Here is a 287,221-nt window from a genome sequence, read left to right on the forward strand (position 1 = left end):
GTGAATTGGAGAATGACACCTCTGGGCTTGGAGTCACCCTGCCTTCTCGTGCCGAGGCGATGTACAGTGTCGACAACATCTGCTATCTTAGCCTTCTCCACAGGTAGGATAGCTTGGCAGACTTTGATGGTCTCTTGCCGCACGTTCTCCTCATCTGCACCGGGAACTCTATACAGTCTCAGATTCCACCGTCTGGTGTAGCTTTCGAGTTCCGTGATTCTTCTTTGGCACAAGTCCATCTTTCCCTCTCCTTTTCGAAACGCTCTTCGATGTGGGCGACCTTCTTCTTAGCATCCTTAATTTACATGCAAGCAAAGTCAACAGTTTTTTTTAAGCCCTCGATTTTCATTGCGTTCCACTTTCTCTAAGGCACCGGACCTTGCATTGATGAGCCTAGAAAGAGTGGCGATAACATCATTGGCAGCGGCATCTTGGCCCAGTTCAAATATGCCTTTCTTGGAAGCTGGAGGTTTGCTTGGGGTTATAGGCAAAGAAGGAAAATCCTCGTCTGATGCGGTTATTGATGTCACCATTGCTCTTGATTCTAAGCAATATTGTGCTGCTATTTTTATTGACTTGGCCAAAGCTTTTGATGCGGTAGACCATTCCATTCTTGTGGCCGGCTAAAGAGTATTGGTGTCTCTGAGGGGTCTTTGGCCTGGTTTGCTAACTACCTCTCTCAAAGAGTGCAGTGTATAATGTCAGAAAATCTGCTGTCTCAGCCACTGCCTGTCACCAAGGAAGTACCCCAAGGCTCAATCTTAGGCCCCACGCTCTTCTCAATTTACATCAACAACATATCTCAGGCAGTAGAAAGCTCTCATCCATTTGTATGCAGATGATACAGTCTTATACTCAGCTGGCCCCTCCCTGGATTTTGTGTTAAATTCTCTACATCAAAGATTTCTTGGTGTCCAACAAGCTTTCTCTACCCTTAACCTTGTTCTGAACACCTCCAAAACAAAGGTCATGTGGTTTGGTAAGAAGAACGCCCCTCTTCCCACAGGTGTTATTACTACCTCTGAGGGTTTAGAGCTTGAGGTAGTCACCTCATACAAGTACTTGGGAGTATGGATAGACAGCCTTTCTCTCAGCACATATCAAAGCTGCAGGCTAAAGTTAAATATAGACTTGGTTTCCTCTATAGTAATCGCTTCTCTTTCACCCCAGCTGCCAAACTATCCCTGATTCAGATGACCATTCTACCCATGCTAGATTATGGAGACATAATTTATAGATGGCAGGTAAGGGTGCTCTTGAGCGGCTAGATGTTCTTTACCAATCGGCCATCAGATTTGCCACCAATGCTCCTTATAGGACACATCACTACACTCTATACTCCTTTGTAAACTTTGTCATCTCTGTATACCCGTCGCAAGACCCACTGGTTGATGCTTATTTGTGTGATGTATTGTTGTCTCTACCTTCTTGTCCTTTGTGCTGTTGTCTGTGCCCAATAATGTTTGTACCATGTTTTGTGCTGCTACCATGTTGTGTTGCTACCATGCTGTGTTGTCATGTGTTGCTGCCTTGCTATGTTGTTGTCTTACGTCTCTTTTTATGTAGTGTTGTCTCTCTTGTTGTGATGTGTGTTTTGTCCGATATTTATATTGTATTTATTTTTTATTTTTAATCCCAGGCTCCCGTCCCCGCAGGAGGCCTTTTGCCTTTTGGTAGACCGTCATTGTAAATAAGAATTTGTTCTTAACTGACTTGCCTAGTTAAATTAAGGTTCAATCATTTTTTATTTTTTTAAAAGCCAAGCACGAGCTAGTGAGATTCTATTGGCAAGTTCTAGCGTTTATTTGCAAATTTCGTGCGCATGAACAATAACTAAATTCACCCTTGCAATAAACAACACCATTTTTAGAAAGTCTACAAAATACAGTCCACTCTGTTTCTTACAAATTCTAGTTTTAGAAACAGAAAACAGTTTGGAGATCAAATGTTCCATCAATGAGAAAATTAGCAGAATGTCTGCCAAAATCCATTGCGCTCCATCTTTTCCCATTTCTGGCCACTGGGCTTCCTCTCATCACCATATTTGGTAGTGAGCAGAAAAAGCAACCGAATGCGTCACATTTATACATCCGGTGAAATATCTGGCTCATAGCTGGTTCTTTCTGTGATTCCATTGGTCAAGTGGTAACTCACCACCAACTCGGGGAACCGGGCCATGCAAAACGAACTGGCCCAATTTATGGCAGGAACAGCCCTCTTACTATACCAATTTATCATGTGTCATCACTATCAAACCGACCGCCAATTCAAACGGGAGGATTTCGCCGGCGCCTTAGTCAAGACAGGAAAGTGGACCTCTTCACGACCAGTAGAAGGTATCTCTGAAGTGATTTTCGTGGCACTGAAACTTGTCTAACGTTACATTCCAATCCGCGTGCAGCTCAGCATCCACCTAATTTCTCAGCTGTAGCTAACGTTAGCTGGCTAATATGCCAGTTGCTAGTAAACCAAACAGAGTTAGCAGATAATAAGTCAAACGTTTTGGACTAAACAGGCATACCAGTGAAATAAGAAAGTTACATTGCAAAGTCTACAACATTTGACTGTTTTGTCTGTAGTTACTACTTCAGCAATCCTTAACAATGTGGGGTTATAACGCACGTGACATAGTGGTGAAAATGGACGTCTAGCAAAGCTACCACACGTCACCTTAAATATCGATATTGTAAAATATCGTCATTGATTGTAGTAGTTTGACATTATTAGTTCCATCCGTATGATGCACCAGCAAGGGACTTTTGTGTCACCCTTACTCAGCGGGGTCTTTTGTCAATGCCGAACAGAGGATGCTTCTGCCCCGGGTGGAGGGGTCGGGGGTGCTGGGGGCGCATCCTCATCATCTTTCACATCCTCACCTCTAACTCGGGAGCGTCCGTTGTCAGTAGAAATCACAGGTTCCTGTGATGACTCCTGTGAGCCATCATACCCATGCGAACTTTGTGGTGGACCCGAGCAGGACCATAGACTAAAAGTGCTGTTTCAAGTCCTGGACGTGAATGGTGATGGGGGCATCTGCGTCAACGACCTGTCCATTGGGCTCAAGAAACTGGGGGTTCATCGCACTGAGCTCGAGCTTATGGTAAGTGTGAGGGTTCATATCTCGATATAGAGTAAATCAATGACTTATTGTGGTGTACTAGGTGAGAAGCAGTGAGTTCAAGCAAGCTATTTAGCACTGTGACAGGATAAACAGTTTATGTTGACTCCCTGGTTAAGTGGTTTTCAAAAAATATTTTTGAGTTGGTGGGAAATATGAGTTTTCTAGCCCATAATGTCCTATAACAAATGTCTTTGATTTAAGATTAGTGTCTAATATGGAATGTTGTGAAAATGTGAATTTTCAATTTCTGTAGGTTCCCACTCAGTTGTTCTTGCACAGTGCATGTCCCTTAAAGATGCAGTCCGGGATCTTGAGCACTTACAAATGTAAAATGTTATGCACATTTCAGGACTTAACATGGATGACAGTACACATTTGGGCACAATTTTCAAGGACCCATTTTGGCTTGTGAGCACTACTTTCAAATCTACTAGCTGAAATTATGCAAAAACTCTGGAGCATCACTTCCATGAGACTGTGGTTCTAGGCAGTTGCAAAGAAAAAGCCATATCTCAGACTGGCCAATAAAAAGAAAATATTAAGATGGGCAAAAGAACACAGACACAGGACAGAGGACAGAGGAACTCCCGAGAACTACCGAGAAGGCCAGCATCCCGGAGTCGCCTCTTCACTGTTGACGTTAAGACTGGTGTTTTGTGGGTACTATTAAATGAAACTGCCAATTGAGGACTTGTGAGGCATTTTGTTTCTCAAACTAGATACACCAATGTACTTGAGCCTGTAATTGAACCCACAAATGCTGATGCTCAAGATACTCAACTAGTCTAAAGAAGGACAGTTTTATTGCTTCTTTAATCAGAACAACAGTTTTCAGCTGTGCTAACATAATTGTAAAAGGGTTTTCTAATGATCAATTAGCCTTTTAAAATTATAAACTTGGATAAGCTAACACAACGTGCCATTGGAACACAGGAGTGATGGTTGCTGATAATGGGCCTCTGTACGCCTATGTAGATATTCCATAAAAAATCTGCCGTTTCCAGCTACAATAGTCATTTACATCATTAACAGAAATACAGTGTAGATATTGATTCATTCAATGTTATTTTAATTGACCAAAAATGTGCTTTTCTTTCAAAAAGTGACCCCAAACTTTTGAACGGTAGTGTACATAAAACTAAAGAGGGGCTGAGGAGGAGTAGGCTATAGCAAGGATCACCAACCGGTCGATCGCGATCGATCACCAAACGTTTATGTAGAAAAGCTCCTATTTTTTGCGCGCCTCTTATCTTTATTTTTCTTGCTCTGTTGGTGGTCACAGGACTTGATTCAGAAGCCCTGTGCGCCGGGTAGGCAAAGTGTTCCCCTTTTGAACCATTTCATTTGTCTGAAGGGACACATTCGGCCAAGCCGGCAAACCAGGACCGCTGTGGCCTAATCAAGTGCGCCTACAGCGCTGGCCAATCGGATAGCTCAAATCACCGTGCCTACAGCTTCCACGACCCCAGAGCAAATTTTCATACTAGCCTTCGTGAGATTTCATAACTTTTAAAACCATGACCGGAAAGACTGTCAAAGAATACGGCGAAGAGTTGCTGTTTTTGAGTGCGTTCATGTCTGTGTTTCTTCAGCTCTGTCAACCCTGTTTTTATTCAACACTTTTACAAAACATAAAATGCTTTTCTTCCTACTTCCACTCGCGCTGTGATAAATGAGTAACAAAGTTTATTGATAGGTCTGCATTTTTATTAATAGCAGCTCGTAATATCTTAATATCAATACATATTACTTTCTCTGGTCATGGGAACAACATGAAGACTGTGTCCCCTCTCTCCGGTCAGACTCACCATAGGAAAGGGTAGAGCAGGGACTGTGAAAGGTGGACCCTCTGCTGCTCTCCCTCCCTCCGCAGCTACCACCAATCTAGTAAAATAAAAAAGCAAATGATTTCAATTTATGCTCAGCTGTGCCTCTCAAGTGATACAACAACTGTTCTATTTTGTTATCAAAGCTCAAGTTTAATATATAATATGGGCTGAGAAGAACAATATTGGCAGGCCGAGCATAGCCAATATGCTGTGCTTGTGTATTAAGCCTACTGCACAAACCTAATTCCTACAGAACTGTTTTTATTAGGTTAATGTTGCATAGGCTTACATTTTGTTTAAAGTCATGGGGGAGAAAAAAATCTTAGTGGCAGGTCTCGGCTAGCTTTTTGACTGTGAAAGTGATCTTGACTCAAAGGTTGGTGACCACTGGGCTATAGCTTAAAGAGATGGCTCTTCCTATTTGTATGTTTCTACATCAGGGGTGAGCAATAATTTTGTCTCGAGGGCCACGTCAAAATTCAGACCGATTTTCTTTGGCAAAAGCAATTTGTGGGCCAGAAAAATTTATTATTTTAATTTTTTTACGTGTAGGTCCATAATAATGTCTGCATACTTTCTATCAGATGTTCAAGAGTTACCTGGAGTGTTTTTACTTTTTTTTTACCCAAAATAATAATTTCCCAAAAACCTTCCGAGGGCCAGATTGAATGGGCTCATACAGTGCAAAGTATTCAGCCCCCTTTCCATTTTCCACATTTTGTTATGTTAGCCTTATTCTAAAATGGATAACATTCATTTTTCCTCATCAATCTAAACACAATACCCCATTATAACAAAGTGAAACAGGTTTTAAACTGTTGCAAATGTATAAAAAATAAAATAAAAACAGATGCCTTATTTACATATGTATTCAGACCCTTTGCTATGAGACTCAACAATGAGCTTAGGTGCATCCTGTTTCCATTGATCATCCTTGATGTTTCTACAACTTGATTGGAGTCCACCTGTGGTAAATTCAGTTGATTGAACATGATATGCCTTTCCAAACACCTGTCTATATAATGTCCAACAGTTGACAGTGCATGTCAGAGTAAAAACCAAGCCACGGAGTTAAAATAATTGTCTGTATAGCTCCCAGACAGGATTGTGTCAAGAAAGATCTGGGGAAGGGTACCAACACATTTCTGCTGCATTAAAGGTTCCCGAGAGCACAGTGGCCTCCATCATTCTTAAATGGAAGAAGTTAGGAATCACCAAGACTCTTCCTAGAGCTTTCTGCCTGACCAAACTGAGCAATCGGTGGAGAATGGCCTTGGTCAGAGAGGTGGCAAAGAACCCGATGGTCATTCTGACAGAGCTCCAGAGTTCCTTTGTAAAGGTGGGAGAACCTTTCAGAAGGACAACCATCTCTGCAGCACTCCAACAATCAGGCTTTTATGTTAGTGGCCAGACGGAAGCCACTCATTAGTAAAAGGCACATGACAGCCCGCTTGGAGTTTACCAAAAGGTACCTAAAGGACTCTGACCATGAGAAGCAAGATTCTCTGGTCTGATGAAACCAAGATTTAACTTTTTGGCCTGAATGCCAAGCATCACGTCTGGAGGAAACCTGCCACCATCCCTACGGTGAAGCATGGTGGTGGCAGCATCATGCTGTGGGGATGTTTTTCAGTGGCAGGGACTTGGAGACTTCAGGATCGAGGGAAAGATGAACGGAGCAAAGTACAGCAAGATCCTTGATGAACACCTGCTCCATAGCGCTCCGGACCTCAGACTGGGGTCAAAGGTTCATCTTCCAACAGGACAACAACCCTAAGCACACAGCCAAGACAACGCAGGATTGGCTTTGGGACAAGTCTCTGAATGTCCTTGAGTGGCCCAGCCAGAGCCCAGCTGTGCAGCGACACTCCCCATCCAACCTGACAAAGCTTGAGAGGATCTGCAGAGAAGAATGGTAAAAACTCCCCAAATACAGGTGCGCCAAGCTTGTAGCGTCATACCCAAGATTACTTGAGGCTGTAATCGCTGCCAAAGGTTATTTAACAAAATACTGAGTAAAGGGTCTGAATACTTATACAAACTGAAATATCACATTTAGATATCTTATACATTTGCAAAAATGTTCATCTGTTTTTTGTTTGTCGTTGGGTATGGGGTAGATTAATTAGGGGGGGACTATTTAATCCATTTTAGAATAAGGCTGTAACATAACAACAAAATATGGAGAAAGTCAAGGGGTCTGAATACTTTTCGAATGCACTGTTGCCCACCCCTTTCATTATTCCTCTACATAGTTTTGCAGAGGGCCTCTAATGCAAAAATGAAGGGCAACAACAACTTTTCTCAAGTAAATAAAAAAAATTAAGCCAAAAATGCTGGCAGGGGCAACAAAGGAAAGGGGGAGGCTATCCCACCAAAGTGATATGAGGAAAAACACGTTTTTGAATAAGAGGTCAGATGGAAATGTGAGGTCACTTATGGACACGTGAGCTCCCTTTGTCCAAATGCCTTACAAAGCAAAGATATTTGAGACCACCACAGGAAACCAGTAAATGTAGGTCAAATCCCAGACTAAGGCAGGGCTCAGGAATTAGGTAATGCCACGCAACATTTCATTTACTTAGCAGATGGTCTATCTGTCATCTGTCAAATATAGGATCATTTCTGACTTTTATGACAAATTATCAGGTCAATAACGGCTCACGAGTTTACATTACTAAATTCCTTTTTTTGTAAACATAATTCCTTTCCCTAAATTACATAACCCAATTAATTTAGTTAGGTCTAATATGTAGTCCTGTATGGCTCACTTGGTAGAGCATGGCGCTTGCACCGTCAGGGTTGAGGGTTCGATTCCTGGGGCCACCCATACTTAAAAAGAGTGTATGCACACATGACTGTAAGTCACTTTGGATAAAGGCATCTGCTAAATGTCATATTTATACTGAACATAAATGCAAAGTGTTGGTTTCATGAGCTGAAATAAAAGATCACAGAAATGTTCCATACTCTCATTTTCTGCACACATTTGTTTACATCCCTGTTAGTGAGCATTTTGTTTCTTTGCCAATATAATCCATCCACCTGACAGGTCTGGCATATCAAGAAGCTGATTAAACAGCATGATCATTACACAGATGCACCTTGTGCTGGGAACAATAAAAGGTCACTAAAATGTGCAGTTTTGTCACATAACACAATGCCACAGATGTGTCAAGTTTTGAGGGAGTGTTCAATTGGCATGCTGACTAAAGGAATGTCCACCAAAGCTGTTGCGAGATAATTTTATGTTAATTTCTCTATCATACACCGCCTCTGTTGTCTTAGAGAATTTGGCAGTACGTCCAACTGGCCTCATAACCACAGACCACGTGTAACCATGCCAGTCCAGGACCTCCACATCGGGCTTCTCTATCTGCGGGATCGTCAGAGACCAGCCACCTGGACAGCTGATAAAACTGAGGAGTATTTCTGTCTGTAATAAAGCCCTTTTGTGGGGAGAAACTCATTCTGATTGACTGGGCCTGGCTCCCCAGTGGGTGGGCCTATGCCCTCCCAGGCCTACCCATGACTGTGCCCTGCCCAGTCGTGAAATCCATAGATTAGGGCCTAATTCATTTATTTCTATTGACTGATTTCCTTATATGAACTGTAACTCGGTTTAAAAGTTATTCCGTTTTATATTTTGGTTCAGTGTATATATAGAATAGTTTAAGCTATATTTAATGGAGGCTACTGTACACTGTTTGTTAGACCTGCCCTACTGTGTTTTGTATTGTATGGGTGAAGTAGTTGATATTGGAGATATAATCCTGGGTTCCTGGTGATTTTGAGCATTTGCCAGACTGATTCGGCACGTGAAGGCTTACAATTTTCTAGTACTTTCTCCCATTGTTCAGAGAGCAGTGGCAGAACAACCACATGGATATGCTTGCCCACTCTATTGGCTGCAGATAGGCAAAGGTCATGGGGGCATATTTTTAATACTGCGCTCAGTTTGCTGCCTGTGACATCCACTATTTATGATCTTGTCTCACACTTTCACATCGAAAAGAAGCAAAGTCATGCTCTTTTTGTTCCTCTTCAAAATGGAGCCCAATAACTTGTTTTCAGTTCCTGACCATCTTCTGAAACATTTGGTTTAATATTAGCCTTGGTAAACCTACATTTGTTGACCCAAGGTTAACCACCTCCTTGGCCTCTTTTAGATAAAACTGTTTTGAATATGGATTTGCTTTTGACCAAAAATATTTATTTGCTCTGCAATCTGTTTTGGTGGTTTGGCTGTCTAGTCAGGTCGTGATTCATATTTCAAATCAAATTTTATTAGTCACACGCACCGAATACAACAGGTAGTAGACCTTACAGTGAAATGCTTACTTATGAGCCCCTAACCAACAATACAATTTTGAAAAACCCCCAGATATGAATAAGAAAAAAAAGTAACAAGTAATTAAAGAGCAGCAGTAAATAACAATAGCGAGACTATATACAGGGGGGTACCAGTACAGAGTCAATGTGCAGGGGCACCAGTTAATTGAGGTAATATGTAGGTAGGGTTCTTAAAGTGACTATGCATAGATGATAACAACAGAGTAGCAGCGGTGTAAAAGAGAGAGGGGGGCAATGCAAATAGTCTGGGTAGCCATTTTGATGTCCAGGAGTCTCATGGCTAGGGGGTAGAAGCTGTTTAGAAGCCTCTTGGACCTAAAATTGGCGCTCTGTTACCGTTTGCCATGCGGTAGCAGAGAGAACAGTCTGACTAAGGTGGCTGGAATCTTTGACAATTTTTAGGGCCTTCGTCTGACACCGCCTGATATAGAGGTCCTGGATGGCAGGAAGATTGCCTCAGTGATGTACAGGGCCGTTCGCACTACGCTCTGTAGTGTCTTGCGGTTGGAGTCCGAGCAGTTGTTATACCAGGCGGTGATGCAACCAGTCATGCTCTAGATGGTGCAGCTGTAGAACCTTTTGAGGATCGAAGGACCCATGCGAAAATATTCAGTCGGGACACCAAGGAACTTGAAGCTCTCAACCTGCTCCACTGCAGCCCCGTCGATGAGAATGGGGGCATGCTCGGTTCTCTTTTTCCTGTTGTCCACAATCATGTCCTTTGTCTTGATCATGTTGAGGTTGTTGTCCTGGTACCACGCGGCCAGGTCTCTCACCTCCTCCCTATAGGCTGTCTTGTCGGTGATCAGGCCTACCACTGTTGTGTCATCGGCAAACTTAATGATGGTGTTGAAGTCGTGCCTGGCTGTGCAGTCATGAGTGAACAGGGAGTACAGGAGGGGACTGAGCACGTACCCTTGTGGCCCCTGTGTTGAGGATGTGTTGTTACCTACCCCAGGGTCCTTAGCTTATTGATGATCTTTGAGGGCACTATGGTGTTGAACGCTGTGCTGTAGCCAATGAATGGCATTCTCACATAGGTGTTCCTTTTGTCCAGGTGGGAAAGGGGAGTGTGGTGTGCAATAGAGAGTGCATCATCTGTGGATCTGTTGGGGCGGTATGCAAATTGGAGTGGGTCTAGGGTTTCTGGGATGATGGTGTTGATGTGAGCCATGACCAGCCTTTCAAAGCACTTCATGGCTACAGACGTGAGTGCTACAGGTCTGTAGTCATTTAGGCAGGTTACCATAGTGTTCTTGGGCACAGGCACTATGGTGGTCTGCTTAAAACATGTTGGTATTACAGACTCAGACAGGGAGAGGTTGAAAATGTCAGTGAAGACACTTGCCAGTTGGTCAACACATGCTCGCAGTACACGTCCTGGTAATCAGTCTGGCCATGCGGCCTTGTAAATGTTGACCTGTTTAAAGGTTTTACTTACATCGGCTGCGGAGAGCATGATCACACAGTCTTCTGGAACAGCTGGTGCTCTCATGCATGTTTCAGTGTTATTTGCCTCGAAGCGAGCATAGAAGTAGTTTAGGCAGGCTTGTGTTACTGGGCAGCTCTCGGCTGTGCTTCCCTTTTGTAGTCTGTAATGGTTTGCAAGCCCTGCCACATCCGACGAGTGTCAGAGCCGGTGTAGTATGTTTCAATCTTAGTCCTGTATTGATGCTTTGCCTGTTTAACGTTTCGTCGGAGGGCTTAGTGGAATTTCTTATAAGCTTCCGAGTTAGAGTCCCGCGCCTTGAAAGCGGCAGCTCTAGCCGTTAGCTCAGTGCAGATGTTGCCTGTGATCCATCGGCCGATTAATCGGTATATATTAATAATACGTATAAAATAAAATGTAATAATGACAATTACAAAAATACTGAATGAACACTTTTAACTTAATATAATACATCAATAAAATCAATTTAACCTCAAATAAATAATGAAACATGTTCAATTTGGTAACAGTATAGATTCTATCCCTCTCCTTGCCCCTACCTGGGCTCGAACAAGGAACACATCGACAACAGCCACCCTGGAAGCATCATTACCCATCGCTCCACAAAAGCCGCAGCCCTTGCAGAGCAAGGGGAACAACTACTTCAAGAACTAGGAGCGAGTGACGTCACCGATTGAGAAACGCTATTAGCGTGCACCCTGCTAACTAGCTAGCCATTTCACATCGGTTACACCAGCCTAATCTCGGGAGTTGAAAGGCTTGAAGTCATAAACAGCTCAATGCTTGAAGCATTGCGAAGAGCTGCTGGCAAACACACGAAAGTGCTGTTTGAATGAATGCGTACGACCCTGCTGCTGCCTACCATCGCTCAGTCAGACTGCTCTATCAAATAATAGACTTAATTATAACATAATAACACACAGAAATACGAGCCTTTGGTCATTAATAAGGTCGAATCCGGAAACTATCATTTCGAAAACAAAGCGTTTATTCTTTCAGTGAAATACGGAACCGTTCCGTATTTTATCTAACGGGTGGCATCCCTAAGTCTAAATATTTCTGTTACGTTGTACAACCTTCAATGTTATGTCATAATTACGTAAAATTCTGGCAAATTAGTTCGCAACGAGCCAGGCGGCCCAAACTGTTGCATATACCCTGACTCTGCGTGGAATGAATGCAAGAGAAGTGACACAATTTCACCTGGTTAATATTGCCTGCTAACCTGGATTTCTTTTAGCTAAATATGCAGGTTTAAAAATATATACTTCTGTGTATTGATTTTAAGAAAGGCATTGATGTTTATGGTTAGGTACATGACGGTCCTTTTTCGCGAATGCGCACTGCATCGATTATATGCAACGCAGGACACGCCAGCTAAACTAGTAATATCATCAACCATGTGTAGTTAACTAGTGATTATGATTGATTGTTTTTTATAAGATAAGTTTAATGCTAGCTAGCATCATACCTTGGCTTCTTACTGCATTCGCGTAACAGGCAGGCTCCTCGTGGAGTGCAAATGTAAGGCAGGTGGTTAGAGCGTTGGACTAGTTAACTGTAAGGTTGCAAGATTGAATCCCCGAGCTGACAAGGTAAATATCTGTCATTCTGCCCATGAACAAGGCAGTTAACCCACCGTTCCTAGGTCGTCATTGAAAATAAGAATGTGTTAAGTTCTTAACTGACTTGCCTAGTTAAATAAAGGTTCAAACATTTTTTTTTTTTAAATCGGCCAAATCGTTGTCCAAAAATACCGATTTCCGATTGTTATGAAAACTTGAAATTGGCCCTAATTAATTGGCCATTCTGATGAACCTCTCTGGGAAAATGCAGGGCGCCAAATTCAAATAAATTACTATAAAAATCAAACTTTCATTAAATCACACATGCAAGATAGCAAATTAAAGCTGCACTTGTTGTGAATCTAGCCAACATGTCAGATTTCAAAAAGGCTTTTCGGTGAAAGCAAACAGGCTATTATCTGAGGATAGCACCACAGTAAACAAAGTGAGGAACCATATTTCAACCATGCAGGCGCGACACAAAACGCAGAAATAAAAAATGTAATTCATGCCTTCCCTTTGACGAGCTTCTTTTGTTACCACGCCAATATGTCCCATAAACATCACAAATGGTAATTTTGTTCGATTAATTCCGTCTATATATATCCAAAATGTCCATTTATTTGGCGCGTTTGATCCAGAAAAACACCGGTTCCAACTTGCTCAATGTGACTACAAAATATCTCAAAAGTTACCTGTAAACTTTGCCAAAACATTTCAAACTACTTTTATAATACAACTTTCGGTACACTACTCAAAAAAATTAAGGGAACACTTAAACAACACAATGTAACTCCAAGTCAATCACACTTCTGTGAAATCAAACTGTCCACTTAGGAAGCAACACTGATTGACAATAAATTTCACATGCTGTTGTGCAAATGGAATAGACAACAGGTGGAAATGATAGGCAATTAGCAAGACACCCCCAATAAAGGAGTGGTTCTGCAGGTGGTGACCAGACCACTTCTCAGTTCCTATGCTTCCTGGCTACAAGACCACTGATAATCTCCCTCAAACTGGGGCTCCACGCAAAAATCCCAGAACCACTCGGGGGGACCTAGTGAATGACCTGCAGAGAGCTGGGACCAAAGTAACAAAGCCTACCATCAGCAAGGGCATTGAAGATGAAACGTGGCTGGGTCTTTCGGTGCTTTCACTCTAGTGGTAGCATGAGACTGAGTCTACAACCCACACAAGTGGCTCAGGTAGTGCAGCTCATCCAGGATGGCACATCAATGCAAGCTGTGGCAAGAAGGTTTGCTGTGTCTGTCAGCGTAGTGTCCAGAGCATGGAGGCGCTACCAGGAGACAGGCCAGTATATCAGGAGACGTGGAGGAGGCCGTAGGAGGGCAACAACCCAGCAGCAGGACCGCTACCTCCACCTTAGTGCTCCTCCTTGCACAGCCAGAGCCCTGCAAAATGACCTCCAGCAGGCCACAAATGTGCATGTGTCTGCTCAAACGGTCAGAAACAGACTCCATGAGGGTGGTATGAGGGCCCGACGTCCACAGGTGGGGGTTGTGCTTACAGCCCAACACCGTGCAGGACGTTTGGCATTTGCCAGAGAACACCAAGATTGGCAAATTTGCCACTGGTGCCCTGTGCTCTTCACAGATGAAAGCAGGTTCACACTGAGCACATGTGACAGTCTGAAGACGCCGTGGAGAACGTTCTGCTGCCTGCAACATCCTCCAGCATGACCGGTTCTGGCGGTCGGTCAGTCATGGTATGGGGTGGCATTTCTTTGGGGGGCCGCACAGCCCTCCATGTGCTCGCCAGAGGTAGCCTGACTGCCATTCGGTACCGAGATGAGATCCTCAGACCCCTTGTGAGACCATATGCTGGTGCGGTTGGCCCTGGGTTCCTCCTAATGCAAGACAATGCTAGACCTCATGTGGCTGGAGTGTGTCAGCAGTTCCTGAAAGAGGAAGGCATTGATGCTATGGACTGGCCCGCCCGTTCCCCAGACCTGAATCCAATTGAGCACATCTGGGACATCATGTCTCGCTCCATCCACCAACGCCACATTGCACCACAGACTGTCCAGGAGTTGGCAGGTGCTTTAGTCCAGGTCTGGGAGGAGATCCCTCAGGAGACCATCCGCCACCTCATCAGGAGCATGCCCAGGCGTTGTAGGGAGGTCATACAGGCACGTGGCGGCCACACACACTACTGAGCCTCATTTGAACTTGTTTTAAGGACATTACATCAAAGTTGGATCAGCCTGTAGTGTGGTTTTCCACTTTAATTTTGAGTGTGATTCCAAATCCAGACCTCCATGGGTTGATAAATTTGATTTCCATTGATAATTGTTGTGATTTTGTTGTCAGCACATTCAACTATGTAAAGAAAAAAGTATTTAATAAGAATTTATTCATTCAGATCTAGGATGTGTTATTTTAGTGTTCCCTTTATTTTTTTGAGTAGTGTGTTTTTTTTAGGTAAATTATCGATAAAATTGAAGACTGGATAATCTGTGTTCAATACAGGAAGAAAACAAACTGAAGCAGTCTGGTCACACGCCTCTATTTAACAGTACACTTCAAGTGACCCTCGTTCAAGATGGCCGTACCTCTTAATTACACAAAGGAATAACCTCAACCAATTTCTAAAGACTGTTGACATCCAGTGGAAGCGATAGGAACTACAAGAAGGTCCCTTAGAAATCTGGATTCCCAATGAAAACCCATTGAAAAGAGTGACCTCAACAAAAAAAAAAAAATCTGAATGGTTTGTCCTTGTGGTTTCGCCTGCTAAATAAGTTCTGTTATACTCACAGACATGATTCAAACAGTTTTAGAAACTTCAGTGTTTTCTATCCAAATCTACTAATAATATGCATATCTTATCTTCTGGGGATGAGTAGCAGGCATTTCATCTGGAGTTAATCGGTCGACCTCTAGTACGTACGGTCACTGAGGGGATGATGTCATCAATGCACTTATTGATGAAGCCAATGACTGATGTGGTGTACTCCTCAATCCCTTCTCAGGAATCCTGGAACATATTCCAGTCTGTGCTAGCAAAACAGTCCTATAGCTTAGCATTTGCTTCATCTGACCTTTTTTTTATTGATCTAGTCTCTGGTGCTTCCTGCTTTAAGTTTTGCTTGTAAAGGAGGATAGAATTATTGTCAGATTTGCCATTGGAGGGAGAGCTTTGTATGCGTGTCTGTGTGTGGAGTAAACGTGGTTCAGAGTTTTTAAAAATGTTATTTATTCATTTATTGTTATTTTTTTTTTTACCCTCTGGTTGCACATTTAACATGCTGATAGAAATTTGGTGAAACGGATTTACGTTTCCCTGCATTAAAGTCCCCAGCTACTAGGAGTGCCGCCTCGGGGTGAGCGTTTTGTTGTTTGCTTATGGCGGAACACAGCTCATTCAATGAGTGCCAGCCTCAGTCTGTGGTGGTATGTAAACAGCTACGAATACAGATAAACTCTCTAGGTAGATGTTGTGGTCTACAGCTTATCATGAGATACTCTACCTCAGGCGAGCAATAGCTCGACACTTCCTTAGATACCGTGCACCAGCTGTTATTTACAAACATAGTCCCCCGCCCCTTGTTTTACCAGACGCCGTTGTTCTATCCTGCCGGTACAGCGTATAACCAGCCAGCTGTATGTTGATGGTGTCGTCGTTCAGCCACGACTCCGTGAAGCATAAGATATTACAGTTTTGAATGTCCCGTTGGTAGTTTAATCTTCCGCGTAGGTCATTGATTTAATTCTCCAAAGATTTCACATTTGCTAGCAGAATGGAAGGAAGTGGGGGTTTATTTGATAGCCTATGAATTCTCAGAAGGCCGGCCGCCCTTTGGCCCCTTTTCCTCCACCTCCTCTTCACTCAAATCACGGGGATCTGGGGCTGTCTCCGAGAAAGCAGTATATCGTTAGCGTCGGGCTCATAAGACTCGTTAAAGGAAAACCTCAGCCTTCTTCTTTGGTGCCATTTGATCCTTTGCAAGGTAAATGATGTACAAATGTCATCATTCTGATATCCAGTGAGTTTTGGAAGAAAGGTAAAGCTCTAGTGCTTGTACGCGTTCTCTACAGTTTATTATCTTGACAACACAAAAAATGGTGCACAATAGCCAATCATTACAAGCATGGACAATACAAATACTCCCTTCACTGCTGCAGAGTCTGAGACAAGTCCACTGTCCTATGCACTTTTCTTGTCCAATTAGCTGGGTAATTGTAATGTGTGTGTGTGTGTGTGTGTGTGTGGTGCCAGCTCAGCTTTTTTGTGTGTTTTTCACGCTTAGCTGCTCTACTGTAAATGTAACTGGAGTGCCTCCGAAGGTCAAGCAAGGGGTTTGATCTCAAAATGGGTTTGAGAAAAGTTGTCTTTGATGCTTCTCATATACTGCATGTCCTTGTCCCTCCATTTACTGTACAATATGATGCATTTTACCTGCCATAAAAATTATATATCTTCCTAAATCTGCCTTGGTCAAACTCCAATGAAAGGGAATGGGGGATACCTAGTCAGTTGTACAACTGAATGCATTTAAAGGAAATGTATAAGCATTATTGACTTAATGTGAAGTTAGGCTTATATGGAATGGCAAGACCCCATTGTTTTCCGTAGTAGGGTACTTGGCCCTCTTTTACAGCGTTACGCTGTGTGTATCAATGCAATTTAATTTCAGGTTCCCTTTCTGGCTCACGAGCGCCCCTAGAGGCAAACATGGAGGGCATCCTATTATATAGTGCATCTTTAATTGAATGGAGAATTAGTGAAAGCCCAGAAAACAGCTAATGGTTTCAACACTTAGGCTAACCTTCACAGTAATGAGCCTAACCTTCACAGTAATGAGATTTGGGCTGAAGGGATCATTGTGGAAGGAAGCATGGCGATTCTCCCTGAGGTAAACTTCACACATAGACAACATTCTGCCAACCTCTAAGCTCACTCCATTAGCCACTCCATCTCTGTGAATGTCAATGGGATTTCACAGCATTTCCTCACCATGAGTTCATGACTTGTGGCTCTTGTCTTGTATTCTGGCTAACACCAAACTCCCAAGTCTTCCTGATGTTGAAGACACGATGTGTTGATAATAAAGGGGGCTGTTCTTTTTTACTGAATTGGTTGTCCTCTGTGTCTTTCACACTCAAACAACCAGATGGACAACCACACACAGCCCCGAGCGCGCCCTCTTCAACAACTGTTGGATTTTCAAATCCAAACCACGTGAGATCAAAGCTCAGCCAATTTCTGCGCGAATACTGCATTTCCAACAAACTCCTGTCCAGAGCGAGTCCCGTCAGCCAGGCTACTGTCTTCCTGATAAATACTTATATTGTCCAGCAGGGGATGCCCACCTCTGACTCGTATTTTATTGAAAGGAGGGACATACTGTCTTTCGTCAGAATATAAGCATTATGTATATAATTTAAACCTGGAACATATATGACATCAGAATTATAATTCAGTTTTTTTTTATATGATCAGGACTGTAATTATGAGGGAGGTACAATTTGATTATGTGGTGATGAAGCAGTAGTATTCTGTCATACAGTTATTTATTTTTGTTATTAACAGGTCAGGCCTAGTGCTGTGACGGTCATGGAACAGGTCAGACCTAGTGCAATAACGGTCATGTTATTGGTCAGCCAAATGACTGTTTGCTACAACACCTTGCTTGTTGTAAAGCGTCCATAAACTCAACTGCACAAATACCAGGCTGTCCCGTCTTCAGTCAGCTGTTCATTCCACAAAAATGGTTGAACGTTTATGACAGACTTTTTATTTTCATGATGGTCTTCATCTATAATCGTTGGTTATACTATTATACGGTAATTGTGCCAGCCCTAGTCAGGCCTCAAATCAGTTCTGTCAAGGGTGAGGTGAATAGTCTGGTCTTAATTGTTGCCAGCACAGCAGGGCTGCAGACATAAGTAAGGCCAAACCAAATCTGAGGGGATTTTTAAAATTTGATTAATACTTTCACAGCAGTTGTCTACACATAGTTGGTAGGGTAAACTGCAGCTGTAATATTATGCAGCTTCATATTTAGTCTTGCTAAGAGTGTGCAAAGTTGTCATCGAGGCAAAGGGTGGCTACTTTGAAGAATCTCATATATTTTGATCTGTTTAGCAGTTTTTTGGGGCTACTCCCTGATTCCATGTGTTATTTTATAGTTTTGATGTCATCACTATTATTCTACAATGTAGAAAATAGTATTAACAAAAACCCTTATTGGTACTGTATACGCGCACACACACACACTACCACACGCACTCTATATACACACACCCACACGTACATTGTAATATTGTTGTATGGTGGTATTATACATTTTGTATTGTAGGTCATATTGTGGCTTAATACTGTTATATGGTGTACTGTTTTATCTTTTGTTTTGGATCTCTTATAAATACAAATACAAATGGATCACGCTGCATGAGGTAAAAGGTGGCCACCAGATACTCACTGGTTTTCTGATCCACGCCCCTGCCTTTTTTTTAAGGTATCTGTGCCTATCGGATGCATATCTGTATTCCCAGTTATGTGAAATCAATAGATTAGACCCTAATGAATACATTTCAATTGACTGATTTCCTTTATGTGGACATGTCCCTAGACATGAGGAGCACTCACTGACCTTTGCAATGATCTTCTGTTGTTATCTCTGGATAAAATCCCAAATGCACAATCAGCTAGTGTTGAAGGAAACAAATAAACATTTCCTGGCCAAAAGGTCAACATGGGGAAGTCTGAACACCAAGGGTAAGTCTGCTCAGAAAATGACCAGAATTCAATTGATTTAAATGTTTAAAAGAAAAGTATTGGCAAGATTGAAGCTAATGGGCAACATTCCAAATCATTCACTGAATGAGACATCCTTTAGTGATAATTGGAATGGACTCCAACCCTGTTGGAGACACCTTAATAAAATCAGTAATCCTAAGTAATGGTTGGATTCAGCTGTAATCGGTTCTACGCTTCAATTTCAAGTTGAATGAAAAGAAAAATACAAATTCAAACTGATACTCAGATGTGCAAGCTCATTCAGAACAGTGTCTTGGATGGAGCAGTCGTTAAAAAAAAAAATGTATAACCTTAAATTTAACTAGGCAAGTTAGTGAAGAACAAATTCTTATTTACAATGACGGCCTACACTGGCCAAACCCGGACGACGCTGGGCCAATTGTGCGCCGCCCTATGGGACTGCCAATCACGGCAGGTTGTGATATAGGCCTTTTGAAGACAAAGATGAAGAGTGAGGAGAGTTGAAGAGGTTTTGCTGATCAGTATGTGTTAGTGGAAAAGAGCATGCAGAGCTGGGTGAGGTTGCCACGGTGATACTGACATTTTGATGGAGAGAATCGAAGGGGGGAAAGAACAGTCAGCAGGTTTTTCCGAGAGTAGAGAGACTTCCCCCAACCCTTACAAGCCCATTCGATTCAGAATGACAAGTCATAAATTAGTTGCTTCGTTGTATCCTCTATTCTAATTGGTTGTGGAGTCAAGCTCTGGGGAATCTCCAGTTGGACCTATCAGTGTGGGCTGCCGTGATTGGCTGATGCAGCGCTGCAGTGAGAATGCAGGTTTCAGGAGCCTCTTCTTTTTTACTGCATTACTCTGTCCGTCGATACTGAGCCAGCTAACCGGCACAATCTCACTGTAGCTCCTGTCTCAGTCTTAACCTCTCAGTAGATGATATGCAGCAGAGATGCAGCCAAGGTAGTATTGAACTAAACTCAAGATATCAGTTGCAGTTGCATCATTCTTTAGTCTTTAACAGAAGTTACATGTTAGTGGTTTAAGAGTTTGTCCATACAATCGTTTTGATTGGAACAGTTTAGTCCTGCATATTTGGCTGCATTAAAGCTACAGCTAAATTTAATGTTTTTGTTTGGGCAGAGTAGAAGTTATGGTGTGCGTTGATTGAAAGAAAAGTGCCACTAATACTGACTGATACATCTGAGGAAGGATGATGAAAGGAGGAGCACAGCTGAGTGCACACAGGAAAAGGGGCTTTTGGAGCTGAAGCAGTGACGCGGAAGAAACTTGAAGGACCCTCTTTTGCATTCTGCGGTTGTCCTCACCTGCCCTCGCTGTGAATTCTCTTTCTACCGGCGCAGAACTCTTACCTCTGCTGACACCCACCTTTCTAATTGTGTGTTGGCACCGGCTTTTCAGCACCCAGACGAGCATCAGTCTAGAGACGAGGATGCTGCAGAGTGTGTGGACTTCCCTATGCCAATGGTTTGTGGGAAGGACAGAGTGTGAGCCCGTGGGAACCCAGTCACCGGAGGAGAGCGAAGCAGAGGTTTCCGTCAGTGGAAAGACTGCCAAGAAAACTGGACTCGAGGGAGACCTTGACACATCTGCCAGGGATGACAAGGGCAGGAGTGATGGTGCACCTGCGAAGAAGACCACAGTGTTAATCATGGTGGTGCCCCCTGATGGCTTTCAACAGGTACCGCAGGGACAGAAACAACCACTTTGTATTTGTGGAGGGGGTGGCAGGGGGAGGGATTGAACTGGCCATTTACTGGCTGTCTCCTTTGCATGGTGGGTGAGCACATTTTGAAGTTACAGTAATTAAGACACTGAAAATTCCGGTTCAATTTGGAAAAGGTCATTTTTGAGTTGAGTATTTCAAAATTCTGTAATGTTCTAGGACAGAATATAGAGATTAAAGGGAGCATGTCTTTGGTGATCTGAAAAACTTGGCACATCTTTCAAAGTTCACGCTGTGTCCACAGGCTGACACTTAACTATAGTGCCACCCTTTCAGAGAGGAGAAGTTTCTGAGAGATGTCACAGGTACTGCATGTCCATTTCACAGCCAAAATACCTCATTCCAGTGAACATGCACAAACAACTTTAGAAATCTTTAGAAATTGGCTCATGATTGTCCTCTGGGGTGCGATGAGCATTTGTTTAAGTGCTGTCCACTTAAGGGTTACCATGTGCAGTGGTACTCTCTTCGCATTGTGCTATGTGACAAACGTTGGCTCAAGTTATCAGGTGGGTTCAGAACATTGTGTCCAGAAACGCTTCAAAAGTAGATATAATACGTGGCTAGTTGCAGGTCTGGGAAAACCGCTATGTATGGACGATTTGTCCAATGCCTGCTCTCAAATTGACTTCACTGCAGATTGCAGAGTAAACGTGATAATACGATGTATGGCATTTGACTGATAATATATGCTATGCTTTGGTGGTAAATGACACAATGGGAGATGGCGAGTACAGCTGTGTATCTGGTTTAACGTGCTAGTTAGCTCAGTAAGTGGCTGAATCAATAAGGATACGGGGCATCATATAGTGTTATAGCCGTGTTTTGAGAAGTCAAAGCACTTTGGATGACTTATCTGTTCAGCTGCCACTGCTATCTTGATTTCCTTGCGTCTTGCTTGCCTCTCCGTTTTCGGCCCCTCAGTCTGCTCTTCCCAGGCAGGCCTGTTGCAGGCCTCTACATATGCGCCTAAATATCTTTCTGTTGCGACCTGGAATTTCTATTTAAGAGCACCAGTGAGTCTCTATAAAAATGTACAATTTTAGCTTTGTTGCCTCCCATATTTTTCATTGTACTCTAAATGTCTTTGTGTGCCCCTACATTTTTCAGCTTAGGCGCACACGTGCTCCTTGTAAAGAAGGCCAGCGTAGAGCCCTGTGTTATTCTAGCGACTCCACACAGACACAGCGTGTACACATGCTGCTCCAGAACCAGTGCTCTTCTTCCTTCAGACAAGCATGTGTCAAAACTTTGTTCATTTGCACAATGTCTCTCATTCACATTCACTTGTAAATGTCCAAACTCTCCAAAAATGACATTCGGTAGCTACTACCTATACTTGTATAACTTTGAGCTGGATTGCCTGTCTTTGCAATTAGTTTATTTTCGTTTTGCGCTCGTTAGCATATCTAGCTAGCAGCCTCTGGAAATGCGCTATGTGCAAGTTTTGTTAGCATTCTGGTAATAGATGCCCAATGGGCTGTTTTTGCGGATTCTTTGCACCCTTTGTGTACTGAGACAGTAATACCTTAAATCCTGGGATGAGAGAAGGACTGTACTGTTTGACAATATGAAAATCTAGGTACCGCCGCCATTTAGACTACTAGTCCCCAATCCCATCCTAATAGGTTTATTAACGACAGGACATTTAGGCCTGGCAAAGTTGCACTGCCATTTTTAGATGAGCGCCTTAATGGAGTGAGCCCCCCCCACACACACACATCGTTCATGACACGTACGTATGTCACACATGTTAGACTTTATCTCAGCTGTAACCTCAAACCTATAATTCAAACCTGTGACTTTCACCAGTCACAACAATACATTAGGGCTGGGAATTGCCAGAAACATCATGATACAATACTTAGGTGCTGTTACAATATATATTCCGATTCTCACGGTTCTATATGTATTGTGATTTTATTGCTATTCAATGTTCCCAATTGGCTCTCTATTTTTAAAAGTGGTTCGGGAACAAGCTATAAATGAAACATTTTGGGGTGTTTTGGTGCAGGTACAGCCAACTAGTGCAAAAATATCATTACAATACGTACAGACTGACCGCATGTTTTTTTGCTCTAGAAAAGCGTTTTGACACTTTGGACTGTTGTGGACTGATTATCTGAACTTTCAGACCGGCCTAATGACGGGACTGTATTGGAGAGGGATTGCTGATAACTATATGTTTATGTCCTTTTCTAAGTTGTCTATTGCATAGAGCGGGAGTAAACGGAAGATGGCCTATATTCAAATCAAATTTTATTTGTCACGTGCCGAATTCAACACCGGTTAGTCGAGGTAATTGAAGTAATATGTACATGTAGGTAGAGTTATTAACGTGACTATTCCTAGATAATAACAGAGTAGCAGCAGTGTAAAAGAGGGGGGAGGTGGGCAATGCAAATAGTCTGGGTAGCCATTTTTATTAGATAGTCAATGGAGAAGAATGGGAAAAAAAACATTTTTTTCTGTAGGATCTTAATTTGATCACCCTGTTTCAGGAGAACTTTGAGGTTTTAAAAGGCTTCTGAGGTTTATTTCCACTTACAAATTTCGGACTTGGTTTTCCCTTATGAAAAAATGTATCAACCACTACAAAAATGTAAATTTAATTATAATTCACATTTCCTGTTGCAGCAGTATTATTTTCCTGCTGTATCAAACTGGCTCAAATTAAGACCCTACAGCTGTAAGACCCCATGTCCCATTCCCAGGGCCGTCCCTAGTTACCACAGCCACAAAGTCATAAACCCTGCCTATTTCCACAATTTATCTTATTAAAATGTGAGTTTAGGGCCTTCCAGGTGGCGCAGTGGTTTGGGCACTGCATCGCAGCGCTAGCTGTACCACCAGAGACGGTGAGGTCTGTGGGGCAACGCACAATTTGCCTAGCGTCTTCCGGGTTAGGGAGGGTTTGGCCGGTAGGGATATCCTTGTCTCATCGCGCACCAGCGACTCCTGTGGTGGGTCGGGCGCAGTGCACGCTAACCAAGGTCGCCAGGTGCACGGTGTTTCCTCCCACGCATTGGTGCAGCTGGCTTCCGGGTTGGATGCGCGCTGTGTTAAGAAGCAGTGCGGCTTGGTTGGGTTGTATTTCGGAGGACGCATGACTTTCGACCTTCGTCTCTCCCGAGCCTGTACGGGAGTTGTAGCGATGAGACAAGATAGTAACTACAAATAATTGGATACTACGAAATGTAATAAATAAAAAAAAGTGAGTTTAAACCTAACCTTGACCCTAACCTTATCCACACTGCTAACCTTATGCCTAACCTTCAATTAAGACAAAAAAATCTAACCAAAAATTTGGCTGTGGTAACTAGTGGTAGAGCGGTCGACCGATTATTTGGAATGGCCGATTAATTGGGGCCGATAACAGGCTTCCATAACAATCGTAAATCTGTATATTTGGCCGATTAAAAAAAAAAAAAATATATATATATATATATTTTACACCTTTATTTAACTAGGCAAGTTAGTTAAGAACACATTCTTATTTTCAATGACAGCCTAGGAATGGTGGGTTAACTGCCTTGTTCAGGGGCAGAACGACAGATTTTTACCTTGTCAGCTCGGGGATTCAATCTTGCAACCTTACGGTTAACTAGTCCAACGCTCTAACCACCTGCCTTACATTGCACTCCACGAGGAGCCATGCCTGTTACGCGAATGCAATAAGAAGCCAAGGTAAGTTGCTAGCTAGCATTATAAACTTATCTTATAAAAAACAATCAATCATAATCACTAGTTAACTACACATGGTTGATATTACTAGTTTATCTAGCGTGTCCTGCGTTGCATATAATCGATGCGGTGCGCATTTGCGAAAAAGGACTGTCATTGCTCCAACGTGTACCTAAACATCAATGCCTTTCTTAAAATCAATACACAAGTATATATTTTTAAACCTGCATATTTAGTTTATATTGCCTGCTAACCTGGCTCGTTGCAAACAAAGACAGCCAACTTCGCCAAACGGGGGATGATTTAACAAAAGCGCATTTCGTTGCACGACTGTACTTAACCATAAACATTGATGCCTTTCTTAAAATCAATACACAGAAGTATATATTTTAAACCTGCATATTTTGCTAAAAGAAATCCAGGTTAGCAGGCAATATTAACCAGGTGAAATTGTGTCACTTCTCTTGCATTCATTGCACGCAGAATCAGTGTATATGCAACAGTTTGGGCAGCCTAATTTGCCAGAATTTTATGTAATTATGACATAACATTGAAGGTTGTGCAATGTAACAGGAATATTTAGACTTAGGGATGCCACCCGTTAGATAAAATATGGAATGGTTCCGTATTTCACTGAAAAAATAAACGTCTTGTTTTCGAGATGATAGTTTCCGGATTCGACCATATTAATGACCTAAGGCTCGTATTTCTGTGTGTTATTATGTTATAATTAAGTCTGATTTGATAGAGCAGTCTGACTGAGCGATGGTAGGCATCAGCAGGCTCGTAAGCATTCATTCAAACAGCACTTTTGTGTGTTTTGCCAGCAGCTCTTTGCTGTGCTTCAAGCATTGAGCTGTTTATGACTTCAAGCCTATCAATTCCCGAGATTAGGCTGGTGTAACCGATGTGAAATGGCTAGCTAGTTAGCGGGTGCGCGCAAATAGCATTTCAAACGTCACTCGCTCTTGAGACTTGGAGTAGTTGTTCCCCTTGCTTTGCAAGGGCCGTGGCTTTTGTGGAGTGATGGGTAACACTGCTTCGAGGGTGGCTGTTGTCGATGTGTTCCTTGTTCGAGCCCATGTAGGGGCGAGGAGAGGGACGGAAGCTATACTGTTACACTGGCAATATTAAAGTGCCTATAAGAACATCCAATCGTCAAAGGTATTTGAAATACAAATCGTATAGAGAGAGATTGTCCTATAATTCCTATAATACCTAAAAACGTCTTACCTGGGAATATTGAAGTCTCATGTTAAAAGGAACCACCAGCTTTGGGACAGACACATCTGTAGCTATTTTCGCAATGGATAAGAAGCAGTGTTTGACTTGGGCAGGAGCTCACCAGAGCGGAGTACTGGCACCTCACATTTTCTACTGCTTGAGCTCCTGTTCCTCTTATAAAATATTTGCTGAGAAGTATTGTGTAGCTATTGCACCTAAATATAAATAGTACCAGCACCCAAATGAGTACCGGAACCTATTTCAGTTCAAGTCGAGCATTGATAAGAAGTAATCAGGTAGGCCTATTTTATCACTTTTCCACTGGATCAGAGCATGACATTTTTGTATTAATATTCCTTCAACTTTATATCAAGGGAATCACATTTGTCCTACTGTAAATACACATTTACATAACATGTAAAGTGTTGGTCCCATGTTTCACAAGCTGAAATAAAAGATCACAATTGTCCATAAACACAAAAAGCTTATTTTGCACAAATTTGTTTACATCTGTTTGTGAAAATTTCTCCTTTGCCAAGATAATCCATTCACCTGACAGGTGTGGCATATCAAGAAGCTAAATAAACAGCATAATCATTACACAGGTGCACCTTGTGCCGGGGGACAATAAAAGGCCACTCTAAAATGTGCAGTTTTATCACACAACACAATGCCACAGATGTGTCAAGTTTTGAGGGTGTGTGCAATTGGCATACTGACTGCAGGAATGTCCACTAGAGCTGTTGCCAGAGAATTTTATGTTAATTTCTCTACCATAAGCCCCCTCCAACGAGGGCTTGGTGGTATACCGTATTTGACTAAAAACTGGTATTGATGGTAATACTGGTATTGGCGGACTGGTTGGGGTTTTTACTTTACCTTCGAAAACGGTATTTGAGTGTTTGGTTTGTTAAATGTGATACTCCGTGTGTTAACATCCCATTTTGATAGTTAGCGACTTGAGTCATCTCTCACTCACTCCATGCTGCTTTCCACACAGACCTATCCCCGTCCCCTGTCACTCAATGGGCACATTTTGTTGCTGCTCAAGCACAAGACACTTTCGTTTTAATATAAATCCCCTAGTGTTCTATAATTACACTTAATTTGCTTCTTACATCTGCAAACAGCTTAAGCTAGTTGTTTTTTTTTCTTATCAAGTTGGGCCTAAGTCTTGTTAGTCGCAAATGCTAATCGTTAGTTAGCTGGCATACTAGCGATCTAATAAATGTACTGAATCTGAGCAAACTTAATTAGCTATACATCCTGATAATACCAGTGACAGTGTAGACCTCAATCAGCATGTTGGTATAACAGTATCTTCTAAATTTAAAAAGGAATACGCAAAGCATGAACGTTGCTACATGAAGTAGCTGAGAAAACATTCCGTGTAGCCAAAGATTATAGGGTGCCCTAGGAAACACTTATCAACACTTTGGTTCCTACCCTGTCACAATAACTCCTCCCTGGCATTTTCAGTCATGTCCATCCACACTGTATTGAAAGTGCCCACTATTTTATTCGAACTATATAATTAGAATAATACTTTTATTTCCATTATTCCAACAGTTTGACGAAGTGTTTTGCTGTAAATGGTCAAATCGCAATTGCCACATTTGGTAAAATAAGGCCTAGATTGTGTGACCATATCGTGCACCCCTATGTAGCAGTGTAAAAATGATCTCAAATGAGTGTGGGAAATGCGAAAATATTTGGGGTTGAATTTAACAGTATGAAACCATCAGAATGGAGAAAGACCCATTGAAGTCATTTAGAATGTGTGTTGCCACCCAAGGGGCACACACTACTCATAAAACAATTGTAGAACTTATTCCAAAACATAAAATATTGTCAATTTATTTTTTATTTGCTTTTAAAATACTGTAACATTATGTTTTTGCCATATCGCCCAGCCATACCTAATTTTAGAGAATTTGGCTATACGTCCAACCAGAGACCACATGTAACCTTGCCAGCCAAGGACCTCCACATCTGGCTTCTTCACCTGCAGGATCATCTGACACCAGCCACCCGACAGCTGATGAAAGTATGGGTTTGCACAACCAAAGAATATCTGCACAAACTGTCAGAAACCTTCTCATGGAACTCATCTGCATGCTTGTCGTCCTCACCAGCTTCTTGACCTGACTGCAGTTCGGCGTCTAACCGACTTCAGTGGGCACATGTTTACCTTTGATGGCCATTGGCACACTGGAGAAGTCTGCTCTTCACGGATGAATCCTGGTTTCAACTGTTAACGGGTAGATTGCAGACGGTGTGTATGGCGTTGTGTGGGCGAGTGGTTTGTTGATGTCAATGTTGTGAACAGAGTGCCCCATGGTGGCATTATAGTATGGGCAGGCATAAGCTATGGACACAAACACAATAGCTTTTTATCGATGGCAATTTGAATGCACAGAGATACCGTGACGAGATCCTGAGGCCCATTGTCGTGCCATTCATCTGCCGCCTTCCTCACGTTTCAGCATGATAATCCATGTTGCAAGGATCTGTACACAAAGTTTGTGGAAGCTGAAAATGTCCCAGTTCTTCCATGGCCTGCATACTCACTAGACATGCCACCAATTGAGCATGTTTGGGATGCTCTGGATTGATGTGTACAACAGCGTGTCCCAATTCCTGCCAATATCCAGCAACTTCGCACAGCCATTGAAGTGGGACAACATTCCACAGGCCACAAAAAACAGCCTAATCAACACGATGCGTCACACCAGATACTGACTGGTTTTCTGATCCATGCACCTAATTTTTTATTTATTTATCTGTGACCAATATGCATATCTGTATTCCCAGTCATGTGAAATCCATAGATTAGGGCCTAATTAATTTTCCAATTGCAATATTAAAGCTGCTCATGTTGCGTTTTAATATTTTCATTGTAGCAGCATTTTTAAATGTATTAACCCAATCAACTTGGCTGGTTTTGAATAAGCGTGTTATGTGTAAAGGGTGCATTAAATCTCAGCCACGTGAATTCTGGATAAAGCAGAGTAAATGGGACTGAAATGTTGTACCCTACAAATCATTTACGGCCTAATGGCCGTAATGACTTTGTCCAGACGTTTGTTTGTAAATGTCTATAGCCGAACTCTAAAGGGATGACTAGGTTTTAGAATCTAGGAGCAATCTACTATGTTTTAGGATCTAAAGATCTAGCAGCATCTAAACTCTGTACAGGTATTATCCTTGCATGCACGTGTAACAGCTCCTGGATGTGCGTACGTTATTTTGAACAGTGGATTTGACCTACCTACACACACATAGACCCCCCCATACCAAGACCCCTCTCGTCAGCGGCCATTCTTCCTTTACCCTTGGACCCCAGCCAAGTGACTCACCCAGAAATAGCTGGCCAAGTGATATGGGAAGTCCGAGAGCTAGGTACCTGGCGGTCACCCAAGAGTTGCTTGGCTGAAAATGCCCCCTTCTGACTCCCCTGCGCCCACCCCCACCACTTCAGTGGGATAGGTGGTTCCTCTAGCAGGCAGTGGACAAGTGTGTGGGTTTTACAAGCTTGCTGCAGTCAGGCACCCGGCAGTCTCTGGGACTCTCCGATCTCCTTTGCCTGTAATTGAATCACTCCTCACTCTCACCACTATCGTTGACAGAAGACACTTTACTGGAGCAGACTATTACGTCAATGGTGATCTCTATTACTGACACACCATACAGTCTGGAATGGTGGTAACCTCTTGTTTAGTCCTAATTCTACTATGTTCTTTCTTCAGAAGGGGAAGTTTCATGCTGCTTTTTACGTAAGTTTTCTACTTAAAGGGCCCATTTGTAAGCCTACCTGTATACATTTCAAGAGTAAGCTACTAAGTTCAAATAGGCTAAACTTAATAAATCCACCAACCTCATCCCTTGGGAGGCAGGTAGCCTAGTTGTTAAGAGCATTGGGCCAGTAATCGAAAGGTCACTGGTTTGAATCCCTGAGCCGACTAGGTGAAAACTGTCAATGCACAAGGCACTTAACACTAATTGCTCCTATAAGTCGCTCTAGATAAGGGCGTCTGCTAAATGACTAAAATGTCAAATGTAATCCCTCTTTTGACTACACTTTGGGTTAGCATTTGTGCTTCTGCTAGTACTCCTTGGGTTAGTGGTTAGCGTATTAGCGTAGTGGTAGCGTATTAGCTGTGATGGTCTACTGCAGTCAGTCTCATAAAATTTGTCATCAATGCTAATGGTGTGGTACTGTGTCGCCAAAGTTCCTGAGCACATCAATGGGCCATTTTCCTTTTCTAACAAGATGACTAATATCCAGTGTATTAGCCATCTTGTTGGACATAAAAACTGTCAAATGTCTTGAAAGGAAGATGTTAGACATTTCAAAGTTGCCCTACAATTACAACTGCACTTTAGTGAAACACAGATTTTGTGCATGTCCTTGAACTGTAGGAGATGGTCATCAATGTCAAACTTCAGCTAGTTTAAATATCAAATCCCCCTTGATATAATGGGTTGGGTAACACTTCTCTGTAATAACCCAGTTAAAGGTGTTGATCATACAGTGCACTACAGTTTCGGTCCCAAGATCTGATTCCTTGTAATGCTGATGATCTCATGATTTCCTCTGTGTGAGGAAGATGCCTAATATTGCCACAGTTAGTCACATTAAAGTACGGTAGGATGTGACTTGTGTATTTAAGCCGTTATAATTAATTACACATAAGAAGCATTTGTACTGAAAGAAAGAGGAGCTTTAAAGGGTTTTCTGGAAAGTTCACCTCTGGTTCCTTAATTTCATTCAAGTGCACAAGTCATTTTTTTTCATGAAGGGGCCATTTGTTGGGGGCTAAATGGGAGGGCTCCTTTGTCGGACTGCAGTCTTGTTTGGTTCTCTTGAAATATTGACAGCCTGTGGTGTAAAGATAGTAAGAGGGCGGGATGTTGTGGCATCCAATGAGATTGCTCCTTGGTCCTACCAGCCTCTGTGGGAGGAACCTTTTTTGAGTCCTTTTATCCATATGTGTCTTCTACCTACCAGCATTTTAGCTTTGCACTGCAGAGCGGGCAAACTTTTTTTTTTCTATGTTACTTATTTATTTGTATTTTACACTTACCTAAGAGAAGCATGTTGTGCGTGTGCCTGTGTGTGCCTTTTCCAAACTCAGAACACACTGAATTTGAGTATTTTGAATCAAATGGACTACCAGCTGAACTCAAGTCTCTCTTCAAACTGAGCATATTTCTTCCTTCTCAGGAATTTTCTACATATCGAAACTGGCGGAAGGTAGATATGCCGTTTTTGAATCTGGAATCTTTTTATAATTCTGTTTATGTGATCGTAGCAATAACACTTGAATGCATTCGGTATTTCATTCAGCACTTTCATTCATATGGCAAGACTGGCAGACAGCCCTACAGCTGTAGAATGCGCTTTTTGATTGATTGTGTGAGTGGCCAGTCTGTAGACAGGCTCTCTGCCTCTGAGTAATAACTTGGAAATTATTGTAAATTCATACGAATTTTAATTAACACTTTCTTGTTATATAATCTGTCAGCAAGGCATTGTCCTTTTCAACCCCCTAGGACCTAGCTTTTTAATGTGCTTCATGCACTGTCCTTATTTTGTCATTTGCTTTTTCATAGGGGTCAAATATGGCCTTAATGATTTATGCCAACAAAATATTTCAGACAATTCATTTCATAACCATGAGTTTGTCATTAATTCATGTTCTTCCAAACTCTATCCAGTGGCTATGTAGTCAGACTTCATTTAGCCTCTGCCACAGGCTTTGACCTCCCCTTCTGTATGTGAGTGAAGCCTGGGAGCCGACGCTAGACTACTTGACTCTGAGTCTGAACTGGTTCTTTAGATTATTCATTTAAAGTCAGTGGTTTGGCAGGTATCCTTCAAAGAAGGCTCAGACGCTTCCTGTGGAACGAAGAGTCTAGAAATGTCTAGAAAATCTAAGAAAGCCCAGATTAGTGACGTCAAAAATTCTTAGAATGTAGGCTAATGCTTTGGTTGATATTTGCTTGTTGTCAAAATAACTTAACCTAAATGTATTCTAAGGGATGAGTGAGAAAATGGCGCTATAGTTCTTAAGACTGGACTTTGAACTCATTTCTGTTATTGCCCAGAAATTCTGTACTTCCTCAATAATTAGACTATTATCTGGAAAACTCACTATTTTATAAACAAACTAGTCCAGTTGTCCATTTTTATCCTTAACTTTGGTCAATTGCTCCTGGTCTGTTTTTAGGTTTCAGCTTGCAGAAATGGCCAGCTAGTGCACATGGTTGAGTTTTATCTGATGTTCAGTCAAAGCTGTCTGCTTCTTTTCGAGGGCAAACAAACCATTGTTTAAAGGATTGCTCACGGTCTTACGTCTGAGTTCGCAAACACCCATATTAGCTTAGTTTCCTGGGTCTACTGACTGACCCTGGTTATTGTAATTTTTTTATTCTCAAAGTATCGCTATATAACACTATACACAAATTGCTGTCACTCGATTTAGCTTATGACAGTCAAGTTCCACTTGGCACTATAATTCACTCTGATGCCTTTTGCTACAACAACCGACTGTTCAATACAGTATAAAACCTAATGTTCTAAAAATAGTCTGGTCCAAAATTGTCACCATTAATAAAGATGATAAAAAATACTGTGTCAAATAAATAAATGTTGTTTAACATGTCATGTTTTTTATTCTAAAAAAAGATGGTGTTTTCAATACCTCACCTTGTGAGGATAACAACACTGAGCCTTTTCTAAAATGTTTTGAGATTGGAGAACACATTGGGAGGGATCTTAGACCATTCTTCCATACTGAATATTTTCAGATCCTTCATCGTTTGTTTGTTCTTATGGACTGTCCTCTTCAATTCAAACCACAGGTTACAAGTTCAATGGGGTTCAAGTCCAGAGACTAATATGGCCATTGAAAATGTAGATTTTTGTATTCAATTAAGCTTATTTTTGTGGATTTTGACTGGTGCTTGGGGTTGTCTTGCTGGAAGATTGACTATTTTGCGTCCTGGGGTCCTTGTTAAGGTCAACGGCATCATGAACATTACCCAGTACCAGGACATTTTAGCCAAAAACCTGGTTACCTCTGCCAGGACACTTAAACTTGGCAGCAAATTGATCTTCCAGCCTAATCTTTCTTCTCCAAGCACACACCAAAATCCATAAAGAAATGCTTAATTGACCACAAAATCAAGATTTTGCAATGCCCATCTGTCTCCAGACTTGAACCCCACTAAAACCAGTGATTTGAAATGAAGAGGACAGTCCATAAGCGCAGACTAAGGATATCAAGGATCTGGAAAGTTTCTGTATGGAGGAATGGGTTTCCCAAAGTCAGTACTGGGACCCCCTCTCATGCTGCAAGTTTTGTTTTTTGCTCTAGCACTACACAGCTGATTCAAATAATCAAAGCTTGATGAATTGGTTATTTGAATCGGCTGTGTAGTGCTAGGACAAAAACCAAAACATACTGGTCTTGGCCAGAAGATTAAAAAATAACTGTTTGGAGATTCTCTTCTGCATTGTTCAACCAATCCAGTAAATGTGGAGGAGTTGTTGAGATGGAGTGTCGCCTTGTTAACGTCCAAAAGAGGAAGTCTCGTCACAGGCTCTCTTTCTATTTCCCCTGAAAACCGGATGCATCTGGTGGTTGGGGACACGGCAGAGGCTAGGAAGGAGTTAAAAAGGTGCTGGACTGTTAGCAACACAATAGTCCTAGAATATATAGATATATTGGACCTGTATTTAGGCCATCTACTCTATAAACCTGATGTGATAACCTAAAAGTTTTTAACATAAGGAGTTACACTAAGGTAACTCTTTCACCTGTCCCCTAACATGCCCCCAAAGGTCAGTAGTTCAGATATTTTTGGAAATGCACAGAACCATGCACACACCCCTACAGTCATGGAAATGCACACACAACCATGTGAGTCAGTCCTCATAGATTCAGCTGGCCCAGACACACTCATAAACTCCTCACCCAAAGTTCATAACTGTGAGTCAAGATTGACTGTAAATCGCTGAGAAGAACTCCCAGGCCTAGCTCCGCCTTCTTAATAAAGGCTCTTCCTTGGCTCAGAGCCCATTGGGGTAGGGGTTAATGACTGAAATGCACTCGGCTCCTCATGCATTTCTCAACGCCTTCAGCTCGATGGCTCAGGCAGCCTGGGTGCTCTTTCCGCCAGGCTTGAGTTAGAGTTTAATGTGGCTGTGATGGTCTAAACACTCCACACTAATGGATCAGGTGATGCCCACTATATGACCACTCTGGAGCAAACCAGACCCAGATGGCTTGTGGCTGTTACCTTCCTCTCACTGACCTACACGCCTGTCCTCGAATCACTCGGTCCATCTCTTTCTCGTGGCTCACTTTTGTTATAGTTTTAACTACATTTAGGCTATAATTTCCCCTTGCCTCAATCTTTTAACCGTCCTTGACTCACCAGTCTTGTCTTCAACCTGTATGTAAGTTGATAATTAATCCTTATCTAAATGTAAAATGTCTTTCTCATCTGACAGAAAATAGTGAAAGCGGGAGACAAGGACCTGGATGGCCAGCTGGATTTTGAGGAGTTTGTCCACTACCTGAGAGATCACGAGAAGAAACTTCGGCTGGTCTTCAAGAGCCTGGACAAGAAGAACGATGGTACGATGGAACACAGGCTGGAGCCACACAACCACTGCCTGTGTTTACTTGTATCACTACCAGTTACACTTAAACCACTGTTTAGCCTTCAAAGTGCTATAACGTACTAATCACTTGGGCAGCTGGGGGGAAAATTATGCATTGGGTTAAGCTGTGCATACATAATGACATACTGTAACTGAGGAAATTCTGCATTTAGGTTTATTACATTTGATGTACTATTCTATAAGCTGATATTAAAAGTGTAGTGATATAATATGCAGTCAATGAGATGATATCATCATAATTCAACACATTGCGAGTGGTCGATGTTGATGTTTACTCTTTTGCCCCACAGGTCACATTGACTCGCAAGAAATCATGCAGTCCCTTCGAGACCTGGGGGTTAACATCTCTGAGCAGCAGGCTGAGAAGATCCTCAAAAGGTGAGGCTGTCAACCTGGGCTGACGAGTCTCCCGTCTCACCAACACTCCTGTCTAAACTAATGGCTCGTAGTGTCCAGCATACATTTAGTCTCTGACTCTCTACTTCTCTCTCCTCTCAAATTCAGATTGCTTTATTGACGTGAAATACAATTTGTAGATATTGCCTAAGCAATATAGTGGTACAGCATTTCAGTAAATGCAGTACAATGCAATGAGGATAATGAAATACAGTTAATTTCAGTAGTAATAATAGTACATATCATGTATGCAGTTTCAACACTACTGATGTTGTATTGTGTAATCTTCGGTTGAAGATCCTCGGGGGAGAAATCCTCTCTCTCCCCATTTCTCTATTTCATCTTTAATCTTTAAATTAATGGCTGACTGGTTAACCTGAGTCCACCAGAACATTCCACAGAAGTATTGGTGTTTCCCTCGATTACTCTGGGATACCGCCTGTTAATCCTGGTCAGAGTTGCCACTCCAGTCCTATACTGTCTACCCTGATGGCTTTTTTGAAGCTTGGACTTTCAGGGTTCTCCCCGGGATTTTTTAACAAGGTGGTGCTGCTGAGTACGGCGGCAGGAGAGGCCCATAGGAGGGCAGTTACCGCCTTTGGACTCGTAGATTTTGCGTTTTTGAACACCTGTTACTGCCATTTCCTGCAATCTAGAGAAATGTTTTGCCATATATTCAGTACCAGTCAAACATTTGGACACGCCTACTCATTCAAAAAAAAAAAAACTATTTTCTACATTTCTAGAATAATAGTGAAGACGTCAAAACTATAAAATAACACATGGAATCATGTAATAACCAAAAAGACCTGTTCTGTTAGTGGAACCCCCCCACAACAGCCAGTGAGAGCTCATAATTAAAATTCCTCAAGCATACAAGTATTTTACACCATTTTAAAGATAAAATTCTCATTAATCCAGCCACAGTGTCTGATTTCAAAAAGGATTTACAGCGAAAGCACCACAAACGATTGTTAGGTCACCACCAAGCCACAGAAAAACACAGCCATTTTTCCAGCCAAAGAGAGGAGTCACAAAAAGCAGAAATAGAGATAAAAATGAATCACTAACCTTTGATGATCTTCATCAGATGACACTCATAGGACTTCATGTTACACAATACATGTGTGTTTTGTTTGATAAAGTTCATATTTATATTAAAAAATCAAGAGTTTACATTGGTGCGTTACGTTCAGTAGTTCTAAAACATGCTGTGATTGTGCAGAGAGCCACATCAATTTACAGAAATACTCATAATAAACATTGATAAAGATACGACTATTATACATGGAACTTTAGATAAACTTCTCCTTAATGCAACCGTTGTGTCAGATTTCAAAAAAACTTTACGGAGAAAGCAAACCATGCAATAATCTGAGTACAGCCTTTAGACAACAAAGCAGCCAAAAAGATACCCGCCATATTGGGTAGTCAACATTACTCAGAAATAGCATTTTAAATATTCACTTACCTTTGATCTTCATCAGAATGCACTCCCAGGAATCCCAGTTCCACCATAAATGTTTGATTTGTTCGATAATGTCCATCAGTTATGTCCAAATATCTTATTTTGTTAGGGCATTTGGTAAACAAATCCAAAAGCGCGTTCAGGTCGCGTCGGATGAAAAGTTCAAAAAGTTACGTTACAGCTCGTAGAAACATGCCAAACTAAGTATGAAATCAATCTTTAGGATCTTTAGAATCTTTAGGATCTGTAGTGATACCCCATCCCGTGAATGGGACCGTTGTCATCATCTGACACTAATTAGCATAACGCAACGGACATACATTTTCCTAGAAAATATTCCTATTCATGAAAATCACAAGTGAAATATATTGGAACACAGCTTAGCCTTTTGTTAATCACCCTGTCATCTCAGATTTTCAAAATATGCTTTACAGCCAACGCTAGACAAGCATTTGTGTACGTTTATCATAGCCTAGCATAGCATTATGCCTTGCTAGCAGCAGGCAACCTTGTCACGGAAATCAGAAAAGCAATCAAATTAAATTGATGAATTTCGGATGTTTTCACTCACGAGACTCCCAGGTAGACAGCCAAAGTTCATTTTTTCCCAAAATATTATTTTTGTAGGCGAAATAGCTCCAGTTTGTTCTTCACGTTTGGCTGAGAAATCGCCCGGAAATTGCGGTCACCACAACGCCGAAAAATATTCCAAATTAGCTCCATAATATCGACAGAAACATGGCAAACGTTGTTTAGAATCCATCCTCAAGGTGTTTTTCTAATATCTATTCGATAATATATCTGTCGGGACAATTTGTTTTTCACTAGGACCGATTGGAATAATGGCTACCTCTGTATTTTACGTGAGAATCTCTCTCGGAGCCACCATGTGACCACTTACGCAATGTGGATAGAAAAGTAGATCTATCTTACTTTTTTTTTTTTTTTTTTTTTTTGCCTGCCATATGAGTTCTGTTATACTCAGACATCATTCAAACAGTTTTAGAAACTTCAGTGTTTTCTATCCAAATGTACTTATTTTATGCATATTCTAGCTTTTAGAGCTGAGTAGCAGGCAGCTTATTTTGGGCAAGTTTTTCATCCAAGCTACCCAATACTGCCCCCTACCCCAAAGAAGTTAAACAAATCAAATGATTGTTTATATTTTAGATTCTTCAAAGTAGCCACCATTTTTCTTGATGACAGCTTTGCAGACCAGCTTCACCTGGAATGCTTTTCCAACAGTCTTGAAGGAGTTGCTACATATGCTGAGCACTTGTTGGCTGCTTTTCCTTTACTCTGCGGTCCAACTCATCCCAAACCATCTCATTTGGGTTGAGGTCGGTGATTGGGGAGGGCATGTCATCTGATGCAGCACTCCATCACTCCTTCTTGGTCAAATACCCCTTACACAGCCTGGAGGTGTGTTTTGGGTCATTGTCCTGTTGAAAAACAAATGATAGTCCCACTAAGCTAAAACTAGATGGCATGGCGTATCGCTGCAGAATGCTGTGGTAGCCATGCTGGTTAAGTGTGACTTGAATTCTAAATAAATCACACAGTGTCACCAGCAAAGCACCATCACACCTCCTCCTCCATGCTTCACAGTGGGAACCACACATGTGGAAATCTTCCGTTCACCTACTCTGCATCTCAGAAAGACACGGCGGTTGGAACCAAATATCTCACATTTGGACTCATCAGACCAAAGGATAGATTTCCACCGGTCTAATGTCCATTTCTCATGTTTCTTGGCCCAAGCAAGTCTATTCTTATTATTGGTGTCCTTTGGTAGTGGTTTCTTTGCAGCAATTCGACCATGAAGGCCTAATTCACGCAGTCTCCTCTGAACTGTTGATGTTGAGATGTGTCTGTTACTTGAACTCTGTGAAGCATTTATTTGGGTTGCAATTTCTGAGGCTGGTAACTCTAATGAACTCATCTGCAGCAGAGGTAACTCTGGTGTCTCTCTCTTTCCTGTGGCGGTCCTCTTGAGCCAATTTCATCATAGCGCTTGATGTTTTTTGACGACTGCACTTGAAGAAACTTGAATAGTTCTTGAAATTTACATCATTGACTGACCTTCATGTCTTAAAGTAATGTTGGGCTGTCGTTTCTCTTTGCTTATTTGAGCTGTTATTGTCATAATATGGACTTGGTCTTTTACCATATAGGGTTATCTTCTGTATATCACCCCTACCTTGTCACAACACAACTTATTGGCTCAAACGCATTAAGAAATTCCACAAATTAACTTTTAACAAGGCACACCTGTTAATTGAAATGCATTCCAGGTTACAACCTCATGAAGCTGGTTGAGAGAATGCCAAGAGTGTGCAAAGCTGTCAAGGAAAAGGGTGGCTACTTTGAATAATCTCAAATATAAAATATGTTTTGATTTGTTGAACACTTTTTTTGATTACTACATGATTCCATATTTGTTATTTCATAGTGTTGATGTCTTCACTATTATTCTACAATGTAGAAAATAGTACAATTAATGAAACCCTGGAATGAGTGTGTCCAAACTTTTAACTGGTACTGTGTATATACTTCTTTTTTTTCTCTTTTCTTTTTCTTTATATAGTGGTGCAGCGCCCCTCTTAATTTCTTTGGGGAGAACCCTGCCTTTTACAGTTCTAAGGACCCACACGTTTAATATGTGCAAGGCATATTGATAAGCGGAGGAAACTACAATGATTTACTCTAGTTGAGATAACGCTAAGTTTATGTCCTTCTGACTGTGAAGTTGTTTTAATACCAGGAAGTAGATCTATTTTGCTTGCATGTTACATATTAAACCATTTTTCACCACGTCCAATATGGATATCATGAAATCACTAAGAGTATTTGGTTTTATTCCATCCATTTGAAAGATTCTTCCTCAGGCATTAGTTAGGGTGAGCATTATGACATCACCACCAGAGCCCCCCTCGTTATTTTGTAGTTCTAATTGTGTGTTTATGTGCATGTCCCTGCCCGCCCCCTTTCTGTGCCTCCCCTCTCCTTTTTCTCCCCTTCTCTTTCGCCCTCTTGCTGGTCTCAGAATAAGGAAGGGCCTTGTCTGGGCCCCTATCATGTAGTAAGTAATGGAATCATCTCCGTCTGCTTGCCCTGCCTCACAAAAGCACATTGTTGTCTTCGCTTCGTATTTGACTCTGTTTGTTTGTTTTTTCTGCCATATCTTCAAGTTTTATTTAATTGTTACAAAGAAAGCCACCACAAAAACTTGTAGCCCTTTTTAATTGCTTGTAAAAAGGCCAAATTAAGACGAATACTGAAAGATTCCCATAACACAACATAGAAAATGCCCATGGCATGCTTAAATTTGGAAAGTAAAAAAGCAGCATTTAAAAGCATTTATAATTTAATCAAAAAGTTGTGCATGTGTGAGCTTATGACACACGCCCACACATAGACGGTCTGGTGAAACAAAAGAGAAGAGGCACTGTAAAAAGCTATGTTGTAATGGTTCTGGTCTTTTCTGTTTTCTCTGTCAACAGCATGGACAAGAACGGCACGATGACCATCGACTGGAACGAGTGGAGAGACTACCACCTGCTGCACCCTGCTGATAACATTCCTGAGATCATCCTGTACTGGAAACACTCTACGGTAAAATGGAAAAACTGCATGTTTTTCATTGGTTGTTTAAATTTTGTTTTTCATTTAAGTAAAATTAGTGGTCCTGTATGGTAGATCATGTGCTTGCACCACCAGAGTTGTGGGTTCGATTCTCGGGGCCACCCATTCGTAAAAATGCAAGCATGACTATAATTTGCATTGGATAAAAGCATCTGTATGGCAGCGAGAAAGCCATGCTCTACCAATATTAAAACTACTAGGACTGTATGTTGACACGTTTGGCGTATTTCCTTTCTCTTCCAATTCAAAAGCAGAGTAGTGTTCATATATTAATAGTCCCACAGATACAAACACATTCTCTATGTCCCAACGATATTAGCCGTCTAGGCCCTGACCAGGATTCCCGGAAAGACTCCCTAGAGGAGCCAAACTGGTCACTGTGATCCTGCTTAACCAGACCAGATCAACCAAGCAGCTACTGCTGACGTCAATAAGCTGGTCTTTCTGCTATCGTATCCCTTTAGGCCAGACACAGACCTGTAGATCAAATCTAACTTATTTTCCACGTTCGCCGAATACAAGTGTAGACTTTACTGTGAAATGCTTACTTACAAGCCCTTAACCAACAGTGCAGTTCAAGAAGAAGAAAATATTTACCAAGTAGGCTAAAATAAAAAGTAATAATAAAAAGTAACACAATAAGAATAACAATAACGAGGCTATATGTAAATTGTCCGGTGGCTATTTTTATGAATTGTTCAGCAGTCTAATGGTTTGGGTGTAGAAACTGTTGAGGAGCCTTTTGGTCTTAGACTTGGCACTCCGGTACCGCTTACCGTGCGGTAGCAGAGAAAACAGTCTGGAGTCTCTGACAAAGATCGTAGTGGAGATTCAGTTCACACACTCGTCATTCACACACTCGTGGTCCATATGTGACCGACTGACTTGATTTGGTCTTATGTAGCAAAATTTGAAATTGTGTTTTTTACATTGGATAAAAGTAGAGACTCCGAGTTAGAAAATTGTATATCATACACTACAGTCGAGGAACAATGGGAAAGTAATTCTCCTTTGAAATGTAATACATTTGTAACCCCACTTTTGAGAAAATGGTCCTTGAATGTTTTGTAACACCTACTGGAGAGCTCTTTGTCTACGCCCATTCTGCATCGTTCACACCCTCTTAAGCCTTAGCCCCACCCATCTCTTTAAGGATTCACGTGAGGCCATGTGCTAAACAGAGTGAGTACGGTAGTGTACTAAACAACCAAAGATTTCAAGACTAAAGTCTGTTTTATACTACGTCTATCGACATGTCTGTAGACAGTTGTCGCAGTGACATCATGAACATTCTATTGTCGCCCGACATCAAACTTGTCGTTGTCGTTATGAAAAAGTATAAACACAAAACGACAGGCTGCATGACATCAGCAGCCTGGTGGTCCAAAATTGAATATCTGGTGTATTTTAACACCAATAAATCCATCCAGTCAATCTAGCAAACGAGGCAACTTTCTAAACAATGTTTTTTGTATCTTGCTAGCGAGTCAGCCAGATAACGTTAGCTAGCTAACAGTATGCTTTAACTTTCAATGAAAATTACTTTCTTAAAAATAAAAAAAGCTGTGTTAGACAGGATTACCTACACATACTGAGCAGCTCATGTTAGACAGAAGCGTGGCAGACCAATCCAAACTCCTCTCCAGGCATGTCCAGCCCATCCATTATGCCAGTGTTTGGAATATTATGAATAAATGACTAAACAATATCCTCATTTTAAATAGAACTGAAACTAAGTAAACTTATACTCTGTTTTATTATATCTGATTAACAATATGAGTTCATAAGAAGGGATTATGTGGCATGAACAAGGAGTAATTAAATATAAAGAACACCATTCCAAACTAGTCTGGAGAGGAATGGGTTGTGGGTTAAGTAAGCAGATAGGGTTGTTAACCTGTGGTTGAACCGACAAAACTTAGCTCTGGGGTGTTTTAGATAAGGCAGTGAGTGCATTCCTAGGTTTTCTGTTAATTAGAACTGTCAGCTAAGTGGTGATCGATAATGGTGAGGGGTCAAGAGTTAATTCAGTTATGTTGTGTGTCCTGTGTGTGTGTGTTAGTGAGTTGGAATGAACTTTTAAACTCACTTCATTCTCGGTCGAGAGGAGGGGATTCATTCTAGAAGCAATGAAATGACGTCATGTTTTGTATATAAAGTGGTCGTGGATACATGAGAGCGCGCTCCGAGAATAAATCCTATTATCCATTTTTGATGAGACTGGTCTCCGTCTATTTTATGCAAATAACAATCTTACAAATTCTCATCAAATAGACTAAGTGAATTCAATTAATGAAAACATATTGGAAATAATTAAATTACTTTTAACAGACAGCCATTCATGGCTAGCGGGAAAGTTCCCATCTTTTTCCGTGGCTAAAACAACTAGTCTCGTAATTTTAACAATTTTATTCATATTTACAGATGGCATACAAGTTTGTTATTAAGGCACATGTAAGTTCACATGTTCCAGAAGGCATTTCTGCCACAAAAAAAAACACATTTTGATAAAAATACAAATTTGGGTTTAAAATGCCTCTCCTGTGAAGTAGTGATGTGCAACATACGCCTAGTTTCTTAAAACGAGCCACATACTGGCGCTAGGCTTAGGCAGTATAGATTGTCATACTTTTTATACTGACCTTGTGCCATCCTGGGATATACGGTAATACCGGCACTGAACACGATCACTATTTTCAAACCCCACAGTCTCTGTAATCCATAGATTAGCAATGCTAAAAGGTAAAATCCTAACTAAATGCTAGCGAGAGCCTTGTGAACATTTTATACGGTGTTTGACCTAAACTATTTCCAGGACAGATACCCTAAGTCCGTACTGTAATTAGATCTTACACCTGGCGCTTGCTGCACAACACTGAGTGACTCCCAAAGCTCTGGTCTGTCGTCGTTGTGTGCTTGTAAACACCATGTGACTCTTGACTACCGGTAAGCTTCATAATGAAAAATCACGACAGGTGAAATGAACGCGATCTTCTTTATCTGCTAATGTATTGACAAGTTGACTGCAGGTATTTACTTTAAAAGCAGCTACAAATATTCACATTCATTAAAACACTTCAAATAAATAGTTTCAACAGTATTGACAGTATTAAAAAACGATCCTATGGCTATTTCCACATTTCCCCTGGTATGTGGTATATATGGTAAACACTGGACCATAAGGAGTACTGTCACTTATATGTAAATTAGAGTTTGGAGCAGGATGCCTTTTAACTACTATCACAAGGAGTCTTATATCCTGGTCGGTTAGACCCGCTATCCTTGTGCATCTTATATCCTGGTTGGTTCGACCCGCCATCACGGCGAATCTATTCGCTTTGCCATCACGGTACATTTGCATGTGACAAATGTTTTTATTTTGATTAAAAACATTTAACATTTATTTAACTACAATGGGTAAGTCAGTTGAGAACAAATTCTAATTTACAATGTTGGCGTACCCCGGCCAAACCCTAATTGGACGACACTGGGCCAATTGTGCGCCGCCCTATGGGACTTCCTGTCACGGCCGGTTGTGATACAGCCTGGAATCTAACCAGGGTCGGTGGTGTCTTACACCGCTGCGCTACTCGGGAGCCCCACATGGGGGACCAGTATAAATTACAAGACTGGCGCTAAGTGGACTTAAACTTGAGGGGATTTGAAGGGGTTGAAAGCGGTTCTGCAGCTGAAATACAGTGGGTGTTTTCACAATTTGTCGTGACCCCCCCACCCCCTTTTAAGAGCTCAAACTTCATTTCAAGGGACTTTCCTGTTTAAATGATCGTAGGGTACCGACTGGCTGATTCCCTGCAGGAGGTGGAACTTCTTCTAAAAACCCCTGATGCTTCTGTTCCTTAGAGGACCCCCCTCTACAGTTGTCAACAAAGTTAAATGATTTCCCAATCGTTTGCTTATATATTTAAATAGCGTTTATACTGGGGTATGATACCGTGCTACGCCACTGCTTAGAACTTAAGTATAACTATAAGAAATCTAAGATGTGTCAAATAAATTATATGCAGCTCAGGGCTCCAGCTGTGCATTTGGTTTACTAACTTGTTAGCTAAGTGGCTAGATGTCAAAATCAAGCCTCTTGGTTACAGCAGAGACTGAATGAATGAGGGACATTTTTATTTTTGTGTCAAATCGCCAGTTGACAACCCATCCCTTACGGGATTAATTGACACACAAACAAACATTACAAACATTCAATCCCCTCCTGGATCAAGATCCCTGTTGCCTAAATAGTAGTATTTTAAATATAATTTAAGAAATGGTGCCCCTTGTGTGCACATTGTGTAATACCGTATACCCCAGGTATGGTACAGAAACTGTATGAAAATGTGGATACTGTCCAATCCCATTCTGGATGATTGCATAATACTGTTGGTCACAGGGTAGAATAAGGAAAGTAGACCCACGAGTCCAACAACTATGTTAATCATGGGACCTCGCTGGAAGTGTATGTGTGCCTCGTACCTCCCTCCCTCTTATCATGTCTGAGCAGCCTGTGCTGCTCCTTATCGGTCCCATGTCCCAGAAAGTCTTGTAGAACTTACGCAGACCGGATGTGGTGCTTCAATGCTCATCTAATGCCCCAGTCAAGGCCCATAGCTGCCAGTTCAAGGCATAGCAGTCATTAGGTCATGATCATTGCCTTGAAATGGTACACACAGACAATAGTCTTGGGCATCATGTTTGCAATGTTACATTGTTCAGATACAAGACCAGAAATTACTTGTAGAGATAATTGTGACAAATCTGTATGATATATATATATAATCTACACTACCGTTCAAAAGTTTGGGGTCACTTAGAAATGTCCTTGTTTTTGTCCATTTTTAAAATAACATCAAATTGATCAGTAATACAGTGTAGACTGCTAATGTTGTAAATGACTATTGTAGCTGGAAACGGCATATTTTTAATGGAATATCTACATAGGCGTACAAAGGCCATTATCAGCAACCATCACTCCTGTGTTCCAATGGCACGTTGTGTTAGCTAATCCAAGTTTATCATTTTAAAAGGCTAATTGGTCATTAGAAAACACTTTTGCAATTATGTCAGCACAGCTCAAAACTGTAGTTCTGATTTAAAGAAGCAATAAAACTGGCCTTCTTTAGACTAGTTGGGTATCTGGAGCATCAGCATTTGGATTCGATTACAGGCTCAAAATGGCCAGAAACAAAGAACTATTCCTTGCGAGAAAATGCCAAGAAACTGAAGATCTGTGTACTACTCCCTTCAAAGAACAGCACAAACTGGCTCTAACCAGAATAGAAAGAGGAGTGGGAGGCCCCAGTGCACAACTGAGCAAGAGGACAAGTACATTAGTGTTTAGTTTGAGAAACAGGTGCCTCTCAAGTCCTCAATTGGCAGCTTCATTAAATAGTACCCGCAAAACACCAGTCTCAACGTCAAGAGTGAAGAGCCGACTCCGGGATGCTGGCCTTCTAGGCAGAGTTCCTCTGTCTAGTGTCTGTGTTCTTTTGCCCATCTTTTTTCTTTTTATTGGCCAGTCTGAGATATGGCTTTTTCTTTGCAACTCTGCCTAGAAGGCCAGCATCCCGGAGTCGCTTCTTCAACCCGCAAATGCTGATGTCCCAGATACTCAACTAGTCAGTTTATTGCCTCTTTAATCAGGACAACAGTTTTCAGGTGTGCTAACATAATTGCAAAAGGGTTTTCAATTAGCCTTTTAAAATTAATAACTTGGATTAGCTAACACAACGTACCATTGGAACACAGGAGTGATGGTGGCTGATAATGGGCCTCATTATCTAATATAATTATTGTAATATTTTTTTTACATATCAACCCCCCCGCCCCACATAATACCCCTCTGGTTTTAGCCTCTAAAAGTATATGGACGTCTGAGAGAGCTGTTGAAGGTACTACTCAACAATGTACATGCACTGTAATGTGTGTGATTATTACACTGTACTTGCCTATGTTATTTCCATGTAAATACCTACATGCCTTGTCGAACATCGACAGACACGTTTTCGTTGAGTGTTCATGGTCATTTTGAAATGGGTTTGCCTATAGTTGTGTTGATATAGTTTAGGCCAGAGGAGAAACTCCATTGACCGGTCATCTTACCTGCACCTCTTTGTTTGTCCGTCAGATCTTCGATGTTGGGGAGAGTCTGATGGTCCCAGATGAGTTCACCGCTGAGGAGAAGAAGACTGGGATGTGGTGGCGACACCTAGTGGCTGGAGGGGCAGCTGGCGCTGTGTCTCGAACCTGCACAGCACCTCTGGACCGGCTCAAAGTGCTCATGCAGGTAAGGACACTTCCTTTGAGAAGATAAGTCAAGAACTGACCTCACGCAAAAGGGACAAGAACTCGGTTCTTTGTATTCACAATGCAAGTGAACCCGGATCCCCTTTAATGAAACGCTTCTTAGTTCACTTTAACTTTAAACAGCCAGTCAGGATTTTGTCTCACGTTAAAAAACAAACTTGAGACCCTACTTCTACACTAAAGAGTAGTAATATCACCTATCTATGTGTTAGTCCTATAGACGGGTGGGTGCTCAACTATGGTGCAAAACAGACGGGTTTGGCTTAGATTGTGCAAATATATTTATGCTTTCAATAAACAATGAGCACTTGTCTCGCTTACATCGTTACAGTTGTTGGTTAGCTAACTAGTGAATTTTTGCCATATTAGCATGGATGTGACATCAGTCAAAACACCTCAAAACAACATATTATATTAAGAACAAGATGAAATTAACCACCTACGATTCCCTACATGGCAGCTTCTTGTTGTTCTTGCTAGCTTTCTGGCCATCCAGAATCACAACAACACAGACTTCTGATGTTGTCAGTTAACCCATCTATGGCAGAGAGCCAATTACATAAGGTCTGTCCTTAGGACACCATTTCTGCTAGCAAGTGCAATTCCACTGATATGATGCAGCTGGGATTGAGACACAGATGGGTGACATGGCAGAGTAGGAGGCAGAGTTCAGCTTTCTCACGTTTCATTTTTTATTCAACCTTCTTTATCCAGGTAGTATCATTGGGATAAAATCTATTTTTCAAGAGCGACCTGGTCCAACCAAGACAGCAGCAGGGGGGAACAATGTTTCAGACAAATATCCGACGTAACAACTTCGACATATACGCCATAAACAAATTATAGATGTAGACAAATATACATTATAATTACATACCCAGATCAATCCCTAAGGCCCGAGCACACCCTCGGGTTGTAACGTGATTGGGTGGAAGAGAGCCAATGCGAGGGAATGTTCATGTGTGTCTGTTGGTCAATGATGTCAGCAGCGCTCGTGTGTTCCACCAGCAGAAGCAGACTGGCATAGATAACAGCTCGGAGTTTGTCCCTCTTTCTCGATCTGTTTATCCCTCGGTTTTTCACTCACATCTAGTTTTTTTATGAGCAGAGAGGGAAATTCTCATTCATTATAGCGTAAGCAGGGTAAGTACAATAACGGCAAAAGACATGAAAATATGAACAATGTTATAAGGATGTGAAGTTGCATCTAGTTCCTCCCTGTTACAATGCAGTTCAATAACTTAAAAAAAAAAAAAAAAATTTAAACCTTTATTTAACTAGGCAAGTCAGTTAAGAACAAATTCTTATTTTCAATGACGGCCTAGGAACAGTGGGTTAACTGCCTGTTCAGGGGCAGAACGACAGATTTGTACCTTGTCAGCTCGGGGGTTTGAACTTGCAACCTTCCAGTTACTAGTCCAACGCTCTAACCACTAGGCTACCTTGCCGCCCCACTTGAGTTCACAGGCAACGTGGTGATTTGAATAATGTGAATTTTGTGTTGACTAAATAAATTGTCTCTCGGCTTGGTCTCCAGGTTCACGCCACCCGTACCAACAGCATGTGCATCGCCGGCGGCTTCACCCACATGATCCGTGAGGGCGGCATGAGGTCGCTGTGGCGAGGCAATGGCATGAACGTCATCAAGATTGCCCCCGAGTCGGCCATCAAGTTCATGGCTTACGAGCAGGTAAACCTATCGTTCAGCCCCCTTACTTTGACATGACGGGACCCTTTCTAGTGTTGTCAATTGAAGCCAATGAAAGATGTGGTATCAACAACTCCTTCAGACTCTGTCTAGAAACATACTCAGAGGAAAAATGTTAAGCAACTGTCACTTACCAAGTTTGACTTAACTAGGTTCTCATGTCCTAGTTGTTCAGAACTGACACTAACAATAGTTGTTGTTGTCCAGATCAAACGGTTGATAGGCAGCAACCAGGAGACCCTGGGCATCCTGGAGAGGTTTGTGGCTGGATCCCTGGCTGGAGCCATCGCTCAGAGCAGCATCTACCCCATGGAGGTGTTAAAGACCCGCCTAGCCCTGAGGAAGACGGGACAGTTCTCTGGCATCGCTGACTGTGCCAAACACATCTTCCGGAAGGAGGGCATGGCCGCCTTCTACAAGGGCTACATTCCCAACTTGATAGGCATCATCCCCTACGCTGGCATTGACCTGGCCGTCTACGAGGTGGGTGTGAGTGAATGGAGGGAATTGAAAGGAAGTTGTTTAATAATGTTCGTCTCACTGTCATATCTCTTGCTACGACACATCTACTTTCTCTACAACTAACCTCATTGTCTATTTCTTTCATTGTCTCCTCCATCCAGACTCTGAAGAACTCGTGGCTGCAGCGCTACGCCACAGACAGTGCAGACCCCGGGGTGTTTGTCCTTTTAGCCTGCGGTACCACTTCCAGCACCTGTGGCCAGCTGGCTAGCTACCCCCTGGCCCTGGTCAGGACCCGCATGCAGGCACAAGGTACGCCCTCTTCCCATTTCTATTTGGAGTTTCATTAGATCACTTGCATAGAATTAATTGGTGACAGTGTTGGTTCATGGACCAACCATAATCGGTGGTACAATGGAATGTGTTAATCGGGGATGCATAATATGTCTGTCTCCGTACTGGTGGAGGGGTACAGGGGTAGTGTATTTTATTACAGATGTTATATATATATATAGTTGCCATATCAGATAGTTGTCGACATTCTGAGATTTCCATACTCAACTACAACATTTTCTGTCAAGATAGAACTGCCAAAGGGGGAGGAGTTAGCCTGCAAAGTTCTGTCATACTTTCCAGGTCTATTCCAAAACAGTTTGAGCTTCTAATTTTAAAAATTAATCTCTCCAGAAATATGTCTCTCCCTGTGCCCTGGTCACCATATGTGAATTGATTGCCCCCCATCTATCTTCAGAGTTCGTTCTGTTAGGTGACCTAAACTGGGATAAGTTTAACACCCCGGCAGTCCTACAATCTAAACTTGATGCCCTCAATCTCTCACAAATTATCAAGGAACCAACCAGGTACAACCCTAAATCCGTAAACATGGGCACCCTCATAGATATTATCCTGACCAACTTGCCCTCCAAATACCCCTCTGCTGTTTTCAATCAGGATCTCAGCGATCACTGCCTCATTGCCTGCATCCACTATGGGTCCGCGGTCAAATGACCACCCCTCATCAGTGTCAAACGCTCCCTAAAACACTTCTGCAAGCAGGCCTTTCTAATTGACCTGGCCCGGGTATCCTGGAAGGATATTGACCTCATCCCGTCAGTCGAGGATGCCTGGTCGTTCTTTAAAAGTAATTTCCTCACCATCTTAACGCTACCCATCCCTTAAGCGGGATAATTGTCATCAGCAACCGCTGAATAGCATAGCGCCTCAGTCAAATAATATTACTAAAAATATTAATATTCATGAAATCACAAGTGCAATATTATACAAACATTAAGTACACTTAGCATCAGGTAGCTTGGTCACGAAAATCAGAAAAGCAATCAAATTAATCATTTACCTTTGATGATCTTCGGATGTTTTCACTCCTGAGACTCCCAGTTACACAAAAAATTGTCCTTTTGTTCCATAAAGACTATTTTTATATCCAAAATACCTCCCTTTGTTTGGCGCATTATGTTCAGAAATCCACAGGAAAGAGCGGTCACGACAACGCAGACAAATTCCAAATAATATCCGGAATGTCCACAGAAACATGTCAAACGTGTTTTTAAAATATATAATCGATAATATATCAACCGCAAATGTCTTTCACAGTAGGAGAGGGAAAAGCAATACCTATCCAAACTCTGTTGCGCGAGCAAAACTCATGTGACCACTTGACACGATGTTATCGTTCTGGCTCATTTTTCAAAATAAAAGCCTGAAACTATGTCTGAACACTGTTGACACCTTGAGGAAGCGATAGGAAAAGGAATCTGGTTGATATCCCTCTAAAACCTCTTGATACTACCCATCCCGGGTCCGGGAGCGTAATCATCAACTGACACTAATTAGCATAACGCAACAGACATAAATATTACCAGAAAATATTCCTATTCATGAAATCACAAGTGAAATATATTGAAACACAGCTTAGCCTTTTGTTAATCACCCTGTCATCTCAGATTTTGAAAATATGCTTTACAGCCAAAGCAAGACAATAATTTGTGTAAGTTTATCGATAGCCTAGCATAGCATTATGACTAGCTAGCAGCAGGCAACCTGGTCACAAAAATCAGAAAAGCAATCAAATTAAATCTTTTACCTTTGAGCTTGTGAGTGAGTTTTCACTCAAGACTCCCAGTTAGATAAAAAAATGTTCCTTTTTTCCAAAAATATTATTTTTGTAGGCGAAATAGCTCCGTTTGTTCTTCACGTTTGGCTGAGAAATCGACCGGAAATTGCGGTCACTACAACGCCGAAAAATATTCCAAATTAGCTCCATAATATTGACAGAAACATGGCAAATGTTGTTTATAATCAATCCTCAAGGTGTTTTTCAAATATCTATTCGATAATATATCCGTCGGGACAGATGGCTTCTTAGTAGGAAAGAGAGAAACAATGGCCGCATTTGTCCTTTACGCACAAAACACTCTGAGAGACTTCAGCTGACCACTGACGCAATGTTGACGTTCAGGTTCATTTTTCAAAATAAAAGCCTGAAACTATGTATTGTGACACTAGACACATTAGGGAAGCCATAGAAAAGGGAATCTGGTTGATATCTCATCCACTGCTCAATAGGGACGCATAGGAATGCAGAGCTTTCTAAATAAGAGTCCCTTCCTGATTGGATTTTTCTCAGGCGTTCGCCTGCAATATCAGTTCTGTTATACTCACAGACAATATTTTTACAGTTTTGGAAACTTTAGTGTTTTCTATCCTAATCTGTCAATTATATGCATATTCTAGCATCTTGTCCTGACAAAATAGCCATTTACTTTGGAGACGTTATTTTTCCAAAAATGTAAATGGTGCCCCTTCGATTCAAGAGGTTAAATGGAGCAATGGGTGGCTATGGAACATGGAGTTTTCAAACTAGAAGCCACTTCCTGGTTTGATTTTTCTCTCAGGGTTTCGCCTGCAATATCAGTTCTGTTATACTCAGACAATATTTTGACAGTTTTGGAAACTTTAGTGTTCTATCCTAATCTGTCAATTATATGCATATTCTAGCATCTGGTCCTGAGAAATAGGTTGTTTACTTTGGGAACGTTATTTTTCCAAACATAAAAATAGTGCCCCCTAGCTTCAAGAGGTTAAAAAGGCATGCCCCTTTCAAAAAATGTAGAACTAAGAACAGATGTAGCCCTTGGTTCACTCCAGAACTGACTGCCCTCGACCAGCACAAAAACATCCTGTGGCGGACTGCACTAGCACCGAATAGTCCCCGCGATATGAAACTTTTCAGGGAAGTCAGGAACCAATATACACAGGGAGTTAGGAAAGCAAAGGCTAGCTTCTTCAGACAGAAATTTGCATCCTGTAGCTCTCACTCCAAAATGTTCTGGGATACTGTAAAGTCCATGGAGAATAAGAGCACCTCCTCCCAGCTGCCCACTGCGCTGAGGCTAGGTAACACTGTCACCACCAATAAATTCACGATAATCGAGAATTTCAAGAATGCTTTCCTCCTGGCTACCCCAACCCCGGTCAACAGCTCCGCACCTCCCGCAGCTACTTGCCCAAGCCTCCCCAGCTTCTCCTTCACCCAAATCCAGATAGCTGATGTTCTGAAAGAGCTGCAAAACGTCTATCACAGTACCATCCATTTTGTCACCAAAGCCCCTGATACCACCCACCACTACAACCTGTAGGCTCTAGTTAGCTGGCCCTCGCTACATATTCGTCGCCAGACCCACTGGCTCCAGGTCATCAATTAGTCTATGCTAAAGTAAAGCTCTGCCTTATCTCAGTTCACTGGTCACGATAACAACACCCACCCGTAGCACGCGCTCCAGCAGGTATATCTCACTGGTCATCCCCAAAGCCAACACCTCCTTTGGCTGCCTTTCCTTCCAATTCTCTACTGCCACTGACTGGAATGAATTGCAAAAATAGCTGAAGCTGGGGACTTATCTTTCCCTCACTAACTTTAAACACCAGTTATCTGAGCACCTAACCGATCGCTGCAGCTGTACATAGCCCACCCAATCTACCTACCTCATCCCCATATTGTTTTTATTTACTTTTCTGCTCTTTTGCACACCATTATTTCATCACCATCTGCTCATCTATCACTCCAGTGTTAATTTGCTAAATTACTTCGCTACTATGGCCTATTTATTGCCTTACCACCTCACGCCTTTTTTTCTATTGTGTTATTGACTGTACGCTTGTTTATTCCATGTGAAACTCTGTTGTTTGTGTCGCACTGCTTTGTTTTCTTGGCCAGGTCGCAGTTGTAAATGAGAACTTGTTCTCAACTAGCCTACCTGGTTAAATAAATAAAAAATTGACTTTGTTGCCAGATCGGTACATCCCTAGTGTTGATGTGTATTTCTTGTCTCTCATCCATCTTCCTCTCATGTTGTGTCCCCTCAGCCACCATCGAGGGTGGTCCCCAGATGACCATGTCAGGGCTGTTTAAACACATCGTGAAGACTGAGGGTGTGTTTGGACTCTACCGGGGCCTGGCCCCGAACTTCATGAAGGTCATTCCAGCAGTCAGCATCAGCTACGTGGTCTACGAGAACCTCAAGATAAGCTTGGGGGTCGTGTCTCGGTGAGGACCAGGAGGAAAGGGAGAGAGCACCTCCCCTAAAAACCAAAGGGTTATTTTTTTGCTTTTCTTTTTGGAGAGAAAAAAAGGAGAGCGAAGAGTAGGAGACTGAGTGAGAAGAGTTGCCAAGCAACGGAGCAGGTGACTTGGAAAGAAGGGGTTGTTGGAAACGTTGTCTCATTCTGTGAATGTTATGAGGACAGGTGGGTCGAGGTGGATGGAAGGGGGAGATATATACTACAACACAAACAACTAAAACGGGATTCTCCAACCCTGTTCCTGGAGAGCTACTGTCCTGCAAAAACTCCAGGAGGGTAGCTCCAACCCCCCTACCAGGAACAGGGTTGGAGAACTTTGGACTAAATGAAGTGATGGACGGATGTGGACAGACACTGTGACTTGGAGGGAGGTATGGGGATCCTCTCTCATAGATGTAACCTTTAATCATCATTATTTAATGTGTTATTTTGTTATCAGTCCAGAGGCACTTCACCATGAGTCCACTGTTGGCTTTTTTAAAATCAAACACGAAGACGCAGGTTAACTAAAAAGCAATCTCTTCACTGGAACACCAACATTCTCCAACCAGCTTGAAGTTTGCTAAAAATAATGTATTTAGGGACCAAGATGCCGCTTTTGTTCGTGACTGTTGCATTATGGTGGCTGTTGTATGTTTGTGGGAACTGGGGACTGACCAAATCAACTGGGGACTGACCATATCAAGTAAATGTTTGACCCTTCGTCCCTTAGTACTGTCCTATAGGTGGCAGTATTGGTTAACCTATCTGGCTTGTGAAAGACAACCAAAGCCTAATTCACGACAAAGGGCTTTTCTGATTGTCATCTAAAATGTTCTTATGTATTATCTGTCCCCCTTTAACGCAGCACTCCCCAATTCAGCAACTATTGGGGCACTAGCTGTGGCAAATTTGTCTCGAGGGAGAAAAACCTCAACTCAGAATTTTGGTTTAACTGATTAATTCCTGTATTGTTTTGCCCCATTCAAAGAAATCCAAACTGTGGTTTTCCTTTTTCTCATTGTTTGACTTGATAAGAATGTTAAACTGATTTGAACTGAAAAGGTGATGCAGGTTGAATGCCCATAGTGTCTTATCGTCCACTTAAAACAGCTGGTAAGAAGATGTGTGTGTCTTGATGCTAATTTATTTTTGTATTGTAACCAGATATTTATTTAAATGTGGTCCGTACAGACAGCACTCAAATATTAGATGCTGCTAGCATATAAGTTTAGTTACAATACTATAACAACATATTCAGCAACTGTTTATATATTGTATTTAGCAATTATGATGCAACACACAATGATTAGCCTACCTATTGATCAAGGTTTGAGGTGTTATGTTGTCACTACCTGTAACATTTCGGACAGGAAGTCCTGATTTGACATTTGTTCCTCTGGGACCTTCTCTGCACCTGAAGTAAATGCGTGAATTTCCAGGGTGCAGGATATTCCATGTCCCTTTTCAATAAGTCTGTGAGGGCGTGGTGGCGTAGTGCGGCCTTAGTCAAAGTGCAAGGCACTGGGAGACACAGCATCAGCAAGCGTGGGAGTGCTCTGTCTCCAGGGCTGTATAATGGAGAAAAATATCTGCAATGGGACAGGGCAATGGTCTGTGTGAATGAGGACCTGTGTGCATGAGGTCTCGTTTTGCTCCATTACATTTAAACTACAATGTGCAAACACTTCCACCACCAAGCTTCCTCTCACTGCACTTAAACAAGAAACACTTAATAATGCACTTTAAGGTAATTTTCTTTAACTTGAACCAGACTTGAATCTCTTTTTTTTTTTTACTGAAATCAAATGAGGGATTGCTAGCATTGCATTGTGATGTTTTATTTATTTTATCATACATTTGACTGAAATGATTCATATTAAAGGCCCAGTGCAGTCAAAAACAAGATTTTCTTGTGTTTTATATGTATATTTCCACACTGACGTTGGAATAATACTGTGAAATTGTGAAAATTATAATGCCCTGTTAGTATAAGAGCTGTTTGAAAAGACTGCCTGAATTTTCAGCTTGTTTTGGTGGGATGGAGTTTGGCCTTCCATGGTGACATCACCATGCTGTAAATTAGTTAATAGACCAATAGAGTTCCAAACCTCTCTGCCCATAACAGCACATTTTCTGTTTTCCCCTTCTAACTCAGACCATTCCCAGACAGTCCTAGCGAAATTCTTGCTTGAGAAATTGCTCTTTGATAAGAAGCTATTTTTGTTTATTTTTGATCATTTTAATTGAAAACAATCCCAGTAAGGTACTTAATTGTTAGCCAGAAATGATTTGATATTGAGATAAAAATGGCTGCATTGGACCTTTTAAGTGTTATATGGAGTGTGAATCGAGGCTGATATCTTATTTGTTGTAAAGGCTTAATGTCTCAAGCTGTTTGTCCTGTAATGCTGAAGGCCTTATTTTACCTGAGATCCATGAATCGACTTTTTGATTCATTTCCAGAGGATGGAGAGAGAAATTGGTCTAAGTCATTTATTTTGTTCCATCCTCAGGGAGAATTTAGTCGTTTGGGGCTTTCAGTGTTCTGAAAAACACATTTTCTCATTATTCCCCCTGTCAATGTTTCCCAGTGTTCGCTAGGCAGTGTCAGTTTCCCTAGTCTTCACTGTCCTCTCACTGCATGTATTTATAAAGGGGAAATTATATGCATAAACATGTTGACACATGGTTGTCATTATTTGGCTAAAGGCTTTTTCTGCTTGGCACAGCTCCACAAAAATAAGTTATCTTTTACACTTTTGCTTTAGTGCAAATATCAGAGCCTGAATCCATATATTCTGTCCACAAGAGGATGGAAAAGGCTGTGTCTATAGTATTGTACTCCAACTAAGGATGCCACTCCATACTGCCTGAAATGTAGCGCATTCTCCTGCATTGACGAGCAGGCAATCAGACTCATCGCTTTTGTAAACTTGAAATGCACTGCACATGGTCCCCCCATTTATTGCTTTAGGCTGAAATGTATAGTATCTATATATTAGTCTTTTAGATGGTCTCTTTTGAATCAAAATAGCTCATTCATGGTATCTAAATATTTTACAAAATGTATACAGACTAAATCCTGATTATATTTAGAAAAGTATTAAAATATGTAATTGAAAACAATTGTTGTCCCTTTGTAGAAGAATACATATTTGTTGAAGGAATTTAAAGCTAAATGTATTCATGCTTATGTTTTAATGTAACTCAATATTACATTTTGTATTGAGTCCTGGTTTGAATTGACCACATCTGAATTACTTCACATCTTAAGCACTATACATAGATATTGCATAGCAAATGGAGGATCAATGACTATCCCAGCCTGTACCAACCAGGTCTCATCATTGACATGGTTGGAGGGAGGCACAGACTTCATATGGGATAAAACATGACTGAACATGAAACTTGACACCTGCAACATATTTTATAATGCTTAGAAATTGTATATCAGACAATATAAGTGAGAAGAACATAGTGAAAATGTGTCAAATAATCTATTTACAGTGAGACAGAGACTTTGCTTTGTTTGTCACTGTTGCACTAGGATGGCAGCTATGGTGTGTTTGTGGGGGAGAAGAGCTACTGGCAGAGCCGGTATCTCTATGAAAAGTGAGCCTTCACCCTGCAGTACTTATGAATATCATATAGGTGTCAGTATTGGTCAACCTGGCTTGTGAAAGACCACCAAATTCAAGACAGGGATGATAGTCATCACACAGCCCTACACCTCCACAAACTTTACACATTTAAAGGGAATATGCCATGCATGGTACAAAATACACATTTGGATGTTGTATCTTGCACAGGGGAGAAAATGTAAATACATTCTGATTTCTAAACTTTCTGATACTGATACATAATGGGGATTCACCCCATTGTTTTACCAAAAAGGCTGAGACTTTTGTGTTTCCACAGCCCGGCTCTAGTGTATCGCTGGACCATGGCCTCAGTGTACCTGCTCTGACTTGGGACCAAGGCAAGGCCACTGGTATTTTTCAGCTGTCATTTACATAACAATGTATTGCCCGTTGAGAGGCTTGGAAGTCACCGGTCGGACATATTGGCACTCCCCAGTAGGAGCAGTCCTCCCTTGGAATGAATGGAATTCTACAATATTTCAATTCAATGTTTTAAGGACAACATTACATGTATTTCAGTATTTGTTGTTGTAGTGGGGACAGTAACATTAGTAATCTAGCTCACATATACTTTTAAAGTATGCATTAAGGTGTGTGTAATAAAATAAACATGTCAAAAATGAATGTCGACATGAATAAATTCATTTCTATAGCTTCCAAAATATGTTTTACAATTGTGAGGGAGTGCCAAGATGGAGGTAAGGTGGCTTCAATACAGTGCCCCCTATCAGTCATCTAGTGTATATATAAATAATTGGCTAACACCTTCCACTGTTACCACCTCACAAAGCAATTGTGTTGATGATGCAGATGCTCTTCATAAGTCTTCAGTGTCAACCCTAGCAACCCTAGCTATGGAAAAACAGTTCCCCCAAAAAACATTAACATAATGACTGGCAACACAGTGGTGCTGTAATGGAAAACCCCTATAATAGACTCAGTCTGGGGGTAACCCATTGCCTCTGCCTTCGGGGCACTTGTGTAGATCTGGGGGATTTGGGTGGGTGGTTGGATGATTTAGTGGTGGCTCCACCTTGGGTATTTTGCTGTGTTGCTTGTGACTGACTGGTTCCTTCCAGTCTGAGTGTGAGTGGGGATGGTGGTTGGGAGGTGTTTACGGACAGGGTCGCTATGTCTCTGGACTGCCTCTGTTCCCAGTGGTTATGATGCTCAGTCAGCCAGAAGAGGATGCCCCCCCAATTACATCACAGCGAAACACAACAACCTACGTCATTAAAAATATACATCATACAATACATTACCTTATTACTCTATTACAAATAGAGTGTAACGCTCAGTGTAACGCTCATTCCTTCGACGATAAACGGGAATCCGACCATCACCCCTGGTGAGACAAAACCACTACTCGTCAGTGAAGAGCACTTTTTTCCAGTCCTATCTGGTCCAGCGACGGTGGGTTTGTGCCCATAGGCGACATTGTTGCCGGTGATGTCTGGTGAGGACCTGCCTTACAACAGGCCTACAAGCCCTCAGTCCAGCCTATTGCGGACAGTCTGAGCACTGATGGAGGGATTGTGCGTTCCTGGTGTAACTCAGGCAGTTGTTGTTGCCATCCTGTACCTGTCCTGCAGGTGTGATGTTCGGATGTACCGATCCTGTGCAGGTGTTGTTACACGTGGTCTGCCATTGCGAGGACGATCAGCTGTCCGTCCTGTCTCCCTGTAGTGCTGTCTTAGGCGTCTCACAGTACGGACATTGCAATGTATTGCCCTGGCCACATCTGCAGTCCTCATGCCTCCTTGCAGCATGCCCAAGGCACGTTCACGCAGATGAGCAGGAACCCTGGGCATCTTTCTTTTGGTGTTTTTCAGAGTCAGTAGAAGGGCCTCTTTAGTGTCCTAAGTTTTCATAACTTTCATAACCTTAATTGCCTACCGTCTGTAAGCTGTTAGAGCCTTAACGACCGTTCCACAGGTGCATGTTCATTAATTGTTTATGTTCATTGAACAAGCATGGGAAACTGTTTAAACACTTCACAATGAAGATCTGTGAAGTTTTGATTTTTGATTTTTACGAATGATCTTTGAAAGACAGGGTCCTGAAAAAGGGACGTTTCTTTTTTTGCTGAGTTTATGTATGGGTGTCTAACCTGTGTGTTAGCTGTTTGAACAGACAGTTTGGTACTTTCAACACATTAATACTCATAAAGACCAGTAGTGATGCAGTCAATCTCTCCTCTACTTTGAGCCAGGAGAGATTTGACATGCATGTTACTGATATTAGCCATCCGTGTACATTTAAGGGCCAGGGCCCGTTGCATAACACATCTTAAGTGTTTCCCTTAAAAGGAATCATTTTCCCTTACCTAAAGGGAATTTATTAAGGGCGTTGCATAGAGCCTCTCAAATATTTCCTTAGGTAAGGGCATACTTAAGGGGTTCTACAGTAGTTTGAAGGCATGTGTGGTTACCATCGAGACGGCTTGATTCACTGACGAAATGTCACATCAAAAGAGATGGCTTTCATTTTGTGAGATAGCAAAATAGAACTTCTACAATCAAGACAGGATAACCAAATTACTTAAGATAATAAACCATGTCCCTTGTTACTTTTTTTCTCAATTAGTTTATATTACATTCTAGTACATCAAGCTCGCTTACAGAGTAGCTATAGCTAACTAGCAAGCTGGCTTTGTAGCCAAGGTTTGTGCACCTTCCATTGTTTAGCTAAGTTGTTAGCTGATCAATGTTTTCATTTTGTAACCAGAGTAGAATAAAGCAACATTCACCTCCACAAATGTTGTTTACATTGATATCCATACCGAATGAAGTAGTTGAGTTTTATTTTACCTTTATTTAACTAGGCAAGTCAGTTAAGAACAAATTATCTACAATGACGGCCTACCCCGGCCAAACCCCTAACCCAGACAACGCTGGGCCAATTGTGCGCCACCCAATGGGACAACCACAGCCGGTTGTGATACAGGCAGGGCCTGTAATGAACCCTAGTGTCTGAGATTCAGTGCCCTAAACCGCCGCACCACTAAGGAGCAAGGGACCTCATGGGCACCCTAAGATTGTTCACTTCATTTAAGGGGGAAATTCACCATACAAAGTTATGTGCAACTGACTTAAAGTTAAGGAAACTTTAAGGGAAAAGATGAGGGGGAAATTAACGACGTCCGTAGCTTATGCTTGCCCATAGCACAATCCCACCACCACCATGGGGCACTCTGTTCACCATGTTGACATCAGCAAACCGCTTGCCAACACGACACCATACACACGGTGTACGGTTGTGAGACCAGTTGGACATACTGACAAATTCTCTAAAACAACATTGGAGGCGGCTTATGGTATAGAAATTAACATTAAATTCTCTGGCAACAGCTGGTGGACATTCCTGCAGTCAGCATGCCAATTGCACACTCCCTCAAAACTTGAGACGTGTGGCATTGTGTTGTGTGACAAAACTGCATATTTTGCAGTGGCATTTTATTGTCTCCAGCACAAGGTGCACCTGTGTAATGATCATGCTGTTTAATCAGCTTCTTGACATGCTACACCTGTCAGGTGGATGAATTATCTTGGCAAAGGATAAATGCTCACTAACAGGGATGTAAACAAATTTGTGCACAAAATTTGACAGAAATAAGCTTTGTGTGCTTCTGGAAAATGTCTGAGATCTTTTATTTCAGCTTATGAAACATGGGATGAACACTTTACATGTTGCGTTTATATTTTTGTTCAGTGTACAATGCTCTTAGTTTATATATATTTAGGACTAGCTTTTTTATTACTTGCCACCCATTCTAAAACTGACTGCAGCTCTTAAGTGTTGCCGGTATTTCACTTACTGTGGTAGCTGATGTGTATAGTCATCAGCATACATAGACACACAGGCTTTACTCAATGCTAGTGTTAGGTCATTAGTAAAAATATTAAAAAGGGTCCAACACAGCTATCTTGAAGTATGCCAAACTCTACCTGGTTTACATTAGGGTGTTCTTTAATGGAACACTCTTTCTGTTATATTAGATATATTATATGGCCAAAAGTATGTGGACATGTCCTGCTCATTGACATCTCATTCCAAAATCATGGGTATTAATATGGAGTTGATCGCCCCTTTCCTGCTATAATAGCCTCCACTCTTCTGGGAAGGCTTTCCACTAGATGTTGGAACATTGCTGCGATTAGGCCTGGATGGAAAATTACTTAGGATGGTATGGTAGTGGACTATATTACCATACCATCCTAAGTAATTTTCCATCCAAGTTGTCAGTGCCAGTAGTTTAGTAATTATTGATTGAAAACAATACTGCATTTTTCTAGCACATTTGGGCTATTTTGTTAATTGGAAATCTGTTATGATGTAAATAGAACTTTGTTTTCAGAGAAATAGTCACCTTGGCAGGTGCACAAAAAGGATGATCCAAAATAGCACGGGAGACGATCTGATTGGACATTATTGTGGTTGTGCTTTGGTTGACAGGACATTCAGCCAATCGACATTTTGGAAGGGGGAGGAGTCGATGTTTATTCAAACCATCAGCCGTGTGTAATGCCAGGAAGTCCAGACAGTTTGCTTTTGCCACCAAATCTATTCAATGGATGAGGAACTGGTACGTGCGAACGCTTTACTGCGCCTTGGTCACTTTTTGTAACTTTTACAACTTTTAGTTGTCGGTCGTGGTATTTTAACTGGTTATAAAGTTGTTCAATTGTGTTTCTTTCGAGCGAAACTGGACGAGACGCTGACTTGAGCTGTGGTCAGTGTATGGCTATTTTCCCAACCCTCCCAGTTTGAAATCAATAATCGCGTTTCTGACATTTTGAGTCTGACATGGCAGGTTTAACACTACAGGTAAGCACAGATTGTTTTATTTAGCCTAATTGTGCGACTTTTATCGAACTGTTATTCAGCTAGTAGAAAGAAGCAATGGGTAACTAACTTCACAACTTTTCTTATCGGTTCAGTTTGCTGAGCAGTTGGCTAGCTTGCTAGCAAGCTGACGTCAATTTACAATCTACAATAGTTTCTCTCTCATCAAGATGTGTTTCTACCACTGTCTCGTGAAAAATCCTTGTGAATAGCACCAGACAATGAAGGGTTTCTGGTTAAACTGGTTTCCTCACTTTACTTAGTTTTTATTAATTACCTTTTCATAATTCAACAATGCAGCTTGGGAAATATCAAAGTAGCTAGCAAACTATCACCAACTACAATGTACCTTTCTTGAAATATCCAGTGCTAAAAAGCATAAATGAGTAGTTACAGTATTAATTCTGATTTGGCCGGTGGATGTCAGGGTGTGTCAGAAGTGTGGTCAGATGATTCAGTGTTTCCCTTAGCCTTTAGGCAAGGAGGGTTGTTCTTCTATAGAGCTTTCGTCTACAAATGTTCTGATTGGACAAAAACTGGTGCCACATGCAAACACAACACATTGCCATATACTGGCCCGGTTGTTGCAATTTGCTCTTACATAAACCGTTGCCAACTTGCCACATTCCATTCATCAAAAGTTCCATCCCTCCCAAAGCACCTGCCTGCGGGCCGGTTGGACGGGGACATCCTGGACCCGGAGTTCCAGCAGCGGCTGGAAGACGCACGCACCCTGCTGAGGCAGGAGATCCAGCGGGAGCTGAAGATCAAGGAGGCGGCCGAGAGGCTGCGGCGGGCTGTTACTAACCGTAAGAGCGCCGCCGAAGTGGAGGGCCAGCTGAGGGCGTCGAGCCGCAAGCTGGAGCAACTGCACTGGGAGCTGCAGGAGCTCAACACCCGTGCCATCACCCCCAAGCCCCAGAAGGACAGCCCCACAGGTAATAATCATGACTGTTCTCAGATCTGGAGTTCTCTGTGAAGCTGACTTCTATGGTTGACAATGACTATAGACATGGGAGTTAGCTTTATAACACATACAGGCTAGTAATAATCATGATTATGATGATCATCATGACAATATTAACTTTTGACAAATTATGCTCAATCTGCAAATTATGCTCAATAAAACAGATACTATTAGCAGTAGGAACAAGTAATTGTACTTTTTTGTTGCAAGGACTAGGCTAAGACTAATTGTATAGGCTTTTTCAGCAACTGTATCCCAAACTTTCTGTCCTGTCACTCACTGCTTGTGTCTCTGTCAAAGCAGATGGCAGCACGTCGCCTGACCCATGTCGCTGGGAGGAGGTGACATCCCCGCTTGCCGGGCGCATCTGTGCCCTGAAGAAACAGCTCACCATGGAGACCAAGGTGAAGCAGGGGGCCGAGAACATCATCCAGACTTACGTCAGCAGCTCCGTCAAGGTTTGGCACATGCATAGTGTAAATGTGTCTGTCAAATGAGCTTTCCATGTAACACATGCCACTAAGGTGCTGTCTAATGTAGTGGCTTGTATATTAGACACAAGACTCCCATTTGTTTTGTCATTTTGAATGTTCAGTAGGCACACTGTTGAACTCTGTACTGGCAGCTAGTGATTTATGCCGCTACTGCTCTGTGCGTTTCAGACTCTGCTTGTGTATGGAGTTCCCACCACATGCACATACTCACACACTCAAGAACCCTCAGGCACACCTCTCTCGCCCTCTCTCTCTCTGTCACTCACACACTATCTCTCACACACACACACACACAGTCGCTCACTTTCACTCACACACAGTTACTCAAACTTCGAGATATGCTCACACAAATATAAACCCAGTCGGCTCAGAAGAAGGGTGTGTATGTGTGGACTTCTCTCCTCCCAGCATTGCAACAGCAGCAGACCATGTGACTATGCCAGCCAATGTAGTTATAGGGTATAGTCAGCCAGGGTCCTTCCAGGCACAGAGTTAAACTTGTCCTTTGGACGGAAGTCTGTTTCCAGAGGGAGAAAAGCAAGAAGGAGGGATGAAGTTGACTGAAGGAGGATGATCTCAGCATGCTGCTGTTCTGAGAAGTTGGGTGTCTTAAGTGTTAAGAGTGAGTGAAGGGGTCAGATGGACCGAGTATGGTGGTCTGTGTCGCTAGCCAGTGAAGAGTGGATAAACTCTCTGTAAATGAGCAGCCCAGGAAGGACACCCCGACATAAGGGGGGGTGTAAAATATTGCATATTCTTTACAAATGCTGTTATGAATTAGAGGAAATTGTACCTACACACACTGAAGGCTATAAAGCCGAAACGTCTGTACACGATCCCTGATGCAGTGGAAACGATTAAAAACATTGAATAATGAAGTAAGCTTTATGCGACATCTTTTTGAGTGTGAACCCATTACACCTCTTTGCATTTCAAGGGGAGGCCAGAGAGCGGCTTGTGAAACGATCTACTCTGTACGAATGTGATTAAAAATCTAACACTAGCCATAACCAATTACCAGCTGTAATCCTCACATTAAGGGTTTTAGGGCGATAGGGTCTTGAGGACATTCATAAATTAGACTTTTGTAAAGGGAGAAATTCTAGCAAAAATGTGCTACTAATGAAAAATGAAAAGTGGGCTTATGTGTGGGTGCAGGCTTTTGTTCCAGCCAAGCAGTAAAACACCTGAGGGCTCATTTCTAACGTTTGCAGCATGAGTTCCTAAAATGAGTAAGGTATGCCCGATTTACTGTAACAGTGAGTAAATCTGCATACTAACAACTGTGGTGCTGCAGAGAGCACCTCACTTCACAAGCAGACGAGATCCTCTTCTTTATTAGTAGGTTTATCACCTGTCACACTTTCCTGCCTTGAATTGCAATTTCGATTGGTTTGTTGCTAACGCAGCATCTGACCCAAGCGGTAACTACACTGCTTCCTTTCCCCATCTTCTCCATTCATGAGAATGAAAGGATTGGCTAGATTACACCACCTTGCTTTTACTTTGGAAATTCTATGGGGACACCTCCCGAGAGTGTTCACATCAGAGGAATGGTGCTGCTTGTAAAGGGTTGGCTGAGCTGTCAATTAAAACTTTGCAAGGCAGAGATCTCGAGGGCCCCATTCATCATGCTGTCGTGGACTTTGAAGGAAGGCGTGTTAGTTGAGATGGGTGTTGGCTACTACGGGGCAGCAGGTGTCCTAGTGGTTAGAGCGTTGGGCCAGTAACTGAAAGGTTGCTGGATCGAATCCCCGAGCTGACAAGGTAAAAATCTGTCGTTCTGCCCCTGAACAAGGCAGTTAACCCACTGTTCATAGGCCGTCATTGTAAATAAGAATTTGTTCTTAACTGACTTGCCTAGTTAAATAAAAAATAGCACCATGCATGTCATTGAACAAGGGCACTAGGACTGCTGTAAGTGGCCAAGGCTGTTAAGGGCTGCTGTATCATGGACAAGTGAGGTACAGGACATGGCTGACTTGTGTACTAGTTGGATATTTTTTTTGTGGTCTCCCCTCCCAAGGACCGTAAGATGCTGTCCATGGCCCAGCAGATGCTTCAGGACAGCCGCACCAAGATTGAGCTGCTCCGCATGCAGATTGTCAAAGTCACCCAAGCTAGAGAGGGGGAGCGGGAAGCCACAGAGACAGACGGTGAGATATATATATACACACACACACACAGGTTGTGTGTATGTGTGAGCTTGTTTGTCCTTTGCCATGTCTTTGTCTTGGTTATACACTACATGGCCAAAAGTATGTAATTACCCCTTCAAATCAGCTATTTCAGCTACACCTGTTGCTGACAGGTGTATAAAATCGAGCACACAGCCAAGCAATCTCCATAGACAAACATTGGGAGTAGAATGGCCCCTAATTAAGTGCTCAGTGACTTTCAACATGGCACTGTCATAGGGTGGCACCTTTCCAACAAGTCAATTTGTCAAATTTCTGCCCTGCTTGAGCTGCCCCGGTCAACTATTAGTGCTGTTATTGTGGAAACATCTTGTAGCAACAACGGTTCAGCCGCAAAGTGGTAGGCCACACAAGCTCACAATGGGACCGCTGAAGCGCGTAGCATGTAATAATAGTCTGTACTCGGTTGCAACACTCACTACCAAGTTTCAAACTGCCTTGGGAAGCAACGACAGCACTTGAACTGTTCGTCGAGAGATTCATGGAATGGGTTTCCATGGCTGAACAGCTTGCCCACAAGCCTAAGTTCACCATGCGCAATGCCAAGTGTCGGCTGGAGTGGTGTAAAGCTCGCCGCCATTGGACTCTGGAGCAGTGGAAAAGCATTCTCTGGAGTGATGAATCACACTTTTACTATCTGGCAGTCCGACGGACAAATCTGGGTTTGGCGGCTGCCAGGAGAAAGCTACCTGCCGACTGCATAGTGCCAACTGTAAAATTTGGTGGAGGAGGAATAATGGTCTGGGGCTGTTTTTCATGGTTTGGTCTAGGCCCCTTAGTTCCAGTGAAGGGATATCTTAACTCTACAGTATACAATGACTTTCAACTTTGTAGCAACAGTTTGGGAAAGGCCCTTTCCTGTTTCAGCATGACAATGCCCCCGTGCACAAAGCGAGGTCCATACAGAAATGGTTTGTCGACCTGTGTGGAAGAACTTGAGACAGAGCCCTAAACCAATCCTACCAAACAACTTTGGAATGAATTGGAACGCCGACTGTGAGCCAGGCCTAATCGCTCAACATCAGTGCCTGACTTCACTAATGCTGTTGTGGCTGAATGGAAGCAATGTTTCAACATTTAGTGGAATGTTTTCCGAGGCTGTTATGGCAGCAAAGGGGGGACCAACTCTATATTATTGGCCATGATTTTGGGATGAGATGTTCAAGCAGGTTTCCACATACTTTTGTCATGTAGTGTATGTGTTACTGTACATTTGGTGTTTTTTCCAGTGCCGTTCTTTTGATTGTTTGTCCATTGGTGAATAAATGCTCGCCCATTCCTCCTCCCTCCCTGCAGGCCGTCCCTCTGAGACTATCAGTCCTCTAGAGCTGCGGGTGGCTGAGCTACGGCATCACCTGAAGATCGAGGCTGCCGTGGCAGAGGGGGCCAAGAATGTGGTCAAGCACCTGGGCGGGCGCAAGGTGCAGGACCGCCGCGCACTGGCAGAGGTAGGGCACCAGGATATAGCTGAGGTCTTTAGAGGAAATCTGGTAAATACAGGTCTGATTCCTTTTGGGTTGCAGCTTAAAGATGGAATCTGCAGTAGGGGGAAACGGCACCACTGTCCGTCCCACAGACGTTATTGTTTTAGTTTTTTTGACAAAGCAGAAGTGGGGAGCGTTGTGCATCAAGGTAAAAAAAAAAAAAAAAAAAAAAATGCTGTACTTATGTTGCCGTTCTATGCAATGATGTCTGAGGGGGAAAAAATAGTTATTTGTTTGCAGTAACTTCTTTGTTGTAATATTGCAAAAAGGACGTGGCAGTTTCACCGTTAAGGATTCCGGTTAATGTTTTCCTGGCTGGAAACATTAGTTATGTGTACCTGGTGGGTCACAAGGAAAATCTAAAAGTGTGTTTCTCATGTATCTGACTGTATATATGTCCCCCAGGCCCAGACAAGGTTGCAGGAGTCGAGCCAGAAGCTGGACCTGCTGCGTCTGTCTCTGGAGCGCCGTCTAGCCGAGCTGCCCGGGGACCACCCCAAACTGTCTGTTATCAAGGAGGAGCTCACACTGGGTGCCTCCTCGCCCTCCCTGGGTCTGCAGCTGGAGCGCCTCAACTCCACCTCTTCCTGTTCGTCGTCCTCCTTCTTCAAACCTGCCACTCTCACAGGTAACGGACAGCGTTGTTACTCTGTTTTAGCGGCCTGATTTAGTTAACTATTCCAAATATGTGTGTGTGGTACTTTTTGGTCTCATTGTGTTATTTTTGTAAGTTTAAAAAAAACTATTTTGTCATCGTATATTGTTGTCACCCTGAAGGAAATTAGTCGCATGAAAAGACCGTTACAAAATGTGTATATGCCCTTGTATAAAGTTCTGCCAAGGACATGGAGTTTGAATTGCCTTCTCAGGGCAGTAAGCCTGAACTAATGTTCCCTGTATGTTGTCTCGTTGCTCTCCAGGTCGGTTGGAGGTGCGTCTGATGGGCTGCCAGGACCTGCAGGAGTCAGTGCCAGGTCGGTGCCGCATGGCCTGCATCACCTCCACCCCCGGCAGCCCCTCCGAAGCCAAGTCCCTGAAGATGAGGGCCGGTCTCTCCGGACGCAGCACCAATGGCAAAATCACCAAGACCGATGAGCTCTCCAGTGAGTTGACACTAGTCCTATGCAAATGTTGTTTTACATTTGAATTGCCTCCATAAATACAAGTCATGGAAAACATGCAAATGTTTTGTACTTTTATATCATTCAGGAACAAGGAGTGGTCATTTACTTACTAGCAGGGTGTCCACAGGTCCTTGAGTCGTAGTCTTTTATCTGATTTAAAAGCCTTAAGTTCTAAAATGTCTTAAATAGAGTTTTTAAAGGTTCTCAGAATCTGTGACAGAGATGACTACAGTGTTCCCGTTATATTGTGCTGCTGCTTAATTCTTCCACAGTGAAAAACCTCAAATAATACTTTCAAGATGTTAGAGAGCTATCCAACCACCTGTTAGAGAGCTATCCAACCACATGTCTCTGTGTGTGTACATGTGTGTGAGTCAGGCTGTTGCCAGAGGAAAGAGCTAGGTAGCATGTACAATTTTATGGACTAACTAGAGCTGGGATGATAAACAAAAAATGACCGACAACGACTTTGCCCTCTTACCGAAGCAATTTTGCTTACGTCAGTGATTGGGCTACACAACGTACCTGCAGATTCTTTTGGTTCTAAAACCATTCTTTGGTCAACATCAATGTGCATTAATTAACCAGCTTCTTGCAATGAAAGTATCTGTCCTGTCCCTGTTTTGCTGCTGGTGCTCACTCCTTCTCCCCCCTTTACACATGAAGTGAAAGGAAAGATGCATAGTGACAGTTGAGCAACATTTCAAATGTAATTACGGGGAAGACTGTTTTTAAAACTACTATTGTGTAAAAAAATAAAAATTACAAGTCCATATAGAGGAAATGACACCACTTTACTGATTATGTCATTGGGATGATACTGAGTGTGCCATTTGTGGATAATACATCAAGTAGCCTATATAGGTCTACCAAAAAGTTTTTGTAGTACATTACATTTACTGTTTGATCAATTGCATGCTATCTAGCAACAATAGCTAATTTAGAGTTAGCAATGTAGCTAATGTTTTGAGTTCCTACTTCCTCAGGTGGTAGATTGTTGCATAGCCTAGGCCAATATGCACCAAAAACATGCAAGCAAATTCATCAAGAGCCCCAAAATATATCTTGATAATTCTGGATCTTATTTTGACATATTGCGCATCAAAATAGCCATCATGCAGTCCCTGAACATGTTGGATTAAATAGCTACAGTTGAAGTTGGATGTTTACATACACCTAAGCCAAATACATTTAAACTTGGTTTTTCAGAATTCCTGACATTTAATCCTAGTAAAAATTCCCTGTCTTGGGTCATTTAGGATCACCACTTTATTTTAAGAATGTGAAATGTCAGAATGATTTATTTCAGCTTTTATTTCTTTCATCACATTCCCAGTGGGTCAGAAGTTGACATACACTTAATTAGTATTTCGTAGCATTGCCTTTCAATTGTTTGACCTGGGTCAAACGTTTCGGGTAGCCTCCCCCAAGCTTCCCACAATAAGTTGGGTGAATTGTGGCCCATTCTTCCTGACAGAGCTGGTGTAACTGAATCAGGTTTCTAGGCCTCCTTGCTCGCACACCCTTTTTCAGTTCTGCCCACAAATTTTCTATGGGCTTGAGGTCAGGGCTTTATGATGGCCACTCCAATACCTTGACTTTGTTGTCCTCAAGCCATTTTGCCACAACTTTGGAAGTATGGAAGACTCATTTGCGACCAAGCTTTAACTTCCTGACTGATGTCTTGAGATGTTGCTTCAATATATCCACATAATTTCCCCCCCCCATGAAGCCATCTATTTTGTGAAGTGCACCAGTCCCTCCTGCAGCAAAGCACCCCCACATGACGCTGCCACCCACATGCTTCATGGTTGGGTGGTGTTCTTCAGCTTGCAAGCCTCCCCCTATTTCCTCAAAACATAACAATGGTTATTATGGCCAAACAGATCTATTTAAAAAAAAAAAAAAAAAAGAGTAAGATCTTTGTCCCCATGTGCAGTTGCAAACTGCAGTCTGGCTTTTTTTATTGTGGCTTTGGAGCAGTGGCTTCTTCCTTGCTGAGAGGCCTTTCAGGTTATGTTGATTATAGGAGTCGTTTTACTGTGGATAGATACAAAAGTATCTGTTTCCTCCAGCATTTTCACAAGGTCCTTTGCTGTTGTTCTGGGATTAATTTGCACTTTTCGCACCAAAGTACGTTCATCTCTTGGAGACGGAACACGTCTCCTTCCTGAGCGGTATGATGGCTGCGTGGTCCCATGGTGTTTCTACTTGCATACTATTGTTTGTACAGATGAACGTGGTACGTTCAGGCATTAGGAAATTGCTCCCATGGATGAACCAGACTTGTGGACGTCTACACATTTTTTTTACTGAGGTCTTGGCTGATCTCTTTTGATTATCCCATGATGTCAAGCAAAGTTTGAAGGTAGGCCACAAAATACATCCACATGTACACCTCCAATTGACTCAAATTATGTAAATTAGCCTATCAGAAGCTTCTAAAGCCATGACATCATTTTCTGGAATTGTCCAAGCTGTTTAAAGGCACAGTCAACTTAGTGTATGTAAACTTCTGACCCACTGGAATTGTGATAGTGAAATAATCTGTCTGTAAACAATTGTTGGGAAAATGACTTGTCATGCACAAAGTAGATGTCCTAACCGACTTGCCAAAACTATAGTTTGTTAAGAAGAAATTTGGGGAGTGTATGTATTCAAACTTGTATGTAAACTTCCGACTTCAACTGTAGCTTCTTTGATACCTGATTCACTGAATGAGGGAATTGTTTTATTATACTTTTTGGTTGCAGTCAGTTTTAGCATGGTACCTGCCAAGCCAGCTACTGGGTGTGTAGACTTTTGTTCCAGCCCCTCTAACACACCAGATTCTACAAAATCAACTTCTCATCGGAAGCTTGTTAAGCTTACTTGGGTGTGTTTGAGCAGTCCTAGCGCTCCAGATGGAGAGTTGACCACATCTTTTATACAGTAACAGTTCTGTATATTTGACTTGAAGGCATTTTTTCACAGGGGTATCGTATTGAGTATCGTTATACTAAGCTGATAACATTATTGGTAATTCTGAAAACATAGTTTGATCTAGCTAATGGGTAGCTTAAATCAATGCAGATGGGCAACCTCATGATTCAGCCATCTATAGCCTAGCAACTATGCTACTACATTCATTAGGCGACAGGAGAATGCCAATTGCTAAAATAGCACACCTGCCTGATATGAGCTATATAGGCTATAACCAGCCCTGAAATACTACTTATTGCCAATATTGGCTCACTTTAGGAGAGGAATATTAGCAGGTGTGTGGTGCATGCAGACCTAAACATTTGTATTGATTTGCATTCCAAGTGGCACTTTAAAAAGGTCAGTCTTACGTTCAACTTCATGGAACCTGCAGATAGCCTGTACTAAGAGCAGAAATCCTCACCTTGAAAAGTAGCTAAGGATATGGCTCTATTCTCTTTGGAATGAGAGGCATATGATCATTAAACCCAGTATCTTTGGCTGTGGTAATTTGGTATCCCAGTCAATATCTGACTGGGACAGCTAGTGTATGTCTGGAGGTGTACTGACTATCTGTCCCACTGTATGCTGTCCTCAGCGGAGATCATTGCGGTGCTGAAGGTGGACAACAGGATGGTGGGCCGGACACACTGGAGAGCCCTGAGCAAGGACGCCTGGGACCAGAGCTTCAGCATCGAGCTGGAGCGGGTCAGTGTTTTGTTTAACACCCCGTAGGAGCAGTTCACACATTCTATTCCTTTGCATGGAAACTTTATTTTCTCAAAGTAACACTCTATTGGTGCCATGAGTCATGTTAAATAGTATTGAAATGCAGGAAATTGGCTTTAGATTGCAAGAATAATTATCGGGAGAACCCCCAGCCTTCAGTTGTCCCCTACACATCTCAAAATCAAAGTTACCGGTACGCCACTTCCAAACAGTTGATCTATCAATGGCACTCTTGTCTCATCGATGCTTAAAGCAAGAGTCTGCTGGCTTTAACAACTCTCAGCTATTGGGATAGCAGTGAGCAATCCCACTGCTAATCCTTTAACACTTTCCACTAATCTCAACCATAGCCCCATGCCAGGCTTTTGGAGGCAATGGTTGAGCTCTAAGACTACTTTCAGCTCCTAGCTCAAGGGCACACACTACTTTGTCCCCATCCTCTCAATCAATCAATCAAATGTATTTATAAAGCCCTTCTCACATTGGCTGATGTCACAAAGTGCTGTACAGAAACCCAGCCTAAAACCCCAAACAGCAAGCAATGCAGGTGTAGAAGCACGGGGGCTAGGAAAAACACCCTAGATAGCCTGGTTCCTCTCTAGTTTCTTCCTAGGTTCCGGGCTATGAGGGGTGGCCAGTCCTCTTCTGGCTGTGCCGGGTGGCGATCATAACAGAAAATGTTCAAATGTTCATAGATGACCACTGAGTCTTAAAATGGCACATCTGAGTGGCGCTGTACTGGTATTTTGGATTGTGCTGCTGAAAGGCTGGGGGATTTTAAAGATTAACAAGATTAAGTGTTATTTATTGTAGCGGAAGATGAGGTGTTGCAGTCTGTAAACATTTTCCCTGCAAATCTATTTGCATTTCTTTCCCTAAATGACTAACTAAGAGTCTGTTTCCAGTCCAGGGAGTTGGAGATTGGGGTGTACTGGCGGGACTGGAGGGCTCTGTGTGGGGTCAAGTTCCTACGTCTAGAGGACTTCCTGGACAACCAGCGCCACGGCATGTGTCTTTACCTGGAACCCCAGGGCATGCTGTTCGCTGAGGTAACAAGCACCCTTATTTCACAATCAGAAAAAGACATTGTCACAGTCAATATTATATATGCCACAACAAGTAATATGTCACGATCTCTGGCCTTAATGGCCATGTACTCTTATAATCTCTACCCGGCACAGCCAGAAGAGGACTGGCCACCCCTTAGACCCTGGTTCCTCTCTAGGTTTCTTCATAGGTTCCTGCCTTTTCTAGGGAGTTTTTCCGTAGGCACCATGCTTCTACATCTGCATTGCTTTGGAACAAGTCTCTTAATGTCCTTGAGTGGCCCAGCCAGAGCCCAGACTTGAACCCGATCTAACAACTCTGGAGAGACCTGAAAATAGCTGTGCAGTGACGCTCCTCATCCAATCTGACAGAGCTTGAGAGGAACTGCAGAGAAGAATGGGAGAAACTTCCCAAATACAGGTGTACCAAGCGTGTAGCGTTGTACCCAAGAAGACTCGAGGATGTAATCGCTGCCAAAGGTGCTTCAACAAAGTACTGAGTAAAGGGTCTGAATACTTATGTAAATGTAGCAGCTTCTTCTTGTTTTTAGCTGATAGGAGTGGAACCCGGTGTGGTCGTCTGCTGCAATAGCATAATTGTTACAATCACCATATGCATTATGTTTGATATGAAATCAACACCATCTCTTCTAGATTATGTTACCTGACCACAACATTGACCACTGCACTTTCTTTTTTGATGCTGCAACCTCAGTTAACCATTATGTTTGACTGTTTATTGTAGGTGACATTCATCAATCCTGTCATTGAGTGGCATCCTAAACTTCAGAGACAGAAGCGCATATTCCCTAAAGAAAAAGGTATATGTTACTGATATTTTTCAATATATCATGACATGGGGAACCGATCAAACTGTCTTTAGCTTCCTTTACCCCGTTCTCAGGGAAGAATTTCCTGCGGGCGGCCCAGATGAACATGAACTTTGCCACGTGGGGGCGTCTGATGATGAGTGTCCTGCCCCCCTGCAATGGTTCCTTGCAGTCCATGAGCCCCCCACTGGTGGGCTCTGACATGGCCATCACCTCGCCCCCCTCCATGGAGAAGATGGCCAAGTCCACCCCCCCTCTAAGGTAAGTTGGAGGGTGCACCCAGGCCCCTTTTTAAGAAAGACCAACTGTAACATTGATTTTGTGGCCCACATTCACAAATAGTCTCAGAGTATGAGGGCTGGTATAGGATCACTTTTGTCTTTAAGATCATAATGACCGGAGTATGGACAGGGAGGGCCTGATCCTAGATCAGCTTGAAAGTCAAGCATTTCACTATACTTGTGCATGTGACACTGGTATTGATTGCAGTAATGGGAATGTTTTTTGAAGGCTAGTTCTGTCATTGTAGAGATTCTGCTGTGGTGAAATTGGACTTCAGTGAGGAACGCCCCAACAATTCCCTGCAGAACAATGTGGGGAAAACTCTCGCATCAGAATCCATGTGGCAAACCACTCTCTCTCAGGTAGGAGACTAACAGGAAAAACTACTTTTTATTTTTAAGTTTACGTTAATATATTAATATAATAGTTTAAAAAAATATTTTGTTTCAGGAGTACTACAAAGTCTCCTTTCATAGTTTCACTCATATGAATAGGATTGTGTTCTAGACATTCTGTTTCCATGGTCTCACTTTCACAGTGACGTTGCACTTCTACAGCATTTAGGGGCTCGTACACTTTCATGTTTTTTTTTGGAGTATCAAATATCTCTGTCTTCAGGTTATTTTTGTTCTCTCTCACTTCCTTCCCATAGTCCTCCAAAGGTCATTCAACAGAGGATAACAGGCCAACGCCCAAGCCAAAGACTATATCTCAGCCTACTCCTAAGTATCTCTCTCTCATTCAGTATAACCTCCTACACACACGCGCGCACACACAGCAGTAACCCAAATCCACTACTTATTTTTTTAAGCCTCGTCAGGACTGGAAGTGATGTTTGTTACCTAGTTATCTAACCCCCCTCCCTCCTCTTTCACGTTCCCTTCTTGTTTGGTCTGTGTTCAGGAGGGAAGTGAATGGTGGGATGCAAATGGAAGATTTCAACTGCGTCTCGGTTCTGGGGCGAGGACACTTTGGAAAGGTACTGTCACACTCACAACCCAAGGCCCTCATACCTAAAGAATGGACCTTTTTATTTAGTTACACTGGGTTGTATTCATTTAAAATGTTTTGCAAAGAAAAACAAAAAGTCCAAGTAGTTCTTCCCTGTTTTCTTCTGTTTGGTGTTCACAACCTTCTCACTGTGTTGCACCTAAATCCTTCCCACTGCCCCAAGGTCTTGCTGGCAGAGTTCAAGAGGTCAGGCAAACTGTATGCCATCAAAGCCTTGAAGAAAGGGGACGTCGTGATGCGTGATGAAGTGGACAGGTGAGGGAGCACAGTGAGTGGATTCAGACATACCACAGGTTGAGGGGACCGGATCAGAAAGACTAGCAGTTGCGTTCCACCTAAAATATACTAATATATATATATATATATGTCTTTTTTTTGTGCTTGTTCTTTTGTGTGCACATGTCTGTGATTTTAGTCTAATGTGTGAGAAGAGGATCTTCGAGACGATCAACTCCTCCCACCATCCCTTCCTGGTGAATCTGCACGGCTGTTTCCAGACGGCGGACCACGTGTGCTTTGTGATGGATTACTCCCCCGGGGGAGACCTCATGACCCACATACACACCAGCATCTTCACTGAGAGACAGGCTCAGTAAGCCTTACGCAACACACACAGGCCCCATTATGACAGCAACCCAAGTGTGAAGCATTGCAATTCCAGACTGTAAGGCAACAAAATATGCTAATAGTGCAAGGGTCGTGTACATTTGCTACAGGAACATGTACAGTTGAAGTCGGAAGTTTACATACACCTTAGCCAAATATATTTAAACAGTTTTTCACAATTCCTGACATTTAATCCGAGTAAAAATTCCCTGTCTTAGGTCAGTTAGGATCACCACTTTATTTTAAGAATGTGAAATGTCAGAATAATAGTAGAGTGATTTATTTAAGCTTTTATTTCTTTCATCACATTTCCAGTGGGTTAGAAGTTTGCATACACTCAATTAGTATTTGGTAGCATTGCCTTTAAATTGTTTAACTTGGGTCAAATGTTTTGTGTAGCCTTCCACAAGCTTCCCACAATAAGTTGGGTGAAATTTGTCCCATTCCTCCTGACAGAGCTGGTGTAACTGAGTCAGGTTTGTAGGCCTCCTTGCTCGCACACGCTTTTTCAGTTCTGCCCACAAATTTTCTATCGGATTGAGGTCCGGGCTTACGATCTTCGTCCCCATGTGCAGTTGCAAACCGTAGTCTGGCTTTTTTTATGGCGGTTTTTGAGCATTGGCTTCTTCCTTGCTGAGCGACCTTTCAGGTTATGTCGATAAAGGACTCGTTTTACTGTGCTTATAGATACTTTTGTACCGGTTTCCTCCAGTATCTTCATACGGTCCTTTGCTGTTCTGGGATTGATTTGCACTTTTCGCACCAAAGTACTTTCATCTCTAGGAGACAACGCGTCCCCTTCCTGAGCGGTATGACGGCTGTGTGGTCCCTTGGTGTTTCTACTTGCGTACTATTGTTTGTACAGATGAATGTGGAATCTTCAGGCGTTTGGGAATTGCTCCGAAGGATGAACCATGAACCATGACTTGTGGAGGTCTACAATTTTTTTTTTTTTCTGAGGTCTTGGCTGATTTCTTTTGATTTTCCCATGATGTCAAGCAAAGAGGCACTGAGTTTGAAGGTAGACCTTGAACTACATCCACACCTCCAACTTACCAAAACTATAGTTTGTTAACAAGAAATCTGTGGAGTGGTTGAAAAACAAGTTTTAATGACTCCAACCTAAGTGCATGTAAACTTCCAACTTCAACTGTACCTACCGGTGACTACAAATAGATAATGCAGGCTAGTCTAATTCTCATACAAAGGGTACAGTAATGAGTACGAGCTTTAGAGTTGATGTATCTCAAATCACCATTATATGTGTGCCTTATTTAGGTTCTATGCCTCCTGCGTGCTGCTGGGACTAGAGTTTCTGCACCAGAACAAGATAGTTTACCGGTGAGTAAGTTCTCTCAGCACTGCTTTCCAGCCCTCCGCCTTCACACACCGAAGAAGCTACCTGTGGGTCATTCTTTCCCGACAATGCAGTTATCAATAGTACTATAAAACATTAAGTCAAGTACAACAAAAACACACTTAGAAATAATAACTCAAAGTATGTAAGCTATATACAGGTTCAATTGATTCTTGTCCCATTTCATCCTGTCTTGTTTCTCACCTCCTCTCTCGGGGATCTGAAGCTAAACGACCTGTTACTGATCTCTCTCTTCTCTCTCAGGGATCTGAAGCTAAACAACCTTTTACTGATCTCTCTCTTCTCTCTCAGTGATCTGAAGCTAGACAACCTGTTGATGGACGCAGATGGTTATGTGAGGATAGCAGACTTTGGATTGTGCAAGGAAGGTATGTACGGTACATTATGGTTATGGCATTCCCATTGACACCCACTGTCGCACCCACTCACTTGATTTATCAAATGAACAGTCAGTGTTATTAGGTTTAGGTTGCACTTTAGTTCAGTCATTTGCTTTTAGCCCTGGGCTAAGCAACGCCTCACTATTAAAAGTGGGACAACAGCGTCAAGCTTGCTGTCTTGATGCACACCCCTCCAATCCCGTTAAAATGTTATCTTTCCCTGCCGTGTGTGTGTGTGCAGGTATGGGTCATGGAGACCGCACCTCCACGTTCTGCGGCACACCAGAGTTCCTAGCCCCTGAGGTGCTGACAGACAACAACTATACCCGCTGTGTGGACTGGTGGGGCCTGGGTGTCCTCATCTACGAGATGCTGGTGGGAGAGGTCAGTAAAATAGAGATGAATAATGGAACCTAGAGGATCTTTCTGGTCAGTTGGCTCACAGGTCCACTCCTATGGTGAATCTAGAAAGTATTTTGAGGTCTTGGTTGAATTTATGTGTTTGGTCCAGAGAAATGAATAGAGTTTAGATGTTTCTGGTCAGTTGGCTCACAATGTCCAATCATATTGGGATCCCATTAAGTATTATTCTGATGATTGGTCTTGCTAGAATTTAAGATGTTTTCGGATGCTAAAGAGGGAGGTTGGTTGGGCTTTTGTTGCTCTCTCTCTCTCATCTGTGGCAGTCTCCCTTCCCTGGTGACGATGAGGAGGAGGTGTTTGACAGCATAGTGAATGATGAGGTGCGCTACCCCAGGTTCCTCTCTCCAGAGTCTGTCTCCATCACCCAGAAGGTATGTGGGCCATCACTCAGTATACTGCCTTGTACAGGTCTGGATTAGAGGTCGACCGATTATGATTTTTCAATGCAGATACCGATTATTGGAAGACCAAAAAAGCCGATACCGATTAGTCGGACAATTTTTGTATTTCTTTCTTTCTAATAATGACATTTACAACAATACTGAATGAACACTTATTTGAACTTAATATAATACACCAATAAAATCAATTTATCCTCAAGTAAATAATGAAACGTGTTCAATTTGGTTTAAATAATGCAAAAACAGTGTTGGAGAAGAAAGTAAAAGTGCAATATGTGCTATGTAAGAAAGCTAACGTTTCAGTTCCTTGCTCAGAACATGAGAACACTTGAAAGCTGGTGGTTCTTTTTAACATGAGTCTTCAATATTCCCAGGTATGAAGTTTTAGGTTGTAGTTATTATAGGACTATTTCCCTGTATACCATTTTGTATTTCATTAACCCTTGACTATTGGATGTTCTTATAGGCACTTTAGTATTGCCAGTGTAACAGTATAGTTTCTGTCCCTCTCCTCGCTCCTCCCTGGGCTCGAACCAGCAACACAACGACAATTAGCGCGCGCTAACTAGTTAGCCATTTCACTTCGGTTACACGAGCCTCATCTCGGGAGTTGATAGGCATGAAGTCATAAAGAGCGCAATGCTTGACACACAACGAAGAGCTGCTGGCAAAACGCACAAAAGTGCTGTTTGAATGAATGTTTACGCGCCTGCTTCTGACTACCACCGCTCAGTCAGATACTTAGATACTTGTATGCTTAGTCAGATTATATGCAACGCAGGACACGCTAGATAATATCTAGTGATTATGATTTATTGTTTTTTATAAGATAAGTTTAATGCTAGCTAGCAACTTACCTTGGCTTACTGCATTCGCGTAACAGGCAGTCTCCTTGTGGAGTGCAACGAGAGAGAGGCAGGTCGTTATTGCGTTGGACTAGTTAACTGTAAGGCTGCAAGATTGGATCCCCCGAGCTGACAAGGTGAAAATCTGTCGTTCTGCCCCTGAACAAGGCAGTTAACCCACCATTCCTAGGCCGTCATTGAAAATAAGAATGTGTTCTTAACTGACTTGCCTAGTTAAATAAAGGTATAAAATAAAAATGGCACCCAAAAATACCGATTTCCGATTGTTATGAAAACTTGGTCGACCTCTAGTCTGGATACAGGTTACCTCTTTTTATAAATAAAAAAATCATATATTACGTTGTCTGAATCAACAAATTGCATTGCAAGTACACACAATGAAAACTATGAGTGGGAAAAAAACATACAAAGATGCATAGTGGGGGGGCATCGACTGAGCCAGGCTTTCCTATTGTGCTGCAGCTTCTACAAAAGAACCCTGAGAGAAGGCTAGGATCAGGAGAGCCGGATGCCAACGAGGTCAAGAAACACAGGTTCTTCCAGGTAAAAAGTAGCTTAATTTGGGGCTTTTGTGTAATTTAATTTCAGTTGAGCATCGCCAAGATTTTGGTATAGTACATTTGATGTATGATGTTCCCAGGGAGTGGACTGGGCGGCCTTGCTTCACAAAAAAGTGGTTCCTCCGTTCTTCCCGCGCATCAGGACGCCGGGGGACGTCAGTAACTTTGACGAGGAGTTCACAAAGCTCAAGCCAGTCCTCACCCCCCCACAGACACCCTACTTTCTCACTGCAGACCAACAGGAGATCTTTGCCGATTTTTGACTTTTCCTCTCTGCACTGACCTTTTTAAACATACACTGGCGGATGGACAGACCGGACTGAAAGCCAAAACGGTTGCTGCTCCACTGAAGATGTTTCCTTTACTTCATTGTGTCAAACGGCTACCTGTGGCTGAATGAGTACTGACGACACAGGCTATCGTGATGTCCTCTTGGGTAGCCATCTTATCTTCAGGTCCATTACTGTTCATATGCTCTGTGGGTGATGAGAACTCCACCTGTACCTCTACAGCCAATCAGAACTGGGAGCCCGGCCTGCCTTGTTCAAATCTGGATTGGTATGTCGGGGTCTCTGTGTTGGTGTTCGACATTGACTTTTATTACAACTGTACTTGTCTTTTTTCTTTTTTCCTTTAAGAGGTTCCCACTCCATATTGATAGTATATCAACTAGGTTCGACATTGATATTGCCAAATCAATACTTGACATGCCACTGTTTTGGTGCTATGTCAACAATAATCAATAGGCCATATTGTTGCACTTTTTTGTATTCATTTGTGAAACTGAACAAGAGTACTTTGTTTCAAAAATTGCACCAATGCAATAATGAGTTTTTTAATTGGTTCTAATTATAAGGTTATGCATGACCTGCACCTCCTAACACTACACTCCATTCGTAAGAATCTTTGCTGTAAATGAAGATAGAAAAATATATTTATTGTAAACCCACTGCTGTTTTGGATCTTACACTGATTGTAGCGACTGATGTTTGTATGTTTAGCCTGGGAATCCAAACTGAATCGCCATTCGTTCCTAGGCTAGTGTATGTTAATGGAGGAAACGGTCCCTGAAGCTGTTTAAAAAGTGTATTGTGCTACTTTGAAATCAACCTATTCCATGGGTCCATCTTGGGCTGGTTTAGGCCATTGAATGTCATGTTGAAACTGACATCATCCTGAAGTATCTTTCTAAAAAAAATAGTAATTGTAAGTAAACTTTTTGGAAGGATTATAGTTTAAGTATTCCTAGGGAGTCATTTTCATTCCATTCCAGTAATGAGTATATTGCCATTTATATATTGTATTTCATATGAATATACATGCGTTATTACTAAAATATATATGCTGTGAATTACAATGAGAAAGATGCTGTGTCTAGAGATGAAACAAGTACGTTTTTCTTTACAATGCATGAAGGAAATGTAAATTAATAAATATATCTACTGGACTCTTGAAGCATTTTTCAGAATCGACCATTGTAATTCAATTTTCATAGGAGTACTGCATTTTTAAATTACTTAAAATAAAAATGCATACATTTTGTTCAGAAACGGTTCACACTGAAATCAGCCCTCGACCAAACATTAGTGTATATAAAATCACATCACTCATCTTCAAATTTTACTGGAAGAGCCACAATGATTTTCCAATGTAGTCCATATTACCATTATTGCCTATTTCTGTTTTTCAGTGCTCTCCTATTGCACAGAAGATAAGCTAACGCTTGAGTTGGGGAACTCAACGCAAATCTGTTTTTACAGATTGCGTGCTGTAAAGGTAAATTTCCGATTTGAGCCGACAACGCAGGAACATTGCCTTTAAATTTCAATTACGCTGTAAAGCTGAATTTCAGCGATACGGATTGAGTACAGCCCTTAGTCAATCAGCCACTTAGTGGCTACAGAGGCTCTGTCCATGCGGAGTTGATATTGGGGAAAGGACACCAACAAAGAACTAAATAATGCTCTAAAAAAATGGTTTTATATAATGAGTATATGAAAGTACCTTTATACTGTAAATAACAGTTGGTGTATGACCTAGTAAGCTCAGGGAATTGTACAACAGGCCATAAGTGATTTTCATGTATCTGTTACCCTAACTTTCAAGGGCTTCATTTACACAGGCAGCCCAATTCTGATATTTTTTTCACTAATTTTTATTTTGACCAATCAGATCTGTGGTGGTTGGTCAATAGACAAATTAGTGTAAAAAATAAATAAAAGACCAGAATTGGGCAGGCTGTCTAAATGCAGCCAAGGAATGGTGTGATCTATTCTGTAAATGTTTCCTCACACAAGTGTTCTGTCACTTAGCTCAAATTCCTAAAACTACAAATTCCTAAAGTTTTTAAATTTTCAGTCTTCTAAATGATTCTTTGGACTGAAGAGGACATTGGAGTAGGTGGGAGTGTCCCACTGGGCACACTGGTTGAATCAAAGTTTTCACGTAATTTTAATTTTCATATATTGAAGCAACATCTCAAGACATCAGTCAGGAAGTTAAAGCTTGGTCGCAAATGGGTCTTCCAAATGGACAATGACCCCAAGCCTACTTCCAAAGTTGTTGCAAAATGGAATAAGGACAACCAAGTAAAGGTATTGGAGTGGCCATCACAAAGCCCTGACCTCAATCATATAGAAAATGTGTGGGCAGAACTGAAAAAGGCATGTGCAGGCAAGGAGGCCTACAAACCTGACTCAGTTACACCAGCTCTGTCAGGAGGAATGGGACAAATTTCCCCCAACTTATTGTGGGAAGCTTGTGGAAGGCTACCCAAAATGTTTGACCCAAGTTAAACAATTTAAAGGCAATGCTACCAAATACTAATTGAGTGTATGTCAACTTCTGACCCACTGGGAATGTGATGAAAGAAATAAAAGCTGAAATAAATCATTCTCTCTACTGTTATTCTGACATTTCACATTCTTAAAATAAAGTGGCGATCGATCCTAACTGACCCAAGACTGAATTTTTACTAGGATTAAATGTCATGAATTGTGAAAAACGTAGTTTAAATGTATTTGGCTTAGGTGTATGTAAACGTCGAACTTCAACTGTACATTGAACCAACGTGGAATAGACATTCAGTTGATGTCTGTGCCCAGTGGGGTAGTAGAGTTGGAAAATCAACATACCAAGACTAAGGATCTCACTACTATTCACAGCAATTACCTTTCTAATGCAGAGAGAATTTCTGACATTTGTTTCAGTAAAACTTTTCCTGCCTCTGACCTTTGTTCTTTTGTCAACTGACACAAATACCAGGATTGGGGTCAATTCCTTTGAAATCCACTTACATACTGAACTGGAATTTCTTGCAATCCTGGTTCCAAAGAGTTTGGTCACAAGCTGAAGTGATGAGAGGAGTCATAGTTCATTTGGATGTCTGTCTCATCTAAAGATTATAGAAATATAATGAATGGAACAGGCTTGGACGTTCTTACCCTGGCAATTTGACTGGTAAACTCATGGCTATGGCTGCCAAGTATTGTGATGCAATAACCTCCATGATATTTTGGGATGTTCTATCAACTGATGTTGGATTGCCATTCTAATGTAGAATGTTCATTCAGATCATCCTAATGATGTGGCTCGTGCAATAGATGCAGTAAAGGGGTCGGCGCCGGAAGTATGAACGCAGACCATTCCATTGAGAAGATTAGCGCACGTTCAACAAAACTAACAAAGTGGATATTTGTCAAATCCTTCATGATTTATGTATTGTAAAAAAGGCCCCCAATGTGATTACTTAAGTCCGATGTGGATATACAGTGAAGTCGGAAGTTTACATACACTTAGGTTAGAGTCATTAAAAGTCGTTTTTCAACCACTCCACAAATTTGTTAACTATAGTTTTGGCAAGTCGGTTAGGACATCTACTTTGTGCATGACACAAGTCATTTTTCCAATAATTGTTTACAGACAGATTATTTCACTTATAATTCACTGTATCACAATTCTAGTGGGTCAGAAGTTTACATACACTAAGTTGACTGTGCCTTTAAACAGCTTGGAAAATTCCAGAAAATGATGTCATGGCTTTAGAAGCTTCAGATAGGCTAATTGACATAATTTGAGTCAATTGGAGGTGTACCTGTGGATGTATTTCAAGGCCTACCTTCAAACGTAGTGCTTATTTGCTTGACATCATGGGAAAATCAAAAGAAATCAGCCAAGACTTCAGAAAAAAAATAGAGACTTCCAAAAGTCTGATTCATCCTTGGGAGCAATTTCCAAATGCCTGAAGGTACCACGTTCATCTGTACAAACAATAGTACGCAAATATGAACACCATGGGACCACGCAGCTGTCATAGCACTCAGGAAGGAGACGTGTTGTGTCTCCTAGAGATGAACATACTTTGGTGCGAAAAGTGCAAATCAATTCCAGAACGACAGCAAAGGACCTTGTGAAGATGCTGGAGGAAACCGGTACAAATGTATCCATATCCACAGTAAAATGAGTCCTACTACGACACAACCTGAAAAGGAACTCTGCAAGGAAGAAGCCACTGCTCCAAAACCGCCATAAAAAAGCCAGACTACGGTTTGCAACTGCACATGGGGACAAAAATCGTACTTTTTGGAGAAATGTCCTCTGGTCTGACGAAACAAAAATATAACTTTTTGGACATAATGAGCATCGTTATGTTTGGAGGAAAAGGGGTGATGCTTGCAAGCCGAAGAACACCATCCCAACCGTGACGTACGGGTGTGGCAGCATCATGTTGTGAGGGTAATTTGCTGCAGGAGAGACTGGTGCACTTCACAAAATAGATGGCATCATGAGGGAAAATGATGTGGATATATTGAAGCAACATCTCAAGACATCAGTCAGGAAGTTAAAGCTTGGTCGCAAATGGGTCTTCCAAATGGACAATGACCCCAAGCATACTTCCAAAGTTGTGGCAAAATGGATTAAGGACAACAAAGTCAAGGTATTGGAGTGGCCATCGCAAAGCCCTGACTTCAATCCTATAGAAAATTTGTGGACAGAACTGAAAAAGAGTGTGCAAACCTGAGTCAGTTACACCAGCTTTGTCAGGAGGAATGGGCCAAAATGAGGAATGAGCTTGTGGAAGGCTACCCGAAACGTTTGTATTGTTGAGGGAGACCAGGTAGATGTAGGAGTGTAACAGTACACTTCTTGCGTTGTGTACAATCATCAACACAAACTCCAACTTGTAGCACCAGTCAGGGAGATTTATTCTGATGGAAACAGCACAAAATTGGATGTCATGCAATGCACGGCTCACCATCCAACTCTGCACTCACACACGCTAGTTTGATGCTTGTTCCTTGGGGCGATTCTAACTGAAATATCCTCCCTCATAAGCAAGCCACAAAAAACAGCCAATAAGAAGCCATTTTAGGTAGGTAAAGGCAAGACTAAACTAAAACCAAAAACCGATTGGCTTAACAATAAAGTGGCAAGGGGAATCACCGATATGACCCTGTTACACTCCCCCCAACTGAATTCCACTTGCAAACAAAAATAATAAAAATACAAAACTGCACTGCGCAAAAATACAGCGAATATACAAATATAGGTACAGCGACACACAACATATGTACTAAATAATCCAGAGAAAAAAGTATATATATTTTTATACTACCCAAAAGAGAAAACTAAAAGGTAAAGCTGTGGATGCAGACCCTGCTTTAAATTAGAACAGTCACTAAATATTCCAGTTATTAGACTATTCTCCATGAGAATTAGAGTGAAAAGCAGTTGATCAATCCCCTTAGCCCTCATAGGTAAACATGCCTGTTACATGTTAAGTGCACTCAGTGACTTTAAAACATCTAAGTAATAAAATAAACCACCATAAGAGACTTTATCATATGTCACATTACCATCCTGCAACCTCTAATCATGGTCACAATGATGTAAAAACAAAACAAATAAAACATGTCAATACCATTGACCCTCTGTATTCACATATTAACCTTCAAGATCAGTCTAGACACTGGTTTAAATAGCCTTCCTGCCCTTGACCTAATACGACCAAGAGTACCTTCAACTGCATAAGGAGTGACAGTGTGGTGTACTGTTGCAATAGTGGGTCTGTCAACACAGTCAGTGCATAAGGTAAGGAATGGTCTGAGTTTGGTAGGTCAGTGCGGATATTGTAAGCAGACTGGTCAATTAGCTCACTCACTACACTGTTACGGTCTTGGTCAGATTCTTGAAGACTCTTTGATCGAGGCAGACCTTCCAGTTGCAGTACATCTTCCACAGAATCCAAAAGGTGGAATATCCTGAGCAACCAAGGATCACACATCACCCTCCAGGCTTGTGTCACCGTTCTTTCAGAAGGCAACTCCAACACCCACACTTTTGTTCTGTACTCAGCATCATCATCATCATCCACTGCAGTGTCCATGGCAGCTGAGACCACAAGGCCGTCATTCATGTCCTCAGACTCTGTTAATCCAGATGTGTCTGTTCCATCATCAACGGCAGCATGGGGAAGAGGAAGAAAGTTGACTGGCATTATCAGGTTGCGATGTACTGTGCGCACTTCCTCTGTCCAGTGGAGCTGTTCTGAATCTTAAAAGTGTGACTGTCAGCATTCAATCCAGTGACACGGTAGACAGTATCCTCCCAACGGTCAGTGAGCTCCCGCTTTCTGTGATCCCCCTTGTTTGCCAGCAACACTTGATCACCAATCTCCACTAGTGCTCCTCTGACTCTTGTGTCATACAGGTAAACATGCCTCTTCAACTGCTTCGCTGCAGATGCCTGTGCTGTAGTCATTGCTTCTTTCAGATCTCTTTGTTGGTTATTACTGCATTGTCGGAACTAGAAGCACAAGCATTTCGCTACACTCGCATTAACATCTGCTAACCATGTGTATGTGACAAATAAAATTTGATTTGATTTGATCTCTCCTCAAGGACTGAACAAACTGGTCATAGTCGACAACTTCTGGGTTCTCTATGACAGAGCCAAAGACTATGTCAACAGGCAGTCTTGGCGTCCTCCCAAACATTAGCAGGAAAGGGGCAAATTCTGTGGTCTTGTGGATTGTACAATTGTATGCAATGAGGGACTTCAGCGCCTGAGGCCATCTGTGCTTTGCTCTCATTGGCAGGCCCCGGATCATGTTTCCCAATATCCTATTCATCCTTTCGTAGGACCCATTCCCTATCAGATGGTACAGCGTGGTGTGAGACTTCTGAACAGCAGTATGATCTCTATCATTGAATCTCTTGATCCTCTCCCTGAGAATACCTTGTTAGTTACTTTTGATGTTGAGTCATTATACACTAATATTCCACACGAGGGCGGTATTGAAGCTATGGAACATTTTCTTCTGCAACGTGACCCTAATGAACTAACTTCCAGTGCATGCATTGTAACATTGGCTGAAATAGTACTCACGCATAACTATTTCATGTTTCTAAATGATTTCTTTATTCAGACGAAAGGTACTGCTATGGGATCCCCCATGGCTCCTAACTATGCTAATTTGTATGTGGGTTACATGGAGAAACAGTCTATTTTCAATTCTCTCAAAAATGTTTTCTTGCCTAACATTATTTGGAAACGGTATATTGATGATATTTTTGTTTTATGGAGGGGTGATGTTAAACAGCTCCAGGCGTTCCATGCTTTTCTTAACTCCTGTTCTGAGCATCTGCGATTTACTATGCAATCTGATACACGTCAAATCAGTTTTCTTGATCTTCTGATCTTGTGTGAAGATAATGTTCTATACACTGATCTTTACAGGAAGCCTACTGATCGTAACAGTTTGTTGAGGGCTGATAGTTGTCACCCACTGTCCTTGAAAAATAGTTTGCCCCACAGCCAATTCTGTCGAATCAAAAGAATTTGCAAAAAATAATCCGATTTCGACAGAAATATGGCTGAGACGCAAAGAAAGTTCAAGGAGAGGGGCTACAAGAATGATCAGATTAATATTGCCATTGAGAAAATTCAAAACAAAACGAGACATGACCTTTTTCTAGGTCAGTCTCGCAAAAAGACGCATTCTTGCGTTCTAACTACCCGCTATTCAAAGTGCTCTGAACAAATTAAAGGAATTGTTCACAAACATTGGCACATCCTAAAATCCGATGATAGTCTCGGTAATGTGTTTTCGGACCTTCCCTTGGTCGTATTCTCGCGGGGCAGAAATCTCAGAGACCAATTGGTAAACTCTGATTTACCACCCCAAGATATTCCTAAACAACGTCTATTTGCGCCCCTACTGGATGGAAATTACAAATGTAATGGCTGTGCTCAATGCAATGGCATTTATAAATGTAGATCCTTCAAACACCCACAAACAGGGAAATCGATCCCAATAAAAGGTGTTATTACGTGCTTCACTAAGGCAGTTATTTATCTTATAACTTGTCCTTGTGGGAAAAATTATGTAGGTAAAACAAAGCGCGAATTAAAAGTACGTATCTCAGAGCATCGTAGCACCATTAGGTGTAAAAACTTTACTTATCCAGTTGCGGCCCACTTCTTGGAGGCAGGCCACTCGATTTCGTCTCTGCGTTATATTGGCATCGAACATGTCACCCTCCCTAGGAGAGGGGTGACCTTGATAATTTATTGTTAAAACGAGAGGCTGCCTGGATCTTTAATTTAAAGACCCTTGGGCCCTTCGGTCTCAACGTAGACTTTGATCTGAAGCCATTCTTGTGATTATTGTGACTTTGCCATTGTAATTGTTTGTAAACTTGTGTAGTCAAATTAATCTATGATCGTATGCTATCCATTTGTTCTTTGTATGACATTTTAATATTTGATTATTAACCAATGATATTAGGCCACTCTTGGCCATGATTACAGACACCTGTGTCTTTTGACACTATATAAACGAGTCATCCCGCAGTGTTTGTGATTATACCCTGATGAAGACAGCTTGGCTGTCGAAACGTTGGTAATTACATTTTTTTGCATCTGAGCTCCTAGAGTGTGCGGCTCTCTTTTATTTTCAAGTGAGACTTCTGAACACCTGCAACACACAACAGTTCTACAGACCAAAAGTCTATGCACACTAGTTCAAGAGGCTCAGTTGTTATTATGCTTTCCAGAACCTCTGTCTTGTCAGGTAGACTGTTCTATGTTGGCCCTGCTTAATCATCAGTAGGTCGTGTGGTAGAACATCGACATCGGTCTGCTCTGATAGCATAACAGCCTGCGGAAGCTGTGGCAACAGCAGTGCATGTGAGCCCACATCACCCACACAGCACCTGTGTTAATGAAGAACAGCTGCAACTTCATGTCTTGATAAAGCACCAGATGGGAGGTCAACAGTAGCCTGGCAGCTAATGACCACCTTGTTGGAGTCAGAGGCTTTGTCAAAAGGGTGGTTGGACCAGCAAAACACATCTTGCACTCTGTCTGTGCGCACAGCATTAGCTTCAGCTAGTAAGGTCTCGTACGGGACCCTTGTCAAGCGATGGAGTGCACTGGGTTGTATGAACCTCTGCAAAAAAAAAAATATTGGCCCAGGGATGTACTTGATGTCAAACTCGTACGGTGCCAGCTTGGCGACCCATCTCTGTTCACAAGCATCGAGCTTTGCTTTGGTCAGGATGTATGTCAAGGGATTATTATTCGTCCATACTGTGAACTGCTGCCCCCTAACCAGTGGTGGAATTTGTCACAGATAGCCCATTTCATGGAAAAGAACTTGAACCTGTGCGCAGGATACCTCGAGTGTGCAAAACTGAGGTACTTGCTCGTAAAGGCTATAGGTCTGGCAGTAGCTCCCCGTTCCTGTACTTGGGACAGCATAGCACCTAAGCTGTTGCTGGACGCGTTCACCAAGAGTAGAAAGTACGATCCATCCATCTGTGAACTTAACCTGAAGCGCAGGTGGGTCATGCAGCAAGGCAATGATCCAAAACACACAATCAAGTCTACATGAAAATGTCTAAAAACCAACAAATTGAAAGTTTTGGAATGGCCTAGTCAAAGTCCAGACCTAAGGTACAAATCTGTCGTTCTGCCCCTGAACAGGCAGTTAACCCACTGTTCCTAGGCCGTCATTGAAAATAAGAATTTGTTCTTAACTGACTTGCCTGGTAAAATTTAAAAAGAGATTTTATCTATATTTTTTGTAGCTATCTATTTACCACCACAAACTGATGCTGGCACTGAGACCGCACTCAACGAGCTATATAAAGCCATAAGCAAACAAGCGAATGCTCATCCAGAGGCGGCGCGCCTAGTGGCCGAGGACTTTAATGCAGGGAAACTCATTTCTAGCAGCATGTTATATGTGCAAGAGGGAAAAAAAACTCTAGACCACCTTTACTCCACACACAGAGATGAGAGCTCTTCCTCTCCCTCCATTTGGCAAATCTGACCATAATTCTATCCTCCTGATTCCTGCTTACAAGTGAAAACTAAAGCAAGAAGTACCAGTGACTCGCTCAATACGGAAGTGGTCAGGTGATGCAGATGCTAAGCTACATGACTGGTTTGCTAGCACAGACTGGAGTATGTTCCGGGACTCATCCGATGGCATTGAGGAGTATACCACATCAGTCACCAGCTTCATCAATAAGTGCATCGGTGACGTTGTCCCCACAGTGACCGTACGTATATACCCCAACCAGAAGTCAGGGATTACAGGCAACATTCGCACTGAGCTAAAGGGTAGACCCCCGCACATTGACTATGTACCCCCTGTATATAGCCTCCTTACTGTTATTTTATTGTCGCTCTTATTTTTTACTTTGGTTAATTTAGTTTTTTTTTTAAATCAACCTTAAGTCTTATTTTTCTTAAAACTGCATTGTTGGTTAAGGGCTTGTAAGTAAGTAGTTCACAGTAAGGTCTACTAAATCCCCAAATTAACATACCAAGCTTTCTGCTTAGATGCATACAACCTGACAACTAGTGAGCTGACTATATTTTGTCCGAATCACCAAAAAGCATTCAAATCCTTTTCTCTCTAATAAATATGATCGAAAGCATCTCTGGAGGGCTGCAATATTACTGTTCGGTTGCTGTCGTTCCTACGGATACGTTCGTTCTATTGGTCAGTTGCATTCACGTGGTACATGATATGACATCATCGTGTACATAGATTTTTGCTGAATTAATGTCCTCGTCTAGGAATTCCAGAACGCTGACTGGGAAATTTGTTTGGTATTCAAGTGCTAGCTAACAACGGGCCATATAAAGATTTTACGACGCCAAAACAGTTCATTGATGATCCTCAAAAACAGAATTACGAGTGGGAATATGGGAAACAACTTCTACCCCGACTTGTTCAGTCAGATGGTTGTTATTTCCGAGTAGCATATGAACGTAGCAACAAACAAAAAGATCTGTGTACTGTACTGGATGGAAACTGAATCATGTTAAGCGTTATGTTCCCATTGGATGGCAATATTGACTCATTTTCGACTGAATTATGATGATCCAAAGGGGAGGGTTGTCACTAGTTACCACAGCCACAAAGTCATAAACAGTGCCGCGTTCTACAATTTATGTTCTTAAAATGTTATTTTAAATCTAATCCTTAACTATGACGCTAACTTAATGTCTAACCTTAAATTAAGACAAACATTTTTTTGTTTTCATTCATTTTTACAACATAGCCAATTTGGACTTCTTGGCTGTGGTATCTACTGACAACCAAAGAGGCAAAGAAAAATGTAAAAGAAAAGATGCATTTCATACAGAAAGGCTGGGGTATAGAAAAGATGCATTTCATACAGAAAGGCTGGGGTATAGAAAAGATGCATTTCATACAGAAAGGCTGGGGTATAGAAAAGCTTTATAATTTCCACAGTTGCTTTGATCATTAACATTTGACACATTATAAAAAAGGGTAAAAAAGGTCAATACATTTCCTCAGTGTATCATAAAGTAAAAATATCAGATGTTTTATATTAGTTCCTTGGTATTAAGGTATCATGATTACAGTACTTGAGTTGCTTTATCAATAACTTTTAGATTTCACTTTTCCAAATGCAAACTTAAATGTGTATCCCGTTTAAATTATGTCCATAAAATTAACTGAAATGTGTATAATCAGAAGATAAACACAATGTGTCTTAAAGTGCACAAATAATTTGTTTCCTTTTAAGCAATAGATCATGGAAGAGTATGGGACAACATTGTAATGAGCATGTTTAGATGAAAAAAAATGTGGATACAAAAATTCCCTTGTAATTGCCAATGCATCTTTGTGCTCTGGTGCTGAATTCCAAACAGACCCTTAGTCCCCTTTCCTCAACACTTCATGAAAATCTGAAAGGACCAGATAGTTATGAGCATGGTTATGGAGTAACTGATTACTTCTACATGTAATCAGTTAATCTGATAACCAAAAAAAAACAACTGTAATCAGTTACAAGACATTACAGTTACATCAGTTACATATTGTTATCAGATTACAGATACTTTTGAAAAACTAGAGGATTACTTCTTCGATGACTTTTAAATTCAGAAAGGATACATTGACACCTTCCGGTTTCTCAATTACATTCAATTAAGCATTGAAAAAGGCGCAAGTTAAAGTTTGTTCCACCCGAGCGAGTCTGACCACTATAACGGCACACCAAATGCATTTGTTGTAGCCTTCGTGTCTTCTTTTAAATGGCTCTTAAGGGGAAAGTAATCTAAAAGTAACAAAGTAATCAGATTACAGTAATGATTTTGGGTAATCCTAAAGTTGTTACTGATTACAATTTTGGACAGGTAACTAGTAACAGATTACACTTAGAAAGTAACCTACACAACCCTGTTTATGAGAAACATGCCATTAGGGGCAACAAAAGGCTCCATTTTGAAATCAAGCCAAGGAATGAGCATCTCATATCAACAGGCCCAACTGCTCAAGAGGTAAGCCCATCTGATGGGAACAGTGTACTGTAGAGCTAGCTACTGAGCCTGGAGGAGTTCTTTTGCCCTGTTCTCATCTAGAAGGAAGGGGGTCGTCAGGACCTTCTGTCCCAGCAGCTGCTCCAAACCCTGGGGGAGACAGACATGAAGAGAGCAGATATGGAGAGAGCAGCTTTAGTCAAATCAAATGTTATTGGTCTGGTCACATACACATGGTTAGCAGATGTTATTGCGAGTGTAGCGAAATGCTTGAGCTTCTAGTTCGACAGTGCAGCAATATCTAACATGTTTGAAAGTGTGCATTTAGAGTAAAAAAATACACCTCCCCCCACTCTCATGGGAAAGTGCCAGTAGATATCATGTTCTTGAGGACAAGAATAAAACAGAACACTTTCCTAATTTGCCATGAGTGCACATTAACAATATTAGAGTGGTGAAGTAACTGCTCAGTCTAGTGTAACCTTACAGAGAAACTCAACACTGGACCCTGCAGATTAAACATTAATGGTCATTGTTAAGAGACTCCAATAGGAGGAAATAAGGGCAGGAAGTGACATCACGTAGGAACTGTTGTTGTGGCCTCACCTCTCCGAAGAAAGACACCAGCGGGGAGATCTCACAGACAGCTGGGGGGTCTTCATCCCGTGTCACCCTAACAAGAATTTGAAAAAGGAAATATATCATTATCCCAATGTTTCAGGTGCTGGACAGAACAACATATAGGAAAAAATAAAAGATGTCTGCAATTTATATAATCCCAACTGTGATTTATTGTTGAGATAAGTGCACACACACACCCACCCTCTAATCCCCATTGAGATCCCCATATTTTACGTAGAGTAGCGCTCACTCCCACCTGGGTCTAGGAGGTAGGGATTTCCCTTGGGCATCCAGGAAGCTGGCTCCTGCAGCCATCGCCCAGCGGTAATGCTGTGCCAGTAAGGATTGTCTGGCTGTGGTAGGAGTGTCCAGAGGTGCCCCATCAGCATTTTTCAATGGCGAGAATTCTTCCTCTCTCAGAACCTCAAATGCCACAAATTTCCTGCCAATGTCAGGAGGAAAATGTCTCATATTTGGTGTGCTGGAGAATGTCATTCAGTAGCAAAATATTTTACTGTGTTCCGTTTACATTATATCTTACATGCATTAATATAAATTGTTTAAATAAGCAATCATTTTGGTAAAATAAGCAGTCAATTTATGGTTACTATGTAACATTAGTAAAATTGTCTAGAATATCATTGAAATATTGGAAACTAGGAAAATTGTGTAATGCAAATCAGTCACAAAATTTGAATTTCACCTTGAAAACTGAAAGACATCAAAAACAAACTTCTCCATTTTGATCCCATTGGGCTGGGTGGGTTTCACCAGGTTTCCTTCCCTGTCCACAAAAGGGACTTTCTTAAGCGCCACGTGCTGCTTCAGCTGGCCCTGAAACTTCCTGAGGAGATAGGTGGACGAATGGAAGACATTACAAACTGTTATATCACAAGTTGGTTTTGCCCAGACAGTTGTATCAGCAATGCAATATGACAAGACAGTGACAGTGTGCAAAATTGTACAGGAGTGGGGTCCATGTAATTTCAACTCATTCCATTCCAGAAATGAATGTTAATTTAATTTATTCAACCATTACTTTCAGTAAGAATTGTTTTCATTTTTTTATTCTTCTTCTTACTGAAGTGTTGTGCACATGACTTGTACATAGTGGTTTTATTTTTGCCCCATTACAGTAGACATCTCTTCATCTCACTCACTGTGCCACTTCGTTGAGGAAGGGCCGTGTGAAGAAGTGGTTGCAGATGTTTCCTGCGCTGTACACCAGCTCTCCTCCTGGGTCTCGCTGCTCGGCCGTCTCTGGGCGGAGCTCGCTGTACTCCACCACCTGGTACACCCCCTTCACCTTGCATACCACGCCCACCGGCTCCGCTGGGTACGCCTTCTCAACTACCTGGAAATAGTCATGTCAACTGTCATAACCTTTGAAATCTTAAGAATGTAGAACCAAATGTGCATATAAATAACATGCATGTGACCAAGTTATAACAAGTATACAACCTAATAAGTGTGGATCAGGAAAACATGCCCGCATGATTACATTGTAGGTGTGATGATTCGCTTTCGTTTACCTTGGCACCGCAGTCTGCTCCTTTACTCACGCAGAAACCAATGAAGATAGGGTCGGCCATTTTGACCAGGATGTTGTCTACACAGTAGACGTGGAGGTACTCCACACCCCTCTCCTCCATGTTCTCAAGTACCTTGTTATCCACCAGTGCTCGGTACAGGCCACCATTTCCATCTAAAAGTTTAAAGAGACGGAAAAGAGAATCATGGATTCATATGCACTGCCCCGATCAACTAAATTGCATTAAAGATGCAATATGCAGAAATCAAAATCAAATTGTATTGGTCACATACACATGGTTAGCAGATGTTATTGCGGGTGTAGCGAAATGCTTATGCTTCTAGTTCCAACAGTGCAGTAATATCTAACAAGTAATCTAACAATTTCCCAACAACTAACTACCTAATACACACAAAGCTAAAGGGGTGAATGGGAATATGTCTTTCCTGATTGTTAAAATTCTAATAGGTAGCCTAATTTCAGTTTATTTGACAAAACAAGCAGTCATTGTGTAGGGCAGGAGTATTCTTACCCTACGAGGTCCGGAGCATGCTGGTTTTCTGCTCTAACTAATAATTAATTGCACACACCTGGTGTCCCAGGTCTAAAGCAGTCGCTGATTAAATGGGAACAATGAAAAAATGCAGTGGAACTGGCTTCGGGGTCCAGAGTTGAGTTTGAGGGGAGTAGAGACTCATTATACCATCTAAACTGCCTTGAAATTTTTTCCATAACCAAAAATATTATATTTTCAGCTGTTTGAAACTGGTGTACAAAACCGAAAGTAAAAATATGAAAAACTAAAAAAATTAAGAACGAGAAGCATAGAAATAGCCCACTGCTTCTTAGACTTGCTTTCAACGAGAATGACAGATCTGTAACTAACACTTCTATATGAATTTGGTCAGGTTGCCCAAAAAGTTACATATTCCTGCTTTAATAAAAACTTCACTTTAATCTGTCAACCAACTCCATGCCATTTTCTTACCTGGGGCCATAGCTATCTTCCCTTTGTCCTGTAGGATGACTTTTCCATCAAAGGTCACAGCAGGGATCATCCTTTGCTCAAACATGACCACGTCAGAGGGATCCAGACCAAAGTACTTCTTCTCCTGGAAGAACTTCTTGGTAGGATCCAGGGTAAACTCACTGGTCATGATGTACCTGATGATGGCAGAACAGTAGCATAGAGCACACAGAGGAAAACCAATGTCAGAGAGCAGGAACGCTCAGTCAAATTGAGAACTTTTAAGTTTGCAAATATACACTGCTCAAAAAAATAAAGGGAACACTTAAACAACACAATGTAACTCCAAGTCAATCACACTTCTGTGAAATCAAACTGTCCACTTAGGAAGCAACACTGATTGACAATAAATTTCACATGCTGTTGTGCAAATGGAATAGACAATAGGTGGAAATTATAGGCAATTAGCAAGACACCCCCAATAAAGGAGTGGTTCTGCAGGTGGGGACCACAGACCACTTCTCAGTTCCAATGCTTCCTGGCTGATGTTTTGGTCACTTTTGAATGCTGGCGGTGCTTTCACTCTAGTGGTAGCGTGAGATGGAGTCTACAGCCCACACAAGTGGCTCAGGTAGTACAGCTCATCCAGGATGACACATCGATGCGAGATGTGGCAAGAAGGTTTGCTGTGTCTGTCAGCATAGTGTCCAGAGCATGGAGGCGCTACCAGGAGACAGGCCAGTACATCAGGAGACGTGGAGGAGGCCGTAGGAGGGCAACAACCCAGCAGCAGGACCGCTACCTCCGCCTTTGTGCAAGGAGGAGCAGGAGGAGCACTGCCAGAGCCCTGCAAAATGACCTCCAGCAGGCTACAAATGTGCATGTGTCTGCTCAAACGGCCAGAAACAGACTCCATGAGGGTGGTATGAGGGCCCGACGTCCACAGGTGGGGGTTGTGCTTACAGCCCAACACCGTGCAGGACGTTTGGCATTTGCCAGAGAACACCAAGATTGGCAAATTCGCCACTGGCGCCCTGTGCTCTTCACAGATGAAAGCAGGTTCACACTGAGCACATGTGACAGACGTGACAGTCTGGAGACGCCGTGGAGAACGTTCTGCTGCTTGCAACATCCTCCAGCATGACCGGTTTGGCGGTGGGTCAGTCATGGTGTGGGGTGGCATTTCTTTGGGGGGGGGGGGTCGCACAGCCCTCCATGTGTTCGCCAGAGGTAGCCTGACTGCCATTAGGTACCGAGATGACATCCTCAGACCCCTTGTGAGACCATATGCTGGTGTGGTTGGCCCTGGGTTCCTCCTAATGCAAGATAATGCTAGACCTCATGTGGCTGGAGTGTGTCAGCAGTTCCTGCAAGAGGAAGGCATTGATGCTATGGACTGGCCCGCCCGTTCCCCAGACCTGAATCCAATTGAGCACATCTGGGACATCATGTCTCGCTCCATCCACCAACGCCACGTTGCACCACAGACTGTCTAGGAGTTGGCAGATGCTTTAGTCCAGGTCTGGGAGGAGATCCCTCAGGAGACAATCTGCCACCTCATCAGGAGCATGCCCAGGCGTTGTAGGGAGGTCATACAGGCACGTGGAGGCCACACACTACTGAGCCTCATTTTGACTTGTTTTAAGGACATTACATCAAAGTTGGATCAGCCTGTAGTGTGGTTTTCCACTTTAATTTTGAGTGTGACTCCAAATCCAGACATCCATGTGTTGATAAATTTGATTTCCATTGATAATTTTTGTATGATTTTGTTGTCAGCACATTAAACTATGTAAAGAAAAAAGTATTTAATAAGAATATTTCATTCATTCAGATCTAGGATGTGTTATTTTAGTGTTCCCTTTATTTTTTTGAGCAGTGTAGTATTGTGTGATCTGCAGTTTAACAGCACTGTTTTTTATTTTGATCATGTGTTTGGAAATGAATCTGATTCTGCCCATATTGCACTGAATTGAAATTGTGCCAGCTCATAAAATGAGAGCAGTCAATTGACCGCCATGAGATCTCACCATGGTACTGTGCACTTTGATCCATGCTTTGCATTCGCCAGCTCCTGTATTTTGCAGATGCGCTCTGCCTGGATTTGATACAGAGTTTTGCTGCTCGGGAGACCAACATTGTACATCCCTTTGGGGTATGAAACCCCAAGACGGGTCCCCTGGCCACCAGCCAACAGCAGCACAGCCACTCTGTTCTGGGAAATTTGCAAAAACCCTGTAAAAGGACAATACCAGAGGAAAGAAAACAATCATTACAGCACCATGGCAGAGCACAGACAAACCAAAGAAACAAGGTTGACACTGACATTCACCAAACAGGTGTTAGTATCAACATTTGTATTTGCTGTGGTTTTATAGAGTAAGCTACTATGTTGGTGCACTACAGTGGCCTGACAGTCCTCATTTACCATTACAACAAAAAAATACACATTTCGGAAATCCCTGACCTATGCTTTATCAAAATGTAAGTGTAATTGCCATATGTTCAAATGACAGTGGGACCCAGGCACATGCACAGATAGAGGTCTAAGGGTGTCTGAGCACCTGCCCCCTTGCCCTCCTATGAGAGTGTTTTAATCATTACATTTTTTCATTGTTTTCTCTCTTGTTATTTAAATGAATTTCCCATCAAACTAGCTAATTTCTTGGAAAATTCCCCCTCCCCCACTTCACTGACCCCATGAGCGCTGGCACCTACACTTGTCCTGCAGGCAGAAGCTACTGGGCACACACTGGTTGAATACATTTTGTTTCCACGCCATTTCAATTCAACGACGTTTAATCAACGTCGAATAGATGTTGAGTTGACATGTGTGCCCAGTGGGAAGGAACCAGCTCTGAACGGCAGTGTAGAAGTGGCTTCCTTTTGAGTTGCAAGGGAAGGCTTCAATTTGACTGTTTGTTAGTAAGCCTAAGAGGCAGATGTCAGCAGCAGAATGAACTCCAATCACAAGTAAAGACTAGTTGGAATTGTTTCAACAGTGTAGCTAACTAGCTATTGGATTTAGATAATCACATTCGCTATGATCAGATGACAGCCCACCCCTCTTTGTAGTCTTATAGGAACCATCCTGATCTCGCATATGTAAGTTTGTGAGATCAGGGTGGTTCATATGAGGCTACCCTCTTTGAGCAGTAGGCTATAAACTTACTTACAGTGGGATTTTGCAGAAAATAAAGGCATATTCTAAAAAATATGTTGAAATTTGGTTACAGGAGCATTAGATACTTCTCAAATTTTACACAAGTCGCGACAATTCCAAGTGCAGCAAAGTTGAGTCACTCAATTATTTAATTTTAAAAAAGCGGCAATCTGCAATTGCTAAATAAATGTTGGGATTTATAATTAACATTACCCATTGATTATTGAAGAATATAACTTAGAAATGCCTCAGGGGTGTATGCTTAGTCCCCTCCTGTAATCCCTGATCACCCATGACTGCGTGGCCAAGCACGACTCCAACACCATCATTAAGTTTGCTGACAACACAACGATGAGACAGCCTATGGGGCTGGGGCGGCAGGGCAGCCTAGTGGTTAGAGCGGTGGACTAGTAACCGGAAGGTTGCAAGTTCAAATCCCTGAGCTGACAAGGTACAAATCTGTTGTTCTGCCCCTGAACAGGCAGTTAACCCACTGTTCCCAGGCCATCATTGAAAATAAGAATTTGTTCTTAACTGACTTGCCTAAATAAAGCTAAAATGAAAAACTAAAAAATAGGGAGGAGGCCAGAGACCTGGCAGTGTGGTGCAACAAACTCTCCCGCAACGTGAGCAAGACAAAGGAGCTGATCGTGGACTATGGGAAAAGGAGGACCAAACACGCCCCCATTCACATCAATGGGGCTTTAGTGGAGCGGGTCAAAAGTTTAAAGTTCCTTGGTGTCCACATCACCAACAAACTATCATGGTTCAAACACACCAAGACAGTTGTGAAGAGGGCACAACAACACATTTTCCCCCTCAGGAGAGTGAAAAGATTTGGCATAGGTCTCCAAATCATTCCAAAAATTATCCAGCTGCACCATCGAGAGCATCCTGACCGGTTATATCACTGCCTTGTATGGCAACTGCTCGGCATCAACCGTAAGGCGCTACAGAGGGTAGTGCATACAGCCCAGTACATCACTGGGGCCAAGCTTCCTGCCATCCAGGACCTATATACTCGGGGGTGTCAGAGGAAGGACCAAAAAATTGTTATATTATTGTGTTTATATTTTACTTAAGTTTATTTCGTAAATATTTTTTAAACTTGTCGTACCGCAATTGTCGTACCGCATCAGAGCCCCACAAATATACACTTGTTTCACAAATTTGACATGTTAATCATTTAGCAGACGTTCTTATCCAGAGAAAATTACAGGAGCAATTAGGATTACGTGCCATGCTCAAGGGCACGTCAACAGATTTTGCACTTATTCCGCAGGAGGAATCGAACCGGCAACCTTTCGGTTACTGGCCCAACGCTCTTTAAACGCTTGGATGGAATAGTAATGGAGTAATGTTTCTAAACACTGTATAAAAAAATAAAAAACATTTAAAAAACTGTATAGATTTAAAACATGCTTAAAACTATAATTTGCAAATCGTGGACGGTCAATCCTTGCATCCCATATCGCTGTCTATGAATTTAAGAGGTTACATTTTCTCCAGCACCATCTCGAAGCGGGGATTACCTCGTTATTGGCAATTCCGGATTTCACTTCAAATTAGCTAGCTGAGTGTTTACTTTTCTCATATCGAGAATACAGTAGCCTACCTTCATTTTCCCAGCCAGTTAAGGCGGTGTGATCACTCTTCCGAATGCTCCCGATGAATTCTGAAGATACTGGCTCAATTTGCTGGTCCGCGGCTGTAGCGGAATGATCAGCTTTAGCAGACTCCGCCGCCCGTTCACAGTGCTCGCGCAATTCATTTAAATCCAACTGAGACAACTCAACCAGAAATGTGTTTTTGTCATCCCCAGAAAGTTCAGACCAAAATTGCAGAACGTGAGACTGTCCTGCATGTTCTAAAGAAGATTTTATTTCCTCAAATGAAAGCATTTTCACGACCTAATATTCAGAAGAAACACGTTCACCTATACCATGTTACACAGCCGTGGTAAAGGTTAGTTTGACTTGGTCAATCTTCGGTTTGCTACTCCCTTCGTCAGGAACTCGTGACTTGTGCAGGGCTCAGTAGGAAAGAGCAAAATACACAAAGGCTGTCTTGTGATTAAATTTGAGTTGCTGCCTGTGGCTGGGCAAAGCAAAGCCACACAACTGCGCATTCATCAAAATATGAAGAAACATTTTAGTTTTAGATTGCGGTTTTCTCTCAGTGGTTGGCTTGCTATATTACAAACACTGTACAATGACTACAGTATCCAACTGCAGCCCCGGAGAAATATAAACACTACTTTGAGTGGAAATCGTTTGATCGCGCCAAGGAAAGAAGGAAGGATGCATTTTTAAAGTATTCGATTTCAACACGGCGAACCCGTTCTGTTGGGGGAGGAGTTGGGGGGGCGCGTTCTGGCGAGCGCGAGAAGAGGAGAGTGTGTGCATGAGCAAAGCCTCTCTCGTTCACGACACGCTTTATTTGCACTCTCCACCATTCAAGGTGGAACTTCACCTTTCGCTTCCCCGAGGAGAAGTCTAAACAACAGGGAATATATATTCTGACGCAAACATCTACGGTGTTCGAAAATCATGGCAGCCTCGTCGGCGAAAGTCGTTAGAAAGGAAAACTCTAATCATGATGGAGCGGACGAGACCTCCGGTAAGAAATGGCGGCCTCCTATACAACGCAATTTATAGTTTTTATATTGCAAAACTGTTACCATGGCGTATACTTTTGGTTAAGCGAACACTCTTTAGTTAGTCCAAAACGATGTACTTATTTGATGGAGGCTTTAGCCAACGGTGAAATGTGATGGCTCTTGCAGGACTAGTAGTGAGAACAGAACTTGCTAACTGGCTAGCCAACTATGCTACAACGTCGTTGGAGGAGGCCATGTTGTGCCTTGCACAAGCTCATTGTGCCACGCAGGATTGGGAGTAATTCGCGTGTACTTCCAAATTCATGTAACTTCTTAAGGTTAAGTACCTTACACATGTTTTGTTAACTTCACGTTGTTTGGGAAATAGCCAGCTAGTTAGTAGACTAACAAATGCGACAGCTAAGTTGGCTAGCAAGCTAACATTTGTTTGCGTGAGGCCCAACATTCATTGTTGCTCCGCCATCGCGGTTTGCACCCACGCGTAGAAGTACTTACTTGCCATTGTAAACTAACAAAATGCAGCACTAGGGTCTACATAGATTACTACAAAAATATTGCACTAGTAAGATCCTAATAGTCGGCTATTATGCCAACCCACTGTCTGAGGGGTGAAACCAGTCCCCAGCGTGCGGCGACCACTTCATTCAAACCACGCGGCCTTGAGAAACAGCAGGAAGCTGCATCAGAGTACTTTGGCTAGAGAGCTACTTACTTCATAGCTTGAGAGGTAATCGTTACTACAAAAGATGGTGGAATGCTTAGCTTGGGTACCCAATGCGCAAGTCTTCGTGTACTATACGTTGTTTACGTTGGTTGGTTCTTTACCATGTCTTTATTTTTACCATCAAGATGTTCTACATGCCCATCCAATTTCATTAATTTATTTCAAGAAAATTAACACAAATTTAATATCTTTCAGAAAAAGAGCAACAAGAAGCTATTGAACACATTGACGAAGTACAAAATGAAATTGACAGGTGAGTTAATTATCCTGGAACTTTTGTGGTTTATAAGACAAACCTTTTACCATATACATCTCATCAAATTGTGTTGCACATTTCTCTTCCCTCTAGATTGAACGAACAGGCCAGTGAGGAGATTTTAAAAGTAGAGCAGAAGTACAATAAGTTACGCCAGCCATTCTTCCAGAAGCGGTCAGACCTCATAGCTAAAATCCCCAACTTCTGGGTCACTACATTTGTTAACCACCCACAGGGTAAGTTCAGATATCATGCTCTTATTTTACTAGTTTGTGTTCTTTTCTTGAGGAATTGTACACCTATTGATCATGGTGGGATTCTGCAAGTGACAAATGTTTCCATCGGTCTGATTTAAGGGGTTGATATACAGACTGCTGTTCGGTGACAAACTTTCTATGTAAATGTGTTCTTGTTTTCAGTTTCAGCCCTTCTTGGTGAAGAGGATGAGGAGGCACTTCATTACCTTACCAGAGTGGAGGTGACTGAGTTTGAGGACATCAAGTCAGGTTACAGAATAGATTTTGTAAGTATTTACATCTCTTTTTTTGATCGTGCATTTCAAACTAAATGGCGCGTAAATTAACCAGTGTTTTTTTTCCCCAGTACTTCGATGAGAACCCGTACTTTGAGAACAAAATCCTCTCCAAAGAGTTTCACTTGAATGAAAGTGGGGACCCATCTTCAAAGTCAACTGAAATCAAATGGAAGGCTGGAAAGGTATGTTTACACCTACATTTTTACAGTGTGTCTTATATGTAGTCTTTTTTATATATATATATATATTTCAAGTCCTGTCTTGTGACGTCATGCTGGATGCAAAATGTGTGCCGTTTTTGTGTTATTCATTTGTCCCCTCTCACAGGACCTGACAAAGCGTGCCGGCCAAACGCCGAACAAGGCTGGCAAGAAGAGGCAACATGAAGAACCAGAGAGCTTCTTCACCTGGTTCACAGATCACTCTGACGCTGGGGCAGACGAACTAGGAGAGGTCGTTAAGGATGACATCTGGCCAAACCCATTGCAGTATTACCTGGTACGGTTTCATGCTATTGACCATAGTTCTTTGACTGCCCATGGTGTGCTAAACATTTTTGAATTTGTGCCAGCACCGTCTTACTCTGGTAGAGTATTCTGCATGTTTCTTACAATTGTACAAAATATCTTGGCATTACGGCCATAGGGTCAGACCAAAGTGGCTCTGTAAAAAGTTAAATCTGCGAGATTTTTCTACGGGTGTTCCGGGGACCCTTTCAGAAGTGTGTTGTATAACCATAGGGTTCTACGGAGCATGACAAAACCATATCCAGCCACCTAGACATCTCTTCTGGATTCCTAGATTCTGGACTGTAAATCGTCTCATGCTGGCATTATGTTTGGGAACTCTTATTCATATGACATCTCAACTCGTCAAGGTCCCTGACATGGATGATGAGGAAGGGGAAGGTGAGGAAGATGAGGAAGAGGGCTTGGAGGACATTGATGAGGAAGGGGATGAGGATGAAGGAGAGGAAGATGACGATGAGGAAGGAGAGGTATGGTAGAGGTCATTCACTCCGGTCTTGTTTGGACAATATTGTCAACGTTATAAACAATTGTTGGTTGACTGCCACTTGTCTGAAATGTTAGTCTTCGGGCATGGGGTTAACCGTGTATCTCTTTTCTACAGGATGACGGCGAGGATGATTAAGGCAGAAAAGGACATATTCCAACCTATACCTTTGCCCATTCTTTCCTTCTAATCATCCTTCAACGCTTGGGAGCAAGAAGCTTTGTTTTCATTTTATTTTTGTATTATTTTGTGCTCTGTCTCCTGTTCCACAAGCTTCCGCCTGTCCATACCATGTCTGAAGACGAGTAAATTCCCAGATCAGAAAACTCTGCCGTCTCGCGTGTCATAATACTACTACACATGTCCATGAAGACCAATAAAAGTACATGCATTCTGCACGTCATCTTAGACTAAAATAAAGTCGAATCGCAATTTATATGTATGATAAATAAGGTTTCTGTTAACTTGTGAGTTGAATAAAGATAAGCAATGGTGCAGTGATAACTTAGCATCCCTGGCCACGTTTTATTTTATTTGATACATTTTCTTTAATGCAGAGTTTGGGGGTGGGGGGGGTCTTCTGGAGTTGACACATTTTCTTCGTCATGCGTTGTACTAACGGAAAGCACCGGCTTGTTCCTGTCAGCGATTGTAAATGTTTTGGGGTTGATATCTTGGTATGACACGGTTATTATTGTAGACAGTTAAATGGGGTTTGGTGGGGTAAGTGGGCATTTGACACCTCAACATTTGGGTTTATGTTGATTGACTTTTCATTGTAATGTTTTACAGACACCCATGAGGTTTGAAAATGACATTTTTAATAAAAACAAAACCCAAAAAATGTGCTCTTGTAATTTTGAACTTGGCTAATTAACAGGTTATTTAAGAGAAAGTAGAGACCCTATACAATCTCATAGGATATACTAGTGATCTCCACCTTTTCCACTGGAAAACTGTTCACATTAACATTTTAAGTGTACCAGTTGCTTTGTTACAATAAATGTATACACAAGTGTTTGGGGTAGTTTCTGAACTGTTTTGACACAATGTGTGTTGTGGGGGTATCTAATTTAGGCTGATGGGGAAACAATTGTTACTGTCTGGAGAGCCTTCTACTGATCATCCGATTTTACAAGGTCATCCATTGTTCTGTAGTCACAACAGCTAGTCAGTTGATCACCATAACTTAAATCAAGTTTTTTGGGGGGGTAAATCCCCTGTGATTGAATGCTGGATGGGTCATTATTCATATTCAATGGGACCACTGACTTTGTCTGCTCACAGATGCATTCTGTATATTCTAAATACTTCAAAACATGCCCTTCCCCTGCTTGGCAGGCTAGAATTCTACCACAAATGCTTAAGAAGTAATATAAATTGTCTCAGACAGTGTGCCCCTGTTGACATTCTTGCACCAGGTTAGACCTAGCCTGCTTGGCACTCCTTGTCACCCAATTGTAATACCAAACAAGTTATTGCTTTCACCAATCAGATCACCGATTACTTCAAGGCAAGGAAGAAGGGTGGGTGCATTGTAAAAGTATTCCAACGGCCAAAATGACAACCCCGGACCAATGAGGGGAATGCGCATGGTGCTTAGAAAAAAACGGATTGGTCCCATCGTCGAAGTGTTTCCAAGGAAGCAGCGGTAAACGGAAGTAAAATCCATCTCTAAACATGTCTGTTTGTGTTGAATAGACACAATTAAGTTCACTGATATGTAAATCCGTATGGGGATATTATTGTGCTACTAGCTAGACAGGTACGTCTATGAGGCACAGTAGTCATGTTCACTGATGAAACTTTGGATGCCTTGGGCGTTGAGTCGCTGTGGAGGAAATCGCAACAGTTTGCACAGGAATCGGTATGTTCTGTTGACAACCTAGTTAGCTAGCATCAGAGGTTTGCTATGGCATGTTAGCTGATTTTTGTTTTGTTGAGTTAGCTAACGATTTCGTGTACATTTACTTACCTGGCCATATATGACAAGGCTATAGGCCCTGAAAAGATCAGACACATGATTACTACCAGTGTCGAGTATTGCTAAAGCTCCTGAATCTGCCAATCAAGCCTTCTTTTAGCTAGCCAAAATATTTAGCTAGTTAGCGATGATGGTCTGGAGCAACAGTCGGCACATCCTGAGTTGGTGGTGGGCTGACCACGTGCATTGTCCAACGTGTCATTTTCAGCGTTGTTGTGAAGCCCAACACATTTCTAAACATACTAGTAGCTAGTTGAATAATGACAAGGTACACAAAAGAGGGGTTCTCATCAACAGTTGGTGGAATTAGACACACAATCATCAAGCCAGTTATGGGCATGTTTTAACATGTTATTTAGGCCTAATATAATCCAAGTAGGCTATGTCTGTTGGCTTTTCAGAGAGGTTGTCAAACCCGGCCCGTACACACAGCTGAGGCTGAAATACAGCCCCTGCTTAATGCAGATAATGGCACCCAGACGGATCCACAAGACCACCTCATATACCAACTCCCCCCTAAAGGTGAGCTCCGACCAGAGTCTCCCGGGCTGAGGGACTTCCTGCATCGAGTGGAGGACATGGTTGTCAAGGAGTTGGCCAGCAACGCCAAGAGTCATGCGTTTGATGGGTTCGATGTGAATTGGGAGGATCAGAACGAAACGGTGAGAATAGTATAAGTAACACACCAACAAAATGTGCAATATTCCAGTGTGCATTATTTCCACGTAAAAAAAAATATTTAAAAAACTTTTTATTTAATAAATATTTTCTTAACTCTTTATTAAAACTGCCTTGTTGGTTAACGGCTTGGCATATGACAAATCAAATTGTATTTGATATTGGACAATTTTTTTGTGTGCATTTCCCCCTGTTGAATTGTCAATTCTAAAATGTGTTTATGTGTAGGTTTCATGCATACATTGTCTCCAGCACCCCAGTGCCCAGGAGAAGGGTCTTCAAGTTACCAGTATATCCTGGAGTTGCACAGGTTCAGTAATCGCCTGCGCCTTCGGTCGGTATGTTCAAACTTCACATTCATTTTCCATCATGTTTGCCAACATCGTTGTTGTATAGCCAAAACTTGAGGTGAACAGTGATCTATCTGTCTCAGTGTTGATGACGGAGACTGGAGCACAGAGAAGTCCTGTGTGTGCACTTGGAACCTGGACCGCAGAGGCCTGAACCCCAAACGACCAGACATGGTCATAGATGTGGCCAGGCCAGTAATGTCTCTGTCCTTCCACCCCTCTCAACCCTCTCTCATAGCTGGTATGCACTTCCATATTGCTTCCGCTAGTGGTTTGATCACCAACTGATCTTAGTACATAAATACAACTGTCCTGTGTAGCTCAGTCCTTACTTCTCTCACCATCTACCCAACGCCACAGGGGGTCTTTACAGTGGAGAGGTAGTGGTCTGGGACACAAACAGGACACAGGACCTAATTTTGGCGCAGACAGGAATGTCGACCGACACTCACCGAGAGCCAGTCTACCAGGTATAGATACTTCATACTGCCTACTATGGCACTAAAATACACCTTCATTCAGGAGGACACGTTAACTGATGGTAAATGCTTTATCTAGTATTGGTTATTCTCATGGTGTAATTTGTACACAGTCCCTATGTACTGTAGGTCCCTTGTATATTACTAATAAACCACATGAATATCACATAGTGGTGAGAATCTTTATGGGATGATGACAGTAAGATTTTTCATAGCAGGGTTGTGTTCATTAGGCACCAAACAGAAGACATGGGATTGAAATTGAGGGACAACCTGGACTTGTCCAATAAAAAACACACATTTTCAGTTGCAAGTCATAATAAACATGACAGAGGTCTGAACAAGTGTGTTTTCAGGTAGCCTGGGTCCCTGGACCTAGGCGAGGGGAGATGGTGGTGCTGAGTGCTGGTTCTGGGGGCAGGGTGCTGCTGTGGACAGTGGACTCAGACGAGGGGAGGCTGGTGCTCAGTGCCGGCTTTGCCCTCATCAGACAGCAGGTGCCTCACAACAGTGCACTGAGCAAGGTGAGACTCGGGATACAGGGGCCAACGTGGTGATTCACAGACCTTGAAAATGTATTTTGATTTTGCATGAAAATGTGTGATTAATAGATGAAATATGATTGTTATTAACAAAATTGTCTGAAACGGGCATTTCTCTATAGAGATTTTCTTAAACCTTCAAAAAAACTCCTGATGTTGTTCTTGTAATTGCCTGCCTGCTACAGAACAGAGGGAGCAGCAATGTGGGGGTCACCTCCCTGGCCCTGTCTCCCTGGGACTTGGACACATTCCTGGTGGGCTCCGAAAGCGGTCTGGTCCTTAAGTGCTCTTTCTCAGCCCAGACGCTGGCGGCAGCACCTCCCGATGGAGAGAGTGTGACTCTGCGTGCCCCAGCCCAGTTCTCCTTCAGCCCCCGAGGAGGCCCTGTCCACTCCTTGCACTGCTCCCCTTTCCACAGGTGAGAGAGACATGGGTGGGAAGATCAATTGCATACTTCTCACATCCCTTTGAATGAGAAAGCCAGAGGTCCCTCCCCTATGACCTCCAATGGGTTTTGAGAAAGAGATGACGCGAGGAGTGCAAATGAGATCTTCCCCATGGTTCAGGTCAGGCCTGAAGGTGGTTTTAGTGAGAAATTAACCAGACTGAATGCTTGAGACTATGGTTTAAGACTTACAAAAATAAGAGAATTGAACTGAACATTTTTTTATTCGGAACTGTCATTATACTGTGTTTTGATTCCAAAATGAACCAGTGATATTCATGTTTACCGGTTTGCCCTGTTCCTATAGTACATTTGGAAGCGTGTAGCTAACTTGCATCTCGCAATAAGTTTTGAACTCTACAGCACCATATTCTGTCAATGAATCAAAGTTATGATCTAGTTGTCTCCCATTTCGTGTCTAAGGAACCTGTTTGTCAGTGTGGGGACCGACGGCCTGGCCCATCTTCACTCTCTGCTGCAGCCCGATCCGCTGCTCTCGCTGCGGGTGTCCGACTCATATGTGTTCGGGGTACGCTGGTCACCAACAAGGCCCCTCCTCTTTGCTGCAGCCACAGGACAAGGTATGCTCCATTTCAGCTCATTCTCAATTGGTTCACAGAACTTCACTATAAATGGCGTGACTTGAGCCAGAGTTAATATATTTAAAATTATTACGGGGCCCCCCCATTCAGACTTACGATAAGTCCATAAAGTCTGAAACAGTCCCTAACCGCTAAAAACAATGGCACATCTTGATGTAAAGTTAACTCACCAGTTCATCAATTAACCTTTAGTTTTTCACTAAACAGCCAAGTTTAAAAGCCCATAACCTTCTCTCGTCCCAGGTCTGGTGCAGATATTTGATCTGGGCAGGAAGTCCCTGAGACCAGCAGCCACCCTAGACCAGCTGACGGGTGGCCAACCAGTCTACTGCCTGGAGTTCAACCCCAGACGGAAAGACCTCCTAGCGGTGGGCAACGCCGACGGCTCCGTCAACATCTGGCACCTGAGCACGGAGCTGACGGAACAGGGGCCCCGAGAGACTGCCAAGCTGGAACAACTAGCTAATGAGGTGGCAGAGTGAGTCGAGGAAGGAAGGAGAGGGCCAATGAAATGACAGAATAACAGGGTCGTCTCCGTGCAAGGTTGCTGGCATATCTGTGGATGTATATAGGTAGAAGAACGTGCGTTTTTGTGCCATATTATTTTAGATGGATTTGTTATCGTGAAACATCAAATATTACTCAGTAGGTACTGAACTGGTTATTAAGACTTTTGTGTGTACTGAAAACATGTAATAAAGTCACAGAAGACATTTCCAGTTCTAACCAGTAGCGTTTATTAAAGCACACCGCAGTCCTTATTGTGATGTTACAGCATACCATATCTATAGGTTCTTAAATCCAGCGAAAGCACTAAAACAGCTAAAACATTCAAATGCAAACACTAGGCTATTGACAGTGAAGCACAAAGAGTGAGATATATATAGGTACTGATAACTATGGAGTATTCTAGTGTCAGAATCATGCAGTTTCAGCATGTGTGCGTGACAAACGCATCCCGATTGGTCACTGGCAGGCAAGGGATCAGTTGACAAAAAGTGAGCGGGTGAATTCGACAAAGTCGAAGGCCGAGGGCATTTCCCGGCCCTTGCTGTCTAGGTAGGGCTTCATGTGCGAGATGCAGTAGTCTGCCTGTTCCTTGGACAGATTCTGAATGAAGAGGAGAAGAGATGGTCAGGTATGAGGTTTTAACCTTAAGTTATTTAAGAGACATAAATGTGCAACTTATGGCTGAAGCTCATACTCAAATGCTGGTACTATTTAATACTCATTTCTATAAGCACTATGACAGAGCCAGAAAGTGAAGGAGGGAAGACCGAACTGTAAGTACCTGGTAGAGCTCCTCCTTGGTAACGTAGGGCTTGGCATCGACGCTGAGGGCTCGGAAGGCGCTCTCAATCTCCTCGCTGGACTTGACGTTCTCTGTCTCGCGGCTGATCATGAAGGCCATGTACTCCTGCAAGGACACGTTGCCATCCCTGGAAAACACCAAATTAAATCAGTTACCCATAATAAAGCAAAAAAACTCAAGAATAGAAGAAAATTAGGCAACAAGACACACCCAATCTGAATAAAATAATATTCTTGTGAATGTTGGCTTTACTCAAACTACTGATCGAAAACCCCAAATAGAGATGAGTGAGAAGAGCTGGGGTTGCTGACCTGTTGGGGTCGACAGTGTCGAGGATGGACTCAAACTCTGGGTCTGGCTCTCCCTCCTCCACCATGGGCAGGTCGTAACCCAGTGAGCGCAGACACGACTTGAACTCCTGGTGGTTCAGACGGCCAGACTTCTCTTTGTCAAAGTGCCTGGGAGCAAAGAGAACATTGCTGAGATTATTGGGAGTTTCTTTACTTTAAGCAACTACTTGGTATGACTAAAAGGTATGGTGAAAATGGCCGCCACTCAGTTGAACACAATGTTAAAATGGCCCCCACTCACTTGAACACCGTGTTAAAATGGCCGCCGCTCACTTCAACAGTGTTAAAATGGCCGCCGCTCACTTCAACAGTGTTAAAATGGCCGCCGCTCACTTCAACACCGTGTTAAAATGGCCGCCGCTCACTTCAACACCGTGTTAAAATGGCCGCCGCTCACTTCAACACCGTGTTAAAATGGCCGCCGCTCACTTCAACACCGTGTTAAAATGGCCGCCGCTCACTTCAACATCGTTAAAATGGCCGCCACTCACTTCAACATCGTTAAAATGGCCGCCACTCACTTGAACATCGTTAAAATGGCCGCCACTCACTTGAACATCGTATTAAAATAGCCGCCACTCACTTGAACGTCGTGTTAAAATGGCCGCCACTCACTTGAACATCATGCTAAACTCCTTCAGGGCATCCTCTGTCACTCCAGTGGTGTTCCTATGGTGGAAGAGAGATTCGACAGGATTAGGAAATATGTTCACTGCTTGTGAGGTACTGTATGTGTGTGTCTCTCTGACCTGGCCTGGATCTGCTGCTCCAGGTTGTGCTGCATCCTCATGCCCAGTTGGTCTAGCTGGTCCCACTGCTGGGCCAGGCCCACCGTGCTGTGTTCTGTGTACTTGTTGTCCAGGATCAGAGCCTCCTCCATGGCCGCGCCCAGGTCCTCAATCTTCTTTAGCTGGCTACGCATTGCCCGGATCTCCTGGTGCTTGCGCTACAGACAGAGTGGCACACAGAAGGGTGAGGGTATGCAATTACAAAAGTAGTCAATACAACTGAAATATAATTGGTACTTGCTGTGTATATCAAATCAAATGTTATTTGTCACATGTGCCGAATACTACAGGTGTAGACCTTAGAGTGAAATGCTTGCTTACAAGCCCTTAAAAATATATATATTTTCTTAACTGCATTGTTGGTTAAAAGAAATAAGAAGAGTCAATGTGCGGGGGCACCGGTGTCGATGTAATATGTACATGTAGGTAGAGTTATTAAAGTGACTATGCATAGATAAGAGTAGCAGCAGTGTTGTGGGGGGGCAATGCAAATAGTCTGTGTAGCCATTTGTTTAGCTGTTCGGGAGTCTTATGGCTTGGGGGTAGAAGCTATAGGAGCCTTTTGGACCTAGACTTGGCGCTCCGGTACTGCTTGCTGTGCGGTAGCAGAGAGAACAGTCTATGACTGTGGCTGGAGTGTTTGACCATTTTTAGGGCCTTCCTCAGACACCGCCTGGTATTGCGGTCTTGGATGGCAGAAAGCTTGGCTCCAGTGATGTACTGGGCAATACGCACTACTCTCCTGAGGGGGAATAGATTTTATCGTGCCCTCTTCATGACTGTCTTGGTGTGCTTGGACCATGTTAGTTTGTTGATGTGGACGTCAAGGAACTTGAAGCTCTCAACCTGCTCCACTACAGCCCCATTGATGAGTATGGGGGCGTGCTCGGTCCTCCTTTTCCTGTAGTCCACAATCATCGGTTTTGTCTTGAAAAGGTGAGGGAGGTTGTTGTCCTTGCACCACACGGTCAGGTCTCTGACCACCTCCCTATAGGCTGGCTCATCATTGTCTGTGATCAGGCCTACCACTGTTGTGTCATCAGCAAACTTAATGGTGTTGGAGTTGTGCCTGGCCGTGCAGTCAAGAGTGAACAGGGAGTACAGGAGGGGGCTGAGCACGCACCCGAGGGGCCCCTGTGTTGAGGATCAGTGTGGCAGATGTGTTGTTACCTACCCTTTCCACCTGGGGGCAGCCCATCAGGAAGTCCAGGAACCAGTTGCAGAGGGAGGTATTTAGTCCCAGGGTCCTTAGCTTAATGATGAGCTTTGAAGGCACTATGGTGTTGAACGCTGAGCTGTAGTCAATGAACCGCATTCTCATGTAGGTGTTCCTTCTGTCTAGGTGTGAAAGAGCAGTGTGGAGTGCAATAGAGATTGCATCATCTGAGGATCTGTTGGTGCGGTATACAAATTGGAGTGGGTCTAGGGTTTCTGAGATAATGGTGTTGATGTGAGCCATGACCAGCCTTTCAAAGCATTTCATGGCTATAGACATGCTACGGTTCGGTAGTCATTTAGAGAGGTTACCTTAGTGTTCTTGGGCACAGGGACTATGGTGGTCTGCTTGAAACATGCTGGCATTACAGACTCGGACAGGGAGAAGTTGAAAATGTTAGTGAAGACACTTGCCAGTTGGTCAGCGCATGCTCGTAGTACATGTCCTGGTAATCCGTCTGGCTCTGCGGCCTTGTGAATGTTGACCTGCGTATTTTATTCCTCCTGATATTATTTTAAATTAGTATAATTTTTGTTAAATTCTGCATTATTTGGAAGGGCCCGTAAGAAACCATTTCACGGTGAAGTCTACACCCGTTGTATTTGTTGCATGTGACAAATACATTTTTATTTGTTTGAAATAGCCAAGATGGTCTCCTCAGGCCCCCCCCCCATACGTTTCAAATGTTTATTTTAACCCTAAACTGGCACACCTGATTCTATTAGTCAACTAATCACGAAGCCTTTGACTAACTCAATCAGGGGTGCTAGTTTAGGGTTAAAAAAAATGTAAAACAGCTGGTGGGGCCTGAGGAGAGGGTTGTGAAACCCTGGTCTATAGCATAAATGATGAGGGATTCTTTCTTACCTTGGTTGCCTCAAGTTGTGATTCCAAGGTTCCGGATTCTTCTACCATGCAGGACCTAGATGCATACACACAAGTGTCAGGGGAGAGGATCTTGAAAGGTTGATCAAATATTGGGTTAGACAACATGCCACAGTCAGTCACACCCGCACACAGTCTCAGAGTCTGCACCCACCTACTTGTAGGACCCCTTAGATCCAACCATTACTACCGTGAAATTCATTTTCATAAGATCCATTTCATATATTTGAATATACTAGAGGTGTGTCAAGAGATTCTAAACAAATCTTGAAATGCACTCATTGAAATCCAACCAATTATTTTTTTGTAAAGAAGCAAAGTAAAGATTTTTCTGAAACCTCAATATTTTTGGGAATATTTCAGGGAACATTTGGTGAATAAAAAAAGGGGAAACAGAAGTACAAAACACACAAAAAGAACTTTCCATCACTCAAAATGTTCAGAGCAACACCACCCTCCCAATGCATGCCAAAGAAGTAAACTCATAGCCATGGTAACCTATACCATGCAAGGTTAGGACTACTGTGTAAAGGGCAGGAAACTGCATTTTAACCCTGAATCAGTTGTGAATTAGTCTAACACTTTCAACAAAAAAATATAGAAATTTTAAGTAGTGCCCTAAATTTGGTGAAAGAAATATCCCCAAAAGATGAAAGTGAAGACTTTTCACTCCTTTAAAACAGTGCTCAATGTTGCCAGACTCAAAAAGAGTATCCAGACCAATCATGAGGTTGATCTTAGTTTCAGGAATCTACATTGGGGTGACGTTAGTAGAGATGTAACTGAGCAAACCGATCTCAAATGGTGGATTTTAGAAGTGTATGAAGACACGCAACCCAGAGGGCGTGATGGAAGTAATGAAGGGTGAAGGAATGGCGAGTGAGGGATATATGGAATGTAAAACCATGAGAAAAAGGAAAAGACCTTCCGGAAAGATCATCACCGACTTCATATTGAATGACACGGACAACCCGTCGATAAGCTATGCTATTTAGAAAGGGAGGGAGGGAAGGATGAAAATAAAGTAAATACCAACAGAAAGAGGGAAATTAGAGACAAACAAAAGAGAAATTATACAACAAAAACTGTCAAGAGGGGAAAAAAGCTTACAGAATCACAGTAATAATACACAATACAACTTGGATTCCCTTGAACATAGTGATACCTGGTCCAGTTTTACCTTTATTTGACAGATACCTACCTACCTACCTGGTGGTTCCATGTTATGCAACATCTTGCCACTGACCTGACAACAATGTCCCCCCCCACCGACCTTGGTCCAAAACAATGTCACTCCAATCAACCCTCATTGATTTGACCTCATTCATACAGTCAGACACACAAACACAGTAGGGCAGTATCGCAACAATTCAATGACAATAAAGAAAAGACGAAGCAGACTAAACTCTTTGGTCCCATAACCTGCTGTATGTAAAATGTGTGCTATATCTTGGAAAATAAATAAATGTGACTCTGAATAACAAACATAATGATGCTTGTTTCCAACATTAGGGATGTTATCCTAAAATTAAATCCGCTTTGTGTTTTCTTCCCTTGCCGCGATACTAGTATCGTCCCAGCCCCAACTGAGAGATAGTAAAATGTGATATTAACCCATCCAGAAGATATGTCCTGATTAGCAAAGTTATCCAAGCATCAGCGAGGTAGCAGCAAGAGAGAGGGAGAGGAAAGGGTGGGGGGGTGGGATGGGACGGGAAAAGAGAGAGAAAGAGACAACGGTTAGAAATACTAGGCAGGGACAAAATGGTCACTCCATCATCCCCCCCTAAACAAACATATACAGACACAGGCACAGAAATAGTGGGAGCACAGGAGCATCTGCAGTATGATCCCATTTTCATTTCTAAACGTTCACAGACCACTTGTGCGGTTGTGTAAAAGTCGTATCAGCGCTCCCCCACCCACCCCCCAAAATCTACAGAATATATGATACACTAAGAATGCGTTGCCTGGGGCCAATTCAGTGAGGAGCAACATTCAGAGCATTGCAGATATAAATGCGAGGTGTAGAATAGAGAAACTGTAAAGAATCATGTCAGTTTCATATAACAAACATTTATCTGCAACACTTCACGTTGCGCTCCGATGAATAGCAGCTTCCTGTTCTCTATGGCTGAGAACATGGAGGCAGAGAGAGACAGGAGGCAGATTTCAGAGCAGCAGGCACTTTTAAATTCCAGGTAGCTCCATTGATTTATCATTGTTGAAAGAGAATCTAAAGAATGATGCATGCAACATTTAAAGACATCTCAATGCTATTCATGCAGGTGACGTTATTCAATGAACTTAAACGACATTCTTTAAACAGCCACAAGGCCTTGGAAAAATGTCCCCATTCTATTCCTATAAATTGTATTAGATTCCTATCTATTAAATTGCCAAAAGGAATATTGATTAAGGGAGTTCTGTGAGTGCACTGTCTTCCTAGCACAACAGATCCAGGCCCTACCTGGTCTCCTGCAGCCACTGGTGGAATGCATTGGCGTGCTGCGCAAACTCCTGCCGCAGCTTGTCATTCTCCTCCTGCCTCCTCTGCTCCTTCTGCAGCTCCAGCTCTCGTTCCTATACAGACAGAGACAGAGAGGGATGGATGTATGAAGTGCTTTCCAGACATGATGCAGACCAAGACATCGGCCCCCAGAGGCCCTCATTGGTTCTGGACATAAGTAGAGCATTACAGTGGGGAATAGGACAACATTTGAGATGTGCATGTCCTCCTCACCAAGCCTGCTCCTCAGATACATTAGTGCTGTATAGCCAATTCATATGGTCGTTGTCATGCCAATTGGTTAGTAATACAGCACAAACAAATCTGGGACCATGCTACCTCCCCCCTCTTCTCCCTTCTAACCTTGATGATCTTCTGCAGGTTCCTCCAGGTCTCTTCCAGGGCCTCCATGGTGAACCAGGTGTAGGGGTTGGACACCACCTGGTAGCTCTTGATCTGCCGGTCCAGCTCGGCCAGCTGGTTGAAGTCGGCCTGCGCCGAGCTCAGCGATGAGCGGAAGGCCTCGTGGGCGTCGCGCAGAGCCCGGATCTCCTCCAGCGAGTTGCAGCGCACCGGATCTGTCAAGTCCTCCTCAGCATTCTCAAACCAGCTGTTGAAGGCCGAAGCCTTCTTGGCAAAGGTCAGGAACAGGTCTTCCACCTGGAGACAGAAGCAAGATGGAATCGATGGAGGTAAGAGGTCCACATCCACTAAGGTTTTTGACTTCGTAGGTGTAGGATAGTCTAATATTCCTGTTCAAAATATGAACATCAACAACAATGATATCTATGAACGGTAGTCATGATATCCTCATCGTAAGCTAAATGACAATTATCCGTCATCATAGTCTTTACACACCTTCCTGAAGTGCTCCTGGGCCTCCAGCAATTTCTTCTTGCGGGCCTGCGAGTTGTCGAGAAGCTGGTTCCAGCGCTTCATGAGGGCAGCGTGGCGCGTCTCGATGGCCTTGGACTGGACGTGCTTGGCCGCCAGCAGCTGGTCCTTGAGGGCTGTGATGTTGGTGATACCCTCCTGCTGGAAGGCCTGCAGCCCTGCGTCAAATGTCTCCTGTGGACCCGAAGGGGGAACATGAGGCATAGGAGAACGTGTCTAGCTTTCTTGCACAAAATGGCTGCCGTAGCATCACTCATTTGGGAGCTACATATTGCTACACAGTACCTGCTTAGTGAGCAAGGTCTGCACAGAGGAGAGATCTCGTCCGTACTCATCCGTCTTCAGGCTGTTCTCCTTCTCACCTGAACAAACAACCAGACAGTATAAATTCAGTGCTACACTTAAAAATTAAACAATGCTCTCATCTCACCAGAGAATGTTGAAGCCTCATCCCCTAAACCTTCCCTTCTCAGGTCTCAAACCGTACCGATCCAGGACTCCACCACGTCAGCCTTCCAGTTGAACTGCAAGAAGGCAGAGTTCTCATCCAGCTTGGCTTTTCTCATGGCAGCGGCCCTCTCCAGCTCAGACACCTTGCCCCGCAGGGACGCCATCTTGGCTGAGATGCTGTCCACGTGGTGGTTGTTCTAATGGAGGGATGGACAAAAGCAAAATATGCATTTAACTGTGTGGGTGAATTGACAACAGCCAAGGTAAGTGGAAAATCATTGTAAAAGTTGATTTTTTAAAATTTTGTGTGTGAACTATTGCTTAAACACTATTTCAGCTGGTACCGTATGAAGAGACGGAAAGGCTATTCATTTGATATTTTATCATTTTCTATACGACAACAGTATTGTCAGTGTTTACCTTCTTGATGAGCTCGTCTCCGTTGGAACACACGTCATTCACTCTGTCCCTGTGCACAGAGAAGTCAGTCTCAAACGCCTCATGCTTCTTCAACAGGCCCTGCACAGCAGCCAGGGTATCCCCGTAGTCTTCACTTCCCACCAGGTTCAGCTTCTCGTTAATCCAGGCTTCCTCCTCTTCAACATTCGCAACAAACTGCTGGTACTCCAGCGACTCCTCCAGCCTCTGTCCCCTGATCACACACACAGAGGCACACACAGATTAACTTCTTATGGCTGGGGGGCAGTATTGAGAAGCTTGGATGAATAAGGTGCCCAGAGTAAACTGCCTGCTACTCAGGCCCAGAAGCTAAGATATGCATATTATTAGTATATTTGGATAGAAAACACTCTGAAGTTTCTAAAACTGATTGAATGATGTCTGTGAGTATAACAGAACTCATATGGCAGGAAAAACCCTGAGAAAAAAATCCAACCAGGAAGTGGGAAATCTGAGGTTTATAAGTTAAAGTCGTTGCCTGTCCTGTGTAAAATTTGGTCCGATTGCACTTCCTAAGGCTTCCACTAGATGTCAAGTCTTTAGAACCTTGTTTCAGGCTTCTACTGTGAAGGAGGAGAGAATAAGAGCTGATTGAGTAAGAGGTCTGGCAGAGTGCCATGAGCTCAGTCTCGCGTGCGCCCATGAGAGTTAGCTGCGTTCCATTACATTTCTAAAGACAAAAGGAATTCTCCGGTTGGAACATTATTGAAGATTTATGTTAAAAACATCCTAAAGATTGATTCTATACATCGTTTGACATGTTTCTACGAACTGTAATGGATTTTTTAAACTTTTAGTCTGGCCTGCGCGTCATGAATTTGAATTTGTGAACTAAACGCGCAAACAAAAAGGAGGTATTTGGACATAAATAATGGACTTTATCGAACAAAACAAACATTTATTGTGGAACTGGGATTCCTGGGAGTGCATTCTGATGAAGATCATCAAAGGTAAGTGAATATTTCTGACTTCTGTTGACTCCACAACATGGCGGGTATCTGTATGGCTTGTTTTGGTCTCTGAGCGCTGTACTCAGATTATTGCATGGTGTGCTTTTTCGAAATCTGACACAGCGGTTGCATTAAGGAGAAGTTTATCTAATGTTCCATGCATAACACTTGTATCTTTTATCAATGTTTATTATGAGTATTTCAGTAAATTGATGTGGCTCTCTGCAAAATCACCAGATTTTTTGGAAGCAAAACATTACTGAACATAAAGCGCCAAAGTAAACTGAGATTTTTGGACATAAATATTAACTTTATCGAACAAAACATACATGTATTGTGTAACATGAAGTCCTATGATGAAGATCATCAAAGGATAGTGATTAATTTGATCTCTATTTCTGCTTTTTGTGACTCCTCTCTTTGGCTGGAAAAATGGCTGTTTTTCTGTGACTAGGTGCTGACCGAACATAATCTCATGGTATCCTTTCGTCGTAAAGCCTTTTTGAAATCGGACACTGTGGTGGGATTAACAACAAGTTTATCTTTAAAATTGTGTAAAATACTTGTATGTTTGAGGCATTTTAATTATAAGATTTCTGTTCTTTGAATTTGGCACCCTGCACTTTCACTGGCTATTGTCATATCAATCCCGTTAACGGCATCTCAGCCGTAAGAATTTAACACTCAAAATCAATAAATGTTTAAGATGATAATGGTGTTTCATTGCAAAGCAGGCCTGGGAATGTGTGTGTGTGTGTGTCAGAATGTATACGCGTGTCTGTGTTCCTAGTCTAACCTGGCTGCAGCCAGGTCCTTCAGCTCCATCCAGTGCTCCTCAAACTGGGCCAGCCTCTGCTCAATCTCATCCTGGCCGATGGTGTTGTCATCGGACAGCTTCTTCCCTGTGTCCTGCACAGACTGGATGGCCGGCTCATGGGCCCCCAACTCAGCCTCCAGCCTCTTGTGTTTCTTCCTCAGATTCTGCACTCCTGTCAAATCACGTCCATAGTCCTCCGAACTCACTAGCAATTTCTTTTCTCTGGATAGAGAACAGAAAGTGAAAGAGTGTTAGTAATCACAATGTCTCAACATCGAAAAACCCTCAGATGTCAACTTGCATCCATTCCTCCACAACTCCAGGGGGTGCTCTTACTTGATCCATGACTCCTCGTCGTCCAGGTCCCTGAAGAACTGATGCAGGCGGTGCGACTCGTTGAGCTTTGCACGGCGGCCAGTGGCCATGCTCTTGATCTTGGTGAAGCGTCCATTGACGGCGTCGCGCTTGTCCTTAACCTGGGTGGGGTCGAAGGCCGTGCTGGCCGTCAGGCTGTCAGCCTGGCCGTTCAGGTCCTTCAGACGATCCTGTGGACGGACAGAAAGACGTTCAAACCAAAGCACTAGACTGAACTCAGTGGATGTCTTTGTACAAAATCATGCTTCATAGACTTGGAAGTTGTTCAACAGAGGACACTCGGTTTGGTTGCCATCGAAAGCTTTGAGTCCAAGGCAGCGTCACCAATCAGCCAGTCAGCATATAAAGGTGTGTAATCTGACAGATCCTTTCGTACATCAAGGCCCCCAGCTGAGCCCAGCATCAATCCAGGTTTGACAGAGATACAGGGACGTTGAATACATTACCTCATGAGCAGAGATGTCGGCTTCCAGAAGCTGATGTTTCTTCAGCAGGTTGTTGACTGAGGCCAGGTCTTTCCCATAATCCTCAGAGGCAAGAAGGGCCTCGACCTACAGAGAGAAAACAAAAAATATTTTTTCCAAATCTAATCTCAGCCTCTTCTTTTGTTTTTGTTTTCCTACAGCACAGGTAGGCTAATGGGTTAAACAAGTCAAATCCATTTCAATAAGAAACTAAATAGCCTGACACAATCTCAGATCCAGAGGTGATGTTGCCTTTTTGGGTGTCTGTCCAGTACTTAATCTGTGCAGGTCTCAGATAAATCCTATTGAACATCAAGGTTTTCAGTACAGAATACACAATTTCTCATCACAGATCAAATATCAGCATCTTTAACTCTGAGAATTGTGTGGTGGATGGAGATTTGAACTTAGATGAAAGTAGTCAAATAAACATTTTCTAGATGTCAATATATTTCATTATTTTACCTCAGAGAGCCAGAAGTCAAAGTCCTTAATGCCAGTGTTGAAGTTCTGCTGCTTGTTGGCTTCTTTCAGCTTCTGGCTCTTCTCTGCCGACTTGTTCACCAGGAACTGCCACTGCTCGTCCAGAGCACCCAGACGCGACTGGTGAAACACACACCCAGGTTAGATACCCAGCTTTGGAACAATAGATGTTGAATGAGGCAAGAATCGGTTCACATAGTTTGAATGCCATAGGAACAGTTAACATTCTGTTTGCAATGTTATCACCATATTTTTCTCAAAAGCTTTCATCCTTGAAGTGGCATTGTAGAAGTACATTTAAACTCAGTTTTTCACAATTCCTGACATTTAATCAGAGTAAAAATTCCCTGTCTTAGGTCAGTTAGGATCACCACTATTTTAAGAATGTGAAATGTCAGAATAATAGTAGAGCGAATGATTTATTTCAGCTTTAATTTCTTTCATCACATTCCCAGTGGGTCAGAAGTTTACATACTCTCAATTAGTATTTGGTAGCATTGTCTTTAAATTGTTAACTTGGGACAAACATTTCAGGTAGCCTTCCATTAAGCTTCCCACAATAACTTACCTCGTGGAGTTGCAATGATCATGAGAACGGTGAGGAATCAGCCCAGAACTACACAGGAGGATCTTGTCAATGATCTCAAGGCAGCTGGGACCATAGTCACCAAGAAAACTATTGGTAACACACTACGCCGTGAAGGACTAAAATCCTGCAGCGCTCGCAAGGTCTCCCTGCTCAAGAAAGTACATATCCATGCTCGTCTGAAGTTTACCAATGAACATCTGAATGATTCAGAGGACAACTGGGTGAAAGTGTTGTGGTCAGATGAGACAAATGGAGCTCTTTGGCATCAACTCAACTTGCCGTGTTTGGAGGAGGAGGAATGCTGCCTATGACCCCAAGAACACCATCCCCACCGTCAAAAATGGAGGTGGAAAAATGATGCTTTGGGGATGTTTTTCTGCTAAGGGGACAGGACAACTTCACCGCATCAAAGGGACGATGGACGGGGCCATGTACCGTCAAATCTTGGGTGAGAACCTCCTTCCCTCAGCCAGGGCATTGAAAATGGGTCATGGATGGGTATTCCAGCATGACAATGACCCAAAACACACGACCAAGGCAACAAAGGAGTGGCTCAAGAAGAAGCACATTAAGGTCCTGGAGTGGCCTAGCCAGTCTCCAGACCTTAATCCCATAGAAAATCTGTGGAGGGAGCTGAAGGTTCGAGTTGCCAAATGTCAGCCTCGAAACCTTAATTACTTGGAGAAGATCTGCAAAGAGGACTGGGACAAAATCCCTCCTGAGATGTGTGCAAACCTGGTGGCCAACTACAAGAAACATCTGACCTCTGATTGCCAACAAGGGTTCTGCCACCAAGTACTAAGTCATGTTTTGCAGAGGGGTCAAATACTTATTTCCCTCATTAAAATGCAAATCAATTTATAACATTTTTGACATGCGTTTTTCTGGATTTTGTTGTTATTCTGTATCTCACGGTTCAAATAAACCTACCATTAAAATTATAGACTGATCATTTCTTTGTCAGTGGGCAAACGTACAAAATCAGTAAGGGATCAAATACTTTTTCCCCCTCACTGTATATCCACATAATTTCCCTTCCTCATGATGCCATCTATTTTGTGAAGTGCACAAGTCCCTCCTGCAGCAAAGCACCCCCACAACATGATGCTGCCACCCCGTGCTTCATGGGATGGTGTTCATCGGCTTGCAAGCCTCACCCTTTTTCCTCCAAACATAATGATGGTCATTATGGCCAAACAGTTCTATTTTTGTTTCATCAGACCAGAGGACATTTCTCCAAAAAGTACGATCTTTGTCCCCATGTGCAGTTGCAAACCATAGTCTGGCTTTTTTATGGCGGTTTTAGAGCAGTGGCTTCTTCCTTGCTGAGTGGCTTTTCAGGTTGTGTCGTAGTAGGACTCATTTTACTGTGGATATGGATACATTTGTACCAGTTTCCTCCAGCATCGTCACAAGGTCCTTTGTTGTTGTTCTGGAATTGATTTGCACTTTTTGCACCAAAGTACGTTCATCTCTAGGAGACACAACACGTCTCCTTCCTGAGCGGTATGACGGCTGTGTGGTCCCATGCGGTTTATACTTGCGTATTATTGTTTGTACAGATGAAAGTGGTACCTTCAGGCATTTGGAAATTGCTCCCAAGGATGAACCAGACTTGTGGAGGTCTACAATTTTTCTTCTGAGGTCTTGACTGATTTATTTTTATTTTCCCATGATGTCAAGCAAAGAGGCACTGATTTTGAAAGTAGGCCTTGAACTACATCCACAGGTACACCTCCAATTGACTCAAATTATGTAAATTAGCCTATCAGAAGCTTCTAAAGCCATGACATCATTTTCTGGAATATTCCAAGCTGTTTAAAGGCACAGTCAACTTAGTCTATGTAAACTTCTGACCCACTGGAATTGTGATACAGTGAATTATTAGTGAAGTAATCAGTCTGTAAACAATTGTTGGAAAAAATGACTTGTTTCATGCACAAAGTAAATGTTCTAACAGACTTTCCAAAACTATTGTTTGTTAACAAGAAATGGAGTGGTTGAAAAATGAATTTTCCAACCTAAGTGTATGTAAACTTCCGACTTCAACTGTATGTAAATATTTTTTGTTATATACTTACAAGTATGAAGTGTATGTACAATAACAAGTATGATTAAAGACAGAGTGTGTGTACCTGAACCGCATCCTCACTGCCGGAGCAGGCCCCTCTATGGATGAGGGCGTTGCCAGTGTCGATAACCCCACGGATGCGGTCTGCGTTGGCATGCAACTCCGCCTCGAAGGCCTGGTGCTTCTGGTGCTTACTCTGAGCTCAGGCAGGGGAAGGGGTGAGAGAGCGGGAGTGAGAACTATGGGAGGGAGTGGGTTGGTGGTGGATGGGTGACATCTCCCTTAGATTGTGTGAAAACACAATCCGGTAGGCTACTTAGAAATAATGTGTTGGTAAGGGTTGATGTACAATTTGAAAATAAGGAGGCTGAGTACATGTATATATATTAGAATGGAACTTTTATAAGTGGCAGTCATTTTTCATGCATGTTTGGAGAGTAAATGTCTCCTAACTTGGGGCTATTGTTGATGGATATATACACACATATATACACTAAGTCTACATCCAGGAGATAACTGTAGGACAAAATCCACACAAAAGGTGAGGTCATAATTTTTTTTTTAAAGATGAGGTCACAAATGTGAAATTCAGACACCACCAAATGAGGACAGACAATGTGTCGGACTGACTTCTACAAGACAAGAAACACCAAGGTGACAAACACAAAATGGAGTTGGAACAGACCCACAACGGGGCCACGACAAATTTGACTTTTCAAGAGTACCTAGAAGAGGTCAGGGTCTTTTCAAAACTCGTTCCACAATGTTTTTACACACCGAGAGAGAGCAAAAAATAAAAACCTTATGCGAGGTGTCTAAGCTAGGGCGGTGGCGATCACGAAATTGTCAGCCGGTGATTGTCAAGCAAATAACTGGTCGGTCTCACGGTAATTGACCGTTAATTAACAAACACATTTAGCATCTCCTGGCTTCCACACATAGCCTACAAGCCATTTTTTTTAAGTCTAAAAAAAACATGTAATATAGCCTATACCTTCACAATAAATCCTTTATTTATTTTAGACAGGTCTAAAGAAGCATGATATGAAGAAAATGTGGTCTGTCAGAATAAAAGAATAGCATACTCAGAGTTGTCCTTATGTTAGAACCTGATGTGTCTATGCCAAATGGCTGCGGGCTATACTAGTTCATTTAGCAGACAAGACTCATAATTGCATGGCATTATTTTATATTATTTTATAGTATGAAGAATACAATTGAACAAAGCTGAATAAAATATAAATATTTTCTCAACGATTTGACGGGGTGCGCATATATGCGGCTATTGTGTGTTGAGGTTAACAAAGAAATAGGTATTCCTATATGCTTAATTTAGAGTTATTAATGTAACTTGAGTTGTTCTACAAACATTGGGCTATATGTTTTGATTTTTAATACATTGTAAGGCTGCAGGATGAGACTCTAATGATGATTTGAAAAAAGTTGCTTCAAAAGGCATGAGCCCTGCAATGCGCACCTCGTAGTAGGCTATAAGCGTGAATGTTTCACTTTATCAAAAGTGACCGCAAATGCAATTATGCATGTATTGCTTTTATTATAATGGTGCATTTTAATGGTGAAAATTATCTTCCCCAAACTTGAAACCCCCGCACTGCTTATGTATGCCAGTTAGGCTCTACACCGCTTGTAAAGCGGATTAATGTGCTTAATTTTAAGAAGTTATTTGGCCACTTTAGTTGTGATACAAAACATATAGGCCTATGGGCTAGGCTACATGAGGTGTGCGACTATAATTAGAAGAAGTTGGAAAAAAAGGCATTGTTTCTTACGCTGGGCATCAATCACCAGTGATAATATATAATTAACAAGTGATTGTCTTATTGGTGACAATATTAGCCTTTTCTTGATTTAATCTTGTCTTTTGATATGGTAAGTAATATGAGACATTGGACCATTATCAAGCACCTGTATGGAAACAGGGCAGTGGAAAAAAGACATGTCATCTATGCACTTAAATAGCAAATGGAGGACACTTTTCCCTGTGGTTTATTTTCATGCCAGCCAGGTAGGCTATACTCCTGTTGTAAATATAAGCAATGTGCTTAATATTAGGAAAGTTGAGAAATAAATATGGAAGCCCTAGCCTATAGAAAGCTGATGGGATCCTCCTTTTTTATAGTAGAGGCCATCACCATTTTCTCACGCAATTGCATAGCCTATAGAAATGTTACACAACATGAGCTCAAAGTCTGATTATATTTTCTATAACATTTGCATTGATGTCAGAGTGATTAGAGGGACAATAGAGTGCTGAGTACCAGGCAGTTAGCAAGTTTGGTAGGCTACTAATGACCAGCAGAATCAGAGCTTGGAGAAGCCTAATTACTGTGACTAAATGGTCATGTGGAATTTGACCGTTGGTGTGGCGGTAATACAGTCACCGCAACAGTCCTAGTCTGAGCTATCCTTGATGTTTGATAGATCTTTGACAATACTTATTTTACGGCTAAAGTATGGTTTTTGTTCACAACCATGGCTGCTGCTAGCATACATGTCTCTACATTAGCTACAATAAGGCAAGGCACAACAATTCTAAGCTGGAGGTATCCTCTCTCTCCCTCTCAGGTCAATGTATTTGATACACTACAGATTTGCTAAATTCAATTTTACATTGCAGTTCTGATAGATGGAAGCTGTTTTTTTTATTTTATACACTAAACGTTTTATAAAATTATATGTCAAGTTTCTGTTATATTAAGATCAGAACATGTTTAGACATTTCTCAAGATTTATAGGAATATTTAAACAAAAGCAACAATATGTGGAGCGTGTTTGAAGATGACCATACCTCAAACAAGCAAAAAAAGAAAACCACAATATGGAAGCCACGACCAGCAACTACACAAAGTGACATTTGCTAAAATGATAACAGAACTACAGTCATGTACAAACATGTGCGTTGATGGCAGAAGATGGGGGGAGGGGATGAACACATGAATGAAACCCATACAAAAAAGAAGCAGGCACTCGCGAGTGCGGAGGAACACAGAAAATAGACAGACGGGATGGCGTTCTACATCAAACAAGGCAACAGACGTGGACATATAACAGGAAACCTACTTTGGATGTTAGCTTAGCTGACACACTATTCAACTTACCAGCAGCTTCGACAGCTATAAACAAGACAATAAAACAGAGGAGAGATTCAGTCCCATACAGACACAACACATGGGGTTGGTTCAGTAGTCACAGGAGTAGAAGTAGTAGTCATTGTTAACAAGGAGTGACAAGACATTAAATTGCAGCATTAAAACCACTGGCAAGTTAGATGTCATTCAACGTATATTAACAAACCCTCACAAAACTAACCATCTATTGAAACAAAAATACAATGAATTAAGTCCTTATTTGATCGTGATCTATTGAACAGGTCAAAGTGTTTCATCCGACAAGAAAGTCTTGACAGGCTAGGTAAAAATTAACCCTAACCACTGCCAGAGGGTCAGATATGTGTTATTCTACTAATGGGTATGGGGCAGTAGGGTAAACTGACCCTAAATATGTGGATAGGGACAGCCCATTGAGATGGTTAGAGGGCGTACTTCCCATGGTTAAAGTCTTCCATGGAGCTGCCCATGCTTATCATTGCCTTTTGTGGCAAGTGTGCCCTCTATGGGGCAGCGTGCTCAAACCTCTAAGGGAGGAGCCCTGAGATGCTGCTAGCCAATCCTGTACCTGGATGTTGGTGGGGTCCTTATAGGACTCGTCTGTAGCTGTCTGCAGCTTCTCGCTGATCCAGGCCTCTATCTCGTCCACGTCGCGGCTGAACTGCTGCAGCGTCTGGGACTCGCCCAGCTTGGAGCGCTTCTCAATCATCTGAGCCTTCAGACGGCGCCACCTACAGGCCGGGAGGACAAACACTTAAGACTGGAGCAACAACGAACAGGCAGACTGTGGGCATCTTTGTGTGTAACTAAGTCATACACACGGTCATCAAAAAGAGAAAGACTGACCTGTCCAGGACTTCATTGCGACGGTTGAATATCTCTGGTTTGGCATAATGATCAGCGCCAACCAGCTGGTCTGCAAAGGACTGCAGAGCAGCGATTTTCTCCTCCTGCACGTTGATGGCCTTGTCAAAGTCCTCGTGTTTCTTGATGAGAGCCTCCACGCTGTCCAGGGAGTCACCCTTGTCGTCGCTGGCCAGGAAGGCCTCGCGAGCCGCCATCCAGTTCTCAGCCTGTTCACAGTCACGGTTGAACAGCTGAGGGAGGAGAGCAGAGAGAGAGGGGAAAAGAGAGAGGTTATTCACTGGCAGTGGATGTTGTATAGAGGCTAGTAATTGTTAAAAAAAAAAAAAAAGGTACACTTTTTTTCTGTGGGTTGGTAGACACACAATAGATTAGGCCTTGTTCAAAAGGTGTCAGATCTGGTGCAACGGAACATACTACACTTATGGGGACACAGAAACATGTCCTTGAGTCCAAATAGCCAATAGTCACTGAGACAAGACGTTTGGTTTTGGAAGGATTCGTCTGGTACTCTTAAATGTGCCAGAAGCAAAGATCAGCAAGAGGAGGTTTCTAAGAGGGGGTTTCTAAGTGTGTGTGTGTGCCTGCGTTTATACCTGGAGCTCCAGGCACTGGTCGAGCATCATTCGTCTCTGCACCCAGGCCTTCTCCAGGTCTGCCCTCTCGTAGTCCAAGGCCTCCAGCTTCTGCTGGATCTCAGGACTGGCATAGTGGCCGCGCGCCAACAGCTGCTGGCCAAACTGCTCAAAGGCCTGGAAGGTGCCCGCACGGGCGTCGATCTCAGTACGGTGCTCCTAGAGAGAAGAAGGGGAGAGTAAGAAGGTGTATTTGATGGACGAGAACTTTGTATGTTGATATGTGGGATCAAACTTATCTGGTGTCCATAAGGAGACAGTGGATGGACGGTACCAGTGCAGTGTGTGTGTGTGTGTGTAGAGGCAGTACCTGGTGTCTCTCTAGCAGGGCCTCAGCCCCGGTCACGTCCTTGGCCAGCTCTTCTGAGGACACCAGGCCTCGGATGCCGTTGATCCAGGACATGAGGTCCCTGAAGTCGGAGAGGAAGCGCTGCAGGTCGTGGGAGTTGCCTAGCTTATCCTTTCGCTGGTCGGCGCGCCCTACCAGGCTGCTCCAGGCCGTATTGAGCTCTGTGCACTTCTCCTGGATGTCGTCCACCGCCTCCGGGTGGGACTGGATCAGACGCTCCGCTGTCTCCCCCAGGGAGTTCACCTGGAACCGGAAGGAAAAGGGTCAGTATCGTCTCTAAACAGCAGAGCAACGAAAGTGTGCGACTGTGTGTGTGTGTGTGTTTGAGAGACCGACTGTGTTCACTCTCACCTTATCTCCCAGGGCAGCCAGGTCTCTCTCAAAGCCCTCGTGTTTGCGCTGAAGGGCCTGAACGCTGGCCAGGTCGTGGCCATAGTTGTCTGTGTTCAGCGCTTGGTTCTTCTCCTCGATCCACTCCTTGGTCTCATCCGCATCCCTGAGGACAACAAAAAGCAGCCATTTCAATTGACTCAACACCAGCCATTTTGTTTCATGTGCGTTGTAATATTCAAATCCACCCACTGTTTCTTGCTCAACTGTGTGTGTGTACCTGTGGAACCTCTGCACTTCATGGGCACTGCCCAGCATGTTGCTCCTCTCCTCGGCCAGCTGCTGCAGGGATCTCCAGCGGTTGTTCAGCTCCTACAAAGACACCCCCAGAAATGTATCACCCAATCACAGAGCTAGATGGAACATCGCCAGGAGTCAATCACTCCCTTGAGGCCTCTACCCAGGTTTCTGGAACCCAGTGCTCCAATTTAGCTGATTCAAATTGAGGGAATGTTTTAATGTATTGATAAGTTACTTATTTTCAGGATTCTATGGTTGTATATCCTCCAGGTTAGGATAAATTCCATTTGAACTCAAATTAAAAATATATATATTTCATTTATTAATTGAATATGAACTCGTTTGCATTGACAGTTACAATGGAGCCCAATCCGGGTAATCTAGACATAAACTGATATCAGTGGTGAATATCAATCGTGAATCACTGAAAGTGCTCTGTGTGTTTGACAGAGAGACTGACGTAAAAGGAGGGTGTTGAACACAGATGAGGAGTTGGTGATGAGGAAGAAGGTAAGTCAGACAGGGAGAGGGATGCATGGTGATGAGAACACACAAATTGGAGAAACAAATGACAACAAAATGCTAGGGTTACAAAGATGGTGTTGAGGCATATTTCAATGCCTTTTTGTAACAGCCATCCTTCCTTCTGAAAACAAATAACAATGGTTAAAGAAGAGGGGGGTGAGACAAATGAAAACCGTAACGAGGGACAAGGCCATTCAATGACATCGGTCACATGATTAGAACAAAAAACGATGTAAGGAGTGTGGACACGGAGACCAGACCAGGACGATGTACAAGACAATGGAACTACAGGACGACAACGAACGCACGGCAAGACCACAATGAGACTGTTGATGGAAGGGCTTAGTCTCCCGAATAAACACGATGCAGGTTTGAGACGAGCCAGGAGGACATAATGCAAGGGAGGAGAAGGGGGTGCGATCAGGGGCGGGACAGATGGAGTGGTCTTTAAAAATCTTACCTTGATAGTATTAAAGTTAGCCGTCGTTTGAACAGCCAAGCGTACATTCTACAATCAAAGATGAAAAAACCAGATCAGGAGGGCAGAGAGGAAAAGGGGGGAGGAGGGATGGAGGATGGAGGATTTGGAAAATAACAGAAAACACCACACCAGTCACCATGTTAGCGCAGCAGGGAGGTAAAAGCTGCCCATGTCTTTACACGGTTGCCCAAGAGACAACTGACACCATCACCATGGCAATAGAAGACCAGCAGAACCTGAAGTGGACACTGAACCCCAACGTGAACTGCTACACATACAGTGCACTAGGTAATATGGACATTTATGTGCAGGGTGTGTCCATAGAGAGACATATAATACTGTGTTCTAATTCTATTTATATGGGTGAGTCAACATGTGTCTGCTTTGGTCTTTTCAGGCTGCTTTACATTTAAAAATGACCTAATTTTGAGGAATAATGTTTACCCTAATGAGTAAACAGCTAGTAAGTAAACAGAGTAGCTACAAAAGTGGAATACAGCTACTCTGTCTTTAATAAACTGGGTGGTTCGAGCCCTGAATGCTGATTGGCTGACAGCCGTGGTATATCAAGACTGTAAACCATGTGTATGACAAAACATGTAATTAGAGCAGTAAAAATACATTGGTAACCAGTTTATAATATATGGCCAATATACAACAGCTAAGGGCTGTATCCAGGCAGGGGCCGTGTTGCGTCTTATGTAAGAACAGCCATACCTAAAAACAGCCATATACCACACCCCCTCCTCAGGCCTTATTGTTTAAGTAAACTTGTAGATAGAATGGCGAGTACCACTGCCAGGTCTTCAATTCGTTTGTCTCTTGTTTGTGTTAACAAATACATCTTACATTAACTGATGTAAGCTGCTATGAACAAGGCTGAGTTAGTGGGCATGATTTAGGTTCATTCTAATAGTTTTGACTCCCACTGTGTCAAAACCCACAATACAGTTCAATCATCCTCAGGTTCATATGACAAGTCCAGATTGACAGGCTGCTGCATGCTGTCCAATCTTAGCAGTTGATATCTGTTATGGACTAAAACAACATTAAAATAAGGTCGGGACACAAAATGTTTTGTTTGGAAGCACATGAAATCATGTTGATTGGTCTTTTTGTCAGAAGACGAGCGTCTTACCTTCCATGGAGAGGCATTCTTGTTATCAGCCTCATCCTGTTGGAACAAAGAGCGGAATTTGTGTTGACGTTGATGGCACATCTATACATTTTGATTGCATTAACTTTCCTTACCAGTATAATGTATTGCAGCTGTGAAATTGTCTTACCTGGCCAGGAGCAGATCCCAGCATCACTTGTTCCTAGAGAGGAGAGAAAGAGAGAGAAGATGAGAGAAATATTGCCATAACTTCAGCTTACACATTTGAGTTTAACCTTTTTGGGATAGGAGGCAGCATTTTCACTTTTGGATGAATAGTGTGCCCAGAGTGAACTGCTCAGTCCCAGATGCTAATATATTCATAGTATTAGTAGTATTGGATAGAAAACACTCTGAAGTTTCTAAAACTGTTTGAATGATGTCTGTGAGTATAACAGAACTCATATGACAGGCGAAAACCTGAGAAAAATCCAACCAGGAAGTGGGACATTGAAGTTTGTAGTTTTTCAAAGCTTGACCTACCGAATACACGTTGAGATATGGATGAGGTTGCACTTCCTAGGGCTTCCACTAGATGTCAACAGTCTTTAGAAACTGGTTTGAGGATTCTACTATAAAGGAGGGGCTCATAAGACTTCAGTGGTCTGGCAGAGAGAATCGGTCTCATGACGCGCGCTCCCGACAGAGTTACCTCTCGTTCTAGTGCTTTTCTGAAGACAAAGGAATTCTCCGGTTGGAACATTATTGATGTTTTATGTTAAAAACATCCTAAAGATTGATTCCATACATCGTTTGACATGTTTCTAAAGGACTGTATTGGAACTTTTAGAGTTTTTGCCTGGATGAAGTGCCTGAGCCTCATGTAGATGGATTACTGGGCTGAACACACTAATAACAAGTGGCTATTTGGACATAAATGACAGACTTTATGGAACAAATCAGTCATTTATTGTCGACCTGTGATTCCTGGGAGTGCCTTCTGATGAAGATCATCAAAGGTAAGTGAATATTTATGGTGTTGTTTCTAACTTTGTTGATTCCAAAATGGCGGATATTCCTCTGGTTCTTTTGGGTTCTGAGTGCTGTTCTTAGATTATGCTTTTTCTGTAAATTTAAAAAAAAATCTGACACAGCGATTGCATTAAGGAGAAGTCTCTTTAATTCTGTGAATAACACTTGTATCTTTTATCAATGTTTATTATGAGTATTTCTGCAAAATCACTGTATGTTTTGGAATTAAAAACATTACTGCAAGTAATGCGCCAATGTAAACTGAGATTTTGGATATAAATATGCACATTATCAAACAAAACATACATGTATTGTGTAACATGATGTCCTATGAGTGTCATCTGATGAAGAACATCAAAGGTTAGTGATTAATTTTATCTATATTTCTGCTTTTTGTGACTCCTGTATTTGGCTGTGTTTTTTCGACTTGGCTATGACCGAACATAATCGTATGTGGTGCTTTCGCTGTAAAGCATTTTTGAAATCGGACCTGATGGGTAGATTAATATGATGTTTATCTTTCATTTGCTGTATTGGACTTGTTAATGTGTGAAAGTTACATATTTCAAAAAAATATTTTTGAATTTCACGCGCTGCCTTTTCAGCGGAATGTTGTCGAGGGGTTCCGCGCTAGAAATGTTAATACATTTGATTTGTTTCAAATAATGTACCAAATTACTTTTTACAAATCCTCATAACGTTCACTCCATATGCTTTTATCATTGACCTAATATGAAAAGTATTTAATATCTCTGCAGTGGTTGGCTACACCATCCTACCTGAGCTTGGACCATGGTTGCCTCCTCGGCCATCAGGCCCTCAGACTCCAGCTCAGACGCCACCTTGTTGATGTCCCTCAGACGAGACTCATTGGCCTTCAGGTCCTGGTAGTCAAACAGACAGAAGACAAGAAAGTCAACACAAAACTCATACCAGTATTCACCAATGTACTGGGTAAGATGGGACAGCATAGATTAGAAGAACTGAGTAAGTATAATGCACACATTGCTCCTGTGCTTGAACATGATTTTTAAACGCTTCTTAGTCCAGTAAGTAATCTAGTATCCTTCTCCTACTACTGGTGGCCATGTTGTGTGCGGCATACCTTCTGGAAGTCGTCAAACTTCTTCTGCAGCACCTCCACCTGCTCCAGGTCGGAGCCCACCTCCTCATTGGTGAGGGCTCCCTCCTTCTCGTTAATCCACTGCTGTAGTTCGTTGGCCTCGCGGAACAGCATGAACTTCTTACAGCTCTTCTCCAGCATGTCCTTGCGCTTCTCGCCTAGCTCCTGGAGAGTTCCGTACCTAAAAATACAGGATAAAGGCTTTCAGAATTCCATAAGTGAGGGGGACACTGGGTAGTGGAAATAACGCTGAAGTGTCAATACATTATGATCTACAGGGAGAACTGAGCGCACTAGGGTTGTTGCCAAAATTATATTTCAATTTGGATTAATAATTTAGCAAATCTTTAAATACCGGTAGACCTCCAGGGTCAGCCCTAAAGTGCACACCTCTCCACTGTGATAGCTGATGTGTGGTGAGCTTTCTGGCGCAGCACAAAATGGCTGCCATGGCATCCCTCAGGTGGTTGCTACACATTGGTGGTGAATGAGGTGATTCCCCCTTACTATGCTCACAATTTCATAAGATGCCATCGGAATGACATAATCAGCCAGGTTTGTAACATGGCTGTCTATGATGCAGAGTGAAAAACACGTCTATACGCTCTCATGGAAAAACAGAATGCAAGTGAGCTCATGACACCCACAGGCAAGCTGGGAGAAAAAAGGAGTGAGAAAGACAGATGAAGCTTCTATCCATCTGTTGAATAGAAGATGAGTGATGGATATGAGAGAGAGAGAGAGAGCGTGCACACTGGAATCACAGTCACAAGGACCACGACATCGACATGGGTATTGATTGACATGGGTATTGATTTAGGGAGTGGCAGGAATGGCAAATGGCTTTGCCCGTGGCGATGCGTGGTGGCTTCGCAAACACGACACCTACGGGGACACTGGTCCTACTCACAGTTCCTCCACCTGCTTCATGCGTACAGACACACTGCACGCCTCCTTGGCCAACGGCCTGCTCAGTCCAGAAATGACATGCGCAGGCAGGCAGGCGTTAGTGGTTAGAGAGAAACAGAGATAGATGGAGAAAAAGGCAAAAGGCCGTTAGTGATAGAGAGAAAAAAGTGTGACTCTGGGCTGTTTCACTAAGGAATAGAAAGGGAAACAAAAATAATTTGAAGAGAGAGACAGAAAAGGGAGAGCGAGACAGAAAAGGGAGAACAAGACTGGGGCATCAAAGAGGTAAATGTTATTGGGTTGAGCTCACATGGACATTTCTTCAAGTCAGGAAACGTTAGAACACAGAATACACAGTTAATTAACCCATTAGGGACAACATGTCCTAAGTTAAAGGGGTAAATAACTATACAGAGATGCAGGAGTGTACTGAAGAGAAGTACTGGGGATAGGGTATTTTGGGACTGGCTTAGGTGGAGGGAATAGAAGTAGTCCCTTACTGGTTCTCAATCTGATCCTGGCGCAGGCCGATGCTGCCCTGCTCATCCAGCAAGTTCTCTCTGGAAGAGGACTGGGTGGGATCCAACTTCTTGACGTAGGCTGCCGGAACAAAACCCTGACGGTCATTCACCTCCACCTTCCACCAGTCCTACAGCAGGGGAGAGAGGGGAGGTCAGGAGAAAGGACCACAGGAGAAGACATGCTCTTTTTATCCCCCATAAAATATTAAGATATATGTCCCATACTCTCTTGCCTATATCCTTCCAATTCTTTCCGTTCTACATCAAGTGCCTAGTCATGGGTATGACCTAGTAGTTGTTTCCGGTACAAGGCTTTTGTTCATCTCGCTAAAATGCTGTGTGTGTGTGTGTGTACCTTGTTAGTGCTGTTGAGCAGGGTGAGGATGTCTCCCTTCTTCATGGTGACCTCGCGGGGGCTCTTCTCCTGGTAGTCATAGAGGGCCAGCACCAGCTCTTTACCCGTCTCATCATCGGTGGGAGCCACTTGTTGCTGCAGGTGAGATTAAAAATAAGGATTATAGGTGTAATCTAGAAGATGGCAACATAAAAATATCGGGTTGTGTATATGATAGACCGGGAGTAGAAAATAAATGATTGATTTGTTGGATCTCTGGTTCTCAGATGTTTGCATGGATGAGAAACACAGTTTTATTATCCAAAGAATGTGAACTAGCTAGTTAAGGCATTCATAAGCTGACAAATGGTTCATATCCATTTTACAATAATGCTAAAGATACAATGTGGGTTCCAGACTTACCCTACAGGTTTGGGCCTGCTCCTTCAGAGCCTGGATGCTGCTTCCATAGGCACTCAGATCAGACATCAGGGCTTCGTGCTTCTTCAGCAGGGCCTGGGGAAGAACAGAGAGGGGTGAGTGTCATCTCCACTTTCCATCCTCCAACCTTCTACATCCAAACCTATCCTCAAACAAAGTATTCATTCATTAATTCACCTCCATAATTTACCCACCTAGATAGTTAAATGTCCCTCTCTGCCTCTCTTACCTCAGCAGAGTCCTCGTCCTTGCCGTAGTCGGGGCTGCCCACAATGGGCTCCTTCTCCCTCATCCAGGACTCTGCCTCGTTGGCGTCGGCAAAGTACTGCTGGGCCTGCAGCGAATCCTCCAGGTCCTGCCTACGCTGCCCAGCCTTGCCCTTCAGGGTGTCCCAGCGGCCGTTCAGCTCCTCCAGCTTCACCTTCACCTCCTCTCCGGCAAAGTGACCTAGTGGGGACCACGGGGAGAGGTGGATAGTTTATTTATTAGAGGGAAAATCATTGAAAAAATATATTTTACAATAACGACCTGGAGAGCGGGGTTGGGACAATTCCATTTCAGTTCAGTCAATTCAGGGAGTTCATTTAAATTAAAATCAAAACAAATTGTATTGGTCATAAACACATATTTAGCAGATGTTATCGTGGGTGTAGCGAAATGCTTGTGTGCCTAGATCCAACAGTGCAGTAGTATATAACAATTCACAACAATACACACAAATCTAAAAGTTAAAGAATGGAATTAAGAAAAATATAAATATTAGGACGAGCAATGTCGGAGTGGCAATGACTATAATAAAGTAGATAGAATACAGTATATAAACTCAACAAAAATAGAAACGCCCTCTCACTGTCAACTGTGTTTATTTTCAGCAAATTTAACATGTGTAAATATTTGTATGAACATAAGATTCAACAGACATAAACTGAACAAGTTCCACAGACATGTGACTAACAGAAATTGAATAATGTGTCCCTGAACAAAAGGGGGGGGGGGGTCAAAATCAAAAGTAACAGTCAGTATGGTGTGGCCACCAGCTGCATTAAGTACTGCAGTGCATCTCCTCCTCATGGACTGCACCAGATTTTCTGTGAAATGTTACCCCACTCTTCCACCAAGGCACCTGCAAGTTCCCGGACATTTTTGGGGGGGAATGGCCCTAGCCCCCACCCTCCGATCCAACAGGTCCCAGACGTGCGCAATGGGATTGAGATCCAGGCTCTTCGCTGGCCATGGCAGAATACTGACATTCCTGTCTTGAAGGAAATCACGCACAGAATGAGCAGTATGGCTGGTGGCATTGTCATGCTGGAGGGTCATGTCAAAATGAGCCTGCAGGAAGGGTACCACATGAGAGAGGAGGATGTCTTCCCTGTAATGCACAGCATTGAGAATGCCTGCAATGACAACAAGCTCAGTACAATGATGCTGTGACACACCGCCCCAGACCATGACGGACCCTCCACCTCCAAATTGATCCCGCTCAAGAGTAGAGGTCAACCTATTAATCGGAATGGTCAATTAATTAGGGCCGATTTCAAGTTCTCATAACAATCGGTATTTTTGGACACCGATTTGCCGATTTAAAAAAGACAAATAAAAATGTTTACACCTTTATTTAACTAGGCAAGTCAGTTAAGAACACATTCTTATTTTCAATGATGGCCTAGGAACGATGGGTTAACTGCCTTGTTCAGGGGCAGAATGACTGATTTTTACCTTGTCAGCTCGGAGATTCGTTTTTGCAACCTTCCGGTTACTAGTCCAACGCTCTAACCACCTGCCTTACATTGCACTCCACGAGGAGCCTGCGTGGCAGGCTGACTACCTGTTACGCGTGGGCAGCAAGAAGCCATGGTAAGTTGCTAGCTAGCATTAAACTTATCTTATAAAAAACAATCAATCTTAACATAATCACTAGTTAAACTAGTAATATCAACCATGTGTAGTTATCTAGCGTGTCCTGTCCTGCGTTGCATATAATCGATGCAGTGCCTGTTAATTTCTCATTGAATCACAGCCTACTTGATGATTTAACAAGCGCATTTGCGAAAAAAGCACTGTCGTTGCACCAAGGTTCCTAACCATAAACATTGCCTTTCTTTAAAACCAATACACAAGTATATATTTTTAAACCTGCATATTTAGTTAATATTGCCCGCTAACATTAATTTCTTATAACTAGGGAAATTGTGTCATTTCTCTTGCGTTCCGTGCAAGCAGTCAGGGTATATGCAGCAGTTTGGGCCGCCTGGCTCATTGCGAACTGTGTGAAGTCCATTTATTCCTAACAAAGGCCGTAATTAATTTGCCAGAATTGTACATAATTATGACATAACATTGAAGGTTGTACAATGCAACAGCAATATTTAGACTTAGAGATGCCATCCATTAGAAAAAATGCGGAACGGTTCCGTATTTCACAGAAATAATAAACGTTTTGTTTTCGAAATTATAGTTTCCGGATTCCAAAGAAATATCCGCCATGTTGGGTTTGTGCCCATAGGCGACGTTGTTGCCGGTGATGTCTGGTGAGGACCTGCCTTACAACAGGCCTACAAGCCCTCAGTCCAGCCTCAGCCTATTGCTGACAGTCTGAGCACTGATGGAGGGATTGTGTGTTCCTGGTGAAACTCGGGCAGTTGTTGTTGCCATCCTGTACCTGTCCCGCAGGTGTGATGTTCGGATGTACCGATCCTGTGCAGGTGTCGTCACACGTAGTCTGCCACTGCAAGGACGATCAGCTGTCCACCCTGTCTCCCTGTAGTGCTGTCTTAGGCGTCTCACAGTACGGACATTGCAATTTATTGCCCTGGCCACATCTGCAGTCCTCATGCCTTCTTGCAGCATGCCTAAGGCACGTTCACGCAGATGAGCAGGGACCCTGGGCAACTTTCTTTTGGTGTTTTTCAGAGTCATAAGAAAGGCCTCTTTAGTGTCCTAAGTTTTAGAACTGTGACCTTAATTGCCTACCGTCTGTAAGAATGACAGGATGCTCTCAACTGAGCATCTGTAACGGTTTGAGGATCTTAAGGGTCAAGCCGAATTTCTTCAGCCCCGAGGTTGAAGAGGCTCTGTTGCGCCTTCTTCACCATACTGTCTGTGTGGGTGGACCATTTCAGATTGTTATTGATGCGTATGCAGAGGAACTTGAAGCTTTCCATCTTCGCCAGTGCAGTCCCGTCAATGTGGATAGGGGCGTGCTCCCTCTGTTGTTTCCTGAAGTCCACAATCAGCTCCTTTGTTTTTTTTACATTGAGGGAGATGTTATTTTCCTGGCACCACTCTGCCAGGACACTCACCTCCTTCCTCTGGGCTGTCTTGTTATTGATGGTGTAGGAATATGTTGAAGATAAATACACAACGCAGAAGATGAGCGGATGAGAGGACTAAAAACTAGAGTATTAATGGTCATTAGGGAATTGTAAATTGGAGTTCAGTTCGACATCTGTTCAGAATCTGTGGAATGTCACTCCTGAACTCAGTGACGTGTGGTACCTGTGCCACGTTTTCATTGGTCTGTATATTGAGTCGGGGGCAGTCCTCTCTGAATAAACCTATTTTTCTCCCCATGATTTGCTTTGGAGTTTGTGTTATTGAAGAATAACATCAGTTGCTAACATTGGTAATCAGGTCTACTATTGTTGTGTTATCTGCAAACTTGATGAGGCGTGTGTGGCCACTCAGTCAAGGGTGTACAGGGAGTACAGGAGGGGGCTGATCACACACCCTTGTGGGGCCCCAGTGTTGAGGATCAACAAAGTGGAGGTATTGTTTTCTACCTTCACCACCTGGGGGGTTGCCCGTCAGGAAGTCCAGAACCCAGTTGCACCGGGCGAGGTTCAGACCCAAGGCCCCAAGCTTAATGATGAGCTTGGAGGGTACAATGGTGTTAAAGGCTGAGCTATAGTCAATGCATGGGTATTCCTCTTGTCCAGATGGGATAGGACAGTGTGCAATGCGAAGGCGATTGCATCGTCTATGGATCTATTGGGGCGGTATGCAAATTTAAGTGGGTCTAGTGTCAGGTAAGGTAGGAGGTGATTTGATCCTTAACTAGCCTCTCAAAGCACTTCATGATGACAGAAGTGAGTGCTACAGGGCGATAGTCATTGAGTTCAGTTACCTTTGCTTTCTTGGGCACAGGAACAATAGTAGATTTCTTGAAGCAAGTGGGGACAGCCGACAGATAGGGAAAGATTGAATATGTCCGTAAACACTCCAGCCTGCTGGTCTGCGCATGCTGAGGACACGGCTTGGGATGCCGTCTGGGCCGGCAGCCTTGCGAGGGTTAACACGCTTAAATGTCTCACTCACGTTAGCCACGGAGAACGATAGCCCACAGTCCTTGATAGCAGGCAGTGTTGGTGGCACTGTGTTATCCTCAAAGCGGGCGACAGTGTTTAGCTTGTCTGGGAGGAAGACATCATGCCCGGGACGTGGGCGGATTTTCATTTGTAATCCGTGACCGTCTGTAGACCCTGCCACATACATCTGGTGTCGGAGCTGTTGAATTGCGACTCCACTTTGTCTCTGTACTGACGTTTTGCCTGTTTGATTGCCTTACGGAGGAAATAACTACACTGTTTGTATTTGACCAGATTCCCAGTGGTTCGCACTTTCAGTTTTGCGCGAATGCTGCCGTGTGTTCACAGTTTCTGGTTTGAGTAGGTTTTAATAGTCACAGTCAGAACAACATCGCCTATACACTTCCTGAAGAACTCAGTCACCATGTCTGTGTATATATCGATGTTATTCTTGGAGGCTACCCGGAACATATCCCAGTACGCGTGATCAAAACAATCTTGAAGCATGGATTCCGATTGAACAGACCAGCATTGAATAGACCTTAGCACAGGTACTTCATGTTTGAGTTTCTGCCTATAGGAAAGGAGGAGCAAAATGGAGTCGTGATCTGATTTGCTGAAGGGAGGACGGGGGAGGGCCTTGTAGACATCCTGGAAGGGCGAATAGCAGTGATCAAGTGTTTTAGCAGCGCGAGTACTAGAGTCAATGTGTTGAATTTAAATGGAATTGACCCAACCTGCTAGATAGTCAACAGGTGAACAGTTGAAAAAGGTGGCAGTATGCATGTTAGTAAGAGCCGGCTTACCTTCCTCCACCATGGCCTCTCCCTTCTGGGTGACAGCCTTGATGCGGGGTTCGTGGCCGGCGATCTCCGCTTGCAGGGCCTGATGCTTCTTCAGCAAGTTCTGAACGCCAATCAAGTCTTTGCCCCGGTTGGTAGAGGCGGCGATGGGCTCCTTCTCCCGGATCCAGGTCTCCTCGTCCTCCACATCCCTGAAGAGCTGCTGCAGCCGCAGCGAGTCCGATAGCTTCTGCTTGCGGGCAGCCATGGGGTCGCGAAGGGCGTCATAGCGCGCCATCAGCGCCTCCTGCTTGCGCTTGATGTTGTCAGCGTCAAAGTGGCCCGCCTCCTGGAACTGACGCGCCTGGATGGTGATGCCGTCAATGCGGTCCTAGAGAGGGGAGAGAGAGTCAGTCAGTTAGCAAGACTTACCTTGTGCACTGACAGACAGTAGTCAACACAAATATTTGAATGCCTGAATATTGTAGACCATAATAATGTCTCTGCAACTGGGCTATGAAGGCTACTTGGAGTGGCAACTCCCATGCATAAAATCACAGAGTATATATTTGCCAGTCAATCAAAAACCTATAGATCAGCACAGTCCAGCTTTTTCTAGGAACTACCAGGCATGGACGGGATTCTTATAATTAGAGTAGAAACGCACTAGCTGCTCCCAGAGGTAAATGCAACAGTGTCTGTTAGTAGTTTACTTTTTGGTTCTGAAAACATCTAATGATGGCAGTCAGTCAGTCAGTCAGTTACCTAGCGGTGATTTAAGCAATAAGGCACGAGAGTGTGTGGTATATGGCCAATATACCACGGCTAAGGGCTGTTCTTATGCAAGCCGCATTGCGGAGTGCCTGGACACAGTCCTTAGCCGTAGTATATTGGCTATATACCACAAACCCAGAGGTGCCTTATTGCTATTATAAACTAATTATGAACGTTAAATTAAATGTTTTGTCATACACGTGGTATACGGTCTGATATACCACAGCTGTCAGCTAATCAGCATTCAGGGCTCGAACCACCCAGTTTATAAATGACAGTAAATCATTACCTGGTGTGCGGCCACATCAGCCTCCAGCAGGGCATGTTTCTTCTGCAGGTTCTGGACGCTGGTCAGGTCCTTGCCATAGTCGTCGGAGGCCAGGTGGCCCTCCACCTCGTAAAGCCACAGCTCAATGTCCTCCACATTCCTGTTGAACTGCTGCTGCTGGTTAGCCTCACGCAGCTTGATGCCTGGGGGGAGGGGAGAGGAGAGTGTGGTGAGGAGAGGTTTAAGGGTGGATGAAATTAAGTTGGATGTAGGTATTGAAGGAAGGGCAGTTCTAAATTTGTAGGTTTGGTTTCAGACCTTGGGGCTCTTAAATGAAACCTAGTGTAGTGACTAAAAACTAGCTTAAAACATAAATGAGCCTTTTTGCAGCGCTCCTCTACAGAGTAACTAGCGTTGCCGCCATTTTATATTTCCTCCACTCGAGGCAAACTCAAAATGGTGGGCGCCATAATAACATAATAACAGCCTCACTCCCACTCATCTCACCTTTGAGCTCGGTGGCCTCCAGCAGCTTCTTCCACTGGGAGCTGACCTCGTCCATGCGGACCGACACTTCATCGGCGGCGTAGTGCTTGCCGTCCAGGAGCTCCTGTCCAGACTTCTGCAGCGCGTCGATGCGGCTCTGGTTGGCTGACAGCTCCGCCTCGAAGGCCTGGTGCTTCTGGACCTTGCCCTGCAAGTTGGATGGATCCTGGGGAGAACAGAAAGAGTAGAGAGATGGTGAAAGGAAGGGGTTGTTATAAGTATTAGGCCATAGTACTGGGAATAAGGAACTGTGTGGTTCACAGTGGTATTGCAGCCTAATGGGATCCCACTGCAGTCTAGGAGAAAGTCACGTTGAGTATTGAAACCCCATTATAAAGTACTAAGTAGCTTACTAGCTAAAGTATACCACTTTAAAGTAGTTAACTAACTAGCTAAAGTACATCACTATAGAATAGCTAGCTAAAGTAGCTAACTGAGAAACATTGATACCTTGTAGGCTTCGTCAGTGGCCGTCTTCATCTTCTCATTGATCCAGCTCTTGAGCTCGTCCGAGTCGCGGGAGAACTGCTGCAAGTGGAAGGAGTCCTCCAGGGCAGCGCGGCGGGACTGGGCACGCTCATGCAGGGCGTTACGACGGCTCAGCAGCTGAAGGGTGGGTGAGATTTTATACAGAACACCCAGGATATGGTATAAGCAGATATAGGGCAGCAGGTAGCCTAGTGGTTCAGAGTGTTGAGAATTCCCAAGCCGACTAGGTGAAAAATCTGTTGATGTACACTTGAGCAAAGCACTTAACCCTAATTGCTCTGGATAAGAGAGTCTGTACTCTCTATTTTACATTTTAGTCATTTAGCAAAGTGCTACAAACACAGGACACATTCTGGTCCTGATCATCGTATTCTACTTACAGCATCTCTACGAGTGGCCACATCCTCCTTGGCGTAGTGGTTGTTCTGGATCAGTTTGGTGGCAAATTCATCCAGGGCCTGGAGAGAGGTTAGAGATTAGGCGTAACATTTGAGGAGGAAAAGCTGATCTTAGAGGTTACTGTCATGTACTCACAGTGATCTTCTCCTCCTGGGCGCTGAGGGACTTCTCAAAGTCCTCGTGTTTCTTCAGCAGGGCCTCCACGCTGTCCAGAGAGTCACCAAGATCCTCGTTCAGAAGGAACGCCTGCACGCACACAATAATTACTTCACACCCAAACATTTTTGGAGAATAATAATTTAAGTGTAATTAAGTGAGTATGTTATTGTGTGTGGATGGCGATACCTCTTGCTTGCTCATCCAGTTGTCGACCTGCTCCGTGTCCCTGTAGAAGAGCTGCAGGTCCATGCACTGCTCGTACTGCTGCCTGCGCACCTCCCACAGCTCCAACAGAGACTCCTTCTCCTCAGTCAGTACACCCAGCTACACACACACACACACACACACACGGATGGGGTTAAATTAATCTGTCCACAGGTCCATGTAAAAGCTTGAATTCCAAACCAAGGATAAAGAGACAGATAGCCCTACCTTCTCCTTGACCTCCTCTGAGGCATAGTGTCCAGTGTTGAGCAGAGCCTTGCCGGCCTCGTCCGTGGCTTTGAAGCTGTCCTCATGGGCGTCAATCTCACCCTAAGGACCACACACACACACACACACACAGTAAACGTCAGCAACATTGCAGGAAAAACTAGCATCACTGATTGAAGATCTGAGAAAATATATAGTACTTAACAACTGCAATTATATTAAAATTATTATTAGGATCAGTTTTCCTGTACCTTGTGTTCCTGGTGGCGGTCGAGGAGAGCCTCAGCTCCAGCCACGTCGTTGGCCAGCTCATCAGCGTTGATCAGGGCCTTCATCTCCGTCACCCAGCTGGTCAGGTCACGGAAGTCTGAAGTGTAGCGCTGCAGCCTGCAGGGGGCAAAACACATACAGACAGTCAGTCAGAAGATAGGGTTCTGCATACTTTCAACTAAACTGGGCTTAAATGGCTGATAAATGTTTTGTTTGACCATGCTATTGGGTAGTCGCTGTGTGTTCGCTGTTAGGGCGGCCAGGGTTTTACCGGTACCCACCTGTAGGAGTCGTTGAGGCGGGCGTGGCGCTCGGCGGCCAGCGTGCGGATCTGCTCCCAGTTGGTGATGAGCTCATCCCTCTTCAGGTGGATCTGGGAGGCGTTCTGGGGGTGGGTCTGCTGCAGACGTTCAGCCTCTCCGCCCAGAGTGTTGACCTTGTCCTCGAGGGCAGCCAGGTCTCTCTCCAGGCCCTCATGCTTGCGCAGCAGAGCCTGAACGCTGGCCAGGTCCCGGCCAAAGTCATCGGATGCCATGAGCTGCTCCTTCTCCTTGATCCAGCTAATGGTCTCGTCCACATCCCTGCAGGCCACATAACACTCTCAGTCAGAACAGAAAATCCAAATGTCTTGATCCTCTCAGTTGTCTTGTGGCTTCCCCATCACACACATACTCCAAAAGAAAACACACACCCAGCCTGTCCTGGGCATACCTGTTAAATCTCTGCACCTCGGCGGCTCCGAACAGCCTGCCCTGCCTCTGCTGTGCCAGGCCCTTGAGCCTCTGCCAGGCGGCGTTCACCTCCTCCTGCTTGCGAACGATGAGCTCCGCCTCGGGGTGGGACTCCTGGCTCAACTTGCCCGCCAGCTGGTTCACCTCGTTCACACGCTCCTCGTGAGCTGCCAGGTCCGTCTGGAACTCCTCAAACTTCTTCTGTAGCACCTCTACGTGCTCCAGGTCCTGGCCCAGCTCCTCCGAGGTGGCCATGGCCTCCTGTTAAGACACAGGTTTTGGTAAGATTCAGGATCGGTTATATAGTAGGGCCCTGCAGACATGGTTTAGGGAGGCTAATGTTTAGAATTGGTTATCTAGTAGGGCCCTGCAGACACGGTTTAGGAAGGCTAATGTTAGGATAGGTTGTCAATAAGGTCCTATGGCAATGGTCTCCTGTTGGATATGATTTAGGGTAAGGTCATGTTGTCTATTAGAGTTCCGTAGACATGCTTTAGGCCATGGCCTTCAGTAGATATAGAGGATGTGTGTGACTTCAGGTTGAGACACTGACCTTGTCACTGATCCAGTCCAGGGCATCCTCACACTCGCGCAGGTACTGCACTAGCTTCTGGGCCTGCAGTAGACGGACACCCTTCTCCTTGGTCTTCTGCAGCAGCATGTCCCAAAGACGGTGAAGTTCCTCCAGACGAGTCTAAAAGCAGAAAGGGAAACAATTTACACAGGGTGATGGAAACTGATTCAAGACCAGGGCCCATATTCAGTCTCTCAGAGTTGGAGTGCTGATCTGGGATCAGGTCCCCTCTGTCCATACAACGTTATTCATTACGATCTAAAAATAGAAATTAGGGCCCATATTCACAAAGTATCTAAGAGAAGGTGTGGTGACCTAAGACCAGCTCCCCTCATCCATGTGATCTTGTCCATTAAAGATCCTAAAGTTAAAACTGATCCCAAATCAGCACTCCTACTCTGAGACACAGGTTATGGTTCCAGTACTTTGAGTCCAGTACTTGCTGAAGCTGTAGTTTGAGACCAAGATAAGTGCATATCAATAGAAAATAGGCACACACACATCATGCACCTCTCAGTCTTCATATATAGGTCATAACCACACAGCAAACAGAATGGATCTGAAAGAATTAAAAGGGAGTGGAACCTAAAAGAGAGAGAAACACAAGAGCCAGGAGGTCCACAAAACCCAAGCACCTACTTTTATATAGTCAGCCATATTGAAACTTGAAACTATGGGTCTCTGGGAAGTCCGGTAGGGCGTGAAGGACTGAACCAGACATGATCGGGGTTAAAAAGGGTGGATTGTGTAGATCTATCTTGGTCAGGCACATAGCTCAGCGGACTGTGTGGGTGTGTGTCTTTGTCTCTTACGCGGATCGTTTCGGAGGCAAAGTGGCCTTCGGAGATCATAAGGTTGCCAGTCTCGTCTAGCTTAATGATGGCTCCAGCGTTGGCCTGCACCTCCGCCTCAAAGGCCTGATGTTTCTGGAGCTTGCCCTGTGGGGGGAGAGGAGGCATGTTAGCATGGCAAAGACTACAATGGACAGGACAGACATACCTGGTGAAGGGTCATGGATTATGATGTACTGATCATTCTGTGTGAGTTTTATGGCCTTTATGGCCGGTTTCATTTTGAACGGCCACTAGAAAGGCTACAAGTCAGTCAATTCACAAAAAGTGGCTTGTGCATACTGTAATAAAGTAAGGTGACAAAATGGAATCAGGATGTTATCATTCATTTTGTCAAAGCCATGGTTACAGTACAACACAACCAAAATTCCAATAGACTAAAATGACAACTGGACAGGCTGATCCTAAATCTACCTGGAGCTGTTGAAATGCATCCTTGTGCACTAAAACCCATGATGTCGGATAGGTAGGTACTGTTATGCCGTATGCTGACAGACATACGGACAAGGCAGACTGACCTGGAGGTTGGTAGGGTCCTTGTAGTTCTCATCAGAGGCAATCTGCAGCTTCTCCTGGATCCACTTCTCCAGCTCGTCAGCATCGCGGCGGAAGAACTGGAAGCGGTACGAGTCCTCCAGCTTCTGCCGTCGCACGCCTGACAGCTCCTTGAAGCGCCGGTAGCGGTCCAACACCTGCTGCCGGCGCTCCTGGATGTCATCAGCAGACTCCAGCACTTTCACCCCACTGGTATCCATTCTCTGACAAGAAAAATACAATGGGGGAGGTAATCATTAACACTTCTTACCACTTGCAACAAAACGATTCTGCTTTCTAGTTGTTAGCATTAATAGTTACTACAATTGAGATGAGTGGATGAGAATGCCGTCAGCCATCTTGACAAATGTATGTGTATGAACAAGATGGCTGCTACCGTTTGTCCATCGCTTTGAATAGTATAGAAATAAAAGGTCTAACTGAGCCTGCTATGGCAACGCTAGCATCGCATCAAGCATTTCTACTTGGCCGTCATCCAATTTCTCTAATCTCTGCTTCTTTAGGCCTTTAAAACACAAGAGCTCTCAGAAACTGAATAGCTGTGGAGGACTTCCAGAAGGTCACGAAGTGCCATTCTTTCTTTTCCACTTTCTCTTTCCCTGGGGGCATTTGAACACAGTGCAGCTCTTCATGGATCTCTACTCACTACGCAAAAAAATGGAGGAAAAGTCACGGACGACACACAACTTTATAGAATACAACGAGACAAGGCTGACTATTGCTATGAAAGGACAAAAACTCCCCAGTGAAGTAAGTAGCCAGCTCCTCTCCAGTCCAGCTGACTCGCCGTGGGGCCAGCAGCTGAGAATGCGAGAATGAAAAAAGGGAGTGGAGGCAGAAATTCCACACAGCTCTGAACAAACAGTAACCAGACCTCACTTCACAATTGGACTGCTGCTGTCAGCCCTCCTAACACGCACTGGCCCTCAGCCCCCCTCTTCACCAAGCCTATATACCCTCCCACCATACACCGGGGGAGTGGAGGCCAGTAGAAAGAGGGAAGAGTAGGGCGAGGTAACCAGACAGGATCAGTCACCCACCCTGTATTCTAGTCCCCAGCCTGGATAGTGGGGCTGTCAGAGGACCACACCCTGGTAGTGACTGTAACGCAGTCTCTGCCAGGCAGGCATACCCAGGGTGCTTCCTTTCATATACTACTTGTCTCTCTGGACAATGAGGAATGTGAGCTGAACATTTGGTGTCATTTATGGAGTGGCAGGGGGCCCGGGAGGGCGAGAGAATCTAGGCTCCTAGACCATAAATTGAATTACCAGCATTCAACATGGCAACTTTGAAGCTGATGTGACAGTGAACTGTAGCAGCATAAAGTGCATTTAAGATGGCAAGTTTGTCTTTTTCAATCATTGATGAATACACAACAAAATGTGAGGCAGCCTCCAAATGGCTTCCGTGAGATTGTAGGATTTTAGCACATGGGTGTAATCCCAGCCTACCTGCCAACCATTGTGGGGGGATTGATAAATTGTCCGTAGCCAGTCTTTCCCAATGCTTAGGCCTACATCTGGAGTCTTTTCTCAGGGTGGTGTGAGCTACACTGTGGCCTATCAGGTCCCTGTGACCTCTGATACACCAGACCAGGCCCTGGTGGAGAGAGGCCAGTCCAGCTGAACACCAGGGGGAGAAAACACACAGCATCCTTCATCTCAGGTCAGGACTGTTTGCGCATGGTTGTCATCCAGTTCCAATAGACCATCTCATACCCTTCATACAATCAGAACCTTCTTGACAGAAATAAACAGACTAAACCATTCTTCCAGAAAGAAAGGTACAGACAAGGTGTCTCACAATAGACATGGATAAGATCAAAATGTGATATGACGACTATGAACAGAATTCAGTGTGCTTAACTGAGTCATTTATTTCAGTAAGGAGGGACAGAACATTGATTTACCCAGCCAACCCAAGGACAGTGAACCCCATGAGCAAAGAGGACCATATATAAATAAAATAAAATAGCTGACAGTCCAACAGTCTGCCCCGGGGGGTGGGGGTAGTGCTAGACCTCATGAAATAGGCCCATTGTTAAAACACGGCCAGCGCAGCTCCCATTCATACAGCGAGAAAGAGGGGTGGAGATAGACGGAGGGAGAGAGACAGTGAGATGGTCCATCTCTGACAGTAGGATTAGTGGTGTCAGCAGTGTGGTGACATTCAGCAGATCCAGGAGACACTGCTTGGTCTGGTCCACAGAGGGGCCGCTGGGCTGGCTGGGTCTCCTCAACAATCAACAGACCAGTTTGTTGCCTGGTTCAATTCTTCCCCAAACATATTCCTACACCAGTGGCTCCCAACCAGGGGGTACTTGAGAAGATGCACATGAAGGGGTAATTCGGGGGCACTCCGTTCAGAGCAAAATTCCGTTGGGAGGTACAGTAAATGAAAGAGTTTGGGAACCACTGAACTACACCATAACTCTAACCCACTGAAGAGATGGCACCAGCAAGAGAGAGAACTGAGGAGCCAGGAGTCCAGTCAAAGTGCAGATTGTTCTATATAGCTCATATACAGTGCATTCGGAAAGTATTCAGACCCCTTGACTTGTTCCACATTTTGTTATATTACAGCCTTATTCTAACATGGATTAAATTGTTTTTCCACTTATCAATCTACACACAATACCCCATAATGAAAAGGCAAAAACTGCTTTTTAGACATTTTTGCAAAAACATTTGAAATTTCACATTTACATAAGTATTCAGGCCCTCTACTCAGTACTTTGTTGAAGCACCTTTGTGGCCATGTTTACAGCCTTGGGTATGACGCTACAAGCTTGGCACACCTGTATTTGAGGAGTTTCTCCCATTATTCTCTGTCCCGAAGCCACTCCTGCGTTGTCTTGGCTGTGTGCTTAGGGGCATTGTCCTGTTGGAAGTCTCCCCAGTCCACGGTCCTGAGCGCTCTAGAGCAGGTTTTCATCAAGGATCTTTCTGTACTTTGCTCCGTTCATGTTTCCTAGTCTCCCAGTCCCTGCCAATGAAAAACATCCACAGAGCATGATGCCGCCACCACCATGCTTCACCGTAGGGATGGTGCCAGGTTTCCTCCAGACATGATGCTTGGCATTCAGGCCAGAGTTCAATCTTGGATTCATCAGACCAGAGAATCTTGTTTCTCAAGGCCTGAGAGTCCTTTATGTATGTGCCTTTTGGCAAAATCTAAGCAGGCTGCCATGTGCCTTTACTGAAGAGTGGCTTCTGTCTGAACACTATCATAAAGGCCTGATTGGTGGAGTGCTGCAGAGATGATTGTCCTTCTAGAAAAGGTATCCCATCTCCACAGAGGAACTCTGGAGCTTTGTCAGAGCGACCATTGGGTTCTTGGTCACCTCCCTGACCAAATGCCTCCTCCCCCTATTGCTAAGTTTGGCCGGGCGGCCAGCTCTAGGAAGAGTCTTGGTGGTTCCAAACTTCTTCCATTTAAGAATGACGGAGGCTGTTGTGTTCTTGGGGACCTTCGTTGCTGCAGGTACCCTTTCCCAGATCGGTGTGTCGACACAATCCTGTCTCGGAGCTCTACGGACAATTCCTTCGACCTCATGACTTGGTTTTTGCTCTGACATGCACGATCAACTGTGAGACCTTACATAGACAGGTGTGTGCCTTTCCAAATCATGTCCAATCAACTGAATTTACCACAGGTGGACTCCAATCAAGTTGTAGAAACATCTCAATGATCATTGAAAACAGGAAGCACCGGAGCTTAATTTCAATATACTATCCGAATGTACTGTATGAGTTTATGGCCACTCTGCCATCAAACAAATCAATCTATAAAAAGAAAGAGATGTAAAAAAGAAATAACTGACAAGATCATGAAAAAGCATTTAAACCCATTAGTAGCCTCTACACTGGCCCATTTTCTGTAAAAAGCATCATACTAGACAATTTCCCCTCCCCCGTCCCCTTACACCAGTCCTAATACACAAGGGTTTAAATCATCCCAGGATTTAGCTGACCACAACCCCGTTCTGCTCTGACATCTGCCTGTGGGGATGAAGGCACACGCTACTCTGACTAGCCTGTTTGAGGGACAGCTCTCTGGACCAATGAGTAAACAGCCTTTGGGTCATGTGTCTTCAGGACACTACGCTCTCCTGGGAGACACTGCTGCTCTGAGACACAATGTGCCAAAGTCGTTGTTAAAGGAGTGATGCAGCGAATTTTACAGCCGTGTGAGATATCGTCACTTCAATGTGAACTTGAAGTCATCGGACCTTGTAAAGAGTTTGCCCTGTTGGCATGTGGTTTAGAGACAACTGAATGTGTGTGCAAGTCCAGGTGTCAAGCCCAATGCCTTCCGAAAGCATGTATACCCCTTGACTTATTCCACATTTTTTGTTTAACAGCCTGAATTCAAAATGGATTAAATAGATATCTTTCCTCACCCATCTACATATGATACTCCATAAAGATGGAGTGAAAACATGTTTTTTGAAATGTTTGCAAATGTGTTGAAAATGAAATATGAAAATATTCACACACCCGAGTCAATAGATGTTAGAATCACCTTTGGCAGCGAAAATAGCTCTGAATCTTTCTGGGTAAGTCTAAGTGCGTTACACACCTGGATTGTACAATACTTGCCCATTCTTTTTTTTTTTTTTTTTTAAATTAAAGCTCTGTCAAATTGCTAGAAAATTATTTAAGTCGTGCCATCAAGCAGATTTAAGTCAAAAGTGTAACTCGGCCCAATCAGGCCGGTAAGCAACTCCAGTGTAGAATTGGCATTCGGAAAGTATTCAGACCCCTTGACAGACTGGACCAGGTTTTCTTCTAGGATATGCCTGTGCATAGCTCCATTCCATTTATTTTTAATCCTGAAAAACTCCTTAACGATTACAAGCATACCCATAACATGATACAGCCACCCCTATGCTTGAAAATATGGAGAGTAGTAATCAGTAATGTGGTGTATTGCATTTGCCCCAAATGTAACTTTGTATTCAGGACAAAAAGTAAATTACTTTGCCACATTTTTGCAGTATTACTTACGTGCCTTGTTGCAAACAAGATACATGTTTTGGAATAGTTTTTATACTGTACAGGCTTCATTCTTTTCACTCTCATTTAGGTTAGTATTGTGGAGTAATAACTACAAAGTAATAATTCCACTTTGACATTATGGAGTATTGTGTGTAGGCCAGTGACAAAGAAAATCTAAATTTAATATTTCAAATTCAGGCTGTAACACAACAAAATGTGGAAAAAGTCAAAGGGTGGGAATACTTTCTGAAGGCACTGTAAATGGTTACATTACAGAAAAACAAATCTGTAGCATTTATCAGACCACAATACATTTAGGGAAGGAAGAGGCCACGTCATAGCACGTTGTATCTTCGACCTGCGGAAGACCCCCTAGCACAGTGCAGCTGCAATAGGAGATAGTGCTCGACTGACGCTGTGAGTGGTAGATAACACCAATTTCCTCCATCTCCTGCCCCCTCTCTCTAACACTCTTTCCCTCCCTCGTCCACTTACCCATTAACTACCTCACACACCCCCACATACTACTACTAAACAGCAGAGCTGAATGCTTCCTCGAGGCTCAAAGTCTATATAACCCTTGATCTCTCGCCAACAGGCTCATTCATTTTTAGTGCTAAGAGGAGGAGACAGAAGCACCATGCACAAATTCCATCCGCATTACATAGGATAGTCAAAGTCCAACCACCTGGTTTCTCAACCGTGTAAGCAAGCAGCCATTAAATAACTCTACGGTGGTTAGGACTTATACCTAACAGTGGTTAGGGCTGCTTATCAACTGTACAGAGACAAAGGTTGTGGATTGAGGTGGTGGACCCACATCCTGTTTTTGTGGCTTCATTGTTACTGGTTTTTTTCTGGTTCAAAATAGCACTTAGGTGGTGGGGGTGACAGGTGGGTGGCCATGGGTGTGGCCAATGGTACAGTCAACAACAAGAAATCTTAAAAATAATAATTTTTACCTTTATTTAACTAGGCAAGTCAGTTAAGAACAAATTCTTATTTTCAATGACGGCCTGGGAAACAGTGGGTTAACTGCCTTGTTCAGGGGTAGAACGACAGATTTTTACCTTGTCAGCTCGGAGATTCGATCTTGCAACCTTTCGGTTACAAGTCCAACGCTCAAACCACTTGGCTACTTGCTGCGCGAAAAATCTGAAATCTTTTAGGTTTAGCTAAAAGATTTATGCTAGTTTCCTGCAAATCTACACAATTTACAATGGAGCTAAGAGAAAATCTGCCATTCTACACATTTTGCCATGGCTTATGCCATCTGAGTGACTTAAACATAAAATCAAATGGGGGCCTCATGCAATGACAAAAATACTCCCGAATGCATCATTTGGGGAATGATTTATTCTCCCTGACTATCTAGCATTTATTTTGGTGATTGCTAGTTCTCAAAATTATTATTTTTTAAAGTGCCATTATCATTCCTACATACTTTATTTGGTTTTAGTCGTTTTAGTTAAAAAGCTTTTTTCCATCCCTAAAACTATTTTCCCAAATAGTGTTTTTTTTCTGCATAGAAAACTAACTATAGGCCTAGATACCCGGAAAGTGGTTGGGTTAAATACTGACGCAGGAAACTAGGCTAAATTGCCACTTCAGTACCAACTACATAAGACATCTTTAGAGAAAGAAAGACGTTATGTCAGTACTCATGCACGGGACCGGCACACTTGAAGTGTTATGTAAATGTGGCTGTTTCAAGGTTCTCTAGAAGATTCTTCCCTCCCTCTGTTCTCCCCTTCAGTCATTTACCAAAGGTGCATTCAACTTGGGTGTTTACCTCAAACTGTCATGTCAAACTATTTCACATTTTCAATGCATTAACGGGAATTTAGTGAATCAGCAATATTCAAAATTAATATTAATTTGGTATTCTTGATGAGTCAACAACTTTAACGCAAATATCATCACGTCATTGTCTACAATAGGTATTTGTCACTGAAATAACCACTTGTAATCGCCACACAGTAGTGACAGTACCTTTTCAGACGGTTAGCCATTGTCATGAAGGCATATTAACAGGGCTGTTCCAATTCCGGTCCTGGAGGGCCAAAACACCTCTGGTTTTTGTTTCTACCTGGTAGTTAATTGCACTCACCTGGTGTCCCAGTTCTGAATCAGTCCATGATTAGAAGTAAAGGATGAAAACCATAAGTGCATCTATTCCCAATCTCCCCATTTTAAAAATCAGGTCATTCTCATAAAAACGTGCCACAGATTCCATTCGAGGAGGCCAGAGATATTTATAGATCCCTGTGTGGCTCCCATCACTGCACAAGTATTCAGAGATATTGCACTGTTGAGAGAGAGAATGCGACACAAGGTGGGTGGGTGGACGGGTTGGTGGAGAGGGGAGGGGTATCGATTTGCTTCATTAGAATTATTGCCTACGCATTAGGCCTAGGCTACTCTTAGTAGCTGGATATTTAATTTGAGTGCACCAAAGTCTTCGCTCGCTTCCTGGCATAAACAAATCCATTCGTTTTGACGGAGCACAAAAAAATATTATACTGAGGAGAAGGCTCATCATCACTCCCAAAGGGTGAGACAGTGGGAAACAGATAATTGGTCTTTTGACCAATTAAATCAGATCTTTACACATCTGATCTTTTCAGAGCTGATCGGATTGGTCAAAAGACCAGTAGGTGAAAAAAAGATCAGAATTGGGCTGCCTGTGTAAACGCAGCCATAGTCAGCCCCCTCACGGTTCCTATGGTAACATCAGTTAGCGAGGGGTTATATGACGCCATACTGGGCGAATGCAGACCGGAGGAATTTACAGGAAACGGCAGGGTGATCCCAGAAGACTTAGTACATGCCAAATACATGTGCAAAGAGATGAGGCGTAGCTTCAGTTCCCTTCCCTCAGAGTGAACCTTGACAACCCCCCCCCCTTACAGCCCACTCCACTCCTAGCTGATCGGTAGCATGCCCAGGGGAGATTTGAGTGCAGCTGAAGAAGTTAACAGTGGATGGTTGGTTTGTGAATTAAAACAATATGTACAAGAGTGTGATAAGGCTACATGACAAAAGATTGAATTCAGCTTCATTGTTACTCTTATTTTCATAAATTTTCACATAAACTTTCAATCCGTCATACAAATCCTACTCTGGAACATCACCAAAACAATCACGTCTGGATTAAATCAAAATGGCTGCCGCCCAGTCAACAACACAGTGAAATGCCAATGTCAAGAGATTTGACATCTGGGGAGGTTTACCATGCCAAATGCAAACGTGATTCCCTTGCATGTATTTTTTTCATAAATAATGGTCAGTGACATTAATTTAATCCAGCTCAGTTAAAATCAACATAAACCTTCAGTTTCATGCACACGACTCCACTGACAACGCATGCAGTAGCCTACACGTAGGCCTGAATTCAGTGATTCAATTACCATGGAATTAAGTTAAAACCAATGAAATTACCACATTAACCAAGTCCTGTCAAGACAAAAAACATTTGCTTACACAAACATACAATGCATGCAGAAAACACAGGCATGAATTCCGTGACAAATTACCATTAAAATAAACTAAAACCAAATCAACTGACCAGAGTTAGATTAACACAGTTAACCATAAACATTTACTCAACTTAAATTCTCAAAAATTAAGGGACATGGGCTAACCATTAACCTGTAAAACCAACTTTGGTTATGTATCAAGAGAAAATCAAGATATTCTGGGCTGTTTATCCAGAGCCCTGTTCTTTCCAACACTGTCTCTGCAATCAGTACCTGAGGAGAGGTGGTGGCCATGAAGCCAGCAGCAGTCACTTCGGTCTAGGCTCCAGATGAAAGGCTCAACTGATAAAGGAAGAATGAGAAACTGAACGCCCCTCTTATTCTCTCTCTCACTCGTTCTCTCGCTGCAGCGCAGACAGACGCATCGCCCCTGCAGTGGCTAGGCCGTGATGGGAGCAGGCCAAGATACCGCCCAGCCCTTTGCGTCTCTCTGCCTCTTTCCCTCCCTCCCTCTTCCTCTATTCAGCAAAACAACAGCATCATGGCTTGCTCTCAAACATTCTCCCTGGCTGCTCTCAGCATTCCAGAAATGTCCATGCATTCGATGAACACCCTTCCGATAGCAGCAACGCACACAACATGCAAACTAACACACAGTGGTGACACACGTTACCTTCAGTTTTGGTTTAATAAACTGGGACATGACGACAGGTGCCTGCGCAGGCTAAAGGCAACAACATACACCACAGTTTCATGTCAGAGCCATGGGTTATTTCCAACCATTCAAAAAGAGGAGAATTCAAACTATTGCTTTTAACGAACATGACTTGTTGACATTGATAAATACAGTTGCAATAAGAATATTCATTCAGTCACAGCATTACAAAAGTGTTTGTTATTTGCTTTGTGTCAAGTGTGCATGCCCAAAGTATGAGGTGAGTTAGGACAGCCAGCCAGCAACCTGATAGACCACTAAGGCTATGGTAACAGCATTTGCATGACATCCAGACAAGAGGCTCCTTAGCCTAGTTCCTATGGCATTAAGCTGCTACTCACTTTATGCAAACGCAGCATCGTTTTCTGTAGGTTTACGTGGGAGATACTCATGAAACTAGTTAATTTGCTACTGCCATGGTTGAGTTATAAAACCATAATGCATCTATCTACAAGAATCAGCTGTCATTCTGAAAACGAAGATACCTAGTATATGGCGGTGTCTTATTTGAAATACATTTTACATTTGCCTGAATTAGACATTTTAACACCAAATTCTCATTACCGAAATGAGACCAGATTAAATTCTTGCGTCATTTTATACTCTTTTACTTGAGATAAATGTATCTTATTTGAATAAAACAAAATATTTTGCTGTAGGTTGTGCATAAATCATTAAAATTGTAAACTAGTTGAAGTTTACATTCAAATAATATTGATTATGTAAAAACAGTGTCTGAGGACATGGTTTTCATTAACGTAACACTAAGTTGCTGTAAAAACTGCAATATTTTTTTTAAATAAAATGTTATTCACCCATGATGCATCATCTAGAGGAGTAGTCCTTAGTATATCTTGTTCTCAAACACGCCTTTATGACACTTTCTCATTTCCGAAATGACTAAAAAGCTCAAATTGGGAAAAACTCGAGAGCCATTACCTTACCAACAGGGAGGCATGAATGGGCTTCAGTGATGTGATCAATGGTTTGCTGACTCATAATGGCTGTCTCCTATTACTTGCTGATTGAGCCAAGGGCCTCATTAACACACATTTCTCATTACCAAATCATTTTTAGGTCTGTTTCGATAATTCTAACCTTAATTTCGGTGATGATAATGAGCTAATTCTAATGTATAGTCAACAGGTGTCCTATGCTGGTAACTTCAATGATTTACCAGTACCACTGCTTACACCTATTGTATAGATGTTTTGTCAAATATGAGTTACTTAAAGACACAATCTGGAGTTTTTGTTTCAGCAAAGTGCAACCCGACCGACCACTTAAAGGAGGATATCCCCATTTGACACGTTCACCTGTTTTAGCACTTACCTATACTGTTGTTTGATATCCCAAGCCAGTTGTTGGTCCAGATCCCACATATTTAGATGCCATTTACCCATAGGATCCCTAATACACCAATATTACCTGTAAAGACCTTGGAGAAATTACTTTTTCTATGCTTAAGTCCACTTTGAATTCTGAAAATGCATGCATGTAACTACAGTACTTATGCTAAAATAAGGGGCATTTTTATCAACTGCATTAAGATCAGTCATTTTTGTATTATGCAAATCATTTGGGATTAACAAATGACAGTTTGATGTATTGGGTTACTAAATCTCAAATAGAGCTCAGTACAGTTTTCCAATGGCAAACTAGGTAACACTCATTACCGAAACATGCATTCTCCTCTCCGAAACCATTTTGGAAAAATCAAATGTTTACTTTGGCAATCTGGGCTTAATCTGATAGTGTGCCCCTTGTTCTTTATACATAAACTATATACATAAACTATATACATACAAAAGTATGTGGACTCCCCTTCAAATTAGTGGATTCGGCTATTTCAGCCACACATGTAGCTGACAGGTGTGTAAAATCAAGCACACAGAATGCCACCTTTCCAAGAAGTCAGTTCGTAAAAATATCTGCCCTGCTAGAGCTGCCCCAGTCAACTGTATGGGCTGTTATTGTGAAGTGGAAAGGTTAAGGAGCAACAAAGGCTCGGGCCGCGAAGTGGTAGGCCACACAAACTCATAGAACTGGACTGCCGAGTGCTGAAGCTTGTAAAAAATAGTCTGTCCTTGATTGCAACACTCACTACCAAGTTCCAAACTGACACTGGAAGCAACGTCAGCACAATAACTGTTCGTTAGGAGCTTCACGAAATGGGTTTCCATGGCCGAGCAGCCGCACACAAGCCAAAGATCCCCATGCGCAATGTTGGCAGTGGAGTGGAGTGGAGTAAAGCTCGCCGCCTTTGGACTCTGGAGCAGTGGAAACGCATTCTCTGGAGTGATGAAAAACGCTTCAATATCTGGCAGTACGACAGACATATCTGGGTTTGGCGGATGCCTGGAGAACACTAGCTGTCCCAATGGATAGTGCCAACTGTAAAGTTTGGTGAAGGAGGAATTATGGCCTGGGGCTGTTTTTCATGGTTCGGGCTAGCCCCTTAGTTCAAGTGAAGGGAAATCTTAACGCTACAGTTTACAATTACATTCTAGACAATTCTGTGCTTCCAACTTTGTGGCAACAGTTTGGGGAAGGCCCTTTCCTATTGCAGCATGACAATGCCCCCATGCACAAAGCGAGGTACATACAGAAATGGTTTGTTGAAATCGGTGTGGAAGAACTTGACTGTCCTGCACAGAGCCCTTTGGGATGAAATGGAACGCCTACTGCGAGCCAGGCCTAATTGCCCAACATCAGTGCCCGACCTCACTAATGCACGTGGCTGAATGGAAGCAAATCCCCGCAGCACTGTTCCAACATCTAGTGGAAAGCCTTCCCAGAAGAGCAGCAAAGGGGGGGACCAACTCCATATTAATCCCATGATTTTGGAATGAGATGTTCGATGAGCATACCATTGGCCATGTAGTGGATGGGTACATACAAATAACATGTATACACAAGTTATGACAAAAAAATAAGTTTCAAAAAAGATTGTGTTGCGAAATACATTATAATAAGTTAATTTTAAATATATTTATTTTCAGTGTTGTTTAACTCCAGCCTTTTCAATAGGTGAGCAATGTAAAAATAAAAAAATTAAAAAACTTTTGAGGTTGCTTTGTTTATTACCTTTTTGGACTTCGAAAACTGTTGCGATATTAAGAATTATTGCATTAGTAGTTGTGGAAATTGTGGTAAAATGCATATCTGATCAATAAACACAGCAATTATGAAATGGATGAATAAAGATCCTAATGTTAGTGATCCAAGAGTAATTATTTTCTGTCAGTTTTGTGAGAATCACCCATATACTTTTGTGTAGCTCAAATTTTGGAACGGACCATATCCGTCGCTCTGTTTGCGTAGGGCCCTTTACACAAAACTGACACACTGAACAGAACATATACGGACAGTATAACTGAATAAGAGTGGCATCTGTCCTCGACCATTTCAGACAGGGAGTGACTAAATGGATAGGGATGCTTTAAATTAGGCTACTTCACTGTCAACACATTCTCTGTTCAAATGTGATTGTCAGCCAGCCGGAAACCATATAGCTGACCATGTTAAACAAGACAAACATAGAAAAAAAACTCTTGAATATGCCGGGAACTGGAAGCTAAATCAGTCCGCTGTTAATATGTTTAGGGTTAGGCCTATACGAGGTTCAGACTTTAAAATGAAATGCATATGACACTCTTTTTTTTTTTGTAAGTGAGGAGCGCTGATTAAACATTTTTCATGTGAATTTGTCTTGGTCGTGTGTCTCCTTCACTCTGGTGACAGTTGATGACCTCAACCGTGTTCTTGATCCCATCAAGAATGCAAAACACACATCAAGAATGCAAAACACAGAACTGCCAAGGGTACATTTTAGTGTTTCAAGGTAGTGTGTGTCTAATGGTTTGAGCAGTTTGTTGTTGAGCCACACCCATTCTGTCACCCTTCAACAGAAACACAATGTGCATCACCTATGAAGGGAAGTGGGTGGTGGTGGGTAGAAGAGCTTATAAAATATACCAATTTCTGAGCTCGGTGGATGAACTCCCTTGACTACACAAGAAGCTAATGAAATAACTTAATTTTGTTTCCTGCCTGGCCCCTTCCATTCTATATATTTCCAGGGATTACCTCATCGAAGGGATAGAGACAGACAGCAGCAGCATTATGATTGCTCCACCTAACTCTCCGAAACGCTAAGTAGAGCTTCCTTCCCCCATCCAATCGATTCAGATCTGTGCATAGTAGGGCGAGGGACTATTGGAAGGAGTTAGGGGCCACAATGCAACCAGGCCCGAGTTCGGAACATACCGTCTTTAGTCTGGAGTGATGACTGGAAAACTAAATTCTGACATTGGTGCAAAAACTACCAGAGACACTATGAGTACAGAGAGGAGACAACTGAACAGGCTCATCCATAACGCAGAAATGATTTCTTCACTCAAGCTGCAGCTCGGAGAATAGACCTGAAATTCTATTAATAAATTAGCACGGAATAAGGCCATCAACTAGAAAAATGACAGGCCTTCTCGTCTCTGCAATGTCATGGAGACATTGGTCTTACTAGGTCACAGGAGAAGTAAAAACTAAAACAGCTAAAAGCAGCAAGCACAGATCACAAGCCTTGCATGCTAATCTTTGAGGACATAGTTGTTACTTTCCCTATGGATTTCTTACTGAGGATGGAAAAGGCTTATGTCATGTCCACAATTGGCCACCACCCTTGAAATGGGTGGTGGTTAGGACAGTCAAACGCAATGACGCAAGCGAGGCACAGCGTGGTCCAAATTCTCAGAGGTCATCACCCACCCAGCTGTGCAAATCCTCTCCCTGTGACTTCAACACATATCTATCTTTTATTTGATTTTTATTGGCATGGCAAGTTTGTTCACATCTACATTGCCTTAGGGCCCTTGCCAAACTTTTAAAGGTGAACTGCTGACAACAGCAGCTGTTCATCCAAGTGTGTGTTGGAAAAGACAAATATTTTCATTATGATAACTTTACATTTATTACGATTTTTATGAATTATGTTATTATTATAATTGGTTTTAATGTTTCAACTTTTATTTAACTAGGCAAGTTAAAGAACAAATTCTTATTCACAATGACGGCCTACCCCAGCCAAACCCTTACGACGCTGGGCCAATTGTGTGCCCGCCTTATGGGACTCCCAATCACGGCCGGTTGTGATACTGCCTGGAATCGAACCAAGGTCTGTAGTGACACCTCTAGCACTGAGATGCAGTGCCTTAGACCGACCGCTACACCACTCAGGAGCCAGAGTGGGTGAGATAAAACTCTATTTAGTGCAAGAAGTTTACCACACCATCAAGACGATTATAATCAGGAAGGATTAGGTATACAAAGGCTAGTAATACCACCACCCAATGTGAAAACCATCAAAATGCATTGAAAGCGAGGTGAAAGACAAATCGACAAAGGCCATCGACACCATCCAATGGCCAAATTACTAAAACAATGAATAGCCAGCCAGCTGCTTTCTGCTTACCATGAGAAAGATTAGTTTAGGATATTCTTAAAGCCGTATTTTAGAAGTATGTAAATATTTGCCACTACGCAGTATTGCTGCTATTTACAAACGCCTTGGTTGGTTTGACCAGCAGATGATGCCATTATATTCAATGGCATTCTAACTGTGTGGCATTGATGCTGGGCGGGTCCTTCGCCTATAGCCGACACAAATATGTATTCCGTCGACAACAGACAATACATAACAATTGATTAAATAATGTATGTGTATACACTAAGGTTATAGTCAATTACATACCATATGTATAAATGGGTATTTGATTTATAAACATTTATAAGCTGCAAATATTGCTGTAGAATGGGTCGCGACGTTGTGGGCTCGCTCTGTCAACGCAAGGAAGCTTAGCTAACTTGCTAGGAAGCTGACAAGCCAGAGATGGCTTCTGGTTCAGCTAGCTAATAAAGCTAGTCTCCATAAGGTTATATAAGTCTGTTTCAACAAGTTATAAATTAAGCTTGTTTTTTTACCAGGGAGGAGATGGCGGTGCCCTGACAGTTATGTCAAATATTGTATAGTAAGTTTAGAAACTGGTTTTGCTGTCGGGCTTGCATCTCCCAGATGCAAGTAGCTAGCTAACTTAGTTAGCAGGGGGATGGTGAGGCCACTGAGGTATATAGGGTGAGGCTAGTTGTGTGAGTGACAAAAATGCTATCCCGCACAACCTAACGTTACTAGAAAAAGCAGGATGGTAAATTGCTCTATGAATAGGCTAGTTAGTAAACGCCAAAGCCGTTTTTATTGAAACCCACCACGTGCACGCTTACCTCTACTTTGCAGTTAGCTTGGGTAGCTTTCTAAAACCGGATCAAAAATGTGTGGAAACCTCCCGGAATAAAATAGCTGTCGACGGCGTCGAGCAGTTCTGGGCTGTAGAGCGAGCTGTTTGGGATGTCGCTAGTGACATCATACACCGCAGCACCGAATGTATAACGATGACTACCGGAAAATACCGAACCTCATCATACCATAGTTTTGCATGCTTATGTAATACATTTGTAGTAAATGTGACTTAAATTATCATTATTTCCAGTGATAATGAAACTGTATCATATCACATTCATTTAGTGACTGTTTCACATGTGTAGAAGTAGACTGGGTGTGTACTCGTGCAGGATGCAGGCCATTTGGCCGGGTGCCACAGAATACATATTGGTTCTATACAAATATATAAAAATGTGTATGGTTTGTACTGTATCGTGTCACCTTATGATTGTTGTCTTATTCATAGAAATAAAACATGTTTTGTTATACCCCTGTATCAAATTACCAACATTGTTTCCTATTATTTTAAATTAACATGGAATGTAATATTGATACATAGTTTGCTTTGTGTTAGCATGCAAACCAATCTGACTGACACAATGTACTTGATTTTAAACTAGGTTGTAATATTTCAAGAATGTATGCTTAACACTTGAGGGCAATGCATGGCTGCCATGTTTTCCTCCGGGCTGGCTCGGCCCTCCCCTCCTGAGTGAATCATTGTGAGCTTACAGAACAGGGCTGTGGGCAGCTGAGCGAAAATTGAGGAAACCTAAACTTTCCCGGAGGACCTATCATCCTATCACCTCCTCTCTACCTTCTCTTCCTCTGTATCTGCTGCCAAAGCCACTTTCTATCACTCTAAATTTCAAGCTTCTGCCTCTAACCCTAGGAAACTGTTGACGACAACTTTATTTCACTGTCTCATCCCTCCTTAAGCCTCCACCCACTCCCTCTCTGCAGATGACTTTGTCAACCACTTTGAAAAAATATTTGATGACATCGGCTACTCATTCACTCAACCATTGAATCCATTGGTCTCACTCACACAGAACTACCTTACACCTTGACCTCTTTCTTCCCTCTCTCTCCAGATGACATCCTGCGACTAGTGAGGTCGGGCTGCCCGACAACCTGCGCACTTGACCCCATCCCCTCCTCCCTTCTCCAGACCATCTCTGGAGACCTTCTCTCATTCCTCAAATCCCTCATCAACTCATCCCTGACCACTGGTTGCGTCCCCTCTGACTTCAAAATGGCCTGAGTTGCTCCCCTTCTCAAGAAACCAACACTCGACTCATCTGATGTCAAAAACTATAGACCTGTATCCCATCTTTCTTTTCTTTCAAAAACACTTGAGAGTGCTGTCTCTGATCAACTATCTCATTATCTCTCTCAGAGCAATCTTCTTGACCCTAAACCAGTCAGGCTTCAAGACGGGTCACTCAACCGAGACCGCTCTTCTCTGTGTCACGGAGGCTCTCCCCATTGCCAAAGCTGACTCTCTCTCCTCTGTTCTCATCCTCCTAGATCTATTTGCTGACTTCGACACTGTGAACCATCAGATCCTCCTCTTCACCCTCTGTCACGCCCTGGTCTTAGTATTTTGTGTTTTCTTTCTTTATTTGGTCAGGCCATGGTGTGACATGGGTTTATTTTGTGTTGTGTTTATGTATGGGGGTTTTTCGTAGGTTTTGGGATTGTGGCTTAGTGGGGTGTTCTAGCAAAGTCTATGGTTGCCTGAGGCGGTTCTCAATCAGAGGCAGGTGATTCTCGTTGTCTCTGATTGGGAACCATATTTAGGCAGCCATATTCTTTGAGTGTTTCGTGGGTGATTGTTCCTGTCTCTGTGTTAGTTGTCACCAGACAGGCTGTATAGGTTTTCACATTCCGTTTGTTGTTTTGTATTGTTCGTTTTCATCGTCATTTAAGATGTCTCGATTTAACCACGCTGCATTTTGGTCCGACTCTCCTTCGACGGAAGAAAACCGTAACAGAATCACCCACCACACCAGGACCAAGCAGCGTGGTGACAGGCAGCGGCAGCAGGAGCAACCAAGGTTGGATTATACGACTTGGGAGGAAATAGACAGGTGGGCGGTCGACCCAGAGAGAGTGCCGGAGCCCGCCTGGGATTCGCTGGAGCAGTGCGAGGAGGGCTATAGGAGAATGGAGTTGAAGAGAAAAGAATGGCGGCGCAGAAGGAAGCCCGAGAGTCAGCCCCAAAAATTTCTTGGGGGGGAGGCTCAGGGAGAGTGTGGCAGAGTCAGGATTCAGACCTGAGCCAACTCCCCCTGTTTATCGTGAGGAGCCAAGGAGAAGACCAGAACCAGAGCCGGTGTTGGAGGTGAGTGAAGCAGAGACTGTGAAGGAGTTAATGGGGAAAGTGGAGGAGAGAGTTATGAGAGAGTTGCTAGGTTGGTGCTTTAGATACGATATTCGCCCGACGGAGCTTGTCGGGGATTTGATGGCACCTGGGTCAGCGCTCCATACTCGTCCTGAGGTGCGTGTTAGTCGGCTGGTGAAGAGTGTGCCAGCCTCACACACTAGGCCTCCTGTGTACCTACCTAGCCTTGCACGTCCTGTGCCAGTCCTTTCTCAGGCTCTCCAGTACACCTTCACGGTCCGGTCCATCCTGTGCCACCTTCACACACCAGTTCTCCGGTGGCAGCTCCCCGCACCAGGCTTCCTGTGCGTGTCCTCGGTCCAGTACCACCAGTGCCAGCACCACGCACCAGGCCTTCAGTGCGCCCCGCCTGTTTAGCGCTACCAGAGCCTTCCTCTCCAGCGCTGCCGGAGTCTCCCGCCTGTTTAGCGCTGCCAGAGCCTTCCTTCTCTCCAGCGCTGCCGGAGTCTCCTGCCTGTTCAACGCAGCCAGAGCTGCTAATCTGCATGGAGGGGGCTCTCAGAGTGTTGTGTGCAAAAGAGAAAGGGGGCCATTCTTTTTCAGGATCCACCAGTCAGCCAGGATCCGCCAGTCAGCCATGATCTTCCAGATCCGCCAGTCAGCCAGGATCTGCCAGAACCACCAGCTAGCCAGGATCTGCCAGAGCCTACTACCTGCCTGAGCTTCCTCTCAGTACTGGGCTTCCTCTCAGTACTGGGCTTCCTCTCGGTACTAGGCATCCTCTCAGTGCCGAGCTACCCCTCAGTCCCGAGCTTCCCCTCAGTCCCGAGCTTCCCCTCAGTCCCGAGCTTCCCCTCAGTCCCGAGCTTCCCCTCAGTCCCGAGCTTCTACCTCAGTCCAGTGGGGTCCTTGGTGAGGGTTATTAGGCCAAGGTCGGCGGCGAGGGTCGCCAATCAAAGGACACGTTACAAGGGGACTAAGACTTGGTTGGAGTGGGGTCCACATCCCGAGCCGGAGCCGCCACCGTGGACAGACGCCCACCCGGACCCTCCCCTATGGGTTATAGTGTGCGGCCGGGAGTCCACACCTTGGGGGGGGGGGGTTTCTGTCACGCCCTGGTCTTAGTATTTTGTGATTTCTTTATTTATTTGGTCAGGCCAGGGTGTGACATGGGTTTATTTTGTGTTGTGTTTATGTATGGGGGTTTTTCGTAGGTTTTGGGATTGTGGCTTAGTGGGGTGTTCTAGCAAAGTCTATGGTTGCCTGAGGCGGTTCTCAATCAGAGGCAGGTGATTCTCGTTGTCTCTGATTGGGAACCATATTTAGGCAGCCATATTCTTTGAGTGTTTCGTGGGTGATTGTTCCTGTCTCTGTTAGTTGTCACCAGACAGGCTGTATAGGTTTTCACATTCCGTTTGTTGTTTTGTATTGTTCGTTTTCATCGTCATTTAAGATGTCTCGATTTAACCACGCTGCATTTTGGTCCGACTCTCCTTCGACGGAAGAAAACCATAACACCCTCCCAGGGCTGGGCATCTCAGGCTCTGCACACTCTTGGATTGCATCCTACTTGGCATGCCGCTCCTAGAGGATCTCTGTCTGCGCCATGTACTCTCACTACTGGTGTCCCCCAGGGCTCGGTTCTAGGCGCTCTCCTCTTCTTTCTATAAACCAAGTCACTTGACTCTGTCATATCCATACACATGGTCTTTCCTATAATTTCTACGCGGATGACACTCAGCTTATTTTTTCCTTCCCCCTTCTGACACCCAAGTGGCGACACGCATCTCTGCGTGCCTGGCAGATATCTCGACTTGTGTGTGTCAGCCCACCATCTCAAGCGCAACCTAAACAAGACGGAAGTGCTCTTCCTCCTGGGGAAGGCCTGCCCGCTCAAAGACCATCACAGTTGACAAATCCACAGTGTCGCCATCCCAGAGTGCAAATAACCTTGGAGTGACCCTGGACAACACCCTGTTGTTCTCTGCAAACATCAAAGCACTGGCCTGCTCCTATAGGTTCATGGTCACAACATCCGTAGAGTACGACCTTACCTAACACAGGAAATGGCCCCTTCCCATGTTCTCATGTCACCCCACTCCTCCACACACTCCACTGGCTTCCAGTTGAAGCTCGCATCCACCACAAGACCATGGTGCTTACCTACGGAACAGCAAGAGGAACTGCCCCTCCCTACCTTCAAGCTATACTCAAACCCTACACCCCAACCCGAGCACTCCATTCTGCCACCTCAGGTCTCTTGGCCCTCTCACCCCTATAGGTGTTCAAGCTCTTCTCTGTAAGTCACTATCGATAAGAGCGTCTGCTAAATGACTAAAATGTCATGTAAAATGTTTTCCTAAAGTACCTGACACAACTAACCTATTATTGGTGGCGTTGGGTTGAGGATTCAATTCAATATGACTTTATAATTGCAGTAGTATAACTAGTGCTAGGCCTACAGCAATACTATGACTCACTCGGGTGGGTTGGGAAGTCGGTACACTCTGTCACGCCCTGACCTTAATATTCTTTGTTTTCTTTATTATTTTGGTTAGGTCAGGGTGTGACATGGGTGATATGTGTGTTTTTGTCTCATCTAGGGTGTTTGTACTGTCTAGGGGTTTTGTAGATGTATGGGGTTGTTTTCATCTAGGTGTTTATGTAGGTCTATGGTTGCATAGATTGGTTCTCAATTAGACGCAGGTGTTTATCGTTGTCTCTGATTGGGAACCATATTTAGGCAGCCATCTTTGGGTATTTTGTGGGTTATTGTCTATGTTATGTTGCATGTTAGCACAGTGTTTATATAGCGGTCATATTTTTTGTTTAAGTGTTCTTCATTAGTAAAGAAGAATGTATTCTAACCATGCTGCGCCTTGGTCTACTCCATACAACGATATTTGTTTATCCATTTTTTATTTCACCTTTATTTAACTAGGCACACAAATAACTAACTTGTAGCAAATAACATAGAATACCTACCAATAGTGTGCTTCCATTTCTATTATAATATAACATGTTCCCAGTTGGCTCTGTCTTGAAGTATCACCCTCCTTAGCAGACATGCAATGAACCATGTTGTCACAACTTTCAATTGTCGGCTCTGTTTACATTAGACAGCCACATCAAGATAGAAGGACAAATAGGACAGAAACAACCAATAGAAAGACACCCGCTACGCTAGATCCAGAACCCCATATAAACCCGCAATCTTCACATTCATTTCAGTGACCGACACAGACCAAACCAGGAGGATGTCAACTTCTGAGGACTTTGCATTGTCCAGTGAGAATTTGGCAGCAAGCGACAATGGCAGAGGCATAGCATTCCACTTGTAAGTACCAAATTTCTTTACTATTATCCTGCTGACCGTTACATGAATTAGTCCTTTACTGAGGGGAGGTTGCCATACCAAATTGTTCTATTTAAGCATATCTGCCGCTGACTAAAAGGTTATGCAGTAATACAACTCATCATACAGTTTGCAACCTGGTGTCATCCCAACCAATTTTGATGTCCAACAATTACAGGTAAGCCTATTTTGGCTTTATTTTTACTGATTTGTGTGCTAATACCCTCTGGTGTGACCATGCCTTGTGAAACATATTTTTGCCTGATTTGTAGGCAGGCCCAACACCCGACCTAATTTTTATCAACACTCTATGCAAACGCTATCCACAACCCCCATTCTGTCACACCTCTGTGAAGCAGTTGTGATAAAAGCCTATAGGTCTGATGGTGTGATTGGACGTTAACTTTTACATTATTCTATTGATCACCTCAGATTTTGAATCCAAACAAATCAAATGTTTATAAAAGGGTCTTAGACTCATTGTGTCATTCTCTTTTGTTTCTGGCCTGCTGTGGTGAGATACAGTGCCTTGCGAAAGTATTCGGCCCCCTTGAACTTTGCGACATTTCAGGCTTCAAACATAAAGATATAAAACTGTATTTTTTTGTGAAGAATCAACAACAAGTGGGACACAATCATGAAGTGGAACGACATTTATTGGATATTTCAAACTTTTTTTAACAAATCAAAAACTGAAAAATTGGGCGTGCAAAATTATTCAGCCCCTTTACTTTCAGTGCAGCAAACTCTCTCCAGAAGTTCAGTGAGGATCTCTGAATGATCCAATGTTGACCTAAATGACTAATGATGATAAATACAATCCACCTGTGTGTAATCAAGTCTCCGTATAAATGCACCTGCACTGTGATAGTCTCAGAGGTCCGTTAAAAGCACAGAGAGCATCATGAAGAACAAGGAACACACCAGGCAGGTCCGAGATACTGTTGTGAAGAAGTTTAAAGCCGGATTTGGATTCAAAAGATTTCCCAAGCTTTAAACATCCCAAGGAGCACTGTGCAAGCGATAATATTGAAATGGAAGGAGTATCAGACCACTGCAAATCTACCAAGACCTGGCCGTCCCTCTAAACTTTCAGCTCATACAAGGAGAAGACTGATCAGAGATGCAGCCAAGAGGCCCATGATCACTCTGGATGAACTGCAGAGATCTACAGCTGAGGTGGGAGACTCTGTCCATAGGACAACAATCAGTCGTATATTGCACAAATCTGGCCTTTTATGGAAGAGTGGCAAGAAGAAAGCCATTTCTTAAAGATATCCATAAAAAGTGTTGTTTAAAGTTTGCCACAAGCCACCTGGGAGACACACCAAACATGTGGAAGAAGGTGCTCTGGTCAGATGAAACCAAAATAGAACTTTTTGGCAACAATGCAAAACGTCATGTTTTGCGTAAAAGCAACACAGCTCATCACCCTGACCACACCATCCCCACTGTCAAACATGGTGGTGGCAGCATCATGGTTTGGGCCTGCTTTTCTTCAGCAGGGACAGGGAAGATGGTTAAAATTGATGGGAAGATGGATGGAGCCAAATACAGGACCATTCTGGAAGAAAACCTGATGGAGTCTGCAAAAGACCTGAGACTGGGACGGAGATTTGTCTTCCAACAAGACAATGATCCAAAACATAAAGCAAAATCTACAATGGAATGGTTCAAAAATAAACATATCCAGGTGTTAGAATCTGTGGAAAGAACTGAAAACTGCTGTTCATAAATGCTCTCCATCCAACCTCACTGAGCTCGAGCTGTTTTGCAAGGAGGAATGGGAAAAAATGTCAGTCTCTCGATGTGCAAAACTGATAGAGACATACCCCAAGTGACTTACAGCTGTAATCGCAGCAAAAGGTGGCGCTACAAAGTATTAACTTAAGGGGGCTGAATAATTTTGCACGCCCAATTTTTCAGTTTTTGATTTGTTAAAAAAGTTTGAAATATCCAATAAATGTCGTTCCACTTCATGATTGTGTCCCACTTGTTGTTGATTCTTCACAAAAAAATACAGATTTATATCTTTATGTTTGAAGCCTGAAATGTGGCAAAAGGTCGCAAAGTTCAAGGGGGCCAAATACTTTCGCAAGGCACTGTACCTACACTGTCTAAACTCCCCGTGGACTCTTGGGGCATGGCCTTTCAGCCCATGAACTCTCTCCCTCTCTTTGTTCATAATAATTGCGTAATCACAGGCCCCATGAGGGGATAACAATATAAATGTATTTCAAATATTACTTCACTACAGATTCATGCTATAGGGCCAAGCTAACCCAAGCAGTACAGGGCTGGCCTAGATATCCTTCTACCATAGTTGCTCAAACCATGCTGGAAAGGACAATCAAAAGACTACTAGGCCTACGTGTTGGCACCAGATACACAGTTATCACCTATTATCTTTTCAATCCAAATTAAAGTGTGTTAAACACTCCACAATTATTTGTGTTCGAATTTGGTTTAGATTTATCTGAATTTGTCTTTGTTTGGATGTTTTCTAGGAAATGCCTAACCTGCCTAGTCCAAGAAGAAATCTTCATGAATCTGAGAACAACAATGCTATGAGAAGTCCCACGATTGCTCTCTGTTCTTGTGAAGGATCTCCCATCGCCACCATCATTCACCTAATGGCCGAAATGAGTTCACGAGATGAACTTAAAAACAGACTCCGAAGACAGTTAGTGATAACAATCCAGCAACGTGATGAGTATCAGAGGAGAGACAGAGAAGCCAAAGCCAAAGTGAGGATGTTTGAGAGAAAGGCCATTGTGTTGAGGGCACAGGTCAGTGCTTTACAACCAGGTCAATTCCATTTACCATCTGGTCAGATCTCAAACAACTTGATGCGAGCCAGCAGACAAATACAGGTAGGTTTACTTTTCTGGCTTGATTAGGATGTGTAGGTAGGGCTGTATTTTTGTGCAGATGCTGAAAGCTAAAGACAAATGGGGTGACAATTCCTTAAACACAACGAGGGCCAAACTTGTGTTAAAATTAGATGTAGAACTTTTAGCTTTATTTTGATCTCTTCCAGGAACTGCGTGAACAGGCTAGACAGTATCAAATGCCTATTCCGATAAGAACTGCTCGTGGATCTCAGAACAGTGCTATGAGATGCCATGGTGACACTCTCTGTTCTTCTTGTGGCCAACCTCTCACCTCAATCAGTATACGCCTACGGCGGTGATAAAATCCCGGCAAGCACTGAAAAACACCTTTCGAAGACAATTCGCGCTGATAATCCAGCAACGTGATGAGCTCAGAGCCAGAGAAGCTGAAGCTAAAGGAAGGATTTTGGAGAGAAGGCACATCCTGATGAAGGCACAAGTCAGAGCTGTGCATGAGGCCTACCTAAGAGATATCAAGTTAGGTAATCTCAGCAACCCATAACCAAATGTTGTGTGAACCAGGGGATGTGATGTTTGTGAGAACTTTATCAAATAACTTCCAATTTATTTGTCACTTACCCAAGTGGTGAGAAATGGCTAGTTATTTGATGCAAGATGATTTGCAGTTGACAGCAAGTCAATAGCCTTATGACAGGGTTCTCTCATGAGAGAGTTAGATGAAAGAATGAAAATATACAATCAATTCCATGCATTCGTGCATAACAAATTCCATGCATAATTCCTTTGAATACCATAATGATCTTAGCTTTTCTGTACAATATTTTAATACAAATGTATACATTGTATATATTAATTTTCCCTTTTACCTATATTAAAGTGGATGAGAAATTCATTTCTAATTGTGTGTACGTAACATAAACCAATGACTCTAAAGGAGTGTAGGCTATGTCATGACGTTGCCCTCTTTGGGTACAGCAGCACTATTTCCCCCTCCCTCTGCACTATTCCCCCCCTCCCTCTGCTCCAGCCCTTTTCTATGCATCATTCCCCTACCTCTCACACCCAGGCTGCTGTGGTCAGAAGAGGTAGTAAATTCCTAGAGAAGATCCTGCCTCATGGCCAGACAGTATAGAGAGAGTGAGTTTTCATAGAGAGAACAAAGGAGTTTCTTCCATCTCACAGAACTGGAGAACCAAACAACATTTATGTTCTGGAGAAGGTATAAAAGATTGAAGAATCCGGCTACGAACTGGTCCGTTTGGTACAATTTTGTGAAACTCATGGGAGACAATACAGCCACATTACCATAACGCTGTTTATACAATAGCCTCAGTTAGGAGGCTTACATATTTGTTGTATAAGATGAATGAGTGAGGGTGATACTGTTTGTGAAATTGTGTAATGTGATTTTGGACTGTTCAATGAAGGAAACTCCAATTCCCTAAAAAGTTTCACTAAGTCATTAGCATGCCCCCAGGGCACAGACAGGACCTGGCATCATGAGACAGACTTTTTCTATGTCCCGAATAAAACCCCCACGTGGGTTTTCTATCAGCAGACCGAGCTTACCTCAATTACAAGATGGCTAAAGGTTGCAGAACAGTTTATTACGAGAGGGCCAAGGTTTGAGTAGAGACCATAAACCTAAGGTTTGAGTAGATGGCTGAATCTTTTAACCATACCACGTGGTTAAACTCTTAGACTATCGACACCGACAGAATAAGAACAAGTCTGATATTAATTACTAGTCTTCAGCTAGGAATTCGGCATCATTGAATGCGAAGACCAACAACCGCCGAAACATCTATTCTATAACGACGAGAGAGAAAAAACTCTCCAACAAAAACAAACTTTTCAACAGAGATCCTGATGACACACTGAGCGTAAATATATATTGATTGCAATTGTTCCCAAATGAGTGAGCGTTCACGTGCAAAGGATTAGCATTTAAATTGTTATATTTATCCCTCTAACAAGCCACCATACCGGTTTAGCCCACTAGGGCACATCCCCCTATCATTTCTTTGTAACCATATCTACTTTGTTTGTGTTATGCATTTCTGTGAGTACTTAGTAAATAAATTATTTTAAGACAATTGATGTATGGATGACTCATAGTGAAGACTGGGTTTGTGCAGATAACCAACAATTTACGACGTTTGGAATGAGACTAACGTGAGGTAAAGAATAATTCATTTATCAGAAGACTAGGTGATCAGATATTAAAATATCTGAAAGTTATATTAGGAAAATTATAACTTTTGTAATCTGAATATTTTCCTTGGTGCCCTGACTTCCTAGTTAATTACAGTTACGTGATTAAGTAGTTTAATCAGAAATCAGAGAAATGTTGATAGAGATTCATCTTCAGTTTAATGATGCCAAAGACACAACAGCTATTACCAGAAAAAAAAGATAACCTTTTAAATTGCTTTATTGTAACTCAACACTTTCAAGGTATATAAAACAATTGTATTAAAGTATGAAAAATATATCCTATTTCAAAGTAGAAGTACAACTATTACAATTATCGCCAAGAGCACATCAACTCCTACTGACCCAAATAAACAGTAAAAACAACCCAAACTACATCATTAGTTTCATTGATATGGCCTTGGTTAGCAGATAGCACCAATCATTAGCCTGGGTACTATTCTTTTTGTGTCAACATGCCGCTCCTCGTCACGCCAAACATGACAAGGAGTTGACATGATAGCACAAAAAGTTCTGGGACCAGGCTAATCAATCATAGCACCAATGGAACAATTCCGTAACATGATAAGATGATAAATAGACGGATGCTGTATATGACAACTATGCGACAGGGTAGCTAGACAGCTATGGTTTGGTACAGTACATTTGTTAGGTGGGTGGCTAGCTATATAGTGTTGTACAGTAAGGTACAGGAAAGAATGATACAGTTTGCTGAGATATCATGAACCGTAGAGGTGAAAACATAATGGACTTAGTAGGACATCAACAACTATAGGACAACTGTAACAATTACTGTAGACAAGCAGGAAGTAAATCCACAAAACATTCCTTATCCCAGCACACTTCAGTTGGTAGAGCATGGCGTCAGCAATGCCAGGGTTGTGGATTTGATTCCCGGAGCTACCCATACATAAAATGTATGCACGCATAAGTTGCTTTGGATAAAAGCGACTGCTAAATGGCATATATTATTCAACTAGTGACTTTCCGGGAGTCAGGCTCTGATGAAGGTGATTCATGCCTAAACGTAAGCCTATTGTTTTTTTGTCCTGTCAATAAATGTATCAGATTTACCCAGAAACAGAAGGCTCCTTTTTCTGTATTCTCCCTGATAGTCACTAGTTAAAGCGTCCTGGGGTAAGGAGTGTTTTTTAAATTTATTTCCAAGTCCCTCAGCCGAACAGATGATTCCTTTTTTGTTTTAGCTGGACTGAAGTGTGTTTGGGTGTACTTTTCCAAGCTGGAAACGAAGACTGTGTAAACTATTAATGTCTGCAAAAAGCACTTTCCTTTCTTGAAAAAAGTGATATATTATAGCCATATTGATATTGTATAATTGTAACATATACACACTCAAAATCCACATATTTCATATAGATGAAAAGAGCCCTCTGAAAATGGACCTGGATAAATAAGTGTGTTTGGGGAGAGTATCCTCAGATGGGATAGGTGTGTGTGTCTGTGTTCTGAGAGAATCTTTGGGGATGGTCCTCTCAGATAGGAGAGGGGGCCCGCAGAGAGCTGGTGAGGACTAAGTCGCCGAACACGTTGGCATAGGATGCTTTGAGGAACTGGACGTAGTTCTGCAGACTCCTGTTGATGCTGTCTGACTGCTCCAGACGATCCTTCACATCCTGCAGACGCGACTGGTAACGCCGCTCCACCTGAGGGGGGGCACACACACAGTTATGAAATGATCTCTGATTGTGTGTGTAAGGTCAGTATTGTCGTGATTCAATGTCTTTGACCACAATAGGTTTAGAGACTATCATGGATTATAATCAGAGTTTTACACGAGAGATGTGCATTTTTAAAACACTCGCCCACACCTCCTCTTTGCTACGGCGTAGGGTGGTGAGTTCTGTGGCGGTTCTGCTCAACTGTTTCTCTAGGTCCACCACCTTGGACTAGGTGGAGTGCTCTTTGGTGGACGCACGCTCCCGGGTGTTGGACACCTATACACCAGGACAGAGATACTCCATCAGACAGAGCAACGGACTTCTCACCTTGTTACAACAAAGATAAAACATCCTCAGGGAAGAAAACTATTGTCAGAGTATTTTAGCTGATGTCGTGGTGAGATTTTTGTTGTCTGAAAATGACTGCTCCCCAGCCTCCCCCTGTCCCCAGGCAGCCAGGAGCCCCAGACAGACCTGCAGTCGGGCGTCTTCTAAAGCCTCCTCCAGCTGGCGGGTCAGGTGGGTGCACTCACGGGACTTCTCCTCCAGACAGAGATGGTTGCTGTGGATGGTCTCCTCCCGCTTGGCGATCACCCCCGCCAGGTCCCTGTTTTGACTGGTGGCCTCCTCCAACTTCCTGTAAGGGAGAGACAGGGTGGGAAGGAGGGAGGGAGGGAGGGATAGGGTGGTGAAAGGGAGAGATAGAGGAGAGGGCTGTAAGACCCAGGTATGCTCACACGGGATACATAAACACACACAGAGGGGGGTCACATGTATCTGCCGGGGTCACACACTAACACTGTACTGTATGTCACTTTGGATATACAGTTGAAGTCGGAGGTTTACATACACTATAGCCAAATACATATAAACTCAGTTTTTCACAATTCCTGACATTTAATCCGAGTAAAAATTCCCTGTCTTAGGTCAGTTAGGATCACCACTATTTTAAGAATGTGAAATGTCAGAATAATAGTAGAGTGATTTATTTCAGCTTTTATTTCTTTCATCACATTCCCAGTGGGTCAGCAGTTTACATACACTCAATTAGTATTTGGTAGCATTGCCTTTAAATTGTTTAACTTGGGTCAAACGTTTTGGGTCGCCTTCCACAAGCTTCCCAGAATAAGTTGGGTGATTTTTTTGCTCATTCCTCCTGACAGAGCTGGTGTAACGGAGTCAGGTTTGTAGGCCTCCTTGCTCGCACACGCTTTTCTGTTCTGCCCACAAATTTTCTATAGGATTGAGGTCAGGGCTTTGTGATGGCCACTCCAAAACCTTGACTTTGTTGTCCTTAAGCCATTTTGCCACAACTTTGGAAGTATGCTTGGGGTCATTGCCAAATTGGAAGACCCATTTGCGACCAAGCTTGAGATTTTGCTTCAATTTATCCACATCATTTTCATTTCTCATGATGCCATCTATTATGTGAAGTGCACCAGTCCCTCCTGCAGCAAAGCACCCCCAACAACATGATGCTGCCACACCCGTGCTTCGCAGTTGGGATGGTGTTCTTCGGCTTGCAAGCCTCCTCTTTCCCCCCAAACAAAACAAATGGTCATTATGGCCAAACAGTTCTATTTTTGTTTCATCAGACCGGAGGACATTTCTCCAAAAAGTACAATCTTCGCCCCCATGTGCAGTTGCAAACCGTAGTCTGGCTTTTTTATGGCGGTTTTGGAGCAGTGGTTTCTTCCTTGCTGAGCGGCCTTTCACGTTATGTCGATATAGGACTCGTTTTACTGTGGATATAGATACATTTGTACCTGTTTCCTCCAGCATCTTCACAAGGTCTTTTGCTGTTGTTCTGGGATTGATTTGCACTTTTTGCACTAAAGTACATTCATCTCTAAGATACATCTCTAAGAGACACAACGCGTCTCCTTCCTGAGCGGTATGACGGCTGCGTGGTCACATGGTGTTTCTAATTGCGTACTATTGTTTGTACAGATGAACCTGGTACCTTCAGGTGTTTGGAAATTACTCCCAAGGATGAACCAGACTTGTGGAGGTCTACAATTTTTCTTCTGAGGTCTTGGCTGATTTCTTTAGATTTTTCCATGAGGTCAAACAAAGAGGCACTGAGTTTGAAGGTAGGCCTTCAAGTAGGCCTTGAAGGTAGGCCTTACGAGTTTTAATGACTCCAACCTAAGTGTATGTAAACTTCAGACTTCAACTGTTGTAGTCAGGGGCGCAACTTTGGTGGGGGGGACATACTTTTAAAATTATTATTATTTTATTTTTTATAGTCGGATAAACACTCCAAACAGCCTACACGACCGCTCGGAGGCGTCCGCATGGTCCTAAAGCACACCGTTGCCTCGTTTTGTATCACATTCCAATGACAAAACTGGGGGGCTCAAAAATGCATGTCCCCCCCCGTCCCCAGCGAAAGTTGCACCCCTGATATTAGTTATCATATTACAAACACACACAGGAACATGCACACTGTACACACATACAAACTCATACTGTTCAGTGTGTAATGATATTCATGCGGGTCACTGCAAGTGTCATGCTCTGGAATGGCCGTAACTGTCTGACCTCTCTAGACTCTCCACACGGTGTTGCAGCTGTTTGTTCTCTTCCAACAGGACCGAGTTCTTCACTCTCACCAGCTCCACCTGGGTGCCTTGTTGCTCCACCTAGAGAGAGACACACACACACCACCCATTAATAAACCATTAATAACACCAATAAAGCCACAGTCTGGAAGCATACCATTAAGTTTTGTGTGCAGCACACACCCCATGCTCAGGTCAGCCAAGGTGGCACACACACACACACACACACACACACACACTTCCCAGCTCCCATACACACACACACACACTTTCCACTGCCCCCCCCTCCACATACACACCTTCACGCGCAGGTCGGACAGGGCAGTGGTCAGCTCGGTGCTGTGTCTCTCCTGGGCGTGTTCCCTGTCCTGAGCTTCCTCCAGTAGGACCTCGGTGCGCCGTAGTGCCTCAGGAAGAGGCTCCAGCTCTGTCAGCCGGCCCAGCAGCTCCCTACGCACCACCTCCAACTCCCTCTCCATCTGGTCCCGGACCTCCCGCGCCTCGCATTCCGTTTGTCCCAGCCTGGCACAATACTCATCCGCCTTCGCCCGCGTCTTCATCACCTGAGTGATGGGCAATGGGTAGCATTACAGAGATACAGTAACACACATAGGACATCCAGGAACAGTGCACGCACGCACACACACACACAGTTATTTATTTAAGCAATAAGGCACAAGGGGGGTGTGGTACAGTTGAAGTCGGAAGTTTACATACACTTAGGTTGGAGTCATTAAAACTTGTTTTTCAACCACTCCACAAATTTCTTGTCAACAAACTATAGTCTTGGCAAGTCGGTTAGGACATCTACTTTGTGCATGACAAGTAATTTTCTCAACAATTATTTCACTTATAATTCACTGTATCACAATTCCATTGGGTCAGAAGTTGACTGTGCTTTTAAACAGCTTGAAAAATTCCAGAAAATTATGTTATGGCTTTAGAAGCTTCTGATAATTTTAGTCAATACCTACCTTCAAACTCAGTGCCTCTGCTTGACATCATGGGAAAATCTTTTTTATTTTTTATTTTTTACCTCCACAAGTCTGGTTCATCCTTGGGAGCAATTTCCAAATGCCTGAAGGTACCACGTTCATCTGTACAAACAATAGTACGCAAGTATTAACAGCATGAGACCACGCAGCCGTCATACCGCTCAGGAAGGATACGCGTTCTGTCTCCTAGAGATGAACGTACTTTGGTGCAAAAAGTGCAAATGAATCCCAGAACAACAGCAAAGGACCTTGTGAAGATGCTGGAGGAAACCGGTACAAAAGTATCTATCCACAGTAAAACGAGTCCTATATCGACATAAACTGAAAGGCCGCTCAGCAAGCCACTGCTCCAAAACCGTCATAAAAAAGCCAGACTACGGTTTGCAAATGCACATGGGGACAAAAATCGTACTTTTTGGAAAAATGTCCTCTGGTCTGATGAAACAAAAATAGAACTGTTTGGCCATAATGACCACGGTTATGTTTGGAGGAAAAAGGGTGAGGCTTGCAAGCCGAAGACACCATCCCAACCATGAAGCACGGGGGTGGCAGCATCATGTTGTGGGTGCGCTTTGCTGCAGGAGGGACTGGTGCACTTCACATAATAGATGGCATCATGAGGAATGAAAATTATGTGGATATATTGAAGCAAAATCTCAAGACATCAGGAAGTTAAAGCTTGGTCGCAAATGGGTCTTCCAAATGGACAATGACCCCAAGCATACTTCCAAAGTTGTGGCAAAATGGCTTAAGGACAACAAAGTCAAGGTTTTGGAGTGGCCATCACAAAGCCCTGACCTCAATCCTATAGAAAATGTGTGGGCAGAACTGAAAAAGCATGTGCGAGCAAGGAGGCCTACAAACCTGACGCAGTTACACCAGCTCTGTCAGGAAGGATGGGCCAAAATGTACCCAATTTATTGTGGGAAGCTTGTGGAAGGCGACCCGAAACGTTTGACCCAAGTTAAACAATTTAAAGGCAATGCTACAAAATTGAGTGTATGTAAACGTCTGACCCACTGGGAATGTGATGAAAGAAATAAAAGCTGAAATAAATCTTTCTCTCTACAATTATTCTGACATTTGACATTCTTAAAATAAAGTGGTGATCCTAACTGACCTAAGACAGGGAATTTTTACTCGGATTAAATGTCAGGACTTGTGGAAAAACTGAGTTTAAATGTATTTGGCTAAGGTGTATGTAAACTTCAGACTTCAACTGTACATGGCCTATATACCTCTACTAAGTGTTGTTCTTATGCACGACGCAAAGCGGAGTGCCTGGATACAGCCCTTAGCCGTGGTATATTGGTAATATACTACAAATCTCCCGAGGTGCCTTACTGCTATTATGAACTGGTTACCCCTGTAATTAGAGCAGTAAAAATAAATGTTTTGTCATACCCGTGGTACACGGTCAGACCCCGCTTTGCGTCATGCATAAGAACAGCCCTTAGCCATGGTATATTGGCCATATACCACACCTCCTCGGGCCTTATTGCTTACCGTAATTGCTGGACTATAAGCCGCTACTTTATTCCCACGCTTTGAACCTCGCGGTTTATACAATGACGCGGCTAATTTATGGATTTTTCCCGCTTTCACAAGATTCATGCCGCCAAAAAACTGAGCACCGTCACATAATGTGATGTAAAATCGAACGAGCTCAAACTTCCCATCATTCTGATTACGGTAGTAATTTTGTCACCCTCATCATGGCAAAGACACAGAGAAATGCATATGATGCAGCTTTCAAGTTGAAGGCGATCGATCTGGCTGTTGGAAAAGGAAAGAGAGCTGCTGCACGGGAGCTTGGCCTTAATGAGTCGATGATAAGTCGTTGGAAACAGCAGCGTGAGGAACTGACTCAGTGCAAAAAGACAACAAAGGCTTTCAGAGGGAAGAAAAGCAGATGGCCCAAAGTATTTGCAGCCACTCGACATCAGTGTAAATCGTGCATTTAAGGTGTCGCTCCTTGTTCAGTGGGAGTCTTGGATGACAAGTGGGGAGAAATCCTTCACCAAAACGGGCCGCAGGCGAAGAGCATCTTATGGTCAAGTCTGCCAGTGGGTCCTGACAGCGTGGAGCATTGTCAAAAATCCACTATCATCAACAGGTTTCGAAAGGCTGGACTGCTGCGTGTTGAAGGGGCCGCATGAGCTCAGCGGGGTATTTGCCTCCGGATGAAAGTGACGAAGGCGACAATGAAAACGATCCAACATCGGATGAAGCAATTCTGAGGCTATTCAACTCCGACACCGAAGGAGATGACTTCAGTGGTTTCAGTGCACAGGAGGAGGAAGATAGTGACCAAGTTCATTTGTTTCAATGTACCGGTAGGCACCTGCGGCTTATAGACATGTGCGGCGTATTTATGTACAAAATACATATTTTTTAATAATTCAGTGGGTGCAGGTTATATTCAGGTGCGCTTAATAGTCAAGCAATTATGGTAATTCTCTTTCATTTAGTATATTATTGCATGTTTGTATATGTATATGGGTACGACGTGGGCGTATACTTGTGTGTGTGTGCGCTTGTGTGTGTGTGTGTACATACCTGGGTCTTATAGCTGTCTACCAGGCTCTCATATTGCTTCACAGAGGCTTTGACTTGTTGTACCTCTGACTGGGACAGAGCCAGCTTCTCCTCCACAGCAGATAACCTGGCCTGAATGAGGGAAACACACACATGGCTGTCAGCCTGCAGTTACAGAACGGTGTACATGTGTGTACCAGAATAAACTGACCGCAAATCGGTGTTATGAAGTAATCTATTATCTGGTTAGCTAAATCTATGAATAATGAATTACATTTGTATCTTTGTAAATGTACTGAAACCAGAACCAACACGTACTATTTGTTAGGTACCGGGTAGAAATGGGATTCTCGTAAAAGAAGAAAGTACCACATAATGGATTGGTACAGAAACAGATTAAAGGGGAAGGGAAACACTAGGCTTTAGAATGTCAGCTAACTGTAACGTTGCTTAGCTTTACTTCCTAAAGTGTTTACATTCCCCTTTAAAGCCCAATGAAAAATATCCATTCAAAGCGATTTCTAGTCCAACTTCCAGACTAAAATGAATCTGTCTCCGGGAAACTGGCCCAAAAATTTCAAGTGTTATTAATCCATTGTCATCATTGACCTTGAGGCTCTGGTTCTGTAGCCTGGCGTGGGTGCCCTCTGTGGTGAGATTGTGCAGGCGGTCCAGGAGCCCCTCTCTCTCGGCCCGGCCCTTGTCCTCTCTCCCATGGAGCTGCTGTGTCACGTCTGACATTTGGCTGCACACACACAGGGTGGAGCAGGATGATAAAAATTGGATTATGAAGGATTTACATCAGCTGGGCTTTATGTTAGACCATAGGGGTTTATACTGTGTATTTGAAGACACTATTCTTGACATAGCTCATTCTAATATTTCTACTACTGTACATTATATTTTAGTTATTGTTTATAAACACAGCATATTTATTAATATACTGGATTCTTGATGTAGCACACTCTAATATATCTACTGCTTTACATATCATTCTTAGTCTACACTACATGACCAAAAGTATGTGGACACCTGCTCGTCGAACATCTCATTCCAAAATCATGGGCATTAATATGGAGTTGGTCCACCCTTTGCTGCTATAACAGCCTCCACTCGTCTGGGAAGGCTTTCCACTAGATGTCGGAACATTGCTGCGGGGACTTGCTTCGATTCAGCCACAAGAGCATTAGTGAGGTTGTGCCCTGATGTTGGCCGATTAGGCCTGGCTCGCAGTCCACATTCCAATTCCTCCCAAAGGTGTTCGATGGGGCTGAGGTTAGTGCTCTGTATGGGCCAGTCAAGTTCTTCCACACCGATTTCAACAAACCATTTCTGTATGGATCTCACTTTGTGCACGGGGGCATTGTCATGCTGAAACAGGAAAGGGCCTTCCCCAAACTGTTGCTACAAAAATGGAAGCACAGAATCATCTACAATGGCAATGTCATCCTTGTCATAGACTGTTCTCTCTGCTACCACACGGCAAGCGGTATCGGAGCACCAAGTCTAGGTCCAAAAGACTTCTTAACAGCTTTTACCCCCAAGCCATAAGACTCCAGAACAGCTAATCAAATGGCTATCCAGACTATTTTCATTGCCCCCCCCCCTCTTTTAAACTGCTGCTACTCTCTGTTTATTATCTATGCATAGTCACTTTAACTCTACCTAAAACTGTTGGTTAAGAGCTTGTAAGTAAGCATTTCACTGTAAGGTCTACACCTGTTTGTATTCAGCACATTTGACAAATAACATTTGATTTGATTTGCTGTAGCATTAATATTTCCCTTCACTGGAACTAAGGGGCCTAGCCCGAACCATGAAAAACAGCCCTGACCCATATTCCTCCTCCACCAAACTTTACAGCTGGCCCTATGCATTAGGGCAGGTAGCGTTCTCTTGGCATCCACCTAGATTCGTCCTTCGGACTGCCAGATGGTGATATGCGATTCATCACTCCAGAGAATGCGTTTCCACTACCCCAGAGTCCAATGAGCTTTATACCACTCCAGCCGATGCTTGGCATTGCGCATGGTGATCTTAGGCTTGTGTGCGGCTTCTTGGCCATGGAAACCCATTTCATGAAGCTCCCGATGAACAGTTATTTTGCCAACGTTGCTTCCAGAGGCAATTTGGCACTCGGTAGTGAGTGTTGCAACCAAGGACAGACCATTTTTAAGCGCTATGAGTTTCAGCACTCGGTGGTCCCTTTCTGTGAGCTTGTGTGGCCTACCAGTTCGCGGCTGAGCCGTTGTTGCTCCTAGAGGTTTCCAATTCACAATAACAGCACTTACAGTTGACCGGGGCAGCTCTAGCAGGGCATAAATTTTACAAACTGACTTGTTGGAAAGGTGGCATCCTATGACGGTGTCACATTGAATGTCACTGAGCTCTTCAGTACGGGCCATTCTACTGCCAATGTTTGTGTATGGAGATTGCATGGCTGTGTGCTCGATTTTATACACCTGTCAGCAACATGTGTTGCTGAAATAGTCAAATCCACAAATTTGAAGGGATGTCCACATACTCTTGTAAATATTATGTATCTTGTGTAAATTAATCTGGTGTATACAGTATACTGTATATGTATAGATTGCATTTGGATTACTGTTACAGTTTTATTTGGGTTTTTAATGAATTAGTACAGAAATTCTTGATTTGTTTTTTTGGTTGTGGATTATCTGTGTACTTCTTTGACATTTCACTGCATTGTTAGGAGCTAGTAAGATGGGCATTTCACTGCATTGTTAGGAGCTAGTAACATGGGCATTTCACTGCATTGTTAGGAGCTAGTAACATGGGCATTTCACTGCATTGTTAGGAGCTAGTAACATATAAGATCTGCGAAACGGCGTATGCGACCAATGACTTTGATTTGACTATATTTTACATTTGACATATTCATGATTGTGCTTGATTCTGTGTCCCCTCTTATTTTGAGAGAAAGTGGTCAATCAACTGAAGCTTCTCTCACCTGTTGAGGACTGAGACCTCCATCTCTAGCTGAGTCTTGTCCTTCATTTCCTGGGCGTGGCGACCACGCCAGTTCTCTGCTGCTGATAGGGCCTCTGCCATCTGATTCTCCTGTGAAGTCAACAATATCATCCAATAGATTTGAACATTATTTAAGCCAGGCCCCGCAGTGCTACACGGTACATCTGGCTGTTGTTCTAGCCCATTACTAACAAAGGTTGACTAATCATCAAGCTATTCTTCTGTGTGATATCTTGTTCCTAAGCACTGATTCAAGGTCAGTTTTTAAAATAAAAATTAGACACAGTTAGGCCACCTTCTCCTCCCCTTCACCTACCACATCCAGTAGCTGGGTGCTGAGCTGCCCGGCGGTATCTTCGCTGCGTTCAGCCCGGTGTTTCTGGGCCTGTGTGGCCCTCTTCAGGTCCTCTTTGTCGGCCTCCGCCTGAAGTTTCAGACCCCGCAACTGCTCCAGCAGGTGACCCATCTCTCCCTGCTGCTGACTGGCCGCCCGCACCAGGTTCTTGACAAATCCGAAAGCAGAGGGTGAAAAAAAACATACAGGAAGAAATTGTCTGCAGAAGAAAAAATATTTGTAGTGGGAATGATCTTTTCACTTTTCTTTTACAATAAGGCATAGGCAAAGTATGTAAATATAGCAAAATTAAGCTTCTCCAGAGCAAGATGAATTGCGTACTAAACAGAATCCACACAACAAACATGTCACTCTACTCTACCTTGATTTGCACAGCAAGGCGGTTGTTGTCAGCCTCTTTGCTGTGTAACTGGCTCTGCAATTGTGCCCGAGTAGACTCCAGCACTTTAGACAGTTCGCCTGTGGTCTTAGCATTCTCCTGGAACATCGACAGAAAATACAGTATCGTAATCATTCAAATAATTAAATATTTGATGAACACGCTGCGAGTGTGTGAGACACATTACTGCCTCTGTACTTCACCTTCTCTGTGTCCAGAAGCGTAGTCAGTTGCTTCACCTCCCTCTCTTTCTCTTGCAGTTTCACCACAATATTCTGTGTGATGACATGCCATGTTTATAATATGCTTATAGTGTAATGTATGCGTTACGAATGACACAGACATTAACTTCAGTAGGACCTTCTTCTATTCATCAACTGCCCCAAGAGCACAAACCATTTTGAAGAGGACATTTTGGTGATTCGTAATTCAAGGAATATTTTGCTGACAGACAGTGGCTTATTCAAAGAAACACACCGAGTTTTCTGCCTCTGTGTCTGTCAGCCTCTTCAGAAGTACATCTTTCTGTTCTGACATCCTCGTGGATTCCAGCTGTTCAAAAAACAAACAAGAAAAACAGCCACCACAACAGGTAAAAGTGCAGTTATAAGAGAGGGCCTTATTTCGGGCCACAACATGAGATTGTGAGTTGTAATTGGCTTGCTGCCTCATCCTGCTCCTGAAAGTCATTGGTTCCTCATCTTGTCAGCATTTTCACCATCCTGGAAGTTGTTGAAACTTAGGGGTTCAAGTAGGGTTAGGGTTCAGGGTAAGTAAAGTATCTTTGCTAATCATGTTGTGGCCCTAAATCAAGGCATGTTATAGCTAAAAGTAAGTTCTACTCTACTGCAGGCCAATCTGACCTCTACTGGCCTGAAGCATGTACCGGTACCTCACGTCCGTGCGGTTCCCTCAGTAGGTGGCACAGCGTGAGGTTGGTGGCCTCAAACGTCTCCAATTTCTGGAGCAGCAGCTCCTTCTGACACGCCAGGAGGGAAGACTCAGTCCCAGACATCCTCTTTTCCAACCAAATTAAAGAATTTCATATTTCAACACCTACATTATATCCTGAGGTTGCACCTACCATATGCATTTTGAAAACATATATTGGTTTCTTAGCATGGTTGGGGTCAATTCAGTCAACTGAGGAAGTTAACTAATATCCCCTCTGAAAATAACAAATAGTCTGAATTGGCATGTCAATCCATCCCCTGAATTGAAATTGTGCTGAACCCCATAACCCTCTCTGTTGTCACTCACACTGGTGCTGACACTCCTCATCTTAGTGACAGTCTCTCTGAGGGCTGACACCTGTATTGCAGCCTCTGTCCCATCTATCTCAGCCTCCATCAACTTCCTGAGCAGAGTGTCCTTCTCCAGCTGCATCGACTCCATAGACCTCTCTAGTCTGGACAGATGTGTAGGCAGACATATGAGAGGCAGAGGAATTGCAGATTGTGAATATGGGACACAGAAAGGAAAGATTGTTGTATTATAAACTGGGTGGTTTGAGCCCTGAATGCTGATTGGCTGACAGATGTGGTATATCAGACTGTATACCACATTTATTTTTACTGCTCTAATTATGTTGGTTACCAGTTTATAATAGCAATAATGCATCTTGGGGGTTTGTGGTATATGGCTAATGGTTCTACCACACCCCCCACAGGCTTTATTGCTTAATTATACAAAACATTAAGAACACCTTCCTAATATTGAGTTGCACCCCCTTTTTCCCTCAGAACAGCCTCAATTCGTTGGCGCCTGGACTCTACAAGGTGTCGATGCTGGCCTATGTTGACTCCAATGCTTCCCACAATTGTGTCAAGTTGGCTGGATGTCCTTTGGGTGTTGTACCATTCTTGATACACACGGGAAACTGTTGAGCTTTAAAACCCAGCAGCGCTGCAGTTGTTGACAGAAACTGCCACGCCTGGCACCTACTACCATACCCCGTTCAAAGTCACTTAAATCTTTTGTCTTGTCCCAAGGCTTAAAAATCCTTCTTTAACCTGTCTCCTCCCCTTCACCTACACTGATTGAAGTGGATTTAACAAGTGACATCAATAAGGGATCATAGCTTTCACCTAGATTCACCTGGTCAGTCTGTCATGGAAAGAGTAAGTGTTATTAATGTTTTGTACACTCAGATTTTATTTGACCAGGTAAATTGACTGAGAACACATCATCATTTAAAATCAATTTTATTGGTCACATACACATGGTTAGCAGATGTAACTGTGAGTGTAGTGAAATGCTTATGCTTCTAGATCCGACAGTGCAGCAGTATCTAACAGGTAATATCTAACAACTCCACAACAAAACCTAATACACACAATCTAGTAAAGGAATGGGATGAGAATATATATGTATAAAATATATGGATGAGCAGTGACAGAGCGGCTAAGATGCAATAGATAGTAAAGAATAGATAGTGAAGGATACAGTATAAAACATATGAGATGAATAATGCAAGATATGTAAACATTCTTAAAGTGGCAGAATTAAAGTGACTAGTGTTCCATTTATTAAATTGGCCAATGATATCAAGTCTGTAAGTAGGCAGCCGCCTCTCTGTGCTAGTGGTGGCTGTTTAACAATCTGATGGCCTTGAGATGGAAGCTGTTTTTCACTCTCTCTGTCCCAGCTTTGATGCACCAGTACTGACCTCGCCTTCTGGATCGAAGCGGGGTGAACAGGTAGTGGCTCGGGTGGTTATTGTCCTTGATTATATTTTTTTCTTCCTGTGACATTGGGTGTTGTAGGTGTCCTGGAGGGCAGGGAGCTTGCCCCCGGTGATGCGTTGTGCAGACCGCACCACCCTCTGGAAAGCCCTGCAGTTGTGGGCGGTGCAGTTGCCGTACCAGGTGGTGATACAGCCCGACAGGATGCTCTCAATTGTGCACCTGTAAAATTTAGTGAGGGTTTCCGATGACAAGCCACATTTTTTCAGCCTCCTGAGGTTGAAGAGAAGCTGACATTGAGTGAGAGATTATTTTCCTGACACCACCCCCCGAAGGCCCTCACCTCCTCCCCGTAGGCTGTCTCGTCGTTGTTGGTAATCAAGCCTACCACTGTTGTGTCATCTGCAAACTTGATGATTACGTTGGAGGCGTGCATGGCCACGCAGTTGTGGGTGAACAGGGAGTACAGGAGGGGGCTGAGAACGCACCCTGGTGGGGCCCCAGTGTTGAGGATCCTACTTTCACCACCTGGGGGCAGCCCGTCAGGAAGTCCAGGACCCAGTTTCACAGGGCGGGGTCGAGAACCCAGGGTCTCAAGCTTAATGAGGAGTTTGGAGGGAACTATGGTGTAGTCAATGAACAGCATTCTTACATAGATATTCCTCTTATCCAGATGGGATAGGGCAGTGTGCAGTGTGATGGCGATTGCATCGTCTGTGGACCTATTGGGGCGGTAAGCAAATTGGAGTGTGTCTAGGGTGACAGGTAGTCATATCATTGTATGACATTATAACAGGCCAGTGATATTTTGCATGGCTCGCGAGTCACTGGTGGCTCTCGATAACTTAACTTTTGGCTCCCGACAATAAATCAGATGTTATATATATATATATAAAGAACTACTAAATAGACCTTATTTTTGTTACAAGGACTATGAATGAGTTAAAGGCGTCTGAGAATCATGGCTCATCATCACAGTCATAACAACTCTGGACAACTCAAACCTGCAGGCAACAGGGTATTGAATCCCATCTTCCTCTCTGTCTGCCACTCACTATCTGTTTCCCTCTCTACTTTCTGACTAACACTGTCCATAAAATACAGTACATTTTTAATACAGGGCAAAAATAAGAAAATAAGTTAAAGCTGTAACGTTACGAAAACAAAGTCAATTAAAATAAACTATGGTTTCAAGTGCGTCTGTCTGGTCCATACCTGCTGGTGCAGTCGCTCTCGTCCAGCATCTTCTCCATGGAGTGGCGCAGGCGGGAGTTCTCCCTCTCCGTGACCTCCAGCTCATTGCACACCTCGGCCAGCTCCTCCTCCTGCTCCTCGATGACCTGCTGGGAGGCGCTAAGTTTCTCAGACTGCCGCTCCAGCAGCTGCTCCTTCCTTCGCAGCTCCACCTATACACACACACTTATAATATTAAATAAATGTTGTATCAAGAGGTAGGGAACTAGGGGAACTTGTGCATCCGGTCCTAAGGAGAATTTTACAGGAGGGACAGACCACACTTTTGAACGTGCTGACCTCAGTCATCAGGCTGTCAATCTTCCTCTCGTACTGGTTGATTCGTCCATGCAGCACTTCCTCCTCCTCTGACGAGAGGTCGGCAAATCGCAGCAGAGAGTGGGAGATCTCAGACTGAGGTAATGGTGTGATCTCCAGACGATGAGTATGCCCCTGAGACATGAATAGATTCAGTGACCACAGACTCTGGAAACATTGCTTCTTTTGATCCATTTTATAACATATTATTGAAAGCGTTGATAGGATAGTCTTGAAATTAGTTATTTTATAAAGATACTGCTTTAATAGGCATATGGATACATTGTATTAGTGGAAATTAAGATAGACAGACAAGATAAAAGGAGTGAATAGCATGTCAGACCTCCCATTTGTAGGAGGCATCCCGTATGGAGGCCTTCCCAGGCGGTATCCACGGCACTCGTGTCTTGACCTTTGCAGTAGGTCGCAGGTTCCCTCCATCGCCTTTAGTCTTACCCTAAAAAACAGACAGCATAAAACTCAAGGGAGACACTATGCTTTTACATGTACAATGCCTTGCGAAAGTATTCGGCCCCCTTGAACTTTGCGACCTTTTGCAACATTTCAGGCTTCAAACAAAGATATAAAAATGTATTTTTTTGTGAAGAATCAACAACAAGTGGGACACAATCATGAAGTGGAACGACATTTATTGGATATTTCAAACTTTTTTAACAAATCAAAAACTGAAATTGGGCGTGCAAAATTATTCAGCCCCCTTAAGTTAATACTTTGTAGCGCCACCTTTTGCTGCGATTACAGCTGTAAGTCACTTGGGGTATGTCTCTATCAGTTTTGCACATCGAGAGACTGAAATTTTTTCCCATTCCTCCTTGCAAAACAGCTCGAGCTCAGTGAGGTTGGATGGAGAGCATTTGTGAACAGCAGTTTTCAGTTCTTTCCACAGATTCTCGATTGGATTCAGGTCTGGACTTTGACTTGGCCATTCTAACACCTGGATATGTTTATTTTTGAACCATTCCATTGTAGATTTTGCTTTATGTTTTGGATCATTGTCTTGTTGGAAGACAAATCTCCGTCCCAGTCTCAGGTCTTTTGCAGACTCCATCAGGTTTTCTTCCAGAATGGTCCTGTATTTGGCTCCATCCATCTTCCCATCAATTTGAACCATCTTCCCTGTCCCTGCTGAAGAAAAGCAGGCCCAAACCATGATGCTGCCACCACCATGTTTGACAGTGGGGATGGTGTGTTCAGGGTGATGAGCTGTGTTGCTTTTACGCCAAACATAACGTTTTGCATTGTTGCCAAAAAGTTCAATTTTGGTTTCATCTGACCAGAGCACCTTCTTCCACATGTTTGGTGTGTCTCCCAGGTGGCTTGTGGCAAACTTTAAACGACACTTTTTATGGATATCTTTAAGAAATGGCTTTCTTCTTGCCACTCTTCCATAAAGGCCAGATTTGTGCAATATACGACTGATTGTTGTCCTATGGACAGAGTCTCCCACCTCAGCTGTAGATCTCTGCAGTTCATCCAGAGTGATCATGGGCCTCTTGGCTGCATCTCTGATCAGTCTTCTCCTTGTATGAGCTGAAAGTTTAGAGGGACGGCCAGGTCTTGGTAGATTTGCAGTGGTCTGATACTCCTTCCATTTCAATATTATCGCTTGCACAGTGCTCCTTGGGATGTTTAAAGCTTGGGAAATCTTTTTGTATCCAAATCCGGCTTTAAACTTCTTCACAACAGTATCTCGGACCTGCCTGGTGTGTTCCTTGTTCTTCATGATGCTCTCTGCGCTTTTAACGGACCTCTGAGACTATCACAGTGCAGGTGCATTTATACGGAGACTTGATTACACACAGGTGGATTGTATTTATCATCATTAGTCATTTAGGTCAACATTGGATCATTCAGAGATCCTCACTGAACTTCTGGAGAGAGTTTGCTGCACTGAAAGTAAAGGGGCTGAATAATTTTGCACGCCCAATTTTTCAGTTTTTGATTTGTTAAAAAAGTTTGAAATATCGAATAAATGTCGTTCCACTTCATGATTGTGTCCCACTTGTTGTTGATTCTTCACAAAAAAATACAGTTTTATATTTTTATGTTTGAAGCCTGAAATGTGGCAAAAGGTCGCAAAGTTTAAGGGGGCCGAATACTTTCGCAAGGCACTGTAGTGCATGGTATACAGTATCAAATAGCATAAAAGAAAGAGTATACATTCAGAGACAGTGTAAAACATTCTCCATGCTTTTCGTATCAATTCAGCACCTCAGGCCCTGAATCAGAACTGTATTGATAGGAAACTAGGACATCTAATGAACTTTTCAAAGTGTTCCCCTGAAAAGGTTTTTCCAACCTGTGGTGTCCTGGCAGGGCTCCTACTCTTCTTCACATGCACATGCACAGGCGTGGTCTCATTCACGTGCACATGTAGGGGTGGTGAGATTGATCGGGTTCTCAGTGCTTTTTTCTGTAAAAAAAAAGAAGCTGTGTGTCAACTACGCAAAGGCCACAAAATAACTCCCTCATCAGCTCAACCTTTCTATTGTGGCCCAGCATTACCACACTATGCACTGTCAGAAACAGAGTCAATGGTGCAAAGCAGGCCTTAATAAGGGACAGTTTCACTGGGTACATCATCAAAAATCAAGGAAATTGGGGCAAGTGTAAACAAACAAGGTGGGGTTGATTCACTGTCAGATGTGATTCTTGTTTAGTAGGAGATTGTCTGTCAATCAAAAGAGAAGTAGTTAGTTAGATAGCCATTATACTAGCAAGCTAGATAGATACGTAGCTTATGAAATATAGTAGATACCACACGTAATGGCCTGGTAGCGTTAGCTAGCTAGCTATTTTGCTAAACCGAGTTTCTGCTAAGACAGACTGCGATGTGGAGAAATTGATTAGCTAAAAATAAGTTGAAGTGTCTACTGTAGCATTATCATCAGAAGTCACTCACCATGTGTAAACCCAAATATTCCTCGAAATGGTAGATTATGTATATTGTGAAATATATTTTACTTAGCTTGCTAGCATTTCATTCAACAGGCAAAGCCTCCAAAACACCATTATTCTGGTAGACTAGCATTCTGATAGGTGATTGGCTGATTCAAAACTTTGCTGATCTGTGATTGGAGCAAAGAACTGACCTTGGTGTTTTATGGTCCACGTTGTTGATAGCAACGGGTTCCCTGGAAACCGTCCAAGCCTACACAAGTTTGCTTTAGCTGGGGTTGCTCTCCTCTCCTGGGGTCATGGTTAGAAGTGCTTATGCAGCAGGTTAGAATAATTAACTTAGCAGGTTAGGATAATTAGGTTACGTGAGAAAAGGTGTTACGGTTAGGTAAAATGCTAAACGCATGACCTTTTGACCTTAATTTACCAAAGCTGGATTTGTTCTAGCCATGACTATCCTGGCTGCACTCATGACGGTGATGGCAATAGTTAGGTGGTCCAATTAAGGATGAAAATTAGCCTAGATCAGTGGTTCCCGAATCCTTGGCCTATCCACAGGGGATACTTAAGAAGACTCATGAGACCATGGCTTACTGGTAAAATTCCCACGAGGGTATACTTCAGGTGTACTCCGGGCAGAGCAAAATTCAGTTGGTGGTATAGTAAGCAAAAAAGGTTGGGAACCACAAGCCTAGATAAGACAGCTGTTGTGAACTAAGTCACTTTTAGGTACAGCCACAATAATATAATATAATATAATTCCAGAATATAATTCTAGAATGCAGTGTAACTAATAGAAAAGAAAATAATACAATATAATAACTTAATTTTTCCTAGAGGGATGTCAGCTGTGGCAAGTGGCTTTCGCAGTAGATTATAAACAAACAGCTACATTCGCACATGTTAATGACAGACTATAGTTATGTGATGAAGCTAGAAGGACTGCAAAACTGATCAATATCAGAGTTTCCCAGACCCAATACTGTTTCAGTTTATATAAAAATTCCAGATCATCAATGTTGTCTTGTAGATGTCAATGTTTTTTTTAATGTATTATTCTTTATAGGTTTTTTTCTTTACTGATGGAGTTTGTACCACTTCCCCCAGTCACCCTGTCAATGTTGAGGTCTCGTTGGTAGGGGACAGTTCCATCAAATTAAATTAGGCTCAGGGTGACCCTCAATGTAAACCAATGTTCTAATTGTTGTCAGCTCTACCTTCTGTGGTTGCCACTTATGTCTTGTCCTACTCGTACACAACATTATGGGATGTGTAGCCTATCACCTGGTCCACATGATGTGAGGTTAGTTATGGGTTCTTATAGTAATTTGTCAGCAGTGGTGTCCATCATTGAATTGAATGAACTGTGGGATCATTTCAATACTAACCAAGGATCAGTGGAAGAGTGTACTCTTCAATCTGTGCAAGGCACTGTCCAGTACTGCATTCATACTGTAAACAAAGCAAAACTTGTATGCACAATATTCTCAGGTTTAAATCCTACTTATAACAGATGCAAACAGGCCAACACAATGTTAATCCACATGTTCTGGTCCTGATTCTAATCACTTATTGTAGGTCTATTGGTCCTTCATATTCATTTTCATTTCTCAAATTACATGTTTTTAACAGGACCATTTTCACAACTAAACAGGGCAGTCCTACAGAACCCTCAGTCTGTCAAACCTGCCTCTCGCTGTCTCTCTCACAAACACACCCAAGGAAGAAGGAGTTTGTGAGTTGTTTCCCGCCAGAGTGTACTCATATACAGATATTTCCTGGTGTCAAAAGTGAAACTAAACCCCGGGTGTTGCAATCGTGACACGTTGGCACTGAGAAAAGCTTATTTTGGATACCAAAAAGGTACGATGTTTTGTCTCAATAAACACTAAAAGGTTGTATTGTTTTTCTGTATTAAAAAAACTATTATTAGAGGGTGCTTCAGTCAAAGTTTAACCAGTTTTTCTCCTTGTTCTGAAGTAGTGTGTGTAGTGATCAACCATGGTGATCAGTTCGGCTCAGCTGCTTAACATTATGGAGGATCTGGACTCAGACGGGTTGAAGAGATTTCAGTGGTTCCTGACTCAGGGTGTGTTGAATGACTATCCTCCCATCCCAAAGAGCTTGCTGGAGAATAGAGACAGGATGGACACAGTGGATAAGATGGTGCAGAGCTACAGACTGGACGGTGCTGTGACAATCACTCTGAAGATCCTGGAGAAGATGAACCAGAATAGTCTCGCTGAGAAGTTAAAAAAATACATATAGGTATGTAACATAGTCTTATCTTTTGACTAATATGGGGATATGGGGAGTAATCACTGTGCAGTAATTCTCAATCTAAGAAAGTAATGCATCCCTAGTTGTCTTTTCACATCCTTAACGATGAGCAGCTAGAGAGAAGAGGCTCAGTGGCTCTGCTGACCAAGCTGATAAATAAGGATAAAGCTAAGGGGAGATTCTACCTGGCCCTGTCAGAGGACCTGGAGAAGCAGACAACATCCTGAAAGATGTCATGCATACAGCAAGATTAAAGGGGTGTTGTTCTGAATTCAACACAAGCCAAATGAGAATGAGCAAGAATATCTTCATTTGCCTTGCTGTTTCAAACAAAAGGACATTACTGTATATTAATAAGCTGATCCAGCAGGGGTTGTTACAAGGCAAACTTAAGACTAACAATATTGTTTGGACCCCAGGAAGTGTAGCTGCTGCCTTGGCAGCTAATTAGGGATCCTAATAAATACAAAATTGTGTAATGTATGGACAGCAAGCACACAGTCGAAATATACATTTATTTTTTTGCCTTCACATGTACATGGCTGTTTGACAAGATTAGGGCTAATACTGGACTGTTGTGGGCTGTATTGCATGGAAAGATAGCACTTAAAAAAACATTTTTTTTACATTAGCTTGGTTTACAGTGCACTGTTCCTAAATATGAAGTCACTTAGAAATGTCCTTGTTTTTGAAAGAAATACACATTTTTATCCATTAAAATAACATAACATTGATCAGATATATAGTGTAGACATTGTTAATGTTGTAAATGACTATTGTAGCTGGAAAAGGCAGATCTGTACATCTTTGGATACTGTGTTAACAAACCTCCAAACGGGGTTCAACGCCATACAACACTCCTTTTGTGAGCTCCAACTGCTCTTAAATGCTAGTAAAAATAAGTGCCTGCTCTTCAACCGATTGCTGCTCGCACCCTCAGCTTCCTATTTCGCAACAAAGCCTCCTTAACTCATGCCGCCAAACATACCCTTGTAAAACTGACTATCCTACCGATCCTTGATTTAGGCGATGTCATTTACAAAATAGCCCCCAACACTCTTCTCATCAAATTGGATGTAGTTTATCACAGTGCCATCCGTATGCTCTCGTTGGCTGGCCCTCACTACATATCTGTCGCCAAACCCACTGGCTCCAGGTCATCTATAAGTCTTTGCAAGGTAAAGCTCCGCCTTATCTCAGCTCATTGGTCACCATAGCAACACCCACCTGCAGCACGCGCTCCAGCAGGTACAGATCTCAACCCCATAGAAAATCTTTGGAGGGAGTTGAAAGTCTGTGTTGCCCAGCAACAGCCCCAAAACATCACTGCTCTAGAGGAGATCTGCATGGATGAATGGGCCAAAATACCAGCAACCGTGTGTGAAAACCTTGTGAAGACTTACAGAAAATGTTTGACCTCTGTCATTGCCAACAAAGGGTTTATAACAAAGTATTGAGATAAACTTTTGTTATTGACCAAATACTTATTTTCCACCATCAAATCCTACAATGTGATTTTCTGGATTTTTTTCCCCCTTATTTTGTCTGTCATAGTTAAAGTGTACCTATGATGAAAATCACAGGCCTCTCTCATCTTAAGTGGGAGAACTTGCACAATTGGTGGCTGAATACTTTTTTGCCCCACTGTATATTGCACTAGTCTTCCCCAAAGCCAACACTTACTTTGGCCGCCTTTCCTTCCAGTGCTCTGCTGCCAACGACTGGAACAAATTGCACAAATCTTCGATTACAGGCTCAAAATGGACAGAAACAAATAATTTTCTTCTGAAACTCGTCAGTCTATTCTTGTTCTTGTTTTGGGGTTTTAGGCTGGGTTTCTGTACAGTACTTTGAGATATCAGCTGATGTAAGAAGGGCTGTATAAATCAATTTGATTTGATTCTGAGAAATGAAGGCAATTCCATGTGAGAAATTGCCAAGAAACTGAGGATCTCATACAACGCTGTGTACTACTCCTTTCACAGAAAAGCGCAAACTGGCTCTAACCAGAATAGAAAGAGGAGTGGGAGGCCCCGGTGCACAACTGAGCAAGAGGACAAGTACATTAATGCCTAGTTTGAGAAACAGACACCTCACAAGTCCTCAACTGGCAGCTTCATTAAATAGTACCCACAAAACACCAGTCTCAACGTCAACAGTGAAGAGGCATCTCTGGGATGCTGGCCTTCTAGGCAGAGTTGCAAAGAAAAAGCCCTATCTCAGACTGGCCAATAAAAAGAAAATATGGTTTAAAGAACACAGCCACTGGACAGAGAAACTCGGTATTTATCAATTTGTTGTTATTTTAAATGGACAAAAAAAACTTGCTTTTCTTTCAAAAACAAGGACATTTCTAAGTGACGGTAGTGAATGTTAGTCATTATGATTCTTACCACCAAAACAGCAGAGAAAAAAAAAATCAATAACCACATTATCCAATGTTTTTGTGATATGAAATGAATAGTTGAAATGAAATGGTAATAACATTGAATACAGGTCAATTGACTTACATTTCCTCTAATCAGGGTATTTTATCATCTAGCTTGTCAAATGTGTGGTTCTGTTTACTATGGCAGACATGTACAGTAATATAAATGAATGAGTCCTGGTTCCAGGACATAGTTTCATGGGGACAAATTCCATAATCCTAAAATGCAATGCAAGTCTTATTGACGACATGTGGCACTCATGTCCAATTGAGTGGTGGAAACACTGACAGGGTTTGTCCTCTCCAATGGCAACTGTTGTGGAATGGATGCTTGAAGTCACTCTGTCGTCCACAGTGCCTCCTACAGGTAACTCATAACAGTACCTTTCTTTCCAACCTGATGAGGCTCCAGTGCATAGAACCTGATCACGATCCTGGAGAATACAAGTTAACCTATAATTAGATTAATGTAATGCAAATCAAATACACAAACATCATGTTTATATAATTAAAATCTACTAAATGCAATATTATATTCATGCAATGTCATGAAATCCAGTATATAGTAAATACATCTTTTATATTTATATTCCCTTTGAATGACGCTGTTGCAAGGCAGTGGAGCACCTTACTTACAAGCCGTAGGCTATAATCAACAACTTATTGTATTAGTAGCCTTGCCCTAAACTACACATCTGCCTGCACTGTCCATAAATCCAGAAACACCATGGCATAGCAGATAAGAAACTTGCTAGAGAAGTCAATGTTGAATTGTGCTCTAAAGAGGCTACAGGATACAGGAACTGGTCATAACTGAGTTGTGTTGGACACTCCCACTTTCAATATCAGAGGAGGTATCACATGACTTTGTCCTTTATCCACAGCAAGCTCCTTGTCGTCTGCATATGAAAACTAATGATTTGTAGCATATTACACACATAATCATAAGCTACTAACCTGTCTTCAGTAAGACCAAGTTCTCCAATAAGAAAAGGGAAGATATTGGCACTGTGTTCCTTGTTCTTCTCCGCAGTGTCAGTGACACCGATGGCGGACACGGACAGTATGACGCACGGAGCGCAAGTTCCACCCATGAGCATTGGCAGTCCAGGCTTCACCACCAACATCATTCTCTACATAAAAAAATACAACATAAATGCACACACGAGCACAACCTAGCTAAGCTACAGTAAACTGCAATCTCAATAGAGAATGTTGTATTGGTGATATTTTGTAACCTCTGCTATTTAGCTGCAGTGAGGAAACTTCACTCAGTAGCGTTATTAAATATAGTGTAATGAAACAGCAGGGAGCAGGTCTCGAAACCTCGACCTTCGAGCCCGAGGTCCGGCGCGCTATCGACTGTAACGCGGTGAACCAGAGCTACCTACTCACCTCTTCGGGTTTGCCTAGAACAGCAGCTGTTTTGGACCCTAGCTTTTTCAAGAAATCCTCAGAAAACTTACTAGCAGGTAAGTTACTTTCCAAATCAATGAATGGCATGATGATTTCGTAAAGAGACCGTTCTGTCAGATGAGATGGCTACAGGGGTCAGTTTACTGCGAGTGTTCACTTTGTTAGAGAAAGCGATTGCACTTCTCTTCTGCGCATTGGTCGGTAGAGAAACGCCTCATGAGCTGTGATTTGTCCGTTCCCACCCAGGTTCATATGCATTATTCACGTTATATTTGATAGCAACCCATGGCATGAAATCCTAATCAATTGTGGACATTTGCTCTCCTTTATCAATTTTTACATTAAAGCTGCAAAATGTAGCGACCTAACCAAATTTACATAGAAATGTGTGTTACAGATCTGTCATTCTCATCGAATGCAAGTTTAAGAAACAGTAGATATGTTTTATGTGTTCTATTTCTATGTTTCCTCTTAAGTTTCGGTTTAGCTTTTTTTACTTTGGGTTTTGTACACCAGCTTCAAACAGCTGAAAACACAATATTTATGGTTATGGAAAATATATATTCACAGTTGTTTATACGGTACAATTACTCTCTACAATATACTTGCTTGTTTTGTGACATAAACATAATTTTTGCAACCAGAAAGTGGTGGAGCGATTTCTGCATAGTGCATCTTTAAATGATTGTGTTTTTTTATTATAGGTTTTACTACCTTGTCTTTTTTTTTTACCAACGGTTGTGATAATTTTATTTGTATTGTCTATTGATTGACTCTGCTACTTTACATTCATTCTGCAGTTGAGGAAGAGCTGCAAGTAATACTTTCATTGTACTATTTACACATTGTACTATTTACCTGTGCTCCTGACAAATAAACTTTGATTTTATTCAATACTTTATTCAAATATAATATTATTTGTGCAGAATAGTGCTGAGCGATTAAACATCAAATTTTTTGTGAGCCCAACGTGCAGTTTCTCGGGGGATGCGTTCGTAAATTCACGCTGAGTATCTATTCCGATTTCAGAGTGCTCTCGTCTGAGTGTGCCAGAGTGCAGAATAACTATTGAATTTACGAGACGCGCAACACACGTTGAATATAACCTGTGTCAGTAAAAGTCGGCAAAAAACGTAATTAAATTGTTGCCAGCAGCACAGATACAGTCACTAACGCTCTAGATAACATGAAAACAACCTAACCAGTTCTTCTAGGAGGAGAAAAATGGGGTGTTCTCATTGTATGTCTGAAGGGAGTTGTAGTTTTCATTAAACATATTCAACCGAGTTCAGGTCAGAAACGTGGTAATTAACTTCAATCCCACACTCCATTGCGCCATTTCCCCCGAGGTTTCACTCTCTCCAAAATAAGCCAAAAAAGCAGTTGATCCCCTGCTGATTTTGTACGTTTGCCCACTGACAAAGAAATGATCAGTCTATAACTTTAATGGTAGGTTTAGTTGAACAGTGAGAGACAGAATAACAACAACAAAAAATCAAGAAAAACGCATGTCAAAAATGTTATAAATTGATTTGCATTTTAAGTATACTTTAGAAATTACATTTACTTTTGATCAGTATATTTAAAACCAAATACTTTTAGACTTTTACTCAAGTAGTATTTTACTGTGTGACTTTCACTTTTACTTGAGTAAAAGTACAGGTATCTTCATAGAAATGACTCAAGTATGACAGTTGGGTACTTTTTCCACCACTGCTTGTTTGTATAGTGCATAAGTAGTCAAAACATTACAGGCAGATGACACCAGTTTTTCAGCTCGTGGCTGCACTTCCTGTGCTTGTGACCACAGAAGAAGGCAACAAGAATAGGGTTGAATGGGGGAACCCTCTCCCTTTTCCCGGGAATAAATAACTGCGAGAAACAGGTAAATTATAATACATTATTTATGTGAACAGCATGGCATGAATTGGAACTATTAAATGATATGCAATGTCTAAATCTGGCTTCTCTACAGCCTCTGCATGATGAATCAAAGGGTGGGGGCAGACAGCCCATTGCAGAGTGTAGTTCACAATGCATGTAGACGTAGGCCTACATTTGCTGCAGTATAGCCTAAGCTACAGTAATATAAAGACCGAATGCGGTCTCATTTACCCATCTCCATCTGGCTTTCGGGGGGGACAACTTATTTTTTAATTTAAAGATAATCATTTTTTAAATTACAGCTGCAAAGTTTTAAAACGCCTATCAGTCAAATATTGTTGCTTTAAATCATTGCATATGTGAGCACTCTCACAGTCTCTCTCTCTCTCTCTCTCTCTCTCTCTCTCTCTCTCAACTCCCTTGAAATTACATCCAAAATACGATTGCGTAATGCGCAAGAGACAGAGGATATAAGTTAAACGCTTATTATGTATAACCCATCATTAACTAGCTAAATGTAAGGCTAATACTGCATTGAATGTATTTCCAGAAAAGGGTAGGCTAGGATATCTATATACAGTGCATTCGGAAAGTATTCAGACCCCTTGACTTGTTCCACTTTTTTTTTTTAACATTACAGCCTTATTCTAAAACCTATTAAATAATTTTTTCCCCTCATTAATCTACACACAATAACCAATAGTGACAAAGCAAAAACAGTTTTTTTGACATTTTTGCAAATTTATTTTAAAAATAAACTGAAATATCACATTTACACAAGTATTCAGACCCTTTACTCAGTACTTGTTGAAGCACCTTCGGCAGCGATTACAGCCTCGAGTCTTCTTGGGTAAGATGCTACAAGCTTGGCACACCTGTATTTTGGGAGTTTCTCCCATTCCTCTCTGCAGATCCTATCAAGCTCTGTCAGGTTGGATGGGGAGCGTCCGGGCTCTGGCTGGGCCACTCAAGGACATTCACAGAATTGTCCCGAAGCCACTCTTGCGGTGTCTTGGCTGTGTGTTTAGGGTCGTTGTCCGGTTGGAAGGTGAACCTTCACCCTAGTCTGAGGTCCTGAGCTCTCTGGAGCAGGTTTTCATCAAGGATCTCTCTGTACTTTGCTCTGTTCATCTTTCCCTCGATCCTGACTAGTCTCGCAGTCCCTGCTGCTGAAAAACATCCCCATCGCATGATGCCGCCACCACCATGCTTCACTATAGGAATGATTCCAGGTTTCCTCTAGACGTGACACTTGGCATTCAGGCCAAAGAGTTAAATATTGATTTCATCAGACCAGAGAATCTTGTTTCCTCATGATCTGAGAGTCTTTAGGGATCATTTTGGCAAACTCCAAGCGGGCTGTCATGCCTTTTACTGAGGAATGGCTTATTGTTTCCTCATGATCTGAGAGTCTTTAGGTTCATTATGGCAAACTCCAAGCAGGCTGTCATGCCTTTTACTGAGGAGCGGCTTCCGTCTGGCCACTCTACCATAAGGGCCTGATTGGTGGAGTGCTACAGAGATGGTTGTCCTTCTGGAAGGTTCTCCTATCTCCACAGAGGAACTCTGAAGCTCTGTCAAAGTGACCATCAGGTTCTTGGTCACCTCCCTGACCAAGGCCCTTCTCCCCGATTGCTCAGTTTGGCCAGGCAGCCAGATCTAGGAAGGGTCTTGCTGGTTCCAAACTTTTTCCATTTAAGAATGATGGAGGCCACTGTGTACATGGGGACCTTCAATGCTGCAGACATTTTTTGGTACTCTTCCCCAGATCTGTGCCTCGACACAATCCTGGGTGTTAAGAAGCGTGGTTAGGTGGGTCATGTTTCGGAGGACGCAACCTTTAATTTAATCCAATATAATCAATTTTAGAATAAGGCTGTAACTTAACAAAATGTAGAATAAGTGAAAGGGTCTGAATACTTTCTGAATTCACTGTAAATGGCACACAAGCAATCAAGCAATCAAAGTTTATTTGTGGCTGTATTTATATGAATACATCCACAAACACTGGCCAATGTGGGTGGGCTTTCCTCACCACAGGGGGAAGGTCCTCTTCTTGTCGCGGCCCATGCGGTTGCGGTTGATGGTGGTGGAGCAGGGAACAGCGTCCAGGTGGTGGGAGCTTGGGGACCCACTGGCTGTTCCTCTTCACCTTCTGCTCCCTGAGATGGACAGAGAAATGGGGACATTTGAGAATGTAAGACTGTGACCAATGAAACCCATTTGGGTTTTTAATCCATTTTAGAACAAGGCTGTAACATAACAAAATGTGGAAAAAGTCGAGGGGTCTGAATACTTTCCGAATGCACTGTATATGCATCAAACTACTAATTATACAAATAGGCCCTACTATATTTCAAAATCAAATTCGCTATATTTTGAAATCAAATTCGCTAGCCTATACTTTTTACTTTGTAGGCTGTCATGCCTGCTCCCGCTCTCCCTCTCTGGCGTTCGAGGGCGCCAGGCTGCCCTTCATTATGCACACCTGTCACCTTCATTACGAGCAGATTGTTTACTAGAAAAAAATATAATGAAAACATTCAGATGCACAATTTTATATAAAAAACGCTTGCATGTTGGGTTATGTCGAATTATATGAGATCAGTAAATTAGTAGGGTAGCAGGTAGCCTAGTGGTTAGAGCATTGGGCCCTTGCGCAAACCACTTGCTCCAGGGTCGCTATTGATAATGGCAGACCCTGGCCATTAAAGGCTCCCGAGTGGCGCAGCAGTCTAAAGCACTACATCTCAGTGCTAGAGGTGTCACTACAGACGCTGGTTTGATCCTGGGCTGTATCACAACTGGCCGTGATCGGGAGTTTCATAGGGCGGCGCACAATTGGCCCCGCGCCATCCGGGTTAGGGGAGGGTGTGGCCGGGGTAGGCTGACATTGTAAAATAAGAATTTGTTCTTAACTGACTTGCCTAGTTTAAAAAAAAAAAGGTTAAATAAATAAATTATCCCACTCTCTGAGGGTGTATCACGGCGAGTTAGGATATGCAAATAACACATTTCCAATTCACACATGCATAGTAATGCACACTTCTACATTTGTGAAATAGGACAGATATAAGCACCCATCAAATTATTATTAAACAAGTAATTACATTTCAGAGATCTCAAGTTCTGCTCCCATCCAGCAGGTGGTACTGGAGCATCAGGTTGAGGACCAACAGGTTCCATAAGAGCTTATTTTCCCAGGCCATAAGACTGTTTAATAGCATAAAACTTGAATAGCTGACCACCCCTGCCCTCTCTCTCTTCCACAGACTACCTGCACGGACTCTATGCCCATCCTCAGGTCTCTACCACTTAGCCACATACACCTTCACTGACACTCTTCACATCCACGTGTACACACACACTCATGCACCCATGCTCACACACTCCCCACTGACACCTCACACATACACTCACACTCAATCATTACCATGCATGCACCACATATGCTGCTGCCATAATTGATTGATTTATTATAGGGATTCATATTATCATCCGATGCTGCTGTATTGTTTGTCACGATTATTATTATCCTTCAGTATTTATCCTGCTACCAGCCACTTTAACCTTTTACTGCAGTGGGCTATATCAGGGTCACACAAAGTGTTTATTGGTAGTCTTTAACAAATCTACCTTGAAACATAAGTGTACACCTCACACATGGTTATGGGCTTAAAAAAATAAGACATCTGTACCATGTCAGATATGAAGTTGAAATGTATTCAATTTTGAGTTTGCATCCCAATATTACACTTTATATACATCACAAAAGTCTGAAATATAACAAAAATGTTTGATATAGAAACACCAGATTTTCTCCGGTTAAAACAAAATAAAGTTCAATTAAATATGAAATTATGAAAAAGATGAATAACATTCCACCCATCAGGCCACTAGATCATTTGACTGCAGGAAAGGGATACCCCTTGTTTACATGTACATTTCTACCTCAATCACTCCAGTACTCCTGCACATTGTAACAATGGTATTAGCACTGCACTCACCTGTATACAGTATACCTTAACTGCACTTACCTGTATATAGTATACTTTAACTATATTCTCCTGTTTCTTTTCTTTTCTTTCTTCTCTCACAGTTCACATGTTTTATTTCACATCTATATATCTAATCTATGTTAACGTTTATTGTGCATTGTTGGGAAAGAGCTCATAAGTTAAGCATACTGTACGGTGTTACACCTGCTGTATCCTGTGCATGTGACATTACATTTTTTAACTAAAACTGAGTGGCAACACTTACTGATAATTCAGATGCTTTCCTTAATTGTCTTAGATCAGGCTGCATGTAACTGGTTTAAAAATCACTAGATAGAACTCAATGTGTATCTACTGATGGTATTAAATCAGGTTTCCTGGATATTATGAAAGGTGTCCCGCAAGGGTCGATTCTGGGTCCTGTACTTTTTATTATTGTTTACATAGGCTAGGCTACATAGGCTAGTGGTTAGAGCGTTGCTGGATCGAATCCCCAAGCTGACAAGGTAAAAAAATCAAGAACAAGGCAGTTAACCCACTGTTCCCCGGTAGGCCATCATTGTAAATAAGAATTTGTTCTTAACAAACTTGACAGTGAAATAAAAATAAAAATTTAAATAACAATATCGACTTGTTTGTAAAATGTTTTAACCTGCTTGGGTGCTGATGATACTGTTGTGTATGCTATTGACTCCACAGTTGACCAGGCTCTATCTGAACCTATATTACAGAAAAACTTTATTGACCTGAAATTAGTATAGAATGCAGGTAAAACTAAGTATATGTTTATTGCGCTCTAGAGTGCATAAAAATAACTCTGATTTGGTTTGTGTCCATATTGATCAAGTTCCTAGGCGACAATTTTAGTACTCATCACTGCATTCTCTACCAGAAAGTTGGTTGGCTCGCTTTGACGTCACATAGGTTGATAGATTGCTATGTTTTCATTCATAAAGCCCTTTTACAAAAAGTCTCACTGTACCGACATCAAACTTTAGACATACGAGTTACCACACCCGGGCTCAGTGAGGTGAACTCTGGAAATTCCTTTGGTCTCTAGTCTACTGAGTTAGGTAAATCACATTTTCTTACACCTTATTTGTGGAACAATGTTTTGGTGTCTCTAGGGCAATTCAGAAAGCTGATTGAGGACCTTATTATTGATGAATATGTTTCGTTTTTTATGATCGTGTTTTTCTTTCTGCTTTCATTTTGTATTTATAGTGAACAAAAATATAACATGCAACAACGTGAACGATTTTACTGAGTTACAGTTAATATAAGGAAATCAGTCCATTCAAATGCCCTAATCTATGGATTTCACATGACTGGGCAGGGGTGCAGCAATGGGTGGGCCTGGGAGGGCATAGGCCCACCCACTTGGCAGGCATGCCCACCCACTGGATAGCCAATAATGAGTTTTTCCCCATGAAAGGGCTTTATCACAGACAGAAATACTCCTCACCCCCCCCTGCCCCCACCTCAGACGATCCCAGTGAAAAAGCCAGATGGGGAGGTCCTGGCCTGGTGTGGTTACACATGGTCTGTGGTTGTGAGGCCGGTTGGATGTACTGCCAAATTCTGTAAAACAACATTTGAGGCAGTTTATGATAGAGAAATAAACATGATCTGGAAACAGCTCTGGTAGACATTACTGCAGTCAGCATGTTAATTGCACGCTCCCTAAAAATTTGAGACATCTGTGGCATTGTGTTGTGTGACAAATCTGCACATTTTAAAGTGGCCTTTTATTGGCACCAGCACAAAGTGCATCTGTGTAATGGTCATGCTGTTTAGCTTCTTGATAGTCCACACCTGTCAGGTGCATGGATTATCTTGGCAAATGAGAAATATGAACAAAGGAGGGGTATAAACAAATTTGTGCACAAAATTTGAGAGAAATAAGCTTTTGTGTGTATGTAAAATGTCTGGGATTTTTTATTTCAGATCATGAAACATGTGACAAACACTTTACATGTTGCCTTTATATTTTTGTTCAGTGTGTATTTTCTGTAATTTGTGTAATTCATGGCTTATCTGTAAAGAGACCTTGGTCTCAGTATGACTCCCTGATAAAATAAAGGTTAAATAAAACTATCACCCACAGATTTCATGTGTTGTGTTTATCTCATTGTAATGCTGTTACCTAACAAAGAAATCACCACAGATAAAGGGGAGAGGGCTCTTATTCTTCCTTTGTTTAATGTAGGAAAATGTATATATATATTGTAGCGACCCGCACAGACAGCTGTGTGTTATGTGTTAGGCTAGTAGGTGGTTGTGTTGTACTTACCAGTACCCAGTGTTCGCGGGGTCCGACATGCCAATCAATCTGCCAATCACGGGAATGCCTGGAATATTCTGATGCCGGGCATCCTGGCGGTTGGCGGAGTGGCGTGGAAGGGGATTGGGCAGGGGGATGGAGCATTGGAAGTTAAGACCAGGTTTAGCCTTTGTTCTCTCTCTTACGTCTGGGCTTCACTAGAGAAGGTCACGATTAGCTTGTGGGTTATCTTTCATTTATTTGGCGTGGGCTACGGCCAAACAATTGTTCCTTTATGATCTAGTCAGGTCATTACAATATATATATATATATATATATATATATACTAGATGACTAAAAGGGGGCGCTGTTTTCAAGTCACAACACCTCCATTTTAGCACTCCTCCACGCAAAAACTTTTTTAAGGCTAGAAATGCATGTATAAAAGTATAATTTTTGAAAGTTATAATGTTACTGCTCCAACTACAACAACAAAAATACTTAAATGCAGGTAATTCTGTTCTTGAAACATTGAATTGAAATACTGTAGAATTCCATTAATTCCTATGGAGCAGGGATTCCAAACTTTTTCAATTGGGGTCCCACTTCTAGCATTGGGGAACCCCCCCCCATAGACTTTGATCCGCACTATGCAGCTGTTGCAAGAGTGCATTTTTCACTGGCTGTCCACTGGTTTCAAAAACAATGATTGATAGGCAGCTTAAACTTCTTTAATTCAACCATTATTGGGTTCAAATACACATTTAGATTTTTGAACAGCCATCCACAACAACCACATTCTGTAAGGCGCAAATAGCTAAATGAAAGAGCAGCAGTGTGATTCACATCAATGCCTATGTAGATATCAATAATAAGCATCGTCATAGACTACACCACTGGTGTCGGGTGGAACAAACTTAAATTTGCTTATTTTTTCAATGCTGATTTGAATGTCATTGAGAAAACAGGAAAGTGTCAAATATAGTTTTTTCTCGCAAATATCCTTTCCGAATTTAAATGTCATCCTCGAAGTAATCAACTAGTTTTTCAAAAGTATCTGTAATCTGATTGCAATATTTCTGATGGTAATGTAACGGGTTACAGTTTTTTGTATTTTTTACAATTTTTTTTACAGCACACCATAATATTACAATGTCAATTACCCTATAAAGGCATGATCTGTGCTTTTACACATTAGATTGATGATCATTTTGTTCAGGTGTAGTTTATGAGGGGTAAATATGAGGAACATTTATTCAAACACGTTATTATTATTATTGGAGGAAGAAGGCTAGTCTACTGTCCGAAATTGACAATCACCCACAAGTTTCATTAGACCACCAACTCTCCACAAAGGTGGTAGATACATTTATTTAAAAAGAATGTTTGGCAAACATGTTATCACCGGTCAAATGCCAGGTTATAGACCACAGAAATACAGTTTGTATATGTTTTATCTTGTCTTCACAAGACATCGCACCTTGGCGCCGAACTGACACTTTTAAACACGGCAGTTTGAGCATGCGCTGTGGAGCTTTGTTACTAGCTAGCTACTGTAAAAATGGCGTTAAGCAAAACCTTTGGGCAGAAACCGATTAAATTTCAGTTAGAGCAAGATGGAGACTTTTACATGGTTGGATCAGAGGTATGTATGAGCTGTATGATAACGGGAATATTTAGCTGACAACACAGCGTACTGGCAGCCAGCATTTTGGCCATCATCAGCCTGTGCCATTGCATTGTTGTGTCTGTTCTGAAAGCTAACGTTAGCAGCTAGCTAGCCAGAGCACAAACTAGCTAACATCCCGCTTTGCATAATTAACTATGTCTAGCTAGCTAACGTTAGTTCACTACCACGGTCAATATTGCATGCAGTTACAGTGTAGCCTATGAGAATGCTGTGTATTGTAGTAGAAAGCACAAAATCAACTGAGCGCACCATTGACCCATTCAATCGACAAACTCCTTTCTATCAAGCTAACGTTAGGTATTGTTCTGACCGTCTGGAGTTGTGCGCTGGGTGGTTCTCTCCCAACATTGTTCATTTAAAAACTCCAAACAGCTACTCTCTGCCCATATTATAGTCAAACACTATTGGAGATATGAATCATAGGCAGAAACAAGATCTAGCTAACTAAAGTAGACAACTGTATACATAGCAACTAACAAGCCTACTCAACTCCACGATGTACAATCGTAAATCGTTGAGTTTCGTCGGCTAACTAGCTACGTGCTCAGTCACTACTTGGCTACATGACGTGTAAGGGCTTCGGGTTGTTTCTGGACTGTCTGGGGCCCTATACTCTACTAGTAAGTACAGAATAGCTGACTCTTTTCCTTGCTCTCAGGTTGGAAACTACCTGCGTATGTTCAGGGGCTCCCTGTATAAAAGGTACCCATCACTCTCGAGGAGGTTAGCCTCAGTAGAGGAGAGGAAGAAAATTGTAGCATCATCGCACGGTGAGTGATACGCTCTTGTCAGAAATAGCTATTTTATTGTCATTCGCACAGGTGTAGACTAACTGCTCACTTATTTGTCTTTTTTTTTTAACAATGCAGAGTTAAAGATAATTTTTTTTGTTGAAATAATGACACGAGGAATAATTACACGGTAAATAACAATAAAGAGTAAAAACAACAGGGCTATATACAGGGAGTACCTGTACCGAGTCGATGTCCAGGGGTAGTAGGTAACTGATGTTGCTATGTACATCTAGGTAGGGGTAAAGTGAGTTGGTGCAAAAAGTATTAACACAACACATGGTTACATAACTTTTAGCCACAAGTGTGACTCTGCTGAAGGCCTCCGAATGTGAAGAGATTTTCGAGGGGAACGATGAGAAGTACAAAGCTGTTTCCATCAGCACAGAACCACCGGCCTACCTCAGGTGATGCTTCCTTGTTATCTGCATTTACATATTTGACATTTTAGTCATTTAGCAGACAATCTTATCCAGAGCAACTTACACTAGTGAGTGGATACATTTTCATACCTTTCATACTGGTCCCCTGTTGGAATAGAATCCACAACCCTGGTGTTGCAAGCACCATGCTCTACCAACTGAGCTGGATGGGAGGATTTTTTTGTTGTATTTATTTAACCATTATTTAACTAGACAAGTCCGTTAAGAACAACTTCTTATTTACAATGATGGCCTAGGTACAGTGGGTTAACTGCCTTGTTCAGGGGCAGAATGACAGATTTTTACCTTTTACCTTGTCAGCTTGGGGATATGATCTAGCAACCTACTGGCCCAAAGCTCTAACCACTAGGCTACCTGCCACCCCAATTGCATAAGAGTCCTGCATAACATCTAGTGCATGACAATATTGGCTACCAAATTTTGGGAGTATGAATGCAAAATGTGCCTTTTCAAGCTACCTACAGGCACCTTGGCGTGTGAACAAACCGAAATGGGTTTCATTGGTCACAGTATTGTATTTTCAAAAGTCCCTACTTTTCTGTCCATCTCAGGGAGCAGAAGGGGAAGAGGAACAGCCAGTGGGTCCCCACACTGCCCAACAGCTCCCACCACCTGGATGCTGTTCCCTGCTCCACCACCATCAACCGCAACCGCATGGGCCGTGACAAGAAGAGGACCTTCCCCCTGTGGTGAGGAAAGCCCACCCACATTGGCCAGTGTTTGTGGATGTATTCATTTAAATACAGCCACAAATAAACGTTGATTGCTTGCGTGCCCTTTATTTTTTTATAATCTTTACGTTTTTCACATTTTAAAAAATACAGTCCAACTTTCACATCAATAAATTTGAGTTCATAATTACGTAACATCATTTTAAGATGTGTCCATTTCTTATTTTTAGTTATTTTTTGATTTGTTAAAAAAATAGTTAGATCAAAAAGTTGTTTTATAGTCTTAATGCATCTTGTCTTCCAAATTGAGAAACATTGCTGCATTTTTCAGGCCAGGTTAGGCTCTGACACTTGTGGAACTGTCTTTCTACTCTTTTTCTCATTGACCACTGCAAGGTCATTTCTACATTTCCCTTGTGAAAATAAGCCTACAGAAAAGTCCCGATATGTCCACACGAGATGATGAATCTCAGATCTGCTTGCTCAACGGCTCTCATCAGTGAATGGATGACTGCATAGCCGTAGTCATTATGGGGAACCTTCAGTGTGTGGGAAAATGTAAGGGATGGTTCAGTCGCACTCTATCAACCTCCTGCTCTCAAGCTATTTGGGGTTCAGGAGATGGAGTCTGAGACAGAGGTCATCCAGGGTCACTGGGACTCCTCTGGTTTTTACATTCCGTAGAGTTGCTCGTTCATCATCAGCTGCTTTTCCGATGGTTTTCCAGAAAGCAACCACTATCTCCTGTCCTGACATGACCGTCTATGAAAACATCCCTCCCTCTCTCCCCTGTCCCACAGCCCACTTGTCTAGATCACACAAGCATTTCATTGTGTGACTGGAACTTATCAAAACACATCTGTTTATACAGGGGCACTTTTTGCTGACCTTGAAAGATGGAGGCTTTTAAGTGCCGTTGCCATGTTTTCAACAGGCATGGTCTCAGACCGTAGTTCTTGTTTTCATGTCCGAATTGCAAGGCAGCCATCTTTGTTTAGTTGCTGTTTGCATTTGTAACTACGGTTTAGATAATAAATAGGGAAGTACATACTCAATTATGTTAGGCTCTTGTTTATCTGATGGTAGAAAAGTTCATTTTGTAATAAGACACCCTTAACTTGTGAAATGTAAGGCCTAAATAACAAAATTATTTGAACAAACAAAAAGTGATGCAAACTGGGTGAATAAACAGTGATGCCTTTTCACCTTGTATAGCCTAAGTTGCTAAGGCAACCGGGTGGGATAATAAACAACACTTGTTTACTTCGGAGGTCTACCACTTCTGTGGGTTTTGAATCCTTTTTAAAAGAATGTAGACCTAGTATCACTTTCCCAGCTAGGTTGTCAACAGTTGACACAGTCTCCAAAAGGCCTATACAATGCTAGAAATCACATCTTTTTATTTTTCAAGACCTTGAAAACAACGTAAGCATGTCTGGCTCAAAGCATTGCTCCTTTTGCTGTGGTTTTGGTGAGACCCATCTTGTGGCTTCTCTAGTGAACATCTCTCTACTTTCTCTGGCACAGATGTGATCTGTTGAACAGTGCATGTTGTGCATGCTGCATTCAATGTTAGTGTTGATGGACATCTACTCTGGGAAATACAGTCTACAAATCAGTAGAGCAGACAGATCCCTGAATCTTTCACAGTCCACCCAATTGGGCAGGACAATCAAATTTTCCATTGTTGAATTAAGCAATAAGACACAAGGGTGTATATGACCAATATACCACGGCTAAGGGCTGTTCTTACGCATGATGCAAAGCAAAGTGCCAGGATACAGCCCTTAGCCGGAGTATATTGGCCATATACCACAAACCTCTGACGTGCCTTATTACTATTATAATCTGGTTACCAACGTAATTAGAGCAGTAAAAATACATGTTTTGTCATACTCGTGGTATACGGTCTGATATACCACGGCTGTCAACCAAACAGAATTCAGGGCTTGAATCACCCAGTTTATAATTTATCATTTTATTAGGATCCACATTAGATGAAGTCTGCTAATATTCCTGGGGTCCAACACAGAACTTAAAAGACTTTACTAGAATGCGTAGACTGCTACCCTGGCCAATTCTTTGTGTGGCGCCAACTCTTCTATTGTTGTCAAGCCATACATATGGTTAGCATGACAAATGAACAAACACCGAAAGAAGTTGGCTAATGTACAAACAGACTAGACCACCAGGCTAGTAGAATGCTGACTGAGAGACAAAGAATTCCCATATGATGAGCATCAATTCATCATTCCCAATGGTGTATCAAATATGGCCACCGATGTACAATGACGCTGATTGGATTCATCTTTTGCTAGCAATGACCTGCTGGAAGTGAGTAAAAGCTAAATTAGCGGTAGATTTTAGAGCCTGCTATTCACGATAAATGTCTTTAATGGGGTCTCCAATGACTGTGGAATGCCAACAAATGTCGTACTAACGTTTCGTAGATTGTAGTTTAATCTAACACCTTGTCTTCTTCCCTCTGCAAAGCTTTGACGACCACGACCCGGCGGTGATCCACGAGAACGCGTCTCAGGCCGAGGTGCTGGTTCCCATCCGTCTGGACATGGAGATTGATGGGCAGAAGCTCAGAGATGCATTCACCTGGAACATGAACGGTACTGCTCCAGTCTCCATCTGCCGGGAGGAAGACTGCTTTAGAGCAACAAAGTCTAGTTAAGGGTGTTATTCTGAAAACAACCTAAAAGGCTGTAGAATCGTTGCCTGTAACAGAACCGGCCTCAAGAGAACGCCACACTGAATGCATCTCATTAATCTAGTGGCTTACGATAGAAGTGGGAGAAACGGACGTTAATGAACTTAAAAAGGAAAACATCTTTCTGAGAGAAGCATTACTTGACTTACAGACTAGATCTATGAGAGAATCTAGTACGTACTGGTATTCAAGAAAGAGGAGAAGTTCCTGAGAATAGATTAAAAGGGAAGCATGTAGCTCTCGTAGTCAATATACAATTTATTGACAACCAAATGTTCCGAGACACAAAGACTGCTCCATGGCTATTCTAAAAATTACAACGTTCTCATAGAGGAGTTGAATAATAGAACACCAAATACTAGCCATGGTAGGGATTGTAATAATTTTTAAAAAATGGATAGAAAAGCAATTACAATTAAGTAATTGTTAAATAAACTACAACTACACTACCATTCAAGATAGGGAATGTAGTAAAATAATTATTGAACTTTATATTATTTTAAAAATGGATAAGATGCTATTAGAAGAAAGGATAAATAACGAATTTGAACACAGGTACTCAACATGGTAGAGATAAGCATAGCAAACAAAAGACATAAGGCACGGTATGTGTGGATGTATTGTGATGGAAGGTGTGTTTTTGTGTTTGGGAAAAGTGTGGCATTAAGTGAGTAAGAAAGAAAACGGTTGTTTATCCCAGAACCAATGTACGTCTGTGAGCAGGGGTTGCGAGAGAGAGCATACAATTTTGTGCAGATGAGGGATATACATTTTTAAATAAATTATACATCTACGTTATTTATTTTCCTATCATGATGGAACGGTCCCCAAGCCTATTCCCTAGACACCCACCTGAGCGACCCATGGGGGTCACACTCAGACAATCAGAGAGGGAGCAAATTATTGTGGCCCTGGCGGTACAAAATAATCAAAAGGTTTGACTGCTCAGAGATGCTTGGGAAAATGGTCACAACAGGTGTGTGTGTGTGTGTCAGGTGAAGGGGGTGTATCTGATCTCCATCAACTAGGACATGACATTGGTTAATCAAATCTCCCCATTCTTGCCAATTTTGCTCAATCTTGCATGCTTTCTCAAACAGCTGTAACTGTATATGCATTCATAAATCAAGTCCTTTCTTGAGTTGGGCTCTGGGATGTAACAACTGTTGAGCATCTGAGCTTCTGGTTGATTGTGGGGAAAGAGGTTGAGTGTGTGTGTATCCCACATCTGTTGCTACGGGGTAAGGATGTTAGGGACAATATAGGATGAATTACAATAATTGTTTGCTAAAATAATTGCTTGACAAAAATGTAATGCAATAGTTATAGGTAACAATACTTTGAGTGAACTGTCAATAAGATATGCAAGATTTTTGAATACACTACTGTTCAAAAGTTTGTTTAAAATTTAAATTAAAAAAACATTTTTATTTCACCTTTGTTTAACCAGGTCGGCTAGTTGAGAACAAGTTCTCATTTACAACTGCGACCTGGCCAAGATAAAGCAAAGCAGTGCGACAGAAACAACAACACAGAGTTACATGGAATAAACAAGCATACAGTCAACACAATAGAAAAAGAGTCTCTATATACAGTTTGCAAATGGAATGAGGAGGTATGGCAATAAATAGGCCATAGTAGCAAAGTAATTACAATTTACCAGATTAAGACTGGAGTGATAGATGAGTAGATGATGGTGTGTACGTAGTGATACTGGTGTACAAAAGAGCAGCAAAGTAAATAAAAAACAATATGGGGATGATGTAGGTAGATTGGGTGGGCTATTTACAGATGGACTATGTGCAGCGATCGGCTAGCTGCTCAGATAGCTGATGTTTAAAGTTAGTGAGGGAAATGTAAGTCTCCAGCTTCAGCGATTTTTGCAATTCGTTCCAGTCACTGGCAGCAGAGAACTGGAAGGAAAGGCGGCCAAAGTAGGTAGGTGTTGGCTTTGGGGATGACCAGTGAGATATACCTGCTGGAGCACGTGCTACGGGTGGGTGTTGTTATCGTGACCAGTGTGCTGAGATAAGGCGGAGCTTTACCTAGCATAGACTTGTAGATGACCTGGAGCCAGTGGGTCTGGCGACGAATATGTAGCGAGGGCCAGCCGACTAGAGCATACAGGTTGCAGTGGTGGGTGGTATAAGGCGCTTTGGTAACAAAACGGATGGCACTGTGATGACTGCATCCAATTTGCTGGGTAGAGTATTGGAAGCTATTTTGTAGATGACATTGCCGAAGTCGAGGATCTGTAGGATAGTCAGTTTTACGAGGGTAAGTTTGGTGACGTGAGTGAAGGAGGCTTTGTTGCGAAATTGAAACTGATTTATAGATTTGATTTTGGATTGGAGATGTTTGGTATGAGTCTGGAAGAGAGAGTTTATACTTAAATGTCCTTGTTTTTGAAAGAAAAGTACATTTTATCAATTTAAAATAACATCAACTTGATCAGAAATACAGTGTAGACATTGTTAATGTTGTAAATGACTATTGTAGTTGGAAACGGCTGATTTTTAATGGAATATCTGCATAGGCGTACAGATGCCCATTATCAGCCACCGTCACTCCTGTGTTCCAATGGCACTTTGTGTTAGCGAATCCAAGTTGATAATTTTAAAAGGCTAATTGATCATTAGAAAACCCTTTTGCAATTATCTTAGCACAGCTAAAAATGGTTGTGCTGATTTTAAAGAAGCAAGAGGACAAGTACATTAGTGTCTAATTTGAGAAACCGATGCCTCACAAGTCTTCAACTGGCAGCTTCATTAAATAGTACCCGCAAACACCAGTCTCAACGTCAACAGTGAAGAGACGACTCTGGGATGCTGGCCTTCTATGCAGAGTTGCAAAAAAAAAGCCAGATCTCGGACTGGCCAATAAAAAGATTAGGATGGGCAAAAGAACACAGACACTGGACAGAGGAACTCTGCCTAGAACACCAGCATCCCGGAGTCTCCTCTTCACTGTTGACGTTGAGACAATTACATTGTTGGAAGCTGAAATATTAAAGCTGGGGCTTCCTTCCTATCCTTGTGAACCCTTTGTTTTATGTACACTGATCTGAAGATGCATGAACATACACATAGGAAGCCTCTTCATAGAGTATTGAAATTAACCCCTGAACTCCCCAAATGTAAGAAAGTAGATGAGGAAGCCTCTTTAGACTATTGAGACTCAACCCTTCACTCTTCCACCATCCTCTCCCGCTCCTCCAGAGAAGCTGATGACCCCGGAGATGTTTGCAGAGATCCTGTGTGACGACCTGGACCTGAACCCACTGGCCTTCGTCCCGGCCATTGCCTCAGCCATCCGCCAGCAGATAGAGTCCTACCCCACAGACAGCATCCTGGACGAGCAGACCGACCAGAGGGTCATCATCAAGGTGGGTACACACACACTAGGGACTTTATAAAATCAGTTGTATATTTTTTTGCCTGATTCCATTTAGTTTTTTTCAGATTTTCACTCTCAAAATCACACGTTTGTTTTAGTCTAAAACAATGCTTAAACCACTTCACGAGACCACTTTTGATGTCTAGGAAAAATATGATATAGATTACATTTTGGGTGTAGTTACCCTTTAATGCCAGTGCCACCAGCCAGAGACTGTTGTTTGGTTAGCGGTGTTTCTGCACTGTATTTATTCAAATAATCATGATATCACTCTTCGAGCCTGAAAGATGTGATTTTTAATTATTTAATTTTTTTACCGTTTTTAGTGAAGCTGATACTGATAGGGAAGCAAAAGTCACGATTAGCGACTATATCTGCCATTTAAAAATAAAAAAAAGTATTATTTTTTATGAGGTGGAGAAAAGCATTATTTATTTATTTTACACATTGTGCTCCAAAGGATTAACAGATACTCTGATTTCTTAACTAAATTACAAATGATTTAAGAACATTTTATTTGTGGTTTACAGGATATTCACCTCTAAATACGATAGTTAAACATGTTTAGTTTACCTTAGGTACAACTTAAAAGATGTGCATCTATGGCAGTGGATAAGAAGTATGCAAAAGTGTTTGTGCTAAACCACCACAAGGGGTGGCTGGATGAATAAATTTAAATTTGTCTCAAGTCAATCTGAAACTGCACTGTTCACAAATAAGCATTGAAATGCAGTAACATGCCATTCGTAACTAGGTGTCAGCATTTGTCTTGAGTAGATTTACTAGTGTTTACAAAGGTCAAAAGTAACACTTTATGGCAACCTAGCAGTGAGAGTACGTTAGATCAAGCGCAAGCTAGCTGTTCATTACGACAGTGTTTCCTTACAGAAACCATGTGTACATTACACCGTAATTCAATACAAAAGGTATTGGCTATAGAGTTAAACTGCAAATGTCATGCACCGATGACTGAAAACGTTTATGCAGGCAAATACCTGCCGTACTGGTTTTACTCACACATTCTAATTTAGCTAGTTCACTAATGTTAGCAACTTATCTAATCATGAATGCAAGCACATAGCCTGAATGATAGCTCTACACCAACTGTCTTGCTTTTTGCATATTTGTGAAAACAAACTAAATAATCCCACCAGCTAATGTAATAGACCCAGACAGTAACAGTGTTCTTTTTTAATTTGACCCCTTTTTCTCCCCAATTTCGTGGTATCCAATTGTTTAGTAGCTACTATCTTGTTTCATCGCTACAACTCTTGTACGGGCTCGGAAGAGACGAAGGTTGAAAGTCATGCGTCCTCCAATACACAACCCAACCAAGCCGCACTGCTTCTTAACACAGTGCACATCCAACCCGGAAGCCAGCCGCACCAATGTGTCGGAGGAAACACCGTGCACCTGGCAACCTTGGTTACCGTGCACTGCGCCCGGCCCGCCACAGGAGTTGCTGGTGCGCGATGAGTCAAGGATATCCCTACCGGCCAAGCCCTCCCTAACCCGGACGACGCTGGGCCAATTGTGCGTCGTCTTATGTCTTATGATTAACTTTGGCAAATTTAATGACTTTTCTAAGTTGACTATTTAGTTAAAAACATTTTTGAATGTTCCGGTTTAATGTCTGAATTTCCTTGTCCGCGTTTTCCGCAATGTGGATTTTATAGGGACTCACACACACACTTCACTGCTGCAAAGGTCAAAGACTATCTCAATAGTAATTTCCAGTGTCTGCATTTGGCCCACGTGACAAAGAGGGGTCTCAAACTGGCGGGAAACATCACTCGGATACATACTGTATCTCTTAAACTGTTTGTGTGTGTGTGCGCCTCAGCTGAATATCCACGTGGGGAACATCTCCTTGGTGGACCAGTTTGAGTGGGACATGTCGGAGAGGGAGAACTCTCCGGAGACGTTTGCCCTCAAGCTGTGCTCCGAGCTGGGCCTGGGAGGAGAGTTTGTCACCACCATCGCCTACAGCATCCGTGGCCAGCTCAGCTGGCACCAGAGGACGTACGCCTTCAGGTAACACACACACACACACACAGGACACCCTCCCAGACCAGAACCTTCACACACTCATGCTCGTTCAGACATATTAATGTCCTATGCGTTGCCTGGAGTACTGATGGAATTGAAAGTTGAAGTGGTAGAAATACCTGTCCACATTCTGCTTGCAGTGTCTTTGTCGCAACACCCACACACATTTTTCAGCCTAAACACAGCATTTTCCAGTCTCATTCTGTCCTGTAGAATACGTCTTAAATACTCAAGATGTGTGGTCGCCTGCATCATGGAGCGTTGCTGGAATAAGGCCAGAACGCATTTAGTTCACCTCATGTTACTATGTTCTGTGCTCTTTTAAGATGAACTGTATCTCACAGTGACATGGACTGGGGTCAGTTTAAGGTGTTTGTGTGTGGAGGGTTTAACAGTTGGCTGCATACCTGTGACTCACAAAGTGGATTTAGATTTCAAACACACAGACTGCCTGCGTCCTGTTTACATCACTGAGTACACAAACACACACACATCCATTATTTACAAGCATGAGTACCATGTGTTTTCCCACCAAAACAAAAACCTTGCTACCCCCTCATCTGTTCAAGTAGTACTCTTCAGCTATTTGAACCCTGAAACAGTTCCTTTTAGCGTGTAATGGCATTCGTTTTACAAACTGAAATATCTTAACGTTGTATAGGTTTTCCCCCTGCCAGTGACAGACATACAGCCCTTTTGTTTGTGTATGTGCTCCTCCCCCACTCTGCCTTGCATGGTTTGTCCTATCCCATCAGCTTGGCTCAGTTCATTTGGGACTTTTGGATCATTTGGGACCTACTTATCAATCAGTGTTGGGCTCAATTCCATTTCACTAATGGTGATTTCATGAAATGAACTGGAAAAAACACATTTAACAAATTGAGAAATGGCAGATTTTTTATTGGTATTAGTAAATGATTGACATTCGATTGGTTTCGGTTTTGAGCCCAACCCTGATGCCAATGCTTTTCAAGTCATTTCAAGCCATTGATTGTGTGTAAATGGGAAATGAGGAGTTTAGCTAACATCGTCATCATCATGGCTTTTTTTGTTTTGCATTGCAAATTAATTCTCTTTTCTACTCTCTCCCCCCACTTGTCTGTCCCTTATAGGTCTGATTTCAGGTCAATATGCTTTTGAATTACTTGAACTACCCCCCCTCTTCCCCAAGCTTAACCCTCTACTACCCACCCACGTTCTCTTGACACGGTCTGCCCTGGGAAGCTGAGTACATTTACACTTTTTATCTCTTTCTCTCTCTCGCCTGTTTCCTTAACTTTGCAGGACACGCCCCCCCCCCAAAGTATGGAAACTATATGAATTGTTTATGAAGAGTAAAACCAATGAAGTTGTATGAGGTATTCTGTTTCTGCCAAGTCAGGGAAAACTGTAGTTATCACTGTTGGTTTGTCTACAAACTGCAGTTCGCACATAGAATGGAAAGGATAGTCAAGTACTGTGTGGCTTATTGTCACTACATAGGGAGAGGTTCAGAAATCCAGGAAGTATCTGACAAAACGGTTCCACAGGTGCCTTCCTATCTATTGTCCTAGGTCTTAATTTGTCAAATTGAAATTGAATGTGTTATTTTGGAATCCCGTTTACCAGGCGGAATAATGTTTTGTAGGCATTTTGACTAGAGGTACGTAAAATGCTGTAGTGGTCCGAGCAGCTTTTGATTGATGGTTGCTTTATGACTGTTTCAATGCTTTGGTTAAGTGTGCTTTACTTTTCTACTTTTACATGGCATCTTGGGTGTGAAAAAAATACATGGTAGAAATAAGTTCCAGTAAGTCAAATTTTTGTCCCTTTGTATGTCTATTCCTCATCAAAATGGGACTAACCCACGAGCGACAACAGGGTTTTTTTTTCTCCCCAAGATGCCTCTTATTTGCTCTTCCACTTCTTCAACACACCATGACTGCAGCATGTCCCATCCTGGGCGCTCTCTTCCTCGTTTGTCTTTGATTTCCTGTCGCTCTGATGTCATTTCCTGCAGTGAGAATCCCTTGCCTACAGTGGAAATCGCCATCCGCAACACAGGCGACGCTGACACATGGTGCCCCCTGCTGGAGACCCTGACAGACGCAGAGATGGAGAAGAAGATCAGGGACCAGGACAGGAACACTAGGTAATAGAGAGATGGCCTGCCATTCAAAACCTGACAGGAATGCCAGCTAATAGAGAGAGAGAGAGAGAGATGGCCTGCCATTCAAAACCTGACAGGAATGCCAGCTAATGATAGAGAGAGAGAGATGGCCTGCCATTCAAAACCTGACAGGAATGCCAGCTGATAGAGAGAGAGAGATGGCCTGCCATTCAAAACCTGACAGGAATGCCAGCTAATAGAGAGAGAGATAGAGAGATGGCCTGCCATTCAAAACCTGACAGGAATGCTAGCTAATAGAGAGAGAGAGAGAGAGAGAGATGGCCTGCCATTCAAAACCTGACAGGAATGCCAGCTAATAGAGAGAGAGAGAGATGGCCTGCCATTCAAAACCTGGGTTCTTTCTCAATTCATCTTTCCTTTCGATTCCTCGCATCCTCTCTACTTGCTTACTTCTCAAAACCCCTTGGAGAAGAAGGTTCGAGGGGAGAGACCTTGGACCTTCTACAGTTGAGAAGGAGGTGAGGAGATGGGAGGACTCGCAGAAAGACATTGACATAGAGCCTTCCTCTATGACTAGCGCCCTCTCCCCGTCTCTGTCCACTGCTATAGAATGGCTTAAAGGAATCCTATGCTCAAGTTTCCTTTTTTGTTCATTAGTCCAAATAATTGTGTATGTCATCAATGAGGTTTTCAAGATAGAACATGCATCATCATGAGTTTTTGCTCTGTACTGTTCTGTAACTTGAAAACTTGACTGCTGACATGCACCATTTTTTGGGGGATTGTATTGATGAACATAACACTCAAATATGTTTTTAGTGTGTAGTATTCCTTTTAATGGGCGAAGGAGCATTTTAGTGGAACTTATTAGAACCCACCTTGTCCTCTAGGAAGAAATCATTAAAGTGGGCTGCCCAAACTTTACAGAGACAGACCAGTAAACTGGAAGGTTGAGGAAGAGACCACGAGATGGTTTTGCCTCAAAATCAGACACATTGCTTTTGGTCTGCACCAGTCAGACTATTTGAAAACTGATCTGGGCAAAACCAGTCAGTTTCTAATTTGTAATAGGGCATCTGGTCAGCAGTATGACAGCCCCTGTCCTACGTCATCAGATTCCCCATTTAAGAATCTTCTCTTCATCCAGCCGATTTGCCATCGACCACATAATGACCTATTCCATGTGTTTTCCTTTCAGACGAATGAGACGACTTGCCAACACTGCCCCTGCCTGGTAGAGAGAAGCAGCAGTAAGCTACTACACAGCCTCTGGTCAACAAATGGTCAACCCCAATGGGCCCTCTGAGAGACACACACAAACTCAACAATAGACATTCCACTGGTCCCTTCTTACAGCCCCCATAATGTTAACTAACTATGCTTGGCTGTCATGTCCTCTGGACACTGATCCAGGACCATTGTCACATACCTAACTCCATTAATTACAATAATTACATTTGATCCAGGAACAGGGACTTTTGTTGAAGGATCCTTATCCATTTCTATTGCCCAATCCAAGCCCCTGTAGTGGTTCAAGCCGCTACTCATCTCTGATGAGACGAGGTGGTAAATGAAAGGTGCCATGGGTAGAGTGTATGGATCCGTATGAAATGTAGCCTTTGTTGTTTCTACAGACTCACAATCTAAGTGAGCTCAAACTGTAATACTGCTTTGGTGCACTCATATCCCTCTTGATGGACGATGCAGATGGACGACTGACTGACATGTCCGTTTTAATAGAAACTAATGTTACACTCGAGCAGACTCAACTCTTGCAAATAATGTAAACTTATGTATTGTGCTTTCTTTTTGTAAAGGTGCTGATACTTTTAGTCAACGTTTTTGTTTCGTTTCCTTTTTTAATAAAATGCCATAGACTTCATTACAGATGTAGTTTGTTGCTCTACAATCGTCAACAGTGGGCTATTATTCATTGTCACTGAGGTACTTAAAGTAGATTTGCTTCAGTCTGTGTGGCTTTAAGGCCAGCGAGTCGATTCTGTTTCTCTTCAGTTCGCTCAAGCTCTTCATTGTGACCTAATCTCCCATACCGAAGTGCTGAATCTGCATGGTTTCTTGGTTAAACATACTTTTAACTCTGGTTCAGTTTAATCAGCTTAAATGTGGACTAATCTCTACACTCACACTTTTCACATTTGAGATATTGTGTTCTCAGGGTAAGATTTTCCAGTGTGTCCCTTTTGAAATTCAAGATGGCATATCTTTTATACGGTCCAGCAATTGGAGATCGTTCACATGAAACTGAAAAGATTAACGAAAAACCACAATCCTTTGGCAACCGATCCCATTTCTTTCATTGGTGGCAGTGTTGGCACTGATAAATGAGCTGTAAGGGCTGTTTGAGATTTGGACGTTCCTGTGTGTCATTCACCACATTGTAAGTTTCATGCTAAACTATAGGAAATCACACTAGTATGCACTTGACATGCCTCCAAGGGCATTGTAAATGCATTTGAGTATCTCTCCAGATTAATTTTACATAAATGTGGAGAAAAACTACTTTACTAGCTGTGTTTGTTAAAGAATAGACCAGCCGGTAACACAACATTAATGCTAATGGGGATAATGCATTGTGGGTATAATGCATTGTAATACTTGTCATAAACATGTATGACCCCCCCCTTTCAATGTCTTGTACTGACTAAAGAACTGCCATTTTGAAACAGTATTGCTACGTAATATAAGCCATATGACATAAATGCTCATACTGTACATGCTTATAACGCATTATACCTGTCCACTTTCTTCATTAGCAACAAACGGGTATGTGAATTAATATGAATAATGAAGAAGCATCTTTCTGTAACTGGCATTAAAAGCCTCGTAACACGGGCAAAAAACATTTCTGCTCAGAGTAGTTGGAAGTGGGGTCTTTCCTGTGTCTTGTATCCCCTATGGGTCCTCCTAATCTAGGCCATGGAGTTCCCCTACTGACTTCATACCCCACAGACAGGATGGCTCTTATTGGAACCATCATTCAGCATCTGGGGGCTCAGATTCCTACTGTATGCTTGATTGGTTGAAGCAGATCACAAAAGGATGACAGATCCATGACTAATGCTTGCCTAAGCAAAACAGAAAGAAAGAAAGAACCCCATCAAACTCATAGGAAGTCATCTGAATCTGGTTTGGGGAAAATGGTTACATCGCTAGTTCCGAAAACCATCTGTTTCACTCAAAACATTGAAAATTGACACTCGTTTAGCTACAAGCAGCTACATTGGACATGGCTTAACAATTTAGTGAGCACCATGAGAACTGTGAGAACTAAATGTTTTGGAATGATTAAAACAACATCCATTGAAATAAATGTTACTCCCCAAAGTATCTACTGTAACTGCACATTGCCGAACTTTTAGGAACTTGGCAACGTCCTCTTGCCGCCTGAATAATGCATGTATAAAATAGCAGAGGTTAGGGGTCATGTGTATGTGTCTGAGCCAGTACAGGCTTGCTTCATCCTCGGGCTGCGTTCCTCCTGCTCGACATGCAGATATGATTCTCTCTTCAGTGTAACCATAAGGACAAGTGCAGGATGCTAGCAATAACTCAGGTTCTCTTCTAAAGGAGTATCTCCTTGTGATGCTCCACAGTGACTGTCACAGAGCGTGATGAGGGGTGAAGGGGACACTGAAGGTGAAGTATTGTAGTTTATGTTGTTTCAGTGCCTTTTCTTTCCATATTCCCTTCTGGAGACATTACTAATGAAAGAATCTGGACTGCATTGTGAAATTCTGTAAAACTGATCTACACTGAGTATACAAAACATTTGGACCACCTTCTCTTTCCATGACATAGACTGAGCATGTGAATCCATGTGAACGCTATGATCCCTTATTGATGTCACCTGTTAAATCCACTTCAATCAGTGTGGAGGAGACGGGTTAAAGAAGGATTTTAAAGCATTGAGACATGGATTGTGTATGTGTGCCATTCAGAGGGTGAATGGGCAAAACGAAAGATTTAAGTGCCTTTTGAATGGGGTACAGCAGTAGGTACCAGGCGCACCGATTTGAGTGTGTCAAGAACTGCAACGCTGCTGGGTTTTTCACATTCAACAGTTTCCCTGTGTGTATAAAAAATGTTCCACCACACAAAGGACATCTAGCCAACTTGACACAACTGTGGTAAGCATCCTTGTGGAATGCTTTTGACACCTTGTAGTCCATGCCCTGATGAATGGAGGCTGTTCTGAGGGCCAAATCCAACTTTATTTGTCACATGTGCTGAATACAACAAGTGTAGACTTTACTGTGAAATGCTTACTGACAAGCCCTTAACCAACAGTGCAGTTCAAGAAGAGTTAAGAAAATATTTACCAAGTAGACTAAAATAAAAAGAATAACAATAACTAGGCTATATACAGGGGGCACTGGTACCTTTTCAGTGTGCGGGGGTACAGGTTAGTTGAGGTAATTTGTACATGTAGGTGGGGGTGAAGTGACTATGCATAGATAATTAACAGCGAGTACCAGCAGTGTACAAAAGGGAGGGGGTGTCAATGTAAATTGTCAGGTGGCGATTTTATTAATTCTTTAGCAGTCTTATGGCTTGGGGGTAGAAGCTTGCCGTGCGGTAGCAGAGAAAACAGACTACAACTTTGGTGACTGGAGTCTTTGACAATTTTATGGGCCTTCCTCTGACACTGCCTATATAGGTCCTGGATGTCAGGAAGCTTGGCCCCAGTGATGTACTGGGCCATACGCATTACCCTCTGTAATGCCTTACAGTCAGATGCCGAGCAGTTGCCATACCAGGCGGTGATGCAACCGGTCAGAATGCTCTTGATGGTGCAGCTGTAGAACCTTTTGAGGATCTGGGGACCCATGCCAAATCCTTTCAGTCTCCTGAGGGGGAAAAGGTTTTGTCGTGCCCTCTTCATTACTGCCTTGGTATGTTTGGACCAAAGGGGGGGTGCAACTGAATATTAGGAAAGTGCTCCTAATGTTTTGTACACAGTGTATATCAGAAATCTGTAGAAACCTAGTTTTGTGCTTTATAATTTTTTGCCTTAGAATGTGATGCAATATACTGTACAGTGTGGACTCAAATGATTTTTTTGAACTGTCCAAAACCAACACTATCTCGCAAGGCACCAAACCTCCTCCCTTTCCCTCCCCATCTGACCCATCAGTTATCCACCTCAGTGCATTGTTGTATTCATATCCAAATCTTACAAGGGGCCTTTGGCAATCCTTGTAAGCCCTTGCAGTCACCGCCTAATGAGAGAGCTCAGCCACTATAAACGTATTGAGGAAAAGACATTGAAGTTTAAGGAAAGTGAAAAGAGTGAAGGAATGGCTTGTATTGAGAGCATCTGCTTGTTCTCCTTGCTGCCCACATCAAAGGAGGAGGGATATTTACTGTAAGGCACATATGGATAATAAAAGAAAGGACGCTTCAATTCATTTCTGGTGTCTGTCAGGTTCTGCCAACCACTTTTCCATCGTGTGTATGTGTGAGTTAGGCTAATCCTTTCAACTACCGTTTATCATCTTTTCAACCCCCACTCTGTGTTGTTCATGGCAGAAGGTTTTAGTTAACAGGGAAGAATACTGTCAGAATACAGGTTTACAGTTATTCAACTCAACCTCGCTCTGCGATGGCTGCAAAGTTGAAGTAATAGTCTCTTTTTTTTGGACTTCCTGCAGCTTTCAAAATGCCAAGTGACATCATCCCACACAGAGATGATAGGGATTTAGGGGAGAGTGGGGTAAATTCAGGCAAAAGGTTAAGTTGAGTCACCCTTGTTTTTGCAAAAACCATTTGATCAAATATTTAGGAAGACGTCATCATTTCAAGGAGTCTGTGAAGGAAAAACATGGAACAAGTGGTAAGCAAGTTAGGTAAAAACAAAAAAAAGTTGAATGAGTGTTTTAGAGGTTTCATGATGCATGTATCTAAACCAAAGTAGATCATTTTAAGAGTGTTCTATATATCTGTTGGGGTCCTAAACCTGGTATGAAAATGCCTCTTTGTAGCTGTGTGGGCTAATATAGTCAAAATGTTTGCCTTGGGGTATATTGAGCCAATGGTTAAGCCAATTGGAGTGTTTTCTTCCCAGTACTAAAGCAAGGCATTATTACTGGGATATGAGGTAACAACATGGCCTGTTTAAATTGTTAAAAAGACAAAAAAAAACAATTGTGTTGAGTTGTGTTTGGGAAATAAAGATAATTGTATCTCTCAAAGTTGATTATTAGCAGAACTATCCAATCAAAACAGAGCCGTTGACACGTAACAAATTGGTGGCGTTGGGGGCTAGAGATGACATGGTTGTGGAATGTGGTCCGCAGGGGAGGAGCACGGAACAGCCGGATTCCATTTCCAACACAGTTGAACCCGGGTTCCATTTCAACACTGTGGAGGATAGATTGGTACCAGACCTGCTTTGGCACTTAGAGGAAGAAGCCTTTGGGCCCCCAGCTCATAAACAAAAACATGAGCGCAGTCCGCATTAGTCCGGAACAATCCTTACATTGTCTGTACTTCAATATCATGCAGCTGATGCAATCCACATGTATTATGTTGCAATGATTAATAACATTACTGATACTGATCCAGCATTATACGAGACTGAAATGTTAGCATTTTGTGGCACGGAATTTATGTTTTTCACAAAAAACACAGAATGTTACTGTATACAAGTGTATGCAAGTGAAACATTTCATTCACAAAACATTTCATTTCATTTAAACCAAGAGGCTTTTTATTGGGACCAAAGAATTTATACTAAATGATTTACATAGTAAATATATATTTCGGTTAAAAAAACTATTCTAGGAAAGATAAATGGTCAGGTTGTTATGCTGGATACATGGTAAAAAAAAACAGTGTTCGCGAGACATAATTCTACAGACAATGCTCTGACACCAAAACTACCAGTGCAAGCTTTATGAAATGGTTATCTTGCAGTCAATGACATCACAATATATCAAAAAGAGTGAGGAAATGGTATCAGTGGCCTGCACTGATACATTGAAGCATCAATGACTAGCAATTGAGGCTAGCTGCATGACAAATGGTTCCACGCTACAACATGAATAAGGTTTACAGCATCATCTTGGAAGGAGCAGTTTGTAAAAGAACTGAAGGACGTTTTACGTGATGAGGTATCACCGTGACAACTTTGGATATGCAATGCTTGGCTTTCACCACTGTAAAATCATCACATCAATAAAGGGACGTTATACTCCCAAATCAAATTTTGTCAGATCTTTTCAGACCAAAAAAACAAGTCTAATGTCAAGATGAGTCTACACTCCTCCAGCTATATGCATTAACACCTTTCATTTTGGATAGTGGCATATGGCTGGATCTACAAAACAGATGGCCTACTTTTGAGGTATAAAAAAGTCTATCAAACATTGATTTTGGAGGGAAATATCCCTTTAACTGTTAAAGGTAAAGCCCTCTATTTGAGGTACACCTTTACCTTCATTGTTGAGTCAGTTTTAGCAGCTGTGTGTGAAATAGAAAGCTCAGTGAGGCCGGAGAGAAAATGTGTGTCCCTCTCAAATAGGTTTACACTGCTACCTGATGGGTTTTGTCTAAACAATGGCAGAAAAGAAAGCAGAACTGCACAGATAAATACTTGAGACTCATCTGTGGGTAAAATATTTTTGACAACACATAAACAGCAATAAATAAGAATCAAGGCTAAACATCAAGCAACAAAAAACAACAATTCAGAGGGTATAGTTTGTTAAATGTACTTTTTCCTGAGAATAGTATCATTGGCTGTTGATGGAAAGGGCAATGAGCACCAATAAGAACCATGGAACTATCACCTCACTTCTCTAGTGCACCGGTTGTAGTTTTTAAAAGGGACATATCTAAAATGTTCAACTTCATATTCATCATCTCCAGCACCATCCTAACATCAACATACTGTATGTGAAAATGGTGGTTTTCTATGTTTTGTATTAAAAAAGATAGAGGAAAATAAGTGTTTCCAATGACATCATCAACCAATTAGTAGGCAATGCCTACTCATAATTGGTTAAAAATCACATGATGCACACCGATGATGTCATGTGACACACTTAAGCTTCCTCTATATTTTTTAATACACAACATAGAAACGCGCCATTATCACATATGTTGATGTTGGGGTTGGTGCTGGAGATGATGAATATGAGGTAGATTTTTTTAAACATTTCCCTTCATAGAGAAAAGTACTCATAGAGTATTGAAATAATACTGTAACTACACTGTTCCTACGGATTTGAAAAGATGAGCCTATGTAAAATGTTACTATTTAACATGACATTTAAAAGTATGTACCAGAGGCTAAAGACAGTTACAAAAGGTTTTGTTCTGAAAAAATAAAAACATATAGCATACTAAAACTTATTATTTGATGCAGAGGTAAGCATTCGTCTTGAGAAAAAGCTGCCTATTGATTAAAATTGGGTTATGATTATCGTGAACAAAAGTATTGAAGTTACTTATCTTGAATGAAAATGTCCATTTACAAATACCAGTTGGGTACATTGTTTTTCTGTTAGCTGGCCGTTCGCTCTTTAACATATCTCTCAAACAGTGTGCATCGATTTCAAACCAGCTATTATCATATTGTGGATGATGATGAAACTAAATGTCCTCAATTCACCCTTTGAATTATGACCTCAATTTCTATTGGTCTTCAGACTGCCCCAGACCTCAGACTGGGGTCATAATGAAGGTTTCAACCAATAGCATCAAGTCCTGACCTCTATTAGACCAAAATCAACAGTCATCCTGTTTATGTTACACAATGATGTAATTGTATCAGTCTAAAGTCCCAGTGGAACAACATTAGTCTTAAGAGCAAAAAAATAAAGATGGCCCTGATATTCCATTCACCTCTTGGGGCGATATGGACTCTTCCTGGCTTTATCGATAAAAGGAAGCAGGGCAGCCAAAGAAGTCCATGCCGATATAGCGGGGGTATCCTTCCAGAACCTTCACCTCCACGGGGTCAAACTTCCAATACTGTCTCCCACTCAGGAAATGAGCAAAGCCTATTAGGAAGTTAGGAGGTCAATAATTAGCTCAACGCAATTAAATGGGTTTACCATGTGGTTACATGCACGCACACACACAAACTGTCAGAAACACACAATACTCAGAGATATCCACATGCTTGCTATCAATAAAACTGGGAACACAACACGACATAATGGATCCTGTCCAAATACATTTTGCCTTTGACTCTTTTTGTATATCTATGACTCTCACCATATCGGTCCTGGAAGGCTGCGTCAATGTCCTTGGGGATGCCCCTCCAGTCCTGCATGCTACGAGGGTGTGCTGTGTCCACCCGGTTCTCCAGGGGGCTGAAGCGCCAGTAGGTGCCCGACTTGAAGAGGTAGGTCTTCTGGGCCTTGTCCTCGCCCCACATGAGGGCTGCTTGGATGTCCGACACTTGAAGGCCCAGCCGACGCACTGAGTCCGGCCCCGTGATCCTCCTCTCCGCGTCAAACACCCAGTAACTGTCACCTGTTGATGATGTCACACTTCTTTTTAGACACAGATCTGGGATTAGCCTAGTCAGTCCTAATGTTAACTATTAGGGGGATGAAATAATATAAGAAAGGGAAAGGAGGATACCTAGTCAGTTGTACAACTGAATGCCTTCAACTGAAATGTGGCTTCCGCATTTAACCCAACCCCTCTGAACCAGAGCCTGTATCAGCTGTCAGGGATGACATCTGTGCTAGGTAGACAGTAGGTCACATAAACTAGATGCTCAGGCTGAAACATGCATCTGGTGAATGGGCCAAGTACTGCTGTTTCCTCTCTCCCTACTACGAGAATTGCCTCTCCCTACTACTGCTGTTTCCTCTTTCTCCCTACTACTGCTGTTTCCTCTCTCTCCCTACTGCTTCCTCTCTCTCCCTACTACTGCTGTTTCCTCTCTCTCCCTACTGCTGCTGTTTCCTCCCTCCCTACTGCTGCTGTTTCCTCTCTCTCCCTACTGCTGCTGTTTCCTCTCTCCCTACTGCTGCTGTTTCCTCTCTCTCCCTACTACTGCTGTTTCCTCTCTCTCCCTACTGCTGCTGTTTCCTCTCTCTCCCTACTGCTGCTGTTTCCTCTCTCTCCCTACTGCTGCTGTTTCCTCTCTCTCCCTACTGCTGCTGTTTCCTCTCTCTCCCTACTGCTGCTGTTTCCTCTCTCCCTACTGCTACTGTTCCCTCTCCCTACTGCTGCTGTTTCCTCTCTCCCTACTGCTACTGTTCCCTCTCCCTACTGCTGCTGTTTCCTCTCCCTACTGCTGCTGTTTCCTCTCCCTACTGATGCTGTTTCCTCTCCCTACTACTGCTGTTTCCTCTCTCTCCCTACTGCTGCTGTTTCCTCTCCCTACTGCTGCTGTTTCCTCTCTCTCCCTACTGCTGCTGTTTCCTCTCTCTCCCTACTGCTGCTGTTTCCTCTCTCTCCCTACTGCTGCTGTTTCCTCTCTCTCCCTACTGCTGCTGTTTCCTCTCTCTCCCTACTGCTGCTGTTTCCTCTCTCTCCCTACTGCTGCTGTTTCCTCTCTCTCCCTACTGCTGCTGTTTCCTCTCTCTCCCTACTACTGCTGTTTTCTCTCCCTTCTACTGCTGCTGCTGCTGTGCTTATAGGAGCTTCTGCTAACTGCTGGGCCTAATTGGCCCACCCAAACACTGGCTGAGACCTGGTGGGAGGTGGAGAGTTTAGACGCCAATAAAACAACACACGTCCACAGACACACGCCTTTGCACACAGGCACACACAGACAATCGTATATCTACACACACACACACACACACACACACACACACACACACACACACACACACACACACACACACACACACACACACACACACACACACACACACACACACACACACACACACACACACACACACACACACACACACTACACCCTTGCAAGACTAGACCATGTTTCTGCCATCTGTCATCACTATGATCAACGCTGTTTAAATAAACAAAACCAGAGCAGAGTCGTTAAGCCGTGGATTGTTTGTGTGAAGCAACTAATATCACTGTACATTTACCCCTCTGGTGATCTGCTGTCAAATACTTTCTTTTTAGAAGTTTGACCAAACCTGACTTCACAGGAGGTTGGTGGCACCTTAATTGGGGAGAACGGGCGCGTGGTAATGACTGCAGCAGAATCAGTGGAATGGTATCAAATATATCAAACACATGGTTTCCAGGTGTATGATGCCATTCCATTTGCTCTGTTCTGGCCATTGTTATGAGCTGTCTTCCCCTCAGAAGCCTACTGTGTCTGACTTTCAGAAAAATGTCTGTCTCAAAACTAAACACTTATGGTCCCACTCGGAACTGCTACCAACATGCCAGAGTCTGGTACTCTATGGTCCCGACTCTGGACCACACATACGCTCTGGCGATAGGGGTTTGACTCTCACCTTGGGTCTCTCCTGTCTGTTTTGAACTGTCCTGTCATAAAAATAGCTAATTTAAAAACAATTAGACACATTGCCCTACGATGAGCTACTTCTGTACTCCTTACCATGCCTGCCAAATATCAGAGCTCAAAATCAACTGCTACCAGCAGAGCAGTGGAGCCCATAGAAATACACATTAGAATGGGTAAAACCCTAGACAGGCAGGTATTCTATTTCTGTGGTTTAACCCACCTTGGAAGAACCAGCTGTTTCCCGTCTTGTCTTCGTAGGCCGCATCGATGTTGTCGGGGATCCCCCTCCAGTGGCGTGTAGCTAGTGCCGGGTACCCCGCCTGCAGTTGGCCATCACGGATACGCCACACGTAGCGGGACTTGAAGAAGAACATCTCCCCTCTGATCATTGACACGGCATCAAAGTTAGTCCTGCAGGGATCTGGCTGTGGCCAAGTCATGAAGAAAGAGACAGTGTGAGCACAGGTTATGTCATGCAAAATCAAAATTGCGGAAGCTCAACTCAGCCTGGAAACTTTCATCAATCTCAACAAATTGAGTCACTGAAACGAGCATTGCGTATTAATCTACTAATATTCCAGTTGTTAGCTATTTGCTCCCAACAATGGATGTGTTCATTGATAAGTTGGACTTCTATTCATTTCTTGTCATATTCAGTCCTCACCACAGTTGTTTCGATCTCATTGGTCTCTGTGATGACGGGCGGGGCTTTTTGCAGCGGACCATACAGGTATTGGATGCCCTGCTTGTCATCGTCGCTCAGCTCCAGGGGATAGGAGAAGCTGTAGAAGGGGGACATGATGGCTCCTTCGACCAGGGAGTGCTGGAGGCCGAGGACGTGGCCAAACTCATGGGCCGCCACCTGCAGGAGATCTGTGCCTGCAGGACCATCATAGGACAATGGTCAGTGACATTGAGACAGAGGGCATCAACCATACTTGCCTGAGCAAGATTTAGGCAGTATCTTTAGCAATGTTTGTTCAGTATCTTCACATATAAACTACTACCTAGAGAACAGTGGTGGTTAGTGCCGTTTAAGATGAGAGAGGACGATCATTTTTGTAATGAGATGGCCTATTACAGCATATTGGATGACTCTCATTCTTATTCCATTCCCCCAGCTCAATGTAACATCGATAGGTTTAGGCTACTACATGATACTCACATTTTCCCTGTACCCATCATGAGGTTGGTACAACCTAGCCTATGAATGGAAGTTTACAGCGTAGGTGCGGCAGGGTAGCCTAGTGGTTAGAGCGTTGGACTAGTGACCGAGCTGACAAGACACAAATCTGTCGTTCTGCCCCTGAACAGGCAGTTACTGTTCCTAGGCCGTCATTGAAAATAAGAATTTGTTCTTAACTGACTTGCCTAGTAAAATAAAACTTTTAAAGAAGGTTGAGAGAATTTTGAGTAATCAAGGTGACAGACATTGACACATTCAAAATCGCCTTGCACACTCTTGCCTGCATTTAGCTGATCTAGGGTGTAATCATTTGTCCAACAGTTGCAAATGTGAGTTTCTATTGGACAAATTCAGGTACGTTTATCCCCGCTTTGTTCCGTTTGCTTCCGTTTTAAGAAATGTTTTTCTCGATAGAATCGATATCTATAATACACCCCTGATCACACACAAACACATTCACATTCATAGCAGTCACATAAAAACAACATGATCTCTTTGCTCGTTGTATATATAATTATTTCTCATTACTATCTACGTGTTCTCCTCCTCTCGCCTTTTCCCTTCCCTTGTAGACTTCAATGCACAACACATCAGCTGTCTGTGACCAGGCGAAAAACCTTTCCAAGCCAAATCTTCATATCATGACCGTTAAACGCGACACACAGCCTACATCGTTGTCACGTCATAGTCAACATAGCTACTAGAACTAATGCATTAACAAAGCCGGTACAATCATAAATTAATCAAATCAAAAGCTTACCTTGACTTGGAAGAGTTCCCGTGTTGTATAGCCATAGCCAGCTAGCAAACATAGCATCCCTCTCGGTTTGAGCCGGGTGTTTGAATAGGCTAAACTAGCTAGCTGCATTTGCTAGCTAAGTGAAAGTTTTGTTAAAAACTGTTAAACTATTGTCTTTCTCGCTCTCCGAGTCAACTATTCACCACATTTTATTCACTGCAGGGCTAACTAGCAGTAGCTTATGCTTTCAGTACTAGATTTATTCTCTTATATTTGGGTGGACAACATGTCAGTTCATGCTGCAAGAGCTCTGATAGTTTGGAGGACGTCCTCTGGAAGCTGTCATAATTACTGTGTAAGTCTATGGAATGGGGTGAGAACCAAGAGCCTCCTAGGTTTTGTATTGAAATCGATGTACCTAGAGGAGGACAGAAGCTGTCATATCACCATAGTGATACTCTACAGACTGCTGCTGAGGCTACTGTACACCTTTATTGCAAAACCGTGCGTTTTAATCAATTATTTGGTGACGTGAACATATTTAGTATAGTTTTATCTTTTTTAATGTTTCACTATTTTTATTTTTATGAAATTCACTCTGGAGGACGGTCCTCCCCTTCCTCCTGCGAGGAGCCTCCACTAGTATAGACCGGTAAATTAAATAGGTTATTTCTGCTATTCACTCACCCATGCTGTTTCCCACTGTCCAACTCTCATCATAGTCAAAGTGGATGTCGCCTGCCCGGTGAGTTCTGGGGAAAAAGGCATGGGCCAGAATGCCTCCAGGACCATCGAAAGGCAGGTTGTCACCATGCCAGTACCTACACAACAAACACAGAGGCACAAGGCAGGGTGGTCAGGCATTTTATTTTAGACAAAGTTCACCACTTCATTAGTCACTTTAGGGCATTAGATTCAGCTGCGGGCAAATTTTCTTCTTAAGCGGATGGTTGGAGGGCCCGGAACTTAATTACAAATCATTTGTAGACTGCAATTTGATTGCAAGAATCCCAAACAGATCATTTCAAACCTTGCTTAGATTTGTATATAATCACGTCTCTCTATTATGTGTGGGAATACTTGGAAATATAAAACTTGGAGCTGATTTCCTGGTGTCTTTTATGTCCAACTATGAAAATTCTATACTGAACAAAAATATAAACGCAACATGTTGGTGTTGGTCCCATGTTTCATGAGCTAAAATAAAAGATCCCAGAAATGTTCCATATGTACAAAAATCTTATTTCTCTCAAATGTTGTGCTAGTGAGCATTTCTCCTTTGCCAAGATAACCCATCCATCTGAAAGGTGTGGCATATCAAGAAGCTGATTAAACAGCATGATCATTACACAGGTACACCTTGTGCTAGGGACAATAAAAGGCCACACTAAAATGTTCAGTTTTGTTACACAAAATATGCAGTTTTGTCACACAGATGTCTCAAGTGTTGAGGGAGTGTGCAATTGGCATGCTGACTGCAGGAATGTCCACCAGAGTTGTTGCCAGATAATTCAATGTTAATTTCTCTACCATAAGCCGCCTCCAACGTCGTTTTAGAGAATTTGGCAGTACGTCCAACTGGTCTCACAACCACGGACCACGTGTAACCACACCAGCCCAGGACCTCCACATCCAACTTCTTCACCTGCGGGATCATCAGAGACCAGCCTCCCGGACAGCTGATGAAACTGAGGAGTATTTCTGTCTGTAATAAAGCCCTTTTATCGGGAAAACCTCAGTCTGATTGGCTGGACCTGGCTCCCCAATGGGTGGGCCTGGCTCCCAACTGTTTGGGCTTCCTGCCCAGTCATATGAAATGTATAGATTCATGCCTAATGAATTTATTTCAATTGACTGATTTCCGTATTTGAAATGTAAGTCAGTACAATTGTTGAAATTGTTGCATGTTGCGTTTCTATTTTTGTTCAGTATAAAAAAATATATATGTACATTTTCTTTGCTCAGAAAACTTGGGGGGCCAAGTAAAACCAACCGTGGGCCGCCAGTTTGGGAACCCTGCTTTATGGGCTCCTTACAAATCTGATTCCCATATGTTTGTTATTATGTTTGTATTGTTGCTTATATACAAGGGATGTATCCATGTATCCATTTCAACATTAATGAAGACACATTCAAAGGGGAAATTGACATTTGATCCTTTCCTTTCTGCTCAGATATTCAAGTAAGCTCCATGGGCCTTCTGTACAGTAAATAATCAAAGTAATGCTGTCATTGCAGACAGTAAAACATCTGGGTCTATAACAAATCTTGGGGCTCCATAACCCTCTCGATGTCAAGATCCAACCTAGTACAGTAACTGAACATCATGTCATTACTGAGGCATCTTTTTGATGTAAGGTACAAGGTCCTAAACTATGCCATTGCTCAGACCCATCGCACTGTGGGGGCATTGAGTTACGGCTCATACCACAGCGATTAAATCCAATTAATGTTGCCAGCCTGCATAGTGATGGAACTAACGACTGGGTCAAATGATGAGAAAGTATGAATTCACTTATAAAAAAGACAAAAAAATTGTAATATCTACGAAAACATGTTATTTCTTCCGGTAAATATGTGCTTTAGTATTTTTTTTATTTTACAACTGTGGTATAAGCAGGATAAACGCCTCTGTTCTGTACATTACCTTGGAAAAATGAACTCCGCAGCGGGACGAGACAGAACGTCAGTGTTAATCTCTACTTACAAAGGCAAAGGTCTCGAGGGCGGATACAGTATCGTCTGAGAGAAGAAACATGTATATAGGTCTGGTGTGTAGGTGGATGCTCTAAAGCTGCAGTAATTTACAACAAGGGAATGTGATGCTGTTGTGCTCGTGCCAAAACAACAAATCCATTGAGAGTCGAAGAAATGTGCCCTGAGGCTTTTCATTCAAATAAACCGTAGCAAACAAGTCCTGCTTTGTAACATTCAAGTGCATTCAGGATGGAGAGAGGGGGGATTCGCCCATGAGCATGGCCTATTATAAGACATGGGTGAGAGATGGGCAGGGTTGGGGTCAATTCAACTCAGTTTAACTGAGTTGGTGAGTTCAGGTTCCTATTTAGAACATTTCATTCAGGAATTACATTTCTTTGAAGATAAATGGACATTCACAAATTCATGCACATTTTTAGATTTGATAGAGTAAATGAAACTTGCCCTCAAGTTTGGTGATTGTACCGAGATAACTGAACACTAGTGTTGGCCTGTGAAAAATACTACACCTGTACTAGCTGTAACACCACTCCCTTATTTCCTACCTCTTTCCCTAACAGATAACAAGTCATGAACATAGCCGTGTGAATGTCCAACAGCAAAGCTGATTATCTGTACAACCATCAACACTAATCCCTCAACTTCTCTTTTGAAAAGGTCCTTGTGTTTTTGTCTGATAAGATAAGAACTTCACTTCTCTAAGTCAACAAGATGAACCTGATAAGAAGCACAAGACAGATGAAATAGGTTGTCCTGGGTGTTAGCATTAGTAATATTTATAGTAAAGGTTGAGTGCTTCACAGATAAACACAGACATTGAGTGAGTCAGGAAAGTGACACAAGACATACCAATAGTTTTGATGATGTGCACCAGCACACTGAGTCATATGACCAGTAATGCTGTTATACTGAAAGTACATTTAAAAACTGTAATAGAAATCAATAACACATTTTCCAGTGCATGACTGGAATTTCAATAGATTTTCTGAAATAGGTGAGCTGAAATAGAGTTCATCCCAAGCTTGCCTCAGGTTCTCAGTGTTCTGCGCCACAGGAAATGCAGATGAGCTTTGTGATTTACATAAATTCACTGAAAACACAGTTATATTTACAGTATTGCACTTTTCATGTAGCCTAATTTTGCCCAGCTAATAGTCTAACAATCGACCAAGCCACATTATGGACTAAACTAAACATTAAAATTGTCACGCCTGCTCCCGCTCTCCCTCTCTGGCGCTCAAGGGCATCAGGCTGCCCTTCATTACGCACACATGTCACCATCATTACGTGCAGCAGCGCTCATTGAACTCACCTGGACTCCTTCCCTTTGTTGATTGCCCTGTCTATAACTATCTGCTCACTCATTTGTTCCCTGTGCCTGCATTAATGTCGTTATGTGTTCATGTCCAGACGCTGTCATGCCTTGTTTCATGTCCATTGTTAATTAAATGTTCACTTCCTGTACCTGCTTCTCGTCTACCATCTTTGATCTATTTTGTTACGACAATACTGATCAAATTAAGATCCTACACCTCTAGAATGATGATTACCTGGTAAAGTCGATGATGATGTCAGCTCTCCCACTGCTGACCTCAGTGAACTTCAAGGGTGTGACTTCACTCCACACACGCAGAGCCTCCTGCAAGATGTGACGGACTTTCTCTTTACTCAACTGCCAGGGGAAGCGCATGATCCTGTGAGACACAAACACACACACACACGTCAGAAACCACCAGCATGATCGCCATCTGTGTTCTACCCATAATCCTCTTTTGCGGGGGGCAGAGTGAGTGCCACCCTTCTCTAGTTGCTTCATGGGCCACGGGGTGACCTTGGTCTAGGATAATCTGGTTGTTGTGAGAAAGAAGCCTCTCTAAAGTGGGTGCAAGGCCCAGTCTGATGCCACCCAGCTTGACTGGTGGGTTGGAGCTGTCAAACGTCCCACATCAACAAAAGGATATAATATGTTGCTGAATGGGTTGTATGGATTAACTTTCTGCACAATGCCAGATCACCATGATAGCATGGTTCAATCATACAGATTTAATTTGAACCAGTTTGCTACAGAAGGTAAATAATCCTACAGCAACAGGAAATGTGAGTTATTTTGTGAATTCTAAATTATGAACATTTATGTAGGGGTTGACACATATTTTTTGTGAGGGCAAATCAAGTCTGAAATTTTCAAGTGGAAACCACAAGTCAAATACACTACAAGGTGCATTTTCTGCAGTGCAGGAACATTCTCAGCGACAAAAGAGTGATCAACTTAAGTATACACACTCACTGGACTCTACGCACACACTCACTGGACTCTACGCACACACTCACTGGACTCTACGCACACACTCACTGGACTCTACGCACACACTCACTGGACTCTACGCACACACTCACTGGACTCTACGCACACACTCACTGGACTCTACGCACACACTCACTGGACTCTACCACACACTCTACACACACACTCACTGGACTCTACGCACACACTCACTGGACTCTACCCACACACTCACTGGACTCTACGCACACACTCACTGGACTCTACTACGCACACACTCACTGGACTCTACGCACACACACACACTCACTGGACTCTACCCACACACTCACTGGACTCTACGCACACACTCACTGGACTCTACGCACACACTCACTGGACTCTACCCCTCACACTCACTGGACTCTACCCACACACTCACTGGACTCTACCCACACACTCACTGGACTCTACCCCTCACACTCACTGGACTCTACCCACACTCTCACGCATACTTAAGAATTTGTTCTTAACTGACTTGCCTAGTTAAATAAAAGTTAATTTTTATTTAAAAAATTTTTAAACTTAGACTCCAACACAAACACACATGCTCACACACACACACACACACATGCATATTGACGCCACACACACATTTTTACACTCTTCACATGCGTACAATGATGCTACTCAGTTAATTATCGATCCTGATTGCCTTGTCACTTTTACTCCTACCTACATACATATTAGCTCAACTATCTCGTACCCCTGCACATTGACTCGGTACTCCTTGTACATAGCCTCGTTATTGTTATCTATTGTGTTCCTATTTTCATTTGCGCATTTTCGTACTTTTTAACTCTGCATTGTTGGGAAAGGGCTTGTAAGTAAGCATTTCACGGTAAAGGCTACACCTGTTGTATTTGGATTCATACATCAGTTATTCAAGGCATAGGTAATGTGCAGTACATAGAAACATAACTTCAACTTGTTCACAGTTGTTGTGGATTACCATGCAGCAAGGCTGAACGCTGAGTTGACAGAGGTTGTGTGTGCGTCCGTCCAACCAGGACCTGCATTATTATGACAGGCGTTGACAGACAGGAAGGGCAGCGCTTGTTATTACCAGGCGACACCCCATGGAGGACATTTAAACAACCGTGACATGTTCAGTCTCAATGTCGGTCTCATGTTTCATATTATGGGTTTCTCAGTGGGTGCCAGTAAACCCCCCCCCCCTCCCCCCTGCTTTCTGTTGCAATCCGTTACCCCCCTGCCCTGCAGACGTTTCCCCTGGTGCCTCCCTGGATACCAGCCATGGCGGCTATCACTTTTATTCTTCATTTTAGATTTCATAATGAATGGGCGGGGGTTGCAAAAATGGATTGCGCCTCATTGTGTGGAGGCCCTACATACATGCCCAGACAGGAGAGGCCAGCCTTGTGCTGTTGCTGTATTACCCTACTCTACTTCAACAACCTCCCTAACCCTGCCACGGTGATGCATGCCGGGGCCTGGTTCTAACCACAGCCCCCGACGCCTGCAGCAGACACCCATTAAACCTGTGCCCTGGGAGTTCAGTTCCAGAATGTGGAACAGTCACTATGTTGCTAATGCTACGGCCCGTTATTATTAGTCATCACAGAGGAGACAGCAAAACGCTGGCCTGGTAATGACCCCCCTCACCATAGCCACTCTGGGAAAAGAGCAGTGGAACCAGAGCAGGGACAACAGTGCTGATTGCTGGCTCGCAGGCCAAAAGAGGCAGGTCCAGCTCTGTGCTGTTGTGTGTCTCCTGAGGTAAAAATGTGATGAGCCAGCAGAGTACAGTACACACCCCTACAGTACTGTACAATCGTACAATTATTTGTTCCTTTCTTGAAAAGCTGTGTGTGCAGAAATGATTTTCTGTGAGAGGGAGTGCAGGGCACGGGAGGTTCAGTGCCTGTTGACAATCAGCAAAATGACAATGAAGCTATACTTAGGGACACTGAGTAAGTGGCTACCTCAAAGGGATCATGAGTAATGATGACTTATGATGCAATATATTGTTGTTTGTTTGGGGAAGGGTGGTTAATCATTCATAGCATTTTTACGCTTGATCAATACATATGGCATTTTTCACATGAAAACATAAGCTCACTATTCATACAATATAACAATTCAACGCCATTAAAGGAAAAATCCACTCAAAAACTATATTTCTGTATTTTTTCATTAATCCACTGTTATTAAAGACATGCTCCGGTACTTTTTAAAAACATCCTGCTTTGGGATGGATGTGTCAATGTGTAGTTCATACATACATAATCTATGAGCAGAATTACTGCTTTACCTCAATTAGCCACAAAATCCCTAGTTTGAAAGCAACTGTTTTCTTGAAGATGTGCCGCACCATGTTTCCTACATTTTTACCTCCACATGGGTCAGCACCCTAGCAATTTGAGTTTTAGCCAATGAGCTTCAGCCCCTCACATTTGAGGGACAGCTAGCATAAGGCCTGCCCAAAGTTATCCAATGAAGTTGCAGGGCGGGCCCAACGGCACAGTGGACACAGCAGAGAGAGAGAGAGAGAGAGAGAGAGAGAGAGAGAGAGAGAGACATGGCGCACAATATGTGACGTAGGCTATTTTTTGGCTCATGAGTGCTACTTTCAGAACTGCTGGCTAAAAATTATCCAAAAGTGCCGGAGCATCTCTTTAATACAGTCCCAAAATGTTTAGCATGTCAGCAGTCAAGTTTTCAAGATATTGGACTTTCAAGAAGCAAAGTGTCACTTCCCACAGGCATCATCATGATGTGGCAAGTGACACTTTGCTTCTTGAAAATCCTATATCTTGAAATGTTTTGGGACTGTATTAACAGTGGACTAATGAAAAAAATATGAGTGACACTTACTGTTGTGCTGAAAAAGAAATTGCTTTCTGTAACAAAGACTCAGTGTTGCTCTTCTGATAACACTCCTCTGGAAGTAACTATTAGCTTGACCTTTCCCCTCTCCAGCCCCCTTCCTGCTGAGCTGTATGTGGAGACATCAGGAAGCATGCAGTCTGCTCTGCTGTAACATGCTTGAGTGCTCTGACACTGTCTTGTAAATGGCTATGTTTTTTTCAGGTCGCGACCCCCCCTGGCTCCAAATGACAGAGGGGGTGGGTGGCAAATGTCCGGTGTGGCCCGTCTTTTGACTTTAATGGAAGAGGCAAGGCAGTCCAAACACAGGGAGGAGTGCAGCTGACCCCGAGGGCACGAGGTCACCGTGTCACTCAATAGGTGCTTCAAAGGCAAAGAAATCCCAAAGTAAATTGAAGTAGTGCCTCCTAGTTTTCTGCCATGTCTGGTTTGAAATTCTATCAAAAACATGAACTCAGCCAAACACTGAATACACATCTGCATAGGCTGGGCAGCCTATCCTTTACAACAAAGTAAATTATCCTTCACTGAAATGTGTCTCTTTAGAAGTTTTGGCGTCAGTATAAAGCCTCCTCTCTCCTCTCAGTAGCTGTAACCTGGGTGGCCTAACCCAAATGATTCTTGATTTTGAGCATATAAAATAAGCTGAGGTGCTGGGTTGGGGACCAGAGTGATACATATGATGTACACATTACCCGCCTTTCATTCAGAACAATGTAGTGGCTTTTGCCAGCCAGTAGCGACCTTTGCAGGCCGGTGGTGGCCTTTGCCAGCCAGTAGTGGCCTTTGCCTGCCAGTGTACTGTAGAAGTTAACCAGTCTACCGTGACAGGGGTTGGATTTGTGTCTCTGTCCTTGCTGGCTAAACTACAGATATCAGTGATAACCTCTTGAATTTGTACGCCATGTATAAAAATTCCAGAGCAAAGTCAGGAAAAGCAGATCCCAGTGAAAAAGCTAAATGCATGGATATGTCTAGAGCAGTGGTTCCCAAACTGGGGTACTCCAAATAAAAATGTAATTTACATACGAAATACAAATTTAAAAAATGTATGGTCACGCACCCCTTCAAACATTCAACCTCCAGCTGCGTACCTCCTCTAGCACCAGGGTCAGCGCACTCTCAAATGTTGTTTTTTCCATCGTTGTAAGCCTGCCACACACACTATGTGATACATTGTCCGTAAGCTTGATTTAATTTGCACACAAACAATCATACAATGATGGAAAGACCTGTGTTGTCCTTGTTAATGCAGACAGAAAAGAGCTCCAACTTCTTAATCATAGCCTCAATTTTGTCCCGCACATTGAATATAGTTGCAGAGAGTCCCTGTAATCCTAGATTTAGATCATTCAGGAGAGAAAAAACATCTGCCAGATAGGCCAGTCGTGTGAGAAACCCGGCATCATGCAAGCGGTCAGACAAGTGCAAATGATGGTCAGTAAAGACAACTTCAAGCTTGTCTCTCAATTTAAAATATCATATCAATACTTTGCCCCTTTATAACCAGTGTTATAAAAGTGTTACATGGTCGCTGCCCATATCATTGTATAATGCAGAAAATACACGAGAGTTCAGGGGCCTTGCTTTAAGTTAACAAAGTTAACCATTTTCACTGTAGTGTCCAAAACGTCTTTCAAGCTGTCAGGCATTCCCTTGGCAGCAAGAGCCTCTCGGTGGATGCTGCAGTGTACCCAAGTGGAGTCGGGAGCAACTGCTTGCATGCGCGTTACCACTCCACTAAGTCTCCCTGTCATGGCTTTTACGCCATCAGTACAGACACCAACACATCTTGACCACCAAAGTCCATTTGATGTCACAAAGCTGTCCAGTACTTTAAAAATATCCTCTCATGTTGCCCTGGTTTCCAGTAGTTTGCAGAAGAGGATGTCTTCCTTAATTGACCCCCAATAAACGTAACAGACATATACCAGGATCTGTGTCAGGCCCGCCACGTCAGTTGACTCATCCAGTTGTAAAGCATATAACTGGCTTGTATGCAAAGCAGTAATTGTTTCAAAACATCTTCTGCCATGTCACTGATGCGCTGTGAAACAGTGTTGTTGATGAAGTCATTGTCTGTATAGTTTTTGGGCCTTTTCCCCAAACATTGTCCCAGCCATATCTGTGGCAGCAGGAAGAATTAAGTCCTCCACAATAGCATGGGGCTTGCCTGTCCTAGCCACTCGGTAGCTCACCATATAAGACGCTTCTAGGCCCTTCTTATGAATGGTATCTGTTGCTTTTGTACATGTCTTACTACTCAAACAGTGAATGTGAATGGATGTTAATTATTTGACTAGGCTACCTAGGCTACCTGTATTTGACATTGTGTTGTTATTTCGCTGAACACTAGATGGTTTAATTACATTTTTGGCAGTGAAACGAGGCTACTCAGGCGAGAAAAAAACCTCACCCAAATGTATAACCCTGTTGGAAAATATTAATGGACTGTTTGAATATTTGAAGATATTTTTTGTATTTTTTTTTTCTAAAATACTATTATTATTATTATAATAATTTTTTTATGTGAATCACATTTTTATTTGGCGTACCCCAGTTTGGGAATACCTGGTCTAGATCAACCAAAGAAGAATAACCTTACTTGTAGGTGAGGTCAGTCTTGTCCCAGCGCCCCCCAAAGACAACGAAGCGCTTCCGCCGCTGCTTTCCTCCAAAGGTGCCCCCCTTCTGCATGTGGTAGTCCGAGATGCCACTTTGCTTCTGAGTAGGATAGTCTGGAACACCACAGCGAGGCCGATTCCAGATTGACTCTGTGCCATTCCATGACAACACAGTCTCTGGATAGACACCTCCCGACAGGTGCAATTGTTCCTTCAGAGTGTCCTGAGTATGATCAAATCTTGTCGTCTTCTTCAGGCCATATGGGTGAGTCTTCTGAGGCCATCCCTGTGAAAATAGGTATGTGCAACTAAGTACCATTCAAAGAATGTAAATTAAGCTATTGTTTTGACAAAATCACATACATCTAGGCTACAAAGAAAATTACATTAAACTAAATCAAATGGAAAATGGAATGAATGTTTTTAGATAGCTGCATGGCTAGACATGGTCATCACAGTAAATTGCGGCATGGTACATTACTGTAACGTTCTAATAGAGAACCTCAGGAGGAGCTGGGCTTCCGGGACCCAGATAAATCTCCAAGGCATTATTAGTCAATTTCCTCCAGAGAATTTAGAGGGAATTGGTCTGTCAATTGAATGGGTGGAGAGATGATTGGGTGGAGGACAGGGAGGGGTCGGAGGAAGGGGGACGGCTGAACCCTCTCACCACTTTATCCTTGCTCTATCTTTGGCTTCGCTTTATTACAGTTTACTGGTTTCCTAAAAAGCAGCTGTGAAGGCTTGGAAACTTTTCCTTCTCTGGCTTTTTTCTATGGGGGAGGGGATGACAGTTGTAGAGGTGAAATAGGGTGAATTGTAGTTTCTTTCTTGTTTTAACGGTCTTAAAAATGCTTCCGCGTCCGACAGCCCAAGGGTACCCTTTAAAAGCTGTAATTTGTGAACAAGCTATTTTTAAATGGCCATTAAAAGTCTAACATGAGAGGCTTTGATGCAGTGGTGCATTTTCACAAAGGCTTGAAAGACTTGGATGTTGTGATCAGGGACTAGTACACACTACCTTCCTTGCTAAAACTCATCATTCCAAACCTTGCAGATGGACATTAAGAGAGGAATCCCATTTATGTCTATCAGTTGTACGATCTAACATAATAAGTAACCAGGTACACTTCTGTTTTTCAGCCTTTGAATGAGGAAGCCTTCCCTCCTATCTCTCTTCAAGTTATTCTGTAAATTCTGTAACCATTCAATTTTATGTCTATCTTTAAAAAAAATGGTTGATCTCAATGGCACTGACCTTGATGTATGGATGAAACCCCAATTTGATTAGTGAGTAGCTTAGGCAGCCGATAGTGGGCGCTAAATTTACGCTATCGTCTAGGATTTATGTGCCTAACTGGTAATACACTCGTGTCCCATGTTCGTACATAACGCACCCACCGTTCAGGCTGCAAAGGCATCATTTCCCTCCTTATCTAGCTTTAATGGTGGGCAGTTGGGGGGAAAAAATGAGGAAATAAAATACAGTTTTCCACCACTTAGGATGTTGCACACTGTATTCAGCCAAGGGATTTAAGCAATTGATCTTAAGATAGTATATAGTATATATATAAACATTTATACTAACATCCCCAATCTGAGGTAAAAAAGGATGTGTCATTTATGGGGTGAAAATGCTAACTTGTGTAAGGTAGTAACACAAACTGTCTACATTAAGGAAATTTACTCAATATAAAATAATTGAATATGTGTCAAATCAAATCAAATCCAATTTTATTTGTCACATACACATGGTTAGCAGATGTTAATGCGAGTGTAGCGAAATGCTTGTGCTTCTAGTTCCGACAATGCAGTAATAACCAACAAGTAATCTAACTAACAATTCCAAAACTACTGTCTTATACACAGTGTAAGGGGATAAAGAATATGTACATAAGGATATATGAATGAGTGATGGTGCAGAGCAGCATAGGCAAGATACAGTAGCTGATATCGAGTACAGTATATACATATGAGATGAGTATGTAAACAAAGTGGCATAGTTAAAGTGGCTAGTGATACATGTATTACATAAGGATGCAGTCGATGATATAGAGTACAGTATATACGTATGCATATGAGATGAATAATGTAGGGTAAGTAACATTATATAAGGTAGCATTGTTTATATATTTACATAATTTCCCATCAATTCCCATTATTAAAGTGGCTGGAGTTGAGTCAGTGTCATTGTCAGTGTGTTGGCAGCAGCCACTCAATGTTAGTGGTGGCTGTTTAACAGTCTGATGGCCTTGAGATAGAAGCTGTTTTTCAGTCTCTCGGTCCCAGCTTTGATGCACCTGTACTGACCTCGCCTTCTGGATGATAGCGGGGTGAACAGGCAGTGGCTCGGGTGGTTGATGTCCTTGATGATCTTTATGGCCTTCCTGTAACATCGGGTGGTGTAGGTGTCCTGGAGGGCAGGTAGTTTGCCCCCGGTGATGCGTTGTGCAGACCTCACTACCCTCTGGAGAGCCTTACGGTTGAGGGCGGAGCAGTTGCCGTACCAGGCGGTGATACAGCCCGCCAGGATGCTCTCGATTGTGCATCTGTAGAAGTTTGTGAGTGCTTTTGGTGACAAGCCGAATTTCTTCAGCCTCCTGAGGTTGAAGAGGCGCTGCTGCGCCTTCTTCACGATGCTGTCTGTGTGAGTGGACCAATTCAGTTTGTCTGTGATGTGTATGTCGAGGAACGTAAAACTTGCTACCCTCTCCACTACTGTTCCATCGATGTGGATAGGGGGGTGTTCCCTCTGCTGTTTCCTGAAGTCCACAATCATCTCCTTAGTTTTGTTGACATTGAGTGTGAGGTTATTTTCCTGACACCACACTCCGAGGGCCCTCACCTCCTCCCTGTAGGCCGTCTCGTCGTTGTTGGTAATCAAGCCTACCACTGTTGTGTCGTCCGCAAACTTGATGATTGAGTTGGAGGCGTGCGTGGCCACGCAGTCGTGGGTGAACAGGGAGTACAGGAGAGGGCTCAGAACGCACCCTTGTGGGGCCCCAGTGTTGAGGATCAGCGGGGAGGAGATGTTGTTGCCTACCCTCACCACCTGGGGGCGGCCCGTCAGGAAGTCCAGTACCCAGTTGCACAGGGAAGGGTCGAGACCCAGGGTCTCGAGCTTGATGACGAGCTTGGAGGGTACTATGGTGTTGAATGCCGAGCTGTAGTCGATGAACAGCATTCTCACATAGGTATTCCTCTTGACCAGATGGGTTAGGGCAGTGTGCAGTGTGGTTGAGATTGCATCGTCTGTGGACCTATTTGGGCGGTAAGCAAATTGGAGTGGGTCTAGGGTGTCAGGTAGGGTGGAGGTGATATGGTCCTTGACTAGTCTCTCAAAGCACTTCATGATGACGGATGTGAGTGCTACGGGCGGTAGTCGTTTAGCTCAGTTACCTTAGCTTTCTTGGGAACAGGAACAATGGTGGCCCTCTTAAAGCATGTGGGAACAGCAGACTGGTATAGGGATTGATTGAATATGTCCGTAAACACACCGGCCAGCTGGTCTGCGCATGCTCTGAGGGCGCGGCTGGGGATGCCGTCTGGGCCTGCAGCCTTGCGAGGGTTAACACGTTTAAATGTCTTACTCACCTCAGCTGCAGTGAAGGAGAGACCGCATGTTTTCATTGCAGGCCGTGTCAGTGGCACTGTATTATCCTCAAAGCGGGCAAAAAAGTTATTTAGTCTGCCTGGGAGCAAGACATCCTGGTCCGTGACTGGGCTGGATTTCCTCCTGTAGTCCGTGATTGACTGTAGACCCTGCCACATGCCTCTTGTGTCTGAGCCGTTGAATTGAGATTCTACTTTGTCTTTGTACTGACGCTTAGCTTGTTTGATAGCCTTGCGGAGGGACTAGCTGCACTGTTTGTATTCAGTCATGTTACCAGACACCTTGCCCTGATTAAAAGCAGTGGTTCGCGCTTTCAGTTTCACACGAATGCTGCCATCAATCCACGGTTTCTGTTTAGGGAATGTTTTAATCGTTGCTATGGGAATGACATCTTCAACGCACGTTCTAATGAACTCGCACACCGAATCAGCGTATTCGTCAATATTGTTATCTGACGCAATACGAAACATGTCCCAGTCCACGTGATGGAAGCAGTCTTGGAGTGTGGAGTCAGCTTGGTTGGACCAGCGTTGGACAGACCTCAGCGTGGGAGCCTCTTGTTTTAGTTTCTGTCTGTAGGCAGGGATCAACAAAATGGAGTCGTGGTCAGCTTTTCCGAAAGGGGGGCGGGGCAGGGCCTTATATGCGTCGCGGAAGTTAGAGTAACAATGATCCAAGGTCTTTCCACCCCTGGTTGCGCAATCGATATGCTGATAAAATTTAGGGAGTCTTGTTTTCAGATTAGCCTTGTTAAAATCCCCAGCTACCATGAATGCAGCCTCCGGATAAATCGTTTCCAGTTTGCAGAGAGTTAAATAAAGTTCGTTCAGAGCCATCGATGTGTCTGCTTGGGGGGATATATACGGCTGTGATTATAATCGAAGAGCCGTATATATCCCCCCCCAAGCAGACACATCGACTCCTACCGAAGGTGGCTCCTCTTCCTGTTCGTGCGGCGCTCGGCGGTCATCGTCACCAGTCTACTAGCTGCCACTGATCCCTTTTCCCTTTTCTGTTGGTTTTGTCTTATTGGTTTCACCTGTTTCTTGTTTAGGTTTTTAGTTGGGCTATTTAAGCCGGTAGGCCCGCCTGCTCTTTGTGCGGGCTTATTTTTCCACTGTGTTTATGTGTGGTAGTGTGTTTCGTTTTGGGTTTTTCTCCAGACTAGTTAGGTACTGTTTTGGGCCAATCGTGGATGTGCGCCTGGTATTTGGAGTGTACGATTTTCCCTGTGCTGAAATAAAAGCACTATTCCGTACCTTCTGCCTCCTGCACCTGACTCCGCTCCCACTACGCCTGAGTGCGTCACAATATGGCTAAATAATTCAACATGTTAATTTGAGATAATAGTTTGTGAGTGGGCAACATATACTATTGCAACAACATATATTTCTCACTCATTTAACCATTTAGAGAGTAAAAATAAGCTCTCAAACACAATTTAACCAGGCGCTGTAGACCAGAGCCTCCATAGTATCAGTGCAGCAGCCTGAACATCTGACACTCCTACTCTAATATCAAAGTGCAGGTACTGTGTTGAAGAATGCTGCAAGAGAAAGCAACATCAAAAATATTCAAGGGCAGGTGTTCACTTTTCATCCAATATTTTTAAAATAAACAACATAATACCTATTTAATAGACCGCCTATATATCTTTTGCTTTGACACTCAACGTGACAAGACAGTTAGTTCAGATCTTTTGGGGTTCAGCTGATGCAATGAACCGTAGCCAAAAAAGTCTCTATGCAGAACGCAGGTTGACGTTTATTGTCACGAGTCTTGTCCTGGTGGCAGAACTGAGTGATTTCCCCTTCGATAGGCCAGGTGTAAAGTCAAAATGGACTATATTGTAAAAATGTATGAAAACAAAAATTAGCTTTTTGGTCTTAATTTAAGGTTCAGGTTAGGAATTAGGGTTAGCAGTGTGGTTAAGGTTAGGTTTAAAATCATATTTTATGATATTGTGGCTGTGCCAGCTAGTGACCACTCTGCAGAGCTGCCTCCAGAACAAGATTCATGATGAAAAAATGCTAACTGCGGTGAGAACAACCACTCACCAGCAGAGCCAAAATAGCATCTTTGTGAGACTTGGCCAAATCTAATAAGAAGAAAACAACCCTCCAGCATGTTGTCAGCTATTCAGTGTGCTCATAACAACCACACGCAGATGAATTAATTACTCATAACTCAGGACCATCAAGAGCTTGGAAATATTTTTGGTCCAATGGGAGTTACAAGTTCCATGCTTATTAGAAACGGGTGACCTTGGACCAGATGTCATCCTTATGTGAGGGATGCATGGGTATGATTTTCTTAGTTGGGTGTGAGTTTCAAAGAAAGGCCCAATATATCATTGTTCAGATTTGCAGACAATAGGCTACATTTATAGGTCTCAACTGACTAAGACAATATAGAACAACATAGTACTTGTGCAAGAGAGAAAGCCAAACTCCAGGTCTGCCCCATAAAACTGATGACTGCCCCATTCTGTGTGAAGCATTGTATGCCGCAGGGACCGCTGGCAGATTTACACCAGATGTATTTATCACCTGATAGCAATGCTCTGGTCTGTGATAGCCTGAGATATGATAACTTTTTGGAGATATGATAACTTTTTGGAGACATCACCCAACTATAGCCTATTGACTTCTATCCTTACTTTACTTTCCTTCACTTAACATTAAGAATACCACATTTGTAGCCAAGTCCCAACTTTGAACCACAGCCGAGAAGGCTTTTACTGTGACCAACCAATAGGTCCCAACCCTCCATTTGGAAAACACTGCCTTAGTTTATTCTGAACCTCTAATGAAAAATATTTGACATATTCAGGGAGATTCAGGGACACCACATCATACTGCACACAGATTGGTTGATGAAATCAGCTGAACTGGCATCAACAGTAGTCCAATAGAACTGACTAAGTGACTGGTTTTAGTCAAGCATGTGGCGGTGGATGTTGGGTTGCATTTCAACAACGGGCTTAAAGATCCAATGAGGTCGAACAACACAGAACCGCAGTCTGGCAGATGGAAACTGGGGGAAAACCCAGTAAAAGAAAGCTGACATGTCCCTACAGGACAGTTCTGAATAGCTGTGTCTTGCTCACCTTGGCAAACCCCAGCTAACCGTGAAACATGACAACAAAATGTGCCCGCCTACAGACCATGGCTCTGGGGGGTAATCTCCCTGGTGGCGTCTGTTGCTATAAAAGGGGCTTTTGTCTATGTCATTCATTCACTAAAAACCTTACCCAGCCCCAATGCCTCCCTCATACCCTGAACACACAGCTGTAGTGAGGGGAACAGGTGTTAGAAAATTCCCTCTCACCCTGATCATAGACAACATCTGGATGTCTGTCTGGTGTACAACAAAGGAGTTTGTCATGAATGTGACTTATGATGCTGTTACCATACCAATCTGAAAACAATTGGTCTTCAACTGAAACTAGAGCCCGACCGATAGTTTTTTGGGGTCCGATACATATTATGATTTTATGGGGGACAAACTTTACCGATACCGATATATCTGCCGATATACCGTTATACAACAAAAAACAAAAAAACGTTATGTTGATTTCTTACATTGAGACAATAATGACATATCATGAGAATGGTTGCAAGTGTTCAGATCAGCATGAGATTCTCTTTTTTCATCCCATTTATTGAATATCGGCTATCGCTGGAATTATCGGATGATATATCTGTCGGGCTCCAATTGAAATTTAAAGATTGCTTTACTGTAGATTAGAACCAAGGGGTGAAAGTAAGGCGGTACAGTCTGGTACGGCGTCCCGGCAAAATAAATCATGGGGGTACTCCGTACCAGTCAGAGGCATGAAAAATGTGCAAATGGACATGAAAACGGGTGGTATAGCCTACGATCCAAAATGCGACGTGGTTTCGAGAAAAACAGACATTTTCCAAGGCAGCGATGAGTGGCCGACACTGAGACCCGCGAGTACAGCAGTGGACACACAAATTCTGGCCTAATGCCAATCGCCAAATGTCATGACACGTTGTGGTGTTTTGAGTAACAGTCTCTTTCCATTCACCACTGTTTGGAGGCTGGTAATATGTTGTGAGAGGATGAACGTGTGCAGGTAGCCTAGTAATGGAGTGACGTGATTGTCTGACAATCAGATGAAAACATAATGACTGCCTGTGTTTATGGCACAATACATTTTAAAAGTGAAATGACAAATCTTTACGACTAGGCCCACAGAGATGCTATTGAATTAATAGCGATTATATATGTAATTCTATGATTAGGTCCATAAAAATGTTTGGCGCAAGCGTGTGCACATTTAGGAGGTTGGGTATCAGGAAAACATTTATTCTACTTTCACCCCTGATTAGAAGATAGCCTTTCTTTCTTAGAAGAAAGTGTAGTGGAAAACAGCTTCATCCAACCAAGACGATTAGGTACTCAGACTTTTCAATGCACCCTTTGTGATCCTACATACTGAGCACATACTGCACACAGTATATATACAGTGCCTTTGGAAAGTATTCAGACCCCTTGACTTTTTCCACATTTTGTTACATTACAGCCTTATTCTAAAATGGATTAAAAATAAAAATAAATCCTAAGCAATCTACACAAAATACCCCATAATGACAAACAGGTTTTTAGAAAATTGTGCTAATTTATTAAAATAAAAAAAACACATAGATATGTTATTTACATAAGAATTCAGACCCTTTGTTATGTGACTCGAAATTGAGCTCAGGTGCATCCTGTTTCCATTGATCATACTTGAGATGTTTCTACAACTTGATTGGAGTCCACCTGTGGTAAATTCAATTGATTGGACATGATTTGTAAAGGCAAACACTTGTCTACATAAGGTCCCACAGTTGACAGTGCATGTCAGAGAAAAAAACAACCCACGTGGTCAAAGGAATTGTCTGTAGAGCTCCGAGACAGGATCGTGGCGAGGCACAGATATGGGGAAGGGTACCAAAAAAATGTCTGCAGCATTGAAGGTCCCCAAGAACACTGTGGCCTCCATCATTCTTAAATGGAATAAGTTTGGAACCACCAAGACTCTTCCCAGAGCTGGCCGCCCAGCCAATCTGAGCAATCAGGGGAGAAGGGTCTTGGTCAGGGAGGTGACCAAGAACCCGATGGTCACTCTGACAGAGCTCTAGAGTTCCTATGTGGAGATGGGAGAACCTTTCAGAAGGACAACCATCTCTGCAGCACTCCACCAATCAGGCCTTTATGGTAGAGTGGCCAGATGGAAGCCACTCCTCAATAAAAGGCACATGACAACCCAATTTGAGTTTGCCAAAAGGCACCTAAATACTCTCAAACCACGAGAAACAGATCCTCTGGTCTGATGAAACCAATATTGATCTCTGTGGCCTGAAAGCTAAGCGGCATGTTTCGAGGAAACCTGGCACCATCCCTACGGTGAGGCATGGTGGTGGCATCATGCTGTGGGAGTGTTTTTCAGCAGCATGGACTGGGAGACAAGTCAGGATCGAGGAAAAGATGAACGGAGCAAAGAGAGTTCCTTGATGAATACCTGTCTCCAGAGCACTTAGGACCTCAGACTTGGGCGTAGGTTCACCTTCCAACAGGACAACGACCCTAAGCACACAACCAAGACATTTCAGGAGTGACTTCGGGACAAGTCTCTGAATGTCCTTGAGTGGCCCAGCCAGAGCCCGGACTTGACCCCGATCAAATATCTCTGAAGAGACATAAAAAATAGCTGTGCAGCAACGCTCCCCATCCAACCTGACAGAGCTTGAGAGGATCTGCAGAGAAGAATGGGAGAAACTCTCCAAATACCAGTGTGACAAGCTTATAGTGTCATACCCAAGAAGACTCGAGACTGTAATCGCTGCCAAAGATGCTTCAACAAAGTACTGAGTAAATGGTCTGAATACTTATGTAAATGTAATATTTCAGTTTTTAAATAAATTTGCTACATTTCTAAAAACCTGTTTTTGCTTTGTCATTATGTATAATTGTGTGTAGTAGATTGATGAGGGAACATTTTTATAAATTTTAGATTAAGGCTGTAACGTAACAAAATGTGGAAAAAGTCAAGGAGTCTGAATACTTTTCCGAATGCACTGTATGAGCACTATCCCCACTAACTCAGACACCCTTTGGTAGATAACAAGTAGGCCATAAAGATAAAGAATGTGCACGCTGGAGGAAATCCATCGAGGATAAATATTTATACACAATGAGCCCCAGAGACCTGCATTCTGCACGCCTTGAGAGGTTGTACACACAAACTAAGTGATTACACTGAGTGAAGAACTGGTTTAGCAGGAAAAGGATGAGGATTTAATATGATGGGAAATGAGAGAAAGAAAGAGGCATTGACAGTGGTGTATCTAAGTTGCTTTGTTAGAGAAGAATGAATTGGTTGTAACACCAAAGACCACTGCTAAGGAAAATTATTTTGATGGCAGGTCTCGCTTGGGGTGAAGAGATTCCTCAAATCAATGTTAGACATTGGGTTCTGGCTCACTAGTCTGTGTGTCTCAAAGGAAACAATGAAAGAATTCAATACAAAAAGGTTTCAAAACTAATTCTGTAGTGTAGATTCATCTCATGAGTGAACGTTCCAACAACTTTAGGGAATATTTTAAGAGCTCTCTGGTGAACTCACAGTTCTGTCTATGTTGCCACACTACGTCAGACTACTCCAACAGACCCATTTTCAAGCCTTGACTTAAGTACTTATCCTGCTTTCAATGGCTTGAATTGTAAACAACATGTAAGTGTCTCACGAAGTCTCTCAAGCTTTACGGTTCAGTCTCTGAAAAATGATGGGATACAAATGTAGACTTGCTAAGTTCCAGTATAGCACCTCTTGAGCTTAAATTACAGTATCTACACAAGCATCTACATGTTCAGATACCACTAGATAATTCTCAGTAGCATTTCTTTCAAAGCGGAGCTGCCAGCGTTGCTTTCAACCATACTTCTTTCTCAATTGACAGGTTTTTAAGGAGCGTCGGCATGCTCCCCTTTAGTCATATGTCTGTGACTGCCCTCTGACCATTAATCTATGCTTTGCCATGGTAACCTTTGTCTGTTTATCATTCAGTCGAAATCAGCAAAGTTATTTGAAAAGAAAGTACCCACTCTGTTTGTAGACTATAACATACACTACATGACCAAAAGTTTGTGGACACCTGTTTGTGGAACATTTAATTCCAAAATCATGGGCATTAATATGGAGTTGGTCCCCCCTTTGCTGCTATAACAGCTTCCACTCTTCTGGGAAGGCTTCCACAAGATGTTGGAACATTGCTGAGGGAACGAGCTTCCATTCAGCCACAAGAGCATTAGTGAGGTCGGGCCCCGATGTTGGGCGATTAGGACTGGCTCGCAGTCTGCTTTCCAATTCATCCCAAAGGTGTTCAATGGGGTTGAGGTCAGGGCTCTGTACAGGCCAGTCATGTTCTTTTACACTGATCTCAACAAACCATTTCTGTATGCTGAAACAGGATAGGGCCTTTCCCAAACTGTTGCCACAAAGTTGGAAGCACAGAATCGTCTAGAATGTCATTGTATGCTGTAGTGTTAAGATTCACCTTCACTGGAACGAAGAGGCCTAGCCCAACCATGAAAAACAGCCCCAGACCATTATTCCTCCTCCACCAAACTTTACAGTTGGCACTATGCATTTAGAGCGGGTAGCGTTCTCCTGGCATCAGCCAAACCCAGAATTGTCCATCGGACTGCCAGATGGTGAAGCAATTCATCACTCCAGAGAACCTGTTTCCACTGCTCCAGAGTCCAGGGGTGGCGAGCTTTACACCACTCCAGCCGACTCTTGGCAATGCGCATGGTGATCTTAGACTTGTGTGAGGCTGCTCGGCCATGGAAACACATTTCATGAAGCTACCAACAAACAATTCTGGTTCTAGGGCCTCCCGAGTGGCACAGTGTTCTAAGGCATTGCATCACAGTGCTTGAGGTTTCACTACCGACCTGGGTTTTATCCCAGGCTGTATCACAACCAGCTGTGACCGGGAGTCCCGTAGGGTGGTGTACAAATGGCCCAGTGTCATCTGGGGGGCTTTACTTGGCTCATCGCACTCTGGCGGGCCAGGTGCCTGCAGGCTGACTTTGGTCATCAGTTGAACAGTGTTTCCTCCAGCACATTGGTGTGGGTGGGCATAAAGAACCGGGTCATGTTTTGGAGGACGCGTGGCTCAACCTTCAGCTCTCCTGAGCCCATTGTGGAGTTGCAGCAATGAGACAAGATCAAAAAGGGAGTAAAATATTAAAATATATTCAGTTCCAATCAAAAGTTTGGACACACCTACTCATTCAATGTTTTTTCTTTATCTTCACCATTTTCTACATTGTAGAATCATAGTGAAGTCATCAAAACTATGAAATAACACATCTGGAATCATGTAGTAACCAAAAAATAGTTAAACAAATCAAAATATATTTATATTTTAGATACTTCAAAGTAGCCACCCTTTGCCTTGATGACAGCTTTGCCCACTCTTGGCATTCTCTCAACTAGCTTCACCTGGAATAGTTTTACAACAGTCTTGAAGGAGTTCCCACATACGCTGAGCACTTGTTGGCTGCTTTTCCTTCACTCTGTGGTCCAACTATTCCCAAACCATCTCAATTTGGTTGAGGTCGAGTGATTGTAGAGGCCAGGTCATCTGATGCAGCACTCCATCACTCTCCTTCTTGATCAAATGGCCCTTACACAGCCTGGAGGTGTGTTGGGTCATTGTCCTGTTGAAAAACAAATGACAGTCCCACTAAGCTAAAACCAGATGGGATGGCGTATCGCTGCGGAATGCTGTGGTAGCCATGCTGGTTAAGTGTGTCTTGAGTTCTAAATAAATCACTGACAGTGTCACCAGCAAAGCAACCCCACACCTCCTCCCTGCTTCACGGTGGGAACCACACATGCAGAGATTATCCGTTCATCTAGTCTACATCTCACAAAGACACGGCGGGGTTGGAACCAAAAATCCCAAATTTGGACTCATCAGACCAAAGGACAGATTTCCACCGATCTCATGTCCATTGCTCATGTTTCTTGGCCCAAGCAAGTCTCTTCTTCTTATTGGTGTCATTTAGTAGTGTTTTTTTCTATGGAGATTGCATGGCTGTGTGCTTGATTTTATACACCTGTCAGCAACTGGTGTGGCTTACATAGCCAAATCCACTAAGGCTGTCCACATACTTTTGTATGTATAGTGTATGTGCATGGTATGCAAGAAAACTTGAACGCAAATGTCGCTTTATATTTGGTGGTCATATTTGCATGAAAACAACTTAACTGTATCCCTACCGACTATACTATTGACAGACACTTTGATTCCAACCAACTGCACTCTCAGATGCTTTTGGGGGTGCCTTTTTTGGCAGCACAAAGGGAAGTTGTGATAGAGAAGAACGCACAATGGAAGACCCGACGGAGGTGAACCGGCTCTCTCAGCGCAGCAGCTATCTTGTTCTTTCCCTTTTCCCTGTGTCAGCAGACATAGGGGTTTGTTATCCTGCACCAGATGCCAGATGACTTGCCTCAGCCTGCATAATCTCCCTCTCTCGTGCTTTGTCAACAGCAGGGAACAAATTGACTGCATGCACCACTGACACACACTATCTAGGGCGGCAGGTAGCCTAGTGGTTAGAGCATTAGGCAAGTAACCAAAAGGTCACTTGTTTGAATACCTGAGCTGTCAATGTGAAGAATTTGCTGATGTGTCCTTGAGCAAGTCACTTAAACCTAATTTTCTCCAGTGGCACCATACTACTATGGCTGATCCTGTAAAACAACACATTTCACGGCACCTATCCGGTGTATGGATACTTTTACTTCAGTTCGGACCCTAGTACATAAGTATTTTTCACCTGAATGGTCTGAAGCATTCCAAAACACTCCCACACCCTTTCAATATAAACAAATCCAAGTCCTTATGTTAGCTCTCTCTCAGCAAAGAGCAACTTGATGCTGTCGCCAACTGTGCAGAGCCCAGCGCAAATCTTAAATGTGTATCCAAGAGGCAAGCGTTGTGTGTAGGGTTTCTCCTTTGTCACGTCTGTCCACCAATTGGAAAGATTGAGGGCTGTCAATGTCTTACAAATCATAGAGAATGTAGGTTGCATCCTAAGTATTCATACAATTGTCACGTATACTCCCTCTCCGGCCTCTAGGTAATCAGGCTGCTGATTATCCCGCGCACATGCGTCTCATGACACTCACCTGGACTCCATCACCTCCTTGATTATCTTCCCTATATCTGTCACTCCCCTTGGTTCTTTCCTCAGGTGTTATTGACTCTGTTTTCATGTCGGGGCGTTGGTTGTGTTTCGTGCTCATTGTTTCTTTTATTTCTTACAACACTCACTCCCTGAACTTGTGTCCCGACTCTCAGTGCACTCGTTACAACAATGGCATACAAACTCTGTCAACATTTCACTCTGGTCACCTTCAGCCTCCCACACAGACATAGGCACACACACCTTTTAGAGAAACTACACATTCTCCTGAATATCTAAATCTAGCGGTAATGGGGTGGCAATTAGGCTAACAGTTAAGAGCGTTGGTCAGTAATTAAAAAGTCACTGGTTTGAATCCCTGAACCGACAAGGTGAAAAATCTATGTGCCCTTGAGCAAGGCACTTAATCTGATCCTAATTGCTCCTGTAAATTGCTCTGGATAAAAGCATATGCTAAATAACTTAAATGTAAACAAAACCTAAGTTGAAACCCATGTTTCAAGAGAGCATGGGCTTAACATATTAGGCTATTTCAACACCAGTTGATTGATATGCAGCCAATAATAAAAAATAGTAAAAACCACTGATCATGCATACAGTGCCTTCAGAAAGTATTCACACCCTTTGACTTTTTCCACATTTTGTTGTGTTAAGCCTACATTTAAAATGTATTCAATTGAGATGTTTTTTTGTCACTGGCCTACACACAATATCCCATAATGTAAAAGTTGAATGATGTTTTTCAAGCATTGGGAAAATTGATTAAAAATGAAAAGCCGAAATGTCTTGAGCCAGGGCACGAGTGGTGCAGATGTCTAAGGCACTGCATCTCAGTGCTAGAGGTGTCATTACAGACCCTAGTTCAATCCTGTGCTGTATCACAACCAGACGTGATTGGGACTTCCATAGGGCAGCGCACAATTGGCCCGGCGTCATTAAGGTTTGGCCGTCATTGTAAATAAGAATTTGTTCTATACTGACTTGCCTAGTTAAATAAAGATTTGTTTAAATGTAAAAGTATTCCACCCCTTTGTTATGGCAAGCCAAAATAAGTTCACAAGTCACATAATAAGTTACATGGACTCTGTGTGCAATAATAGTGTTTAACATGATTTTTGAATGACTGCCTCGTCTATGTAGCCCATACATACAATTATCTGTAAGGTCCCTCAGTTGAGCAGTGAATTTCCAACAAAGATTCAACCACAAAGACCAGGGAGGTATTCCAATGCCTCGCAAAGGAGGACACGTATTGGTACATGGGTAAAAAATGAAGAAAAAAAACAGACATTGAATATCACTTTGAGCGTGGTGAAGTTATTAATTACACTTTGGATGGTGTATAAAGGTGTCTTTCCTAACTCTGTTGTCGGAGAGGAAGGAAACTGCTCGGGATTCACCAATGGTGACTTTATGTAACGTGTGCGCTGGGAGTCGGGAAGCAAGTTCAGGGAGTGAGTGTTTTAATAAATAAACGTAACATAATACAGAACAAGAAAACACAAACAACGCACAGACATAACAATGACGCCTGGGCAAGGAACCAAAGGGAGTGACATATAGGGCAGGTAATCAAGGCGGTGATGGAGTCCAGGTGAGTGTCATAATGTGCTGATTCACGTAACGATGGTGACAGGTGTGTGCCATAACGTGCAGCCTGGTGACCTAGAGGCCGGAGAGGGAGCACACGTGACACTTTAAAACAGTTACATAGTTTAATGGCTGTGATAGGAGAAAACTGAGGATGGATCAACAACATGGTAGTTACTCAACAATACTAACCTAATTGACAAAGTGAAAAGAAGGAAGCCTGTATAGAATAAAAATATTCCAAAACATGCATCCTGTTTGCAGCAAGGCATTAAAGTAATACTGGGAAAAAATGTGGCAAAGCAATTACAACACATTACTGAGTACCACTCTCCATATTTTCAAGCATAGTGGTGGCTGCATCATGTTATGGGTATGCTTGTTATCGTTCAGGACCGGGAGTTTTTCAGGATATTTTTTTTACAGAATGCAGCTAAGCACAGGCAAAATCCTAGAGGAAAAGCTAGTTCAGTCTGCTTTCCACCAGACACTGGAAGATTAATTCAACTTTCAGCAGGACAATAACCTAAAACACAAGGCTAAGACAGTGAATATTCCTGATTGGCCAAGTTACAGTTAGACTTAAATCTACTTCAAAACGTATGGCAAGCAGTGGCGACCCATCATTTGAGCCCCACACTTTTAGTTAAAAAAATTCTATGCAAAATCAAAAATGGGGGGTGGGGGCTTCCCTGTTTTGCTTATTATTTTAGCATTAATATGTGTCACATATCAGTTTGCTAACAATGTAAAAAAAAATATAAAAAAAATACGTTATTGAGTTGATAAAGCCGCATACAAACATGGTCTCTTGTTTGCTTTCTTGAGTAAGGCAGCTAGCTCAGTGATTTAGCTCACTCTAGCTCAGTGATTGTTGTGGTGGTGGGGCTAGCCAGCAGACAATACAGAGTGTTGCCCCTGTTTGGCTCAGCTTTCTGTAATGATTGGCTCAGTTTTCTGTCACTCATAGGACAGTACTCATTCCCAATTCTAAGGTTAGAGCTCGAAAAATGTTGCCCCTTGGGTTCTGCCATAGTTATATTAGAAGTGCCCATCCAAGAAGGCTCAAGGCCATTGGCCACAGAATGACATCAAATCACGTTATATGTACAGTAGCTTTGATTGGACTGATCATGTCAACATCATACTTTCAACATCTTAGCTACTAGCAAGCTAGCAGTCCTCACCATGAATCAAGTCGACAATCAAATATTTTTCATATGAAGAGAAATTAGAGATAAAACGTATTGGTGCTAATCGGCCATTGGACATAGACATTACACAACAAGTTGGACATCGCAAATCCAACAATGAGTGGTTTGGGAAGGAATCAGTGGCTAACTGTGAGTTCACGACAACTGGGAACTCGGGAAAACGAGCTAAGACTGGGAAAAGTCACTCAACGGGTCACTCAACTCAGAATTGTAAATCCGGCATATTTCTCTTTGATTACAAAATTTTCCCAAGATGGACCGCCTCGCAACTTTCCTGTTCAAGCACATCACAACAACGTGAGTCCAAAAATGGATATGCTGCTTCATAAATTATGTAGGATGCCAGATAGTATTACTTTCTTAAACTACAGTATACACATATAAGTGTATGTTGTGTAGTAAACTGTTAATAGCCCATGTGCCTCACCCTAATAATTTGGTCTATTTTCACCAACGCGGTATTGTAAACACATCGTTCGTGGCCGGTGTATGCTTGTTTGCCTATAAATTGTTTTAGAGAAATGTAATCATCGAATATTCTAAGAGATTTTATTGTCTGTTTATGTGTAAGAACGACCCATGTTCTGAATTATGTCGCTGTACGTTTAAAAAGTGCTGAACAAATAGTTATATGGACTAACTGTTACTTACGTCCGTCGCCTCTCGTTCATTAATGTCATAATCGAAATGACGGATTGCCTCTTATCCGCTTGTCGTCCCCTTATACCATAGCTTGTACATCTCAATTGTCATTAGAAACCACATTAAGCAAGTCAGCCATATCAGCTATGTTTTTTGAAAGGCAGTAAATGAGGCTGAATGAACTGTAGCAGTGGTAAGGTGTTGGGACTGCTGTTGGGACTCTGCTGTTGGGTCAGCTTTATGTAGGCCCTAACAGTTTGTGGGCACCGTTTGTCACCGTTATAGTGCAACTGGTGTTATTGTTTAGTGTTGTGGTATGGCTTTGCTGGCATCCATCCCACATTTTTTGGTTTGCCCCACGACAATTTACACGCTAAAATCTCCACTGATGGCAAGACTTGTAAATGGTTGCCTAGCAATGATCAACAACCAATTTAACAGAGTTTAAATAATTTTGAAAATAATAATGCACAAATATTGCACAATCCAGATGTGGAGAGCTCTTAGAAACTTAAAAACTCACAGCTGTAATCGCTGCCAAAGGTGCTTCTACAAATTATTGACTCAGAGGTGTGAATACTTATGTCAATTAGATATTTCTGTATTTCATTCTCAATAAATGTGCAAACATTTCTAAAACATGTTTTCACTTTTTCATCTCGAACTCAGGCTGTAACACTACAAAATGTGGAACAACTCAAGGGGTATGAATACTTTCTGCTGGCACTCTATCTGTAAATTGTTGCGGAACAAAGTTACTGATTTAGAACAAACACTCTTCCACAAGTAAACGGCGCTCATTGTGTGCATATACATAATTTCAACGTCTAGTTTTGATTTACATTATGAAGTTAAAAGTTTGGTCAAAAAATGACCTTGTGCAAATCCAAATAAGTTTTCCACAACAACGTCATCACATAGCATTTTTGTTGTTGAAATTACATGGAAACAACGTTGATTCAACCATTTTTTCCCCCAGTGGGTAGGCTACTCTCTTTCTTCTGATCTCTCTCTCGCTTTCTCTCTCAAAAGGATAACACACGCACACACACACACAGTGAGTCTGGACCCACATACTCCATAACTTCGACTCATAAAACGCTCTTGCTCTGTAAAATGTAAAATAATTCCACATCATCTGCATTTATATCGTCACTCACCGCCGCGGCTTTGTACCTGTTGCTGGCTCTCCACTCCGGTACTGGCAGAGAATGAATGCAGAGCAAGAGGTGCAACGCAAAGATGCTACAGAAAAACCAAAGAGACGGCATCATCTTTTGAATCGGAGCGGACTCGCAGTTTGACCGCGCTTGAGCACACCTTGGGTATAGAGAGGGCGGAGGATGTGAGCGGGATGAAGTGGAGTCAGTGAATGACGGAGATGTGTCTCATAGGGGGATTTTATACTCGCTTATTTCTTTGTTCTCTTTCTTCAAATTACACTTTTTTATGGGCCTCAGTGGCAAGCCAAGTACACAGGCGCTCACGTGATTTAACCCGTTTCCCGCTGCATCAATGCCCATGTGCAAGAAGCCTTGCCTTGTAAATCCCTTTCAGAACTCTGACCTGAAAGATCCTAGTGTTAGGGGTATAGGCATAAACTAGGGGTAAAGGCATAAACTTAGCTAATGTGGTCTTTAGGCGCAGAGTAAATCATTAGGGGTTGATAGGTTGGTCACATATGTAATTCATAACATGTTTATTAATCTTCATTTATAGGCAACTTTGATTGAGATTTGTTTTAATAACTCAAGATGGTTACATGCAAAGTGACTTTTTTTCTGTTTTTGTGGTAGTGTAACAGTATAACTTTAGACCATCCCCTCGCCCACATCCATTACAGTAGCCTATTAAGTATTTTGTAACAAGATTAATGTTGATGCAGACTATCTTTGCCCAACCATGGGTGCAGGTATTGACACTTTTCAGGAAACTTTAGTGGAACTGGAAACATTAGTGGAACTGGAAACATTAGTGGAACTGGAAACTTTAGTGGAACTGGAAACTTTAGTGGAACTGGAAACAGTGGAAATGGAAACTTTAGTGGAACTGGAAACTTTAGTGGAACTGGAAACTTTAGTGGAACTGGAAACTTTAGTGGAACTGAAAACTTTAGTGGAAATGGAAACTTTAGTGGAACTGGAAACTTTAGTGGAACTGGAAACTTTAGTGGAACTGGAAACTTTAGTGGAACTGGAAACATTAGTGGAACTGGAAACTTTAGTGGAACTGGAAACTTTAGTGGGACTGGAAACTTTTGTGGAACTGGAAACTTTAGTGGAACTGGAAACATTAGTGGAACTGGAAACATTAGTGGAAATGGAAACTTTAGTGAATGGTTCAATAAGGGTTATCCACAAATCTTCCCAGAGGTCAGATCTGCCCTTGAACAAAATGTACCCCCCAAAAACACCAAATAGCATTCCACTGAACCATCCACCAAGATTTCCACCAAGGTATTGTAGCATTTATGGGTTTCCCGATCTGAGGTAGACCTTTACTAGCTCAAATAACAAACGGACAGAGAGGGAAATACAGTTAATGCCAACAGGTGTTTTAATGTTACACTGTAAAGGGGAGGTGCACAAAGCAACAAACCCAGCCTGAACTAGCTAGCCATAAATCACAGTACAGCGGGAGGTATCTCCCCAGAGAGATAATCACAAGAGAGAGATAGTTATATCCCCACAAACCTATTTTGAACCCCCCCCACACACACACACACGCACTCTTCTATTACCATGACAACCCAATAAACAATTTTCATGACTGATGCTGCCAGCTTGCACACCCTACCCGCTGAGGGTCACTACAGTATCATGAAAGTTTCTATAACATTTTTAAAGGTACCAGCATCAAGTTTTTCAGTGACAGTCAGACTTATGTCAATCCAATCTGCCCCATTATACTATGAGGTTTAGCGTTACAATCGAGAATTTGGTATTAACCCCCTATAAATCAAATTATATCAATTTCCCTCTTCAGAACCCCAGCCAAATCACTAATCAAACGCTGTTTCTTTGTATATCATTTTAACAAAGGATCTTGTGTAATTATGCAGCATGCGTCTGGATGCAGACTTAAAGTGGAGGGGGTGAGGGGGACCAAATTTACAACTCGCGGCAAGCCAAGATACAAACTTCTAATTGATCTCATATTTCTCTTGGCAGTGGGTATCACTAAACTGTTCAAGACGATGTTCAATATCCAATAGAATCCTTGTGCTGAGAGGATATCTTTACTGGAAACAAAGGCTAATTGAAACTGAACTGTATTGTAACTGCCACATTCCCTCCGTGCTGTAAGAAAGAGGCTAAATACAGTCCTCCTAACGTCCCCAGGGGCCCAAGCCCTGTCCAATGGAGGTGAGCTAGCAAGCAAAACCCCTGGGGAACAATAAGACTACAAAAAGACTACACATTGTTTACAATGTTCTTCTGCTCATGTCAAGACTAGGTCAGCTGTGTCCTCTTCTTCTCTTGGTCTTGATGGACTCCGGCTTGCCAAGGGTTTTTAGTGATTAACGCTAACCCCCCCACCTCCCTCTCTGTCTGGCTGGTGAACCCTGACCACAGACCAGTCACACCACAAACCAGACATGGGCCTCCCCGTCGAGCTCATCAATCAATCTCCCCCTGTGATTGTATGAACTTGAGATGTCCGCTAATGGAGAAGGCAACTCTTTTCTTCTCTAACAAACAGGCCAGTGGGTTAAGAGTTTATTACCTGGTCTTTATGGTTCGAGGCCGGTTCGGTTATTAGCAGCAATCCGTCATGTCCCTAAGGAGGCTGAAGAAATTTGGCTTGGCCTCTGAGAGGCTCACAAACATCTTTAGATGCACCATTGAGAGCATCCTGTGGGGCTGTATCACCGCCTGGTACGGCAATTGCACCGTGCACGCATCTCTCCAGAGGGTGGCTTGGTCAGCCCAGCACAGTTCCTGCCCTCCAGGATTTTTAAAATGTATTTTATTTGTTTAACCTTTATTTAACTAGGCAAGTCAGTTAAGAATAAACTCTTATTTACAATGACGGCCTACCCAAGCCAAACCCAGACGACACTGGGCCAATTGCGCGCCACCCTATAGTACTCCCAGTCACAGCCGAATGTGATGCAGCCTGGATTCGAACCAGGTACTGTGGTGACGCCTCTTGCACTGAGATGCAGTGCCTTAGACAGGCTGCGCCACTCAGGAGCCCACAGGAATCTACAGCACCCGGTGTCACAGGAAGGCCAAGAAGATCATCAAGGACCTCAGCCACTCAAGCCACAGCCTGTTCAACCTGCTACCATCTAGAAGGTGGAGACAGTACAGGTGCATCAAAGCTGGGGGGTGGGACACTTGTGGGGGTCGTAGATCAAAACGGAGAACACCATTGTGTTTGTGAGAATCTCTCCTTTCTACAGTGGGGTCATATTAGTTTGTTCGGACACTACAGACCAATTTTCAGGATGTCTCATGGTCTGACTAACACGGCTATAGCTCTGCCACCTTTCACCACAGATGAGGAAGTGCGACATAGGCTGATGCGGTGGATTGAGACGATATCTCAGATATCTCTAGCTTAAACTGACGGATGTTGATGGGGATTTGTTTATTATGTTTTTTAGATTGACACACCGGTGCATCACTCAACTTTTTTTTTAAACAGTCACCACTATCCGGCCTCCAGTACCCTGCCCTGAACATTAGTCACTGTTACTACCCGGCTACCACCCGGTACTCTACCCTTCACTTTAGAAACTGCTGCCCTATGTACATAGTCATTGAACACTGGTCACTTTAACCATGTTTACATACTGTTTCAACCATTTCATATGTATATAGTGTATTCTAGTCAAGGCTCATTCTGTATAACTACTGCTGTACACACCTTTTCTATATATGATACTGTCCATAATGTCTATACACGCCATCATATACAGTGCCTTGCGAAAGTATTCGGCCCCCTTGACCTTTGCGACCTTTTGCCACATTTCAGGCTTCAAACATAAAGATATAAAACTGTATTTTTTTGTGAAGAATCAACAACAAGTGGGACACAATCATGAAGTGGAACGACATTTATTGGATATTTCAAACTTTTTTAACAAATCAAAAACTGAAAAATTGGGCGTGCAAAATTATTCAGCCCCTTTACATTCAGAAGTTCAGTGAGGATCTCTGAATGATCCAATGTTGACCTAAATGACTAATGATGATAAATACAATCCACCTGTGTGTAATCAAGTCTCCGTATAAATGCACCTGCACTGTGATAGTCTCAGAGGTCCGTTAAAAGCGCAGAGAGCATCATGAAGAACAAGGAACACACCAGGCAGGTCCGAGATACTGTTGTGCAGAAGTTTAAAGCCGGATTTGGATACAAAAAGATTTCCCAAGCTTTAAACATCCCAAGGAGCACTGTGCAAGCGATAATATTGAAATGGAAGGAGTATCAGACCACTGCAAATCTACCAAGACCTGGCCGTCCCTCTAAACTTTCAGCTCATACAAGGAGAAGACTGATCAGAGATGCAGCCAAGAGGCCCATGATCACTCTGGATGAACTGCAGAGATCTACAGCTGAGGTGGGAGACTCTGTCCATAGGACAACAATCAGTCGTATATTGCACAAATCTGGCCTTTATGGAAGAGTGGCAAGAAGAAAGCCATTTCTTAAAGATATCCATAAAAAGTGTTGTTTAAAGTTTGCCACAAGCCACCTGGGAGACACACCAAACATGTGGAAGAAGGTGCTCTGGTCAGATGAAACCAAAATTGAACTTTTTGGCAACAATGCAAAACGTTATGTTTGGCGTAAAAGCAACACAGCTCATCACCCTGAACACACCATCCCCACTGTCAAACATGGTGGTGGCAGCTCATTGGTTTGGGCCTGCTTTTCTTCAGCAGGGACAGGGAAGATGGTTAAAATTGATGGGAAGATGGATGGAGCCAAATACAGGACCATTCTGGAAGAAAACCTGATGGAGTCTGCAAAAGACCTGAGACTGGGACGGAGATTTGTCTTCCAACAAGACAATGATCCAAAACATAAAGCAAAATCTACAATGGAATGGTTCAAAAATAAAAATATCCAGGTGTTAGAATGGCCAAGTGAAAGTCCAGACCTGAATCCAATCGAGAATCTGTGGAAAGAACTGAAAACTGCTGTTCACAAATGCTCTCCATCCAACCTCACTGAGCTCGAGCTGTTTTGCAAGGAGGAATGGGAAAAAATTTCAGTCTCTCGATGTGCAAAACTGATAGAGACATACCCCAAGTGACTTACAGCTGTAATCGCAGCAAAAGGTGGCGCTACAAAGTATTAACTTAAGGGGGCTGAATAATTTTGCACGCCCAATTTTTCAGTTTTTGATTTGTTAAAAAAGTTTTAAATATCCAATAAATGTCGTTCCACTTCATGATTGTGTCCCACTTGTTGTTGATTCTTCACAAAAAAAATACAGTTTTATATCTTTATGTTTGAAGCCTGAAATGTGGCAAAAGGTTGCAAAGTTCAAGGGGGCCGAATACTTTCGCAAGGCACTGTACTTATACATTATATTCCGGACTCTGACATTGCTCTCTTTCTTTCTTTCTTTCTTTCTTTTTTAAATTTATTTTGTGTGTATTGTGTTTTTATTTGTATTTATTTTGATTGCTAGGTATTAATTACTGCACTGTTGGAGCTACAAACAAAGCATTTCGCTGCACCTGCGATAACATCTGCAAATCTGTGTATTCGACCAATAAACTATGATTTGTTAAAACCTTGAAGTGGATCCACACTTCAGAGTGGTGTGGCAACAAGGGGGCTAAAGGCTAGAAGGGCGGTATAGTGAACCTTGTTCAGAAGAATAGGTTATTGTGCTCCGCCTTGTCTGTGTCTCCCCAGAAGCCTTTTCCTTCCACCATCACCTCACTATTGATATGTTATCATTGCAAGCCAGCACCACCGCTTGGTTGCAGAGTAAATGCAACTGATGGTCCAGTGGCAACTCAGACGAGTCTGTCCTCTTAAATCCCCCCTCACCCCTCTGGAAATGGATGCCCTAGTAACTGAGACCCAGTTGAAATCGCACCCCTGAGTCACCCTGGCCTGTGGTTAATGAATGGATTTCTTGCCCTTTATTGGCAGGTGCAGATTTGGGTTAATCAGCCAAGCCAGTTTGTCATTCTTAACCCCCCCCAACTCTCTCCCCTGACACCAATCCCCTGGATCGGGCTGCTGGACCTGGGAATGTATTGGGGCTGCTAGCCACAATAAAGCCAGACGGACAGGCAAGCTGCCCCGCAACACCCCTCACCCATAAGGACCCACTTATGGTCAATTATGGGCCCAAATGGATGGTAGAGCAAAGAGGCATGCTGTCCGGCTTAATCGCTGGCAGATTTTCCTAAAAAGACATACATCCTTTTTTTTTTCAGAGAACAACACTAAAGTTGAGTCATCTCAAATTACCGGTTGACTCGATAACCATTTTAAAAGGAGAAAAAACAAAAGTGTTTTATATTTTCTTGGGGAACCAGGTGCGTGTCCAGCAGGGGTGGAGGGGGTTGGTAAATACCAGACCCGCAAACTCTTTGGATGTTTGGATAGGTAACCTCACAGTAGATTGTGGTAAGTTTGGTTCAAGGTTCTTCTTCCTCTGTCAGAACTGTGTAAAAGCCATCAATCCACCATAAAACCTTTAGTTGGGAGTTTGTTTTGTTTTGTCCCATAGAAACTTTAACTATGAAAAGGCTCAGTTCATCCTCTTAAAAGAAGCCTTAAAGAGAGCAGAGTAGGAAATCCATCCTCCTTTGACTGATGCAGTCGCAAAGTTCAAGCAAAGCCATAGATAAATAGTGAGGTCATTGTAGTTCCATCAAAAATCACCATGATACAGAATCATATTGTTATATACATTAGATTCCGTGCTCCGTCATGCTGCTCAACTGCCATCTACTCATTTTTAAATAAATTGTGTGATTCACCCGCACCTGGCTTTGGCTGCGCTTGACTCGAATAATAACCAGCCGGTCATTAGTGCAATGTTCAAGCACCGATTAAGCCCAATCAAGACCTCACAAAGCAATGCCTCGTCCAGAGATAGTTTAACAGTGAAGAACAGGCTAACGAGTTAGAATGGGGGGGCAACCAGGTCAAGGTGGCTAGTGGACCGACCTCAATGGCCTTTCTATAGTCGTCAGACATCCATAAACTTCCTCCAGCGGGCTCGGTGTTGTTCATCAGAGGATCTTATAGCTGACCACATGTTAATCACACCTCTCCAAGCCAGCCCTATGTCCACTTCAGTGTTCATTGATCATCAACAGTGGATTGGACATCCACCTTCACACCTGGATGTCATTTTACTGCCAATTAACTGTGTTTGTGTTTCCCAAAGAGGATTGGCAAAACAAAGACAGCACCAAAAGGTTCCCAAAAGATGTAAAGGTTTCCTATTCATGTCATGTCATATCGTTGAATCTCATTTGGCGTGATATTGCAAAATAGACCTATATTATCGCTGATACAGATGTTCCTATTGTCTTCCTCCTGCTGTAGCTATCTTGTTGCACCACACACAGACACACACACACACACCAGATCACATAGGTAGGTAGGTAAAGAGCCTGTAGGGACGGGTTTCCCCTCAACGTCTCAATCGTGACAAACAGTGAAAAACTATTAATAGCTGCCATCCAGTTCCAAAGGCACAGTTTACTGAGATAATGGTCCCCCACAGACAGGCTGTGGATGACGTTTCCTAATGCCTGGGTTAAGTTACAAGGTCATAAAACCAAAGGTTGCCTCCTGAAGGGTTTCTTCAGCCCAGCTTCATGAATACGGGTGATGGTGTTGGTTGAAAAATGGTTTCAAACAGAGCACATATTGTTATAATTTAAATATGTGGTTATTATTACAGTAATAATCCTTTGGAGGAGAGTATACTTGATGAGTGGTTTTCTGAAATGCAAACCAACCGACTTTTCAGTTTTCAGTTATCTGAGAGTTATTTTCATTCAGATCATGCAAGTAATAAAATCAATCAATCAAATGTATTTATGAAGCCCTTTTTACATCAGCAGATGCCACAAAGTGCTATACAGAAACCCAGCCTAAAACCCCAAACAGCAAGCAATGCAGATGTAGAAGCACAGGGACTAGGAAAAACTGCCTAGAAAGGCAGGAACGTAGGAAGAAACCTAGAGAGGAACCAGGCTTTGAGGGGTGGCCAGTCCTCTTCTGGCTGTGCTGGGTGGAGATTATAAGAGTACATGGCCATTTAAGGCCAGATTGTTAGTCAAGATGTTCAAACGTTCATAGATCACCAGCAGGGTCAAATAATAATCACAGAGTGGTTGTAGGGGGTGAAACAGGTCAGTACCTCAGGAGTAAATGTCAGTTGGCTTTTCATAGCCGAGCATTCAGAGGTCGAGACAGCAATTGCGGTAGAGAGGAGGAGAAGGTAGAAAACAGCAGGCCCGGGACAAGGTAGCACGTCCGGCTAACAGGTCAGGGTTCCCTAGAGCAGCAACACGACCAGGTGGACTGGGGATAGCCAGGAGTCATTATGCCAGGTAGTCCTGAGGGAGAGAGAAAGAATTAGAGGGAGCATACTTAAATTCACACAGGACACCTGTGTGAATTCCCTTTGTGCAGGTAAACATAGTTGTAATTCTACCTACACAATTACAGAGAGACAGAGAAAGGAAGAGAGGAGGGGAAACAACTGTTAGAACGATAGTGGGACCAATTGCACCAAATCCAATAAGACATGAGACTTTTGCTTTTAAAATGATTGATCTGATACCCAAAGCTGAGGATTTGAGAGTCTTTTCCATCCGGTCTCTTTTGGACATATTTCTGTTGGGCTATCCCAGAGGGAATGTTCAGAAAAGGTGCCAATGCATGCAATAGCAGTTCAAGTGATTCACAAATGTCATATCCTACAGACACATAAAAGCTTATAAATCGGTCCCATGGCGCTGTGGAATCCATTTTGTTTTACACAGTTGAAGTGAGACAAGTAGGTATAATTCCCATACCCTATCTTAGAAACAACTTTGTTTTATATTTGTTATTATGTTGCACTGTTTATTCAACATTTATTAGTCTCTGGAATAAAATACATTTTTCAAGAGACCTATTGATTACTATGGATTCATGTGGTACACTTGTAAATTGCACCTGTGATCTTAGACGTTACCCTCAAGTTTATCTATTCAGTGTTAACTGTCATCAAATGAGACCTTTCATGAACTGACTTTAGTGGCTATGAGTCAAATATGGTATTTCAGACACTTTACAACTAACCTGCAAATCTCTGTTTGTAATTGGAACGGGTCTCGGGTCTAATGCCACAGCTTGCCATCTGCATTTGATTCATTTGACGGTTTATGTATTTCATTTGGGTCAATATTCTCAAATTAAGTCATAAAAAAGCTGAGATAATGGAGGCAAGGGTATGATAAAGTAATTATGTTTCAGACAGTCTTCAAAGACATGAATTTCCCTTATTCAACACCCTCTGGTCCTTTTCCCTTATACTGTCTTAATTCAGAGTAGCACCTTTAAACTGTTTATCAACCTTGATTCAACTTTTATCCAAGGGAAGCCTATGTGTCATATCAACTTTGGTGCAGCAATACGGGATTCAGTTACAGAAGAGACTGTTTATCTGAAGGGGTTTGGTGGGTCATACGGGCCTCGGAGCCTGTTGCTTGACATGGGGATTAGCCTAGGTTGGTGGAATTCTATTATTTTATCTGAAGATTGAGCCTGTAACTGTCTGCCAAAGAAATGAGCAGAAAACACAAACATAAGACTTTGCAAAGAAATAACTTCAGACCTATAAATTGTTCCTGTTCTGAAGTCATTATAAATGGAGGTAAACAGGTCAAGAGAAAAGGTGGAGTTTTACAATGAAAACTGTGCTGGGGGACATTGGGCAAAATGCTACCAAAACAGCTACCCGAAGCTGTCATTTCACATAAAGCTTTTAAATCCTTCAGGAGCCTGTGAAGAAATAACAAGGCTGTAACTTCCACATCCAACCGGGAAACAAGAACCTCTAGGTTATTGTGTTAATGTGATGCTGCTTATAAAACATCAACAAAGGACCCATGCATTCTTCCCATTCTTTTGTTGGTGTTTCTGTTTTGCAGTAAGTGTGTGTGTGTGTGTCCACCAGGTATCCACCCATAAGTGTTGTACTTTGCACAGGAGGTTGGTGGCACCTTAATTGGGGAGGATGGGCTCATGGTAATGGCTGGAGCGGAATCAGTGGAACGGTATCAAATACATAAAAAAAACACATGGTTTCCATTTACTCCATTCCAGACATTATTATGAGCCGTCCTCCCCTCAGCAGCCTCCACTGTCGCTTTGAGATGAGTAGGGAGAGGTTTTCCACTACCATTAAGCCAAATCAGGACACCTTTCATTGAGGTGTTGCTTTGAGAGTGAGTTGGTTCTCGCTGCCTTGGACAGAGCCTGTGTCTTTTTTCTTTGTGTCAATGTCAGCCCTTTTTAATGACATGGGGTCTCCATGCTCTCTCAAATTCAAGCCAGACCATAAGAGAGTGGTCCCGCCACAGACGCCGCTCCAACCAGCCCCCGGAGGCTCAGTAAAACAGGGAATGGGCTCCAACATGAAAGTTCGCCCCTGAGGATCTAATCACCCCCCTGGCCCCACTCCCCTTCCCCAGTCAGCCTGTGTGCCGCTGACCACAAGAAAGGACCTGGGGGCTGAGACGAGGGGAGGGGATGTGGGGCCTGGGTACAGATTGGGGGTGCAGCTGGAGAGGTAGCGGTCCATGGCAAAAAATAGGATTGTGAATTTGGCATGATTATTTTATTACACTGTGATCATGAAAATATGTTACCCAGGCAAGCAGCCCCAGTGGCACATATAGTACAGTACACATACTTTTCCAGGAGGGATGTCACAGTATGGCCTTAAGCACCTTCTGTTGTTTAGTGCTTCAGTGAATACAATGCCGTTCCTGTCCACCAAGGAGGGAGTGAGGAATACAATATGCTTAGTGAAGTCTTTTATGGTCCACTGAAGCTCATCAATCACTTGCTGCAGTAGGCTAACTGTTGTCTTCATCTCTCAATGTTTTGGTATTTCCCCATTTGCCCTTCATGGGGGAATCTTTGAGGTTTACTCATATGGAGAGTCAACACATCAAAAGTCCCTCAGTTATTTATAACCAGAATTGCTCTCTCTCTTTTGTACCAGGTGGTCTCATGGCCAGGAGTTGGTCACCACCGGCTGGTCTAACTGAAAGAGATGGCTTATGGGCCTTTTGACTATTTTATTAGCCTGTAAGCCTTTGTGAGTCATTCTCTGTGGGGAGGCACTGTGGTCATGTGAAGGGAATGGGATTATTCTCTAATGATAACATATCACTTGTGAAACTCAGCACCTGTGATATAGTTGCTGGTTTAAGCAAACTTATCAACATCAGCATTTGATATCGCACACAAGGGGATGTTTTTGGTCACACTCCATATAGCACCACTGGGTCTTGGTTCAACACACTTGTGATCTTGGCGTTTGGTTAAAGCTACAGTCTGGGATTTGCGATGTATACCAAAACAAGTGCGATGTGGGGACTCCAGTTTGTTGTTTTTCTAATCGCAGACTGTAGCTTTAATGCTGTAGCCCAGCTGCAAGTCATTGAGATGAGTAAGCACGTCTACCTGATAAGAGATGTAACAGTCTCACATAAATGCTCTGGATCACCAATCCCATCCCAAACCTCAGAAAACTAAAAGTGGGTGAATCATACTAATTTCCTCCTCGATTAAACACCCCAAGCAATGCCACACACTGAGAAGAAATGAACTAGTCCAGTTATAGGCTACATAACCACAGAGTAACTTTGGACAATCATTCTAAATAAAGACCTTGTGCTGTGTACAGATGTGGGATCTTAATTTGATCACCCTATTGCAGGAGAACATTCTTGTAATGCAGGAAATGTAGAATGTCTGGTATATTTGAGGTTTAAAAAGGCCTCTGAAGTTTCTAATTTCTACTTTGAAATTTCAGACTTGATTTTCCCTTACGAGAAAAGGTATCAACCCCTACAAATAATCCACATAATAATTCAAATGTTCTGATCCTGATGCATTATTTTCTTGCTGTAGCAAACTGGCACAAATGAAGATCCTATATCTGTACAGTCTGGGATTTGGGATGCGTACCAAAACAAGTGCATGGTGGGGACCCCATTTAGTTGTTTTTCGAATCACAGACTGTAGCTTTAATGCTGTAGCCCAGCTGCAAGTCATTGAGATGAGTAAGCACGTCTACCTGATAAGAGATGTAACAGCCTCAAATAAATTCCCTGAATCACCAATCCCATTAGCCTTGCAAAGCCGACTGATCCCGTGAGCTTACATTAAATGCTGCATGGATATATCTGTGCTGCTAGTTCTAAATTAATGCATAAATAGACAGGCCATGTCTTCAGCCCTTGTTTTCACAGACCTTGTGCTGTGTATTGACTTGGAATTTAAGAAAAGTGCCTGGTTTACTATCAGTATCAATATTACATCTCTAAGAGCCATGGGGGTATTGTGTAACTCTAGTGGTGCTCCTCATCAAAATCACAAACAGGACACAAGTGGCAAATTAATAGGGCAAAAGGATAAAGAGGTCAAATGTTACAGACAAGTGCAATCCCAATGGAATTGGGCCCCTGTAAATACATCAACCACAGCGCAAAGAAAATAAACAGAGACACATACACAGAGACACCAATTACCCACCATCCTTATAGATGAGAGGCAAACAAGCTGGTTTGCTCTGTACCAAAAACACATCAAACAATGGTTCTGTCTGCGTTTTTCAGACAGCCCACAGGTTCAATTTGCTTACGATACCCGACTGATGTTTAATTAATGTGTCTCCTATGGCGACGACTCTCTCCAGGCATTCACCACCACCTCAGAGGCTTAAATTGCAAGAATGTATGGAAAAATATTTACAAGCTATCCATGCTTAAGATTAAGCCTTAATGGAACGCTTTGTTTTCATCACTCTTTGTGTTTATACTGAACCATACTTTCTACCTCCCCCAAATACAATATGTGCTTACTGTAGTTATTTTTCTGTCTGGCCAAGATTGCAGTACAGCACAGTATAAACATCACATTCATTATGGGTTTCTATAAACAAAACAAGTGCTTAATTGAGATAGATTAAACTCTTTTGACTCATCACATATGCTGCTGCTACTGTGTATTATACAATATATCCTGCTGCCTAGTCACTTAACCCCTACCTATATGCACATATCTACCTCAATTACTTCTTACCCTTGCACATCTAATCGGTACTGGTACCCTGTCTACATAGCGAATGTATCGTTACTCTTTGTATATTTATTCCTCGTGTTATTATTTTTCTATTTTTTTTCTCTCTGCATTGTTTGTAAGGGCCGTAAGTAAGCGTTTCATTGTCCGTCTACACTTGTTGTTTACGAGTCATGTGACAAATACAATTTGATATGCTTCAATAAGGGTTTTACAGAATACACATATTACAAATAAATGATCATTAACAACTTGGGAGTTGTTATTATATTACAGAACCTTGAAATGGCATATTCTTTCGTTTAATCACAGTTTGATAAATTGCTGAGGGTTGACTTATTTTCCTCTAGACTTTTAGCGTCATCAAGTGGCCATCAAAGGCAATAAATACATCAGCGAATGACCGATTGAAGATTTTCCTATTTGACTACAGTAAAGTGAGTACGGTTACATGCGCACAAAATAATGCGATTACTGTGGATAGTCAGATTAATATAATAGCTCGATTAAAACGTGTACATGCTTTGCAAGAATAACGATTTCCCTAATAATCATGTTTACATGGACACATCTGAAATCAGGCAACCTGATGCCACGCTGATAAATGCAGAAAATCGGCAATCAAAATAGACGTTCTACCACAGCGACCATGTTATTTTTGTGAAGCATATTTTATTCTGATTTCGGACATACAACGTTTATATGTCAAAACTTCGAAAACGCATACAACCACTTGTTAGGAAGCTTATTATAGCTCAAATGTTCCGAACTCGCGTTAATAAGGATCCGCCCCTTTTTAAAATTTTCGCCTAAAATGACATACCCAAATTTTAACTGCCTGTAGCTCAGGACCCGAAGCAAGGAGATGCATATTCTTGATACCATTTGAAAGGAAACATTTTGAAGTTTGTGGAAATGTGACATGAATGTAGGAGAATATAACACATTAGATCTGGTAAAAGAAATTACAAAGAAAAAAGCACACATTATTTTTTGTTGTACCAGAAAGGCCATAATGTATTATTCCAGCCCAGGCGCAATTTAGATTCTAGCCACTAGATGGCAGCAGTGTATGTGCAACGTTTTAGACTGATCCAATGAACCATTGCATTTCTGTTATAATTTTTGTATCAAGACTGCCCAAATGTGCCTAATTGGTTTATGAATAACTTTTTAAATTCATAACTGTGCACTCTCCTCAAACAATAGCATGGTATTATTTCACTGTAATAGCTACTGCAAATTGGACAGTGCAGTTAGATTAAAAATAATTAAGCTTTCTGCCAATATCAGATATGTCTATGTCCTAGGAAATCTTCTTGTTGCTTACAACCTTAGGCTAATGCGATTAGCATATGTTAGCTCAACTGTACCGCGGGGGACCCACTGATCCTGTTAAAGAGGGAGGCTCGTTCGGCTGGTGCTAGTACACGCGCAGATCAAATACACTGCTGGAATGCCAATTAAGGTGTTTATATGTCCTAATAATTAGAAAGATTGCTCAGAAAACCATGTGTTTAATCGGTGTATGCTTACTTTGATGTTGCTTGTACACCGATTAAAATGAGCAGAGTAAATTGGTTTCATGACTATTGTATAATTTGCCTACTGCCATAATCAGTTTAATATCAAATTATTAGTGTGCATGTGGTTCTGATGAAAATGTATGTGTAGCTGGATACTTTGTTGACCAGTCAGAGTGCAGTATAACTGCAGTATACTGCGTCCAAAAGAACACCGTTTTTGTTACTGCAGTAATTTTGCAGTGTACTGCAATTAGAATGCAGTTCAACTGCAGTTATTCTGCAGTTACTGTGTACAAAATACTACAGTCGACTGCAGTTACTGCACTTTTACGGCAGTTTCAAAACTGCATTTTTTGTAAGGGATTGGCTAGTTCAACAGAGATTTGGGGACACTGGAACGTCACTGAAAGCTTCTCATGCTTGCCTAATCGTATTATGCATTCAGTCAGAGAAACGTCTAGAAAGTTTTCATAATCTGTTTACCTGTTCTCTACAACTGTTGTCAGAGTTTTAGAATTAAGAATTAACAAAATACCTATTTTGTTTGTAACGTGATTGTAAAAAAAAATGCATCGTGGTACTGAACTCCAGGAAATCGGTAATCACATTTTAATGTTATTTTTACTTTTACATACTCGTATACATGCGCATGCGCTCCAGACAATCCACACAAGGTCACTGGCACGTGTGCATGCTGTCATCAAGACCCAACCACGTTACAACAGCCTTTGGAAGACGACTCTTTATATAAACGACGACAAGTTAACCCTGGCAGAAACAGCTTGAAGTGGTAAAGAACATCTGCATCAAACATGGCAAGAGGGAGTCGCAGTGCTAGTCATTCTTCGGCACCAGCCAGGTAATGTGTTTCCAACGATTATGCAACCGATTCAGATGACGGTTTAATTACAAAGTTATATCCTTGTTTGCGTAGCATTTTACTGGTTATCGTAGTATATACCTATTGTATTTGGATGACCCACAACTGTTTTAGAAATATAGCCTAAAACTACTGCCAAATCACTTTTACACTTCTCCTAATAGCAGAGGTCCTGTCATTTTTCAGTTCTTGACCCCAAGGGCACTGGGTAGGTCAACATTTCCTAGTGAAGTTTGCACAAGCCAAATACCAAGTTATGCCATTCAACTTCAATAAATGTTTCTTATTGTCATTCAGAAGATGTTTTGCCTGTATTCATCCTAGATTATGGTAATCTATTTGGGTTTATATGATTAGAGCTCAGCTGCTTACTAATGTATCAGGTGATGTGCAGGGATGCCTGATGCAACAAAATAACAATTGTAATTCATGCAAGTGATGTCAGAGCGATGATGTTGCATCAGTCTGACCCCCCCTCCCCCTATAGTTATGTAGCTGTTCTGTTTTAGAGGCTATGTTGGCTTTATTGTGTTTTTAAAATGTATTTTCAGCTCAGCTCCGACCTATCATCCCCCGTCCCAAAATTCCCCGTCCCCAGTCGCTCCAGCCCCATCAGCCCTGGCTGTACCTGCCACACCCCAAGGACCCGGCCTAATGGCCCAGATGGCCACCACCGCGGCCGGGGTGGCAGTGGGCTCTGCCATGGGCCATGTCATGGGCAGTGCCCTCACCGGCGCCTTCAGTGGTGGCAGCCCTGAGACAGCCAGACCCACCGCCAGCACATACCAGGTGAGCAGGTCAGGGGGCTGTTGAGAAACTGTGAACGGAAATAGGCAGTGTTACAATACTCCTAAATGGCGTTCTATTCTTCAGAAACATTGACTTGGATAGAACTAGATTAGTTTTCACCGTAGGTTATTGCTTTCACCAAAGCAATGGACTAGAAGGAAGTTTTGGTCTATTCAGGTTGGGACATTGTACTGGTGAGGTCTTCCCAAATTCCTACATTTTTGCCAAACAAATTGAATGTAGGTATGTTGTCTGGAAAGAACAACAGCCCAAAATAAGATGTACTGTTTCTGTCTGTTCTGACAGTACTATATTTGGTGTGGCCGTTGGACAGCAGAGGATGTCTCTAAGAGGCATTACTGACTTTGGCAGCCATGGTGAAGATAAGCTACTGCCCTAAGGGATTTGACCCTTCAGCTTTCAAATTGCATTTTAAAATTTAACGTAACAACGTTGTTGTACATTCAGTTTTGTGTGGTTGAAGAACCGAAATAACTCTCAAGTGTGCAAAAAACAGATGTGGGGGGGGGGGTCTTGGGTATTTAAAAATGTGATGTCGCAGTTTGATATGTTGCAGTTTGACTTCTTGATAGCATTTCTGAAAATATAACTAGACCTGTCCTAGAAAGCTGAAGAAAGGAGTTTGAGCTAAGTGAGCTCATGCTAGCTACATTTACATTTCAGTAATTTAGCAGACGCTCTTGTCCAGAGCGACTTACAGGAGCAATTGGGGTTAAGTGCCTTGCTCAAGGGCACAGACAGATTCACCTATTCGGTTCAAGGATTCGAAGCAGCACCCTTTCAGTTACTGGCTTAACGCTCTTAGCTTCCAGGCTGCCTGCCACCCAAAATAGTCACATTAGACTCCTTGATGTCAGACGTTGAGTCTAGACGAAAACAGTGTGTCATCTGGCGCTGACAGTGTTACAATACCTATGCCAAATAGTTGCAAACAATGAAGGATCTATTGTTTAAAGGAAGCATGGGATGTCTTGAAAAGTGACATGACTCCAGAAAGTGGTTGTTGTATTGATTCTATGTTATAGTTTGTGAATTTTACTGCGTTAAGTATTAAATCATGTCAACCTGCCCTTGCGGTTTTGGATGCTGACTATCATGTAGGACTAGCCATAGGAAGGCTCTAGATACACAAGCAGCAGTTTTAAGATTGTCAATACTGTCCTATGAAATCTTTGCAGAATCAGTTTAAAGGTGAAACTATGCAGAAATTATTTTACATGAAAGAATATAGCTTGGAACCAGTCACACTTCAGTAAACAAGCACTTTTATAACGTCAAGTGTTTAATATTTTAATTATTCGATCAAACAATTGCACTTCATCACTACTGTATCATAGATATAAAGGGCAGGTGGAAATCTTGTGTAATGTACCTGAGATGGCATGGAGATTTAGATAATGTCTGTCACACTGTAGTCAAATCAGTGCTTGTTAATGGTAATGCAGATGTATACAGTACCTTTGACCGGTACCTTTTGACAGGTGACTTATTAAGTGTGTGTGTCTGTGCCATTACAGGAGGCCCCTCGACCTGCCTCATCCCAGCCGGGCCCATGCATGTTTGAGGTGCGACAGTTCCTGGACTGCGCCACCACTCAGGCTGACCTCAGCTTGTGTGAGGGCTTCAACGAGGCCCTCAAACAGTGCAAGGGCTCACACGGTAAGGCTCTCCTTAATGATTGGTAGCTAGAAATTATGAACACCCAATTGTATCACAGAACACTTGGTTAAACCAATGACTTAGAATAAATGGAACATGCAAGTCTACTCAATTTCTGCTCAAAGGAGTGATCTGTAATTCTGGGGTATAACCATAAGATACAGTATCTCTTAGATCTAGAAGATCAGAACTTAAGACTTGTCTTTGCGTATTTCAACACAAGACATGGATGTGCTTGCTTTGTCCAGTGTCTTGCATGTGCTTGTTTTATTTCATTTTTAAGTCAACTTAGTATTTATCCTTTTCTGAGCCCTAACTGTTTTGGAATATGATTGATTTGCAGATTGTTATTTTACAAATGAATTGACCTTGTCTTTGGTTGTTTTTCCTTCAGGTGTGACATCACTGGTTTGAGCAAGGATGTTGTGAGTCAAAACAAGACACCATGTTCGGATAAATACCTACTGTAGACAGATGAGCCACTTGGTCATGAAATAAACTCTATTCAACTAACTCTCCACTATTACAAGAAAGAAATTATGTTTGTTGACATGTAAGGAAATGTGTGCTGTTTGATTATTTTGGTAATGTATATGATATTGTGAAATAAAGAGCTGCTGGTTTACTTTCTGCTGGAGGCATGTTTAGTCTTTCACTTACTTAAAGTAAGGATGGTCAGATACCGTGGTTATCCATCTCTTAAAATGACCCTGGGAATTAAGTGCTTCAGATGAGGACACTGGGCAGGTACAGTAGGTGATGGTATCCAAGTGGGTGTATATATGACAGACAATTAACATAATGCATTTTTCTATGTCCAAATGTAATGTGTTCTTTTAAATATTAAATACATTATGAAAAAGCTTTTATGAAAATTCCAAAGCCAAGGATAGTGAACATTTATGCTATTCAATTGCCAAAACATTTAAAATAGTCCATTGTCTCTGTCAGGTCCACATTCTTTTTTTCATTTTTTTTCACCAGGTAGGCCAGTTGAGAACGAGTTCTCATTTTCAACTGCGACCTGGCCAAGATAAAGCAAAGCAGTGCGGCAAAAACAGCACAGAGTTAGACTTGGGATAAACAAACGTGCAGTCAATAACACAATAGAAAAAAACTAAATACAGTGTGTACAAATGTAGTAAGATTAGGGAGGTACAGCAATAAATAGGCCATAGTGGTGAAATAATAACAATTTAGCATTAACACTGGAGTGATAGATGTGCAGATGATGATGTGCAAGTAGAGATAGTGGGGTGCAAAAGAGAAAAAATAAATAACAATATGGGGATGACGTAGTTGGGTGGGCTATTTACAGATGGGCTGTGTACAGGTGCAATGATCGGTAAGCTGCTCTGACAGCTGATGCTTAAAGTTAGTGAGGGAGATATGTCTCCAGCTTCAGTGATTTTTGCAATTCGTTCCAGTCATTGACAGCAGAGAACTGGAAGGAAAGGCGGCCAAAAGAGGAGTTGGCTTTGGGGATGACCAGTGAAATATACCTGCTGGATTGCGTGCTATGGGTGGGTGTTGCTATGCTGACCAGTGAGCTGAGATAAGGCGGGGCTTTACCTAGCAAAGACTTATAGATGACCTGGAGCCAGTGGGTTTGGCGACGAATATGAAACGAGGGCCAGCATACAGGTCGCAGTGGTGGGTAGTGTATGGGGCTTTGGTGACGAAACGGATGGCACTATGATAGACTACATCCAATTTGCTGAGTAGAGTGTTGGAGGCTATTTTGTAAATGACATTGCCGAAGTCAAGGATCGGTAGGATAGTCAGTTTGGCGAGGGTATGTTTAGTAGCATAAGTGAAGGAGGCTTAGGAAGCCGATTCTAGATTTAATTTTGGATTGGACATGCTTAATGTGAGTCTGGAAGGAGAGTTTAGTCTAACCAGACACCTAGGTATTTGTAGTTGTCAACACATGGCGGGGTTCGAAATGGTCGGTGATCTGTTTGTTAGCTTGGCTTTTGAAGACTTTAGAAAGGCAGGGAAGGATAGATTTAGGTCTGTAACAGTTTGGGTCTAGACTGTCTCCCCCTTTGAAGAGGGGGATGACCGCGGCAGCTTTCCAATCTTTAGGGATCTCAGACGATACGAAATAGAGGTTGAACAGGCTAGTAATAGGGGTTGCAACAATTGCGGCGGGAAATTTTAGAGAGGGTCCCGATTGTCTAGCCCAGCTGATTTGTAGGGGTCCAGATTTTGCAGCTCTTTCAGAACATCAGCTATCTGGATTTGGGTGAAGGAGAAGCGGGGGGCTTGGGCAAGTTGCTGTGGGGGGGTGCATAGCTGTTGGCCGGGATAGGGGTAGCCAGGTGGAAAGCATGGCCAGCCGTAGAAAAATACTTATTAAAATTCTCGATTATCATAGATTTATCTGTGGTGACGGTGTTTCCTAGCCTCAGTGCAGTGGGCAGCTGGGAGGAGGTGCTCTTATTCTCCATGGACTTTACAGTGTCCCAGAATGTTTTGGAGTTTGTGCTACAGGATGCACATTTCTGTTTTAAAAAGCTAGACTTTGCTTTCCTAACTGACTGTGTATATTGGTTCCTAACTTCCCTGAAAAGTTGCATATCGCGGGGGCTATTCGATGCTAATGCAGTCCACCACAGGATGTTTTTGTGCTGGTCAAGGGCAGTCAAGTCTGGAGTGAACCAAGGGCTATATCTGTTCTTAGTTCAACATTTTTTGACCGCAGACCAATTACGGACGCAGGCAATGAGGCAGTGATCGCTGAGATCCTGGTTGAAGACAGCAGATGTGTATTTAGAGGGCAGGTTGGTTAGGATGATATCTATGAGGGTGCCCGTGTTTACGGATTTAGGATTGTACCTGGTAGGTTCCTTGATCATTTGTGTGAGATTGAGGGCATCTATCTTAGATTGTAGGACGGCCGGGGTGTTAAGCATATCCCAGTTTAGGTCACCTAACAGTACGAACTCTGAAGATAAATGCTGAACAGTGAACAGCAATAGGTGAGTCAGGGGCCGTTTGGTAGTCACTACTACACTAGGCGAGTGGGGGACACGGCATTCAGAAAGCTAGAGGGCCGGGGCTAGCAGGTGGTTCTTTGTCGACATTGTAACGGAATAGCCTGTTGAGACCACATCGGGCGATTGCGTCGGCAGACCAGTCGTGATGGATCGGCGGGGCTCAGTGTCGACAATAAAGTGTCCATTTAATGAGTACTTTTGGGTGTCAGGGAAAAGGGTTCTAACCATGTGTATGTGACAAATAAAATGTGATTTAAAAATGTATAGAGTAAAAAGTACATTATTTTCTTTAGTAATGTAGTGAAATAAAAGTACAAGTTGTCAAAAATATAAATAGTAAAGTACAGTTACCCCAAAAAACGACCTAAGTAGTACTTTAAAGAATTTTTACTTAGGTACTTTACACCACTGCAAACACGTAGTAAAAACTACCTGATTACTGCTGATAAGCCTGTGTAGTAAAGCTGTAGTGTTTTTACTACTTATTTACTACCAACATCAAGTAGTAAAAATACTGTACTTACCTGATTACTACTGTAAATACTACTGTTTTCCTAGTGAACACTACAAAACTATACTTGTGCATAAACTATGCATTCACAACACAATTCCCACAACGCTCTACTCAGAAATTGCCTTAAATTCCGTGACCCGGAAGTGAATGGGGAGTGGGCGGTATTTTACATGGGGGTGACGGGAGTAGTGAGGTTTGTCGGGATTAAGGTTAGTTAAGAGAATATATGTCGTGACCGGCCTCACATTCCAGTTGGCGGCGGTGAATGCACCTGTCAATTGTTTGCGATTCGCCTTTTTAGTGTTGATAACGAGACGCTGTTTTTTTGTTCCAGTGCTAGCAACCAGGGTCAGTTCATATATAGCGCAGTGCTGGCAAGCTCGTAATTCAGGTAACTATTAAACTAAACTTGCATTCCCTGAACATGTCTAAAATACTGTTGTTCAGAGTGTTTCTTAACCAGCGATTAAAAGCGGCTGCTGAGGAGATATTCGAGGTAGTTGAACAAACGATAGCAGAGTACCAGGAATAATTTGTCCGTACAAAGAAGGAGAACGACCGTCTACAGAAACTGCTGGATATCGTTATTAAACCTGAAATTAAGGTACACCGAGCAGGTTTGTCGCTTTAACTGTCATTTTCTGTAAGTAATCCTGTTTTCCCGAAAGCGTCACTCGAAAATTCCTCTAGACAGGAATTACACCAGTTTATAGGCAAATTGATAGGGTTCTAACGATGAATTTAGTCTTAAGATGCCTTTGGGAAACCGGGCCCAGATCAACAGACCAATGGTTCTAACGATACATTTATCCTTAAAATGCCTTTGGGAAACCGGGCCCAGATCAATGTCTATAAACGGGTATATAGCCTAAATCCTTGCTAAAGAGGAATTGTATAGTACAAGCCTAGCCCTAACTACCTTTATCGCCTATTGACGATAGTATCAAAGACAGCACAGTGTTTGGTGGGCAGTACAGTGGTGTCGTGACCCGGAATGATAGTTGCACTCAGCTCAACGCTGGGATCGCTGTTTATTACATTTGAAGGGTGAATGTAGCACATGACACTGTGTGAAATGTACTCAATGGCTAGCTTTTGAGTGGCACGACCGGTAGAGACGCTTGAGGGCGTAAATGGTACTCGGTAAAGCAGAGGTCCAGTGGTCAAGCCAGGTATGTGCCGAATAGGGAGGAAGTGGTACCCGCTAAGCAAGCAGCGTGACATCCTTTAAGCACCACTGTATGTTTAGAAAAGCGAAGGTCAAGAGTCATGCTTCCTCCCAAACACAACCCCGCCAAGCCGCACTGCTTCTTGACACACTGCCCGCTTAACCCGGAATCCAACAGCACCAATGTGTCGACCAAAGTCAGCCTGCATGCGCCCGGCCGCCACACGGAGTCGCTAGAGCGGGATGGGACAAGGACATCTCAGCCGGCCAAACCCTCTTCTAACCCGGACACCGCTGGGCCAATTGTGTCTCACGGTCGCGGCCGGCTGCAACACAGCCCGGGATCAAACCCGGATCTGTAGTGGTGCCTTTAGCACTGCGATGCAATGCCTTAGACCGCTGCGCCACTCAGGAGGCCTTGTAAAATTGATTTTGATGTAATATGAAGGGATGTTTTGTGGACCCCAGGAAGACCTGCTGATGTTTCTGCAAAAGCTAATGGGGATCCAAATAATTATAAGACTATAAGGAGTAAGGCTAGGGTAGTCCATTATTGGGCTAGTACAGGCCTAGGCCTAAATCTAGCGTTTGTGGTTTCATCCTCTTTTTTTTTTTCTCTCCAGACCTCCAGCAGCTCATTGTCTCTAAGGAAGCGGTTCCCCCTGAGCAGCAACACTGTGAGAAGGAATGGAGCCCCAATCTGGGGCAGGAGGTAAAAGAGGAACAGGAAGAACTCCGGACCAGTCAAGTGGAAAAGCAGCTTCAAGGGCTGGAGGAAGAGTTCATATTCTCTCCTGCCTTTGTGAAAAGTCACTATGATCAGGTTTCAAGTTGGACCTCACATTTTCCCAGCACCTAAAATGAACAGATCAACACAGAATCTGATGGAGAGGACTACAGATTATTTGAACCAACCAGTGACTCCCAGACCCTCGCTGCAGTTAATCTAGACTGTTCTGTAGCTAACTCCATGGGTTCTCTAGTTTGTCATATGAAAATGCATGCGAAGGACGCAGACGATAGTGGTGTGTGTGAAAAAAACGTTGATTCCACAGAGAGTATGCAAGATCACCTCCAAACTCATATTGACACTAGGTTTTCTTGTGATGTTTGTAGTAAATGTTTTACTATGAGTAGTAAACTGAAAATGCATATGAGGTGCCACAGGCGGAATCTACTTCCATGCCCTTTTTGTGGTAAATATTCCAACAGTGCAGCTAATCTGAAAGTACACATCAGGACACACACAGGTGAGAAACCTTATCAGTGCCGGGATTGTGAGAAATGTTTCAGCTGTAAATCTAATCTGAAAAAACACATCAGATGTCACACAGGGGAGAAACCGTATCACTGACCCGACTGTGGCAAAGGATTTACTCAGAGTGCCCATATGGGTATGCATATGAGGATTCACACAGGGTAGAAACCACATAGCTGTAGTGTATGTGGCAGGTCTTTTAGCAATGGCCCTCATCTTAAAGTGCACATGAGGGCCCATACAGGTGAAAAACCATATAATTGCAGTCTTTGTGATAAATGTTTTAGTAGTCATTCTGGTCTGACAGTTCACACAAGGACTCACACAGGGGAGAAACCGTATATGTCCTTTATGCAAAAAAGGCTTTACATCAGCAAGTAATTTAAAGGCCCACAAAAAGCGCCATACTAAAAGTAAAAACCGTGTAGGTGTTATGGTTGTGGCAAATGCTTCACTACAAAGGAGTCCTAATGATGGCATCAGTGGGAATAAATGAAAATGCTTTGTGGGGGAAAACAGCATCATTGAGGACTGAGAGAGACATTGTAGCTACAATCTGTGAGAGGAGATATGCCTCAGTATACTGCTCTTGGTTGAATAAGATGAGACTGAATTAGTTTTTTAACTAGCGGAATATCGTAAGAAGCCCACATGTCAAACAGAGATCAGTTAGTGGATTTCTGAGCAACAGGAGTCACTGCCCAGTACCCATCATTCGGCATAATCTGAAAGCCCAGAACAAATCCTGCGTGCATGGACCCATCTGATTCTGGGTGCTGTGTGTTGGTGTTGAAATCTGCACATTACTGTTTCATGTACAGTTCTACGCGTATTGTTCTTGTGGTCTAACAATGTACCCACTGTATGTTATACATTTTTGTACTTAGCACCTAGAGGTTGTAATTGTCCAGAAGGTATCACAGAATAAATGTATTGTTTACATTCAGAAGAGTTTCTACCTGGTCTATCATGAGCATGTGTTTCATGATCATACCATTTTATCTATGCTGTGAATGATAACTTGCACAACTCAACTATAATCTGACTCAGTGAAAACAGTCATATTTGTAATGTTTCATGCACACTTAAATAAAATTATCTGTTATTTTACCAGGTAAGTTGACTGAGAACACGTTCTCATTTGCAGCAACAACCTGGGGAATAGTTCCAGGGGAGAGGAGGGGGATGAATAAGCCAATTATAAACTGGGGATTTTTAGGTGACCGTGATGGTTTGAGAGCCAGATTTAGCCAGGACCCCAGGGTTAGCACCCCTACTCTTACGATAAGTGCCATGGGATCTTTAATGACCTCAGAGTCAGGACACCCATTTAACGTCCAATCTGAAAGACAGCACCCTACACAGGGCAGTGTCCCCAATCACTACCATGGGGCATTTGGACATGTTTTTTAGACCAGAGGAAAGAGTGCCTCCTACTGGCCCTCCAACACCATCTGGTCTCCCATCCAGGAACGGACCAGGACCAACCCTGCTTAGCTTCAGAAGCAAGCCAGCAGTGGTATGCAGGGTGGTATGCTGCTCTTGGCACAAGTGATC

At 42.7% G+C, this 287,221-nt stretch overlaps 11 protein-coding genes, 3 long non-coding RNA genes and 1 other non-coding gene across 37 annotated transcripts; 9 read left to right on the forward strand and 6 right to left on the reverse strand.

The window, feature by feature from the left end:
- The first annotated feature begins 2,141 nt into the window (after positions 1 to 2,141).
- slc25a25b (solute carrier family 25 member 25b) lies at positions 2,142 to 54,947 on the forward strand. Of its 7 annotated transcripts, XM_024381678.2 has the most exons (11): positions 2,142 to 2,336; positions 2,907 to 3,100; positions 34,233 to 34,359; positions 34,697 to 34,784; positions 39,317 to 39,352; positions 39,774 to 39,885; positions 46,049 to 46,207; positions 47,765 to 47,917; positions 48,143 to 48,418; positions 48,559 to 48,709; positions 52,781 to 54,947. In XM_024381678.2, the coding sequence occupies exons 1-11, from the start codon at positions 2,177 to 2,179 to the stop codon at positions 52,963 to 52,965; spliced, it is 1,641 nt and encodes a 546-aa protein (XP_024237446.1). In that variant the 5' UTR covers positions 2,142 to 2,176; the 3' UTR covers positions 52,966 to 54,947. The 7 variants fall into 7 exon arrangements, with proteins under 7 accessions (XP_024237446.1, XP_024237444.1, XP_024237451.1 ...); XM_024381676.2 differs by having other exon boundaries at positions 2,142 to 3,100; XM_024381683.2 differs by lacking the exon at positions 2,907 to 3,100 and having other exon boundaries at positions 52,781 to 54,946.
- Positions 54,948 to 61,129: 6,182 nt separating this feature from the next.
- Positions 61,130 to 80,651, forward strand: pkn3 (protein kinase N3). Of its 2 annotated transcripts, none has more exons than XM_024381674.2 (22): positions 61,130 to 61,446; positions 62,123 to 62,402; positions 62,732 to 62,889; positions 64,952 to 65,081; positions 66,420 to 66,571; positions 67,013 to 67,235; positions 67,528 to 67,710; positions 71,291 to 71,400; positions 72,327 to 72,470; positions 73,213 to 73,288; positions 73,372 to 73,558; positions 73,827 to 73,941; positions 74,232 to 74,305; positions 74,483 to 74,558; positions 74,754 to 74,845; positions 75,006 to 75,182; positions 76,475 to 76,537; positions 76,866 to 76,942; positions 77,196 to 77,338; positions 77,641 to 77,748; positions 79,107 to 79,187; positions 79,285 to 80,651. In XM_024381674.2, the coding sequence occupies exons 1-22, from the start codon at positions 61,426 to 61,428 to the stop codon at positions 79,465 to 79,467; spliced, it is 2,853 nt and encodes a 950-aa protein (XP_024237442.1). In that variant the 5' UTR covers positions 61,130 to 61,425; the 3' UTR covers positions 79,468 to 80,651. The 2 variants fall into 2 exon arrangements, with proteins under 2 accessions (XP_024237442.1, XP_024237443.1); XM_024381675.2 differs by having other exon boundaries at positions 62,735 to 62,889.
- Positions 80,652 to 89,715: 9,064 nt separating this feature from the next.
- On the forward strand, positions 89,716 to 93,968 carry LOC112220086. Its single transcript, XR_002948826.2, has 2 exons — positions 89,716 to 89,772; positions 93,769 to 93,968. It is a non-coding gene; the product is annotated as an uncharacterized LOC112220086 (long non-coding RNA).
- Positions 90,946 to 100,586, reverse strand: uap1l1 (UDP-N-acetylglucosamine pyrophosphorylase 1, like 1). The gene is made up of 9 exons (XM_024381689.2): positions 99,909 to 100,586; positions 97,161 to 97,365; positions 95,152 to 95,327; positions 94,165 to 94,337; positions 93,793 to 93,986; positions 93,336 to 93,476; positions 92,889 to 93,074; positions 92,618 to 92,684; positions 90,946 to 92,161 (listed from the first exon to the last, which is right to left on the reverse strand). The coding sequence occupies exons 1-9, from the start codon at positions 100,192 to 100,194 to the stop codon at positions 92,072 to 92,074; spliced, it is 1,518 nt and encodes a 505-aa protein (XP_024237457.1). The 5' UTR covers positions 100,195 to 100,586; the 3' UTR covers positions 90,946 to 92,071.
- Positions 100,587 to 100,679: 93 nt separating this feature from the next.
- Positions 100,680 to 104,462, forward strand: LOC112220085 (protein SET). 3 transcript variants are annotated; one of them, XM_042302616.1, is made up of 9 exons: positions 100,680 to 100,912; positions 101,833 to 101,890; positions 101,987 to 102,129; positions 102,313 to 102,416; positions 102,497 to 102,610; positions 102,756 to 102,926; positions 103,306 to 103,336; positions 103,421 to 103,425; positions 103,560 to 104,462. In XM_042302616.1, the coding sequence occupies exons 1-9, from the start codon at positions 100,843 to 100,845 to the stop codon at positions 103,578 to 103,580; spliced, it is 717 nt and encodes a 238-aa protein (XP_042158550.1). In that variant the 5' UTR covers positions 100,680 to 100,842; the 3' UTR covers positions 103,581 to 104,462. The 3 variants fall into 3 exon arrangements, with proteins under 3 accessions (XP_042158550.1, XP_042158549.1, XP_024237460.1); XM_042302615.1 differs by having other exon boundaries at positions 103,306 to 103,436; XM_024381692.2 differs by having other exon boundaries at positions 103,306 to 103,425.
- Positions 104,463 to 104,979: 517 nt separating this feature from the next.
- Positions 104,980 to 109,248, forward strand: dync2i2 (dynein 2 intermediate chain 2). 4 transcript variants are annotated; one of them, XM_024381684.2, is made up of 9 exons: positions 104,980 to 105,309; positions 105,806 to 106,088; positions 106,333 to 106,442; positions 106,538 to 106,695; positions 106,815 to 106,924; positions 107,290 to 107,457; positions 107,661 to 107,893; positions 108,344 to 108,501; positions 108,766 to 109,248. In XM_024381684.2, the coding sequence occupies exons 1-9, from the start codon at positions 105,242 to 105,244 to the stop codon at positions 109,002 to 109,004; spliced, it is 1,527 nt and encodes a 508-aa protein (XP_024237452.1). In that variant the 5' UTR covers positions 104,980 to 105,241; the 3' UTR covers positions 109,005 to 109,248. The 4 variants fall into 4 exon arrangements, with proteins under 4 accessions (XP_024237452.1, XP_024237453.1, XP_024237454.1 ...); XM_024381685.2 differs by having other exon boundaries at positions 104,981 to 105,309; positions 105,828 to 106,088; XM_024381686.2 differs by having other exon boundaries at positions 104,982 to 105,309; positions 105,949 to 106,088.
- sptan1 (spectrin alpha, non-erythrocytic 1) lies at positions 109,236 to 161,967 on the reverse strand. Of its 10 annotated transcripts, none has more exons than XM_024381666.2 (51): positions 161,813 to 161,967; positions 146,303 to 146,542; positions 145,746 to 145,871; positions 144,913 to 145,053; positions 144,340 to 144,620; positions 143,910 to 144,209; positions 143,610 to 143,745; positions 143,359 to 143,460; positions 143,113 to 143,250; positions 142,903 to 143,013; positions 142,749 to 142,826; positions 142,330 to 142,485; positions 141,841 to 142,045; positions 141,355 to 141,536; positions 140,316 to 140,682; positions 135,432 to 135,649; positions 135,185 to 135,277; positions 134,783 to 134,917; positions 134,407 to 134,555; positions 133,908 to 133,964; positions 132,980 to 133,178; positions 132,654 to 132,758; positions 131,033 to 131,065; positions 130,885 to 130,920; positions 129,726 to 129,773; positions 128,721 to 128,812; positions 128,462 to 128,606; positions 128,072 to 128,353; positions 127,723 to 127,920; positions 127,109 to 127,359; positions 126,831 to 126,993; positions 126,254 to 126,268; positions 123,199 to 123,330; positions 120,457 to 120,594; positions 119,974 to 120,078; positions 119,489 to 119,697; positions 119,132 to 119,374; positions 117,347 to 117,578; positions 116,964 to 117,123; positions 116,762 to 116,838; positions 116,441 to 116,650; positions 115,946 to 116,242; positions 115,544 to 115,656; positions 114,688 to 114,705; positions 113,998 to 114,060; positions 113,056 to 113,110; positions 110,934 to 111,130; positions 110,800 to 110,853; positions 110,146 to 110,292; positions 109,814 to 109,961; positions 109,236 to 109,632 (listed from the first exon to the last, which is right to left on the reverse strand). In XM_024381666.2, exons 2-51 carry the CDS (start codon positions 146,537 to 146,539, stop codon positions 109,507 to 109,509), a joined length of 7,503 nt encoding a protein of 2,500 aa, XP_024237434.1. In that variant the 5' UTR covers positions 146,540 to 146,542; positions 161,813 to 161,967; the 3' UTR covers positions 109,236 to 109,506. The 10 variants fall into 10 exon arrangements, with proteins under 10 accessions (XP_024237434.1, XP_024237432.1, XP_024237437.1 ...); XM_024381664.2 differs by lacking the exon at positions 161,813 to 161,967 and adding an exon at positions 155,095 to 155,244; XM_024381669.2 differs by lacking the exons at positions 133,908 to 133,964; positions 161,813 to 161,967 and adding an exon at positions 155,095 to 155,244.
- Positions 140,787 to 140,922, reverse strand: LOC112220444. The gene has a single exon (XR_002948878.1). It is a non-coding gene; the product is annotated as a small nucleolar RNA SNORA84 (small nucleolar RNA).
- Positions 161,968 to 167,635: 5,668 nt separating the features above from the next.
- Positions 167,636 to 171,614, forward strand: LOC112219791. Its single transcript, XR_002948789.2, has 3 exons — positions 167,636 to 167,690; positions 170,020 to 170,385; positions 170,553 to 171,614. It is a non-coding gene; the product is annotated as an uncharacterized LOC112219791 (long non-coding RNA).
- Positions 171,615 to 172,723: 1,109 nt separating this feature from the next.
- Positions 172,724 to 191,357, reverse strand: LOC112220076 (outer dense fiber protein 2). The gene is made up of 19 exons (XM_042302618.1): positions 191,241 to 191,357; positions 190,638 to 190,751; positions 188,661 to 188,774; positions 188,300 to 188,452; positions 187,982 to 188,172; positions 185,343 to 185,490; positions 184,975 to 185,100; positions 184,560 to 184,634; positions 184,286 to 184,357; positions 184,065 to 184,181; positions 183,665 to 183,850; positions 183,329 to 183,438; positions 180,967 to 181,102; positions 180,379 to 180,489; positions 177,124 to 177,387; positions 176,805 to 176,905; positions 174,735 to 174,897; positions 174,411 to 174,536; positions 172,724 to 174,245 (listed from the first exon to the last, which is right to left on the reverse strand). Exons 1-18 carry the CDS (start codon positions 191,241 to 191,243, stop codon positions 174,489 to 174,491), a joined length of 2,232 nt encoding a protein of 743 aa, XP_042158552.1. The 5' UTR covers positions 191,244 to 191,357; the 3' UTR covers positions 172,724 to 174,245; positions 174,411 to 174,488.
- A 4,437-nt stretch (positions 191,358 to 195,794) lies between these two features.
- Positions 195,795 to 198,317, reverse strand: ddt (D-dopachrome tautomerase). The gene is made up of 3 exons (XM_024381661.2): positions 197,340 to 198,317; positions 196,902 to 197,077; positions 195,795 to 196,378 (listed from the first exon to the last, which is right to left on the reverse strand). Exons 1-3 carry the CDS (start codon positions 197,445 to 197,447, stop codon positions 196,306 to 196,308), a joined length of 357 nt encoding a protein of 118 aa, XP_024237429.1. The 5' UTR covers positions 197,448 to 198,317; the 3' UTR covers positions 195,795 to 196,305.
- Positions 198,318 to 206,997: 8,680 nt separating this feature from the next.
- On the forward strand, positions 206,998 to 221,256 carry smarcb1b (SWI/SNF related, matrix associated, actin dependent regulator of chromatin, subfamily b, member 1b). Of its 2 annotated transcripts, XM_024381659.2 has the most exons (10): positions 206,998 to 207,150; positions 207,854 to 207,965; positions 208,285 to 208,393; positions 208,981 to 209,118; positions 211,594 to 211,721; positions 215,038 to 215,204; positions 217,059 to 217,249; positions 218,377 to 218,388; positions 219,264 to 219,395; positions 220,573 to 221,256. In XM_024381659.2, exons 1-10 carry the CDS (start codon positions 207,067 to 207,069, stop codon positions 220,610 to 220,612), a joined length of 1,113 nt encoding a protein of 370 aa, XP_024237427.1. In that variant the 5' UTR covers positions 206,998 to 207,066; the 3' UTR covers positions 220,613 to 221,256. The 2 variants fall into 2 exon arrangements, with proteins under 2 accessions (XP_024237427.1, XP_024237428.1); XM_024381660.2 differs by lacking the exon at positions 218,377 to 218,388.
- A 4,825-nt stretch (positions 221,257 to 226,081) lies between these two features.
- Positions 226,082 to 261,965, reverse strand: mmp11b (matrix metallopeptidase 11b). The gene is made up of 8 exons (XM_024381658.2): positions 261,704 to 261,965; positions 243,230 to 243,534; positions 237,002 to 237,145; positions 233,421 to 233,554; positions 231,473 to 231,687; positions 231,029 to 231,233; positions 228,618 to 228,878; positions 226,082 to 228,400 (listed from the first exon to the last, which is right to left on the reverse strand). The coding sequence occupies exons 1-8, from the start codon at positions 261,815 to 261,817 to the stop codon at positions 228,273 to 228,275; spliced, it is 1,506 nt and encodes a 501-aa protein (XP_024237426.1). The 5' UTR covers positions 261,818 to 261,965; the 3' UTR covers positions 226,082 to 228,272.
- A 15,068-nt stretch (positions 261,966 to 277,033) lies between these two features.
- Positions 277,034 to 280,352, forward strand: chchd10 (coiled-coil-helix-coiled-coil-helix domain containing 10). Its single transcript, XM_024381657.2, has 4 exons — positions 277,034 to 277,232; positions 277,805 to 278,042; positions 279,581 to 279,722; positions 280,117 to 280,352. The coding sequence occupies exons 1-4, from the start codon at positions 277,186 to 277,188 to the stop codon at positions 280,134 to 280,136; spliced, it is 447 nt and encodes a 148-aa protein (XP_024237425.1). The 5' UTR covers positions 277,034 to 277,185; the 3' UTR covers positions 280,137 to 280,352.
- Positions 280,353 to 283,383: 3,031 nt separating this feature from the next.
- Positions 283,384 to 286,610, forward strand: LOC112219790. Its single transcript, XR_002948788.2, has 2 exons — positions 283,384 to 283,629; positions 285,030 to 286,610. It is a non-coding gene; the product is annotated as an uncharacterized LOC112219790 (long non-coding RNA).
- Positions 286,611 to 287,221: the final 611 nt, after the last annotated feature.

This window comes from Oncorhynchus tshawytscha, linkage group LG20 (assembly GCF_018296145.1).
Source record: "Oncorhynchus tshawytscha isolate Ot180627B linkage group LG20, Otsh_v2.0, whole genome shotgun sequence".
Classification (NCBI taxonomy): Eukaryota; Metazoa; Chordata; class Actinopteri; order Salmoniformes; family Salmonidae; genus Oncorhynchus; species Oncorhynchus tshawytscha.

What these genes read in the sequence shown, in the direction of transcription:
- slc25a25b (XM_024381676.2), top strand. Translation starts at nt 2,738, where the DNA reads ATGATGCACCAGCAAGGGACTTTTGTGTCACCCTTACTCAGCGGGGTC. An exon ending in GGCTCAAAGTGCTCATGCAG is followed by an intron (nt 46,208 to 47,764) that starts GTAAGGACACTT and finishes CTTGGTCTCCAG; the next exon opens with GTTCACGCCACCCGTACCAA. An exon ending in AGTTCATGGCTTACGAGCAG is followed by an intron (nt 47,918 to 48,142) that starts GTAAACCTATCG and finishes GTTGTTGTCCAG; the next exon opens with ATCAAACGGTTGATAGGCAG.
- pkn3 (XM_024381674.2), top strand. Translation starts at nt 61,426, where the DNA reads ATGGCAGGTTTAACACTACAG. An exon ending in GGCAAACCACTCTCTCTCAG is followed by an intron (nt 73,942 to 74,231) that starts GTAGGAGACTAA and finishes TCCTTCCCATAG; the next exon opens with TCCTCCAAAGGTCATTCAAC. An exon ending in CTGTCTCCATCACCCAGAAG is followed by an intron (nt 77,749 to 79,106) that starts GTATGTGGGCCA and finishes ATTGTGCTGCAG; the next exon opens with CTTCTACAAAAGAACCCTGA.
- uap1l1 (XM_024381689.2), bottom strand. Translation starts at nt 100,194, where the DNA reads ATGCTTTCATTTGAGGAAATAAAATCTTCTTTAGAACATGCAGGACAG. An exon ending in AACTGGCTGGGAAAATGAAG is followed by an intron (nt 97,366 to 99,908) that starts GTAGGCTACTGT and finishes GTCCTTTTACAG; the next exon opens with GGTTTTTGCAAATTTCCCAG. An exon ending in TTCCTCAACGAAGTGGCACA is followed by an intron (nt 93,477 to 93,792) that starts GTGAGTGAGATG and finishes CTATCTCCTCAG; the next exon opens with GAAGTTTCAGGGCCAGCTGA.
- LOC112220085 (XM_024381692.2), top strand. Translation starts at nt 100,843, where the DNA reads ATGGCAGCCTCGTCGGCGAAAGTCGTTAGAAAGGAAAACTCTAATCAT. An exon ending in TGGAGCGGACGAGACCTCCG is followed by an intron (nt 100,913 to 101,832) that starts GTAAGAAATGGC and finishes AATATCTTTCAG; the next exon opens with AAAAAGAGCAACAAGAAGCT. An exon ending in GTACAAAATGAAATTGACAG is followed by an intron (nt 101,891 to 101,986) that starts GTGAGTTAATTA and finishes TCTTCCCTCTAG; the next exon opens with ATTGAACGAACAGGCCAGTG.
- dync2i2 (XM_024381684.2), top strand. Translation starts at nt 105,242, where the DNA reads ATGAAACTTTGGATGCCTTGGGCGTTGAGTCGCTGTGGAGGAAATCGC. An exon ending in GGGAGGATCAGAACGAAACG is followed by an intron (nt 106,089 to 106,332) that starts GTGAGAATAGTA and finishes GTTTATGTGTAG; the next exon opens with GTTTCATGCATACATTGTCT. An exon ending in TCAACCCTCTCTCATAGCTG is followed by an intron (nt 106,696 to 106,814) that starts GTATGCACTTCC and finishes CCAACGCCACAG; the next exon opens with GGGGTCTTTACAGTGGAGAG.
- sptan1 (XM_024381664.2), bottom strand. Translation starts at nt 155,115, where the DNA reads ATGGCCACCACCTCTCCTCAG. An exon ending in TGGCCACTCGTAGAGATGCT is followed by an intron (nt 142,486 to 142,748) that starts GTAAGTAGAATA and finishes CCCACCCTTCAG; the next exon opens with CTGCTGAGCCGTCGTAACGC. An exon ending in ATGAAGCAGGTGGAGGAACT is followed by an intron (nt 133,179 to 133,907) that starts GTGAGTAGGACC and finishes CTGTATTTTTAG; the next exon opens with GTACGGAACTCTCCAGGAGC.
- LOC112220076 (XM_042302618.1), bottom strand. An exon ending in GAGAGCGACTGCACCAGCAG is followed by an intron (nt 185,491 to 187,981) that starts GTATGGACCAGA and finishes ACATCTGTCCAG; the next exon opens with ACTAGAGAGGTCTATGGAGT. An exon ending in GGGAACCGCACGGACGTGAG is followed by an intron (nt 184,635 to 184,974) that starts GTACCGGTACAT and finishes TTTTTTGAACAG; the next exon opens with CTGGAATCCACGAGGATGTC.
- ddt (XM_024381661.2), bottom strand. Translation starts at nt 197,447, where the DNA reads ATGCCATTCATTGATTTGGAAAGTAACTTACCTGCTAGTAAGTTTTCT. An exon ending in TTCTAGGCAAACCCGAAGAG is followed by an intron (nt 197,078 to 197,339) that starts GTGAGTAGGTAG and finishes TTTTTTATGTAG; the next exon opens with AGAATGATGTTGGTGGTGAA. An exon ending in CTTGGTCTTACTGAAGACAG is followed by an intron (nt 196,379 to 196,901) that starts GTTAGTAGCTTA and finishes TGTATTCTCCAG; the next exon opens with GATCGTGATCAGGTTCTATG.
- smarcb1b (XM_024381659.2), top strand. Translation starts at nt 207,067, where the DNA reads ATGGCGTTAAGCAAAACCTTTGGGCAGAAACCGATTAAATTTCAGTTA. An exon ending in TTTACATGGTTGGATCAGAG is followed by an intron (nt 207,151 to 207,853) that starts GTATGTATGAGC and finishes CCTTGCTCTCAG; the next exon opens with GTTGGAAACTACCTGCGTAT. An exon ending in GAACCACCGGCCTACCTCAG is followed by an intron (nt 208,394 to 208,980) that starts GTGATGCTTCCT and finishes TGTCCATCTCAG; the next exon opens with GGAGCAGAAGGGGAAGAGGA.
- mmp11b (XM_024381658.2), bottom strand. Translation starts at nt 261,817, where the DNA reads ATGATGCCGTCTCTTTGGTTTTTCTGTAGCATCTTTGCGTTGCACCTC. An exon ending in ATCATCATCGACTTTACCAG is followed by an intron (nt 233,555 to 237,001) that starts GTAATCATCATT and finishes TTTGTTGTGTAG; the next exon opens with GTACTGGCATGGTGACAACC. An exon ending in ATGAGATCGAAACAACTGTG is followed by an intron (nt 231,234 to 231,472) that starts GTGAGGACTGAA and finishes ACTTGGCCACAG; the next exon opens with CCAGATCCCTGCAGGACTAA.
- chchd10 (XM_024381657.2), top strand. Translation starts at nt 277,186, where the DNA reads ATGGCAAGAGGGAGTCGCAGTGCTAGTCATTCTTCGGCACCAGCCAG. An exon ending in CATTCTTCGGCACCAGCCAG is followed by an intron (nt 277,233 to 277,804) that starts GTAATGTGTTTC and finishes ATGTATTTTCAG; the next exon opens with CTCAGCTCCGACCTATCATC. An exon ending in CCACCGCCAGCACATACCAG is followed by an intron (nt 278,043 to 279,580) that starts GTGAGCAGGTCA and finishes GTGCCATTACAG; the next exon opens with GAGGCCCCTCGACCTGCCTC.